The sequence below is a fragment of the Mustelus asterias genome, chromosome 9 (assembly GCF_964213995.1).
Source record: "Mustelus asterias chromosome 9, sMusAst1.hap1.1, whole genome shotgun sequence".
NCBI classification, from domain to species: domain Eukaryota; kingdom Metazoa; phylum Chordata; class Chondrichthyes; order Carcharhiniformes; family Triakidae; genus Mustelus; species Mustelus asterias.
In genome coordinates, this window is record NC_135809.1 from 45,212,943 (window position 1) to 45,462,064 (window position 249,122).

The following is a 249,122-nucleotide window of genomic DNA, read 5'->3' on the forward strand; positions in this document are numbered from 1 at the left end:
TTCCTCCCCAGGTCCAAAGATGTGCAGGTTAGATGGGATTGGCCATGGTAAATTACCTTTTAGTGTCCAAAGATGTGTAGGGGGTGGATTAGCCATGGTAAATGCACAGGGTTATGGGGATGGGGTGGGGGGAAGGCCGAGGTGGAATGCTCTTTCATTCTCGACTTGCATTATATTAGTAGTACACTGACTTACTGGGCTTGCAAAATCTCACTAACTGTCCTGGCTGGAGACAATACACATCTCTTTAACCTGTGCTTAACCCTCTCTCCACTCCTATTGTCTGTACCTTTAAGACTTGATTACCTGTAAAGACTCGCATTCCAACCATTATTTTGTAAATTGAGTTTGTGTCTTTATATGCCCTGTTTGTGAACAGAACTCCCACTCACCTGATGAAGGAGCAGCGCTCCGAAAGCTAGTGGCTTGTGCCACCAAATAAACCTGTTAGACTTTAACCTGGTGTTGTGAGACTTCTTACTGTATTAAGATGTAATCTGTCCAGCTTATACAGGTCCCACCTGTCCCAGAAACTGTACCACCATTGCCTCAGAAATCTGATGCCCTCCCACTACATCACTTCTTCAGCCATATATTTAATCGATCAATCCTCCAATTCCTATGCTAACTAGCACTTAGGTGGAGATTGGAGGCTTTGAATTCTGATTTTATATCCAGTGGGATACTTGAATTTGGTGGCAGTGGCAGTTTGAGAGGCTCCAGCAACTGAAATGATAGGGGTGGAGGGTGCCAAATTCCTCCTCCACCCCTATCATTTCAGTTGCTGGAGCCTCTCAAACCCGACAGGAGTAGCTGGCTACCTTATTGGCTTTTATAAAGATGATCGTGACCATGAGAGGGAGTGTTCACTGTGTGGCATGTCAGACTGTTAATCAGCTTGTGAGTCTTTCAACTTCCTTAGTATTCTCCAGGGGAAGAGGAAAAGATATGAAAAACAAAACAACCCTCTCTCTTTGTTCTTAAATGTGTGCCCTCTCATTACTGATACATCAGCCAATGGAAATAGCTTTTCCCCATTTAACTGATCAAAACCCCTCACACCTCCAACAGACCTCCTGTTAGCTTTCTCTGTTCTAACATTCAATACTTTTTTCTTGTAATGAAAGCTTCGTAAACTGGGTATCATCTTAGTGAATTCTCTTCTGTGTCCTCTTCATGACCTTAAATATTCTAACTGTAGCCACCAAATGATTTCTATAGGTTTATCATTATTCATTTGCTTTCGGGCTCTATACCCCAATTTAGAAAACCTTTTAAAAACAGCTTTATGAATGTGCCTTCCACTCTTAAAGATTTGACTTTATGACCTCCCAAGACTCTCTATTCCTTTAAAGTTTTATAATGCACTGAATTTGTCCTCTCCTACTCTGTCTCCCAAATTGTCTCATCTCACAGTTCTTCACATGAACTGCTATCAGACAAATCTACAAATTCTTTTTCCCTTCATCTTTCCCTCTGAACAACCTCTGAATGTCAAGAATTTCTCTGGTAAAAAAAAATCATTATGCCTCTTTTTGGGAAATTCGAGCCCTATGACACCAGTGGGGAAAACAGGGCCCAATACACTGAGCACATGCTTCTTCCCTGCTAACATTTAAGGAGAGGAAAAGAAAATGGTGATATTTCTCACAGCATACGGGGCCCCGACTTTCAGTGTGGTAAGAAGTCTGATCTTTCTGGATGCCCCGATTCAAAATCTTTTAATGAAGTGGTAGATCTGGTAGAAAACCATGATGAGCCGAAGTCCTCGGTAATCCTCCAGAGATATCGCTTTAACATGGCTAGGAGAACCCATGGGGAACCTGTCACTGAGTTCTTGCCTAGGGTGCAGAAACTAGCTGAACACTGCAAACATGGACCACCTCTTAATAAAATGTTGTGGGATAGATTGGTATGTGGCAAAAATGATCTAAACTAAAAGATGTTGTTGGCAGAACACAGTTTTAACTTGAAAAAAGCCATTGCCATTGCCTTGTCACTTGAGAATGCAGAGAAAGGGGCTCAGGAGACACAACAGGCATCAAGCAGCAATGTCTTCCAACTAGGGGGAGGGACCTCATGCAACCAGTCCTCAATGGAGAGTGCTTGTGTCAATCACATATTAAAGAGCCCTATTCGATATGGGCACCCAGTCGACTCCAAGAGTATTAAAGAACATATTCCAGAAAGGTGTCATTGCCAGTTGATGGATTACTGCAAGTACTGTCAAAGGACTCAGCCATGGAGATGTTTCAGGAACAGGCAAAATGTGTGCTGCCTAGAAAAAAAAGCCCAAGGCTGGTACCTGAGAGTACCATACAAGTATCCCCTCTTCCAGAGACAGGGACATGACAACTGAATTGTATTGTAACAATGAAAATTTGACCCAATAGTGGTGGAATTAGTAGTAGATGGCCATTCCTTGAAGATGGAGGTGGACATGGGAGCCACAGTCTCTGGTATTGGATAACACACCTTTAACATCTCCAATTGAACATACAATCTCTGAGGTTGGAAGATATGGAGACCAGGCTTGCCACTTAAACAGGGAACCTTCACAAATAAGACACCACAGTGGCTCCAGTGACTTATTGATAGCAATCAGCTCATCTCTCACTTGTTGTTATATGGGCATACGAACCAAGCCTTATGGGGAGAGACTGGCTCCAACAGATTTGGTTCAACTGGTTGGAGAACTTCAGGCTAGGCATGGAGGGACTGTACGAAGTTATCAGTAGATAGCTTAGAGTTTTTCAGGAGGGGAAAGGCAAATACCAAGGCTAAGATCTACTTTGACCCTGATGCTGCACCTGGGTATATCAGAGCCAGGCCAGTCCCTTACTCCATGTTGGAGAAGGTAGAAACTGAACTAGGGCACTTTGAAAGCTTTGCTATAGGTCTGTGCAATTTGCAGAATGGGCCATACCGGTAGTTCCTGTTCATAAGCCAGACAAATCAGTTCATCTTTGTGGGGTCTACAAACTGATGGCAATTGTGTCTCCAAACTAAATAGGTACCGTATGCCCCTGATCGAAGATCTGTATGCCAGTTAACAGGTGGTAAGATATTCTCCAAGTTGGACATGAGCCACGCCTATCCCCATCTTGAATTGGACGAGTCCTCCCAGAAATATATGACAATCAATATGTAAGGGATTCTATGTGTATACTCGTTTGTCGTTTGGGGTCTCGTCAGGGTGTGTCATTTTCCAAAGAATTATGGTGAACATCCTTCAAGGGCTACCAAAGGTAGCATTTTAGTTAGATGACATCTTGGTCACAGGGGCTTCAGAACAGGAACACCTGGCCAACCTAGAAGAAGCCTTGCAGTGATTTTCCAGGGTGGGAGTTCACTTGAACAGGGAGAAATGCAATCTCCAGGCGACTGAAGTAACCTATTTAGGCTATTGGATAGCAAGGGGTTGGTTACATCCAGTAGAGGATAAAGGAAAGGCCTTCAAGGAGGCACCAACCCCAAGGAACACCACAAAGTTAACATCCTTCCTAGTTAATTATTACAGAAAGTTTATCTGGAATTGGCTTCCATGCTGACCCTCTTGCATGCCATACTACGAAAATACCACAAATGGTCTTGGGAAGCTCAGCAGGCAGAGGCCTTTTCTAAGTTTAAATGTAAGTTACTGTTATCCAACTTACTGGCCCATTTTGACCCGAAGAAATAAGTTATTTTAACCTGTGACGCTTCCTGTACAGCATTGGTGCAGAGCTGTCACATCGCTGGAAAGACGGGATGGAAAAGCCCATCGTGGATGCCTCTGTTGCCCACAAACTTGACTCCTTTACCAGCAGTTGAAGATGTTGTGATGATCCTGAACTTTTGGAGACCTTGTCATTGTCAACACGGCAGCTTAAAGCCTGGACCCAAAAAGACCCAACCTTGTCCAAAAATAGGCATATGCTTTTGCGTGGTGGATTTCAAGGACAACCATCTGAAGAAATGAAACCCTAACCTCATTAAGAACTTTAAGAACACTCTAAACTTTAGTGTTGAGGACGGGATTATTCTTTGGGGGTTCTGAGTAATCATTCCGCCCCCAGGAAGATGTCCAGTATTAATGGAACAACTTAATGGTCACCCGGGAGTATCAAGAATGAAGATGCTGGCCAGGAGTTACATTTGGTGGTCCGGTCTTGATTCTGACATCACAGACTTGGTAAAGCAATGTGACCTGTGCCAGGAAAATCAAAACTCCCACTCTCACCTCCCTACACCCATGGGAGTGGCCTTGCAGGCCGTGAGTGCTTGTACATGTGGATTTTGCAGGTCCCTTTATGGGTTCTATGTTTTTAATCATGGTGGACGCACACTTAGGCTACGATTGAGAAATTGCAGCAAAGCTTCAGCATACATGGAATACCAGAAGTTCTGGTTTCTGAAAGCAACATGGCTATCAGTAGCGGTGATTTCCAGAACGTTGTGCTCTCCAATCGTATCCGACACATCCGGACTGCACCTTATTACCCATTGTCAAATGGACTGGCAGAATAGGCAGTTCAAATCTTCAAAAATGCTATGAAGTAACAACTGGCAGTATCCATTGAGATTAAACTGGCACAATTTTTGTTTGATTACAGGACCACACAGTACACAACAACAGGTGTTGCTGCAGTAGAGCTGTTGATGGGGTGGTGGCTTCATACCAGACTGAGCCTATTATTCCCAAACTTGGCAGGGAGGCTGGAGTCCCAATAAGAAAACCAAAAAAGAAACTTTGATTCCACAAGGACAGATAGAACTTTTGTAACAAGTGATCTAGTTCAGATAAGGAACTTTGGGGATGGTCTCATTGAGTCCCTGGGACCATTTATGGTGAAAACAGGACCAGTATCTTACAAGATCAAAGCTCAGGGTAAAACCCTAAAGAAGTACTTAGACCACCTCAGGGCCAGAGAGGTCTTGTCTGAGCCTCCCCGCCACTGTCTATGGAGATAGTTGCTGCCAGTGCCCGTGCTCAGCTTGAAGCTGACTCCCCATTAACCCTTCTGGATAGCGAAGGTATGCACTCGGAGATGGAGACTGAAGAAGCAGACTTCTGGGCTGAAGTGGAACGTGAGTAGGAACCTGCTTCGGTAACCCTGCAATGCTCCCTCTGAAAGAGAAGGTTCCCTGTTTAGTTTACACTGCCTGACGCAGCCCCACTTTCAACAGACCTCCGCCCAAGTGCCAAGCAATGGAAAGGACCTCCTCACAGTGAGGGTGCTGGGAAAGACACAGACCTAAGGGGGGAGGGATGTTATGATGACCACAAAGACCGCGGGGGATCATTAATAAATCTACCCATGGGATTTGTGGAGTGCCAGCTGCCTTATTGAGTGAGAGAAGGCTCGTCCAATAGGAAGCAGCTAGCGAGTTTTTTAAGCCTGTAACTTTACTTGGACTGGAGTTGTAGGTCCCAAGGTGAAGACTACCTGACGGTAAGCCGCAGGAGTGGCCTTTTCCTTTGGTGCACAATACAGAGTGTTGGTGACAGGAAACTGGCATTTGGTTGAATTACTACAACTTCAAAGCTGCTGGGATTTGCAAACTTAACCCTCACCCTCTTTTTGTTTATAACAAACTTTTGTTTATGTTTATTATTGTCGCTTGCAAATTTACATTATGCCAGCTAAACTAATCAGAATCAAATAAAAATTAATGATCAGGATTATTTCATAGAGACTGGACACTGAGCCTTAGGTCTCTTGGTGATTGGATTACTGACTAATAAAACAAGTTTACAGTCCAATATGGCTGGTCAGCTAGCATTTAACTCAAGCCTTGGAACAATTACTGCAAGATATCTTACAAAGGGTAATTTAAATAAGATATGTTTCTCATAATTCATTCCAGTGGGACGCGAGATTTCCCAGTCTTACTGATATCACAGATTTAATTATTTCACCTTTAACTGATTAATACCCAAAGAAAAACCATTGACATGCACCGGAAAAATAAATCCAGATTAAAAAGAAATTCATGCTGTAGATATGGAGTATTTTGACAGGCAAGAGATTTATAATGCTTAAAGGCCTTAGTTTTGGATTTAAGTAACTTTAGCTATAAAAGGAAAAATATATAATTGGTAGGACACTTTTGCTGCTTTTAGTCAATGAGGAAAAGAAATCATATGACCAATGCTAGCTTAAATGTATGCCTTTGACTCATTCGTAGCACTGTTGCTTGTGAGTCAGAATTTCTTATGTTTAAGTCCTACTCCAAAGACTTCAGCACATAACCCAGGCTGATTTTTCAGTGCAGTGTTGAGGGAGTGTTGCACTTTGAGAAGGGCCACCTGTTGAATAAGAAGTAAAACTGGGGCCCCGTTCCCCCTCTTAGGTGCACTTCTTGAAAAACAGAGGAATCCTCTCCAGCGGCCTGGTTAACATTTATTCCTCAATCAACATCACTAAAAACAGATTATCTGCTCTTTGTTGTACATGGAACCTTGCTGTGCGTAAACTGGTTGCTGCATTGCCAACAATAATCACATTTCATTTGCTGTAAAGTGCTTTGAGACATCCAGAGCTTGTAAAAGGTACAATGTTTGTTTCTACTTCCCAATGAACCAGCTTCATTTAAATATTATTTGGAAGAAAAATACAGAGTTAATATGTGCTGTATTTACCAAAGTTATTATGTTAACTTCCAAAAACAAACTTTACTATTGCAAAGCGTTCTTTATATTGTGCATAGCTGGTCAGCAGTGAAAATGGCACACATTTCCAGAATGTAATTCTCACTGTTTTTACTGGTGCTTGTAAAACAATTAATAGACAACACAAAATATATGTGAAAACTCAAGACCCCAAACCTAGCTTTATTGATATGGTTGGCACAAGAATTCCAACAAAAACAACAGATAATAAAATAACTTAAACATCTAAAGATCAGAAAGCATATGGGTAGTTTACATTACTCCATTATTTGAATTTCATTTAACTTGGACCCATATGAAAAATTGCTTTATTAAAGGTTGGGATTCAAGCAATGAAAGGTGTTGCTATTTTAAATTCAGCATGTGATCACTCTTGGGTGCTTCGAAGTGCAAGTCTTCCCCAATCAAGTGTGTGTTGTTATTGTAGAAATGGAGAATAGTTTGAGGACATGGCTAATCAGAAGTATAATATGCTTACCATTGAGGAAAGTTAATTAAATAATTGAAAGGGCATCTTGAAGAAATTGTGGCACATAAATTCGCATCCATTCCATCCATCATTCAAAACTTACTTGAATGAAAAAATACAGATTTGTATATTCAAGTTTGCAGATGACACTCAGTTAGGAGGCACAGCAAACTGCGTAGATTGGACTAGGAAGAGGCAAAAGGATATAAATGAATTGAGTAGGGAAAACTGTGGGGGAGGCATTAATGTGGGAAACGGAGATTGTTCACTTTGGATCCAAGAAAGTCCTGTTGTAAAATTTTAATACTGATGAGACATTAGGAACAGCAGAGGAGCAAAGGGATAGACACCCAAAAAGGATCATAAAGAGAATGTTGGTCTTTACTTCAAGGGGGGAGAGTACACAGGGTGGAAGTTATGGTTCACTTACACAGAGCCTTATTCAAACTCCATCTGGAGTACCACATTCAGCTTTGGGCATAGCATGTCAGCAAGCATATTTTGGCATTTGAAGGGATACACTGCAGATTCATGAGAATGATACTGAATTCGTTAGAGGTGGGGAACAAGCTGATAGAAAAATAAAAGGCAGGGGGAGCAAATGAAAGAGTTGTGGAGAGGAGACAGAATGTAGGCGGAAAAGGGTATGTTAGAATGAGGGACAGATTGAAGGAGGGAGACAATGAAGCACCTACCATTCTAAAGCTGGCTCAGAGCACTGGCTGTACCTCCTCTCATGGCTATCATCACCTAATCTTTCACTAACCAATTCAAATTCTGATTCACCAAATATATGAAATGTCAACTAACATGAGACAAAAAGCAAAAACAACAGAGGACAGAGAAAGGAACAGAACATTCAATGGCATTACCATCACTAAATTCCCCCTCTATCAATATCCTGGACCAGCCTGATAAATACTGTGGCTAACACAGTAAGAAGTCTCACAACACCAGGTTAAAGTCCAACAGGTTTATTTGGTAGCAAAAGCCACTAGCTTTCAGAGCGCTGCTCCTTCGTCAGGTAAGTGGGAGTTCTGTTCACAAACAAGGCATATAAAGACACAAACTCAATTTACAAAATAATGGTTGGAATGCGAGTCTTTACAGGTAATCAAGTCTTAAAGGTATAGACAATGTGAGTGGAGAGAGCGTTAAGCACAGGTTAAAGAGATGTGTATTGTCTCCAGCCAGGACAGTTCGTGAGATTTTGCAAGCCCAGGCAAGTTGTGGGGGTTACAGATAGCGTGTCATTGAACCCAAGATCCTGGTTGAGGCCATCCTCATGTGTGCGGAATTTGGCTATCAGTCTCTGCTCAGCAACTCTGCGTTGTCGTGTGTCGTGAAGGCCGCTTTGGAGAACGCTTACCTGAAGATCAGAGGCCGAATGCCTGTGACCGCTGAAGTGTTCCCCAACAGGAAGAGAACCTCCTTGCCTGGTGATTGTCGAGGGTGTTCATTCATCCGTTGTTGTAGCGTCTGCATGGTCTCCCCAATGTACCATGCCTCGGGACATCCTTTCCTGCAGCGTATCAGGTAGACAACGTTGGCCGAGTTGCAAGTGTATGTACCGTGTACCTGGTGGATGGTGTTCTCATGTGAGATGATGGCATCCATGTCGATGATCCGGCACGTCTTGCAGAAGTTGCTGTGGCAGGGTTGTGTGGTGTTGTGATCACTGTTCTTCTGAAGGCTGGGTAGTTTGCTGCGGACAATGGTCTGTTTGAGATTGTGCGGTTGTCTGTTGTGATCCTCCTCATCTGAGCAGATCCTGTGTATACGGAGGGCTTGTCCGTAGGGGATGGCTTCTTTAACGTGTTTAGGGTGGAAGCTGGAGGAGTGGAGCATCGTGAGGTTATCCGTGGACTTGCGGTACAGTGAAGTGCTGAGGTGATCGTCCTTGATGGAGAACATATTAGAACCAGCCGTGGATAACGAAGGAAATAAAGGAGAGTATTAAAATAAAAACAGCTGCGTACAGAGTGGCCAAAAATAGTGGAGAAACAAGTGATTGGGAAAAATTTAAGAAACAACAAAGAGAGACTAAGAAAGCGATAAAGAAAGGAAGGATAGACTATGAAGCTCGGCTAGCAATTAATATAAAAAATGATAGTAAAAGTTTTTATAAATATATAAAAAGGAATAGAGTGGCTAGAGTGAATGTTGGACCCTTGGAGGACGAGAGGGGGGAGTTAATAGTGGGAAATGAGGATATGGCTGAGTCTTTAAATAAGTTTTTTGTGTCGGTCTTCACGGTGGAGGACACAAATAGTTTGCCAAATATTAACGATAGAGGGTTGGCAGCAGGAGAAATACTTAATACAATTAATGTTACCAGAGAGGCAGTGCTGGGTAGACTAATGGGACTGAAGGTGGATAAGTCCCCGGGTCCGGATGGAATGCATCCCAGGGTATTGAAAGAAATGTCAGAGGTAATAGTGGATGCGTTAGTGATTATTTATCAAAACTCGTTGCATTCTGGGGTAGTGCCGGTTGATTGGAAAACGGCTAATGTTACGCCGCTGTTTAAAAAAGGAAGGAGACAAAAGGCGGGTAACTATAGGCCGGTCAGCTTAACGTCTGTAGTAGGGAAAATGCTGGAATCCATTATTAAAGAGATAGCAGGGCATCTGGATAGAAATGGTTCGATCAATCAGACGCAGCATGGATTCATGAGGGGAAAGTCGTGCTTGACGAACATGTTGGATTTTTATGAAGATGTGACTAGGGCGGTTGATGGAGGAGAACCGGTGGATGCGGTGTTTTTGGATTTCCAAAAGGCGTTTGATAAGGTGCCCCATAAAAGGCTACTGAAGAAGATTAGGGCACACGGAGTTGGGGGTAGTGTGTTAAAGTGGATTGGGGACTGGCTATCCGACAGGAAGCAAAGAGTCGGAATAAATGGGTGTTTTTCCGGTTGGAGGAAGGTAACTAGTGGCGTGCCGCAGGGATCGGTACTCGGGCCGCAACTATTTACCATTTATATAGATGATCTGGAGGAGGGGACGGAGTGTAGGGTAACGAAGTTTGCAGACGACACAAAGATAAGTGGAAAAGTGAATCGTGTGGAGGACGGAGAAGATCTGCAGAGAGATTTGGACAGGCTGAGTGAGTGTGCGAGGATATGGCAAATGGAGTATAACGTTGAGAAATGCGAGGTTATACACTTTGGAGGAAATAATAACAAATGGGATTACTATCTCAATGGAAACAAATTAAAACATGCTACCGTGCAAAGGGACCTGGGGGTCCTTGTGCATGAGACGCAAAAGCCCAGTCTGCAGGTACAACAAGTGATCAAGAAGGCAAATGGGATGTTGGCCTATATTGCGAAGGGGATAGAATATAAAAGCAGGGATGTCTTGATGCACCTGTACAGGGCATTGGTGAGGCCGCAGCTGGAATACTGTGTGCAGTATTGGTCCCCTTATATGAGGAAGGATATATTGGCATTGGAGGGAGTGCAGAGAAGGTTCACCAGGTTGATACCGGAGATGAGGGGTTTGGATTATGAGGAGAGGCTGAGGAGATTGGGTTTGTACTCGTTGGAGTTTAGAAGGATGAGGGGGGATCTTATGGAGACTTATAAGATAATGCGGGGGCTGGATAGGGTGGAGGCGGAGAGATTCTTTCCACTTAGTAAGGAAGTTAAAACTAGAGGACACAGCCTCAAAATAAAGGGGGGTCGGTTTAAGACGGAGTTGAGGAGGAACTTCTTCTCCCAGAGGGTGGTGAATCTCTGGAATTCTCTGCCCACTGAGGTGGTGGAGGCTACCTCGCTGAATATGTTTAAAGCGCGGATGGATGGATTCCTGATCGGTAAGGGAATTAAGGGTTATGGGGATCAGGCGGGTAAGTGGTACTGATCCACGTCAGATCAGCCATGATCTTATTGAATGGCGGGGCAGGCTCGAGGGGCTAGATGGCCTACTCCTGCTCCTATTTCTTATGTTCTTATTTCTTAGATGCGTGTGTCCAAGAATGCAACCGATTCTGGAGAGTAGTCCGTGGTGAGTCTGATGGTGGGATGGAACTTGTTGATGTCATCATATAGTTGTTTCAGTGATTGTTCACCATGAGTCCAAAGGAAGAAAATGTCATCAATGTATCTAGTGTATAGCATTGGTTGAAGGTCCTGTGCGGTGAAGAGGTCTTGTTCGAACCTGGGCACGAAGATGTTGGCATATTGAGGTGCGAATTTGGTCCCCATGGCTGTTCCGTGTGTCTGGATGAAGAACTGGTTGTTGAAGGTGAAAACATTGTGGTCCAGGATGAAGCGGATGAGTTGTAAAATTGCATCTAGAGACTGGCAGTTGTCGGCGTTGAGTACTGAGGCAGTTGCAGCAATGCCATCGTCATGGGGGATGCTGGTGTAGAGTGCCGAGACATCCATTGTGACGAGGAGTGCTCCTGGTTCAACTGCTCCATGTGTGCTGAGTTTCTGTAGGAAGTCCGTAGTGTTGCAACAAAAGCTGGGGGTTCTTTATTCAATGGGTTTCAGGATGCCCTCGACGTAGCCGGAGAGGTTCTCGCACAGGGTCCCATTGCCTGATACGATGGGACGGCCGGGTATGTTTGCCTTGTGTATCTTCGGGAGGCAGTAGAGATCTCCAACGCGGGGAGTACGTGGGATGAGAGCACGGAGGGTGTTCTGAAGGTCCGGATCAAAAGTCTTGATCAGTCTGTTGAGTTGACGGGTGTGTTCTTTGGTCGGATCTGCGGGTAACTGTCTGTAGTGTTCCTCATTGTTCAGTTGTCGGTACACTTCTTTGCAGTAATCCGTTCTGTTCAGTATGACGATGGCCCCTCCTTTGTCTGCTGGTTTGATGACAATGTTGCTGTTGGTCTTGAGAGCGCGGATGGCGTTGCGTTGTGCTTGGGTGATGTTCGGGGCTGGCTTGTGAGTGCGGCTGATGAATCTGGTGTTGACGCACCTCCTGATGGCTTAGGCATACATGTCAAGTCGAGGGCAGCAGCCTTCCGGAGGAGTCCAATTCCTGTTGAGAACAATACACATCTTTTTAACTTGTGCTTAACCCTCTCTCCACTCACATTGTCTGTACCTTTAAGACTTGATTACCTGTACAGACTCACATTCCAACCATTATTTTGTAAATTGAGTTTGTGTCTTTATATGCCCTGTTTGTGAACAGAACTCCCACTTACCTGACGAAGGAGCAGCGCTCCGAAAGCTAGTGACTTTTGCTACCAATAAACCTGTTGGACTTTAACCTGGTGTGAGACTTCTTACTGTGTTTACCCCAGTCCAACGCCGGCATCTCCACATCTCAAATACTCTGGCTGCCAGAGCAGGTCAAAGGCTGGGAATTCTGCAGTGAGTAATTCACCTCCTCACTCCCCAAAGCCTGTCCAGCATCTACAAAGTCACAAGTTTGGGGTACAATGGAATATTCTTCACTTTCCTCAATAATTGCAGATCCAACAGCACTCAAGAAGCTGGACAGTATCTGGGACAAAACGGCCAGCTTGATTAGCATCCCATCCATTATCTTTAGCATTACTCCCTCCAAAGCACAGCAGCAGCCATGTGTACCATTTACAAGACGCGCTGCAGCAACTCACCAAGGATCCTTCAACAGCACCTTCCAAACCCACAACCTTGCTCACCTTGAAGGATAAGGGCAACAGACACATGAGAATACCACTAACTGCAAGTTCCCATCTAAGTCCCACATCATCCTGACTTGGAATTATATTGCCATTCCTTCACTGTCGCTCATTCAAAACTCTGGAACTTCTTACCTAACAGCACTGTGGTGTACCTATATCACATGGGCTGCAGATATTCAAAAAGGCAGATCATCACCACCTTCTCAAGGGCGATCAATATTGTTTTATACAGGTTTTGCATCTTATAATGCAAGTATTATTCTGCTAATGTGGAAATGTGCTCCTTCTCAACAATCAGAATGTTATTGTCTACATACCAACAGTCACTGTACTTCAAGATGTAATTCATTGTTTATGGAGCATTTTGAGGTACCGTGAGAATGCAATAAGACATGATATAAATTCACTTCATTCTTTCTAATCAGTTTCATGTCACAGCTTGAAGGTACCTAGCATATTAAGATTGTTATGCAAAGATAATGAAGTTGGTATCTGCATAAGTAGATAAACTTTAATATTTCAGATATATGTATATATACAATTTAAATGGTCATTTTTAACACTTTTCATAGCCATTGATTTTTAAAGGCACATTTTATTTGCTTTGAACACAGGTTTTAAATGTGGTCTCAATCAATTTAGACTTTGGACATGCTGAAATATTTCATATCTGTTCTCAACAGGCAGATTACAGCACCATGCTATAGCAATAACTTTGAAATTTTAAAGTTTACTTATCAGTCCCAAGTGGGTTTACATTAACACTGCAATGAAGTTACTGTGAAAATCCCCTAGTCGCCACACTCTGGCACCTGTTCGGGTACATCAGGGTGAATTTAGCATGGTCAATGCACCCAACCAGCACATCTTTCAGACTGTGGGAGGAAACCAGAGCACCCGGAAGAAACCCACAGACATGGGGAGGACGTGCAGACTCTGCACAGACAGTGACCCAAGCCAGTAATCAAACCTGGGTCCCTGGCGCTGTGAAGCAGCAGTGCTAACCACTGTGCCATCGTGCCACCGACTAGCAAACGTAGAGCAAAGACTCAATTTTCTGCGCAGAAGTGTGAAGTGATTCATTTGAGGAGGAAGAACATGGAGAGACAATATAAAATAAAGGATACAATTCTCATGGGGGTGCAGGAGCAGAGGGATTTAGGTGTATATGTGCATAAGTCATTGAGGGTGGCAGGACAGGTTGAGAGAGCAATGAATAAACTTATAGTATCCCAGGTTTTATTAATGGGGGCATTGAGTACAAGTGCTAGGAGGTTATGTTAAACTTATATAAAACACTGGTTCAGCCTCAACTGGAGTGTTGCGCCCAGTTCTAAGTGCTGACTTTAGGAAAGATGTGAAGGCATTGGAGACAGCGCAGAAAAAAGTCATAAGAATGTTTCAAAGATGAGAAACCTCAGTTACATAGACAGAGTGGAAAAATTGGGACTATTTTCTTTGAAGAACATTGAAAGGAGATTTGATAGAGGTATTCAAAGTCATGAGGATAGATCGGCAAAATCCGTTCCCGCTTGTAGAAGAATCGCAAATGAGAGGCCCAGATTTAAAATAATTAGCAAAAGAAACAATGGAGATACGAGAAGAAACTTTTTCGCGTAATGAGTGATTAAGACCTGGAATGCGTTGCCCATGAGTGTGGTGGAGGCTGTTCAACTGAGGTATTCATGAGAGAATTGGATTATCTGAAAAAGATGAAAGTGTGAGATTATGGGGAGCATGTGAGGGAATGGCAATAGGTGCATTGCTCGTGTGGAGAGCCAACACAGACAATGGGTGAAATGGGCTCAAGTGCTATAACAATTCTATGATGCTGTGAAATTTCAATTTATGCTACCGATGAAAACTTGCCAAAAATATATGTACACCTGGAACATCCTCCTGATGTATCAATGTAACTGCAGAGTTGAAATATAAACTAAATATTATTAGAACAAAATTATTATAAGCATTTAAAAGAGGCCTTACATATTTTTAGTATCTTGGAGGACAATTTTGGGTTAGAAATGTTACTTTGTGTGTAAGGCTAGATAATTTTCCATTCAATTCTTAAATACATCTTTACCACAATGCCATTTTACGGGGAAGGGGTGGCTTTTTCTCTTCTATTTGGTTTTGATACTACTTACTTTATGTGCATGCAATGGCGTTTATTTTACGCAACCAGAGACTCAATAAAGAAGGCTGCAATATTGACTTTGCTGTATAAATGTGCTGAAAGTCGATGAAGTTCAAAGGTAACAGCAAAAATGGGCGTTTAAGAGAGGAGCTCCAGAGTTTCACCACGTACCCATGGAATGAAAAGTAACATAACTGAACAAGAGCAGTCGCACTGTCGATCCAAGGTTAGGAGGGGGATGGGGGCTGAGATCATATTAATTTCCATATGTCATGAATAATTCCATAAACCTTTAGAAGGAACCGGAATGTTTTATCATTTCAACAAAAGGATCTGCGGCACGTTACTTGCAAGGTAATCATAACGTCATTTAACGTACACAAGACGGTAAATGCATATTCGGAATGTTTCTATCCACGCCCTCTCTCTCTCTACATTACTATGCCCTCCATTTAGAGCTTCAGCAGCTAACACAAAATGCACAAGATTATGCTAACAGTGGCCCGCCTCAACTCCGGGCTGCTTTAGTTAGGAGAATCAATTTTCTTGGCTATTTTCAAAGACGTTATTCCCCCCCTCTCTCTCTCTCCCTGCCACAAGGTTGTTTCCTAAACTGAGCTGTTGCACAGTGTTTAGTTGGGTTAGCTTCAGCAGCCGGCACTCTTTTGTATATATATAAAAAAAAAGAAAATCAGGCTACACGGTGCTGGAGAGCAGCATTCATTCGTTAGAAAGTAAACGCCTATTTCCCCCCTCCTCCTCCTCCTGAGCAGGGATGTGGAGACTGCAATTGATATTTGGGGAATGTGTGTTGCTTTCCACCATTTATGGTGTTAAAGAGGCTCATTCGCATCAGTACTCAGAGAGACGTCAAAGCCAGAGCTTTCCAGCCTAATCTCTCTTTCTCGCAACTCTGTTACTTTACTTCACGCCAAGTCCCGCCCCCGCTCGGCGCTGATTGGCGCGCTGACGTCACCCAACATTCCATTTCGGAACGTTCCCTGGATGCGGCGCAACTTGTGATTGGCCGAGAGCGGTGCCCTTGCAACAGACCTGGCTCACACTCTGTCATTCTAATCATTTTTTTTGTTGTTTCCTTCCTTTTTTAAAAAAAAACTGCAATCTTCCTCCCCGTTAAACTGCAACTAATGAATCAAACTTGACGGAATGGAGGAAACAAAGAGAGGGAGAGAGACTTTGGATAAAATAAAGTATCCATCATGCAGTCCCGGGGAAGCTCAGCTGGCAGCCTGATGTTGAAAGGCTGCAACTTGTTCTTTTATTTTTCTTCCTTTTTTTTTGGGGGGGGGGGGGAAGAGAGAAGAAAATGGGTGCGTAACAATGTAATTAAAAGGCAGGCGCATGCGTGTAGAGCCATGCAATCAGCCAAAAGGAGCAGGCCCCCCGCCTACAAGAAGCCGCTGGCGCTTTCTGATTGAACACACAAGCCGTCCATCAAACTAGAGGCTGATATTAAACCCCCCCCCCTCCCAAGTGTTAATTAAGTTGCTTTTGATGCAAATTCACGGGCCCTGCTCTGCAAATTTAGATTTGCAAAATGAAATTACACAAATTCTGGAAAAAAAACAAACTTATGGCCTTTTATTCCTTCAACTCCTGCCCCCCCCCCCCCAAAAAATACAGTAGGCTCCAACGCACGAAAATTCTCCACCATTGTACAACAAAAATCTTATCAACCCAGTGGGTTAATTTTTTTGCCACAGGATGAAAAGTGCATCGTAAACTATTTTCAATCCCCCCCCCCAAGCTCTGAATAAAAGCTTAAAACATTTAAATCTCCACCACAAAATATTTGCTGCATTGGGATTAGGAAGTGCACTTTGAAACAAGGTAGAGCCTCCCATGAATAAAACTGGAGTTATTCAATTTCAGTTCCTTCTCAGATTCACAATACCTAATTTAAAAAAAAAACTTTTCAAATGCTTTTAAGTATATATGTGTGTGCGTTCAGACTATTGAACAGAATGCTAAGCATGCAACTGCTAAAGTTAGTTGCAAAATGTGTGCAGTTGCTGAGTTGGGGGGGTGGTGGTGGTGATGGGAGCGCGCGTGCGCACTTGGGCTGCTCCGGCAGGGTTCCATCGCTCCATCCGGGTCCTCGGCATTAGCATTGGCAGCCGAGGCACAACTTTTCCTCGAGGCAAAGTGAAATCCCGGCGCGCTCGCACCCGCGGAATATAGTTCCCCCGGATTCAGCCGCTCAAACCGTTAACGGAAAAGTCGCGGCCCGCAGCGCCGGCAGCCTCGCAGCTTCGGGCATCGGTGCGGCTGAGGCCGACCGGAGCCCCCCCGGCCGGCCGGCCCGCCCCCTCCCTTCTCCTCGACTTGTTTTCGGGAGAGTTTTGTGAAAAATGGCGTAAAGTGAGTGATGAGTCCTGTGTCCGTACTGGCAAAGAGAGGCAAAGAACTTGCTTTGCAGACTGTGTCTACTTGTTCTTTCGATTGTTTATTGCCGGCTGATTTTTTTATTTATTTATCTCTCTCGGAGCTGTTTGTAAGTTATTTTCTGATTATCGCAGAGGCGCCCGTGAGAGAAGGGGGGGGTGAGAAACATCCACGCCAGCCAGCCAGCCACCCCGCACGCACACAAACAACTAACTTCATTTCGTTTGGATTCAAAGTGTGTTGAAAAAGTGCTTTTGAAGTCCAGCCATGGAGATGCAGAGCCTTCAAGACGCGCTGAAAGTAGAAATCCAGTGTCACCAGGTAAAAGAAAAGCCCTTCTCACTCCTCTATCTGGAGAAGGGAGAATGAGGGGAAGAGAAGGAGTCAAACCAGAATAAAGCTGGGCATTTCTGAGCGGCGCTTTTGGGGTTCAAGGATCAATTAAATGGCCATAACTCACCGGCCAGCTTGTTTGCATCCAAGATCTTTAACTTTCAGACTAGTTTCTGCTGGTGTTTTTTTGAGTTCAGAGATTTGGAGTAATATTGCGGTTGGCTTGTGTGTGTGTGTGTGTGTGCTGAGGAGATTAGTACGAGACTTGAATATTTATGAGATGCTCCAAACTGACTCAGTGTTTGCGTGCCTCTTTGTTCCTCCCAATCATGATAACTTCTACTGCTCTTTGACCTTTTTCTATTAAAATCATATCAATATTCTGATTTTTTTTTGTTTTTAGAAACTAGTTGCACAGATGAAGCAAGATCCACAGGTAAAAGAGCTGCTTCTTTTAAGTCTTTTCTTTATCCTGTGTGCTCGTGAAGACCATCAGAAACTTTATCAGTGCAGATCTCATTTGCTAGTCAGCATAGCTGTGGAGAGTGTGCATATTAAACAGTAGTCGTTAACACCGCGTTGTATTTAAAAGGACGCAAGTATTAATTTTTCCGCCCATGTCATATCGCAGACGTGTCATTTTTTAAAAAAATAAATATTTTTTCCCTCAGAACGGAGAACTTAAGAAACAGCTCCACGAAAGACAGTCCCGAATAACATCTCTTAGTGAGAAACAAGTAAGAAACTGGTTTAGTTCTTGGCCATGTATTGATGTGCACAGTACCGATTTAACATTTGCGATGAGTTTCACTAAAAGTAACTGGGGGAAGGGAGGGAGGGATGGGGAGTTGTTAACAATGAATATGCAACCTTTGCAAGGTTGCACAATGTGTAGCGAAAGCGATGTACGTGTAGATGAACAGCTGAAGTTAAAATCTTGGTTTATATGTGGAGATGAGTTTGCTTTCAGACGAAGTGAAGTTGTGGCGTGTGTTTTAAGTTGGCAGATTCTGAGGCGTCCATTTTGGATAGCTCGACATATTTTCCAAGTATGAAAAGGGAAGGGGAAAATCTGGCAACTAATGTGCACGTTAACTTTATAATCCCGGTTTCTATCGTCAACTTCCCCATCCCAATTCTTGCCGGAATGCTTTTAAATAGTTTATTTGTGGTTTTTATTGAGTTACATTGCTCTTACTTGCCGTCTCCTTGTTCTGATTTGACGTGTAAGCGGTTGATTCTGGGTCAGCATCACTTTCCTTTTTCTTCGCTTGTGTGAATTTAATGAGCGGGGTATTGATCTGGACTTGATTAATTTTGGGAGGAATTTTAAAATGTCTAAGTGAGTGAATGTTGGTGCCCGAAAACTCCAAAGGCTGACTTTGCATACTTGGAGCAGTTGATGGAGCTTGGCTTCTAGCGGAGAACCCTGATTATTACAATGGAAAAAAATTCAGCACCACGAACAGATGCCATTGAACGCACAGCTTGCTCTGGCTCTGTCCAGCACTAAGCTTCTCAGCAATTTTTGTATTTTTTGCAAAAGGATCAAAATTTTAACCTTCTTATTCTTGTCCAGCAAGCTTATCCATAATTCTCATGAAGCGTTTTAAGGGATTTCAAATCCAAAGGCTCAGTATATTGAGTTTTTCTTAACTCCATTGATCTTGTTTCTTTTGGAATGCAGCTTGCAGCACCAAGTTAGCCCTGCATCTTAATTTCGTTCGCGATCGAAACGGGCTTTTCTGTAAAGATAATCGGTGATCTTGCTCAACGGTTTTATAGTGAAATATGCGAAGTATGACTTTGTCTTTTTTGGGGAGAAGTAATTTGCTATGTGTTTATTTATTTTGCTAGTACATTCAATTTGGTAGTGGAAGCTTCCATTTTGTAAGTAAGGGGGTGTTGTGTTTTTTCCTAACATGGAGAAAACTATGGGATGAAGAAATCGCAATCTGAAATGTGGAGGGGGATGGGGCCTCATTCACGCTTAACATTACCATTTTGATCGCGTTGATATTTTGTGTGTTTTGTTGGGGGGGGGGGCAGCAAAAGAAGAGAGCATTATAGGCTGCTGGTTATGATCACTTACGGTTATCAAATCAGTTTTTTAATTCACCAAAAATGTCTCCCACCCCCAATTGTGGAGGAAGGCTTTTTTTGATCACTCAGCATTTTTGTATTGTAGTTAGAATAAAAAATGTGTCCCAAAAACTGCAATGTTTGCTTCTACTTTATTCAAACTTTTACTTGGGTGGCATGAGCATGGGAATTTTTGACCAAGTACGCTCAATAATAACTCAGGTAACTATTTTGAAGTGCTTTGTTACATTAAAATTTCATAATGAACTGTAAAGGGCAAATTAACTACTTTCCTGCATATACAAATGGATGAATGTTTCTATCTAAGAAAGTGCTTACTTCCACTGGAGTATGATTTTATGCTAACCAGTAGCTTTCCAATACCATGTCCAAATGGTCATTCTTCACAAGTGAAATTAAACAATAAGTATTAATGGGCAGTTTGATCATGAGAAGAGAAGCTTCACACTAATATACACACATGCACTTTTTCGGTCAGAGTTAATAGTTAAGTCCCTCTACCTCTTAAAGCATTTACTAAGCACGAATTAGTGATTGAACCCAGAATTGAAACTGGAAATTTCTTACCTCCGGTAACTCTATCATTGTGTTTTATTTACTCAGAGCTGCTGGGGAGTCTGTTTTTAGTGGTTTATTTCCAAGTTAGCAAAAGTATCTTAGAAACAACTTTTTTGTCATTTTGAACTGCGCTTGGAAAACATGAGTCTCTAATGAAGTACCATAACTAACATTCATGCTGAAGTTTAGAAGAATGTTTATGCACACGAGATTCTGGATTTTTCTCTACCCTGATCACATGGTACCACAATTTAACCAGATTTGTTAACCATGATTTTTTTGCATCTTTGAAGTGCTGAGAAAAGATTTATCATTACTTAGCATGTCATAGATCTGTTGTGAACTACTTGACCACTTCATTCACTGTTCATATTTTATTCTAAATTACCAGTTGAAATAAATCGTAAACTATTGTAGTGTTAGTCATGTTCTGAGAGAATGAGCTTTGAAAAGTTTGAGGCTTTTATATTTCTTCTCCAGTACCTAGAAGGCTAAAAGTTTTTGTTCTGGATTTGAATGTGAATGTTTCATTTCTTTAAATGTTCGGCTAACAAGTATTTTGAGTCATATCAAACTGTTAGTTAATCTAATACAAAAACTTGCTATAAATTGACTGGTTTCAATCAAGAAAATTAATTAATTGCATTATGTAACTTAAAGAAATCATGTATGTAATTCACATAGAAACTAACTGTATCTGTCTCAACTTATTTTTCTAATCTGTTAAATTTCTGTTTTGTTGAAGGATTTGTTTTACAAGATATAAGATTTTCACCTCATTGTGAGTGCTTACACACAAAATAGCCTAAAACCATGAAAATCAATGATGTGTAAAATTGAACAAAATTTAAATTAAGGGATCACAAAACGAAAATAGGTTTGAAGTGGTCAACAGAGAGTAAGGAACAACTGGCTAAATTATTCCAGTTGGGACATGGCAAACACGGTCTCTGACGTGTACACAACACAAAGTATTTTAGGTCAAACACAAACTAATAAGTAATTATATGGTGGTGGAGGGGGGAGAGAGAGAGTCTCTTTTCAAAACCGGTATGCATTTTGATGCAAATAAATTACGATGAAGCTGATTTGGTAGTACTTTACTGCCTTGCCAGTAAATCAGCGATAATGCAGTCTCTTTTTCTGTGATTTGTTACTTGGTCAACTGATGGGTTTGAAATTATTCACTATGTGCTTTCACTGACCGAATGTTGATAGGAAACCCTTTGCCTGTATGAGGTTGTTTAATATAATTTAATGTAATGAAGCACAGTAATAATGGTTCTTAGTGTCACTTGACTGTTGTTTGAGCAGAACATTATCCTTCACATAACATGATATAATATATAGAGAGCCCATTTGCTGGTCCAGTGCATTGTGTGTGTCTTGGTGTGTGTGTGTCAGCAGCATTGACTTGTGTAAACGCATTTAAGGCCAATTTTATTTCTCCTTTATAAATATTACATTTAATTTTCAATGAAATGCTGACAGTGTTCCCCAACGTTTCATGATTGCAGCTAAGCTAGAGGGCTGTTGTAACCTTTCTTGCAGAGAATTTTCCTGTTTGCCCATCCACACATTCCGGCTAACAATCCCTAAGTTTGTATGACATCTTTTCTACTTTTTATCCCTTTTTAAAAGTTGTTAGATTTGCATCTCTTGTAAATAGTTAATATTGATACAACTTTTACGTATTTGTATGTAGCAACTGATTTGGAATTCCTTATCAAGTTCAAAAATTGCTTTGTCCCTTGACATGTCTTATTGGATTAACTAATTATATAGAATAGGATTAAAATGTTTCTTCTAGCTCCTAGCTTGAAAATAAAACAAAAGCTTGGTAACAGTTTTTCCTTTTGTTAGTTTTCACTTGTCCTCCACTCTGCAAAGACTCTTCACAATATCTATGACTACCTTGCCAACACTGCTTTCCTTCATTTGTATGGTTCTTGCTTAGATGTTGTCAGGAGACTTTTTCTGGTACATACGGAGTTTGAAACTATCCTTACCTGATATCAAGTGTGGTTACTGGATTGCAATTGGAATTGCAACTCTGACTGAACTATTTGATTTTTGTTTTCTTAAGCTCTGGAGCATTGATGCCAATTTTAATATGACTAATACCATCTGCTTGCAATTGGCTAACTCTGCATAGATCAGCAATTGAACAAGCTATGTTGTTTTTGTGCTTGACACAGGCAAACAAGTACTGTATCAGAGTAACATTTCCCGCTATAACTTATTTCAGCATTTTATATGGTCTTCAGCTTGGCTTTTGCATATTCTATGCACCACCTCAATTTTACTGCTGTTGTTTGATAATTTTCAAAGTTAAGAAATACTCTAAAACTAAAATATAGAAATTAAAAAGAAGTACTGTCTTTGGAAATGCTCTGGCAGTGATTAGATCGGAACCTCCTTTGCCATTTCTGAATCAGCTGCTTATTTTTCTTTGTACACTTGTAATTTCCAGTATGTCATATAGATCTGCTGAAGCAGCATTGTTCTGGCTGTAACCTTTGACAGCAGCAGTGTGAAGAAATGTAGTGTAAAGCAGACCTTTGTTGTGTTTAGGGGAAAAATAATAATCTAACAAACTGCAATGGGTTGCTGCGTAAATAGGGTGCAATTATACTAAAGCAGATTTAATTAATTATAGTTGTGGAAAGTATATTTGTGTTTTATATTTGATGCTTGAGTAATATCAGTTGATTTTTCTCTAATTATTCTTTCTCAATCAGTAGAAGACTGATGTGATTTAGCCATTTAATAGGCTGGTTTATTTTGCACCAGCATGAGGTGAAAATAAATGACAATGAGAAAATGTGGAAATCTAGCTAACATGAAACTTTTTCATTTCTGCCAGATGTACTTGAAGTAGTATGAAGTTGATTAAGTACGCTAAAGGATTAAAATATTTGGATAACATTAACTGTGTGTTAACATGTAACCTTAAAGTCCAGGTGTGCCTAGTGTGAGATAGTTACAGTAGGCTAAAGATGACCCCAATTCATAATATGGTTTACATTCAAAATTCTTCGTCTGTCTTTTGCAGTTGCCTCTTTTGTTGAGTTCAAACAATTGTCAATGTTTTTAAAAATGTATTTATATGCAATGATGTTTTAATATTTACTTTCAGAACTTGCGTTCGATTACTTAGTGTTAAGGTGATGACATTGGGAAATTCTAAATTCCATTGTCGACTTCACTTTTTTTCCAGCAAACACTTGAGAAATAGGGAAAGCAAATTTATACATTAAGGCCATAACTGTACTTTTGATCACCACCTCCAAATGCTACGACCGTTTCCAGCTGCTGGTTGCAAGTTTTTTTTTATGGCTTTCCAGCATGTATCTGAGCTATCATAGTTTCAGAATATTTTAAATATTTAGAAATTTGTCTTGCTTGAAAGGCCAAATTTTAAATATTTTTCCTCTTCTAAAAAGAAGTCATTAACAATGTGGGCATCAGTAGCAAGGCTAGTATTTTATTGTCCATCCCTGATTACCCTTGAAAAGGTGAGAGAACTGCTGCAATCTGTGATGAAGTTATTCTCAAAGTGCTGTCGGAGAGTGTGTACCAGCATTTTGGTGAAGGAACAGCAAAATATAAACAAGTCAGGATGCTCTATGAGTTTGGAGAGGAACTTTCAGTTGGGAGGTGTTCCCATGCAGTAGCTACCCTTCTAGACTAAAGAAGTTGCAGGTTTGGAGATGGTGTTGAAGGTGAGTTGTCTTTTTCTCAATATTTTAAGTGCTATATACTTAATGTGTAGCAAAATACAAGTTCATTTCACTAAGGTTGGGAAAAAGTACAAGTCTTGTAAAGCATTCTCCACTTCCAGACAAGTGTCATTGTCAAACATTGCACCCAGGTGTTGTTGCGTTGCATCCTGTAAATCAGTGGTTCTCAAACATTTTTGGTGAAGGACCTGTATTCAAATGGATTAGTAATCACCTGAGGCATCTCCCCTGCCCCATCTGAATTATAATGCTGTATTATATTCATAATGTGAGTGTAATGTGCTTTGCTAATGGTTTTGAGAAAACAAGTTTTTACTTGGATATCAATGAGATGGTGGCTATGTTGGATACTTGTTCTGGAGTGTGTCTATCCTCGGTGTGATGTTTGACAATGACACTTGTCTGGAAGTGGAGACTGCTTTACAAGACCTGTACTTCTTCCCAACCTTAGTGAAATGAACTTGTATTTTGCTACCCTTTCTTTGTATTAAGTATGTAGTACTTAAAATATTGAGAAAAAGAATCCCCCCACTTAGGCAAAGCTGAACTTGCCACATGCTTACAGCTAGCCTTGGTTCTACCTGGTGATGCTCATAATGTGTTCAGCACTCCTCTGTGCATATTCCCCTGCTCAATGAGACAGCCAGTACAATCTGTACTGTGCATGTAATGATTGCAAGCCACTTATTGCTTACCATTGACCAGGTGTTAGAGGCCGTCACTCATAATTGGGAGGGAGTGGCTTTGGGATTCCATATGACATGGGGGGCAGAAATAGCCATTTGGCCCATTGGGTCTCCTACGCCATTCAATGAGATCATGTCTGATCTAATGTGATAATCCTCTTTCTCGTCTTATCCCCACAACCCTTGATTCCCTTACTGATTAAAAATCTGTGTCTCCCTGCCTTGAACATACTCAAGTACTGGTATTGATTCCTCAACATTGAACACCATGAAGTCTGAATGGTATCTAGTCAAACATAGACAAGGAAACCTTCTGCTGATTACCATGGGCGGTACGGTGACACAGTGGTTAGCACTGCTGCCTCTCAGCATCGGACCCAGGTTTGATTCCTTGCTTGGATCACTGTGTGGGCACTCCTTTGTGTTGTTTGGCCTTACCACAATGCTACAAGGGATAGATTTGGAACAGATCCAACAGCTCAAAACTGAATATCCAAGAGGTACTGTTGGCCATCATTAGCAGAATTGTATTCATAGTCTAACCTCAGGTCCTGGCGTATCCTCAACCATTACGATCAAGCCAGTAGATCAACTCTGGTAATGAGGAATGTTGAAGATCATGCCAGGAGCATCATTCAGATGCACCCAAAAATGAGTGCCAACTGGTGAAGCTGCACCACGTGCATGTCAAACAGTGGAAAAAGCATACTATGGACATAGTTCAAGTGATCCTACAAGTAACTGATTAGATTAAAACTCTGCAGTCCTGCCAATTCCAGTCATGAATGGTGGTAGATAAGGAAATAACTAAAGGGAGGAAGTGGCACCATGAACATTCACATCCTCAATGTTGGTGGAGTGCAGCAAGGTTGTAAAGTCTCTAACCATCTTCAACCAGAAGTGCCAAGCAATCCACCTCCAGGTCTTCCTAACAGCAGCCAGTCTTGGCCAATTTGATTCTTTCTACATGATACCAAAAAATGGCTATGTAAAGGGAATATGTTGCAAGCAGTGGTCCCAACCACATCCTGGCATCAATGGTGGCATCCACTTAACCACGTGGAAAATTGCCCAGATATGTTCTGTCCATAAAACAAAAGACAAATCCAATCCTGACCAGGACTGTCCTAATAACCTACATCGTCACATGGAAGTTGACATTGGCCGAAGTATCAACTATTAGTCTCTTAACAACCAGTGAGACATTATTCAATTTGGATTCTGCTAGGATCACCCTGTTGCAAACCTCACTATAGCCTTGATTCAAATGTAAATCCAGAATCCAACTTCAAGATGAGGTGAAAGTGACCACTCTGGACAGCAAACCAACATTTGACTGACTAACATCAATGAGTCCTCGCAAAATTGAAATTGGTTGGGATTGGGGGTAAACTCTCCATTGATTGGCCTCTTTCTGTTGTGCTAGATGTGACTTCAATCATTTCAGCCTGATGACATCACTTCGGCTGTTCCTGTGACCTAGGTCCAAACATCTTCAGCTGCTTCATCACTGACCTTCCCTCCATCATATGATCAGAAGTGGGAATGTTTGATAACTGTTGTTCAGCACCATTCGCAATTCCTCGCATAATGAAGCCTGTGTCTGAATGCAATAAGATTTTGGTTGCATTCGGGCTTGGGCTATTTAATAGCAAGCAACACTTGTCCCAGCACACCAATGTCAGGCCATCTCAATAGTGGCATTGTTAGGCTATTTCAAAGAGTAGTTGAAAGTGAGCCACATTGGTGTGGGAGGTATAAACCAGACTGTAAGGATGGCTTAATTGTTCTCAATTGGTGAAATGATATTTTGTGTATTAAAATTTGAACCTACTTCCAGGTTAGAATTGTTTTTTAAAAATCTTTTTTTGATGAAGCAGTATGGACAACATGCAATACTCCCTCAACTATCATTCATTGATGTGCATTGCTTATTCACACAGACTTATGCACATGCATTATTTTGACTGACATGGTGTCAGTTGTTCTACTTTGTTATCTTGCCATGCTTTAAATTGCTTATTCAATGCACATTATTTATTTTTGGACATAAAATACAAGAGCGACACATCCTTGTGGGTTTTTGAAATTTCTCGATGTCATCAGTGTAGCTTTATTTGCATGCTTGGATTATAGCATCTATGAAAATGTAGGTACCTAGATTTAGCATACATACAGAAGTTGGAATAAATGATGCATGACCAGATATGTGTGAATCTTTGGCTTCTATCTAGATTGTGCTGCAGGTGGATAATTCAGAAAGCGTGTTAAGAACAGAACTCCGAACAAATTCAAATTTTAAAAAAATCCCAGGTTTACTTTGTAAATTATTGGCAACTGCACTGTTATTTTCCCTATGTTGCAGTAGTTTGATGTAGATCTGATTTAATTTGAGAAAATCTTTACCTTTCAGTTTGGCAGAACAGACAGTAAGAAACAGTTTGAAGATGAACTGTCAGGGTTTCTTTTTCAGAGATTCAAAATGATCTATAATCAAAATAAAATGAAAAAGCTCCTAGCTCTCGAGCACTAGCTCTTGCTCTGATCTGGTTCCACAAGTGCCCACTGTTATTCAGTTCCTTTTTTTCGTGATCACTCTTCATGTGTGAACCAAGAGCGTGAATACCTGTAGGGTAAGTGATCTTTGTCAACTTGTGTTCACTCCACACACAATGGGTTGTTGGTGCCTTAAGGGATATAACAGCATAGTACTAGCCTTCAGTAGAGGAGGGGGAGGATGAAAAGGGAGAAAATTGAAAGTGCACTTTTGAGTAAAATGAATAAATTGCAATTAGGAATAGAAACCTGGCTGCTTTTGTTGATTGCTCTTTGGTGCCATTGGACCAAGTAGCAAAAGAAAATTTGCACTACACCTGCTGCCCTGACTGAGGTCTGGTAATGGCAGACTGGGAATTGAACATTTTAGTATTTGAGAATTAGTGTCACACCAAAAGATGCATTTTTAAGGCAAATCACTGAAGGAAAGTTCAGGTTGGACAACCTTAATTATAAATTAAATGACAAAAATAATAAGACAGAAACCAGCCATACAGCCTAACCAGACTAAGTTTGTGCTTCCTCTCCACCTCAGGAGTAGCTTTTATCTGAAGTTTGAGGCCTTTATTCCTTTTTCCTTCAAACATCTATCTAATGTACAAGTTCTCATGATCTTCAGTCACAACCCTGGTATTTAACTTCACAACCCCGTACACTGTATTTTCAAAAAGAAAGTTCCTCCTGCTGTTTGCCTGAATTTTTTACTTTTAACTTGTGTCTGTGTCATATCTTTCGGAAGTTGTCTGCATCTGCGCTGTCCTCTCTCTTCATAATTTTGAACATCTCCGTGCAGTCACCTCAGAATTGTCTGAGTGTTTGAAGTTTTTTTTAGTTCATTTTGCAAGATGAGGGTGTTGTAGCCCGGCCAACACTTTTATTGCCCATTCCTTGTTGTCGTTGAGAAGGTATTGGTCAGCTGCTGCCTTGAACTGCTACAGTACAGGTGTTGAGGAGAGAGTTCCAGGATTTTGACCCAACCACAAGTGAAGGAATGCCAATATATTTCCAAGGCAGGAAATATATTTGTATTTATATTGCCTCCTACCAGTTCGTTTCCTAATGACTGTGTCCTTGCTGTTGTGTGGCGTGCAAATGTGTACAAATCACTCAAACAATGGTCTCATATTTGAGGATTAATGTAGATTTTACCATTGTACGTTGACTTGTTTATTCTGCACATCTTCTCAAAACCCAATATTCATTGGGATTTTTCTGGCCTTACCCACTTGTGATGCTACTTTTAATGTCTTATGAGCTCAAACTTCACCCGTCTCAATCTCTGCTTTTCCACATCATCTAGCCTTCCCTCTTTCCCTGAAGTACAATTTTTTTTTTTACCAAAGTGCATCACCAATATTTTAAATGTGTTGAACATCTGGAATGAACATGTTGAATTAAATCCAGATTTGACTTTCTTGAAGCACTGACAAATTGTCCCCTGAAATTGTGTGGTGTTGTTTTAGCATTTGTGCTTCTTTTGATTCAGACACTTAAATTAAGATAAGTTTAGAAAAGATCAAATTTGGAAATGGGAGTTGAGCTCTACAAATTTGTGTATTTATAAGATAAAAGAGATACAAGTATAAAAGCTGGAGTCTGATAATGCAGCTGTATAGAACGCAGGTTAGGCCACATTTGGAGTACTGCGTCCAGTTCTGGTCGCCGCACTACCAGAGGACGTGGAGGCGTTAGAGAGAGTGCAGAGAAGGTTTACCAGGATGTTGCCTGGTATGGAGGGTCTTAGCTATGAGGAGAGATTGGGTAAACTGGGGTTGTTCTCCCTGGAAAGACGGAGAATGAGGGGAGATCTAATAGAGGTGTACAAGATTATGAAGGGTAATAGATAGGGTGAACAGTGGGAAGCTTTTTCCCAGGTGACGATCACGAGGGGTCACGGGCTCAAGGTGAGAGGGGCGAAGTATAACTCAGATATCAGAGGGACGTTTTTTACACAGAGGGTGGTGGGGGCCTGGAATGCGCTGCCAAGTAGGGTGGTGGAGGCAGGCACGCTGACATCGTTTAAGACTTACCTGGATAGTCACATGAACAGCCTGGGAATGGAAGGATACAAACGATTGGTCTAGTTGGACCAAGGAGCGGCGCAGGCTTGGAGGGCCGAAGGGCCTGTTTCCTGTGCTGTACTGTTCTTTGTTCTTTGTCTGCTGCAATCATAAATACAAACAGAGTCATTGCAATGAATTCCAAATTACAATCTTCAGTAGTTTGGCCCTACTCTTGAAAATAAAGCATTTTTAGGGTTTCCTGGTGGCTCTGTGGTAAATATACAATCTATTTGATCACTGAGGCAACTGCATTTAATTCAAAAGCTCTATTCGTTCTCTGCAGCTGAAGAAAAAAATTGCCAGATGCTTATTCTGGTGGAGGTAGCAACCAGAAAGTATCGGCTTTAGAGAAAATCAGCAGTGTTGACCACAATAAGTACCCTGGGCCTAGGTTTGGAAACCAAGAATGGCTCCTTAGGCAAGTGTTTGTCTGTGAATTTAGCCTAGCATGAGCTGCTATCTTTAAGAGAGATATAGGAAGCATTTTGGGTAGAAGTTAACAATATTGCACCTCCATAATCAACCATTGTTGCAAGATTGGTGGAAAACTCCTAGTTTCTCTGAACAATAAAACCCAAATGTTGATGCATGTCTTGATGGGATGTTGTTACTTGTTTTTGAAAGTCAGTCATTTGGAGTTGCTTTTGCTCAGCTGTATATGTTTGAGTTGGTGAGAACTCCAATCACTCACTCAGTGGATTCTAATTATGAATACACAGTCTGAAATCAAATAAGCAGTCTTTAAAAGGAATCAAGTCTGGCAGCTTTGTTTAATGGCCTTTAATGAACTTCTTTAGCAGCTTGTATCATAGCAACACATTTTATTACATGGCAGTGTAGGAGAACCAGTTTGCAGATAGAGCACTGCACAGTCATTTATTTTCCCATCTTTGCACATTATTCTTAACATTTTACCTCAGGAGTACACAAACTGCTATGACAATTCAGCCAATAGCTCCTGATTTGGTAAATTGTAATCTTTTGTTCTATGATATAATGGGCCAACTAATTTAGATGTTAAGTTCCCAAGCTATTGTAATTTAGCTTCTTGAATTGTCTTGTATATAAAAACTGCAAGAAGAGGGAAAAAAAGCAATAATTTGCGAACTTAATCTTCTATAATAAACTTGAAAATATGCAAAAGGATTTATATTTAAACTTAAAATGCCCATAGGTTTTGTAAAGGTGCCTTATCCTTCTGCATGTATTTCTTTTGTGTAAAATTGGTAGTATGTTAAAAAGGCTAAGGATGCTTTTGAGTTTAGGTTATGTTGGCTTTTTAATGGAGTTCATGGTTTTTACTCTGTCCTATTGTATACCTGATTATTTGATATTGACTCTGAACTCGAAAATTGTAATGTTCCCCCAGTTCCATAGATTGTTGTCTGGGGTGCAATAACAGTGAAGTAAATAAAAACTGTCCATCTTAAAAATGGTGCTTACTATTTATTTTTTCCCGCTTTGCATTCATTCACTTTTTAGAATACCTTGCTTAAGTTTAGGAATGTAATTTATGCTCTAAAATCCACTATCTCCATGGTTTGTGATTATCAGTAGTTTAGTTTTCTATAAGTGGATTACAGGAGGATAGACTCTGCAAGCTCACCATAGTTGAAATCTTACAGATTTGTTTTCCAGATGAACTTAAGAATTGCCATTCTGACCCAAAACCTGTATTTGTAAACGTCCTCATTGTATTCTACACATGCTGTATTCTTCTGTTGTAACTTGTTCAGTTCTTTCAAAGCTCGTACATGGCCAGCTAGCCCAGGAAAATGACATGCCTTAGAAAATGACAATTCTTTGAGATAACTAGTTTTGTATTCAACTCCTACACTACTGTGAATTGAACACTGTTACTGTAATAAGCTTAAATGACGAGCAGCTTTATTGCTCTAATTTATAATCTTCAATTAAAATTTAATTTTATTTGTTTACCCTGTCATTCCTTTCTTTTCTCATTTTTGTTAACTTTTCATTTTACTTCAGTTCCATCTGTTGTTTGTACCTTTATTTATTTTAAGACGGTGCTAAAATGCTTTTCTTTTTCACTGTAATTTGGATTCTGTTGTCCATTTGGAGGTGGAAAATATTATAAAATCACATGATTACCTAAAAAAATTAGATTATTTGTTTAGCCCTGTCAAAAGCCTTAATAGTAATGATTGACGTGCTTCCATCACTAAGATAACTATACCTATTTCTGAGGCATAAAATATGTCAGTATAAAACAGACTGCTAACTAGCTATCCTCAGAGAAGAGCACTCAGAAACATATTCTGCAGTTTGTGAATAAACTACATTAGTTCTCTGTTCATTAAAAGTTGAATCTTAGTTACTTCCCATTTGAGTTTTGCAAATGAGATTGTCCTTGACATCTCTAGCATGTCTCTCCATGGCCTTGGCTTCTGAGAGATCCCTGTTTTCACTTGCAACCTGCTCAGATGTGGAAGAATATATCAGCTCCTCCATGTTCTTGACTGTCAATTCTTCTCAGCTTTGCAGTGCCACATGTGCAAGGTATTGGAAACACATTTTGAGCAATCCTGTGGTATGCTCTATAAAGTCCTTGTTGAGCAGTGTGCTGTGTTGTAATGGTTTTTCGCAGGTCTTTGGGGATGATGCATTGGTGTTATGAACAGTGCTCTGATAGCTCTTATCACCCAGGATTCAACCCTACTCTTGGCAGCTGGGAGTTCCTCAAGATGTATGTGCTATAAGAGTTCCTTGGAAAAGAAGCATACATCTGCATTACTCTTTACTGGTGGTCATAGAGAACTTGAAGGTTACAAATACAGCTGGATGTTCCCAGCAAGCCTTAAATGCCATGTGTGTGCAGTCGATTACACCCGTAGGAACTGCACAATGGTCCTGAGGCTAACTGCTCTAATGGCCTGGCTATCAGCATCTTTTGAGAATCAGATGAATTTGTTTGCCATTCTGAACAGGTTATCTGTCATCTCCCATTTGCATCTCATATGTTGCAGCCTGGAAAATGCCAGATGTCCCTTGTGGAGTCCTGAAAGGAGCTGCTAGCATAGATGTTTGGGCCTGCAGTTACCTTGAGGGCTACTGACGTGGGATTTCTGCCAGGACCATGAGGCTGCATGTATTGTAGGAGTGCACATAGACCAGTAACTGCCTCCTGAGAAAGCTTTATGCCAATGCACTCTGGGTTCCTTCTGACCACCCCCCAAGCTGGTACCAGCTGATGGCCTTGTAATTTATGTTACTGTGCAACCAAGGCTCTCCTCCAGCTTCCAAGGTTGCAAAAAGATTGGATATATGACATCTGCAAAAGGTCATACATTCCCAATGGCCAACTGCAGTTTTCTTGAGGAATGAAAGTCCATCATTCATATCATTGCCTGCCAGCGCAATGATGTGAATGATAGGCTTTCATTCCTAGAGCAAAATGTGATTGGCCATTGGGAATGTATGATCCTCCCATGTGCCACACCCAGAGCTCATTTGATCCATACTGGACTCTTTCCATAACAACCTGATTTCCTGCAAGGTGTAAAAGTTTCCTACCAGCACCAGGTGGCCAGCAGTTGAGCAGTTTCTGAGCAGCTATGTCAGTGGAGGCTGACTCTGCAGCTGAATCTGCCTTGTTTCAAACTTGGGGTCTCTGCCCTGACTATTGACCTTCTATGTATGGTGCACTGGTCTCTCTTGGACACACAGGACAAGATTGCTGCAGGGATAGATCCTGCCCATATCCTTCAGACTTACTTGCTTTCTTCCTGTCCCCAAATGTGTGACTGCCTTGCTGTCAGCCCAACCGCTGTGGTGTTTGAGAAACCGAGCACCACACTTTCCACCCCATCCTCATTCTTTGCACAATTGTTCCCTGCTGAAGTTCCTGTGCTAAGTTCGACACAGGCAAAACATCATCTTGAATTCAAAGATTGAACAACCTCACCTGCTGCAGGCCATTCTTCAGCTATTGGGAAAGAGGAGACACTAGTTTTACATGCATCACTGACTTCCTCTTGAAGGTAGGACTAAATCTGTTCTTTCTTCCTTAAGTATTCATGGCAGTCAAAAATACTGCAAGTGGGAACCTGCCATAGGACAGTATGAGGCCTGACACATCCCAAAATTAATCACTGCATTTCAAGCCACAGTTGGGAAATTGAAATTTTGGCTTCCGCCTAATTCACTCTCCTCCTGTGCCATTGAAAACTAGTGCAGCTGAGGAGCTGAGTGCATACTTGAAGTTTGGTGAACGCAGAGAAAGAGATGTTTGTTTACTTCAGCTTTTTCTACCTTGCTCACCCTGTAGGAATTGGTTCTTACTCTAACAGGGAAAGGAGCTAGTTGTTTGGTGAGTATCTGGTAAGTGGTTAAGATCTATTTTATTCCTAAGGTTTAAAATATTATGCAAATTAGTGGTAAAGTTATTAAAACATGTAAATCAACATTAAGAGAACAATAAAGCTGAGTAATTAAAAAACATTTTAAGGTTTGCAGGACAGGTGCAGTTGCAGCATGTGGGAGCTCCTGGATACCACTGTGATCCAGGTCAATAAATGTTTGCAGCTTGAGGAACTCTGGCTCATTGAACTGGAGACAGAGCTGGAAACTTTGAGACGCATTAGGGAGGGGAACGTTAGCTGGATGCTTTTTACGAGGAGGCAGTCACACCACTTCGGATAGGGTCTTCTGATTTGTTCAGGGACAGGAGGTTGTGACTGCAAGTGAAGCAGGTAAGGGAACAGAGGGCAGGAGTGTCAGCCTCTGCAATTCTTAAGTAGGGTTGAGGGTCTCTCAGCTTGTTTGGATGAGATTGAGGGCTGCAGGATGGATGAGCAAAATTGATCATGGCACCATGGAAGTTGGGGAAACAAAAAGGAATGTAGTGGTAGTAGGGGACAGTACTGTGAGGGGGATTGATGTTGTCTGCAGCAAAGAGTGAGAGTCCAGGCAGCTGTGTGGCCTGTCCGGTGCTAGGGTTCAGGACATCTGCTCAGGGCTGGAGAGGAACGTGCAGTCAGAGGGAGGATTCGGTTGTTATGATCCACATTGCTCACGACGGCATAAGTAGAATCAGGAAAGAGGTTCTGTATGGAGAGTATGAGGAGCCAGGAACTGAATTAAAAAGCAGAACCTCAAAAGTTGTAATCTCTGGATTAGTAGCTGAGCCGAGTGCAAATTGGCATAGTGTACATAAAACTTAGATTAATATGTGGCTTTTAAAGGACTGATGTGGGCCAAGTGGGTTCTGGTTTGTGGGGCACTGGGGAAAGTGGGGCTGTACCGTTGGGATGGTTGACACCTGACCCATGCTGGGTTCTTGTGAACCACATAACTAGGGAATAGAGAGGGTTTTAATCTAAATAGTGGGGGCAAGGGATCAATTGTGGAAAGATGTGGTATATCAAAAAGTAGAGACAAACTGAAAGGAGTAATAAGGGAAATGAGAGCCAGAGAATGGCAGAAAAGGGATAGAGAGGAAAAAAAACCTAAGAATGCACCAACAATCGAGATGAAATGTTACAAAGGTAACAAAAATACAAAATTAAAGGCTCTGTATCTGAATGCACATAGCGTTCATGACAAAGTAAACAAATTGATAGCATACGTTGAAGTGCATAAACTTGATCCGATAGTCATTACAGAAGTGTGGCTGCAGGATTACAAAGATTGGATTCTGAATATTGAGGGTTATATGACATACTAGAAGAATAAGAAGCTAGTTAAAATTGTGCAAAGGTGAGTAGCAGGTCAGATGATTGGTCAGCATATAGAAAATGGGAATGAATAACTAAAACTTTTAATTGGGAGAATAGTATGAGGGGAAGCTGGCTAGAAATGTTAAAATGGATAGCAAGAGTTTCTACAGGTATTTATAATGGAAAGGAGTAAGTAAAAATGTGCATTGGTCCTCTAGAGAGTGACATTGGGGAGTTGATAGTAGATACTAAAAATGTCAGATGAAATGAGCAAATATTTTGCTTCTGTCTTCACTATAGAGGATAAAAAAGTCCAGTAATAGCTGTAAATCAAGAGGTAGAAGTTAGGGAGGAACTTATCAAGAGGGAAGCGGTACTGAGCAAACTGATGAAGCTGCAGTCTGACAAGTTTCCAGGTGCAGATGTACTTCATCCTAAGGTCTTAATAGAGGTGGTTAATGTGGTAGTAAATGCGTTGATGTTAGTTTTCCAAAATTTCATAGGTTCTGTGAAGATTCGATCAGACTGGAAAATAGCACACATTTAGGGACGGCAGGGTGGCACAGTGGCTAGCACTGCTGCCTCAGTGCCAGGGATCCATGTTTAATTCCAGCATCGGGTCACTGTTTGTGTGGAGTTTGCACATTCTCCCCGTGTCTGCGTGGGTTTCCTCCGGGGGCTCCGGTTTCCTCCCACAGTCCAAAGATGTTCGGGTTAGGTTGATTGGCCATGCTAAATTGACAGTGTCAAGGGGATTAGCAGGGTAAATATGTGGGGTTACGGGAATAGGGCCTGGGTGGTATTGTGGTCGATGCAGACTCAATGGGCCAAATGGCTCCCTTCTGCACTGTAGGGATTCAATAACCCCTGTGCTCAAGAAGTGAGGTTTACTGGAAACTATTGAGCTTGACATCTGTTGTGGGCAAGGGGTTAGAATTGATCATAAAGAAGGCAATTAGAAAACTCGTAATCGGGAAGAGTCAGCATGGTTTTGTGAAAGGGAAATCATGTTTAACCAACTTATTAGTGTTCTTGGAAGGAGTCTTTTTTCTAATTCATTCATGGGATTTGGGCATCACTGGCTTGGCCAACATTTATTGCCTGTCACTGAGGGCATTTAAGAGTCAGCCACATTGCTGTGGGTCTGGAGTTCCATATAGGCCAGACCAGGAATTTCCTTTCCCTAAAAGGTGGGTTTTTACAACTATCCACAACTGTATGGCTATCATTTAGATTTTTAATTCCAGATTTTTATTGAATTCAAATTTCACCATTTGCCATGGTGGGATTTGAACCTGGGTCCCTAGAGTTTCTGGATTGCTAGTCCAGAGAATACCACTATGCCACTGCCTCCCCTTGTGCAGTGGATAAAGGGGAACTTGTACATGTACTGTTCTTGAATTTCCAGAAGTCATTTGATAAGGTGCCATATCATTTATTGATTAATAATAGCCAAAAATGTTATTGTGGAAAATAAAAGCTCATGGTGCTGGGGGTAACATTTTAGCATGGATGGAAGATAGGCTGACTGACAGAAAACAGAGTATGTATAAATTGGTCCCTTTTTGATTGGCAAGATGTGTCGGTGGAGTCCTGCAGGAGTCTGTGTTGGGGCTCCCACGTTTTACAATTTACATTAATGACATAGATGAGGGGAGAGAAAGCATGTTAGATAAATTTGCTGATGACAACCATAGCTGGAAAGTATTTTGTGAAGGAAACACAAGGAGTTGGCAGTTGGATATAGATAGGTTGAGTGAGTGGGCAAAGATCTGGTCATTCAATTATAATGTGGGAAAATGTGAAGTTGTCCACCTTGGCAGGAAGAATACAAAATCAGTATTCCACTGTGCAGAAGGATCTGGGCGTTCTGGTGCATGAGTCACAAAAAGCTAGTATGCAGGTACAGCATATAATTCAAAAATAATTCATTTAGGGGATGTGGGCATCACTGGCGAGGCTGTTATTTATTGCCCATCCCTAACTTCCCTTCAGAAGGTGCTGGTGAGCAGCCCACTTGAACTTTTGCAGTCCCTGTTGTGTAGGTATACCCACAGTGCTGCTCGGGAAGGAGTTCCAGGATTTTGACCCAGTGACAGTGAATCAAGAAGGCTAATGGAATGCTATCCTTTATTACAAGAGGAATTAATCATAAAAGGTTGTTATGCTTCAGTTATACAGGGCATTGATGAGATCACATCTCAAGTACATTTCTCACTCTTGGGGGCTCTATAAAATCCCCTCCCAAGGTCTGCAGAGGTTCAGGAAGGCAATTTGCTACACCAACACATCAGAATAACTGAAGGTGGGTACTAGATTGCCCTTGAGAGTGTTGCCTTAGACTGAGAGCAAATGTGTTTGACTAGATTTTAAAAATATCAACGTTATTAACCCTATCTTGCTGTTTGGTGTTTTGTTTACTATAATGGGTAGTTTGAAAAGTAATTTGTTAAAATTCTATAATTGGAACCTTTATCATGAATTTTGATTAAGTTTATTTACAGCAACATGGCTGATTCTTGGTCACCAAGCGAGAGTGCTCGGATGTAGCTAAGGTTTACAGCTTGAAAAGAGGCATTTTAAGTTGGGATCGTGTGGAGGTCCACATAATACTGAAATGAGTTGAGACACTAACTTTTAGGTACAGTTGGACATGAACTCTCAGGTTCAAGGTCGAGGAGCTGACAATACTTTCTTTCACAGTACCCTTTTATGCACAATGATCAATAACTGAGAAAACAATAACAGGGGCAGTAAGAGTGTGACTATATTCTTTAACTTGCTGTGTTTGATGCCATGGAGACCATATCTACTTGGCTGACTTTTAATGCCCTCGGGGCTCAGCAATGAAAAGCGTCATCCACATCCCAAAAACATATATAAAAAAAACTAAGCACATGCGTAATAGACAATTAACAAGAGACAAAGAGTCTGTCAATAAAAAAATTCAATTTTCCTTCCATCTCTTTCCTGTAAATCACCTCTTGGCCACCTGACGATCCATCCACTCCTCTCAATTCTTTTTCATTCTCTTCGAGGGTAGTGGTTGAGGGACCAAAAGCCCCTCTAAGGTCCTGATCTGAGAAGATTAAGGGGTGACCAGACTGATGTCTTTAAAAAGTATGAAGACTTGTAATAAAGTAAATCGATTGTTTCCACTGGTCTGCCATCCAGTAATTAGAAGGCACAGTTTTAAAGAATTAAGGGAGACATTAGTAAAATTTATTTATCTGAAAGATGTTATAATGTGGAATTCGTTCCCACAAACTATTTTTGAAATAGCTCATAAATTATTTAAATAGTTGCTTGAAAATTATAAATATTAATTGGTATGAATGAGTGAGTAGGAGAGTAGCCAATTGGCTATGTTGGAGAGACATAATGGGGCAAATGACCTGTTTTTGTGCTGTAACATTTTGTGGCTCTGATTTTTTTTCTACACGAGTTCTATACTATTTTAGGTGAATTGCTTCCAGGCTTTGTCAGTATTGCTTTTGATCCAGTTAATTTGAAGTTCATAAGAATAAATTAAACTGGTTTCTCATTTCTTTCCTCATTTTAATTCATTCTCCTTAAGTGAGAAAATGGTTGGCATCTGCTTGGTTCTTTATCTCTATTTCACCAAATAAGAATTCTGGGGTGTGATCTTTCAATCTACCAGACTCCAGGCAGCTACACCACCCTTCTGATTCAGTAGCCGAATATTTTTAGTTTATTTACTTGATATGGTTGTATTGTAGGAAAGAACATCTCATGCTGAATTTAGTTAGACAGCTGATTAGGCCATGTTGAATATTTGGTCAATTGTAACTTTTGCTTTAATGAAGGATCTTTTCAGTATACCTATCTTTTTATGCTCAAAATCCTCAAATTAGAGTTAGATAATTGAATAGTGAAATCAGGAAGCACTTTTCCACAAAAAGAATTGAGAATATGGAATTATTTATTTTCTTAAAGGTGCTGGATCAATTAAAACTTTTAAGACTTTGAAAGATGTCATTTTATTCAGTAGTGAATCAGGAAACAGATCAAAGGTGGGTAAATGGACATGAGTTCCATGATCTAATTGAAAGGTTGAGCAGGCTTGAGGAGTGGAATGGTCTATTCCTGTGTACCTATGTTCCAATGTATGGAATGAAAGAAAAAGCTAATTTAAGTCTAATTTGATTAAGTTTAAAAGGGGATTTTGTTCCTTTACCATGAGTGGTGTGTCTTGAGTAGAGAGTTAATTAAATTGAGGTAGTCATAGATAAGACCAGTTTTCCTTTTCTAACAAAATCTCTTCTATGATGTAGCTATGGCAGGTTCTTTATGAACACATGCAGGATCACTTCACTTTTAGAACCATTAGAAGAACAGTGTAGTTAATAATTTCCAGCTCACCAAGCTAATTGTAAAGATATTGCTAATCCAAGTGTGCAATAGTAAGATTGTTTACTCAATGTTGGTTTTTACTGTAAAATGCATGCTTTTTGAGAAATCTGATGTCAAACTTTCATGAAGATACAGAGACTTTACTGAAATTTATTAATTGTGCAGTGCAATGTGACCACTATGAGGAGATAGTTGAATTTGTCCTACTACTTGCACCACATGTCTACAGGAACATTAATGATATACAATGTCAGTGCTGTCTATCTAGGAGATGTGGTTGGCTAGGTTCTAAGGAGTACACATAGTGCAGGCTGTATCCAGAGTGAAATATATCAGATTACTGCAAAACTAAAAAACAAAGCACTCTGTATGTAATTGTGTTACCAAGGAATGCCAGTAGATGTCAATGTTTGTACATAGATTTACACTGAAGAAATCAAATGTAATTGCTTTAAAATGGTTTTCCTCACATAAAATAAACGTAACCACTGGGCCTGAAAAAAACTCTACATGATTGACCTCCTGTCTTGGAGATGTTATGTGAAGAAATGAAATTAAAAGGGCATTAAATGGCATCCATTCCAGTTGGGGAGATTGCTTTCAGGATTGGAGTTAAATTGCACTAGAATGGAAAGTAAGGTCACCTTTAATTATTTTTCTTTTTAAATTAGTTTGTTTACCTGCTGTGCCTAGTATGTAAGAATTGGTTTTAGTGTTAGATACCCAAGTATATTTTTCTTAAATGTTAATACACTGTGGATATGCTAATGACAGCTTTATTATCTTTTTATATAGTCAAGAAGTGCAGAAGCCTGAAATATTAAATGATACTGGTGATTACTAAAGTCATATTGAACTGCACAACATAGCACTCTTTTTACTGATTCAGATCATAAAGATATTTGATGGGTAGTGCTGCAAATCATTGAGTATATTAAGATCTTGCATGCAAATTGGATCGATAATGTACGGTTAAAGAACAGTTTTTAAATCTTTCCTTTGTGTAGAAGAAGGAAACCTGTGTTTTGACCATGTCTGCCTCTTTGTAAATATTAGTGATGAATCATCCAACTGAAAATGTTTTACTTTTCACAAAATTTATTCTTGCCTTCCTCTTTTTAAAAAAAAAACTGGACTCCTTTCAAAATAGGTAACTTAACAAAAAACCTTTACCGTAATAGCATAACCTCCATTCTTTGTTCTCTATAAACATGCAAATAGTTTCCTGTAATTGGGCATATTTTCTTTAAAGAAGCAGAAATGTTAGGAATTGTCAGTGTGCCAAATGGTGTATAAAGACTTGACCACCGACTTGAGAGATCAGTAATTTAAAGGTTAATATTTGCTGGATCATCCATAGTCAGAACTTTCAACTAATCACTTCTGAAAAAGTACTTTCATGTGCTTGTGGTGAGCAGAAACTATAGGGGGAACTACCTAACTGGTTGTAGCAAGTAGGGGAGATGGGATAAGTGGTAATGTCACTGGACTAGTAAACCAGAGGCTAAGGTGTTCTAGGAACATGGGTTAAAATCTCAGCACAGCAGCTAGTGGAATTTATATTAAATTAATAAAATAAATCTTGAATTGAAAGTTAGTCACATCTGGTTCACTTATGTCCTTTAGGGAAGGAGATTTGCTAGCCTTACCTGGTCTGACCTATGTGTGACTCCAGACCCAAAGGAAAAGTGGTTGATTCCTAACTTCCTTCTGAAATGGCCTGGCAAGCAATTCAGTTCAAGGGCAGTTTGGGATGCGCAGCAAATGTTGGCCTTGTCAGCGATACCCACATCCTATGAGAGAATTAAAAAAAGGTTGCTGAGCAATGTGCAAGATCTTGTTTTGGGGTTTCTCAGTTAGCTGACTTGGGCAGTAGTCAGGACCCTGTCATTTGACTTGTTGCTCCTTCGAGCTAATAAAAAAGTCTGGTAGGGATCTGGTTTTTGTTTTGTGCCTTAAAATGTCCCAGTTAGTAACCTCTGAAAAAGTCATCATCCATATTGTAAATATAACTTGGGTTCAAGATATTGAATCAGATATGATTGCATATGTATTTAAATATTAAGTTTTATTTATGACAGGCTTCACATATCAGCAAAGCAGAAATATGACTAGGGCATTAAAAAGACGTTGGATTACATGCCACTATTACAGACGCATTTACTTCCTCCACCACTGACACGCAGTGGATACAGTGTGCACCATCTAATGATACACTGCAGTAACTCGTCAAGCCTCCTTCAACAGCACCTTCTAAAACCCGTAACCTCTACTATCTGGGAGAACAAGGGCAACAGATGCATGGGAACACTACCACCTGCAAATTGCCCTCCAAGTCTAACAACCTTTACAAGAGGACAGTGATTATCATTGTCCTTGAAACTAGACCAGTCTTAAACATACTCAATGATTGAGCTTCCAAAGGGGTAGAGAATTCCATAGATTCATCGCCCTCTTGAGTGAATAAATTCTTCGTCATCTCAATCTTAAAAGGCCTCCTTCTTATCCTGAGATTATGTCTCCTGTTTTTCCTTATTTTATACTTCAAATATTGGAAGATGAAGATACTGCCCTTCCCTATTTCAGTAATCTCTTCCAGCCCCACAACACTGCAATTCTGTGTTAATCTAATTTTGGCCTCTTGAGCATCTCTAATTTTACTTGCTGCACCATTGATGGTGACTGTGCCTTCCATTGCTGAGGCCCCAAGCTCTGGAATTCCATCCAATTATCTCTTCAGCTCTCTATCCCTCTTTCTTCCTTTAAGACTTTCCTGTTCTATCTTTAAAACTCCCCTATTAAGTACAGGAGGGAGAGGCAGAATTAAAGTCTTTATTCTCTTGCCGTCTGTCGAAGCAAAGGTGTTCTTGCTTTTAAAATTGGCTATGATGCTTATTTCAAAAAACTTCTGTGTTAATTTTTAAGGTAACTTGCAGCAAACTGTTAGGATTAAGTTGAAAGTTTAGTTTATTCATGCACCACACATAACATCACATAGATAAAAAGCAGGAGTTTTACAACTATGAATAATAGTTTTTTAAAAATGCAGAAATCTATCTCAGTTCAAATGATTTCCAGGGTCCAGAAGAGTCCAAAGGGGGTTCCCACACGGGGAAGTTCCAATTCTGGCAGGTTCCTGGCTGAAGGCAGAAGTGCAGAATTGTGTTAAAGATGATAGCGGCACAATGAGATGAGGTTGATGTTCACACACTTGTCTGTTTGACAGGCGGTGGCTCATAGCTTCCAGATAAATGGACTGAGGAGGGCATATTAGAAGCTACTTGGTCAGCCTGGAGTCCTGCTATTAGATGGTTGAGGGTTGGCGATAAATGAACAGACTAGCCTGCTTCTGAGTTCTTAGCTGTACACAAGAGATTTTCAAATGGCCACTTAGGTAACATGACCTCCTTCCCTCCACAATGATTTCACGAAGGGATGTTTATCTGGCGTCTGGACCTGGTTTTTGTTTTGTGCCTTAAAATGTCCCAATTATAAACCTCCGAAAGAGTCATCATTCTTATTGTTCATTATACCTGTTCTAGGTAGCTATTGTCAGTGGACTTTCAGACTCTAATAGAGGATTAAGCTTATAAAGGTGCAAGTGACATCAGTTTCCTTTCAATAATTCCTTTTTGAATGGCATGGTGGCACAGTGGTTAGCACTGCTGTTTCACAATGCTAGGGACCCAGGTTCAATTCCGGCCTTGGGTCACTGTCTGTGTGGAGTTAGCACATTCTCCCCGTGTCTGCATGGGTTTCCTCAAGGTGCTCCCGGTTCCTCCCACAGAATAAAGTAGTGCAGGTTAAGTTGATTGACCACGCTAAATTGACCCTAGTGTCAGGGGAGTAAAAGGGTAAATATGTGGGGTTACGGGATTGTGGGTGGGATTGTGGGTAGGATTGTGGTCAGTGCAGACTTGATGGGCTGAATGGCCTTGTTCTGCACTGTAGGGATGCTATGATTTTATGTACTGGATCTTGAGTTCCATGTGTGAATTTCCATGAGCAACATTTCAAGACATGTTTCCATTCTAATCCATATAATGCCTTAGTGACCTTACAATTCCAGATATCAGGTGATGGTTCAGTGAAGTTGATGTTACATAAGCAGAGTAAAGTTTGATTTTCATAGTTTGATTTCTTCCATGTTTTAGGGACAGGGCACTCCTTAAAACCTACTTCTTGTAGATTATGACCATTTATCATCCTCTTGTGGTTCCCAGCATCACATTTGCCAGTCTTTACCCATTTGATTCATTGCATGACACAGCTAAAGGCACTAGATATAGAAAGGACTATAGGCTAACAGAATTCGAGTTATAGTACTGAAGAAATGTAGAACGAGCTCCAGAACTAGCTGCACCCTTAGCCAAGCTGTTCCAGTATACCTATAACATTGGTACTTACCCAATAATGTGGGAAATTGTCCAGCTGTGTCCTAGTCAGAAAAGGATGTGGAGATGCCGGCATTGGACTGGGGTAAACACAGTAAGAAGTCTCGCAACACCAGGTTAAAGTCCAACAGGTTTATTTGGTAGCAAAATCCACTAGCTTTCGGAGCGCTGCTCCTTCGTCAGGTAAGTGGGAGTTCTGTTCCCATACAGGGCATATAAAGACACAAACTCAATTTGCAAAATAATGGTTGGAATGCGAGTCTTTACAGGTAATCAAGTCTTAAAGGTACAGACAATGAGTGGAGAGAGCGTTAAGCACAGGTTAAAGAGATTTTGCAAGCCCAGGCAAGTCGTGGGGGTTACAGATAGTGTGACATGAACCCAAGATCCCCGTTGAGGCCATCCTTGTGTGCGGAACTTGGCTATCAGTCTCTGCTCAGCGACTCTGCGTTGTCATGTGTCGTGAAGGCCGCCTTGGAGAATGCTTACCCGAAGATCAGAGGCCGAATGCCCGTGACCGCTGAAGTGTTCCCCAACAGGAAGAGAACACTCTTGCCTGGTGATTGTCGAGCGGTGTTCATTCATCCGTTGTCGTAGCGTCTGCATGGTCTCCCCAATGTACCATGCCTCGGGACGTCCTTTCCTGCAGCGTATCAGGTAGACAACGTTGGCCGAGTTGCAAGAGTATGTACCATGTACCTGGTGGATGGTGTTCTCACATGAGATGATGGCATCCGTGTCGATGATCTGGAACGTCTTGCAGAGGTTGCTGTGGCAGGGTTGTGTGGTGTCGTGGTCACTGTTCTCCTGAAGGCTGGGTAGTTTGCTGCAGCCAATGGTCTGTTTGAGGTTGTGCGGTTGCTTGGAGAGAAGAAGTGGGGGTGTGGGGATGGCCTTGGCGAGATGTTCGTCTTCATCAATTACACGTTGAAGGCTCCGGAGAAGATGTCGTAGCTTTTCTGCTCCGGGGAAGTACTGGACGACGAAGGGTACTCTGTCTGCCGTGTCCCGTGTTTGTCTTCTGAGGAGGTCACACGGGACACGGCAGACAGAGTACCCTTCGTCGTCCAGTACTTCCCCGGAGCGGAGAAGCTACGACATCTTCTCCGGAGCCTTCAACATGTTATTGATGAAGACAAACATCTCGCCAAGGCCATCCCCACACCCCACTTCTTGCCTCCAAGCAACCACACAACCTCAAACAGACTATTGTCCGCAGCAAACTACCCAGCCTTCAGGAGAACAGTGACCACGACACCACACAACCCTGCCACAGCAACCGCTGCTAGATGTGCCGGATCATCGACACGGATACCATCATCTCGTGTGAGAACACCATCCACCAGGTATATGGTACATACTCTTGCAACTCGGCCAACGTTGTCCGCCTGATACGCTGTAGGAAAGGATGTCCCGAGGCATGGTACATTAGGGAGACCATGCAGACGCTACGACAACGGATGAATGAACACCGCTCGACAATCACCAGGCAAGAGTGTTCTCTTCCTGTTGGGAACTCTTCAGCGGTCACTGGCATTTGGCCTCTGATCTCCGGGTAAGCGTTCTCCAAAGCGGCCTTCATGACAGACGACAACGCAGAGTTGCTGAGCAGAGACTGATAGCCAAATTCCGCACAAATGAGGATAGCCCCAACTGGGATCTTGGGTTCATGTCACACTATCTGTAACCTCCACGACTTGCCTGGGCTTGCAAAATCTCACTAACTGTTCTGTCTGGAGACCATACACGTCTCTTTAACCTGTGCTTAACCCTCTCTCCACTCTCATTGTTTGTACCTTTAAGACTTGATTACCTGTAAAGACTCGCATTCCAACCATTATTTTGCAAACTGAGTTTGTGACTTTATGTGCCCTGTATAGGAACAGAACTCCCACTTACCTGACGAAGGAGTAGCGCTCCGAAAGCTGGTGGATTTTGCTACCAAATAAACCTGTTGGACTTTAACCTGGTGTTGTGAGACTTCTTACTAGTCAGAAAAAGCAGGAGAATTCCAACCCTGCCCGTTATCATCCCATCAGCATGATGGAACATGTTGGTGGTCAATCATGTCAGCCCCTGGACATTGCTGCAGGAATTCCTCAGGGTAGTTCTCTGGCACAACCATCTTCAGTTGCTTCATCAAAATCCTTCCCTCCATCATGGTCAAAAGTGAAGATGTTCGTTGATATGTTCTCTGATTGCAAAATGTTCAACTCTATTGGCAGCTCCTCAGATACTGAAATATTTTTCTTAAAATAATTTAATTGGTGATAGAAATGTGGGGCTAAGTGCTGCACTTGAGATTTGGAAGATTCCTGACGCTTCCAGCATCTCAGGCGATTACATCTGCAGGAAGTGCACCCAATTGTAGCTCCTCACAGACTGCATGGATAGGTTGGAGCAGCGGTTGGATGCACTCAGGAGCATGAAGGTGGCGGAAAGTATCATAGACAGGAGTTTTAGAGATGTGGTGACACCGAAGGCAGGCAGATAGATGGGTGACCTCTAGCAGCAGGCAGTCAGTGCAGGAATCCCTTGTGGTCGTTGGAGGGACAAAGCACTAGAGCAATAGTTATAGGGGACTGTATAGTTAGGGGTACAGATAGGTGCTTCTGTAGATGTGAAAGAGACTCCAGGGTGGTAGGTTGCTTCCCTGGTGCCAGGGTCCAGGGTGTCTCTGAACGGGCAGAAAGCATTCTGAAGGGAGAGAGTGAACAGCCAGAGTTTGTGGTACGTATTGGTACTAATGACATAGGTAGGAAGAGTGACGAGGTCCTGCAGCAGCAGTTTAGGGAGTTAGGTAGAAAGTTAAAAAGCAGAACCTCTAGGGTTGTAATCTCAGGATTACTCTCTGTGCCACGTGCGAGTGAGGTTACAAGTAGGAAGATAGTGCAGCTCAACACGTGGCTAAATAGCTGATGTAGGAGGGAGGCTTTCAGATATCTGGACCATTGGGATCTCTTCAAGGGTGGGACCTGTACAAGAAGGACAGGTTGCATCTAAACTGGAGGGGCATAAATATTCTGGCCTGGAGGTTTGCTAGTGTCATATGGGAGGATTTAAACTAGTTTGGCGGGGTGTGGGTACCAAAACAAAAGTGAATTAACTGAAGGGGAACTAGAGCGTAGGGCCAGTAAGACTCAGGAAGAGCAAGCAGGGTATGGTTGCTGATCGGAGCGGGTCTGGTGGACTGAAGTGCATTTGTTTCAATGCAAGAAGTGTAGCAGGTAAGGCAGATGAACATAGAGCTTGGATTAGTACTTGGAACTATGATGTTGTTGTGTTATAGAGTCTTAGTTAAGGGAAGGACAGGATTGACAGCTTAACATTCCAGGATGTTTCAGGTGGGTTAGAGGGAGATGTAAAAGGGATGGGGGAGTTGCACTACTGAACTGTGGGAGCCCACCACGGAGGGTTCATACAGCGAGGCAATATGGGTAGAGTTCAGGAATAGGAAGGGTGTAGTCACAATGTTGGGGGTTTACTGTAAGTCTCCCAACAACCACTGAGAGATAGAGGAGCAGATGTGTAGACAGATTTTGACAAGGTGTAAAAGTAACAGGGTTTTGTGGGTGATTTTTAACTTCCCCTGTATTGACTAGGACTCATTTAGTGCTAGGGGTGTGGATGGGGCTTCTTGAAACAGTATGTAGATAGTCCAACTAGGGAAATGGTCAAAGTGGACGTGGTATTGGGGAATGAACCTGGCCAGGTGGCCAAAGTTTCAGTAGAGGAGCAGTTGAGGAACAGTGACCACAATTCAGTAAGCTTTAAGGTACTGATGGATAAAGATAAGTATAGTTCTCAGGTGAAGGTGCTAAATTGGGGGAAGGCTAATTATAACAATATTAGGCAGGAACTGAAGAATGTAGATTGGAGCAGATGTTTGAGGGCAAATCAGCATCTCGCATGTGGGAGGCTTTCAAATGTAAGTTGATAGGAATTCTGGACCACACGTTCCTGTAAGAATGAAGGATAAGTATGGCAAGTTTCGGGAACCTTGGATAACGAGATATTGTGAGCCTAGTCAAAAAGAAAAAGCAAGCATTTGTCAAGGCTAGGAGGCTGGGAACACAAGAAGCAAGTATGAAATACAAGGAAAGTAGAAACAAACTTAAGCAAGTAGTCAGGAGGGCTAAAAAGGATCACAAAGTCATTGACTAGCAGAATTAAGGAAAATCCCAAGGTTTTTATACATAGAGTAAGGGGGTAGCCAGAGAGAGGGTTGCCCTACTCGAGGACGGGAGGGAATCTATGCGTGGAGTCAGAGGAAATGGGCGAGGTATTAAATGAGTACTTTGCGTCAGTATTCACCAAAGAGAAGGACTTGCTGGATGATGAGCCTGGGGAAGGGTGTGTAGATGGTTTGGGTCATTTTGAGGTCAAAAAGGTGGTGGTGTTGGGGGTCTTGAAAAACATGAAGGTAGACAAGTCCCCAGAACCTGAAGGGATATACCCCAGAATACTGAGAGAGGCAAGGGGGAAGTTGCTGGGGCCTTGAGAGAAATCATTGTATCCTCACTGGCTACAGGGGAGGTCCCAGAGGATTGGAGAATAGCCAATATTGTTCCTTTGTTTAAGAAGGGGAACAAGGATAATCCAGCTACTTACAGGCCGATGAGCCTTCTGTCAGTGATAGGGAAATCATTGGAGAGGATTCTTCGAGATAGGATTTACTCCCACTTGGAAATAAGTAGACATATTAGCGAGAGGCAACATGGTTTTATGAAGGGGAGGTCGTGTCTCACTAACTTGATCGAGTTCTTCGAGGGAGTGATGAAGATGATTGGTGAGGGTAGGGCAGTGGATGTTGTCTATATGGACTTCAGTAAGGCCTTTGACAAGGTCCCTCATGGCAGACTGGTGCAGAAGGTGAAGTCGCATGGGATCAGAGGTGAGCTGAAAGATGAATACAGAACTGGCTCGGTCATAGAAGACAGAGGGTAGCAGTGGCAGGATGCGTTTCTGAATGGAGGGCTGTGACTAGTGGCGTTCCTCAGGATCAGTGCTGGGACCTTTGCTGTTTGTAATACATATAAATGATTTGCAGGAAAATGTAACTGGTTTGATTAGTGAGTTTGCAGACGACACAAAGGTTGGCGGAATTGCGATAGCGATGAGGACCGTCAGAGGATACAGTAGGATATAGATCAGTTGGAGACTTGAGCGGAGGGATGGCAGATGGAATTTTTAATCCGGAAAAATGTGAGGTAATGCATTTTGGAAGATCTAATACAGATGGAAAATGTACAGTAAATGGCAGAACCCTTAAAAGTATTGATAAGCAGAGGGACCTGGGTGTACAGGTACACCGGTCACTGAAAGTGGCAACGCAGGTGGTGAAGGTAGTCAAGAAGGCATATGGCATGCTTGCCTTCATTGGCTAGGGCAAGTCATGTTACAGCTTTATAGAACCTTAGTTAGGCTGCACTTGGAATAGTGTGTTCAATTCTGGTCACCACACTACCAGAAGGATGTGGAGGCTTTGGAGAGGGTACAGAAAAGATTTTGCCAGGATGTTGCTTGGTATGGAGAGCATTAGCTATGAGGAGAGGTTGGAGAAACTTGGCTTATTCTCACTGGAACGATGGATGTTGAGGGGCGACCTGATAGAAGTCTACAAGATTGAGGGGCATGGACAGAGTAGATAGAAGCTTTTTTCCCCAAGGTGGAAGAGTCAATTGCTGAGGGGCGTAAGTTTAAGGGGCAAGGTTTAAAGGAGATGTAGGAGGCAAATTTTTTACAGAGGGTGGTGGTGCCTGGAACTTGCTGCCGGGGGAGGTAGTAGAAGCAGGTACAATAGTGACTTTTAAGGGGCGTCTTGACAAATACACGAATAGGATGGGAATAGGGGGATATAGTCCCTGGAAGGGTAGAGGGCTTTAGTTCAGAAGGGCAGCATGGTCGGTGCAGACTTAGAGGGCCAAAGGGCCTGTTCCTGTGCTGTAATTTTCTTTGTTCTTTGTGAAGCAGTCTGTCCATTTGCAGCAAGATCCTGACAACATTCTGACCTGGACTGATAAGTGGCAAGTAACATAGATATACACAAGGGCCGGACAATTACCTCTCTAAATCGGAGAATCTAATCATCTCTCTTTGACATTCAACAGCATTATTCTGGCTCAATCCCCCACCATCAACATCCTGCGGGGAGTGAGGGCAGGAAAGAATTTACTTTGGACTAGAAAGCCATACCCCATGCATCCCCTGAAATGTTCGTCCTCTCCACCACCGACACATAATGTAGCAGCTACAAGATGCACTCCAGCACTAGATAGTGCTCTTTTGACAACACCTTCTGAACCCATAACCTCTGGCACCTGGGAGAACTAGGAAAGTAGATACAAAAACAAAATATTGTGGCAGCTGCTGCATGGGAACTCCATCAGCTATATGCTCCCCTCCAGGCCACACAGCATCCTGACTTGGAAATATATTGCCCTTCCTTCACTATCACTGCATCAAGAATCCCTCCCTCCTGCATCACACGGACTTCAGCAGTTCAAGAAGATGGCTCACTACCACCATCTTAAGAGCAATTAGGGATGGGCAACAAATTCTGACCTTGCCAGTGTGCTCACATCCCATGAGTGAAAAAATTGCCTCGTATGGCTTGGTATCTAATTTTGCCTTAATGCTCCTATGAGAAGCTTTGGGATCTATTACGTTAAGGATGCTTTATAAACGTAAGTTATTATGGTGTCTTTCCAACACAAACCACAACAAAAGTACCTGTCAGCCAGCACACTTTCAACTTTTCAAATAATCATTTGACATTGGGAATCTCTCAACTTAAACATGCTTGCAGACCAATGTCATATGTCCAACCTTTGCGTTTTCCATTAGTGCACTTGCATGTTATGATTTGTTTGTTTCTCATAAAGTGCCCTCACATTCTGGTTGATCAACTATTTCAAAATATTGCACTTTAAAATGACATTGTTTCTCAAACAAAAAAAGACTTGCACATAAGACCTTGAGCATATTGTAGTTGTGAAACATACAACAAAGATTACAGTATTCTGATAGACTCCATCAAACGCCATGGTTATCCTGATTAACTGTTTACATTCAGGTTTATTACATTCAGAGTAATGTAGTTATTCTACATTATTCTGATTTGCTATCAAGAGACCCTTGCTGGAAATGTATGCATGTGGACAATGGGTAAATGCTAGATTGGCCTTGACTCTCACTGTACACCATTAAGCAGCCTGTTGTCATTGATCTTCTGAGAACACGCATGAAGAATGGGCATTTAGATGCAGATTTCCCATCCATGGTCTGGTTTCATGAGATCAAGCTCTGGTTGGTTTTAAATCATTCCTGCCCTTCGTTGTTTGCTATGGAGCCAGTCTCCCTCATGATTAGTTACAGAGCATGAGAAAGTTGGTAATGTGTCCTTTTGTATCATTGGAATTTTTGATAGGTGAAAATAAAACATCCCCTCATTCAAGTATTTCAGATGAATTTTGATGATATTTGGTAAGCATTTCAACGAGAACTTGTTCTTTTTAACAGCTGGAAAACTGGTCGACTCTAAGAATATTTGGTGTACTGTATTTAACAATGCAACGAATTGGGTTACACTATGTTTTGTTGAGAATTTGTATCCAAATTTGATTGCTGGTTTGTTGCTACTGGATCTAAAGTGACAAAATCTTTTTAAACAGTTATCTCTTGTTGAGTCAAGCAAGGTAAATGTAAAAACTGTGGGTGTGATTTTACCAAAAAGAAACTCTCAAGTGCCGAAGAAGTGTGAAAACGAGTTTAAAAATCCAATCTTACCATACAGAGCAAAAAATGAAGCAATATCTGTTTCCTGCCAGCAGGAGGAGGGGGTGGGTCTAAGTTTGCCTAAAGTAGTGAGTTCACAGAGCGCAATCTGTCACTGCAAACCCCCTCCCCTCAAAGTTAGTTAGAGTGCACAGCATTCCCCCCCCCCCCCCCCCCCCCCCCCCCTGACACTGCCTGGTGCCCTGCCAGGGTGCCAAGCTGGCACTGTCCAAGAGGCAGCCAGCCACCCACTCCTGCGATCTTACCGACTCACCCTGCCCATCAACTAGCAGGATGAGAAGGTAAGATCGCCTCTTAGGTCCATTGATTAAGCTACAAACATGATATGTCTGTAATGTACAGATGTTAACTAAACACAAGTGACATTTATCACTGATTTCAAAAACTTGTCTTGTGAGAATGGTCTATTTGTTTGTGTGATTAAGAACTTGATCACCAATGATAAATACAGGATTCCAGTCAAACAGAAAATGGAGGGAGGGGTTTCACCTGCTTGTCAGCAATATTTATGCTGAAAGTTATAGTTTCTTAAAGTGCTGTTTGCCACAAAAATGTGAAAATTTGGACTGCAGTTTTATTGGTGTTCATGATATTTGCCTGTTTGTATACAATTTGACTCAAAACATCAACTATTTACTGTGCATTTTTTTCAAAATCATCTTTGCACAATATTGTCTAAAGGTGGTTACCATACTTTTGTGCCTCACTTTTAAAAAAAAATTGTTTTCTGGTCTTTCTCCATTCCAAAAATTAGTCCTTCAAGTTGTCAGTGTAGTATAAAATTTGTAATGTAGGCAAACTGTTGGCAAATATTAACCAGATTCACAGGCAACCATAAAATGATTTGATTTTAGTAAGAGTGGCCTAATAATTTCTGTTGGTTCATATGGCGACTAGGGGATTTTCACAGTACCTTCATTGTGGTGTGCGGTGTAAGCCTACTTGTGACTAATAAATAAACTTTTTACTTTGCTTAACTTCATGACAATCCATTGTTCTATTCCAGAGAGCCAGGCGGTGATGTGTAAAACTGGAGTCACTCTTAACACTAGAACTTGTATTTATAGAGACATGTTACAAACATGCACCTTCAAAGCCCATAGTTTAATTCTGGTCCTAAAAATAAGAATGCAAGTGAATCCCCAGTTGATACCCATAGTTTGAACATAATCGGAAACACCCAAAGAAAATAAATTAACTCATTTTCACCGAAGTTGCTGTTCCAGTTAATTGTTCAGCTCTTTTCTTTGACCCTCTTCTTTCCTAACAGATTTTTTTGTGTTTTTCATAATGCCTTGGAGTTAGGAAATTGGGGTCATAGTCCTGATTTTGTTGTTTCATTCCCTCTGCCTGACGTGATTTTGACATGTCACCTACCTATTCCCTTGCCACAAAACCAACTTAGTGTTTTGGCCTTCACTAGCCCTTGCTCCAAAACTAAAATTGATTTTGAAAGGGCTGAAAAACTTGAAGCCTTATCCAGTAATAGCAGGCAATGCTGTTATAGGCACAATGTGGGCTGGACTTCGAGGCTTGTGGTCATGTGCAGTTGGATTGTGACAGGGAAAATAAATATTGACACTGTCTCCTCAAAAGTACTTGGGTGTATTTTAAATACTGCAGGTTTTCCAAAGTCACTGCTTCAGAAATCTTTCTAAGAAATTCCAACTGAGCACCCATCTTCTCCTGCCCACAGCTTCCTTTGTGCTCCCACCTGCAAGCCTCTCTTTCCTATTTGCAACCCACAACATTTTTCTCTGCATCTGAAATTATTTTTTAAATGTAAGGAATAAAATTTACAATATGGAGAAACTAACTATATTAAAGGCTACTAATTTACAGTCTTGATGGGTATTTACATCTTTGAATTTGGGACCAAAAATATAATTAATATACCTGCAGTGCACTAATTTGACTTATTCAATGGCCCCTGCCCTCATAATCTATTTTATATAGCATAAAGCAATATTCTCTGAATCGCTGAGCAACCCCATAGGAGAGACTTGTCCTGACATAGATCAAGTCTTGTATACAGAACTTTGATAATCTTTCACCTTCAACTTCAGTAAATAACATTCACACCACACAGATGTGCCAGGTAATGAACATCTACAACAAGAGAGAGCCATATCATCATTCGGAATCATAGAATGGCCATTTGGTCCATTATGTTTGTGACTGCTCTTTGAAATAGCTATCCAATCTGTCCCCCTCCCCTGCTGTTTCTCCTGAAAACTTTCCCCCTTGAAGTATTCATCCAGTTTTCCTTTAAAAGTTATTATTGAATCCATTTCTACCAACCTTACAGGTTGTGTATTCCAGATTGTAACTCACTGCATATTTTTCCCCCTCATATCACCATATCATCATATTCTTTTGCTAATTACCTTAAATCCTCAGTTTACTGATAATTCTGCCAGTAGACAGTGAATGACATCACCGGCATGAACCCAACCTGAGGATCACATTGGCAAGTTCAATTGGGTTTCTGGTCAATCAGTATAAATGCTTTTTTAACTGTATTGGAACCCATAATTATTTTGAACATCATAATTGAATATTCCCTTTACTTGCTCTGTTTCCACACAAACAATCCCATCTTCTGAAATCCCTCATTCTTGGTTCAATTCTGTTCAATTTCTGGAGATTTGGACATAATTCACTAGCCGGGGTCTAGCCGGTGATTTATAAAGACTTTAGCATAAGTTTCTTTCTTCTGCACTAAACACTGTTTGTCTAGCTTTTTGCCAACACCTCAATGCACACCTCAGTAATTTTCCACTCGATCAAAAAGGATGTCAGTTTATATTATTATGCTCTATTAGAATATAGTAGATAAATGGGAACTCTAATCACCTTGGACTCCAATGCTTGATTGTTGTGGGTCTTGGTACTCGCCTACAGCATTATGGAAGTATGATGTGGAGTTGCTGGTGTTGGACTGGGGTAGGCATAGTAAGTAGTCTCAACACCAGGTTAAAGTGCAACAGGTTTATTTGGTAGCACGAGCTTCCAGAGCGTTGCCACTCGCCTGATGATCTGAAAGCTCGTGCTACCAAATAAACTTGTTGGACTTTAACCTGGTGCTGTGAGACTACTTATTGTGGAAGTATCTTTCCAATGCTGACTGTAGCTTTACAGAAGCTTTATAAGAAGAAGGCCTATCGCTGACTTCTCGAGGAGTGGGCAATGAATGCTGACTTTGTCAGTGATGCTCATATCCTGAGAATGAATGAAAAAAGATATGTTGTGCACAGTTTATACGGCCTCCTTCCTATTACTGGAATATTTGCCTCTGTTATATTTTTTAACAAGTAAGAAATAGAATTGACTTATTGACTGCCTAAATGAACAATTTTCAATAACTGATGCCTGGATTTCGGCTTCCATGATGTGGAGATGCTTCAGCTTCCATCCAAATAAGCACAGAATTATTAATACTGTCAGCCTTGAATTCAGTAGCACTTGTGAAGTACTTTCATGAAAGTATAACAGAAGACCAAATTTTGCTTGGGAGTTTACCAGGGAGATGTTGGAGGAAGATCTACCATTGAATGATGAGCTGGTTGCATTGAACAAACTATACAAACTCAAATGATAAAACCCCTGGTCTGGATGAATTACGAACCTGGGGAAGAGGAAGCCGAGACATTCTTTCCCGTTTAATAATTTATTAGCAAATGGTGTATTGTCAAAGGACTGGTTGAGGTGAATGACCTGTTTCTGTGCGATATATCCTATGTACTAGTTTAATTACAATACATGAGTGAGGTTGACACTAAACTAGCATTAACACCATAATACCATAAAGTCTGAGGATTGGTTGTTGTATGTTTCGGGAATGTTGGGAGGAACTGTATTTTGTTTTGATTTTCAATCAATGACTGGTGTTGTGATCCTGGACCAGACTGCTAAGTTCTTGGTGTGATATGGTGAGGAATCAGTATTTTTTTTGTTTCCTAAGTGGACAGTTTGGGATTCAAGACACTTGGTACGAAAGTAAAACCACAAGATACCATGGAGTTTGAACAAACAAATTAAACCTTACTGTGCAAGGTCAGAAAGATAAAGCAATTTACAATATCTATCTTGTACTTAACATTCAGGATTAATATGAAGTACATGTGAATTAATAGGCAAACTGTGGTTGAACACACACCACCCGTACAATAAATAGTGAATGCAAGCAAGACAGATCGCATGGATTGATTGCAACTCACCCAGATGTCCATAAACACCAAGTCAACCAGTATTGCTGATATTCTGAAACAACAAAAGAAAATGCTAGAAAATCTCAGCAAGTCTGACAGCATCTGTGGAGAGAGAGAACAGAGCCAAAGTTTCGAGTCAGAATGACCCTTTGTCAGAACAGAAATTCTGTCTTCACAAGGGACTTCAAACTTTTCACTTTCGAAGATTAAGCCTCTGAATTCCCTCAAAGCCTCTCCAACTCAGATTGCCTCAATGTCTTCACATCTTCTAGAGTTTCAATCTTGTCTCCTGAGGCACTCCACCCTCTAATTACTCGCACAATTTTGGCTCTTTAATAGCTGGCTTGCTTTACTGAGCTGTCACCACCTCTGGATTTCATCACGCTCCAACCTCCCCAGCTACATCAAGCTTCGAATGACTCCCAGGACTGAGCCCGAACTGCACAAGATATCAAACAGTTCCAGGAGATTTCATGAGCCTCAATTACACAACCAACTAACAGCAATCTCTGCCTGGAGCCTGCAAATAGTAGCATCGTTTCTGGTTAGGACTTTTCCTCTGCTGGAGAGTACTTTCTCCTCAGCAAACGCACAGATAAATTGAAAGCCTAGAACAAAGAACAAAGAACAGTACAGCACAGGAAACAGGCCCTTCGGCCCTCCAAGCCTGTGCCGCTCCTTGGTCCAACTAGACCAATCGTTTGTATCCCTCCATTCCCAGGCTGCTCATGTGACTATCCAGGTAAGTCTTAAACGATGTCAGCGTGCCTGCCTCCACCACCCTACTTGGCAGCGCATTCCAGGCCCCCACCACCCTCTGTGTAAAAAACGTCCCTCTGATGTCTGAGTTATACTTCGCCCCTCTCAGCTTGAGCCCGTGACCCCTCGTGATCGTCACCTCCGACCTGGGAAAAAGCTTCCCACTGTTCACCCTATCTATACCCTTCATAATCTTGTATACCTCTATTAGATCTCCCCTCATTCTCCGTCTTTCCAAGGAGAACAACCCCAGTCTACCCAATCTCTCCTCATAGCTAAGACCCTCCATACCAGGCAACATCCTGGTAAACCTTCTCTGCACTCTCTCCAATGCCTCCACGTCCTTCTGGTAGTGCGGCGACCAGAACTGGACGCAGTACTCCAAATGCGGCCTAACCAGCGTTCTATACAGCTGCATCATCAGACTCCAGCTTTTATACTCTATACCCCGTCCTATAAAGGCAAGCATACCATATGCCTTCTTCACCACCTTCTCCACCTGTGTTGCCACCTTCAAGGATTTGTGGACTTGCACACCTAGGTCCCTCTGTGTTTCTATACTCCTGATGACTCTGCCATTTATTGTATAACTCCTCCCTACATTATTTCTTCCAAAATGCATCACTTCGCATTTATCCGGATTAAATTCCATCTGCCCAATTTTCCAGCCTATCTATATCCTGCTGTATTGCCCGACAATGCTCTTCGCTATCCGCAATTCCAGCCATCTTTGTGTCATCCGCAAACTTGCTGATTACACCAGTTACACCTTCTTCCAAATCATTTATATATATCACAAATAGCAGAGGTCCCAGTACAGAGCCCTGCGGAACACCACTGGTCACAGACCTCCAGCCGGAAAAAGACCCTTCGACCACTACCCTCTGTCTCCTATGGCCAAGCCAGTTCTCCACCCATCGAGCCACTTCTCCTTGTATCCCATGAGCCTTAACCTTCTTAACCAACCTGCCATGTGGGACTTTGTCAAATGCCTTACTGAAATCCATATAGACGACATCCACGGCCCTTCCTTCATCAACCGTTTTTGTCACTTCCTCAAAAAACTCCACCAAATTTGTAAGGCACGACCTCCCTCTTACAAAACCATGCTGAGCTCCACCCATCTCTATGACAATGTAGTTTTCCAGGGTTCACTGCTTTTAAATTAGTGTAGCTCCAACTTCCAAAACAAAACACCTAGGGAATCCATTTCTTTTTGCAAGCAGTGTGGACATCTTAGGTAGGATTCTCTGGTGTTGCTGGCAGCTCACCCCTGCCTGCATGTTTCCCGACAGTGTGCGGTGGTTTCAATGGGAAATCCCATTGGCAGCAGCGGGACCAGAAAATACCGCTGCCACTGAATAGCACACTGCCTCCCGCTGTTGAGAAACATGTGGCTGTGAGGCCAGAGAATCCCACCCCTCGTCTCTAATTCTCCAGTGAAGTAAGCACACCTGCTGTTTTACCTTTCTAGTTGTTAATGCCTTAAGTCAGTATGGCCCCAACATTTAAGTGTAATAGTGTTCAAGCTATTTTAGTCACATATACCCCATTTTCTACAATTAAACTTTAATCTTTACAAAACTAAAATTGCCACAAATATTACTGTGAACCATGAACTAGATATTTATAACATCAGAGAACTGGAGGTGAAGAAAAAAATAACTATTCAAGATGCAACATGCCCTACAGACACGGCAGCAAATCTTCTATGTTCCCCAGATACATTTTTATTTTTTATGAATGTAGTTGTGATCTTCTGTGGCATGCTTATGATCACTAATAATGCACAACGTATTATCCTGCTTTCATAGTGGAACTGTGTTCCATTAAGGTTACAGATCTAATCGGTAGGTAAACTAACTCGGGTCATTGGTATTAATTATTTGGTCAGGGAACTTTGGAGATTAGGAATTGTGGTGGTCAGAATGACCCTCTTCGGTTCTTTTTGCAGCATTTCAAAAAATCACTGAAGTAATCTATAAAGTCAGAATATCTTGAATTAGACTTTGAGTAATACGTATTTCCATCATTCATCAAATTCATGCATCATATTTCTGAACAAAGCGTTTTCAAGTCCGGAAACCATTTGTGTGGGAACAGATAGCACAGTTCACCATAACTAAAGTAGAGGTTTATGGATAACTTTATTGCCTTCAACATTAGTTGATTGCCTTAAAATTAGTTGTTTGTATATTTTCTAATGTAAAAAGTTTTATGCTTCTGTGTCAACAAAAGACTCACTGCCCAAGACCTTGATTAGAATTGCATTAATGTCATTTTTTGCCAGATTTCTTCCTGATTTCAAATTTTGATTTGCAGATGACAAGTTATCAATTTTATATCAGAATCTCTAATAATGTAACAGGATAATTATTTGAAATGCTTTTGTTATTCGAGTCCACGTTAATGAAAAAAGCTATTTTAAACTACGATTGCATTAGAATTTCAACAGTCAAGCAAATTGTTACATTAACCTGATGAGTAAAATTAATAACTGAAGGAATTAAATGAATATGTAAAACCAGATTTATAACTTTAATACTTTCGGTAGTATACTATCTTTTTAATAATATACAAAGGATTCACTGAATATGAAACATTCATTTATTTTCACTGCTCTTCCTTCCAATCTAGAGTATTTAAAAAAAATTGAAGATGAATGTTATAAATGGCAATAAATATTTTGCGTATATCCCTGTTGCAGATGAAGGACTGCACAAATTGCTATTCGAAAGAGCCCTTTTGTAGAAGACCATAATCAAAGCTTCAGTCCAGACCCATATTTAATTTTTTTTAGAAGAAGCAAGATGTAGGACAGGGGGAATGGAATTAATTGCTTAGCTCTTTCAAAGAGCCAGCAGAAATAAGGTGGGTCAAATGGTGTTGTAATATTCTATGCAAGTGTATAAGAACAAGAAAAATAGGAGTGGGTCATGCAGCCCCTTGTGCCTTCTGTGCCATTTTTAAGATGATGTTGATCTGATAGTGGCCTCTTTGCTGCCTTCTTTCCATTTCCCTTGACTTCCTTTAAAGCTTCTTTGTGCCACCTTATCAAATGGCTTTTTGAAATCAAAATACATTACATTTATTTGTACCCCTTTATCCACCCTTTTGTTTAGATCTGAGTTACACTCTCAAACATGATTTCCCTTTCATACAATCAAGCACCGTCAACATGTTTTATTATGATTTTCTGAATGTTCTGCTGCTACTTCGTTAATAATGGATTCCAGATTTTTCGAATAATCCATGTTAGGCTAACCCATACTTTCCTGCCTTCTGTTTCTCTCCTCTCTGTTAGAGGAGTGTAAATTTGTAGTTTTCCAACGTTTTGGAAATTTTAGACGGTTTAAAACAATGTATCCACTATTTTTGGAGCCACTTTTTTAAATCTCGAAGACACAGACCATCCGGTTCAGGGGGCTCATCAGCCTTTAATTCTGTTAGTTTTTTTTCTCTGGTGAATGTGATTGTTTTAAGTTCCTCCCTCTCTTTTGCCTCTTGATTTTCCACTGTTCTGGGAAGATTTATAATGTATTCCATTGTGAAGATGGATACTTCTTCCAAGTTTCTGCCATTTTCTTCCTATTATTAATTCTCCAATCCCATCTTTTAAGGGACCAATGTTAGCTAGTCTTATATTCTTTATATACTTGTAGAAGCTTGTGCTGCCATTTAAAAAAAAAAAATTGCTAGTTTATACTTGTATTCTAATTTCCCCCATTCTTTTAGTTATCCTTTACTGCTTTCTCATATTTTTTCAATTACTTATTTTGCGACATTGTGTACCTTTTGTTACTTTGGCATCTTCCTTGCCTTTCTTAGTCAGCCAAGGATAATTAATCTTTCTCATGAAATCTTTCTTTCTCAATGGAATATGTCTTTGTTCAGTGTTATGAAATAATTCATTAAATATACACACTGCTTTATAAAAAAGAAACTTATTCTTTCATTGGATGAGGATGTTGCTGGCTAGGCTAGCATTTATTAGTTGTCCCTAATTGCCCTCCGAGGTGGTTGTCGGTTGCCATCTGGAACTGCTGCAGTCTATGTGATGTCGGTACATCCACAGCACTGTTGGGAAGGGAATTCCAGGATTTTGACCCGGTGACAGTGAATGAATGGCAATATGGTTCCAAGTCAGGATGGTGTGTGGCTTAGAAGGGAACTTCCAGGTGATGCTGTTTCTTGTTCTGTTGTCCTTGTCGTTCTAGGTGGTAGATATCCTGGGTTTTGAAAGTGTTGTCTAAGAAGCCTTGGTGAGTTGTTGCAGTGCATCTTATAGATGGTGCACACTGCTGCCACTGAGCATCAGTGGTGGAGGGAATGAATGTTTAAGGTGGAAGATGGGGTGCCAATTGAGTTGCTTTGTTGCAATGGTGTCAAGCTTCTTGAGTGTTAGAGCTGCACTTATCCAGGCAAGTGAAGATTATTCCATCACACTCCTGACTTGAGCCTTGTAGATGTTGGTTGGGCAGCATGTATTTGGCTACTATGTATTACTATGAGATCATTAATTTATCCTGTGTCTCTGCAGGATTCTTGGTTTAAAATAGCATGTTTAGTGGTTTGTTCCTCAGTGTATTGCTCTAAGAAACAGTCCTGAATACACGATGAACTCATCCTCAAGGCTTCCTTTGTCCAAATAATTTGAAGATTAATATTGCCCCCACTCTGATCTTATTTAATAGAATCATGGAATCGCTACAGTGCAGAAGGAGACCATTCGGCCCATCGAGTCTGCACCAGTCACAATCCCACCCAGGCCTTATCCCCATAACCCCACATATTTACCCTGTTAATCCCCTGACAGTAGGTCAAATTAGCATGGCTAATCAACCTAACCCGCGCATCTTTGGACTGTGGGAGGAAACCGGAGCACCCGGAGGAAACCCACGCAGACACGGGGAAAATTTGCTAACTCCACACAGACAGACAGTGACCCGAGGCCAGAATTGAACCCAGGTCTCTGGCGCTGTGAGGCAGCAATGCTAACCACTGTGCCACCCTAAACGAGGCCATCCCTGATAGGACAACACTCTCCTGCGGTGTGATTTGAACTCTGACCTTCTGATTCAGAAGCAAAGATCTTCTAATTGAGCTACAATTTACCGGATGGCAATTTGCTTGAGGCTCCGGTAGTAATCTAAAAGGAACTATCTTTGTGGTTCTGTTTTTTCAATAGTCCCCAGATAAGTATATGGTTGTGTCCCCAACAAAAAGTTTGGACTATAAAATTGGTGTGTTAATATGCAATAATAACCATCCGAAAAATATTTCCTAGATTTTCTGTACAGAATTTTGTTCATTTACACAATGAAAAGTCTAAAGAATTAAAAATAAGATAGGATCTGTAGTTTGAGGCTTCTATAAAGCTCGGGCCAACTTCATGTTTGTTGGAATCCTGATTATTAAAAAAATATATAAAAATACTGCCGAAACACATTACGTTACCCTTCCAAATAGACCATGAACCAAACATTTGTTTGTTTACAGCTTTCAGAGAAATTTATGTCGGTCATATACCAGTTTGCAATTTGTGAATGTGTATTTCTAATTTATTAGATTAGTCTATTGTTTATAACCAGAAAAAAAAAATAGATAATTGAAAAGATTATAAATACAGGACCAGATATTCAGATTTGGGAGGATAGTGTACTTTATCTGTTTAAAAAGCAGGTCGCACTATCCAGCGGGCAGCGTTGAGAGCGGGCGGCGGAGTGAGCAGGTAGCAGAGTGAGGGCTGAAGGGCTTTGGCTCAAAACAGACTTCGGCGAGAACAGGCAGAGGCGAGAGAAGGGTTTTTTTCCCAGAAAGTTTATTCTTGTTTTTCCCCAGAGTAAAAAAAAATGCCAGGCAAGATGTTGGAATGCTCCTCTTGCAGGATGTGGGAGATCAGGGAGACCTCCGGTATCCCTGATGACAACACCCGCAAAAGATGCATCCAGCTGCAGCTGCTAGCAAAGCGTGTTAGGGAACTGGAGAAGGAGCTTGATGACCTCCATCTAATTTGGGAGAATGAGAAGTATATAGACAGTAGCTTTAGGGAGGTAGTTACACCTAAGCAGAGCACAGGAAATTGGGTTACTGTAAGGAGAGGAAATGGAAATGTGAAAGGACAGGCAGAGCAGGGGTCCTCTGTGGCCATACCCCTCCACAACAGGTATACTAAATTGGATACTGTTGTGGGAGATGCTTTACTTGGGACAAGCTGCGACAGCCGGAACTCTGATACTGAATCTGGTTCTCCAGTGCAAAAGGGTGGGAGGAAGAAGAGGAGAGCAGTAGTGATAGGGGACTCAATGGTCAGAGGTACGGACAGGAGGTTCTGTGGTCTGGACAGAGACTCCCGCATGGTTTGTTGCCTCCCGGGTGCCAAGGTCAGGGATGTCTCTGATCGCGTGCACAGCGTTCTAAAGTGGGAAGGTGATCAGCCAGATGTCGTGGTACACATCGGTACTAATGACGTAGGTAGGAAGAGTGAGGAGGTCCTAAAGAGTGAGTATAGAGAGCTTGGAAGGAAGTTAAAAAGCAGGACCCCGAGGGTAGTAATCTCAGGATTGCTACCTGTACCACATGCCAGTGAGGGTAGGAGTAGGATGCTTGGGCGGATGAACACCTGGCTGAGGAACTGGTGTAGGGGGCAAGGTTTCCGATTCTTGGATCATTGGGACCTCTTCTGGGGCAGGTGGGACCTGTACAAGAGAGGCGGGTTACACCTAAACTACAAGGGGACCAATATACTTGCAGGGAGGTTTGCTAGTGTTATTGGGGAGCGTTTAAACTAGATTTGCAGGGGGATGGGAACCAGAGTGCCAGAGCAGATAGTGGAGCAGGGGTAAAAAGACAGGTTAGTTCAAGCAAAATCACAAATGGAAGGGTTGAGTGTGGTGGAAATAACCTTTTGAGGTGTGTCTATTTCAATGCCAGGAGTATTGTGAGGAAGGCAGATGAGCTGAAGGCGTGGATAGACACGTGGAAATATGACATTATAGCCATTAGTAAAACTTGGCTACAGGAGGGGCAGGACTGGCAGCTCAATGTTCCAGGGTTCCAATGTTTCAGGCGGGATAGAGGCAGAGGGATAAAAGGTGGGGGGGGTGGCATTGTTGGTCAGGGAAAATGTTACAGCGGTACTCGGGCAGGATAGACTAGGGAGCTTGTCTGCAGAGGACCTATGGGTGGAGCTAAGAAACAGGAAAGGTATGACCACATTAATGGGGTTGTATTATAGACCACCCAATAGTCAGCGAGAATTGGAGGAGCAAATCAGCAGAGAGATAGCTGACAACTGCAAGAAACACAAAGTTGTGATAGTAGGGGATTTTAATTTTCCACATATAGATTGGGACTCGCATACTGTTAAAGGTTTAGATGGGGTAGAGTTTGTAAAATGTGTTCAGGAGAATTTTCTACATCAGTATATAGAGGTGCCAACTAGAGAGGATGCGATATTGGACCTCCTATTGGGAAATGAGTTAGGGCAGGTGATGGATGTGAGTGTGAGGGAACACTTTGGATCCAGTGATCATAATGCCATTAGTTTCAACCTGATCATGGATAAGGATCGATCTGGTCCTCGGGTTGAAGTTCTGAACTGGAAAAAGGCTAAGTTTGATGAAATGAGAAGGGATCTGGGAAGTGTGGATTGGCACAGGCTGTTCTCTGGTAAGGATGTAAATGGAAAGTGGGAGGCCTTCAAAGGAGAAATTTTGAGAGTGCAGAGTTTGTATGTTCCTGTCAGGATTAAAGGCAAAGTAAATAGGAATAAGGAACCTTGGTTCTCGATGGAGATTGTAACACTGATTGAGAGGAAGAGAGAGTTGTATGAAATGTACAAGCAGCAAGGAACAGATCAGATGCTCAAGGAGTATAAAAAGTGCAAGAAGCTACTTAAGAGGGAAATCAGGAGGGCTAAAAGAAGACATGAGGTTGCTTTGGCAGACAGAGTGAAGGAAAATCCAAAGAGCTTCTACAGGTACGTTAGGAGCAAAAGGATAGTGAGGGATAAAATTGGTCCTCTTGAAGACCAGAGTGGTAGACTGTGTATGGAACCAAAAGAGATGGGGGAGATACTAAATGGTTTTTTTTTTGCATCTGTATTTACTGAGGAAACGGGCATGGAGTCTATGGAAATAGGGCAAACAGGTAGGGAGGTCATGGAACCTTTACAGATTAAAGGGGAGGAGGTGCTCGCTGTCTTGAGGCAAATCAGAGTGGATAAATCCCCAGGACCGGACAGGATATTCCCACGGACCTTGAGGGAAGCTAGTGTTGAACTTGCAGGGGCCCTGGTAGTCATATTTAAAATGTCAGTATTCACGGGGGAGGTGCCGGATGATTGGAGGGTGGCTCATGATGTTCCGTTGTTTAAAAAAGGTTCCCAAAGAAATCCGGGAAATTATAGGCCAGTAAGTTTGATGTTGGTGGTGGGCAAGTTATTGGAAGGTGTGATAGGGGATAGGACCTACAAATATTTGGATAGACAGGGACTTATCAGGGAGAGTCAACATGGCTTTGTGCGTGGTAGGTTATGTTTAACCAATCTATTAGAGTTTTTTGAGGAGGTTACCAGGAAAGTGGATGAAGGGAAGGCGGTGGATGTTGTCTACCTGGATTTCAGCAAGGCCTTCGACAAGGTCCCTCATGGGAGATTAGTTAGGAAGGTTCAGTCGCTAGGTATACATGGGGAGGTAGTAAATTGGATTAGACATTGGCTCAATGGAAGAAGCCAGAGAGTGGTAGTGGAGGACTGCTTATCTGAGTGGAGGCCTGTGACTAGTGGTGTTCCGCAGGGATCGGTGTTGGGTCCATTGTTGTTTGTCATCTATATCAATGATCTGGATGATAATGTGGTAAATTGAATCAGCAAGTTTGCTGATGATACAAAGATTGGAGGTGTAGTGGACAGTGAGGAAGGTTTTCAAAGCTTGCAGAGAGATTTGGACCAGCGAGAAAATGGGCTGAAAAATGGCAAATGGAATTTAACGCAGACAAGTGTGAGATATTGCACTTTGGAAGGACAAACCAAAGTAGAACGTACAGGGTAAATGGTAGGACTCTGAAGAGTGCAGTTGAACAGAAGGATCTGGGAATACAGGTACAGAATTCCCTAAAAGTGATGTCACAGGTGGATAGGGTTGTAAAGAGTGCCTTTGGTACATTGGCCTTTATAAATCGGAGTATCGAGTATAAAAGTTGGAGTGTTATGGTAAGGTTATATACGGCATTGGTGAGGCCGAATTTGGAGTATTGTGTCCAGTTTTGGTCACCTAGTTACAGGAAGGATGTAAATAAGGTTGAAAGAGTGCAGAGAAGGTTCACAAGGATGTTGCCGGGACTTGAGAAGCTGAGTTACAGGGAGAGATTGAATAGGTTGGGACTTTATTCCCTGGAGTGTAGAAGAATGAGGGGAGATTTGATAGAGGTGTGTAAGATTTTGATGGATATAGATAGAGTGAATGCAAGCAGGCTTTTTCCACTGAGGCTACAGGAGAAAAAAACCATAGGGCATGGGTTAAGGGTGAAAGGAGAAAAGTTTAAAGGGAATATTAGGGGGGGGCTTCTTCACGCAGAGAGTGGTGGGAGTGTGGAATGAACTGTCGGATGAAGTGGTAAATGCTTTTAACATTTAAGAAAAACTTGGACGGGTTCATGGATGAGAGGGGTGTGGAGGGATAGTGCGGTTGACGGAGGGGAACCGGTGGATGCAGTGTTTTTGGATTTCCAAAAGGCATTTGATAAGGTGCCTCACAAAAGGTTGCTGAAGAAGATTGGGTCACACGGAGTTGGAGGTAGGGTGTTAGCGTGGATTGGGGATTGGCTATCCGACAGGAAGCAGAGAGTCAGAATAAATGGGTGCTTTTCTGGTTGGCAGATGGTAACTAGTGGCGTGCTGCAGGGATCGGTACTGGGGCCTCAACTATGTACCATTTATTTAGACGATCTGGAGGAGGGGACTGAGTGTAGGGTAACAAAATTTGCAGACGACACAAAGATATGTGGAAAAGTGAATCGTGTGGAGGGCATAGAAGGTCTGCAGAGAGATTTAGACAGGCTGAGTGAGTGGGCGAGGATCTGGCAGATGGAGTATAACGTTAACAAATGCGAGGTTATTCACTTTGGAAGAAATAATAGAAAACTGGATTATTATCTAAATGGAAAGAAATTACAACATGTTGCTGTGCAGAGGGACCTGGGGGTCCTTGTGCATGAGACGCAAAAACCCAGTCTGCAGGTGCAACAGGTGATCAAGAAGGCAAATGGGATGTTGGCCTATATCGCAAGGGGGATAGAATATAAAAGCAGAGATGTCTTGCTGCATCTGTACAGGGCATTGGTGAGGCTGCAGCTGGAATACTGTGTGCAGTATTGGTCCCCTTATTTGCGGAAGGATATATTGGCCTTGGAGGGAGTGCAGAGAAGGTTCACCAGGTTGATACCAGAGATGAGGGGTGTTGACTATGAGGAGAGACTGAGCAGATTGGGTTTGTATTCGTTGGAATTTAGAAGGCCGAGGGGGGATCTTATAGAGACCTATAAGATAATGAAGGGGCTGGATAGGGTAGAGATGGAGAGATTCTTTCCACTTAGAAAGGAAACTAGAACTAGAGGGCACAGCCTCGAAATAAAGGTGGGTCAGTTTAGGACACAGTTGAGGAGGAACTTCTTCTCTCAGAGGGTGGTGAATCTCTGGAATTGTCTGCCCACTGAAGTGGTGGAGGCTACCTCGTTGAATATGTTTAAATCACGGATAGATGGATTCCTGATCGGTAAGGGAATTAGGGGTTATGGGGATCAGGCAGGTAAGTGGAACTGATCCACTTCAGATCAGCCATGATCTTATTGAATGGCGGGGCAGGCTAGATGGCCTACTCCTGCTCCTATTTCTTATGTTCTTAAGTGCAGGTCAGTGGGACTAGGCAAAAAATGGTTTGGCACAGACAACAAGGACCAAAAGGCTTGTTGCTGAGCTGTAATTTTCTATGGTTCTATGGTTCTATTTGCTATAAAACAGTTTTCTCCATCTTTTGGTTGGCCTGAATTTTGTGGTAGTAATGACGGTGAAACTTTGTGTTCTCTATCATTGCTCCTCTAAAGCTGACTGCAACTTAAGGAATCCATACATGCACCATTTAATATAGAAACTACTGAGTAATTCTCCTCTTCCTCTTAGGCCGCACTGTTGAAGTCCCCCCAGAAGAGCAGAATCATTGAATTGATAATGTCTCCTTTTATGGCATTAGTTTTGCTGTAAAACACTTCAAAGTGTTTCACCTTATTGAATTAGATGTATGTAACTGTTTTTAATTGAGTACTAAGTCCATAATTACTGCTGAAAATACATATATTTTGGAATGTCAAATGCTCCATTGTGATGAATTGTACACACAATTCAACACGATTGCTAGATCTTTGTGGGAAGCTTTCTTCAAGGCCACTGCTGACTTCACTAATCACAAAATCCAGTTAGTTACATTAATGACTTGATTTAGGGGAGAAAGTAAAACTGTTTTTACTTAACTTGAGATTGGATGAAAATAATGGTGAGGGGTAATTGCTTGTTATGGTGTTAATGGAAAGTAAACAGCACCAACTTACTTTTAGCACCAAAACCACTTGATCAGAATTATATTATTTTTTGAGTTAGTAACCTGAATGGAATATGCTTACAAAGAGGCAACAGAAAATTCTACTAAGTGCAACTTGATGAAATGTTATGCTTGGGTTAGGACTTTTGTGATTGTTTGTAATTTTCTGGAGCCAATTCAGAATAAAAATATCTCTCTGCAGAGTTAGTCTTTTAAGAATATGGAGAATGACACGTGTTACATGAAACTATTTAGTGGGAAAAGCAATATTCAGCTTACTGAATAATGAGAACCAGTCTAATTATAGAATTTTATTTTTGCTTGAATTAGGACTATATAGCTGGTGACTATTCCTGCATCTTGAATTCTAAATAATATTGTGTCAATGGTTTGTGATTCAGTTTGAATTTTTCTGAAGTTATCTCAGCTTGTCAAGTTTTGCCCAAAACTTTGTGGTGATTTATACATTCGTGAATCTATCAGTTTTTCAGATGGTTGAGTTATGGCCTTGTTTGAAGTATAATGCTTGAAATGAGAACCTCTGTTGGCAACTTTATTTAAAATTCGCAAAGAATAATGGATGGGATAAGTTGTTTCAGAATCTCCCCGGACAGAGGAACGGCAGGGTTGGATGTTTGTAAAAAAAAAAATCCATAAGATTAATCAAAGGCTGTTCATTGCCTGATTGAAATCAAATTCTGTTATGTTAGATTTGGTTATGTGATTTTTACAAAAGTGTTTTGGGTGTTCTCTTGTGATTCTGTCCTGTTATAATTAGGTCCACTAAATAACATTGATTGAAAAAATATTGCATTTCTGTTGCATTTACAATTATATCAACTACAGTTATATATATTTCTGTGATTCAATCTTATTTTCCTCCTAGAAAAATGGCAAAACCATGAGGGATTTCAATTGACCAAATATTGAACTGATAAATAAACAATGAAAAATGAAGAGGAGTGCATATTTTTAAAAGTGATGCATGATTGATTGCTTCACTACTGTGTCAAATGTTAACTTGGTCAAAACCTATTCTTTCATCATAATTCACTAATGCTACATAAACTGTGTAATAAGCAAGTGTCCAGAAACCAGTAGAATCTTAACGAGGGAATGCAAAATGATTGGACTTGAAAATAGAAGGCTTTGAAGTTGACTGAGGCCTGCGCACTTGGAGTGCCACTTTAAAGAAAATTGATGAAAATGTAGCCGTGGCTGTCTAGCAAAATGCTCTCCAGCTCATTGCTGGCAAGGAAGTGCAGATGGGCCATGAGAAGGAAGATGGAATTGGGGACTCTGCTCAAAGCACTTTGACTTCTGACTGGTTGAGGCCCCAACCCCTGTGTCCCCGAGTTGCCATGCCCAAGGGGCCAAATGGGCACCACCTGCTCCTAACTTGTATGTCTCAATGGATGAATCTACCACTGTGCAGCTGGGCCAATCTTAAGACAGGCTCTCATAGGTTACAAAGTCCATAAGGTCAACTTAAAAACAGCTAAGCAGAGATGTGGGCAGCATGCTACTACCTCTCCTGAAGTCAGTGGTTGTACCAAGAAGGAAGAGTAAGAAAATGTAGTTGCACAAAGGTGTTCAGGTGTGGTGAAAACAACAACCAAGCATCAAAATAACGTCAGGCACACACACACACACACACACACACACACACACACACCCCTGCCGAATATCCAACAGCAATTTCGTTCACCAGCCTATCATAAAGGCACATCTAATCCCATTTTCCTGCATTTGTCCCATATCCTTGAATATTATGATATTTCAAGTGCTCATCCAAATATTTTTTAAAGGTTGTAAGGTTTCGGCCTTGACTACTTTCCCAGGCACTCCATTCCAGATTCCCGCAACCCTCCGACTTGATTTGAGTTTCTCACATTGTCAGAAAGTGCCGTTAATGTAGCAGTAGTGGAGCAACTTGCTTCAGAATGTAGTTAGTCCAGGAGTGCAATATGACTGTCGGAATATTGTCAGGGCTCATTGACTGTGCTATACTAGTTTATTTATTAGTGCCACAAGTAGGCTTACATTACGCTGCAATGAAGTTACTGTGAACATCCCCTAGTCACCACACTCTGGAGCCTGTTTGGGTACACTGAGGGCGAATTTAGCATGGCCGATGTCCCTAACTAGCATGTCTTTCGGACTGTGGGAGGAAACCGGAGCACCCAAAGGAAACCCACGCAGACATTGGAAGAACGTGCAAACTCCATACAGTGGTCCAAGCCAGAATCGAACCCGGGTTCCTGGCACTGAGGCAGCAGTGCTAACCACTGTGCCACCATGCTCTCTGCGGTTGTCTGATATTGTCCAGAGTGAATCAAATTATATGAGACTGGCATTGATTATGGTGTGGAGCTGTGAAGGAGGATGAGGTGGCTCATCCACTTGGCACTTCTGACTGAAAAGTTTTTTAATCTCGTGCTTTGCAGTGGCATGCAGGGTTCCTCATATTGAGGATGGGAATGTTTTTGGAGCCGCCTGTTCTGATTTGTTGTTTAATTGATCACTACCCTTCATGACCAGATGTGGCAAGATTGCAGGAGTTTTTTTTGATTCTTTTGTTATAGAGTACCGTAGCTCGAAAGCATGCTGCTTCTGCTTTTTAGCATGCATGTAGTTCTGTGTTGAGAGTTCAACAAGTTGGCATCTCATTTTTGGGTTTGCCTGGTGCTGCTCCTGGCATGCCCTCTTAGACTGCTCATTGAGCCAGGGTTTTCTCTCCCTACAGATACTGACAGACCTGCTGAATGTTTCCAACATTTTGTGTTTTTGTTTCTAATTTAGCATCCACAGTATTTTTCTCTTGTTCTCCTGATTTGCTGGCAGTAGCAGAGTAAGGGATATGCTGGGTCCTGAGATTACTGATTGTGGTTCAACACCATAATATATTCCGATTCTGATGAAAGGTCATTGACCTGAACCCTCCACAGATGCCGCTGAACAACATGTTCTGTTTTTATTTCAGATTTCCAGCATCTGTAATAGTTTGCTAATGCATGTAGCGCATAATCCGCTGACAGCCACCTGTGGCTAATTGATTGAAACACACCAGATCCTGAAGGGTCATGACAGGTTCGATGCAGTAAGGATATTTTCTCTTGTGGCAGAATTTAGAACCAGGGATTACTTGAAAAATAAGGGGTTGACCAGATGTGAGGAGAATATTTTTCTGAGGGTATTGGGTCTTTCGAACACTTCCTCAAAAGGCAGTGGAAACCGAGACATTGAGTATTTCTAAGGCAAAGGTAGATACATTTTTGACAAGCAAAGGGATGAAAGCTTATTGGGGTAGGCAGCATGTGGCTTTGAGATTACAGCCAGATCAACCATGATTTTATTGAATGGTGGAACAGGCTCATGGGGCTAAGTGGCCTATTTCTGTTCCTAAATTACTATGTTCATGGTTGCCTAGTTTTGAGTGCCATATCTGTTCTGAATCTGTCTCATCTAGCATGTTGGCAGTGCCACACAATGATGGGAGGTATCCTTAATGGGGAGGTGGGACTTTGTCTCCCCAAGGACCGAGTGGTAGTCACTCCTACCAGTAATGTCATGGACAGATGTATCTGCAACAGTTAGATTGAAGACTAAATCAAGTAGCATTTTCCCTTGTTGGCTGTCTCGCCACCTGCCACAGACCCAAACTGTCAACTACGTCCTTCAGAATTTGACCAGTTGTGTAGGCTAAATCACATTTGATGATGGACATTGAAGTCCCCATCTAGAATTAATTTTATGCCCTCATTACCCTTGGTGCTTTTTCCAAGTGCTTTTCAGCATATGGGAGCAATGATTCATCAGCTGAAGGAAGGGCAGCAGGTGATAATCAGCAAGAGACTTGCCTCTGTTTGATATGTGTCATGAGACTTCATAGTATTTGGAAGCCTGCCCCTGCCCCTAGTTTGTATGTTTGGTTGTATATTCAGATGATGTTGAAGAATCCCATTGTGCCAGGTATGTTGGGTTTCGACAAGACTATGCAGGGATGATGATGGAGGAATGTGGAATATTGGTTGTAATATGTGATTCAATTAATATCATTGTCAGGCTATCTTGACTGGTCTGTGTGAGAGCTCTCCTAATTGTGATACATGGACTTTATCCTAATTAATAATTGGGTAATTGATGTTTGAGCAAAGTAAAAGAAAAATGTGGAGAAATTTCTGAAACAAAAAGCTGAAAATACTCTTTAGGTCAGGCAACATCTGTAAGAAACAGTTAACATTTTTAGTTGAACATGACTTTTCAGAAGTAGAGTTAACTATGTTTCTTTCTCCACAGATGCTGCTGAGTATCCTGTTTTTATTTCAGATTTCTAGTATCGGTGGTATTTTGCTTTTTGTTCTGGAGGAATTTCTGAAAGATGTTCAGGGAACCTTGATCAGTATGTCCCTGGTTTAACTCAGAGTTAATCCAGCACTGGATTTGGTGCTTAGGAGTGAGGTGAGCCAAGTGGAACAAGTGCCTGCGGGGCGAGGGTAATTTTGTATCATAAGGTATCATGACAGGCTAAGTGCAACACGTTGAGAGGGGAAGTGAAGAGGAAAGTATGTGAATAGAATGTTAATTAACATAAAAGTGAACCCAAAATTTTTACATGTAAGTTGTAAGTGGGTCATAAGAGGTGTGATGTGGCCTATGGGTCAGAGAGGGTGATGTATGCTTCGAGGTGCAGGGCAAACCTGGAACACACTATTTTGTATCAGTGTTTCCTAAGGAAGAGGATACTGACAAAACATCAGTAGTAGCAAAAATGGTAGAGGTAATGGATGGGGTAAAACTTGATTGGTGTTTGCACTAGAGACACTAGCTATGCTTGGAGTGGATAAGTCACTTGGTCTAAATGGTTTGCATTCCAGGTTGCGAAAGGAAGTGAACGTTGGAGTGGAAATGACAAAAGGGCCAAAATCTTCCATTCTTCCCTAAAGATGGGGAGGTGCCAGCAAATTGAGAAGTGGCAAATGTTGACCTTATACAAGAAGGGGTGTAACGACATTGCTAGAAACCGTCGGCCAATTGGTTTAACATCAGTGGTGGATAAGGTTTTGGAATCCATAATCAGAAGAAACTCAAAATGCACGTTAGAGTCAGCACAGATTTCTAAAAGGCAGATTGTGTTTGGCTAATCTAATTTTTTTTAATGAAATCGCGGAGAAGATGCATGAGGGGAATGTGGTGGATGTATGAATTTCAGTGCCAGTGTGATGCCACATTATAATTGGCTAATTGAGTCAAACAGCATGTTTTTTTAGTTGGAGTAGCCGGATTATAGACTATACTCAACCAGCCCATGCTTGCAACATGCAAAACAAAATGTCTACTGTTTGATGGGATTCCTTGATTGTGCAGCACTTGCTGAACCACCCTGAGTGCGCTCATAGCTACACTAACAATCAATTTAAGAGATACAGTGGCGCTCGTAATATGGCTCATTTACACTTACTAGAAGCAACATATTTTTAAAACAGGGTCTTGTTCTCTGCAAACAAAAGGAGTATGTTCAAACCTTGCACCTTTTTAAATTACTCATGAGCTTGGGGTGTCTGTAGTTTCCAGTTGTTTTCTTCATAGCAATGCCTGGGTTGACTTGCCAACAATCAGCACCCTTTTCTTCGCAAGTTTAAATTGTGATGATCATTTGAAATCCGGCATTCTTGCAGTTGGCTTGATGAGTCTGAGATGAAAAGCTTTGACAACATGTCTTGCTTTTTGGCAATAGAATGAAGTTCTAAAATTGAAATTCAGCCTTCACTATTATAAAACTCCCAATCATGAAAGTCCATTAATTATTGTAAATCTCCACAAATGATTAATCTCTTAGAAAAACAAAGTGCTGTTCAAAGACTTCTAATCCTGTAATAGCCTTTGAACTGTCAGTCAAATTGTACACTTAAACCCCTTCTGGAATAATTTTACCTTTTGGAAGTCAGCCAAAGATTCATAAAGAGCCCTTGGGGGAAGGGGGGTGTAAGCAAACCGCGATTTTAACTTTTCAAACAATGTTTTCTTTAACCACTGAATTATACCAGCAGCTTGTTTTTTTAAAAAAAGTTTAAAGAATGGGCATTTTTTAAAAAAAACTTTGACATCATGACCTTTTATGTCTATTCCATAAATTTGTGACGCCCACGCTGCAGGTTAAGGTCCTGGCAAGTATCCTTTTCAACTCTGCACTGAGTCCAAATCAGCTGACTGAGTTCAGGTTTCCTTCATGTATCATTCCTCTTCTGTAACCCCTTTCTCCTTCTGTCAAACATAGAATCTGTCAGAAATAAGGGCGGGCCTTGTGTATCTGTGTCCCACTTGCCATTTTTACACTCCCATTTCATGTAAAATAAAGTTATCAAGATCATGTTTGGATGATTACCTGTACATAATAATTGACACGGAGTTATAATTCTCCACCTCCTAAGCCTTCTACCATCTGCAGCAGCTGTTGATAAGGAGCGACACAGTATGAGTGGAATTCTCAATGTTTTTGTTTAAATGCAGTGGCGGGTAGTTCTGGCAACGCTGTTCCCACCAGCTGGAATGGCAGGAAATTGAACCCGATTCAGCGCTTGGAATCTCATGAATATGCAAAAGTGAGGATGTCTCTGAATTATCTGGCAGGTCGGGAGCTGATTCATTCGCCTGTTGTCAACTGACAGGTCGAAAGGTCTGGGCGTCATATTTAAGCGCCAGTCCCAACACATGCATCTCACACTGTGCAGCCGACCTGTCTTCACGAGACTGAAAAATATGTTGTCCAGCTAGAAACAGAAGGCTACCAGCCTGAAGAAGAAAGCAGTGCCCTGCTTCGGGCACCAGGCCCTTGATGCCTTGATCCATGGAGTCCTGGCACGCAGGCATGTCATCTACCCCAGTGATGAGTCCAAGAAACATCCGAGTGTTATGTCTCTCACCTGCGAGGCCCTCGCCGAGGAGTTAGCAGTCTCGTCCAGTGCGCCACGCAGTGCAGGAAGATGATGAATGATTTTATCCACTTCTCCAGGATAAGTTATCTTTGACCTCTCTAGTATCAAAACTCTCATCATAGCATCATGTAGTCAAGTGGCTACACATCCATGAGCAGGGGGCGCATATCCACACACATTCGCTCATTGAGACTTGCACATTACCATCCCAGCTATTATGTTGCTCACATTGCATTCTCTGGCCCTTCTGGGGAGAGCTCACCACATAATAGTGACGCTACGACAAGGCTCATGCAAGACAAGGGGGCATGCATTTCACCCAACCTCAGCTCCATCTCCTTTGATCATGTGCCTTTTTTTCATCTTCATTCAGGCCAAGCTGGCGCAAAAGTGAGCCCAGACTGAAGGAGCGACAGCAGAGATTGTTTCCCTCATGGAATTTGAGGAGGCTGCAACTGAGCTTGCTGGGGAGGACAGGGAAAGCTTTTATTAGGATGGGAAGATTGGCCTCTCCCAACAACCTGGTACCGATCACAGTTCCATCATGTCATCGCATCCTGACAATCACAGTGAGTCAAATGTACTCTGAAATAGCTTAAACTCATCCACTAAAACTCGTTTGTAATTTTGCTAGGCAAAAGCAGATCGAGGCTGTCCAGGCAGCTCAGCAACAGTCCAAAGTATTTTCACGGATGAGGAAGCTTACAAAGATTCATCGTGGTGCTTGCCTTCATCTTTCACCAGTGCAGCAACACACACTTAGATGGAGCATAGCTCAAGATTAGAGTCAGAGGTCACTTTACAAAGACAGGTCTCCGCAGCAGTCAGAAGCAGGAGCAGTCCAGACCGTTGGCATTTAGGAGGGCTACTGGAGACCAAGTACCTGCTCACTCCCAGTCAGATGGTGATGCAATGAATGACGAGCAGCAGAATATGACGCAGAGGTTTGAGAGTCACGTAGCAGATCAGCGCGAACAACAGAGAAGTTTATCCACATTCTGTCTGATGTTGTGGTTCTAAAACTTGAAGGCTCAGAGATCACCATGAGAAGTTTGGCATCCATGATGGAGATCTGGATCCAACAGTTCTTGCTGGATTTGTGCTTGGCTCTGCACTCCAAGGCCACTCGCTCTGTGGACGCCATCAGGATGTAGGCAACATGGGAAAGAGGCACATTGACCTCCCTCCAGGTGCACCAACTCTTGCAGGAGTTGGGCCTGGGCCCTCTGACACAGACACACACACGGGAAATGTTAATGGGACACCTTGGGGGCCGCCTCTCAGTGCAACAACTCACTGTCCCCTCTGCCTGTACCTGCATCCACTCCAACAGTGCAGGCTGCCGAGGGTGCTTCTGCCCTGAGCAGTACTGGGCCCACCAGGACTCGGGACATCAGAGAACGTCTGCCAAGGTCATCACAGCATCAAGACATAGCAGTCAGTAGACTGCTTCCACCTCTGCTGTGGATGTGGGGCTGTTTCAAGGTGTTGTGGTAGGGTTAAGAAGGTTAAAAAATATTGATGTCACTTCTGGAAATGGGTGTGCTATCACTAAATAAATTGCACTTTTGAAAAATCATTTGATGGGTATGTGAACGTTCTGGTCAGCTGAAGGTTTTAGCGAATGTCAACTTTGTAATCCTCTTATCTCGATGTTGAGACATCCACCCACTCAATGATAACGTACCACTCTGAGATGAATGTTCACATTATGGCAGTGCAATTAGTCTCTGGAGCCTTGTGTGGTGTCAGGAAGATTTGTTTAAATCTTTATAAGAAGTGTATGATGGAAAAGTTTGTAACCCTTATTCCTCAAGGGACAGCACTGAGTGAGGGAAGCTTGTCAGCAGTGAAACTCTGGTGCATCTGAATCACCTCAGCGGCCAAACCCAAGACACGCACTTTTGAATAAGATCCCAAGGCTGGTCCTCAGTCACAGCAGTGTTTGCATCATTAGCTGGCACCAAAAGCATGAAGCTTTTTCTCACATTGTTGTCTTTACTCAGTGGACTTTCCAAGTTCACAGAGTGAGCGCATTAACAGGGTAGCTTTGACCAAAGTTGGGATCATGTCCTTGCAAGTCATGAGGCTAAATTGGGCAAAACTTGTTTTTGGTGATTGTTTGGCTATCCCCAGATATGACACACAGTGGCTTTGAGGGCTAGGGGAGATGTGACCTCCCATAACGTTACTCTTCTTGGAACCTGTCAGCAGTATTACAGCCATGTCTTTCTTTCTGCAGGGTTTCAGCGTGCTCATACTGCTCCCTGGACTTCCTGGGCCTCCACACCTTCAACGTCTGATGAGTTGCCATCCTCCTCCCATTCAGGTTCTAGCAAGGGCTCACCATAGCCATATGCGATCATGCAGGTCATGTTCACTGGAGCGTCTTGTATTGAACCCTTCAGCGGTCCAAGCATCTGAGGCACATTTTCAGAAGTCCTGTGCTCTGCTCCATAAGAAAATATGTGGAGCTGCAAGCAGCATTGTTCCTTTCCTTGGCATGGGTTTGAGGGCAATGCACCAGAATCATCAGCTAGTGTTTAAGTGGGTACCCCTTGCCTCAAAACAACTATCCCTGAAGATCTTTAGGCACCTTGAAGATCCCAGGCACCTGTGAGTGACTGAGGATGGAGGAGTCATGGCATCTCCCAGAATGCAATGCACATACATGGATAATGTCTTGGGACAATTTCAGGCATGCTCAGCACTGCCTTTCTTTCACTCATTTGTAAGCAGGATACTCTTTGACGGTAAACCCACAGTGTGGTGAGTTGCCTCTGCTGTCTGGGGGTTTCCTCCTCAACCTCCTACTCTTGCCTTGGTTCCCCTTGGTCATGTCCCCCAGACGATACCTCTTGCTGGAGGTGCATATGCGACACCTCTCCCTGTCTCGCCTCCTCCATTGAAGGAGGACTCTGAGAAACACAGCATTGAGCCCATGAGTCCTTTTGCTTTCCCTCTGAAATGAGACATCAAGGACAACATGATTAAAGGGTGCAGAACGTGAAGCTCTGGTTTAGAAACCTATGGGATTATTGGACTCCACAGATTTGGGTGCCTGCGTGCATGGTGCCTGATGCAGCCTTATCTCTGAGATGCAAGCACACACATTGTGATGTGTAACATTCTATTCCAGCAGTGTGACGTCTAGAGGGCTCTGTGGGGTGATAAGCTGTGAATAAAGCAAAATACCTCTGTGCTCTACTCTTTGTAGTGGTATACCAGTGACCTTTCAGTTGGTCGTTGTCAATGAGTGGAAGCCGCGTGGCTAGTGATGAATGGCTTTCATTGGGAATGCATGACTGCTCTTCCATGATAGAATGCCAGATATGATGCAACCTCACTATTGCCTTCATTCATGGCTGCATTCCTACCTTATACTCTGTTGACATTTTGTGAAGCTGGTAGTTCGAGCTATTAACAGTGCTGAATAAGATGATAGCCTTTCAGTTTCTTCCTGGGCTACAAGATCTCCCCCTTTTTAACTGACCTGGATCCTGTCCACTCTAGCGGCACAAATGAGTGTGCATTCCAGCTTAATGGCCCTCCCACACTGCCTCGTACCCCTCCCAATCTTTTGTTTTTGCTGGACGCCATTGTTCTGGGACCTCAAGATGGTGGTGCTACACCTCTACTTTAGTTCTGAGTTTGATGCTTTGTCCCTATAGACGAGGGCTTCCTCTCGAGGCTATGTATAGCTACTAAAGCTAATACAAAGACTCAAAATACAGTGTACTGATGTTGAAGACGTGACTTTATTTAACCAAACAATCGAATGGGAGAATGACATGAGGAAGCCCTGCACTCAAGGTATAGAATACGGGCAGTTGGATATCAGTCTGAAGAATAATGCCTCTGTGAAAGCAATTATAGATTCCCAAAATCATATTGCCCATCTTTCCAGTGGGCATTATCCATTAAATATTAATAAAATCAGTCAGCACGCACGCCCGCCCGCCAGCCACTGTCTGGATAAAATAAAACTGTTATTCTCCAGCCTCCCCCAATAAATCTGGATCCCGTTGTGGTGGACATCTCCTCTCTCGCCCCCTTCTAACCAGTAAACTTTGACCCCCTTGTTTGTCAGTGCTTCATGAACCCTTCAGGGTCCAGCTTCCTGCCCCCTCGGTCTTCCCTCTGCCTTACGCTGTTCATCATCTACCTCTACCTTCTTGTCCCTCTGCATTGTGTCCTGCCTGCGCACGCGCGCGCACGCACCCCCCCCCCCCCCCCCCCCCCCCCCCCCCAACTGCCCTGACATCGCCCTCTTGCTGCTCCATTGTCTTTGTTTCCATTCCCGGTTGAACTTTGAGTTTGTCCCAGTGGAAGGTGCATGAGTCCCATAGCACTAGAGGTGTCTATACAGACAATGTCAGCATGGAGCTGGAGAGCACAAACTATTCTGCCTCAGCAGTGTGGCATTCAGCTCAGCAGCGCTATGGCGCAACCCTCTGGCAGGTACCGTGTTGCACTCACCTCAAAGTCTCGAATGAACTGAGGTCTGCTTGCTCACGTCGCTCCTTTTTGAACCGGTTTGAGACAGACATGATTTCCCATTGGCATGATGCAAATGCTTTATGAGCATTCATGAGATGCAAATGGAATTAACATCACCAGACAGCCGAATAACCATTTCACCATTAACTCACCGTTAGGAGAATTGCAACCTGTTTTTATGCCAGTGGGTTTCCGATTTTATGGCGCCTGCTAGATTCTCCATTGCTACCTGACGTGAAACCTGCCACAGATTGGATTTGAGAATTCTGCCCAGCTTTCTAATCATTGAAGAAAAATATATATCCGATGTCTGCATGTGCTTCCCAACAAATTTTCCAATATAAATTCCTGTCTACATTTTTAATCAAAACTGTCTATGTAAACTTTTCATCTCATTTGTCTACCTGCTGGCCAGTGTTGGTGCTGCAGTGCCCCCAACTGGTGGCAAAGTATATTTATGTCATGACGGGTTTAATGTTTGGAATTTATAAATGATAAAGTTGACAAACTGTGTACACGGATGTAATTTTAAAAATTATATGCATTTAAAATTAAGGACCAAATATATGATTTTTAAAATGGATACTGAAGTTTTTCTGCACATTCTCATTCAATAATCTTTCACACCCTATCTGCTTCATTTAAATAAATATTTTGTGTTCATCAAAATGTGAGATAAACTAGTAACATGACAAAAATCCTGCCTCGGCATTCACTTCCAGCTGCCTTTCCATTATAATTTTTATGTTCCAGGGCAAAACAGCCCACTTGATTGGCACCTTACCACCACAAACATTCACTTCATCACTGGCCCACAGTGGCAGTATTGTGTGCAAGATGCACTACAGTAACTCTCACCAAGCATCCTTTCACAGCACCTTCCAGACCCGTGATCTCTATGGCCAAGGACAGGAGATGCATGGTAATACCAAGCTCCTCTTCAAGCCACACTCCATCTTGACTTGGAACCCTTGTTGTTCTTCACTGTTGTCTGAAAAGTCCTGGAGCTCCCTTCCTACCAGCAGAGTGGGTTTATCTACACCAAGTGGATTGTAGTGGTTCAAGACTGCAGCTAACCTTCTGAAAGGCAATTAGGGATGGGCAATTAATGCTTGCCTTGATAGCTATCAAGGCAAGCATTAATTGCCCATCCCTAATTGCCTTTCAGGAGGTTAGCTGCAGTCTTGAACCACTACAATCCACTTGGTGTAGATAAACCCACTCTGCTGGTAGGAAGGGAGCTCCAGGACTTTTCAGACAACAGTGAAGAACAACAAGGCCCCCCGCCCCCCCCCCCATCCCCCACCACCGGGCCATGTCAAGGTTTCTTTTACTAGGGAACAAGCTATTCTGGATTTCTATTTCTATTTACAAATGCTATATCTTCCACTCAGAAACAAGCTATTCTGGATTTGGTGAAGTGTAATAAGGCAGACTTGATTAGGGAACTTAAGGTGAAGGAACCCTAAGGGAGCAGCGACCACAATATGATGGAATTTACCATGCAGTTTGAGAGGGAGAAGCTGGAGTCAGATGTGACGGTATTATAATTAAATAAAGGTAACTACAAAGACATGAGGGAGGAGCTGGCCAGCGTTGATTGGAAAGGGAGCTTAGCAGGGAAGACGGTGGACCAGCAATGGCAGAGCTTTTGTGAGTTTTCGGGAGGCACAACAGAAATTCATCCCAATGAGGAGGAAACATGCTAAGGGGAGGACGAGGCATCCATGGCTGACGAGGGAAGTCGAGGACAGCATAAAAGCAAAAGAAAAAGCATACAAAGTGGCAAGGATTAGTGGGAAGCCAAAGGATTGGGAAGCCTTTAAAAGCGAGCAGAGGACAATTAAAAAAGCAATAAGGGGGGGGGATGATGAAATATGAGTGTAAGCTAGCTAGTAATATAAAAGAAGATGGGAAGGGTCTTTTTCAATATATAAAGGTAAGAGAGGCAAAAATAGCCATTGGACCATTGCAGAATGAGGCAGGAGAAGTAATAATAGGAAACCAAAGCAATAGCAGAAGAACTGAGTAGTTACTTTGCCTCGGTTTTCATGGTGGAAGACACCAGTGGGATGCCAGAGCACCAGGAGAGTCGGGGCACAGGTGAGTGTAGTGGCCATCACTAAGGAGAAGGTTCTGGGGAAACTGAAAGGTCTGAAGGTGGATAAATCACCTGGACCGGATGGACTACACTCCAGGGTTCTAAAAGAGATAGCTGAGGAAATTGTGGAGGCATTGGTGGTGATCTTTCAGGAATCACTGGAGGCAGGGAGGGTACCAGAGGACTGGAAAGTAGCTAATGTAACATCGCTGTTTAAGAAGGGAGGGAGGCAGCAGATGGGAAATTATAGGCCGGTTAGCCTGACTTCGGTCATTGGCAAGATTTTAGAGTCCATTATTAGAGATGAGATCATAGAGTGCTTGGAAGTGCATGATAAAATAGGACTGAGTCAGCACGGCTTCGTCAAGGGGAGGTCATGTCTGACAAATCTGTTAGAGTTCTTTGAGGACATAACAAGGAAGTTAGATAAAGGAGAGCCAGTTGACGTGATTTATTTAGATTTCCAGAAGGCCTTTGACAAGGTGCCGCATAGGAGACTGTTAAATAAGTTAAGAGCCCATGGTGGTAAGGGTAAGATCCTGGCATGGATAGAGGATTAGTTGACTGGCAGAAGGCAGAGTGTGGAGATGAAGGGGTCTTTTTCAGGATGGCAGCTGGTGACTAGTAGTGTGCCTCAGGGGTCAGTGCTGGGACCACAACTTTTCACTATATACATTAACGATTTGGAGAAAGGAACTGAAAGCACTGTTGTTAAGTTTGCAGATGATACAAAGATATGTAGAGGGACAGGTAGTATTGAGGGAGCAGGGGGGCTGCAGAAGGACTTGGACAGGTTAGGAGAGTGGGCAAAGAAGTGGCAGATGGAATGCAATGTGGAAAAGTGTGAGGTTATGCACTTTGGAAGGAGAAATGGAGGCATCGACTCTTTTCTAAATAGGAAAATGCTTAGGAAATCAGAAACACAAAGGGATTTGGGAGTCCTAGTTCAAAATTCTCTTGAGGTTAACGTGCAGGTTCAGTTGGCAGTTAGGAAGGCAAATGCAATGTTAGCATTCATGTCGAGAGGGCTAGAGTACAAGAGCAAGGATGTACTTCTGAGGCTGTATAAGGTTCTGGTCAGACCCCATTTGGAGTATTGTGAGCAGTTTTGGGCCCCATATCTAAGGAAGGATGTGCTGGCCTTGGAAAAAGTCCAGAGGAGGTTCACAAGAGTGATCCCTGGAATGAAGAGCATGTCGTATGAGTAACGGTTGAGGACTCTGGGTCTGTACTCATTGGAGTTTAGAAGGATGAGGGGGGATCTTATTGAAACTTACTGAATACTGCGAGGCCTGGATAGAATGGACGTGGAGAGGATGTTTCCACTCGTGGAAAAACTAGAACCAGAGGACACAACCTCCGGTTGAAGGGACGATCCTTTAAAACAGAGATGAGGAGGAATTTCTTCAGCCAGAGAGTAGTGAATCTGTGGAACTCATTGAACATAGAACATAGAACAGTACAGCACAGAACAGGCCCTTCGGCCCACGATGTTGTGCCGAGCTTTATCTGAAACCAAGATCAAGCTACGGCGGCACGGTAGCACAGTGGTTAGCACTGCTGCTTCACAGCTCCAGGGTCCCAGGTTCGATTCCCGGCTCGGGTCACTGTCTGTGTGGAGTTTGCACATTCTCCTCGTGTCTGCGTGGGTTTCCTCCAGGTGCTCCGGTTTCCTCCCACAGTCCAAAGATGTGCAGGTTAGGTTGATTGGCTAGGTTAAAAAAAAAATTGCCCCTTAGAATCCTGAGATGCGTAGGTTAGAGGGATTAGCGGGTAAATATGTGGGGGTAGGGTCTGGGTGGGATTGTGGTCGGTGCAGACTCGATGGGCCGAATGGCCTCCTTCTGCACTGTAGGGTTTCTATGTTTCTATCCCACTCCCTATCATACTTGTGTGCTCCATGTGCCTATCCAATAACCGCTTAAATGTTCCTAAAGTGTCTGACTCCACTATCACTGCAGGCAGTCCATTCCACACCCCAACCACTCTCTGCGTAAAGAACCTACCTCTGATATCCTTCCTATATCTCCCACCACGAACCCTATAGTTATGCCCCCTTGTAATAGCTCCATCCACCTGAGGAAATAGTCTTTGAACGTTCACTCTATCTATCCCCTTCATCATTTTATAAACCTCTATTAAGTCTCCCCTCAGCCTCCTCCGCTCCAGAGAGAACAGCCCTAGCTCCCTCAACCTTTCCTCATAAGACCTACCCTCCAAACCAGGCAGCATCCTGATAAATCTCCTCTGCACTCTTTCCAACGCTTCCACATCCTTCTTATAGTGAGGTGACCAGAACTGCACACAATATTCCAAATGTGGTCTCACCAAGGTCCTGTACAGTTGCAGCATAACCCGACGGCTCTTAAACTCCAACCCCCTGTTAATAAAAGCTAACACACTATAGGCCTTCTTCACAGCTCTATCCACTTGAGTGGCAACCTTTAGAGATCTGTGAATATGGACCCCAAGATCTCTCTGTTCCTCCACAGTCTTCAGAACCCTACCTTTGACCCTGTAATCCACATTTAAATTAGTCCCACCAAAATGAATCACCTCACATTTAACAGGGTTAAACTCCATTTGCCATTTTTCAGCCCAGCTTTGCACCCTATCTATGTCTCTTTGCAGCCTACAACAGCCCTCCACCTCATCCACTACTCCACCAATCTTGGTGTCATCAGCAAATTTACTGATCCACCCTTCAGCCCCCTCCTCTAAGTCATTAATAAAAATCACAAAGAGCAGAGGACCAAGCACCGATCCCTGTGGCACTCCGCTAGCAACCTGCCTCCAATCCGAAAATTTTCCATCCACCACCACCCTCTGTCTTCGATCAGACAGCCAGTTACCTATCCAATCGGCCAACTTTCCCTCTATCCCACACCTCCTCACCTTCATCATAAGCCCACCATGGGGGACCTTATCATTGCTGCAGAAGGCTGTGGAGGCTGGGTCATTGAGTGTCTTTAAGACAGAGATAGATAGGTTCTTGATTAATAAGGGGTCAGGGGTTATGGGGAAAAGGTAGGAGAATGGGGATGAGAAAAATATCAGCCATGATTGAATGGCGGAGCAGACTCGATGGGCTGAGTGGCCTAATTCTGCTCCTATGGCTTATGGTCTTTTGAGTATTTGTACTAAATCTGTACTCGGCATCATTCCATAAGTTGACAATTCTCTGAAAAAATAAATCCTGATATACAGCCTAGTTCTACGCTTATGTCATTTCCACTGGCATCCCATGATACTTGCTAACCTACCTAATTCGAATAACCAATTCACATGGATGAAATCTAATCTTTTTATTTCAAAGACCTCAATCCAACTTTGAAGACTCTGCCTTTCTGTGATACACCCAAGGTTCCCAAGTCTACTGTGGGATCTTGGGACATTTATGTCAATCTTGTCCACTGATCCTTTTTCCAGGGGCATTATGTCACCAACCAATGAGGTGACCAAAGCATGATGATGTTTAACCAAGGTCATTTACAAGGATGGTAGAGTAAATTTTGTTCCTTATTTAGAAGTAGATGAGATATATGCTAATGTTGTAATCTCTACAGAGACTGATAACTTTTAAAGAGCTTCAAACTTTCAGTTATTTGCAGAAAAAAGGTGCAATTAAATCTAAACGTTTAAACATCACTAAGAATAAGCACTATTGATGAAACACTATTTTCTTTTTATAGGCAACATCTACATTATACTATAGAAAGTGACATTCTCCTTGTCTACTTAGCGTCCATTACATTTTCTAAGGTATTACAGTCCTTTTAGCAAACAGTCCATTGTTGCCTCCAGCTTATTATGGGTTTCTATATCTCCGTTTTGCTGAGTGGCTACTTCAAGTGACCATTTCCTGACACTTTCCTCAGTTTTTGGAGATTTCTCTAAATCCACCACCAGCAGTAAAGCTTGTTATGATTTCCAGTCATGCCAGAACAAATCTTGTGTAATCAATAGAAGACTGTAGAATGCACCTCTTTGAATGAAGATAGTCTCACCCACACATTCATTTGTGTTAGCTCACAACATGAACAGAATATAAGAACTAGGAGCAGTACGCCATTTAGCCCCTCGAGCCTGCACCGCCATTCAATAAGATAATGGTTGATCTTTTTGTGGTCTCAGCTCCACTTACCCACATGCTCACCGTAACCCTTAATTCCTTTACTGTTCTAAATTGTATCTATCCTTGCCTTAAAAACATTTAGTGAGGTAGCCTCAACTGCTTCACTGGGCAGAGAATTCCAGAGATTCACAACCCTTTGTGTGAAGAAGTTCCTCCTCAACTCAGTCCTAAATCTGCTCCCCCTTATTTTGAGGCTATGCCCCCTAGTTCTGGCTTCATCCACCAGTGGAGACAACCTCTCTGCTTCTAGCTTATCTATTCCCTTCATAATTTTATATGTTTCTAAAAGATCCCCCCTCCTCTAAACGTTCCAGTCTACTCAGTCTCTCCTCATAAGCCAACCCTCTCAAATCCAGAAACAACCTAGTGAATCTCTTCTGCATCCTCTCCAGTGCCAGTATATCCTTTCTCAAGTAATGAGAACACTGTAAACTGTACACAGTAAGGCCTCATCAGCACCTTACACAGCTGCAACATAACCTCGCTATTTTTAAACTCCATCCCTCTAGCAATGAAGGACAAAAGTCAATTTGCCTTTTTAATTACTTGCTGCACCTGCAAACCAATTTTTTGTGATTCATGCATAAGGACACCCAGGTCCCTCTGCACAGCAGCATGCTGCAATTTTTTACTATTTAAATAATAGTCCATTTTGCTGTTATTACCAAAATGGATGACCTCACATTTTCCTCCATCGGCCAGAACCTTGCCCACTCAAACTATATCCCTTTGTAGATGTTCAGTGTCCTCTGCACACTTTGCTGTACGACTCATCTTAGTATCATCTGCGAACTTTGACACACTACACTTGGTTCCCAACTCCAAATCATCTATGTAAATTGTAAACATTGTGGTCCCAACGCTGATCCCTGAGGCACGCCATTAGTCACTGATCAACTGGAAAAACACCTATTTATTCCCACTCTTTGCTTTCTGTTAGTTAACCAGTCCTCTATCCATGCTAATACATTACCTGTAACACCGTGCACTTTTATCTTATGCAGCAGCTTTTTGTGCAGCACCTTGTCGAATGCCTTCTGGAAATCCAGATACATCACATCCACCGGTTCCCCATTGTCCACCGTGCTTATAATGCCCTCAAAGAATTCCACTAAATTAGTTAAACATGACCTGTCTTTCATGAACCCATGCTGTGTCTTCCCAATGGGACAATTTCTATCCAGATGTCTTGCTATTTATTCCTTGATAGATTCAAGCATTTTCCCCACTACAGAAGTTAAGTTAACCAGCCTAAAGCTACACACCTTTTGTCTACCTCCTTTTTTTAAACAATGGCGTCACATTTGCTGTTTTCCAATCTGCTGGAACTGACCCAGAGTCCAGCGAATTTTGGTAAATTACCACGAGCGCATTTGCTATTTCCCCTGCCATCTCTTTTAGTACCCTGGGATGCATTGCATCAGGGCCCGGAGACTTGTCTAGCTTTAGCCCCATTCGCTTACGTAACACTGCTTCTTTAGTGAAAATTGTTGTTTCTAGGTCCTCACTTGCCATAGCCTTCCTGTCATCAGTTTTTGGCATGTTATTTGTGTCTTCCACTGTGAAGACTGACACAAAATACCTGCTCAATGTCTCGGCCATTTGCTGATTTCCCATGGTTAAATCCCCCTTCTCATCCTCTAAAGGATCAATCGAGCAGCCTTTTCTCTCTTCTGACCACACAACTGCTACCTGTCCATGGTACTCAAGTGATTTGTAGGAATGTCTATAACTTGATTTCAAAAATGGCTTCCTCTGTCCTTTTCCGCATGGCAACATGAAACACATTAGCATTTCTACCTGGGTTCAAGGTAAGTTAGTTTTTTCATCCTAGAAGTAAATGGACAATTTGAAACATAATTGTTTATAACCAATTCCAACATCTTTCTGGGACTTTGGGAGACTTCAAAGTCTGCTCATTGTAAACTTTGAGAGCTGCCTTATCTCTAAGCATAAGAACCTTGCACCTTTTCCTCAGTTAAACATTCTAAGCATTCCTTTGATCTCTTACAATCAAACCACCCAGGCTTACTGTCAGGCAGACTGCAGAATAGGGCACATTTATTTCCCCAAAATTTAAAGTTGCAGTCCCAAAATACAATAATCTTAACTCAATAATTTACTGTGCAGGGAATACAGGTGACAACTCTTTTCAATATATTTTTCAATTATTTTCCTTTCCTAAAAGCATTAAATCTTGCTGAGCAAAGTGCAGTTGGCACTCCTAACCCTCTGGTTTCTTGCTCATGCAATTTTCAAATGTAAACGTAGCTGCTTAAGTATCGATAGAGTAAGAAGTCTCATAACACCAGGTTAAAGTCCAACAGGTTTATTTGGTAGCACAAGCCACTAGCTTTCGGAGCACTGCCCCTTCATCAGGTAAGTGGGAGTTCTGTTCACAAACAGTGCTTGCCACTGTGCTACCTGCTATCCAAGCTTGCGGATGACTTGAGTTAGGAGATACGCTAAGTTGTTCAGATGGGAGCAAGAATTACAAGAGGACATGGGCAGAATAACGAATAAGCAAAACAGAAGATAGAGTTCAATGTTGGAAAATGTGGCTTGGAGAAAGACAAGTAAGAATACTTTATACTGAGAAATTAGGAATTGTGAAGGAGAAAAGGGGATTCTAGTGTCACTGTGCACAGTGCACAATCACTCAAAGCTAATGGATGGGTACAAAGTGTAATAAAAAAGGCCGATGAGCATTGACTTTTATCTTAAGGGCTGGAATATAAAGGGGAGGAGGTGATACTTGGGTGATGCAGAGCACTGATCATCTGATGTTTGTTCAGAATTTGGCACCAAACTGCAGGAACAATATATTTGTTTTGTTTGGAAGTATAGCATAGATTTATCGGGGCTGAAAGGACTAAGTTATGAAGACCAGTTGCACTAACTTGGTTACTATTTCCTTTCATTTTAAAAAGTTGATGTGTTCACAATTCAGCTGTGTTATTAAAATGTGTTTAAAAGATTCAGTGGCCCAGATTTGCAGTCAAGCAGTGTGAATCCCTGCTGACCTCGAAGAAAGCTAGATCAAGGATCTAGCAACCTCTGTGGTGCAGATTTCCTTTTCCTGATGGCAGTTTAAACCTGGTGCCAGGTCATAGATCTCCAGGTATGTAGCAGTATTGGTGCCAGCAAATTGGGTAAGCACCAATTATGTTTAAGTTTTCTCAAAGAGCAAAGCAGAAAGCTAAAACCAATGAAATCCCTTCACTTGTAATTTAAAATTTCAGATAACAAAATAAATGTTTGTGATAAAGGTGGTAGAAAAAGTACAGATTAACATTTTAAAAATTATTAGAAAATAATGTTGAACTTTTTTATCAGGCTGAAATTTGACATTTTGCAAATATCAAATTAACGTTTCGGGGTCATCAAGCACGTCTAGTACTTACTATGGAGTTGGTATGCTGTTCTAAGAATCTTTGTTCAACAAAGTGTAACTTTTTCAAGGGTATTTACTGAGACTAACAGCATAAGAATGAAGTTCTCACTTTCAGTCTGGGAGGGGAGTACTCAACTGGGTACTTGCTGGAGAAGCCAAGAATCACTGACAACTTTTTGGATTTCGGCATTATTTAGTGCCTGCATATACTCCCAAAGCTGTTGTCGGTTTTTGTGGAGTAATGATAGCGAACACTGATAGTTTTGCTGTCATTGCTTTTGCAAAACATAGGTCGGTAAAGCAAATACAGAAAATCTATATCTTATGGGGAATCGAGAACAACCAGCATGATCCTTAAAATTACATCTAAACGATGTAGGAGTGAAATCAGAAAGTACTTCTTCATGCAAAGGATAATGGGAATCTGGAATACTCTGTCCAAAAAAGGCTCCTGAATCAGATGAAATTTTCAGGCTAAAGTTGTTGGATTCTTGTTAGATGTCGGTATTAGGGAATGTGAAGCAATGGTGGGTAAATGAACTTAAAGTATAGATCTGTCATAATGCTTTTTAAATTAGTTTTTGAAATGCTGGTGTCATTGGTTAGGCCTGAATTTATTTATTCCCCATTTCTAATTAGTCTTGAGAAGGTGGTGATAAGCTGCCGCCTTGAATTTTGCAATATGGAGTAGGTACACTGACATTGCTATAGGTCAGGAGTTCCAGGAAGTTGGCCCAACAGTGATAAAGGAAGAAATATTGCCAAGTTAGGATGGTGTGTGATTTGGAGGCGGTATTCCCATGCCCCTGCTGTTGAATAGTGAAATAGATTTGAGCACTGAATGGCTTCGTACTCTTGTCCTTGTATTCCTATGACTGCTTCATTTAAATGGTATTGCTGCAAGTAATGGCTTCATAATTCAGCACGCACATGAGTGATTTCTATTGAAATCATACTTACTAACATTGTTCACATTCTTAACAGTAGATTTCCTCCTTGAGCAACCATAGGGAAATTAATAATGGTAGCCTCAACATATTCCAATCGATCAAATAAAGAAAATGAGATTGCTTTTAATCTTTGTGCCTGAGTGATTAGTTTGTGCCTAAATAATTAGCTTTATTTTGGCAGGGGTGAGTGTTGTTGTCTCAGGAGTTTATACAGTAAAAGGAGACGTTTGAGTTGTTACAAAATTCAAACTTAAAATTGACCTTTTGTCATGTTTAAAAGCTGAATATAAAAGCTACATTAATTGTTTTGTTTTCAAATAAAACTGCACCAAAAATTCCTTATACTGACGTTATATAGTCTGCAAATGGAAATTCAATTAAAATGTCTTTTCTTGATTGCATTTGATGTACAAACTTTTAAACTGTTGATTAAGAAAAACATTCTTCCCAAAAGCTTCTCAGCTATTTTTGCCTTTAGGAGAGATATGTGAGTCACATTCATACATTGCACTCTGCCTGTGGCATTATGTAGTGCAATTGAAACTGCAGTTTCTGTTCGATGATACGTGATTTGATGTCAGGCAGGCTGAGCTGTGCTGTAGTTCAGAGAACAAGCTGCTCGCTAACGATTAGGGCCAACATTTTCCATTATGACATTCCACTTTTCTGCTGATGCTTTGTAATACAGCTATAATACCATTTAAAACTGGAAGGTTTCTTGTGGCCCACTGGTTTTGCTGGCCATGCCAATCATTTTTCATCACTATTTGGGATTTCTCTTGACATGTTAAAGTCTCCTTTATGCAATTTAATAGGGTGAGCATGAAAATTTGCAAAATCTACTGTTATAGAGTAGAATCTTAGGCCAAATGGCCACCTTCTGTACTGTTCTCTCGGGTCTATGCCAGCACTTTTGAAGAGTAACTCAGTTTAACTCTGACTCTTCCCCCAAATTTCTTGCAATTATTTATCCAGTTTCTTTTCTGTTTGAATGTGTTTCCACCACCTAATCACTTGTTGTATAATGAAGTTTGTCCTCCTATTGCCTCTGATTCTTTTGACAATCACGTCAAATATATGCTCTCTGTCAATATTACACTTCAACCAATGGAAAGTTTATTTTTGCCTACCGTATTCAAATCCTTCATGAATTTAAACACCCTGATCAAATCTCCTCTTAGCCTTGGAGAAGAACAATCTCAGCCTTTCAGTCCATTTATATCTCTGTAATCCCTCCAGGGAAGCAGTCTCTAGTACAAGGTGAAGGCATGTAAGGCACCAATGCACCCCTCCCCGATGAGCTGAATGCATTCTATGCCCGTTTTGAGCAAGCCTTGGATGAACCTGTACCCGAGGTCACCATTGCAGATGTCAGAGTAGCCGCCTTGAAGGTCAACCCATGGAAAGCGACTGGCGCGGATGGGGTACCTGGACAAGGACTCAGATCCTGCGCAGATCAGCTAGCCCGGGGTCTTCGCAGACATCTTCAACCTCACTTTAGAACAATCTGAGGTCCCCATCTGCTTCAAGAAGATGACCATCATCTCGGTGCCAAAGAAAAGCCAGGTAGTGCGCCTTAATGACTATTGTTCGGTGGCTCTGACATCCATCATTATGAAGTGCTTCGAAAGGTTAGTCATGGCACAAAATCATTCCGGCCTCCCAGATTGCCTGGATCTACTACAGTTCGCCTACCGCCGCAACAGGTCCAGAGCAGAAGCCATCTTCCTAGTTGGGCACTCAACCCTGGAACACCTAGATAACAAAGACACCTATGTCAGGCTCCTGTTTATATACTACAGCTGAGCCTTCAACACAATTATTCCTAAGAAATTCATCTCCAAACTTTGTGGCCTGGAGCTCGACTCCCCCCTCGGCGACTGGATCCTGAACTTCCTAACCCACAGACCACAATCAGTAAGGATAGGCAACAACAACACCACGATCATGCTCAACATTGGTGCCCCACAAGTTTGTGCCCTCAGCCCCTTGCTATATCCTTATACACCTATGACTGTGTGGCCAAATTCCCCATCAACTTAATTTTCAAATTTGCTGAAGACACCACCCTAGTGGGTTGGATCTCAAACAGTGACGAGACGGAGTATAGCCAAGAGATGAAGAATCTGGTGAATTGGTGCGACGACAATAATCTCTCCCTCAATGTCAACAAAATGAAGGAGATAGTCATCAACTTCAGGAAGTGTAGTGGAGGACATGCCCCTGTCGACGTCAATGGGGATAAAGTAGAAATGGTTGACTGATTCAAGTTTTTAGGTGTCCAGCTCACCAATAACGTGTCCTAGGCACTCCATGCCGACACTATCGTTAAGAAAGCCCACCAACGCCTCTACTTTCTCAGAGGACTAAGGAAATTTGGCATGTTCCCTACGACACTCTCCAACGTTTACAGATGCACCATAGAAAGCATTCTTTCTGGTTGTATTACAGCTTGATATGGCTCCTGCTCTGTCCAAGACCGCAAGAAACTACAAAGGGTCGTGAACGAAGCCTTGTCCATCACTAAACCAGCCTCCTGCCCATTGACTCTGTCTATACTTCCCGCTGCCTCGGAAAAGCAGCCAACATAATTAAGGACCCCACGCACCCCGGGCATACTCTCGTCCATCGGGGAAAAAGATAAAAAGGTCTGAGGACACATACCAACCGACTCATGAACAGCTTCTTCCCCGGTGCCATCAGACTTTTGAATGGACCTACCTTATATTCAGCTGATCTTTCTCTACACCCTAGCTATGACTGTAACACTACATTCTGCACTCTCCTTTACTTCTCTATGAATGGTATGTGTTGCCTGTATAGCGCACAAGAAACAATACTTTACACTGTTAATACGTGTGACAATAAATCAAATCAAAAAATTTATTTCTATTTTTAATTTGTCTACTTGTACATGAAAACCCACTGAGTACCAGTCTTGTTCTGGCCTAAGTTGCGCTTTTATTAATGCTGTTATGTCAAATTCCCAGAACCCAATTTATGACTCCAGTTTATCAGTTTTATTCTTAATATTTTGTGCTTTTACATATTCAGCTGAAAGCAACCTCCACCTGCTTGCTAACATGTTCATTTTACACTGTCTTTCTGATTTTAAAAAAAATTGTCATTTCTATGTTCCTCCCTTTTTGCTCTCCTTTCTCCTTCTGTTGATCCGAGCTTCATTCGGATGAAACTTGACAATGCTTGGCACTTGTGTCTGAGATTAAACCCCCTCATTCCTCAACTAAGCAGTTAATTCTCTTGCCTTAATATTTTTGTGTGACTTTGGAAATAATATGGAGATTACTTCAGCTCTTGAATCTGTCTCCTAATCGTGTAAAATTCCTTTCGCGGACTCCAATAATGTTGCTTCCCATGGTCATTGGTTCCAGCGTAAACTATTATTTTTGTTGCCCTAGGTTGTGACCTTGGGAGTATTTAACTGTTTGCGCAATGGTGCCATGGTTTTGCTCATGATGTTCTCCTCTAAGTTGTCATTGTCAGAGGTATTGTGCTGAATACTTGTTTGAAGATCCCCGCACTGCCTCCATTCTATCGATTCTGATGTCCCACTTCCCTTACTAATTATTTCTGCTAGCTGGATGACCACTTGATAATTTTATGATTTTTTTTCTTGCAGGAACATAGGAACAACAGTAGGCCATTCAGACCCTCGGGCTTGTTCTTTAATTCAGTGAGATCTTAACTCCATCTATCTGCCTTGGCAACATCTCTTTTTATACCCTGGTCTAATGAATCTGCCGGTCTAATGAATCTGCCAGTCTCATAAATGAAGTTGTGTGCGTGTGTGTGTAGATGTTGTTCCTAATTTATCGTCTTCCCTTAAACTTCTATATTTCAGGGATTACAAACCTCGTTATGTAACCTCTCTTCATAATTTAACCTTTTGGAGCCCGAGTGACATTCTAGTGAATCTGTACAGCACTCTTTTTCCAAGGCCAAATATATTCTTTCTGAGGTACGGTGCCCAGAACTGTACACAGTACTATAGATGTGGTCTAACCAAGGATTTGTATAGCTGTAGCATAACTTTACTCCCTTTTTATATTCTTGCCATCTAATTATAAAGGCCAATGTTTCATTAGCTGCTTTGGTACTTCATTACTACATTTCCGTGATCTTTCTGCACAAACCCTTACATTTCTTCGGATCGCCACTGTAATGTTACATTTGTTTCCTATCCCAAACCACTTTGAAAAGAAAGGAATTTCATTTATGTTTGTAGTATTGCCAAGTTCAACTTGGCAAGACTGCACGCCAAGACCAAAGTGCATACTGTCCTAATTTGAGAGTTGCTGTTTGATGATGCTGCGCTGGCATCCCACACTGAAGTTCACTTGCAACAGCTTGTAGATTGGGCCTGTAAGGAGTTTGAACTAACAATCAGAACTACCAAAGTTATAAGCTAGGACATGAAGACTCCACCTTCCATCAACATTGACAACCTCACTCTGGAGGTTGCTGACAGAGCAACAATTACTAGCAACCTGTCCCTTGATTGCCAAGGCCACAGCTGTCATCTCAAAAGTTGAGAAGTTGAGTGTGGGCCAACAACAAACTAACTGAAAACACAGAGCTCCATATGTGTTTGTGTTTTCAGCATTCTCTTTTACAGTAGCAAAGCATGGACAACTTGTATGAATGAAGAAAAGCAGCAGAGCAGTTTCCACTTCCGCTGCTTCAGATTAATATTGGGCATCTCCTAGCAAGACAGAGTATTAAATATGGAAATACACCAGTGTGCAGTGATCCCCAACATTTTAGCTGGGTCATGTGAGCTAAATGGATGATAGCTGCATTCCCAGAGACATGCTCTATGGAAAGCTTACTATTGGCCACAGGATGCCCATGTCTGCAAGTTGATCAGGGTTGGAGTCAATGCAAATGAAGTTCTTAGTGCTGAGCAGAGTGCGTGGAGACAAGCTGTCAGGGAGGATGTGGAAAAAGCAAAGAACTAAAGAAATAACCAGATGTTGGAAAATGGAACCCACTGGAAAGAGAAGTACCAGTTGACATCAGACCAATGCTGTTCATTTGTGCTTGCTGTGAAAGGGACTGCCATTCGCAAATCATTCACTGTAGCCACAGCAGACATGCACCTTAGGTGCAGTCCATTGTCTCCTGAAATGTATGGATGTCAATAAATAAGTTGCATTTGTGAAGTTCTCTTAATTTATATCAGGCCAACTCATGCAATGAATTCTTTATTGATTTTGCTCAGTATTACTACTTTACAGAATATTTCATTAGAAAATCAGTGTGTGTATGTTTTAAGTGATTCTGCTCAATCCATATTAATTAACTTGTTTCCCTAAATTTTCTTTGACTAAAATGTGCATTGTTTGTATTGAATAAGAATTGAAACTTTGTTTTCCTTTTCTCTTTCAGAAGCTTGCAGTAAGAAGTTGTCCTGTTGGGAGTACAAAACCAATTCCACTCATCAAGGCACCCAACCAGAGCATAGCAATTTCAGTGGTGCCATCTAAGAATCCAATCACTATGGTAACTGCACACATTAATGGACAGAAGACAGCAAGCACAGATCCTCCACAGATGGCCCCAATCAACCTCCAAACAACAAACAAACTGGCAGGGAGCAATTTAAACTCCACTGGAAGGAGAGTACCCGAGACATCAAACTCACAGGTAGATCCTATCAGGGAACTAATGGTAGCTAAGCACACAATAAAGCAAGGATTGTGTTCTCAGACTGTGCTCTGTGAGTGCAGCACTGATGTAAAGAATCAGATGTTCATTAAGAGGGCATAATTTTAAAAGTGTCCTTTGTGGTGCATGATATATAAATACTATGTTAAGTCTTTATTGATTATCTATTAGCAAATAAGTTGCTTTCAAACAATTAATGGATAATTGAATAATTCCACATTATTTCAAAAGTACTCTACATTATTATTAAATTATTTTCTTAAGTGACAGGTAAGTGATGAGGAACAAAAATGGAAGTAGTCATGTATGATTTTGCATTCTAATTCATTTTGTTCTGGTGATATAATAATGGTCTTGAAGCATGAAATAAATTCTGCTTTTACTGCATTCACCTTTAGAATCATAGAACTCCTACAGTGCAGAAGGAGGCCATTTGGTCCATTGAGTCTGCACCAACAACAATCCTAAACCTGCTAATCCCCCTGACACTAAGGCAATTTAGCATGGCCAATCAACCTAACCCGCGCTTCTTTGGACTGTGGGAAGAAACCAGAGCACCCAGAGGGAACCCACACAGACACGGGGAGAATGTGCAGACTCCGCACAGAGTGTGACCCAAGCCGGGAATCGAACCAGGGTCCCTGGCGCTATAAGGCAGCAGTGCTAACCACTGTACCAGCATACTGCCCCCTTTAGGAAATGACATCTACAAAATACATTTTATTCACCTTTAAAGAAGACAAAAGTGAGGTAATGATACCAGCAAGAAACTGTTGCAGAAGCAGCAGCAAAGCTAATTACTTGTTAACATACAAAGCTGACAAACTGCTGATACAACTGTGTAAAGAAGCGAGTTTGGAGGAAAAGCCCAGTGTTTCTGTTTTTTAAAATAAAGCTTGAATTTGAAAAATCATAATAGATTCTCCAAGAAATGTTACAGCAACTAATGTTTATATAGCATACAGAAAGACCACTTCCATTACTTTATGGAAGAAGAAGGGATTGAATGGACTCTAAGCATGGGGAAAGAGGATTACTGGAGATGAAAATCAAAGCTGTTCCTGTGCATCTGTAAACAATGTAGACGATTGTCCAGATATGTCTTGTCCACAAAAATCAGGGCAAATCAAATACGGTCAATTTCTCCCTACTCAACATTTGCAAAGTAATGCAAGATGTCATCAGCAGTGCTGTCCAGCAGCAAGTTCTCTCCCATAACATTGGATCTCACTGTTGCTCATTGTGGATTCCACCTGGACGATTTGAATCCAGAACTCATTACAGCTTTGGCCAAAACATGGACATGAGCTGAATTTGGGCACCAATGCAGGAGTTCTTCAGATCTGCATTCTTAATTCATCAACCTTCAGTTCTTCTTCGATGACTTTGCTCCATCATAAGTTCATAAATGTGGCAGTTGGCTATGATTGCACGAATTTCTGCTCTATTTGCAGTTTCCCATATAATGAAACAACCCATCCTTGCATGCAGTAAGACCTGGACAACTTCCAAGTTTGGCTGTTAAGTGCAAATAACATTTGTGCTACATAGGTCCTAGCAAAGACCACAGGCACGATCTTACCATATTGACATAGAATTAACTACATTTAAATCCACTTACTGGGTTCAGCACAGCTGCATCCACCCTCCTGGATGCTTCCCCCTCACCAACGAAACGTCACGCCGGCAACGGGGAATGGCCAGGCAGTGCTCACTTGGTTCCCATAAGTGTGCCGTAGAGATGGGGCTATGCACAATGATGGGCAACATATGTGCAAGGGGGGTGCTCATCAAGGGGCCTGGGGTGGGCCGCAGAAAGGGTCATGTGGTGGAGGGGGGGTGGGGTGGTTGCAGTGTGACATACGGCATGTTGAGGGTTGCCAGAGCACTCTTCGGGATGGTCTTGATTCCATACACGCACGCGCGCGCGCACACGCACACCCCGGCCCCAATGCAAGCATCAGACTCCGCTAAGCTCGCCGAAAAGGCGGTGCAGAGGATTCCAGTTTTCTCACTGCTTTGACACTTCAAATTTTTTTGTGACATCCCCACGGAGGGAGCCTAACTATCAGCCTTGAGTTGTATTTCTAGCTCTGAATTTTGCAGTATCAATATCCAGGAATCAACTTGGACCAGAAATTCAAATAGACCAACCACATAAATTTATAACTACTGGAGCAAACCAAATTAGTGGGTGACTCGCCTCTTTTTTACATAGATTATATAGAATCTCTTGACTCACCAAATCTTCAGCACTACCTAAAAGACTACTCAAGAAGCTTGACACCAAAGACAACGCAGTCAATTTGATTTTCTCCCCAAAATAGGTTGGCATGGTGGTTAGCAATGCTGCCTCACAGTGCCAGGGACCTGGGTTCAATTCCGGGTGGGGTGACTGTCTGGAGTTTGCATGTCCTCTGTGTCTGCGTGGGTTTCCTCCGAGTGCTCCGGTTTCCTCCCACTGTCCAAAGGTGTGCAGGTTATGTTGATTGACTATGCTAAATTGCTCCTTAGTATTAGGGGGATTAGCAGCGTAAATTTGTGAGGCTACTGGGATAGGACCTGGGTGGAATTGTTGTTGGTGCAGGCTCAATGGGCCAAAAGGCCTCCTGTACTGTAGGGATTCTACGATCCATGATTACCGTAAACATAGATTTCCTCACCACTAATCTGCTTTGACAATGTGTGTAATTACTATAGGATGCACTGCAGAAAATCACCAAAGCAACGCTTCCCAAGCCTGATCTCTACAACTTTGAAGGACAAAGACCTCAGGTGCATTAGCTCAAAAGTTGCATGTCATCCCAACTTGGTAATATCTCTCTCCCTATTATTGGGTAAAGATCCTGAAACTTCCTACCAAACATCATTTTGGGAGTGGGGTTTCACCATATGGAACAAAGTGCTTCAAAAGGCAATCCATTTGCGAAAGCATTACAGATGAGGACAAAGTGCTGGCCTTGCCAGCACTGGTCATAATCTCTAAAATTAATACGAGCATTTAAAAAATGTTTGTGTCCTACCTTTAGAAAGTCGTATTTATGCATTTTAAACAAATGCTTGTTATGTAAAGTATGCTGTGTGAAAATGAGGTAAGAAGTCGTTAGTTGAAAGAAAAGTATAAACTTTGGAATATTGGCTTGAGCACAAAATCTAGGCTGAAGTTCATAGTGCATTACTGAAGGAGTGCTTCTTGTCACAAGTGTTGTCTTTCAGATGAAAATTTAAACTCTAACCCTTCAGGTGGACATAAGTGATCCCATGGCACTACTTTGAAGGGTGCGGGTGGGCTTGCTCTGTCTCCTGTCAATATTTCTTTGTCAACTAATATCGCAAGCTGATTATGATCGTTATGATATTGTTGTTTGGTACAGCTGTTTGGCTGCAATTGGGTTCCATTTTTCCTCGATGGACTGCGCTTCAAAAGAATTACTTCATTGATTGTAAAAGTGCTTTGGGACATCCTGAAATTGTGAAAAAGAGTATGTAACTGCAATTATGATTTTAATGCATAGATTCCTGGAAGAATTGCACCTTTTTATCAAGGCGAAGGTGGAAATCTGATTGATTAAATTGAAGCTGTATTATGCCTGTATTATTTTGTCAGTATTGTGTCAAGAATCTTATTAGCTGGCTGTTTTTGGGAATTGCTACAGAGATTTGACATTAAAGCAGTCTTCCAGACCCCCTCCAAATTAGTTTGGTTGGAGCTTGAGCCATGGTATGGTGGCTGCAGCTGATCTGGCTGATTGTGAAGGTAGTAAAATAAATTATTTGGCACAGTGATCGGGTTGCAATTCCATTTGTAGGACCAAGAAAGAAAGAAACTCTCATGGTCATAACCACTATTCAAATATAAATAGCATAGCTCAGCAAAACCATTATTTTGGAACGTGTTTATAAATTGCCAGAGTTTCCCAGCCAAACTAAAGATAAGCAGCAAAGATTATGGACCAAACTGAGCTGCAGGAAGTTAACAGGTGAGGAGGATGCAGGAAGGTGCAATGGGAAGACATCCAGATTCAGATGATGACTCTATCAGGGCAATGAGAGAAAGTAAAGCAGGGCAGTGAACTAGCAATGGGAAAGAAGGAATGAATGTCTGAACAGTAAGATGAGGCATTGAATAGATGATGCTGATTCCAGGAGCAGAAGAAAGATGTCATTGGGCTGATGCTTAGCAACAGAATTATTAAGCAAGTTGCACCAAATAAAGTTTTAATAAAGCAAGCTAAATGGACCTGACAATGAGCAAGCATGAGCAATAGCTCCACTGAGATATTGTCACAATTTGGAAATCTTTGGGGGGAAAAGTGAAGGAACTGTAAGATCTTTGCTGGTTGAGAGCATAGATCCTTTACCTCCAAACACTAAATGGATTGTACATGAATTTCTGAAGATTCCATCTCTCTTTTCCAGGGTGAATCCGGAACTAGGGGGCACTGTTTTAAATAAAAATAGGGCAGAAATGAAACTTTTTCCCCTCGGTCCCTTATTTGCGACTTTGGAACTGTCTGCCTCAGAAGATGATGAAGTGGGATCATTGAATATTTTTGAGGTAGATAGATTCTTATTGGGCAAGGCAATCAAAGGTTATTGGTGGTTGGTGGGAACGTGGAACTCAACACAGACCAGCTATGATCTTATTGAATGGCAGAGTAGGCTCAAGAGATTGAATGTCCTACTTCTGCATCTATTTCGTATGTTCATATATGTCTCCAAAAGAAGCAATAATGTCAACACAAAGATGAATGTGAGGGCACAAAGAATTTTAAATGATGAAGAGCAACCCGGAGAGCTGCTATAGGTGAAGAAAAAAAGCAGCACAAGCAACAGTCCAGAAGGTAGGAAAGCAAGGTATCATAGAATTATTGAATTCCTGCAGTGCAGGAGGAGGCCATTTGGCCCATCAAGTCTGCTCCAACTCTGACATGGCAGGAGGGTAAAGGCCAAAATAGAAAAAAGCTTTAAAAATCAATACTTAAAATGGGTGGTTAAAAAACTGACATGAGGGCCAGATGAGGTTGTAGGGCAGGCTGTGATGTTTGGAATAGCTAGTGTTGGCGAGCAATCTTTGGGTTATAGGGAGGGCATAAAGAAAACAAAACAAATAGATTCATAGATTTAAATTAAGTGGCAAGATGAAATTTGAATCAATTAATTTAAAACTGATGTATAGTTGCCATTTAAAACAGAATGAAAAAAGGCAGCATAATAGTTAAAAAAACAGTAGGAGGAACTGGTTTAATTGTGTCTCTAAGCTACAGCAACTGGAACCTTGTTTACTTGCAGGTTCTTCTTCAAAAGTTCGGTTAGGTAGTTTTAACGTTATGTTGAAGAAAATTTGTACTGTTACCAGGAATTATGGTTTGTTGACTGGATGTACACACGTGTAAGATTTATAATATATAAGCAGATGTGTATTTATGGTTGACATTCCCAGCAATATTGGTGGCTTAAATTGAAAGTATGGATAAATGCGCACATGCTTCTATCAAAGTGAATTTTGAAAATGCATTTTTCTCTAATGTCATTTTTAGAAATTTATTTGCTCTAAAATTTGAAATTGTCTCTACTATATAAGTGTTGAACAGAAATGTCATGTGACACCTTTGCTTCAAACTGAAAAAGATGTTCTATTGAAAATTCACCATTCAGATTATTTTTTTTAGTAAGCAACCGTTCAGATTAACTAAGTAGCAAATGATAAAGAAATAGGAGCCAGAGATGCTTATGAATTTCTGTTGCAGTTTTTAGGAATACTGAGCATGGTCACGCTGGGTAATCAAATTAAAAGAGAACTGCTAGTCAGCTGATAGTGAATTTAAGGCTTTTATTTTAATGTTAATCTTTATACCAAAGGAGGAGTGCTATATGTTGTTTATGTGGTCTGCTATCAAGACTAATAATAAACGACAGGGTCAGTAGTAGTAAAGTAACTGGAACAGTTTATTAATGTTTCTATTTCCTGACACAGCCAGCATAAGACTGTCCAGGCAAGCTCCACCCAGGTGGCACTTGACTCTCAGGCCATCTGACCTGTTCTCTTAAAGGGGCATGCCCCCAACATACATAACACTCCTCCCCTCTTACTTAAACCCCTCCCCCCCCATAACATATATACATTATTAATACAATTGTATAAATACACAATTCAATTATATAAACTTGAGCATCAACTTGAATGGAAATAACAATGACATTAAAAGTCTACATGGACATAATCAGTTTAACACGAGGATCAGCCACCAACTGATCTGTGTGCTTTCTCCTGGGTCTGAACAGTATATGACTCTGGGCCAGCACTATTGCAGGAACCCATTTTCTCCCCTGCCATGTAGTTCCTCGTCAACAGTTTCTGCCTTCCTGAACTTCCTTGTTTTTCTGTCTCTTTGGGTCATCTGCCTTTCTTAGTTTCTTGTTACACTTCTCGTGTCTCCTCTGGCTGCATCAGGTCAAAAGTGGTCCTCAATCTGTGGCCAAACATCAATGACGTGGGGGAAACCTGGGTCATTACGTGAGATGTGTTGCAATATGTGCTTAAAAATCGATTTGCATGCATTCCAACCTTCAGTGCCTATTTTAAGGTCCGGCCAAGCCTTTTGGTCTGGCCATTTGCAGGATGATTATTGGACCAACTTCACCTGCTGAACTCCTTGGTGGTCAAGGTAGTCCACAAATTCCTTTGCCACAAGCTGTGGCCTGTTGTCACTCACTATTTAATCAGGGCTTCCAAAATGAGCAAACGACTCGTCGGGTCGCTCCATAGTCCCTTTGTGGACACCAACTTCATAATTGCTACTTCTGGCCATTTTGAAAGGGTGTTGATTACCAAAAGTATTTTCCCTTCCAGCGGACCTGCGAAGCCTACATGGATCCTTTGTCAAGGAGCTTCAGATCCATTCCCATGGGTGGAGGGACAACAATGGCAGTACTTTCCGCACTACTGCACCGGATTCACAAGCACCTGCCTTCTTCGCGATCTGGGAGGCAATGCCTGACCACCAAAAATAGCTCCTGGCATTCTCTTTCATCTGCACCACACCTGGGTGCCCTTGATTTACTTGTTGCAGCACCTCTCTACGGAACGAGGAATGACCACTCTCACCCCACAAAAGAGATCCGTTCGTTACGGACGACTCCCACCTCCTTGACAGACAAAGGGGGCTCAAACTCGGGCTGATTCCAGTGAATAACTTTCCCCCATAAGACTAAATCCATTACTTGTCTTAGACTGGGTTGTTTCTTGTGGCGTTTGGAACCTGGATCGCTGATACAGGTACTTTATCATCTGGGTGAAAATTCATAATTTTCAAATGCCAATCTGGAACATTTGTTCCTCCAGGGAGAGGCACCCTTGAAAGTGCATCAGTGTTATCATGCTGTTCAGATTGTCTGTACCGTATGTCATAGGAGTATGCTGCTAAAAGTAGTGCCCATTGTTGTAACCGATAGATGGGATTCCTGTATATAACCCAAAGATGGTGGTCAGGAGCCTGTGATTGGTTAACAGCTTTATAGAAATGGGAGAATTTCTTCACCCAAATACGATACTTAATCCTTCCTTCTCGACCTGGACATGATGTTTTTGTCAATGACCTTGACTCAAAGGCCAAGGACAGTGTGTGACATTAGAGCACCAACCCCATAAGGCGAGGCATTGCAGGCTAATTGCAATGGCAACTTCAGATCAAAGTTTACCAACACTTCTGACCTTCAAAAGATATGTCTTACCTCCTGGTAAATCTCTTCACGCCCCGGGGGTCCATCTCCATGGCCGGCCTTTATCCAGCAGTAAAGGTTTCAGAAGTGGGGTCAGGTCTGTCACAAATTTGCCATAATTTATCAATCCCAGAAATGGTCGTAACTTCGATATATTCTCTGGTCTGGGAGCTTTCATGATGACCTCCATTTTCTCAGGAGCCTTGTGTAGTCCCTCACTATCGTGGCCCAGGTATTCAATTGAATCTTTAAAGATTTCGCATTTCTTTTTCTTTACCTGCAGGCCATCTTCCTGCAACCTTCTGAGGGTCTCTTCAAGATTGGCATTTTGGTGGAGCACGTCACCAGAATGTTGTCCAGGTAACATTGGACCCCAGGTAGCTACTTAGAATTGGTCGATTGCCCTTTGGAAAGGGGCTGGTGCTGACCAAAATACCAAAAGGAAGACGCTTATAATGGGGAAAAGCCCCCGATGGGTTATGGTCGTCAGATGTGGTTGGGACTCTTCTACAACTCCCGTTTGAAGATAGGCTTGAGATAAGCCCATTTTTGAAATTTTTTTCCCTCCTGCCAATCCACTAAGTAAGTCCTCATTCAGAGGAAGTGAGTACACAGTGCTGGGTTTACGGGTTATCTTGAAATCCCCACAGATTCTCACCGTGTTGTCAGTCATCAAAACTGGCACTATTGGGGTGGCCCATTCGTTGGGAATGCTTCCAGTGCCCTGTGCTCAACAGATATTCTCAATCGGTCTCTACCTTCGGCCTAATCACATATAGCACCGTGCCTGCAGGCGCCTTGGATGAGCTTCTGACATAAGTTGAATCATCTTCTCACCCAGGGTCCCTTTGATGCGTCCTTGTATTTCTGTAGAGCATCCTGTAACTGTGTCTTTGAATCCACCTGCCTGTTGATCACGCTGCAGTTTAATTTTAATTTCTGCAACCAAGAGCGACCAAATGGGGCATAGTAGTCACCCTTGATCGCATACAATGGTAGCTCTGCACACTGGTCCCTTGGTTGTACCTTCACCATTACACATCCTCTCCGTGGCACCACTTGCTCTGTATAGGTATGGAAGGTGAGCTTTGAAGGCTTCAACAAGTGTTTTCAACTTATCTCTGTATACTGAGTCCAGGATCAGTGATACCGCTGCCCCCGTATCCACTTCCATTTTGATTACTTTCCCTTCCACTTTTGGAAGGACCCAGAATCTATCGGTCACTCCTCCAGCTACTAAAAAATTCAACTGAAATTCTGCTGATTTAGGTTCTTCCTCTTTGGCATATCCGGTGGACTCTGTCTCCTCCTCGGCTGGTGGCATGTATCTTGTGCCTATTCTTAAGGTTTGTCTCTCTCCGACTCCCCTATTCCTCTTTTAATTGCACCCTACAATTCCAGGAAATATGCCCCTCCTGTTTACATCGGCGGCATTGGGCTTTGCGCGTGCAGCATGTGGGCATTTTGTGGCCAAACTTGCCACAGTGGCAGCATTCTATGGTTGACACCATGTTCTGTTGCTCTCTGGCTAATTTGTGTACTCAAGCAGACACCCAACTCTGCTTCGTTTGCAACCGTTTCCATCGAAGTAGCTATCTCAAAAGCCACTTTAAGGTTGTGACTTTTTTTGTCAGCAGTTTCCATAGTATAGCTTCATTGAGAAGCCCACACACCAAACAATTCCTCAAGGCATCCTGCAGAAAAGCGCCAAATTCGCAGTGCTCAGCTTGTCTCTTCAACACTGCCTCAAATTGCACAATAGATTCACCTTCCAATCACATTCTCTTATAAAACTGGAACCGTTCTGCTATCATAAGTTGCTTTGGGGCATAATGACTTTTGAGTGCTTCGCACAGCTCTGCTGGTTTCTCTGGTTGCATGAGGCATCTTAGCATCACAAACTTTTTACTCTCGATAGTGCTTAAGAAAACTGTTGCTGTTAGTTCATCATCTACTTCCAAGGCAAATGAGGTAAGAGTTAAAATGCTTAATGTATAGCGTCCAGTTCTCCATATCTTCGTTGAAAGGTCCCGTTGCCCTGAACTGGCCCGCCATTTCCTAATTCCTTTGGTGGGAGTTTCTCCCACCTTTGCGTTCTGTAGCTGCTTTGCACGCCCTTTGCTCTTCACGTGTTTCTTGCCACTGCCACTCCTTCGCCAACTATGTTCCCTTACGCTTCCCATCAGTTGCCATCCGAGTCCCCCTCACAACTGCTTCCCACCCAATGGGCTTGGTGCTCCTGGTGGAGAGATCCCTCTCCTATACCTCGCCTCCAGCTGTAGCCCAAATACCCTGTGACCACTGCCTTCAGCCATCCCGGCGAGTACCTCTGTGGCGTTGAATGTTGTTGGAGTCCCCTCGCGACCTCTCGTCTCGATGCTTAGGCCTGTTCCCTCAAGTCTGCCCTAGTACCTCTGTGATTCTTGCCATTTTCGAAGTCCAGGGCAACAACATCAATCTTACTCCTACTCCTGATTATCGGTGATGAATTGCAGTCTGTGGGCCGTGACTCCACCCCGGTACCAGTTGTTATTTATGTGGTCTGCTATTAAGACTAATAATAAACCACAGGGTCAGTGGTCGTAAAGTAACTGGACCAGTTTATTAACACATCTATTTCCTCGCACGGTCCAGTGGGGGGATAGTAACAAGAAATTAGAAAATTAATCTAAATATATTGCAAAATTAATGTTTATAAATCATAGCAAGAAAGCTTGCAACATTTTAGTGGTTAGATACGTTTGTTTTGAGATGTGTGAGGTGACTGACAATTTTGTATTGTATACTTATTGAAGCATTAAATACATATGTATGCTATTTTTGATACGCTTAGATTAACTTACACAGTTCCAGCCTTGAAATGTTTTGCAGTACCCGTTTCTATATTTGAAGTTTGAAGACCAATATTCCTAAGCAGCAGCCATTTGAACCTGGTCCAACACTTGTGCTAAATTAAACTAAAATTGGAATTTTTCTCCCCCCAAATCTAAATATGTTGAAGTCCAAAGTGGACCTGTGGAGGTTTTGAAACTAAAGAAAGGAGCCACTAGGCAGAGAACTTATAAGAGAAGGTTCAAGAGAAGTTGGTTATTGCATTGTTGAAGGTATTTCCAATGACGAAAGAATAAAGGAGAATATCCTTGGAATATTGTATAGTACACTTGGAACATTTGGTTCAAGGAGGTTATGGAAATAGGATGGGTTCTACCATGGAAGGATTTGTAAATGGAGAGCCTAGTAGGTCAGTGTGGGCAGGTGTAATTGGTGAGCAGGAGAGACCAGTGAAGACAGAGCCAAGCTTGGATTTCAGTGGTATGGGTAAGGCTTTTATTTACATTGTTTTACATTGAACTGTTTCTGTGCTACAAATCCATTCGGGCCCACTTGTTGCTGCCGGTGCTTATGCTCCACACAATCCTCCTCCCATCCTACGTCATCTCGCCTTGTCAGCATATCCTGCTATTTCTTTCTTCCTCGTGTACTTATCTAGCTTCCCCTTAAAGCAACTATATTTATCGCCTCAAATGCTCCATTTGGTAGCAATATCTACATGGTTCTCGTGCCTTGATTTCTTAATCCAAGAACTTGCATCAATGTCATGCTGTAGTCAGCTGCTAGTGCAGTAAAATTCAGGAATATGGTGCACTGATTTACAACCTACTTGCTCTTCATGTCCGGATATGTTCAGCCTCCACCTTGCAAAACCCTGCAGTGGGCAATTGAGACTTATTGAATCACTGGGTGGAGTTTTAACATGGGTGAGTGGGTTGGATTAGTTGAGGGTGGCTGGGCAGGTGGGGGGAGAAGTTTAGAATGAGCAAGTAGCAAAAGTGTGTCAACAAAATAGCTGCTGGACTTTAATTGGACAGAACCAGAGATGTCAGTAACCTGTCCCCAGAAGGTGGGTTGGCATTTTAAATATGTTAATGAGGTTAGAAGCTCCAGGACTCCTGGAAATTGCAATGAGGCGAGGGCAACATTGGGGGAAAAGTTAAGTGCCTTCACAGCTCTGTCGTATTCATATTGGCAATAGAGTGAGACGAGATCGGAGACAGGCAGTACTGTGGAGGTGTTAGTAAGTAAATTTGGTTTTGAAGAAAGAAAGGATATGAGATACAGACTGTGCATTGTTGGTTTCAGCCTGCACGAGAATCTGGTGAGGAAGAGATAACATAATGATGAAGTAATTCACTACCCTTAATTTATCCATTGGAAATTTACTGTTTCAATTTGAATCCAAGTCCCTTTGCGATTTAAGTTGAAGTTTGATTCTGGATGCCTCTTCAATTCCATTAACTATCATGTCTTTGTAGCTTGCAAATACCCTAAATCTTGGCTGAGGTGCAGTGTTTCCTCACAACATACATCTTTGACACTGTGATCAACCCCAGATCTTTCCTTGGTTCGGTGTTCAGTACTTGAATGTTCCTTGTGCTTCACTGACCATCATTAGCCAGTACCTAGTGTGGTCTGCTCAGAACATTTTGAATTTTGATCCTGATTTATTCTAACTTGTGTTCTATTATTTTGATCATGTTGTACAGCATTCTATTGGCTTTGTCTGTTGGTTCTGCTAAGACTCTTAATCTTTTTCAACTTCATCCATGGATTTAGCTAATACAGGTTCTTTTTCTTCACTTTTGATTCATGGAGTTTATATGTCATCTGTTTTTCCTTTCCATTTTATCCTTCATTGTTCTACCCAAGTCATTCAATTTTCTGCACCCCCACTTATAACCCCTTGTAAGTACCTGTTTAATGCCTATCAGCAAATTTGTTACTCACTTTGTTATGACCAGGCTGGGAGGAGTGTGCAGTTTATCTAACCCTACTACTCCGTAGGTTGCATCATTGGCTCAAAATTTTAATGCAGTAAGAAGTCTCACAACACCAGGTTAAAGGTACAGACAATGTGAGTGGAGAGAGCGTTAAGCATAGGTTAAAGAGATGTGTATTGTCTCCAGATAGAACAGTTAGTGAGATTTTGCAAGCCCAGGCAAGTCATGGGGGTTACAGCTAGTGTGACATGAACTCTGCGACAATGCAGAGTCCCTGAGCAGAGACTGATAGCCAAGTTCCGCACACATGAGGACGGCCTCAACCGGGATCTTGGGTTCATGTCACACTATGTGTAACCCCCACGACTTGCCTGGGCTTGCAAAATCTCACTAACTGTCCTGTCTGGAGACAATACACATCTCTTTAACCTGTGCTTATCGCTCTCTCCACTCACATTGTCTGTACCTTTAAGACTTGATTACCTGTAAAGACTCGCATTCCAACCATTATTTTGTAAATTGAGTTTGTGTCTTTATATGCCCTGTTTGTGAACAGAACTCCCACTTACCTGACGAAGGAGCAGTGCTCCGAAAGCTAGTGGCTTTTGCTACCAAATAAACCTGTTGGACTTTAACCTGGTGTTGTGAAACTTCTTACTGTGTTTACCCCAGTCCAACGCCGGCATCTCCACATCATTAAAATTTTAATTCAGTCACCAAAATGGCCAATTACTTACCTTGACTGCTGAGACACCCAGAATAAAATAAACTTAATCAGGCTTCTTTCAACAAACTCAGAATGCTTGATTTATTGTAAAACAAGACTTTTTAAAAAATAAGTTGCAACAACTGGTATATAGAATTGTACTCGAGAAGTATAACTATCCCTTTTTGAAAATACCCCAGCACACACAGACATATGTACACATGACAAACAGATACGGTATCTGCAGAGATGGACTTTGGAGAGTAGGCTTTATAAAATACAGATAGTGTTTGCAGAGTTTTGATGCTGTTGATCTGGAGCTTCCAGTAGATATTTGGAGGTTCTCACCAATGGTACCTAAGCATGAAGGAGAATATAGAGTTGGATTAAATTTTCTTGTCTCAGCTTTACAGATTTCCAACTGCAGTCAAATTATACTCGGGTGAGGATTTTTTGGCTGCGGGTTGAGAATCACAAGGAATTTCAGGCAAGACCGAGAGAGCAAGTTCGTGAAGCCTGTTCCCCAAAACTCAGTTCAAAAACAGCAGGTTGAAATTTTAAAATCTCTGCTCTTCGGGGACTTCCAGTAAATAATTTTTTTCCCTGAATAATTGCAGTTCAAACAAACAAACAGCATCCGCCCCCCCAAAAAAAACTGAGTGTCCAAATAATGTAACGTCTCTCCAAATCTTAAAAGAAACATCTGTTTGTGAAGATACTGTAAATTCCATGGGGAATCACTCATTGATCTCCATGTAGAGCTATGTAGAGGTGACTGGCAATTGCCTGCCCTGCTGGAACTCATCACCTGCACCCTTTTATAAGGCAGGCACTGGGTAGAGTCTGTGGAACTGAGTCCCGGCTGGAACTTATGAATGTATGCCATGGAGCAGTGGCCTAATTTTGTGTTTTACGATAAACACCATTCCTTCCCAGTCAGGCTTCCTGAGCTATTACACCACCAATTTCAAGATATGCACTGAATTTCTAGAAACTGATTGATAGCCTTTTATGTGGCACTTCTGTAAAATGCCTTTGGAACATGTTAGTCTGTTTGAGTTGGCATTTCCTCACCAAAGTCGATTTGGTAGTTTTTGAGAAATGGCTTAAAAGGAGAGTGGGAAATAGAGAGGTGGAAAACCCTGAATCCACTCTTTAGCCTATCTCTTACTATAACCATTTTCCTTGCAATTTTTACCTCTTGACTTGAACATTTCAGTGCTCTCCTGGCAAACCTTCCACCGTCCACCCTCCATAAATTTGAAGTCGTCTGCTTCTTGTATCCTTTATTTCTGTGCTCACTGATCTATATTGGCACCTGGTCCTCCAATGGCTGTTTTAAAATTCAAATCATTCCATGGCCTTGACCATCCCTATCTTGATCTCCCCCAGCTCTAATTCCCTCCCAAGATCTCAGCTATTCTAATTTTGGCCTCTTGGCAGGATAAAGGATGATGGAGTAAAGGCCAAAGTGACTAAGGGAGGATGTAGGGTGGTGACTTCTAGCTCCAGGGGTATAGGGTGTTGCAGCATGGGAAGGAATGGATACCTGTCCAGGTGCTGTTTAAATTTGGCACCCAGATCTTCTATCCCTTGAGATAACAGCAGGGCTGCCAACTATCATCTGTATGATTGGCCAGAGTCTTCGCCTCTGCATATCTGGCTGCCAGCCATGTTATTGCAGATGGCCATTCATTCCATCTGGGACTGGAAGTGCCATGCACTTCTGGTCACACTATCAGGATTCTCAATACGAAGAGAAAATTCTGCCCTACATTGCTCTGAGGAGAACAGTAATTCAAGTTTCCACACACTCCACATAACTGAAATCTGCATTATTGGTAATCCTCCTCTGTACCATTCCATTGCCTTGACATTCTTTCTAAGTGCAGTGCCCAGAATTGTGCACAACACTCTAGTGGAGGCCTAACCAGTGATTGCTAAATGTTTAACATGACTTCCGTGCTTTTGTATTTGTTGTCCGGTTTACAGATCCAAATATCACAGACACTTTAAACTGCCTAATTAACCTCCCCTGCTACTTCCAAAGATTCCTCTTTTAAATGCTACAATTTATATTATACTGACTCCATGTTGTTCCTCCAAGTGCAACATTTCACAATTATCCATATTAAATTGCATCTGTCAAGTCTCTGCCCATTTCACCAATCTGTCTATATCTCCTGAAATTGGTTATGAAATTGCTCACTGTTTACCACGTTGCCAAGTTTTGCATCATTTGCAAACTTCAAAATTGTGTTCTCCATATCCGAATCCAGGTCATTTGTATGTAACAAGAAAATGAATGGTCCTAATACCAACCCTATGGCATCTCGCTGCATATTGCTCTCCAATCAGAAAGCATTCTCTCTGTCTCCTATCCTCAGCCATATACCCATGTTACTACCATTTCTTTAATTCCATGTGCTTTTATTTTTAGAATAAACTTGTTATGTGGTAATTTACCAAATGCCTTTTGTAAATCCATATGCAGACCTACGCACTAACTTCCAACCTTTCTGTTGGTTCATCAAAGAACTTGGGTCATTAATATAAAATATTTAACAGCAATGCAGGTGTGCCTGCACCATATGGACTACAACAGTGAAGGAAGGTGCTCACCACCATCATCCTAAGCGATGGGCATCAAATGCTGGTCTAGCCAGCGATGCCTACAATTTGTGAAAGAATAAATACATTTTTAAAAACCCTTTAACAAATTTGTGCTGGCTGATTTTGACTCTTACTTCTCCAAGTGAGATTTAATTTTGTCTTTGACGGTAGTTTTCCCCCACTAGCATTAGACTAATTAACCTCTAGCTACCGGGTTTATTCATGTCCCTTTTGAACATAGATGGAACACTTGCAATCCTCCAGTCCTCTGCTGTTACTCCCATATCCTAGGCAAATTGCAAGATTATGGTCAGAGTTTTATTTCTACTCTGGCTTTCCTGATCTACCTGGACCATGTGACTTGTTAGCTTTGAAAGAAGCCAACGTAATTAGCACTATCCAATATGTTTACTCCTTCCATGTCTACTGTGACATTAACTTCATCCTATTTAACAAAGTACATGTTATGACCTCAGCTGTGCCCTCTGTCTCCACAAGATGATTTCCTTTTTTCTCCCGACTTAGTCTGCCAATTCTTTAATTATCTTTTTACTTTTAATATGTTTTGGAAAGATTTTTTGTTTCCCTTTTATATTGCCTATTTTTATTTCTGTAACATTCCCAGACTTTGCCTCTGCCTCAGCTTATCTGCTGCTGAAACTCTCCTCTGTGCTTTTGTTATCCCTCTCTTGTTAATTCAGTGCAATCCTAGTTGGGGTTGCATGTTCTCCTCCATAAAGTTTTAGTCATCCAAAACTCTCCTGCTTGTGCCTTAATGGCATCAAATCCTGTGCTTGTTGACCTACATGGACTCCTGGCTAAGCAGCACCTTTATTTCCAAATTTTCATCATTGTTTTGAATTCTCTGCTTGGCCTCAATCGGAGCTATCATGATCTCCATCAGTCCTACAATCCTCTGAGATATTTGCACTTCTCCAGTTCTGATCTTGGGTATCTAAATTTTAATAATTACTTCACTTATTGTGTCCAAAACTACTTTTCTGTCTTACTTTAGCCTCTATTCCTTGGTTATCCAGGGGTCTGCAAATTTGAATGCCTCTTCTTTCCTCCTTATGGGAATATGCTTGGCTTGTACTGCAGTATCTCCACCTTGACCTGCAGTTGCTCATTTTTCTGGCCAATCTTTGTTTCCAATCCACTTGTGCTACATCTCTTCTCACATCACTGAAATTTGTTCTCTTCCAGTTGGGCATTTTGATAGTTGATTTTATTTTTGGTTCCATTCCATAACTAATTTAAACCAAATTATATTATGAGCACATTTACCCAGATATTTTCCTATTATGACACAATCCACTTGACCTACTCAATTCCCCACAACTATATCTAGCACTGCTTCTTTACTAATTGGGGTGGAAACATATTGGTTAAGGATTGAGTTCTGGTGAAAGGTCATCAACCTGAAACATTTGATCTGTTTCTCTCCCTACCAGCTAGACCTGCTGAGTGCTTACAGCATTTTCTGTTCTTATTTCAGGTTTCCAATATCTACAGCAGTCTTGTTTTTGATTTGTATCAAGATTTTCTCCTGTGTAAATTGTAGGAATTCTTCACCCCACTTGCCTTTCACTCCTTTTTCCTTGGTCTATATCAGCAAGATAGAATCTAATCATCTCCTTTGACATCCAATGGCTTTACCATTGCTGAATCCCTCACAATCAACATCTTGAGGGGTACCATTGACCAGAAACTGAACTGCACCAGGCACATAAATACTGTGGTTAGAAGAGCAGATCAGAGGCTGGGAATTCTGTGTCAAATAACTCATCTCCTGACGCCCAACGCCTGTTTACCATCCATAAGGCACAAGTCAGGAGTGAGATTGGAATACTGTACACTGGCCTGGATGAATGCAGCTCCAAGAACATTCGAGAAACTTGATCATCCAAGACAAATCAGCTATTTTGATCAGCACCTCATCCACCAGCTTAAACATTCACTCCAGCACTGATGCACAGTGGCAACAATGTGGCCCATCTACAAGATTCACTGCAGCAACTCATCACGCTCCCTCAATAACACCTTCCAAACCCATGATGACTAATACCTAGAAGGACAAGGGCAACAGATCCGTCAGAACACCACCACCGCAAGTTCCCTCCAAGCCACATATCATTCTGACTTTGAAATATATTGCCATTCATTCATTATTGCCAGGACAAAGTCCTGGAACTCCCTCCTCAGTAATACTGTGGGTCTGCCTATACCACATAGACCACAGCAGTTCAAGAAGATGCTCACCCCCACCTTGAGGACTCTCATGAAAGGGCAATAATTGCTGGCCTTGCCTGTAAAACTCTCATCCCCTGAAAGAATAATTTTTTAAAAACTTGAGACTTTGATTATTCGTCAAGTTACTGAAGAAACCTAAAGCAATGGAATGCAATCATTTTAGAACTATAAGTTTAATGAATCACCTCATTAACGCGATATTGAAAATCATATGAGAAAGAAATACCAACACATTTGAAGCAGAAATTGGTTAAATATAGTCTGGATTTAGACTTGGAATTGGCACGAGAGGAAATATTTAACCTAGGAACAATCCTTGATAAATGTCTAGGGTGGCACGGTGGCACAGTGACTAGCGCTGCTGCTCACAGTGCCAAAGATCTGGGTTTGATTCTGGCCTTGTGTGGAGTTTGCACATTCTCCCTGTGCCTACATGGGTTTCCTTTGGGTGCTCCGGTTTCCTCCCAAAGTGCAAAGATGTTTGATTTATTATTGTCACATGTATTAGTATTGTTTTTTGCACGCTATCCAGATAAAACATACCATTACACAGAAGGAAAGGATAGAGTGCAGAATGTAGTGTTACAATCATGGGTAGGGTGTAGAGAAAGATCAACTTAATACGAGATAGGTCCATTCAAAAATCGGATGGCAGCAGGGAAGAAGTTGTTCATGAGTTAGTTAGTACATGTCTTTGGATTTATATCTTTTTCCCAACAAAAGAAGATTGAAGAGAGTATGTCCAGTGTGCATGGAGTCCTTGATTATGCTGGCTGCTTTTCGGAGGCAGTGTCAATGGGTTGGAGGCTGGTTTGCGTGATGGACTGGGCTTCGTTCACAATCCTTTGTAGTTTTTTGCAGTCTTGGACAAAGCAGGAACCATACCAAACTATGATACCACCAGAAATAATGCTTTCTTATGGCTGTAAAAGATGTGCAGGTTAGGTGGATTGACTATGCTAAATTGTCCCTTAGTGTCCAAAGATGTGTAGGTTAGGGGGATTGGCTATGGCAAATGTACGAGTTATGGGGATAGAGCAGGGGGGAGGGCCTGGGTGGGATGCTCTTTCGGAGAGTCAGTGCAGACTTGATGGGCCGAATGGCCTCTTTCTGCACTGCAGGGGTTCTACGATAAACAAGAACATTAACAAATGTTTCAGATTATGAAAAATCGTTTGATTGTGTTTTTACCCAAAAGTTAATAGATGTGTTGAAATGTGCCATTGACAGTAAAGATGTAAAAGCATCAGGCTAGAAGCAAGACATTCAGATATATTTCAAAAGAGGAGTATGACAAGGCTGTCACCAAACTTACTCAATCTGTGCAGAGAACAAAAATCCGGAGCCAGATGTACTTCATGGTTTAAAAATTAGAGGCAAAAACATAAACTTGCAGTATGCTGATGACACAGCGCTACTTGCAGAATCGGAAGAGGCGCTACAAAATATTGTAGATCAAATAAAATTGATCAGTTTAGATTTAGAATATGGATTGAGTATGAACGCCAAAAGATACGTGCAACAGTAGTCTGAAGAAACTAGAATGAAGATTGAAGTGGATAGTCTAACAATGGAACAAGTAAATCAGTTTGCACATTTAGGACAAATGATAACAAGATGATAGATACAATGCTGAAGTCAGAAGAAGAATAGAGATAGCCAGAGAAATTTCGTGAAGATGTGTTCAGAAGAAAACTGTAACAAAGAAAAGACTTAATAGATGCTACATTCTATTCATTTCCCAATCTGCCTCAAAAACCTGAACAATAAGTAAAGATCTTGGAAGAAAATAGAGGCCTTGAAATGTGGATAATAAGATGACTACCAAAAATTCCATATACAGACCATAAGACAAATGAAGTGCTTGAAATTGTACGAACAGGTAGAACTCTTTTAAAAAGTGACATCCAGAAAAGAAAATGTCGGTATTTTGGCCACTTGAGCAGAGTTTAAAAGCCTTCAGAGATGTCTTCTACAGAGCAAAATGGAGAGCGGCATAAAGAGGTTGACCTCTGCATAGTCAGATGACAATTATCACAGAATGGTTGCGGATGAGCTACAGTAGATGTGTGAGGATGGTGCAAGATGAATGTGACATACCATGACAGTAAGAAGTTTCACAACACCAGGTTAAAGCCCAACAGGTTTATTTGGTGGCGCAAGCCACAAGCTTTCGTGGCGCTGTCCCTTCATCAGGTGAGTGGGAATTCTGTTCACAAACAGGGCATATAAAGACACAAACTCAATTTACAAGATAATCGTTGGAATGCAAGTCTTTACAGGTAATCAAGTCTTAAAGATACAGACAATGTGAGTGGAGAGAGGGTTAAGCACAGGTTAAAGGGAATTAGGGGATATGGGGAGCAGGCGGGTAAGTGGAACTGATTCGCTTCAGATCAACCATGATCTTGTTGAATGGCGGGGCAGGCTCGAAGGGCCAGATGGCCTACTCCTGCTCCTATTTCTTATGTTCATGTTCTTAAAGAGGTGTGTATTGTCTCCAGCCAGGACAGTTAGTGAGATTTTGCAAGCCCAGGCAAGTCGTGGGGGTTACAGATAGTGTGACATGAACCCAAGATCCCGGTTGAGGCCATCCTCGTGTGCGGAACTTGGCTATCAGTTTCTGCTCAGCGATTCTGCGTTGTCGTGTAAGCCGTCTTGGATAATGCATACCCGAAGATCAGAGGCTGAATGCCCGTGACCGCTGAAGTGTTCCCCAACAGAAAGAGAACACTCCTTCCTGGTGATTGTCGAGCGTTATTCATTCATCCGTTGTCGTAGCGTCTGCATGGTCTCCCCAATGTACCATGCCTCGGGACATCCTTTCCTGCAGCGTATCAGGTAGACAACGTTGGCCGAGTTGCAAGAGTATGTACCATGTACCCGGTGGATGGTGTTGTCACATGAGATGATGGCATCCGTGTCGATGATCCGGCACGTCTTGCAGAGGTTGCTGTGGCAGGGTTGTGTGGTGTCGTGGTCACTGTTCTCCTGAAGACTGGGTAGTTTGCTGCAGACAATGGTCTGTTTGAGATACTTCCCCGGAGCGGAGACGCTGCGACATCTTCTCCGGAGCCTTCAACATGTTATCGATGAAGACGAACATCTCGCCAAGGCCACCGCCACTTCTTGCCTTCAAACAACCCACAACCTCAAACAAGGTACCACCAGTTTGAGTGTTGAGGAACACTTCAGCAGTCACGGGCATTCAGCCTCTGATCTTCGGGTAAGCGTTCTCCAAGGCGGCCTTCAAGACACACGACAATGCAGAATCGCTGAGCAGAAATTGATAGCCAAGTTCTGCACACGTGAGGATGGCCTCAACCGGGAGCTTGGGTTCATGTCATGCTATCTGTAACTCCCATGACTTGCCTGGGCTTGCAAAATCTCTAACTGTCCTGGCTGGAGACGCTACACATCTCTTTAACCTGTGCTTAACCCCCTCTCCACTCACATTATCTGTGCCTTTAAGACTTGATTACCTGTAAAGACTCGCATTCCAACCGTTATTTTGTAAATTGAGTTTGTGTCTTTATATGCCCTGTTTGTGAACACAGCTCCCAGTCACCTGATGAAGGAGCAGTGCCACGAAAGCTAGTGGCTTGTGCTACCAAATAAACCTGTTGGACTTTAACCTGGTGTTGTGAGACGACTTACTGTGCTTACCCCAGTCCAATGCCGGCATCTCTACATCACATACCATGACAACAGATCACCTGGTAGGTATCCACTCCATCTGACGAACAAGCAGCGCTCCGAAAGCTAATGGCATTTGCTACCAAATAAACCTGTTGGACTTTAACCTGGTGTTGTTAAAGCTCTTATGGTGTAACTACAGGCAGCAGCAACACCGTATTTAATTTATCAAATTTTGCCTTGGGTTGCATTTTGAAGTGAGTTTTATGAAAGAGGAGGAAATGTTTGGGTTTTGGTGGGAGGAGGGGTTGATGTGTTTTGTGAATTGTGTAGAACAATAGAGTCTGAATTCCATTATTTATTTCCATGTCTCTCTGATAAGAAGACAATTTATAATGTTCATTCTTTTGTTTGTAGCTTAACTTGATTTCTTTGTTTAGCTATTGTAACGGGTAATTCAAATTCTTCCATTTGCTGCCTGCATTGTTGATTATCTGGAATGCTGATCACAGTTTCCAATAAGTACTTTGGGACAATTCATTTGTAAATAATTCCTTTCATTTAAATTATGGCTTTCAGTCCCAGTTACCTTATTGATGAACTGCATCTCTGGAGTGAATTTGCATGAAGCTCTACAAATTGAACTGTTGGAATATATGTTTTGTATCCTTGGAACAAAACCGGGGGAAGTTTTCTCACACCTTACAGGCTCCTATCATGTCTTGATTGTTGCCCTTTACATGCGGAGTAAGGCTGTATGATGCTTACCGTAATGCCTCGGTGATATTTGAGGGAATTGGGTGAAATTTGTTTTTAGTCACCTTTCTTTGTCAAATTGGAAGCACCAAACACTTTTTTACTTAAACTACTGATTCCTTCCTGAAATATTGTAACTGAATTTTGTGTGAAATTGTCTGTGACACCGAGACATGTAAATTGATTTTTCTAGGTATTCCTTTGCAGTGAATTGTGCAGTGCCAAAAGAAATCTGCAAGGGTCTGATTACATTTTCTGCATTTCTGCTGTGTGAGAATTTTTGTGCATCATTGGCTTGAGCCTTGACCAGAACTAACAAGCAATTTCAAAACCAATTCTTGCATGAATTGGCTTAACTGAGAAGGGAGTATGTTTGTGTGACCTCAGCTGCTATAGCTTTTGTTCTGCATTTTCAAATAGCAATTTTTGTGTTAGTTTGTTTATATTGTGAACTGTAAATGTACTGATCTATCATTATGTTGAAATCATTGCAGTAGATATTTTGTACATAGGCTTCTAGCAATAGAAGTATTCATTCTATTGTACCAAACACTGAGTAAATAAAATGTAAGTAGTAATCAGTTTAGAAATGAGACTGTGATTTTTGCAAGGTGTATGTAAAGTTCCAACAACAATGATTGAGCTACTGGACATACAATCATGCAAGCCCTTTGAATGAATTGATTATTCATTTTCAAGTGTCTCTACATGGGTGCAATGTATATAATAAGGATTGTACAGTGGTTGGTTCCAAACCAAACCACCCCCCCGCCCCCTCCCTCCCCCTCATGTACATTGGGGACCCAACCCCCACCATTACTGACCCCTGGCCCCTTGCCCCCCCCCCCCCCCCCCCCCCCCCCCCCCCCCCCCGCCCGAAGAAAAGTCAGGATGCCACCCCAGAGGAAGGGATGGCAGTGCAGCCTGAGAGGCAGTGTCAGCATGTGTTAGTGCTAGGGCACTGGCCAAGAGGATCCGAAAGTGCCGGAAAAAACTGAATGACTTAATCCGGGCAGCAAGGGTGAGTGTTCAACCTGATCTAGCATCTTTTCCCTAAATGACCTCTGACCCCCTAGCACCTCCCTTGAACCCCAAGAGTCTTTCAATCCTTGCCCTCTGAGGGCCACTCCGACACTTCCAGGATTCCTGTCATCAGATTTTACATGGCTCCTTCTGTCGCCACAGGAAAAGAATGCCCATAACCACCAGAGAGGACAAAGACAGCGGGTGGTGCGCCGAAGATCCAGTCCGAGACCAATGAGCGGCACAAGCTTGGAGGGCCGAAGGGCCTGTTTCTTGTGCTGTACTGTTCTTTGTTCTTTGTCCTCACACCCTTTGAGGAGTGGGCACTGGAGCTTGCGGGAGATGAGGTGATCCGCTCAATTGACAACAGCCAGGTCGGGCTGGAGCACAGAAGTGAGCACCTGCCAATCCTCCATTTTATTTGTTGGAGATTTCTGAAGTAAGTTGCGTGCAGCTTAGATTCATGGCCCTCCCTTGCACTTAACCTTGTGTCCTGTGTTGCAGGAAGAGATCCAGACGCGCCGGGCCCATCTGGCATTGCGGCCCCCCCCCTTGTTGCTCCCACCCATTCTCCCCATGGCAGCTCAGAAGACTCCTCAGAGGAAGGCGATGATAGGACTTTCAAGGCCGGCACCAGTTTTGCGTCAGCTTCCACCTTGCAGTTCACCACACTAGAGACTCTCACGTCGGTGGGTCAAGTTAGTGGTGAGACATCTGGGTGTCTCTGTGGTGCGCACGACACATTTGCTGATGTACATTGGGTGGAGGAGGGAAAGTCCGAGGCCTCTGGCACGAGGGGGCCTGTCGGAGGTGGGGACACAGCTGGCTCCAGGCTACATGCAGGGCCTCTGTGATCAATTCTCCCTCAGCTGCTGGAGATACAGCAACGGAGTCAAGGAATGCAAGAGGGGCTGACGGTAATACTGGACCGACTGCGAGGCTGCAGGGAGGAGTCCCATAGCTGCCATATCAGCCATTGCTGGTCTTGCGTGGTTCCCAGGCCAACAAGGATGGTGTCCATAGTTGAAAGCCTGGGGCAGGAAATCAACATGGGTGGCAGGGTTCCAAGCAATGGCATCTATGACACCTGGAAGCCGGCCGGGGTCCTCAAGGTCCAGGCCCGCGAGAGGACGATTGCCAAGAGCATCACAAGCCATGGGGCTGCTAGGTAGCTAGTCACCTCCACCTCCGATGTACATCCTGGGGAAACACCGAGACGCAGTGGTTGGCCATGTAAGGTTGCGGGTGTAGCTGCACAAAGATGGCACGGGTGAAGGAGTACTCCAGTTAGATAGAATATTTAGGCACTTAAAAGTCTCACTTTCGCTTGTTTTTATATACTAGCACTTAATTTTATGGCACTCTTATTGGCACCAATAAATGTTATTGCACCTCCCAGCTGTGGCTAATGTCTCTGATAAGCCTCCAATGGGAATGTACTTACCCTGACTTTTGTCACAGGGGCCCTGCAAGTTGATGTCAGTGGGGGAGGGCCCTCAGCGCACAGCTATTGTGAAAATCAAGGCCCTCAAACCATTCACTGGCTACAGCTGGTGGCCTGCAGTGGCAGCCACTAACAGCATCTGCTGTGGCATCTCCAGAACCAGGGAGAGAGAGACACACACACACACACAGGGGTGGGGAAAGGGATTCAAACCCACATGCGGCAACACTCTAGTTTCTAAAATGCATGGTGATCAGGGCTGCCCTCGAATGCCTGATCCTTGCTGCCTCTAGTGCCTGGATCGTGTTGGTTGTCGTCATTATCCTCTTACTCTTCCTCCTCCTCCTCCTCCTCCTGGGCAGCCTACTCCCCAGCGATGCCCAGGTGTTTGGCCTCCACCTCTTCCTCCTCCAGAAAGTCTCCCGCTGCTGTGCCAGATTGTGCAGGGCACAGCACACCACCACAATGTGGGGACGATATCATAGGGCTATACTGGAGTGCCCTGTCAGAGCAGACTGCATTTTGAGGAGCCCTATCCACTGCTCCACAATTAAATGGGTGGCAACGTGGGCCTCATTCTATCGGATCTTCGCCTCAGTCTCAGGCCTCCACACAGGCGTCATCAGTCAAATGCAAAGCAGGTACCCCATGTTCCCCACAAGCCATCCCTGTACCCTTGCTCCTCCTCAAAAACCTCTGGGACATCTGAGCTCCTCAATATAAAGCTGTCATGCACACTGCTTGGGTATGTGGTACAGACATGCATGATGTGCAGTTGATGGTCACACACCAACTGTGCATTGATGGAATGGAAGCCCTTTCTGTTCGTGAATCTTGCAGGATTTTTCTCTGTGGCATTGAGGGCGACATGGGTGCAGCCTATAGCCCCCTTTACATTTGGCAACCCTGCAATGGCTGCGAATCCTGCAGCCTGGGTTTCCTGCTGGGCCTGGGTCAAATTTAATAAACTGGTCAGCCCGGGCATACAGGGCATCCATGACTACCGTCACCCACTTGTGCATGGATGACTGAGATGCCACAAAGGTCTCCACTGGCAGTCCGGTGGCATAAAAGTTTAAGGCAGCCATCACTTTCACAGCTACCGGGAGTGGGTACCGCCTGTGCCCCGAGGTGCCTATTCCTGTATCAAATGGCACAAGTGGCGTACTGTCTCCTTTGGGAGCCGTCAGTGGCATGCAATGTCTGATAGTTGCTCAAAGGACACTCGTGTGTGAAACTACCGGGGTCTCCCCTCAGTGCGAATGGCAGCCATGTCCTGCCTCCAGCGGCCGTCTCCCCCTCCTGCGAGTGGTATGGCCTGGGCCTCCTGTGCCCGCAGTTCATCCTCTTGCTGCTACTCCTCAGTTCCAGCACGAACCAAAAGAACAGCAAGATCAATGGGTTGCACTGCAAAAGCCATATCATCAATCTGGAGAGGTGCGGCAGTGGGGAGGGGGGGGGGCAAGGGGAAAGAGATGGAAAATTTAGATAACTCTGCTTGCCCCCAGCCCAGCAACACACACTGTCCAATTCCCAGCCCCCCAGAATGGCAACACAGCACCAGCCCCCCAACACTGCCACTTGAAAGAGTTTCCAGCCCATCCCCCAGCAATAACGTTGCTTGCTGGACGAGGATCCAGAGATATACGCGCAGACCCTGGTCCATGCTGAGAGGCCGAAGTTGGACCCCGTGAGCAACAACAGCCCCCTACACACTCTCGGGGCCCCCCACCCCAACCGGAAATGCAACAATGGTGCCACAAAACAACACCCCCTCTGCAGCATGGAGCCGTTTTGAAAGCAGAGACCTACTTCCTCTCTCTCCCTCACTACTCCAGTGCCTGAAGCTGACTTTTATACATCAGGTGTTTTGCTCGCTGGTTGCAGCTGCCGCGAAAGAGGTCGTTAAAGAAGGTGAACTGGGACGATTGGGAATGAAGTTCACTAATTACATTGTGATAAATGCAAAAAAATGCAAATTGATGTTTCATCCGTTTTGGGTGAAGTTCCGATCGTGCCAATTTTTTTTTCTGGAATGGGCGCCATTCCCACTAGTCGGCTCACTCCTGACTTTACGATATTTTCGAGCCAATAAATAGGCACAATAAGGTCGTAAAATTCCACCAATGAAATTTCTGAAGTGGGAGAGGAATTTAATGGTGTCAGTGAACTTGCAGGGTATTTTCATGGATCTCTCAGAACGGAATTGATTTAGCTTCATCTTTGTCCATTTGTCTAACTTCTGTCAGGCAAAGGGTGCAATGTGATAGAGGTAGAGAACCATAACAGCAGTATGGAATCAAACTGAAGTATTGAATAAGATAGCATAAGCAGCAAGTGATAGAGCTAAGTGATCCCAAAATCGACGAATCCGATCCAAGATCTACAGTCCTGCCGCATTAAGCCGTGAATGGTGGTGGAGGAGACTCCACGATATCCTCAACCTCACTAATGGAGAAGCCCAGCACATTGGTGCAAAAGAGAAGGTTTAGGCAATTACTACAATCTTCAGCCAGAAGTACCGAATGTATGATACATTCTGGCCTCCTCTGGAAGTCCCCAGCATCACAGATGCCAGTCTTCAGCCAATTCAGTTCACTCCATGTGATATCAAAAAATGGCTGAAGGCACTGGAGACTGCAAAGGCTGCAACCCTGATGGTATTCGGCAATAGTATTGAAGATAATGTGGAAAATTGCCCAGGTATGCTCTGTACATGAAAAACTCTGATAATGAAACAGCTCATGTACAAATACCAGTCCCAGACCTGGGCAATATTCAGGATTGGGCTGACAAGTGGCAAATAACATTTGTGGCACACAGGTGCCAGGCAACGACCATCTCCAAGAAGCGAGAATTTAATCATCACCCCTTGACATTCAATGACATCACCAAATCCCCCACAATCAATATTCTGGGGGTTAGCATTGATCAGAAACTGAACTAGGCTAGCCACATAAATACTGTGGTTACAAGAGCAGGTCAGAGACTGGGAATTCTGCAGCAAACAATGTGTCTTCTGACTTCCAAAGTCTGTCCTCCATCGACAAGTCAGGAGTGTGATGAAATACTCTATTTGCCTGGATGAATGCAGTTCCAAAAACACTCAAGAAGTTCAACACCATCTAAGATAAAACAGCCCACTTGATCGGGATCCCATCCACCACCTCAAACATTTACTCCATCTGCCAAACAAGCACCATGACAGCAGTGTGTATCATCTACAAAATGCACTAGAATCATAGAATCCCTGCAGTGCAGAAAGAGGCCATTCAGCCCATTGAACCTGCACCAACAACAATCCCACCCAGGCCCTATTCCCGTAAACCCATGCATTTACCCTGCTAATTGCCCTGACACTGAGGGGCAACTTAACATGGCCAATCCACCTGCCCCTGCATGAATTCACAAAGGCTTCCTAGACACCACCTTTCAAACTCATAACCACTACCACCCAGAAGGACGAAAGCAGCAGACACATGGGCACACCATAACCTGGAAGTTTCTGTCCAAGCCACTCATCATCCTGACATGAAAACATATCGCCGTTCCTTCACTGTCACTGGATCAAAATCCTGGAACACTCTCTCTAACAGCACTGTGGATGTACTTGTGCCACATGGACTGTCGTGGTTCAAGAAGATGGCTCACCACTGCCTTCTCAAGGGCAATTAGAGATGGGCAATGAATGCTGTCCTAGCCAGCTAAGCCCCCATCCCATGAATGAATTGAAAAACATCTCTTTCAATGCTTCATTCAATAATACAGTGCTTGTGTGTGTTGAAGTGTGGGAAGTTGTGGATTTCATTTTATTCTGAATTCTGAAATCTTGAATTATTCAACTCTTAAGATATAAAATGGCTTAATTAGGAGTACTCTAGATAAATTTAAAACTTGGTTAGAAGTGAAGTAAATTAATAAAAAATATTGTTCTTCGAGACCATTTTAGCATTTTCAGCTTGGTATGTTTATGTAACATTATCAATTATTGAATTTTTCATTTAAGTATCTGAATTAATTGATTTCTTAAACTCTAATGTGATAGTTGTGTTGCTCCTTTCACCATTCTGGTAAAACTGAGAAATTGTTTTGCATTTCTGTTGACCAAATAAAGCAGAGAATATGAATGATTCTGTTATCACTGTATAATTGCAACAAATCCCTCCACTCGCAACCTCTTGCTATGAAGGCCAACATATCATTTGCCTTCTTTACCGCCTGATGAACTGAATAAGTTGATTGTGTTATGCACCAAAGCTTTCTATTGAATATCAAAAAAGCAGAATATTTTCTTTGTAATGTAAGTAGTTTGGCATTTAACTAATCTTGTAAATGATTATGCATGTAAATGACTTTTAAAATTGCTATATAATTTATTTTTGTAGTGTTTTGCGCAGGTTATCACTTTTGCTCTTGATGTGGTGTTTCATGAATTAAAAAATAAACTCACTAAAAGAGCAGGTGCAGAGGACATTAGCAATAGGGAATTTTTACTTTAATGTATGAATAACCTTGTGTGCTGATTAAATTTGTTGTGAGAAATATTTGCATTGTAAACAGATTACTAGTGGGAGACAATGTCATGATGGAACCAATGCCAAACAGGTATAAATGTGCCTACTTTTGGCTGAACTTATTTTCTCTTGTACTTATTGAGATTTTTCTGTTGCGCAAGATGATGTTGAGAGTTTAAGTGACATGGTCACACTAACTTAATGTATAAGAGCAGCACAATGACAACTTGCAGTCAAATTTATTTTGCTGCCCTTCATAGTTGTGCATGGTCCCCACTTGGGTGAAATCTAATGTCCTTCCTAGCAGTGAATTTGGAGACGGGGTTAGTGAAACTGGATAGCGTGCAGAGTGGTATCCCCATTGCCTTCCTGTCTCCATCTGAGTATGTCAATGGTGGGCAGGCTTGTGGGTGGCTTTCCCATGCAGACACGAATTGAAGTGGTGAGGAGTTATTGTCTATTAAGGGCATCGTGCAATTGTCTCTGAGATTCCCCCTCATTCATCTGGACTCCAGTGAAAAAATCCTAACCTAGTCAATCTTTCCTTCTACATCAATCCCACCAGCCCCGGAATCAGCCTGATAAGCCTTTGTTGCACTCCCTCGAGAGCAAGAACATCCTTCCACAGCAAAGGAGACCAAAATTGCACGCACTATTCTAGGTGTGGCCTCACCAAGGCCCTGTATAATTGCAACAAATCCCTGCTCCTCCACTCGCAACCTCTTGCTATGAAGGCCAACATATCATTTGCCTTCTTTACCGCCTGATGAACTTGCATGCTTAACTTCAGTGACTGGTGCACAAGGACACCCAGGCCCCGCTGCACACTCCCAGCTCCCAATTTACAACCACTCAGGTAGTAATCTGCCGCCTTGTTTTTGCTTCCGAAGTGAATAACTTCACACTTATCCAAATTATATTGCATCTGCTATTGATTTGCCCGCTCACCCAACCTGTCCAGAGCATTCTGAAGGATCTGTGCATCTATGTCACAGTTCACCCTCCCACCCAACTTGGTATCATCTGCAAACCTTGATGTTACGTTTTGTTCCCTCATCCAAATCATTAATATATATTGTGAATAGCTGGGGTCCCAGCACCTATCCCTGTGGCACCCCACTAGTTACTGCCTGCCAATTTGAAAAGCACCCATTAATTCCTACTCATTGTTTCCTCTCTGTCAACCAGTTTTCTATCCATCTCAATACACTTCCCCCAAACCCATGTGCTTTAATCTTGCATGATAATCTCTTATGCAGGACTTTATCAAATGCTTTATGAAAGTCCAAATACACTACATTGACTGGCTCCCCCTTGTCAACTCTACTAGTTACATCTTCAAAGAATTCCAACAGACTTGTCAAGCATGATTTCCCCTTCATAAATCCATGCTGACTTGCCACTGCTTTCTAAATACTCCACCATAAAGTCCTTGATAATGGATTTGAGAATTTTCCCCACCACCAATATTAAGCTTACTGGTCTATAATTCTCTTTTCTCTCTACCTCCCTTTTTGAATATTGAAGTGACATTAGCTACCCTCCAATCTGCAGGGACTGTTCCAGAGTCTATAGAATCCTGGAAGATGACCACCAATGCATCCACTATTTCTAGAGCCACTTCCTTAAGTACCCTGGGATGTAGGTTATCAGGCCCTGGGGATTTATCTGCCTTCAATCCCATCAATTTTCCCAGCACCATTTCTCTACTAATATTGATCTCCCTCAGTTCTTCCCTCTGACTAAATCTTGCATTCTCCAACATTTCTGGTATCTGATTTGTCCTCTTTTGTGAAGACACAACCCAAAGTATGTATTCAGCTGCTCAGCCATTTCTTTGTCCCCTATTATATATTCCCCCGTTTCTGTCTGTAGGGGACCTACATTTGTCTTCACCAACTTCTTTCTCTTTACGTATCTATAGAAACTCTTAGTGTCAGTCTTTATGTTCTCTGCAAGCTTACTTTTGTATTGTATTTTCCCCTTAATCTATTAGTCCTTCTTTGCTGAATTCTAAACTACTCCCAATCCTCAGACCTATTACTTGGTCAATCTGTATGCTTCTTCCTGGGATCGGATACTAAATTTAATTTCCTTTGTAAGCCATGGATAGGCCTGTCCCATTTTGCTTTTGTCCCAGACAGTAATAAACAGTTACTGTAGTTTCCCTATGCATCGTTGAATGCTTGCCATTGCCTATCCACTGTCATTCCTTTAAGTAACTCTCTCCAATTTATCAAGGCCAACTCGCGCCTCATATCTTCATAGTTTCCTTTATTAAGATTCAGCACCCTAGCCTCCGAATCAATTCCTTCACTCTCCATCTTGATAAATTCTGTCATGTTATGGCTGCTCATCCCCAAGGGGTCTCGCACAGCTAGATTGGCGATTATTCCTTCTCATTACACAGTACCCAGTCTAAGATGGTCTGCTCTCTCGTTGATACCTCCACATGTTGGTCAAGGAAAGCATCCTGTATACACTCCCAAGAATTCCTCCTCCATGGCATTTTGGCTAGTTTGATGTGCAGATTAAAATCATCCATGATCACCGATATTCCCCTATCACATGCATCTCTTATTTCGCATTTAATGCCATTCCCAACATCACTGCAGTTTGGGGGTCTATATATGACACCCACTAATGTTTTTTTGCCCTTTTGGTATTTCTCAACTCTACCCATACAGACTCCAGTTTGTTGGAGCTAAATATCCTTTCTCGCTATTGTGTTAATTTCCTCCTTAACCAGCAATGCCATTCCACCACCTTTTCCTTTATGCCTGTCCCTCCTAAATATTGAATACCCTGGGACATTCAGTTCCCATCCCTGGTCATCCTGCAGCCATGTCTCCGTAATCCCAATTATATTGTACCTGTTTACAGCTATCTGCGCGATTAGTTCATCCACTTCATTGCAAATGCTCTGCGCAATAAGGCACAGAGTCTTTAAGCTTGTCTTTTTAACGTGGCTTATCTCGCTCCCAATATTTTTCTCTATAGCCCTGTTTGAATTTTGTCCTTGTTTTCTCTGCTTATCACTTTTCTTCTTCCCTTTTTTGCTTTTGTCCTTGCTCTCTCCTTCTCTGACTCCTTACATAGGTTCACATCCCCCTGGCATATTAGTGTAAACCCTTCCCAATGTGGTCTTTTGGAGATGTGGTCTTACCAATGCCCTGTATAGTTGAAGCATAGTAAGAAGTCTCACAACACCAGGTTTATTTGGCAGCACAAGCTTTCGGAGCGCTGCTCCTTCATCAGGTGAGTGAGGACTTGTGTTCACAAACGGGGCATATACAAACACAAACTCAATTTACAAGATAATGGTTGGAATGCGAGTCTTTACAGGTAATCAAGTCTTAAAGGAACAGACAATGTGAGTGAAGAGAGGGTTAAGCACAAGTTAAAGAGATGCGTATTGTCTCCAGCCAGGACAGTTAATGAGATTTTGCAAGCCCAGGCAAATCGTGGACGTTACAGATCATGTGACATGAACCCAAGATCCCGGTTGAGGCTGTCCTCGTGTGCGGGACTTGGCTATCAGGCAATAGGACCCTGTGTGAGAACCTCTCCGGCTACGTCAAGGGCATCCTGAGACCCACTGTACAAAGAACCCCCAGCTTCTGTCATGACACTACGGCACACATGGAGCAGTTGAACTAGGAGCATTCTTCGTCACAATGGATGTCTCGGCACTCTACACCAGCATCCCCCACGGTGACGGCATTGCTGCAACTGCCTCAGTACTCAACGCCGGCAACTGCCAATCTCCAGATGCAATTCTATAACTCATCCGCTTCATCCTGGACCACAACGTCTTCACCTTCAACAACCAGTTCTTCATCCAGACGCACGGAACAGCCATGGGGACCAAATTTGCACCTCAATATGCCAACATCATTATGCACAGGTTCGAACAAGACCTCTTCACCGCACAGGACCGTCAACTAATGCTATACACTAGATACATCAATGACATTTTCTTCCTTTTGGATTCATGGCGAACAATCATTGAAACAATTATATGATGACATCAACAAGTTCCATCCCACCATCAGACTCACCATGGATTACTCTCCGGAATCGCTTGCATTCTTGGACACATGCATCTCCATCAAGGACGGTCATCTCAGCACTTCACTGTACCGCAACCCCATGGATAACCTCACGATGCTCCACTTTCCCAGCTTCCACGCAAAACACGTTAAAGAAGCCATCCCCTACAGACAAGCCCTCCGTATACACAGGATCTGCTCAGATAAGGAGGATTGCAACAGACACCAAAAGATGCCCTCATACTAACAGGATATGGCGCTCGACTCATCGATCAACAGTTCCAAAGTGCCACAAGGAAAAACTGCACCGACCTCCTCCAGAAGACAAACACAGGACACGGCAGACAGAGTACCCATGGCTACGATATCTTCTCTGGAGTCTTCAACATGTTATCGATGAAGACGAACATCTCACCAAGGCCATCCACACACCCCCACTTCTTGCCTTCAGACAACTGCACAACCTCAAACAGACCATTGTCCGAATCAAACTATCCAGCCTTCAGGAGAACAGTGACCACGACACCACACAACCCTGCCACAGTAACCTCTGTAAGACATTTTGGATCATTGACACGGATGCCATCATCTCACCTGAGAACACCATCCACCAGGTACACGGTACATACTCGTGCAACTCGGCCAATGTTGTCTACCTGATACGCTGCAGGAAAGGATGTCCCGAGGCATGGTACATTGGGGAAATCATGCAGCAGCTACGACAACGGATGAATGAACACCGCTCGACAATCACCAGGCAGGAGTGTTCTCTTCCTGTTGGGGAGCACTTCAACGGTCACGGGCATTCAGCCTCTGATCCTCAGGTAAGCATTCTCCAAGGCGGTATTCACGACACACGACAACGCAGAATCGCTAAGCAGAAACTGATAGCAATGTTCTGCACACGAGGACAGCCTCAACCGGGACCTTGGGTTCATGTCACACGATCTGTAACCCCCACGACTTGCCTGGGCTTGCAAAATCTCACTAACTGTCCTGGCTGGAGACAATACTTGTGCTTGGCCCTCTCCACTCACATTGTCTATACCTTTAAGACTTCATTACCTGTAAAGACATGCATTCCAACCATTATTTTGTAAACTGAGTTTGTGTCTTTATATGCCCTGTTTGTGAACACAAGTCCTCACTCACCTGATGAAGGAGCAGTGCTCCGAAAGCTTGTGCTGCCAAATAAACCTGTCGGACTTTAGCCTGATGTTGTGAGACTTCTTACTGTGCTTACTCCAGTCCAATGCCAACATCTCCACATAATTGAAGCATTTCATCCTCATTATGTTTAATTCCTCTGGTAATAAAGAGTAACATTCTTAATTACTTGCTGTGTACCTGCATGCTAACTGTGACTGATGCCAGCCAGATTTTTGCTCACAAACTCAACCTATCTATCTGCAGCCTCCTTATTTCCTCTTCAACATACTTAACTACCGATCTTTGTGTCTTGTGCAAATTTAATAATCACTCCCTCATCTGAGTCATTGATATAAATTGTAAAAAGTTACCCCAGCATAGACCTCTGCAGGGTTCCACTGACCACATCCTGCCACTCAAAGACCCATTTATGCATTCTTGCTCTTCTTTGCCAGTCAGCCAATCTTCTGTCCATGCTAATATATTACCTCCTACACCATGAGCTTTTGTTTTCCGCATTAATCTTTGATGTGGCATCTTATCAAATAAGTCTAAAGGCTCCCTTTTATCCACAATACATGTTACTCCTTCAAAGCACTCCAATTACATGGATAAACCTGATTTTCCTTATACAAAACAATTAGCTTGACTCTTCCCATTAGCTTGAGTTTCTCCAAGTGCCCAGCTATCACCTTAATGATCAATTCTAACACCTTTTCCCCCCCCAACAGATGCCTATAGTTTCCTGTCTGCTGCCTCCCTTGTTGAATCGATGTGTTACTTTGCAGAATCTAGCAAATTTTGGAAAATTAATATCAACGCATTTACCTCATTAGCCACCTCCAGGATAAAGTCATAGAATAGAATCACAGAACCCCTACAATGCAGAAGGAGGTCATTTGGCCTATCGAGTCTGCACTGATCACGCAATCCCACCCAGGGTCTATTCCCGTAGCCCCACATATTTACCCTGCTAATCCCCTGACCCTGAGGGTCAATTTTACATGGCCTGTCAGAGAAACACCGGAGCACCCAGAGGAAACCCATGCAATCACGGATAATGAGCAAACTCGACACAGACACTGACCCGAGGCTGGAATGGAACCCGCCTCCCTGGCGCTGAGAGGCTACTGTGCCGCCCCAGTCCAAGTCTATCAGGACCTGGAGACACGTCAGTCTGCAGCTCAATCAGTTTGCTCAATACCACTTCCAACCTGATTTACAACTGTTAGTGGAATCCTCTATGGTGAAGATAGAAGCAAAATATTTGTTCATTTCATTTGTCATTTCCTTATGATCTGCTATTAACTCCCATTATCAATCTCTAGAGGACCAGCACTCACTTTACTTTTTACCTTTTTAAATACTGGTGAGAAACTCTTGCTATCCGTTTATACATTTCTAGTGAGATTCCCTTCATGCTCTGATTTTTTTCTTCTGATTAACCTTCGCCATTCTCTGCTGTTCTTTATATTCTGACCAATCATCTGACCGGTTATTCATCTTTGTGCAGTTGCATGTTTTATCCATAAGTTTGATGCTGCCTTTAACTACTTTAATCACAGATGCTGGTCCTTGCTTTAGAATTTTTCTTCTTAGTAGGAATATGTTTAAACTGAGTATTCTGAAATATCCCGTTAAAAGTCTTGAATTGCTTCTCTAGTATCCAGTTTACTTCAGATAGCTCAGCTCTTCTGCCTACATATTTGCACTTATTCAAGTTTAAAATACTCGTCTCAGACCCACTGTTCTTCCAAACTGGATCTAAAATTCAATCATATCGTGATCTCCTAAGGGTGTCTTCACTCTAAGATCAAAGAACAAAGAACAATACAGCACAGGAACAGGCCCTTCGGCCCTCCAAGCCCGCGCCGCTCCCCGGTCCAGGATTGAATCCTGAATCCAGGATCCCCGCCCAATTTTCCAGCCTATCTACATACCAATATCCTATCCACCGAGCTGTCCCTCACAGCTACGATGCTTTGTTCATTACAACCTATTAACTCACCCCCACCCCCCTATTCCAGACCATGTGATCCCCAGGGAGAGGCGAAAACCCAGAGTGAAAAACCCCAGGGCTAATATGGGGAAAAAAAAAAATCTGGGAAATTCCTCTCCGACCCCTTGAGGCGATCGAAACGAGTCCAGGAGATCACAATGGCCCTGATCGGAAAATGCTTCCCAACCCTAGTCATTTCCACTTCCATGAACACCATATGAATTCCCTGCCCCCGAGACAGGTTCCCAACTATCCGCAGTCTCGCTCTGTACTGGTTTAAAAGTGACTCATCATTCATTAATCCTGCCACATTACACAATACCAAGTCTAATATAACCTGCTCTCTGGTTAGTTCCAGAACGTGCTGTTCTATGAAACTATCTTGAAAGCATTCTATGACCTCCTCATCCAGGCTACTTCTTGAATGTAATTACCCTACAAAGGGCCTAATCCTAATCGTCCCACAAGCACTTCTCCATAATGGCTATTAGATCATATTTATTTATTTCACTATGCGCTATCAGTTCATTTACTTTGTTATGAATGCTACACACACTCAGTTACACAGCCTTTAGTTTTGTCTTTTTGTTACCATTATAACATCTAGTCTTGACTATTGGTGTATTCTTAGATTTTATCTCTGTTCCTTCCTGTTACTTTCCCATATTACTGTTATGATCTCCTGCCTTGAATCGACCTATTAATTTGCAACATCTAGCCAAGCTTGATCTCTCAGCACCCCCCATCCCTTTTTTAGTATAAAACCTACTCTGCTTCCCTAGTTATACAATTCAGAAGAACTTGTGTCCCAGCATAGTTCAGGTGTAGACTGTCCCAATGATGCTGTCCCCAGTATTGGTGCCAGTTCCCTGCGAACTGGAACTCACTTATCCCACACCGCCTTTAAGTCACACATTCTTCACTCTAATCTTATTTGTCTTCTACCAATTTACACGTGGATCAGATAATACTCCAGAGATTATTACCTTCGAGGTTCTGCTTAATTTAGCAGCGAGCTCCTCGTACTGACTATGCAGAACCTCTTTCCTATGTCATTGGTGCAAATCTGAGATTAACTAGTAATGTATGTATAGCATGTCATGACTGAAAACCTATATGCCGAAAACTTGTATTCAAAAACATTTCTTTTCCTTATGGGAAAAGAAGTTGGCGGATCCTGTCAGATGGTTCCTGAGCAGACTATCAGATCCTGTCAGATGGTTCCTGAGCAGAATGCCTCATCGGCAGAACTTTCAAATAAGCACCAAGACGTAGCTTGACTAAGAAGCACTCTCCCTGTGAGATCCTTCATGTACATTTCAGTGCCACGCATGCTGCTCTTGAAGTGGCTGAGACTGATGCCCGCTTCCTTGCAAGAAAGATCTGGAAAGAGATGGTAATTTTTGTTGAGATTCACCCCGAGCAGCTCGTAATACATTTGTTGCCAAATGGATTGTTCCCAAGGGCACACATTGAGATAAAGATCAGCTGCTGTTGGAGGACAATCAACTCTGTGAAATACACAATTAGTCTACCTGAAACTTGGTCTTCTAGTCCACAACCTAGTGATGCAGACTGGCACGTTACAGAACCAAGGATTCTGTGTTGAGCGATGCAGTAAAAGTTGGGGATGCTGCCACAAAGGCTTAATGGGGAAAGGACACGAAGGCCTGTCTGCCATCGTAGCATCTGTGTAAAACCTTTTGGACTGTATGCTTGACATGAATTGTATATTGTAAATATTAACTTGTAATTGGAATTGTAGTAAGACCATAAGAAATAGGAACAGGAGTAGGTCATTCAGCTCCTTGAGCCTGCTCTGCAGTCAGTAGGATCATGGCTGATTCAACATTTCTCACGCCCACTTTCCTGCCCTTTCCCGTAACCTTTGATTCTCTTCTGATCAAGAATCTATTTATCTCTGCCTTAAATATACCCAATGACTCTGCCCCCACAGCTCTCCGTGGCAAGGAGTTCCAAAAGCACTCAACCTTCTGACAGAAGATATTCCTCCTTGTAATGACTTCAATCAGGTCATTGAGATTGGCCTATTGGAGTATAAACTCCCTGATTAAGGATCCAATTGATGGGCCAATCAAGGAATCTTTACCTTGTACTTAAAGGGGAGTGTCAGTTCCTCTGACAGCCCCAAAGATAGACTGCTAACTGATAGCACTTTGTGTACTGCTGTTAGAGTTTGTAAGTAAAGGGATTTTGGTGAAGGGACTTCTGCCTCCAAAGACTTATTACGCTCCTCATCTCAATCTTAAATTGGTGCCCCTTTATTCTGAGACAATGCCCTCTGGTCCTCGATCTCCCATGAGGGGAAGCATCCTCTCAGCATTTACCCTTTCGTGGGGCATCTCACAGTACTACTTACAAAATGGAAAGAACTTTGTTGCACTAAACATTCAGATTACATATTAAATAATGTACTTTTCCAAATTCTATGAATTTTCTTTTGGGGGGGGAAAGAAAATGAAGGTGTTAACCTGGACTACATGAATGCCACACAATGAAAGTAGCATGCAAAGGGCAGAGATACACAATCCCACAACCAGCAGATCAGACCAAAGCTCTGCAGTCTTGCCACATCCCAGTCATGAATGGTGGTGGACAATTAACTGGAGGAGGAGGCTTCACAAATGAGGAGCCCAGCACATCCTTGTACTAGTACAAAGCATTTGCAACTGTTACAGAAGTGCCAAGTGAATGATCCATCTCTTCCTGAGGACCCCGGCATCACATTTGCCAGTATTCAGTTAATTTGATTCACTCCATGTGATAATGAAATGGCTGAAGGCATTGGATACTGTAAAGGCTATGGACCCTGATAACATTCCAGTAATAGTACTGAAGGTTTTTGCTCTAGAACTAACTATACACTTAGCCAAGCTGTTCCAGTACAGCTGCAACACTGGCATTTACCCAGCAATGTGGAATGCTATCCAGGTATATAATGTTTAAAATAAGCAGGACAAATACAATGCAGCCAGTTGCTGCCCCATCGGTCTATTCTCTATCATCATCAAAGGTGGCATCGGTAGTGCTATCAAGCAGCACTTACTCAGCATAAATTGTCAGGGCTCAGCAGCTCCTGACCTCATTACAGCCCTGTAAAAAGGTGGACAAAGAGCTGAACACAAGGGATAAAGTGAGAATAGCTGACCTTGGCATCAAGGCAGCATTTGACTGAGTGAGGCATCAAAGAGCTCTAACAAAAGTGATGTTAATGAGAAGCAAGGGGAGAGAGAGCCTTCCACTGGTTGAAATCATACATTATGTGACAATACTGTGCCTTTAAGGAATGTATTTTAGTCACATATCTTGTGCAGGATTTTTTTTTAACAGTCTGTTCTAACCGGTACCGCTGGGTCCATATCCAGTGGCCCAATTGTGCAGCGGCACAATTGCTCCTCTTTGTTAGAATGTTTGTTTTAATCCTAACGAAAACTGTTATTTTGGAGCTTTTGTTGCAGGGGGCGGGGGTTGCAGAGTAGGGTTTGATTAGGTTGATTGGCAAGGTCAGGTGACTGGGTGGAGCTATGCTTCCACAGCAAAATCAAGTGCAGCCTGCTCTTTGGGATCTCTAGAGAGAGGTCGCCTTCTCTGGCTCTCTCTCTCTCTGGATTTGGAGACTGGAATCTGCCAAGGAATAAGTCTCTCTCTCTCACTGAGACTCTGCTGTTTGGGGGTGGATCTTTCTCTGAAGGTTGCTATATAAGAATTAGAAGACAGGTGTCAGAGGTGTTAAAAGGTTGGAAATCAAGCATCCACATGAGCTGATCGGTTTTTGGTGCTAACTGGTTCTGAAAAAGGGATCTATGTCTATGGGGCATGTTACTTAGAATTGGAACTATCGAGATTGCTAACTGTTAAGAATTATACTTTGACATGTTTAAGTATTTTAATTGATAAAAGTTATGCTAAATCTTTTGGTTATATTCTAACTGCGTTAGTAAATAAAGTTTGTTTCGATAAATACTTCCTAGTGGGTCACTTGAATCATACCTGAAGCAAAACACCTTATTCTCACACTAATGCTAAAATCAAAAATAAAAGTTGGGGTGTAGGCTAATTTCATAATATACTTTGGAGTTTCTGATCTTGTCCCTAACACTATCACAAAGGAAGATAGTTGTGGTTGTTGGAGGTCAATCATCTTGGTCCTAAAGCATTGCTTCAGGAATTCTTCAGGATAGCATCTTCAGCCCAGCCATCTTCAGTTGGTTCATCAATTACCTTCCGTCCATCATCATCAAATCAGAAGTGGGGTTGTTTGCTTATTGGTTCTGATTATTGTACAATCACGATGACTCGGCTGCTGAAGCAGTCAATGCCCATATGTAGCAAGACCTTGACAGTTGAGTCACAGAGCCAGGCAATGGCCATATCCAACAAAAGAGAATCCAATCTTCACCCCTTGACGTTCAGTGTATTGTCATCCTCCACTAGCAACATCCTGGAGGTCACCATTGATGAGAAACTCAACTGGACCAGGCGTATAACTACTGTGGCTACAAGAGCAGGTCATAGGCTGGGAATTCTGCAGAGCATAACTCTGCTCCTAACACCCATACCTCTCCACCATCTGCAGAACACAAGTCAGTGTGATGAATACTCTCCACTTGCCTGGATGAGTGCAGCTCTAACAATACTTGAGATGCCTGACAAACTAGCACAATGTTGTGTATAAATTAATAATTGCTGCTTAAGTCTTGTACTCAACACTCTATTTGTAACATCTCTTCCCCCCCCCCCCCCCCCCCCCCCCCCCCCCGCCATTACATTGTTGTTTGTGTGAATTTGCTGTGCACAGATTGATTGCTGAATTTCCTACATTTAGTAATGTAAGTAATTTATTGGCTTCAATGCAGTTTGGAATGGTCTGAGGTTGTAAAAGCTGCTGGCTAAATCAAGTTTTTATTTTTTTTAGGACTTTATCGACACTTGTTCACTTTTTCATGGAATTAGATATTTGAATTCCTATTTCCCTGTATTAATTCAAGCCCTCCAGTGCATTTCCATTAAGCATACCCGTCCACACCTTTATTTAACTTCCATTCATAATGCATTTATTGCTTGACACTAAGCAACATTAAATTGCATGCGTCACTTGCCAACACATTCTGCTAATGTATTTGCCTTCCTGAAACCTTTGATATTCCTCGCTTTGTCGAATCTCTTCTCAATCCCAAATTTTGTGACTGTTTCCCAACCTATATCCCAGTCTAAATCATACTGAAAAAGTACGTCTAATGATTCCTGGGATACACCACTTTCAACCGTTCTCGAGTCAGAACGTCCATTTGGCATGAATTTTCAGTCAAGGCTGCTGAACTTTCTGTTGCACTGTGTGACAACATTTCTTTAAGAAGCCTTTTCTGAGGCATCTTACTGTACCCTTTTTGAAAATCCATGTATCTATTGCATTTCCTCCATCTATCCAATCAGTCTTCAATAAACTTATCAAACATGATATGTCTAACAAATTTGTGTAGGATGTCTTTGATTAACACATTAACATGCATTACAGTTTGATTTATAGATACCTAATTTATCTTCCTCCTTCCTTTTGAACAACTGTGATATGCCATGGCCAAAGCTTCCGTTATCAGCTTCCGAGGGTGAGGTCTGCTAACATATACACCTTGAATTGTGTAATTTTTTTGAAAGCCATTTTCTTTCTTACAATAAGCTCCAGCAGTAACATTGGGGGAGTCTGGAATAATTCCACTCCTAAATCATGTATTTTTCCCAATCTTGATACAAATTTAATTTTTAAAATGTTGCAATTGAGATGCAATTGTAATTATTCAAATCCTGCAGTTATGATGGTAGCCTGATTTTTCACATTTGAATCAATCAATATAGCAGATTCAAATGCTTATAAGCTAGGTCATCGCCAAGGTCAGATAAAATATTGAAGAGAATCCGTTAGTTGCATTCAGACATCCTTGCATTTGAGAAAAGTGCTCACTCAAGGTTAGCCTGTGCACTGAAAAGCCCAAAATAAGCGTAATTCTGAAAGCCTGCAATTATTTAGAAAACAATAATTCAGGAATTGAGTTAAATTTGCTCAGCTGTTGCTTAGCAACATTTTCTAGCACATAATAACTTTTGTACTATTTGCACTGTGGAATATTTTTATACTGTGCTAAGGGAGAAAATAACTAGTCATCATAAATTGACACACATTTTCTTTTGTTCCTGTGCATGACATTTTGTAATATATATATTAAATGTACAGAACCTCCAGTTTGCTGAGGTACATTGGTTTAAGTTTTTGGCTTTGTATAAACCTGTAGCCTTTTGCTATCCATTCTATTAGAGAAGAAGAATGCAGAATGGGAAGGTAACTTTTTTGAGTGCTGAGCCGTAGGTGGGTGACTGGTTCTTTTTAACAATTTAATCCACCATATTTTGCCTTTAGAGCAATGATTTTGTGTAGCCCCTGGCTCCTGAAGTTTTGGGGAATCCTGGATTTTGGATTGAGGAAAGCTTTTGATTAATTGTTGCTGTCTCTTCAACTGCAGTAACCCTGAAGTGGTAAGAAGGTCAGTATTCCCCAAATTAAAGAGTTTGACCTCTTTTGATTCAGTTTTGGTGCTAGTTCTGAAATCATTTGGTTATTTGCACCCTGGGCCACCAGTTCTGGTGGATGGACTACTTAAGGGGTCAATGTTGACAGATGACTGTGAGATTGTACCACTTACACGTAGTACTGCACTGGAATATGAGACTTGACTTTGTGCTCAAGTTCTGGTGTGCGACTTGAACCACAAAACTTTGTGACTCAGAGGTGCGATTGCTACCAACTGAGCCACAGCTGATGCTAATAGTATGGTATATAAAGAACTTTAACTGGCAGCTGGTGTGTGAAAAATTTATTTTGGGACCACTGAAAAACAGTTGGGCTGAGCATTTCATTTGCTATGCCTTCCATTTTTCCCGACCAAAGATTTCCCTCCACCAGCCGTCCAACTATGTCCCTTCCATTTCCTCCATTTCTGCTCACCCCTTCCTTTCTCAGATTTTGCCTTCTCACCTTTTGCTGCACCATTTTCCATATTCATCAGATTATGCTCCACCAATTCTGCCAGCTCCACCATGTTGCCACCATCAAACACATCTTCCCCTCAGGTCCCCAGTTTAGCATTTTGAGAGGAATGTTCCTCCACAACACACTGATCAATTCCTTAGCAACACATGCCCTTTTACCTTCGCTTTTCCCCTTGTCCAAGAACCTAAATGCTAAGTGCAACCATGATTTACTTGTACTGCTTCCAATTTGGTATAGTATTCGAAAGCCTCTGTCGGATTTAGTCCAGCAAGCATGATCCTGAATTTCTAGTGGTCTGCTATTATTCTCTGCCGCATTCCCACTTTGATGTGTTTATTCTCGGGTTCCTACAGTGCTCCAATGAAACTTGACATGGGCTTGAGGCTCAGCACCTCAAAATTCCGTTGAGCATTTACTGATTTCCAAACTTAGTATTAAGTTCAGATCATTTCAGATTATAACCTCTGTGCCCTAGATTTTCAGATGTCAGCTGTTGAGTCTGCTACTTTCATTATTAACTTATTGTAAGCCTTTCATTTGTTTCCTTTCTTGTCCCATTGCTATCTCCCTTTACCTTGCACCATCATCCATTTTGTCTTTGAATGTCTCATGCAGTCGACCTTCCACTCCATAGCAGACTTTCCATTTTGGTTTTTTCCCCAATATTTTCACTGCCATCATATTAAAACCTGTTCACTTTGAACTTTTTCAGATACTGACCAAAGATCATTGACCTGAAACAGTAACTTGTTTTTTCTCTCCAGAGCATTAGGCAAATGCTCTGCCTAACCTGCTGAGTATTTCTGGCAACTTTCTGTTTGTGTCTAAGTATTTCTTAAAGTGCATCAAGGTAGATAAATCCCCGGGACCTGATGAAATGTATCCCAGGATGTTGTGAGAGGCTAGGGAGGAAATTGTGGGTCCCCTAGCAGAGATATTTGAATCATCGACAGCCACACAGGTGAGGTGCCTGAAAATTGGAAGGTAGCAAATGTGCCTTTGTATAAGAAGGGCTGTAGGGAAAAGCCTGGGAACTACAGACCAGTGAGCCTAACATGTGTAGTGGGCTTTAGAAGGTATTCTGAGAGATAGGATCTACAGGCATTTAGAGAGGTAAGGACTGATTAGGGACAGTCAGCATGGCTTTGTGAGCAGAAAATCATGTCTCACAAATTTGATTGAGTTTTTTGAAGGGGTAATCAAGAAGGTAGATGAGGGCAGTGCAGTCGACATTGTCTGCATGAACTTTAGCAAGGCTTTTGACAAGGTACCACATGGTAGATTGTTGCGCAAAGTTAAATCTCATGGGATCCAGGGTGAGGTAGCCAATTTGGATACAAAGTTGGCTTGACAACAGAAGAAGATGGTAGTAGAGGGTTGTTCTTCAAACTGGAGGCCTGTGACCAGCGGTGCGCCTCAGGGATCAGTGCCAGGCCCACTGTTATTTGTTATTAATAATTTGGATGAGAATTTATGGAGCATGGTTAGTAAGTTTGCAAGTGACACCAAGATTGGTGGCATAGTGGACAGTGAAGAAAGTTATCTAGGATTGCAATGGGATCTTGATCACTTGGGCCTGTGAGCTGATGAATGGCAGATGGAGTTTAATTTAGATAAATGTGAGGTGATGCATTTTGGTAGATTAAACCAGGGCAGTACTTACTCAGTTAATGGTAGGGCATTGGGGAGAGTTATAGAACAGAGATCCAGGGGTACAGGTTCATAGCTCCTTGAAAATGGAGTCAAACGTGAACAGGGTGGCGAAGAAGGCATCGGCATGCTTGGTTTCATTGGTCAGAACATTGAATACAGGAATTGGGACGTCTTGTTGAAGTTGTTTCTATTGTTATCAACAATGGATGTTTATATAATGCTTTTAGCATTTTCCAAGGAACTTTGCAGAGGCATCAATTGTAAAAATCAACTCTGAAACTAAGAACAAAATATTTTGCAGGAAGAGTAGTTAGGAAAAACCTTAAGAAGGAGAAGCAAGTGGAGAGGCTGATAGATAACACAGGGAATATCTGTGTGTGGAGTCTGACAGTTGCCAATATGAGGCAAAGGGCAGTAGAGGTACATATCTGGGGAGATGGGAAAGATGCAGGGCTGAAGGATGTTGCAGAGATGGGGAAGGATGATGTCATGGAGGAATTTTAACATGAGGGACGATGGCTTTACTCTTCAAAGTGGTTTACTGGAGGATATCGTGGTTCATTCAAAACTCGGCAAGCCGTCTAATGACAGTGGCAATGGATGGACTGCAAGAGAGCCAGATGTGGTCAAGTTAGCTGTAGAAGCTGACACTGTGGGCTGGATTTTACAATCAATAGTGAAGCAACAACCTTTGCCACTGACCTTGAAGAAAACCAACATAAAGATATAGCGATTTCTATGGTGCAGACTTCCCCTTTCCTGAAATCAATTTGAATCTTCCACAAGTCAAGTGACTCTCCAGACATTCAACAGCACTGAAGATAGCAAGCAGGATTAACAGCCAATCAGATTGAAATATTCCCACAGATGGCAACCTCCGAAGTAAAAGCACTAGTTCCCTTTCCTTCTAATTTTGAAATTTTACAGATAATGAAATAAATTATTGGGATGCAAACACAGGATTTAGATAGAAGCTAAAATATAAAGAGGCTTAAAAAAATGGAATTTCTTATAATGGGGACATTTTGACAATGTTCAAAGAATGGAAATTTACTCTTGCAGGACCAATGAGGCTGTTTAACATTAGTTATGGACTTAGCATGTGGCTAAGAGCCCAATTATATCTCACTCATCAAGATGTAAGAGTGGAAGTTCTCATCCGTTCAATTATTTCATTCTGGGTTCAGGAGGAATAACCTCAAAAGCTCACCTTCTAGATAAGTATAAAATCACTGACAGTAGCTTCTGTATATCTGCAATGGCCAGACATTGCTGTCAGTTTCAGAAGAGCAATGTTGGCAAATGCTGACATATTTGCTCGCAATACTACCATAAAATCCAGGCTCATTTCTACAAACAATTTCCAAACAGTAGCCTGTAGATGAAGTGGAGAAGAAGACCAAAGATAAACCTTCAGGTGACTTCTTTGTTATGCATGTGTACGAGCTCAGTGGTGAGAATTCTACCCCTACTGAATATTGCAGAGTTTGGCAGCTTTTCTTTTTGACTGTGAAGTAAAAAAAGCAACTTGAAGAGCAAATCTTGCCAGGATCAATTAATCTAATCAAATTTCTAATTATAGTACAAAAGCAAAGCAAAATACTGTATATGTTGGAAATCTGATGTAAAAGCAGAAAAGGAAGGGTCATCGACCTGAAGCATTAACTCTGTTTCTCTTCACAGATACTGCCTGACCTGTGAAGCATTTTCTGTTTGTATTTCTAATTATGATATGTTGCCATGCCACTGAACAACAGCATTTTTGCACAAATATCTTTGCCAAAAAAAAATTATGGAAATTGAGTCAATTGAATAATACAAAAGCAATATCACAGCCAGTATAAAAGATCACAGTGTCAACTGATTCTACTATTGTTTTGCGAGGTAATGAGTGCAAGTTAATTTTAAAAATGAGAGCTTTATTGTGTAGTCAGCAGTGAATAATATTGATCAATATTTTGATTTTCTTGAAACAAATTCATTTTATTTCAACATAGTTAAGAGAATATCAATTTTACAAATCAAAATAACATCTGCCACCTGCAATATCATATTCATATTTGACTGCAGGTAATTCATGGGTTTTACAATACAGACATTAAAAATGCTAATATTGAAAAACGTTGACATTAATTTAATCCACTACCTGCTGCAAACTTGTTGGGCACATTGTTAAAATCGTAGTGAAGTCACATAGTAATCCTAAAACGGTCCCACACCCCTTCCATTTTAACCAGGTCAAATTTAGGTGAGAAACAGGATTCCCCCTACCCTACCCAAATTTGCATGCACTGACGTTGATTCTATTTCTTCCAACTTTGGCCAGGAGAGGGTTCAGCATAATTTAAATGAGGTTAGAGAGGTGGGATTCAGCCCTGCTCTTATTGCTCTCCAATGATTCTTGTCCAGAATAATCTTGATTAGGTTCAGATTCCTCTGAAAAAGAGGAATCAGAGATTCTTGATGAATGTTTGATGAATGCAAATCTTGTAACAGCTGTTTCCACCAATACACTTGCTTTGTTGCAAATACTGAAAAACGACTGGTCCTAATAGGCAGTTTACTTCAGAGTACTGGCATCAGCCTTTTGGACTGCTTGTGCATGAGAATCGTATTATGAGAATACTAACATAGTATGTTAACAAGTGTGGATTTGGAGTATTGAATACTAAGAACAAATGAATTAATTTTAATTCCTCAGGCATTCTTGCAAATTTCAAAACCACTCAATTTACAGGAACAGGGCATCTGGTAGTGTGGCATTATTTGGATTTTTTTCCTTACCCATCCGCTCCAGTTATTCTTGCACCACAAATTTCTATCAGTGTAAATTGTTAACAGTGCGACAAGGTTGATGAGATGCCAGAAACATTGAATGACTGGGCTAATACTTTATCTCCTTAACAAATTAAATGTAATGATAGAGAACATAACAAAGCAAACAACAGAGAAGGAACGCAATAGAGTCAAATAAACAGCTGGAAAGGAAAGAAGTAGGAAAATTAAGAAATTTAAAAATCCTCTAGGAACAATTCACTAACTGTCGGAATGAGACTCCAGTTTGAAACGTTCCCTTTCTGGGCCTTCATGTTTGAGTAGCATAGCAAGCACATTATCTGTTCTACTAACAGAACTCTAATTCAAGAAATAATAGCCTTAATTTTCTGTGATGAGTAGTTACAATGCAAATCCCAAGAATTTCTTGACATTCATGGGAAGATTGACAATGAGTTCCTGTTTTTGCAAAGCTAACTTCAGGGCAGTGCCAATGTCAGGTCATTCGTGGATATTCACAACTAATGGCAAGTTCTATTGGCGCGTGCTGTGAGCTCAACATTATTTTTGCATAAAACATTGTTTCATTTATTGGAACAATGTTTATTAGACTAATTTTTTGATAGTGTGAAAATGAGTCTTTGTTTGTAAAGTACAGAAACTTGAATTTTGGCATTGAAATTTCATCATATAATTGACCAAGAAAGCGAAAATAAGAACAATCTCTGCAGATGATGAATGCACTTGTCAGTTTGGATGAATGTTCAGCAAAATAGAGAACAAAGAACTGATTCTGAAGTTGTTACAACTTTTCTGGTGTTTATATAATGACAGAAAATAGAAAGAGGTAGTTCCATCCCCTTGTCCTTCTAAGTAATAAAGATTGCATGTTTGGAAGATGTTGCAGTTACTTACCACCTAACTGATTTGTGTATCATGCATTCAAATATTGGTTAAGGCAATTGTATTTATTGCACTCATTAATACAATTATTCTATATTACTTGTATTGTACAATACTGGAAAAATTATGTAGATCATACACCGGCTTTTTTATTCCATTTAAAAAATCTACATTTAGGAGAAAATTAAACAAGTATAAACCTTGAAGACAATATTTTGCTTCATTTGGGGCGAAGGTGGTGGAATGTATGAATTAATTAAACATCAGTTCAATTAATTGCTTCTTGCAAACATGAGTTACTTGAAAAAATTAAAGCAGAATTACAGGTTTGTGACTATGGTTCAAAGATTTTTTCATAATATAGTTATGTATATAAATTTCTGATCCTGGTATCAGCCGAATAACAATTTTAGAAGGTAAAAAAATAACTTGTATTTAAATTGCACTTTTCTTGACCTGAGGACATTGAAAGTGCTTTATAGCCAGTGAGATACTATTTTCAATTGTCATTGGTGTCATGCAGAAAATGTGGCAGGCAATTTGCACATAGTTAGGTCCCAGAAACAGCAATATGATGATGGTCAGCTAATTTTTAGTGATGGTACTTGAGAGATAAATGTTCCCCAACACTTTGAAATAGTGTCATGAAATCTTTTATGTCCACATGAGTGAGCACTCTGAGCCACTGCTTAGCATTTTATCTGACAAGGGCACATCCGCCAATGTAAAACTTCCTTGGTACTGCACTGAAGTGCCAGCCTGGATTACGTGCATGTCTGTGGGGTAGGGCTTGCACCATCAACCTTCTGACACTAAGGTGACGGTGCTATTACAGAGCCACAGCTGGCAATGAGGTATTCTTACCCATGTAAAACTATTTTATGAGGTATGGCAGCTATTGTGCACTACTGAAATGTTTGAAACTTGGGAAGAGGGATCCCAGACTACTTGGATCCAATACAGTTTGCCTACTGCTGCAACAGATCCACAGCAGACGTCATTTCTCTGGCCCTGCACTCAACCCTGGAACACCTAGATAACAAGGACACAAGGCTTTTCACTATTTTAATACATGTGACAGTAATAAATCATAAAACATGTAGTTACAAAGACTCGATGGACAAGAGCTGATGCAAAGAAGGATAGCAGCAAGCACACTGATCTCTGGAAATATCTTTGTTTGAAAGCCTTGATTGACGACAGCTCAGCCTTCAACACTATTATTCCCACAAAACTCTTCTCCAAACTCCGTGGCCTGGGCCTCGGCACCTCCCTCTACGACTGGATCCTGAACTTCCTAACTCTCAGACCACAATCAGTAAGGACAGGCAACAACACCACCTCCATGATCATCCTCAACACTGGTGCCCCATAAGATTTTTTGCACTGTTCTCAACCCCCTACTGTACTCCTTATACACCTATGACTGTGAGGCCAAATTCCCCTCCAAATCGATTGTCAAGTTTGCTGACGACACCACCATAGTGGTTTGGATTGCAAACAATGACGAGACAGAGTACAGGAATGAGATAGAGAATCTGGTGAACTGGTGCGGCAACAATAATCTCTCCCTCAATGTCATCAAAATGAAGGAGATTGTCATTGACTTCAGGAAGCGTAAAGGAGAACGTGCCCCTGTCTATACCAATGGGGATGAAGTAGAAAGGGTCGAGAGCTTCAAGTTTTTAGGTGTCCAGATCACCAACAACCTGTCCTGGTCCCCCCATGCAGACACCATAGTTAAGAAAGCCCACCAATGCCTCTACTTTCTCAGAAGACTAAGGAAATTTGGCATGTCAGCCATGACTCTCTCCAACTTTTACAGATGCACCATAGAAAGCATTCTTTCTGGTTGTATCACAGCTTGGTATGGCTCCTGCTCTACCAAGACCGCATGGAACTACAAAAGGTCGTGAATGTAGCTTAATCCATCACGCAAACTGGCCTCCCATCCATTGACTCTGTCTACACTTCCCGCTGCCTTGGCAAAGCAGCCAGCATAATTAAGGACCCCACGCACCCCGCACATTTCTCTCTTCCACCTTCTTCCTTCGGGAAAAAGATACAAAAGTCTGAGGTCACGTACCAACCGACTCAAGAACAGCTTCTTCCCTACTGCTGTCAGACTTTTGAATGGACTTACCTTGCATTAAGCTGGTCTTTCTCAACACCCTAGCTATGACTGTAACACTACATTCTGCACTCTCTCGTTTCCTTCTCTATGAACGGTATGTTTTGTCTGTACAGCACGCAAGAAACAAAGCTTTCCACTGTATTTTAATACATGTGACAGTAATAAATCAAATCAAAACAAAGGTCATTATCATTGCATTATCAATGGCTAGACATTTAACTGGACCAGTCATATAAATACTTTGGTACAAGAGCAGGTCTGAGCCTGGGAATTCTGTGGTGAGTATCTCCCCTCCTGACTCTCCAAAGACTATCCACTGTCTCTGTAACTCAAGTTAGGAGTATGATGGAATATTCTCCACTTGCCTGGATGAGTGCAGCTCCAACAACACACAAGAAGCTCAACATCATCCAGGACAACGCAGCCTGCTTTGATTGGCACCCCATCCATTCACTCCCTCCACTGCTGGCACACTTTGGCAAGAGTGAATGCTATTTATAAAATGTACAGCAGCAAATTGCCAACTCTCCTTCAACAGCATCTCCAAAACCTGTGACCTTTACCATCTAGAACGACAGGGGTATTGGACTAATTTCTTCTATTTTCTTTTTGTTATATAACCGCAGAGAACAGTTGCAGAATCATTCTTTGTCTTTAACATATTCATGCTATACCATCCCTCGTGTGCTCAATCAAATTGTACAACACTATTCAATTTACATGATTCTTTACTATTAAGTTCATAACTCACAGCCCTCGGGTACTAAACTTCACCTTTCCAGCCTGACTTGTTAACACTTAGACCAGTTCTGACTCTTGATCCCTACATTCCATGCATATTAATACTAATTTCCAGTACATTAACACACATTATAGACGGAACCAATAATTTGGCACACAGTTAATAGTCACATGGACAGATGCGAACTAATTAAGGAAAGCCAGCGTGGATTTCTTAAAGGAAAATCATATTTGACTATTGGACTTTTTGAAGAGATAATAGAGTTGATGAGGGTAATGCTGTTGATGTGGTGTACATGGACTTCCTAAAGGCGTTTGATACAAAGCCACACAACGAACTTGTGAGCAAGGTTGTAGTTCATGGAATAAAAGCAACAGTATCAGCATGGATACGGAATTGGTTGTGTGGCAGGAAACAGAGTAGTGGATAATGGATATTTTTTGTGCTGAAGGAAAGTTTGTAGAGGAGCTGATCAGTGTTGGGATCTTTGCTGTATACTGATAACCTAGATCATGGTACAATTTCAAATTTTGCAGATGATACAAAACTCAAAAGCATTATGAACTATGAGGACGACCGTGTAGAATGTAAAAAAGGACACAGACAAGTTGGTGGAATGGACAGACAGGTGGCAGATGAAGTTCAATGCAGGCAAATGTGAAGTGATTAATTTTGGTTGAAGAACATGGACAAAGTATAAAATAGGGGTTACAATTCGAGGGGGTGCAGGAACAGAGGGAACTTGCCGCAAGTGTGCATAGATCATTGAGGATGGCAGTTTAGGTCGAGAGCGCAGTTAATAAAGCATATAGCATCTGAGGCATTCAAAAGAGCATAGAGTATAAGAGCAAGAAAGTTATGTTGAACTTGTATAAGTCACTGGTTAAGCCTCGGCTACAGTCCTGTCTAGTTCTGGATGCCACACTTTAGGAAGAATGTGAAGTCATTGGAGCGAGTGCAGAAAAGATTCACAAGAATGGTTCTTGAGGAACTTCAATTATGAAGATAGATTGAAGAAAGGACTGTTTTCCTTAGAGAAAAAAAGGTTGAGAAAAGATTTGGTAGAGGTGTTCAAAACCATGAGGGGTCTGGACAAAGTAGATTGGGAAAAACTGTTCCAATTTGTGAAAGGATCAAGATTGAGAGGACACATATTTAAAGTCAATTGTGAAAGAGGCAATAACAATATGAAGAAAAGTTTTTTCACGCAGTGAGTGATTAGGGTCTGGAATGCAGTGCCCGACAGTGATATGGATGCAGGGAAATGGAATTAGACTGTTATTTGAAAATGGAATTTGTAGGATCATGAGAAGAAGGCAGGAGAATGGAACTCGCTGAGTTCATTTGGAGAGCATGTGCAAACACGATGGGCCAAATGGCCTTCTATGCCAAACTGATTCTGTAAGCTCAGATAGCATTGAGCGAAGGAGAGACACTCCTGTTTATCAATCTCTCCCAATGATTCCATTACCATGGTTACAAATCCATGCAAGAACCTTATTACTGCAAACAGTTCTCAGACACTGAAGGCTTGCATCAGTGACTTTCCCACTTTTTCAGCACCTCATCCTTTAACAATGCATCCTGTTCAGCAGAACTGATGGCTGTTTTAACTCATTGTGTGCTGATTCTACAAAAAGTAATGTACATCAAGATGCATGGGTAGCATGAATATACACTCCCCTGCTTCTATCTGTTCTTTCCACCAGGAGCTATCCGGGTGACACTTGTACAGTCAGCTCAGCTCGTTCAACAGCACTGCAGACTTTGTTTTTGACCCCACCATCCATAATAAATTGATGATACCAACACCATGGGTGGAAATTTCCTGTGATTTGGCAGGCCAGGCTATGACTGAAAAGTGGCGCGTATCTCTCCAGATGCACAGCGGAGTTTTCAGACTTGACAAAAAAAAAGTTGGGGGGTGGTTTACTCCATCAGCTGGCTCCGCAGAGATTGCAGTGCTTGATCAGCATTGAAGTTAAACCCCAACAACTCCATAAGCTTTGGGTCAACCCCCCCTCCCACAAAGGCATTGGGGACTCTTATTTCCCAACCCCCCCCCCCCCCCCCCCCCCCCAAAACACACAACTACCATCGCAGCTGTATTGCAGGCACTCTATCCCTACACCTACATGCAGGCAAGTGTTTCACTCTGCTTCATTGGCAATTTCTAAACCCGAATGGGGCTCCCCAGAGGACTTAACAGTCCCAAACTGTGCCGGGGTTATGACTCCCTGGGGGGGTGGGGGGCATTACTTGGCGCCCTGGCAGGAACCCCTTAACTCAGTGGTTCCCAAAGCGCCACACTGGTGCGGCAAGAGAGGGTGGCAAGTGTGGCAGGAAGATTCAAGGACAATCAAAGAAACATTTAAACATGGATTAGATATTTTTCCAAAGTGATTGTTTTATACTTTCTGGATGTCTCATGATATTATAAAGTAGTTGTGTTCTATGTTATGAATCAAGCACTGCTAGGAGTTGGTTTTTTTTGTTTTTGAATCAATAAAAAATTCGGTGTGGCGCAAGCAAATTTTTATTCCAAAAGTGCGGCCCAGTGAAAAAAGTTTGGGAACCACTGCCTTAACTGAATCCTGTTCCTCTTGAGCTGTTGCAAACCTTGCACACGTGATGCCACATCAGCATGGTTAAATATTTAGTTGGGGGTGGGGGGGAGGCCCTTTAGTAATAAAATTGATTTAAATTCGGTTCCAGCCCTTTGTGCATGGGAATCTCGTTACATCACCGACAGGGGGTGGGGAAAATTGGGAAACGCGATCTCGCCAACGGGAATCTGGTTTCCCAATTCTCGTGGGATTTTGCGCCCGTGTTGCTGTTCACCCTTGTGGCGAATGGGGGTGCAAAATCACCTATGAGTTGAAACAACAACTGGGTGCAGCATTGGCTGGGATTTTGTGCCCATATTTGCCACAGTGTAAATGGGGACATGGGTGCAAAATCCAATGAAAGGCCAAAAGTGAGATTCTCACTGGCGCGATCTTGCCTGCACCAGCACTTAAGGAAAACAAAAGAACATTCCACCCATTGTGTTCATCGTAGCAGTAGCTATCGGGCTCCAGATGATTAATGACTCTCAACAGCTCATGTCTGATCTGATCCAACCGTATGAGAACATTAGTCCATTTAAGCTGTAAGATGGTTAATGTCCACAATAATCAATGATTCAAACCCGGAAGCTATTGAAAAATTGTGCTCCGCGTCTCCCCCTTCCAAATAACAACTTGATTCGGATCAAAGTAGAATTCCTGCAAACTCAGATTCTCAGGATGCCACTTGTTGTAACTTTGTGTTGATACAATTGTAAACTGCTACACTCCACAATTAGAAGAGCTTGATTAGAACAATAAGATGCAACTTCCAGATGTATGCATATTTGTATCTGATCATGAGCATCAAATCCATGAAAATGATGTATGTACAAACTTAACCTCCAAATCAATTTCCATTTAATTTACTAAATTCATGCTATGGATCCAAAGATAATGCCAAACAATGCCATTAATCTTCAAATAAATTTTCTACATGGAAGTTATTGTTTATGAGTTAAAAACTGAACTAGTGTGATGATGTCAAGCATAACAAAACACTTGGATGCTTGTGAAGTTCTCTGCATTTCAAAAGGAGTCTAACTTCAATATCAGTCAATGTCAGGTGCTTGCAGCTTCAAAGTAAATTTAAAACTGAAACACTGAAACAATTTGTGTTACAATCCAACTATAAGATGTCAACAGATTGTTATCATCACAGTAGCAGAAATCACCTTCCTTCTTTTCTCAAGATAATTATGAAATTTATCAGAAATTCAAAAATCCCAATTACTTAGTGGCCCTCTCTGGAAGTAGAAATTCTCTCATAATTTAGTGTAACCAGAATTTCGTTGTGACCCCAGTGAAAGTTGGTTTTTCACAATATAAGTGTGCTTGCACCAGATGGACTGTAGTGGTTCAAGAAGGTGGCTCACTGTCTTGAGCAACTCGGCCTGGGCAACAAATGTTGGCCTTCCCAGCGATGCCCACAAAAAGAATCAAAAATAAATAAAATCATAGAATCTCTACAGTACAGAAGGAGGCAGTTCGGCGCATTGGGTCTGCACCGACCACAATCCCATCCAGGCCCTATTCCTGTGACCCCACATATTTACCCTCAGTTCCAGTTTAATTGAGACTAAAATTTTCAACTAAACACAATACTGTACATCTTAACAAAAAGCTGAGTCCTTTGCCAGAGATACAGAAATATTCACATACACTTGCAAAAAGTAAATTCCTTTGCCCTTTTCTTTCCCTTCATGTGCTTATCTGAATTATTCAAAAATCTGAATAAAACAGAACAATAGGTTCGGTTTCAAGTTGAAGGAAAACTTCAATATTCCAGTAAAAAGAGTTAAAGAGGAGGGAGCTTCCACAGTTTAAGCACTCTGAAACAGTCACAACTAGCTCTCTGACATAAAATGTAATTCAGAATTTTCACTAACTCTTGAGTTCACAATCTTAAATTTGAAATGAACACTTTTGACAATCCTCACACTTCCATGCACACCCAAAAGCAATGTGCATAGGACTAACAAATGACAAACTTAAATAGCTTGTGCCAGTAACTATAATGGATATAACAGAACATCAGCTGACCTCAAACTGAAAATTAGTATCTCACACAACTTTAAGGCAGTTTTTCATTCATAGATTAGGAAGCTTCCTCTTACTTGAACACACAAACTGAGAACAAAGCAAGTGTCCTTTTACTTTAGAACACAACGTGCCACCTATTCCTTTCTCATGGCAGTTTTAACTTTTACCTGTGGGCTTCTTTAACTTTCTTCTAACTTTTCCTTAGCCTAGGATTTTCTTCAGTGCAACTCTTTTACAATATTGCTCTCCATGACCACCAGTCTCTCTTCTTCCTCTCTGTCCTCTAACTTTACTCCTCACTCATAGAAATTCCCCAAACCACTCGAGGTAGTGTTAACTTCATGATCTCTATGGGCAGTGGAAGATTCACAGTCAAGCTTTCACCATATCTACTTTAACCTGCTTTATCCACTCTCTTGTTGTAAGATGCAGTTGTGTATTTGAGGAGTCAAGGAAGCATCTAACTGCTCCTCCATATCTAATGTTGCCACTTGAACTGTACAGGTTTGGAGCTCCAAAGTCAAAGGAGACAAAGGAGATGCAGATGGGAATTATTAAATTCTTTTAAAGGTGCATATAACCTTTCAGCTGCACAGCTCATACATGGAATTAACTATTCTGTTTTTGTGCGCAAAGGCTTTAATTTTTTTGTATTTCACTTTGCTTTGCCCTGAGGAAAAGATTCCTTTTTCAAACAAGATCATTAATGGTTAAATTGTTAAAGGAGTATTGTTCTTGTCAGGTTAGAAATTTCAAATTTTTGTAGAAATTATAATTTCAACTGTGGAAGGTAATTTACAAACAATCACTGACCAACAGATCTAATTATATTGTCATTCTTTTTCCTTGTATAGATGCTGGGAACTATTACTGCAGTGCCCATTAAGGTCCCCCAGGTCAGCTCATTGCAGAGGTTGGCAGGCCAAGGACCAGCAGTGCTACCTCAGGTAAAGATAATGTTAAAGGCTGAATGGTAATTCCATTGTGCTGGAACTTCAGATATCAGATACTTTGCCTAAATTGCATTGCTATTGCATTGTTCAATCCATTTGTTCCTATAATGAGTTGTTAGTGTTTAGAAATCCCAGTAGTTCATAGTGAGGGATATCAAAGTAGTGTGTGTACTTAGAGTTATTTTTATACTGCTTTCTAAATTAATGGATAATACATTAGAATTGTGTAGTTAGTACCAAATATTAGTTATCATTAAATTATAGAGTAATGAATGAAGAGAAAATATGGACTTTTTGTTCAAAAAGTTCAATATGAAATAGAGAATTGTTAACGACAACATTGTGTAATAATGTTTATTAATCTTGGTAACAGTGAGTAGAACTGAAACAGATCCAGACCCAATATCATTATGATATCCCAACGAAAGCACTAAAAGTGTTAGATTCATGTGTAAATAAATTGTCATCTCTTTCTTTTAATTCATTTACGGGATGTCAATGATGCTGGCTAGGCGAGAATTTATTGCCCATCTCTCATTGCTCCTGAGAAGGCCTTCAGTACAGTGCAGGAATGTCAGTGAAATGAGGCTGTGCCTCCTTTTTGCGCCACTAGCTGCCAGAAATTGCTAGTTACCAACTAACTAACTACTAAACATGCAAGAAAAGGTTGAGGCTTATCCATTCAAGCATAACTAGCAGAACTTTTATTGATAAATGTTTAATTGCTGCCAAACAACCTCTGGCATTGAAAATTCACTTTTACAATTGTGCATGCTCATTTCTTTAGATATTAATTGTTGGGAATATTATAAAACTTATTTTGTGTATTCTTTGTCTCTTATCTTTTTTAAATCACATCTTTCTTCCTGTCCTTTATTTTGTTTTCTGTACATTATTTTATATTGAATTCAATATATTATTTTACACCTGCTTTAGACCGTGCCATGTCAGTAAGGATTCTGTAAGCTGATTAGTTGAAGAATCACTGTGATCACACAGGTCCGAAATTCCCTGTAGAGGGCATCTCATTATTGTAGATTTAATAACCATAAATTAGCACTGAAAAGTGCACAAAACATCTGGGCAGCTGTCAGTGTAATGAACAGGAAGTGCTTTTAGTTTGCACTGATCCAAAAATGGAGGTCATTGATCACTGTCTTGTCCACTGAGTTCTTTTGTTTGATGTTGACTTGTGGCAAAATCTGCAGTATATCCAATTTTTTTGTGATCGTTCATTGTCCAGCAACAGATTCCCCATGCTTTAAGATTAATAACAGTAGAATGTAAACATCAGGGCCCAGATTTTCTGTACCTCAGAGGTACCCCAGAAGGTATGGTGGGGGACCCCTTGGAAGTCTCCATGTACTGACTACATGGAAATTGCCTGGGAAGTTTCAACTTCTGTCGGACAATTATCCTGTGCCTCGAACCTTCAGAAATTTTGATGTAAAATTGGAAACTTCAGAGTTCCAATTCTCTTAGCAAAATAGTTACCCAGGAAAAGTTTCTAGAATTAAAACTTGTTCTAATTCCTGGGTAACTAAAATACTGGGCCACTTGATTGCACCCTCTTGACTTCCCGACTACCCCAACCTCCACCTGCCAATGAGCCCCACACCTCCCAACTACCTTCTTGTCGACCCCCGCACCCATACCTCCTGACTGCACTTCCTGACCAGCCAACTATCTACCAGATCCTTTATTGGATCATTGGACTAACCTCTTAATCACTTGACTACCCAACCACCAAACTATCCTTCCAATGTCCCGCTATCCTTTGACCAACCACTTCCTGACTCATCCTACCCACTTATAATACACACCTTTTCTCCTGTCAAAGCATCTGGGACATTTAAATGTAGTAACTTCTGGCAACTAGTAGCGTAAAAAGAAGGCATGGCCTCATTTCACTGACATTCCTGCACTGCACTGAAGACCTTCAGGGACAGCCACACTATGTTTTTCAGCAGGCCCAGGTTGGGAGTCTGGGTGAGAAATGTGCAGCTCCAGTCTAAGGTGAGTAAAAAGTAGCGGAGTAGTAATTCAACGATGATTTCCACTCCATGGAAGATTCTGCTCCTGGCTACATATAGAATTTTCAAGTTTTGACTTTAGCATTTTTGAATGCCAGCATTTTATCAGGAAAAGCATAGGTCCCAGCACTGTCCAACTCCATGACAAACCTTCCTCCAGCCTGAAAACCATCAAAGAACCACTACACTATTTTTTGCTGCTACTTTTTTTTTCCATGAGTTATTACTGCTTGGAAGTTTGTTATATGGCACTGTATCTACATTTTTAAATCTTGAAGCTAGCAGGTGCCAGAGAACTCCTGTTTCTGATACTTACAATCAGGCTTTATTTCCTGCATTTGACCTGCATTAGCTAGATTGCCCGCATGCCAGGCAAGTATTGGAGAAATGAGGTGGGCCAAGCTGTAGAAATCATAGAAATCATAGAAACCCTACAGTACAGAAAGAGGCCATTCGGCCCATCGAGTCTGCACCGACCACAATCCCACCCAGGCTCTACCCCCATATCCCTACATATTTTACCCACTAATCCCTCTAATCTATGCATCCCAGGACACTAAGGGGCAATTTTAACGTGGCCAATCAACCTAACCCGCACATCTTTGGACTGTAAGAAGAAATTACTTTGACAAAAGTAACCTGGTTGCACATGTATTAAATCTACATAACGGGGCAAAGTACACTCAATAATCTTAGTACATAATTGTAGGGTCCATTCATTCCTTTGAATAGATAACAATGGCACTGATATGATGAATTTCTTTTATTGAACAGAACTTAAAATTAAATCATTACAGAAAGAGAAAAGCTAGAGAAAGAGAGACTGGCTTCTGCCAGTCCTGTACTGATCAAAGCAGAACTCCAAACAGACTGAACAGGTTTCGAAAACCGACTACTAGCTGAACATACAGTTCCATAATATATCAATCTTTGTCTCGTGGCCTCGCAGATGTTGTTCATGAAAAAACTTTATTTGGCTTATGAAGAAGTCTGTTTTTGCTGGCATTGTACTTTCAAAAATGCAGTCAATTTTCCACCTAACTCAGCATGCCTTCTGAGTTTTAAAATGTGGTCAAGTTTTTTAAGCTTAGCGTTTAAATGTAATTTCGTAGGCAGAAATATCTTAAAATGAAGTCTTTGCATAAATGAAGCAAACCATACACAAGCTCAACAATAATACAACATGCGTTGAATTCTGGCTATATTAGTTTTACCTATATTCTTTTGCAGTAACATAAATTTGGCAAGAACATATTACAGAGAAGATTGAATAAACTGGCTATCTGAGCCAAGTGTCAAAGGGTGACTTAACAGCCATGGAACCAGGACACCAACAAGGTGCCCAACCTATCAGGGAATGGGAAGAGATGGGAGAAAAAATGGTGGCAAACTGATGCTTTAATATATTTGGGAAGGAGGAAGGGTGTTGAAAGAATGAACAAAATGGAATTAAGGTTTAGTTTTTTCTGTAGACTGTTATTGCCCTTAGAATAAACAGTGTATAAACCCAATGCTGATTTTATAGACTGAATCATGTGTACACCAGATTATTGTCATGAAAAACATCATTATATCACCAAGTCTTACACTGCTTGTGTGCATGTGTAGTGGTAGATGGCAGATGAGGCACATTTTGTACAGCTCAGGTTACAAACATACAAAAGCAAAATACTGTGGAAGCTAGAAACCTGAACTAAAACAGAAAATGCTGGAAATGCTCAGCAGACCAGCAGCTTCTGTGGAGAGAAAAAGAGAGTTAACTCGAAAACCATAGAATTCCTACAGTGCAGAAGGAGACCGTGCAGCCCATCAAGCCTGCACCGACTCTTTGAAAGAGTATCTTACCCAGGCCCATCCCTCACCCAATCCCCATAACCCTGTGCATTTACCAAGACCAATCCATGGATTTTTGCCATTGAGGCAGAAAGTTTGAGTTGGGAAATTTCCCAATTTGGCAGATTACTCTCCATGAAAATGACACTGATGCACTATTTTCGCTCTGTGCCGAGATGTGGTGGGGGGTGTGATCAAGTTAGGCCTCCTGCCTCCAGGGAAGCTTTGAGGTGACCATGGAGTCTGGCGAGTGCCAGGTCCAACTGGTTAGAAGGCCTATCTCAGTTCCCTCAGACTTTGGTCTTGTTGTATGCAAAGCTGTAACCCTCAATCTCCACCTATTATCATGCCACCTCCATGCCTCTCATACTACCCCAGGCCACCTCTGTGCCCTCATACCTTCAATGCCACTCCATTCCCACTCATAACCCCCATGCCATCTCCATAACAATTCATCCAGTGCTAACTGTGAGTAGACAAAGAACAACCTTGGGTTCCATTAGGAAATGAAAACATTTCGATTTCTAATCACCTAAAAGATCTGTCACTTAGATTATACATTAGATATAGAAAGAAAAACTTAATGCATGAAACCAATTCGAAAATTTTAAATTCCCTCCAGTGGTCAGTCTCTTGTAAAGACAAACAAACTTCTACTTGCTAACCACATCAAAGACATCTAATCCTTCAAAGGCCTTTCTAAAACTGTCCCACTGGCTAAGCTAAATGATTTTGGATCTTTTGAAACTTAGCCAAGCATTCATAATGGCTCAGCTATAATAACAACCCTTAAGAAATGTCAACAATAGTGCCTATTGAATTTGCAAGATCAGAACGGTTTTGGCCTCTCAATCAATGCACTCCAGCAGCAGATGTCTGCTTCTTATTATTCCTATAGCTGCAACCTGATTTTCTTTTCATTTTTAAAAAGCTGGGGTTTAAATAAGTTCTGACCTTATACACCCTTCTAAGCATTTATATCTCCTCCATAAATTTGTGACTCCCACACTCGATTAGGCCTTTGGAATATGGGGTATGTTTCAATTCAGCATTGGTTTTAAATTGCTGAGTTTGGATTTTCTGCCTGCGTGATTCATGCTTCACTTCTCCCCTGGTCAACAAAAATGGGATGTGTTGGAAATGGGTTGAACTCACATTCAGGGCCTGTTCTCCATTTTTAAAGACTTTCATAGCCAAACCGAAACAGCGTTTTGCCAGGTAGAATTTACAGTGACTGAACAAATAAAATACTCTTGTTTTTATTAGACGGCATCCTAGAAGCATTACCTGCACGATTAGAGTTGAATTACATGTGTGTGCACGTGCACACATGAAATGTGTTCTTAATGATTGGGGAAGATGTCCAATATTGTATCTGTTTTTCTCTCCATTGGTGACAAACATGTTTGTTGTGGACTGTCCTGTCCAGCCAGTTGCTAATCACTTTTTCATCCAATATAGCAAAGTTATAACCTGTATTATTGTGAAGCAGCATCCATTGGTGTTACTGAAGGCATTTATTAATTTCTTACTGATATTGCCACATAAACAGGATTAAGGCTCAGACAAACGAGGCCAAATCGCCTGATTTTTCTCCCTCCTTGAACACCCCAGACCTTTTCCTCTGCAGTCATACAAAATTTGAACATTACTTCTGAATTCCTGCCACATTCCACCATCAAATTTGACTTTTGCCAAGTGTAGACCTCATCCCCTCCCCATGCTGCGTAACTTCATGACTACCCACAATCTTCCCAATTGCAGAACTCCTCCCCAAACCTCCCAGCACTATTATGTGTTTACTACTTGCAACTTAGAGCATCTTCCCCAATCATTAAGAACATATTTCATGTGTGCAAGTGCACAGACATGTAATTCAACTCTAACTGTGCAGGTAATGCTTCTAGGATGCTGTCTAATAAAAACAGAGTATTTTGTTTGTTCAGTCACTAAATTCTACCTGGCAAAACACTATTTCTGTAATATTTAATATTGTGTTACTCACTGTGACCAGTAACTAGTGGCAATTGGCTGGCTTGATATATGCTAATTTGTGGACGAACACACTTCATTTCTGTCACACTTCAAATGCCACATTTGTGGGAGGGGGGAGGGTGGTGTGAAGTGAGAAAGAGAGTTCATGGATTATATCCAAAACCGTTTTCTCAATCACTTACACCTACAATGGACAAAGATGCAGTTTGAAATCATCTTGTAAGATAATTAATGCAGATAATTAAGTGACCTAAAGCCTAGAAAACACACAGGGGCCAGTGATTGTACCATAAATAGTTTTACGGTCAGAATACTTGAGGACTAATTTGCAGGATTATGGGGATAAAACTTGGGTGTCAGACAAAATTAGACAGCTCATTGAGCCATCGCAGGCATGACAGGCCGTTTGCAGCTTTGGTGCTTTAAGATTCTATGATTGTAATGTAAAGGGAAAAATGTCAAAAGCCAATATTTGGAGTGGAAAAGAACTATTTTTTTAGAGGTATGGAACAGCTAGTGCTCTGATTATTTGTATTGAAAACTTTGCAGATGAAGCCAAAAAAACTGAGAAATAGCTAAGTACAAGATGCATAGATGTAGACCAAAGAAATTCACACCAGGAACAATAATTCTATGGATTGATAAGGTTAGTTGGAAAAACTTAGTTTAAGAAAGGAGCAGACATGAAGTTAAGGCTTTCAACAGAGAAGAAATTCAGAAGTAATGCCAAGAATCAAAGTTTTTTATTAAAAGCAAAAGGAGAATCTGCAAGAAAGCTTGCTTTTCTGCTACTCTAAATCACATCCAAAATAGGCTTTTGGAGCATTGGATTTAACAGTGACTGATGATGGTAATGGATGAACCCCCACAAGGATGGGGACACCACTTGCAAACCTGGGCTGAAATTGAATGGACTGTACAGTAGTCCATGATATATCTTTGAATTTGAGGGCAGCACCACCCTTGGAAGCATTTCCAGGTTTAGTGTGGAGAAAACTGTATGCATTTGAAAGAAAAGCTATGATACTCCATATTAACAAAGTGGGAGAATCTGGTTCATAATCATGATTCTCAGCTCAATTCTTTGTTGGGGCACATAACAAGAACAAAGAATTTGAGTGTAGATGAATCTACACACCCCTCTAGTGAATCATCAGCTTGAAGAACAGGGTGATTCATTTTCCTGGATGTTGATAGTTGCTTTCAGGATTTAACCTGTTTACCTGATAAAAGATTCAAGTAGAAGGAGTTTTCTGCTGGTTGCACTTATTAACTATCCTTAATTGCCTTGAGTAGACAATGCTGAGCTTTATTGAACTGCTGGAAGTCTTGTTCTGCAGATTTTGTTTTCAATTGCTCACAAGGCATTTTCAGTGGTTTGCTCACATGTGGCAATACTTTGTACCTTACTGAAGTCTCTCTCACATGGCTGTATTTTGCACTACCTGTACTAGCCTCATCTAAGTCGTCAAAGTGGCAGCAATGCCTTTACCGCCAAATTGCATCTTGGCCTTTTCAACATCATAAATGACATCCTCTAACTGTAATTGTAGTGCTTGATCCCTCTTTTTCATCCTGCCCCAACCTCTGCAGTCATTCACACGGTCAATCACACCATCCTCCTTCAACATCGTTGTTCTGTTGCATAGCTCCTCTCTCACAAGATTCCACTCTTATCTGATTGTAGCCAGAGCTTCTCCAGCGATTGCTTTGCTTCCTACCTGTATGTACACTGTTACCTCTGATTCCCAAAATATTTGTCGGTGGTTCCTTTCCCTTCCTCATCTTACTATTGTGCCTTGGTGACATCATCTGCATATATATGATCAATTTCTACACATGAGAGAACAATACCCACTTCCACCTCAACAAAATTTTCTCAAGTTAAAAATTGGGAAGATTGAAATCCTGTTCACCTCTCACCACCAATTCCATCCTCTACCCAGATATTGGGCTGGTTTTCATGGCTACAACAGTGGGCCTGTCCACTAGCTAGAGAGCGAGTGGCAACCCCACTATCGCTATTTCTGGGAGCTCTGATGCAATTAAATCACAAACCGGACAACCTGCTGCCTTTCCCGGGGCTTTCAAGATGAGTTTCCTGCCTCCAGCTCAAAACTTGCCTTGTGGTTTTATTTTTCCCATTGCTGCAACTACTCTCTCATTACTACTCTCCTCATAAAGTCTCAGAACTTGCACCGCTGCACCAGTGCTGTTCTGGTACTGTGGATAATCTTTGAACTTTAAGCTCCAACATTTCTTATGCATACCAGTTACTGAAATCAATTATTCTGGTGCAACAGATTGAGGAAAATCTGTAACCAAGCAGGCATTTATCCCATACTGGAATGTTGTACAGAAAAATATGAGAGGGTAAGTTGAAGGGTATAATTGTGTGGTCCCAGGGCTTCTAATTGAGTTGCCATCTCGGGTAATTCTTGCATCGTCACTAATTACTGTTGTCATGATTTGACTGTTGAATGTGTTGACTTCTTCTGATTGATTCTTAGATTTGATTTATTATCCTTCAATTGCACTATTTTGGTAACTTCAATTGCACTACTTTGGTAACTTCCTATGATGGATGAAGAAATTGTAGGATGATTTTCATTCTTGGGATGGTATGCATGGTTCACGCGTTCTTTGGCTGCCTTCCATCTCATGAGAGGAAGGGCTGCACCTGGGTGGCCAACCCTGTGATAAACATAGCCTTGGTGTAGCTAAGGAGCCTACTCTGGTATAGCAGTCTTTGCCGCATTCGAAGATGAAGACAGTGGACTGAGAAGGTGCCCAAATTGCTGGCCTCCCCTGCTTTCTTTGGGCCATCTTCTCAATCAACTAACTTTCCGTTTCTCCTTGCTTCTCCCAATATTTTTACAAACCGTCAATCTCCGGAAGTCAGGGCCATTGGTCACTGTCTTCCATCTTCATATCTTGCTCGTAGGTTTTCTTGTAGCAGAGCTGTGGACATCTATCTGGTCCTGACCAATGGCCAGTTCACTGTACAGAAGGTCTTTGAGTATACAGCCATCATCCATCTGGTGAACATGACCAAGCCAGTGCAGATGTTGTTGACTTTGTAATCAGTGTATGTTGATGTAATTACCACTCTCCAGGACTCTGAGTTGGTGACCTTGTCCAGCCAAGCATTACCGAGGATACATCTGAGACAGCAAAGATGGAATCTGTCTAGCCTTTTCTCCTGCCAAGCATATGTTGTCAAGATCTCACTGCTGTAAAGGTGTGTGCTGAGGACACAGGCTTAGTACACTTGCTGTTTGATGTTCTCTGTCAGGTTGCTGTTCTGCATCCTCTTACTCAGTTTGGACTTTAACAGCTGCAGCTTTTGCAATACATGAGTGACAGAAGCCAGCGGGTTGTGGAACCTCAATGTGTGGAAGCTATCAACGACCTTCATCATTTTTCACATTTTCACTGCTGATTAATGGTGGTATGACTACGTCCTCGACTATGATGTTAGTCTCATTAATGCTGAGGATCAAACCAAACTCTTTTTACAGATGTGAGAGAGTATCTCATTTGTCGGTGCACGTGTTCCTCTGTATGCAATGTTAGCCCAGCTTCAGTGGCGTAGAGCAACTCTCTGAGGATGTGATGTGCTTTTGTCTTGAATTTCAGGTGAGCAAGGCTGAAGAGCTTTCGGTCAGTTTTGGGATGTAAGTAGACACCCACTCTAGATGAACTGAAGGCATAGGTCAGCAGCAAAGAGAAGAAAATACCAAAGAGTGTCAGCTCAGAACTCAACTTTGTTTGACCCTACTGTAGATCACAAAGTATTCTGATGTTGTCCTGTCATAGCTGATTTTACCTATCATGTTGCAATGGAAAGAGGAGATTACATTGAACAACTTTGGTACTTTGGTAGGTGTTTCTTCAACAGCTTAAACATACTGCCTTTGCCCACATGGTTGAATATCTTGGTGAGATTAATGAAGGCAATATATACTGGTCGTCTTTGTTCATGGCATTTCATTTGCAGCTGCTGGCCTAAGAAGATATATCAATTATAGGCTTTCCAGTTCGGAAACTACGTTAGGATTCGAAAGATGTGTTCAGCCAAGATCTACAGCCTGACTAGGACAATGTGGGCAAATATTTTTCCCACAATGCTGAGCAGGGAAATGCTGTGATAGTTGTTGCAATTGCTGCAGCCATCCTTTTTCTTGTACAGGGTCACAATGATTGCATTATGCACATCCTGGAACACCGCCCCCTCCCTCCGCAGAGATAGAGTTTATGCAGGAGTGCCGGTTTCCCATGCTTGTTGAGTTCAGATGGTAAATATCATCAACTGGAGCTTTGACAATGACAAGCAAACCAATAGCTTTGCTTAGCTCTTCCAGTGTGGGTTTGATATCAAGTTCTTCTGTGGTAGGCAGGGTCTCTATGGTATCTAGAGCTTCCTCCATAACTGTGGCCTCCCTACAGTACCACCAATCTCTTAAACTGTCCATTGCTGTTGGTGATGACTTACCAGCCTTTCTTTTCAATGGAGCTGTTTTCTTTGCTGATGGACCTGTTGCCTTTTTGATCTTATCATTCATTCCCCCCAGTGTTCCATGTGTCAATGGACATCTGGATATTCTGGCATAGCTGTAACCAGCGCAGCATCTAGCATCTGTTGAACTTTACTTCGAACAACTCCTAGTGCATTCAGAGTCTTTTTGCTCGGATCTCTCTTGTAATTAATGAGAACAGATTGCTTTGCTTCAGGTTTCATTATAGTTATGTTAGGTTTGAGCCAAGTCAGGTTTTTTCCATTTCACCTTCCCATATGTTGAGAGTGTGGTATTGTAAAGGATGTCTTGAAGCATGTTCGACTTTGCTTCTGCAGTCTGTGCAGGAGAGTGCCTGTTCAATCGAGCCAAGGAACTGTTGGTTGTTATCTGGGGAGACAATATGGCTGATATTGGTACAAAGACAACTTTTCTGCTTTGAATGAAAAATCTTGCATCCTAACCCTATTCTGCACCAGGGAGTGACCTGTATAGCAGTCGGCACTGTGATAGCTGCATGTGTTCCGAATATTGTTGAGAGGGTCACATCTGGTATTAATCAGATCTAGCTGGTGTCTGTATCCTGGATCTTGGATGTCTCCAGGACACTTTGTGACATAGTTAGTTCAGAAAATAAATGTTATCTACATAAAGCCTGTGGCAGCAGCATAGCTCAGATAGTTTCTATCAGTTTCTATTTATCTTCCCCATGCTATTATGTCTGAAGCAGGAAGCCCATGCCCAATGGTCTGTGCCCACTCTCAATTGCCCTCGGGCAACTAGGGATTGACAAAAGCTGGCCAGCCAGCAACGCCGATGTCCTATGAATGAATTTAAAAACCTGTTTACGTGGGATCTTCCAGCTGACAGAAATGCACTCCTTCCTTGGAGAACTCCTTTAGAACTGAATGGAGTTGGGAAAAGACCAGACTTTTTACAGCACTAACTGCCATATGGAAAGTTTAAAGGTCCAGTCTTTGAATGTTACTGGATGAGTGAATGAATAGGTGGTTGAAAGGATAGGTGAGTGGGTAGTTGGGTCAAGGGACTTGATAGTCAGTTGGGTGGTCGAGGTTGTATTTGAGGGGTGCGCAAGGGTGATTGGGGATAGGTTTTAATCTGTCTCCTGGGTAATTGAAACTGGACCAGCCATATAAATACTGTGGCCATATGAGGAACAAGTCAGACATTGGAAATTTGGCAGTAACTCATCTCCTAATTCCCCAAAGGTTGTTCACCATCTAAAAGACACTAGTCTGGAGTTTGATGGAATATTCTACATTTGCCTGGATAAGTGCAGCTCCAACAGCGCTGAAGAAGCTTGACAACATCCAAGGCAAAAAAGCCTGCTGGGTTGGCAGCCCATCCACCATCCTTAATGTTCACTACCGATGCGCAGTGGCAGCAGTATGTACCATTTACAAGATGCACTGCAGAAACACAGCAAGGCTCCTTCAGCAAACCTGCGACCTTTGCCACCAAGAAGGACAAGGGCATAAAATAAGTGGGAACATTACCTGAAAGTTCTCCTCCAAGCCACACTATCCCAACTTGGAACTATATTCCATTCCTTCAGAGTCGCTGGGTCAAAATCCTGGAACATCTTCCCTGACAGTTTACAGGTTGTGGATGCGATGTCCTCGGTGAAGGTACTGCGGAGCAGATCCCGACTACTGCAGGGTTGCAGCTCGGGGAAAGCTCTGGTCAGGAGAGCTGGTGGTGGGGCCCACATTGAAGCCCAATATCAACAGTATCCACAACTGATGAAGAATCAAGTACTGGAGGTCATGTTTCTCAGTGGTTTTATATGGTTCTGGATTTTCTGGCACCTATGTCATGATCCTGATGCGGTCTTTGGACATTTTCCTTATCCTGATCCCTCCAAGTGGACTGAAGTGGGGCTTGCCATCCTCCAATTGCTGAAGAATAATTTGAATGTGCTTTCCTGAAATGTGTTTCCTTTGTGAACATTTCTGGGGAAGTTCATCTAACACTTGGAGAAACCACCTTATTGTAGAATAAATATATATATTACCTGGGGGGTAAGAAACAGCATGGTGCATGTACCTACACTGCATGGAGTGCAGCAGTTCAAGAAGGAGGCTCACCACCACCACCTCCAGGGCAATTAGGGATGGGCAACAAATGCTGGCCTAGCCAGCAATGCCCACATCCCACGAAAGAATGAAAACAAATTGGTTAAGTACTGTCCAGAGTCTCCAACTTTAGTTCAGAGTCTGAGATATTCACAGGGTCATGGGGAGTGGGGGTTTGTCATTCAGAAGTTTACACTTCCTTTGTATTCTTCTGTAGGTTCACGAGTTGGGGCTTCCACAGGGCCTCAATGCGCGTCTGAAGTCTGGTTTACGACAACCTGGAGACTTGGCCTATTTAATTTTGTGAAGCACATACCTTAATTAACATTGTTAATGGCTGTGTTGTGTCCAAAAATCGCAAAAGGAATTCGTGCTGTTAGGCTATTTGTGGACAACGGTTAAGTGTGGTGAATTTTTAAATCAATTATTTATGGAAATAATATTTTTAAATCTGTTTCGGAATCTTATGATTTGCCTGTTTCTGCAGGTTAGGCCAAAGACCCTGATTCCGGACAGCCTCTCAGTCACTCTGTGCCGTGACCAGACTTCCAGTCAGCCTCAGTCTCTTCAGAAGACCACTGTAGTCAGCATCAAGAACCCAAGCCCTGCTCTTCCTACTGCCAACAACACTGTCAACCATGTACAGACACCAACTGGCCAAATACAAAGTTTTGCAGAATCACCGTTGGTCTCCACACCAATCAGCAGTGCTGGTGTGGCCTTTGCAATTATTTCTGCTTCTCCAAACAACGGCAGTATGAGCAGCAGTACAGTTTCCCTGACCAGTGACACTATCAGTGTCCAACCTCTTCTACTCAGCACAGACAAGGTAAGGAACAACTTTCTGAAAGGAAACAGATTTGGAACAGACAAGGCCATAATTAAATGTAATCCAAAGATGAATGAATTCAATTCCATATCTTGTGTTGTTATTCATTACATTCCCCTTTATGCAACCCCAGTCAGTATTGTTTCCCAAGTGGCTATCAGGTCAATTTTAAATTATGAAACATTTCCAAATGTATTTAGGTCTATTGCCATTACGTTATCCAAAGCCTTCAGCTATTTCCAGATACCACGTGGCGTGAATCAACTTGGCTGAAGACTGGCATTCGTGATGCTGGTGGAGACCAAGATGGATCATCCACTCGGCACTTCTGGCTGAAGATGGTTGTCATGTGCACTGACACGCTGTGCTCCCACATCATTGAGGGTGGTGATATGTGTTGAGTTTCCTTCTCCAGTTAGTTGTTTAATTGTCCATCACCATTCACAATTAGATGTGGCAGGACTATAGAGCTATGATCTGATTTGTTGGTTGTGAGAACACTTAACCGTGTGTACCACATGCTCCTTTCACTGTTTGGCATACAAGTTAGTCATGTGCTGTTGATACTGAATTTTTAGGCATTCCTGCTGCTGCTCCTGGTATGCTCTCCTGCACTATTCATTGAACCAAAGTTTATACCCCAGCATGATGATGATAGAGTGAGGGATATGCCGAGCCATGAGGTTATAGATTGTGACTGAATACAGTTCACCTTTCTGCTGCAGAGTCCACAGCACCTCACAGATATTCAGTTTTGAATTGCTAGATCAGTTCTAAATGGATCCCCTTCAGCAGGGTGGTAATGCCACATAACACAGTGGAGCGTATGCTCAATGTGAAGATTGGACTTTGTCTCCATAAAGACTGTGCAGTGGTCACACTTAGCATTACTGTCATGGACAGCTGCATCTGTAACAGGTAGATTGGTGAAGATAAGGTCAAATAGGTTTTTCCCTCTTTGTTCCCTCATCACCTGCCACAGGCCCAGTATAGCAGCTGTGTCCTTCAGGACTTGGTCCAGTTCAGTCAGTACTACTGAGCCATTCGGTGATGGACACTGAAGTCCCCCACCCAGAGTACATTTTGTGCCCTTGCCATTCCTCAGTGCTTCTTTCAGTTGGTGTTCAATATAGAGGAGTATTGATTAATCAGCTGATAGGGGATGGTAGTTGGTAATGTGCAATGGTAAGTTCCCATATGCATGTTTTATCTGATGACATGAGACTTCATGGGCTCCTGAGTCAATGTTGAGACTCCTAAGGGAACTCCCTCCTGACTATACAACTATGCCACCACCTCTACCTTCTATCCTGTGGGTGCGACAGGATATACCCAAGGATAATGATGGTGATCTCTGGGCAGTGAGGTATGATTCTACATGACTATATCAGGCTGTTGCTTAACTTGTATGTGGGGCAAAATTTCTCAATTTTGGCACAAGCCCCCAGATGTTAGTTAGTAAGGAGTACTTTGTAGAGTTGACAGGGCTGGGTGTGCCATTGTCATTTCCAATGCCGAGGTTGATGCCTGGTGGTCCGTTTGGTTTCATTCCTTGTTGATTTTTCTATTCTTGTTTGGTACAACTGAGTGGCTTGCTGGTTCATTTCAGAGGTCAGTTAAGAATCAACCATATTGTGTGGGTCTGGAGTCATATTTTGAATAGACCAGGTTAGGGTGGCATATTCTCTTCACTAAAGGACATGAGTGTACGAGATAGGTTTATACAACAATCATTGACAGTTTCACAGCCACCATTACTGGGACCAGCTTTTAATTCCAAGTTTTTATTAATTAAATTTAAATTCCATCAGCTGCCATGGTGGGATTTGAACCAGAGCATTACCCTGGGCCTGTAGGTTCCCCATCTATTGACGTTACCACTGTGTAACCACGTCCCTATGGAATAATCAGTGAATGTTCCCATTTCTGACCTAATGTTGGCGGAAAGTCATTGATGAAGCAGCTAAGGATGGGTAGACCTTGGGAATTGCCCTGAGGCACTCCTGCAGTGATGTCCTGGGGATGGGATGATTGGCCTCTAACTATCACAACATCGCCCTTTGTGCTAGGTATGATCCCAACCAGTGGAGAATTTTCTCCCTGATTCCCATTGATTTCACTTTTGTTTGTTCATAGATGCAACACTTGGTCAAATGCTACCTTGGTGACCAGAGCAGTCACCATCATCCCATGGGATGATGAAGATTTTAGCAGTTGCAAGTAAACTTGATAAAGTGTGGCAAAACAAAGATACAGAATATTTGACATTTTTTCTGATGGACCAAATAAGGCTGAAGCAGCAATGTCACATCTTTGAGTTATGCGGACTTAGAAGACAAAAGCGAAGCTAAGAGCTTTGAAGAGTGATTAGATATTAAGAAAATAGCGTGGATTCTGAGTGCTGGAAAAATCATCTTAAAAATATATTTGGCAATATTGTTCACTTATTAATGTGTAGGTCAATTGACCAAGTATATTACATCAACTGTGTCTGCTTTATTTACCCTGCCAATTATATGCTTCATAATGGTCGAGTACACTGTAAATTAGTCTCAAACATATTTTCCTTTTCGCAAAATTTTGTTAGCGCTGTCCGATCATAGTGTGATCTTCTAAATACATTGTTAAGACTTCCTTAATAGATTTCAGCCTTTTCCTAATGAATGGCAAATGGGTCTGTAGTATCCTGTTTTCTGCCTCAATTTTATGTCCTTTTTCAAAGAGTGATGTTATATTTGTTAACTTGCAATCTACTGGGGTCTTTCTAGAATTCTGCAGAATTTTAGAAAATTATAATCAGTGCATCCACAATCTCCAGCTACTTCTTTTGGATCTCTAAAATGTGGGGCATCATGTCTTTGGGATTTGTAGGCTTTTAATAGGATTTTTCTGTTACTCTACTGATATTAATTACTTCAAGTTCTTTGCTTTTACAAGCCCCCTGGCTATTCACTCTTTCTGGTATGTGATTTGTATTGTCTTTGAATGTGGGCACAAAAAATTGTTTAATGTGTCTGCCATTTCCTCATTTCCCATGATAATTTCTTTGCCCTGTAAGGGACCAAAGTATATGTTAACTACACTCCTTTATACATACTTGTAAAAACTTTTACAATCTGTTTTTTATATTTCTGGTTAGTTTACTCTCATTCTGTTTTATTCCCCAACATTTGGTAAATTTTTGGTCTCCTTTTCATGGTTTCTAAAACTCTCCCAAACCTCACTTTTACAACTATTCTTCCCAATATTATTGAGTTCTTTTAAATTAATACTACCTTTAACTTTCCTGATAAGCCAGAGCTGAATGTTTCTGAGTTTGTGTGTTTTAATGGAACACATTTTATTGAAAATCTCTCTTTAATTTGCTTGGTTTAGATTTAAATTCTTGTTTCGGATTCAACGGTGTTGTTCTCAAACTTAATATGGAATTCAATTGTATTATGATTATTTTCACAAAATATCTTTTATTATAAGATTACTGCCCCATTACACAATATTCTATCTGAAATAGCTTTATCCTTAGTTGGCTCCATTATGTATTGTTCTCGGAAGCTGTCATGAAAGCGTTCTGCAAATTCCCCTTCCAAGCTACCTTTGTCAATATGAAGATTAAAATCCACCCTTTCATTTGTCACAAGCTCCTATTCTTTCTCTCTTAATATTCTGTCCAATTATATGACTACTGTTAGGAGGCTTATAAACTACTCCCACCAGCATTTTCTGACCTTTGTTGTTATTAATCTACATCCACGCTGTTTTACTTCCTGATCTTCAGAAACAAGACCCTTTATTAGTACTGTGTTTATGTCATCCTTTAATATTGGGAGTACGCTTCATTTTCCATCATCTGTTCAAAATGTTAAATTTCTAAAAATACTTATTTCCCAATTTTTGTCACCTTGCAACAAGGCCGGAATTTTCTGGCTGTTTCTGCTGGCAGGATTTTCTGGTGCCAAACCCCAATTGCAAGTATCCCAGCAGTGGGAGCTGCATTCAATGGGAAACCCTGTTGACAGCAGAGGGACCAGAAGATCCTGCCACAGACAAATGGCCTCTGCCACCACAAAACACACCGCGGGGGTGTGGAAAGTCTTGCCCCATGTCTTTAATCTAGATTAGAGCAAACCCATTTATATCTATTTGCGCTGCTAGGTTGCGTATTTTGTTACAAATGTCTTGTGCCTTCAATTTTATTGTTTTTTACCACTATTCTTTGCCAGGGTTCTTATTCGCTGATGCGTTACTAGCATTACTAGCACTTCCTGCTCCATTCTGCTTGTCTTTGCCCAAATTGCTAAACTGTTCTATTGTCTTGACACTAGCTTTCTAAATTTTCCTTCGCCTGACCCTTCACCCTTCTTCGTTTTATTGATAGCACTAATTATATGATTTGCCAGGGTGCCGATCCTAGTCCAGTTTAATTGGCATTCATCCCAACCGAACAACCCCCTCTTTCCCCAGTACTCGTGCCAATGCCCCATGAACCAAAACCCCTTCTTCCAGCACGATCCTGAATCAATTTTTTATTTCTCTAATCTGTTTGACCCTAAGCCAAATTTTGCATGGCTCAGGAAGTAATCCAGAGGTTATGATTGTTGAGGTTCTGTTTATTAATTTAAAACCTAATTCCCGAAACTCCCTCGACTGAACCTTAATCTTAGTTCTACCTTTGTATTGGCTTCTACATGAGCCACAACAACTGGATCCCCTGCTTCCCAGTCCAAGTTATTGTCCTATTGCATGGAGACATTCTGAACCCTGACAATGGGAGGCAAGCAAGAGCACCGTTGGAACTCTTTAGTTCCACCTTAGGTAACAGTATCTATTTTTTGATTATTCTATCCTCTACCACCACCTCATTCCCTTTTACTCCGCCCTCTGGAATGACCTCCTGCACCAAACTGTGGGTCAGTTTGCCCAATCTCTCTATAGATCCGGTTCGCATCCACACAGGCAGCAAGTTCATACCTGTTGGACAAAGTCAGGAAAAGAACTAAGTCACTTCCATCACTAATCCTGAATCCCTACGCTTGCCTGATTTGCAGTCACTCCCTCTTTCCGCTGACATCAGCCACCTTTAAAGTACTACTTAACCTAAGGAATGTTACTGTCTCCCAAAACAAAGTATCTGATGACCTGCAATTTTTGCTGCTCAGATTCCAGCTGAACAACTGAACCAAAGTTCTACAGGTTTCAGACAGTGCACTGTTTCCCAGAAATTACCACATGCTGCAGCTAGGGTGTACCACCTGTCATGTGTCTAAACTATTAGCTAATTGAATGAGTAAAAATTATTGTTCAATGGATTATTTTACTTCCACACATGAATTTGTTTATCTAGTTTATTAATTTAATGAAGTAATAGTAAGTTACAGAGTTTGAAACATCTCCCTGGCTTAATGAGCACAAGTAACACTGCAGTCCTCACCAATAACTACCTGCTGTTCTGTCTTGTCACTTTATTTTTGAATCCCTGGTTCCTGACTCTGCTCCACCCCCTCCCACAGCTCTGCCATTCGGCCATGTTTCAACCTCTGTCTGTCCTCTCAGTCTCCCACAGGTTGATTTTTGGGCCATGTTTTATCCTCTGTATCCTCTCAATCTCCCCCAGTCTGCTCTTGGGCCTTATTTTATCCTCTGTCTCTCCTCTCACACCTCTGCAGGTAATCTCTTGGGTCTTCTTTTATCCTTTGTCTGTCCTCAGTCTCCCACAGGTCTACTTTTGGGCCTTATTTTACCCTCTTTTGGTCTTCCAACTCTCCAGTAAAACATAGAGAATTATATCTGGATAAATGTATACCTAAGCTCTCACCCTTGGGTGACCCAAAGAAGGAAGTCTTGTTGAAGTTGTACAAGACATTGGTAAGGCCACATTTGGAATACTGTGTGCAATTCTGGTCACCCTATTATAGAAAGGATATTAAACTAGAAAAAGTGCAGAAAAGATTTACTGGGATGCTACCGGGTCTTGATGGATTGAATTATAAGGAGAGGCTGAATAGACTGGGACTTTTTTCTCTGGAGCGTAGGAGTCTGAGGGGTGACCTTATAGAGGTCTATAAAATAATGAGGGGCATAGACAAGGTAGATAGTCAATATCTTTTCCCAAAGATCGGTGAGTCTAAAACTAGAGGGCATCATAGGTTTAAGGTGAGAGGGGAGAGATACAAAAGTGATGAGGGGCAATTGTTTCACACAGAGGGTGGTGAGTGTCTGGAACAAGTTGCTAGAGGTAGTAGTAGAGGCGGGTACAATTTTATCTTTTAAAAAGTATTTAGATAGTTACATGGGTAGGATGGGTATAGAGGGATATGGGCCAAATGCGGGCAATTGGTATTAGTTTAGGGGTTTAAAAAAAAAGGGCGGCATGGACAAGTTGGGCCGAAGGGCCTGTTTCCATGCTGTAAACCTCTATGATTCTATAAGATGAAGCTAATCATTTTTAGTGCTGATCTTTCTGATGAGTATTCTACTGCAGCTGCTTTCATAATATCTTATGGGTGAGAATGGGAGTGTTGCATGCTCCTTTAGCTTGGTAAGCTAAGAAAATAAAAAGTACTCTTAAAAGTTTGCTGGCTGCTGAAATTATAGCTTTTGTGGAGACAGTGGATATGGTATTTTGTTTGGCAAATATTTTTAATGATATTGTGTACATTGAGTACTGAAGGTGGTGTAACTTTTCAACATTATGTGGACAGTTGTTTATTGCGTGATGATGTACACTTCTATGAAAATTGAGTGCAAAAAGATTATACACTGACTCTGCTGATTTCAAACAAATTCCAAAAAGAAAGGAAAGGTCTAGAATTAAGTGATTAGATGCAGACCGTCAACAGTTGGATTATTTTGCAAAAGTAAATTGTTAGAGGTCCTGGAGGATGGGCGTTTCACAATGTGAAGCATTGTATATAGTATGGAAGAGCTTTAATTTTTTTTGACGCTGTACATATAGGTCTGGATTTTCATTTTGGAGGCAAGAATTGGGAGTGTGGAGATTTCCCGATGTCACGATCCTGCCTCCTGACCGACATACAGATTATGGAGAGTACTTTTACAAGCCTCTGACGATGCTTGCTTTCCTTTTACTTTCATTTTAGGCTGTCCCAGAGACACTCATCATGAGACTGCGCCACTTCCTTCAGACCATTAACTATTACAGTTTACCCTTTATGGCACTTAGTCAAATATACTTCATTATACTACATCTCCCCCAAGTCTTTGTTCAGACTTCAGTGTTCTCTGACATTCCTGGAAATCCAAAGCTTCAGTCTTGTAATCATTCTGAACATTTCAGTATTTTGAAATCTCCTAGGAACCTAGGAAATGTAGCCTTTTTGTTTTCTTGGGTGAATGTCATTTCTTACTCTCTCCATGTTCTCCACTTGTTCTCTCTTCTTTCTGCTGCCTCTGTTTGTTTGAGATTCCCACCTTCACTTACACTGGTGAGCATTCACTAGTCTACTGCACCCTGTTTGTACTGAATAAGGCCTTCTTATTCTGTTGCTGGTCCTCCAGATGCTATTGAAGTGAATTCAAACTAGTAAATGTTTTGGGATCACATGCTTTGGTATTGTCTTTCATTTCTAATGATTGTGACTTCTCTAGTGTCTTATTTTCACTGTTGCTCAATTGCACAGTTCCACAGTTTCTTCTTACTATGTCCTGTTCCATCTGGACAATGTAAGATCTTGGATTTTTCCACTATTTCTCCAAATCTCAATTGATCTCTGATCCAAACCTGTTCTACCTATTGAAGGTCTGTGAGACTTGTATATATGATACATCTGGGTGCCATTTCTTCCAATGGCTTTGAGAGACTGGGCCACCAAACTGAATACCATAATCTGGCTCTGCGCTTATGAAATAGAAATATTTCGGCGCAGAGCTGATCTCCATATTTAAATCAGAACTTTAATCTCATTAGCGGGCCTGGGACTGAAGTCCCCAGGCCCACTATTTCGCAAATGAACTTGATGTAGGAGTTGTAAAATTTCAAGTCTTGGTGCTGTTGGGGTTATTATTCTATTATCAGATACCAATAAATTATTGATTACGGTCAGATGTGCTGTCTGCTCAAAATGTGGTCTTAAAGGACGATGTAGCATATATGTTGGCCATTCTCTAAAGCAAAATTCTGCAATCTGCTTGTATTCCTCATCCGATTTTTGGGCCTCTTTAAGATTTAATTCAATCTTTGTCGAATTACCAGTAATGTATGGACTGTCATTATAGCAAATTCCTCAACTTCTTCCACAAATTCAATATCGCATTTTCTGGATTCTTTGCTACAATGCATGGTAATGCATCTGCTGTGCTTTGTTGTTTCTCTTGAACGTAAGTTGTATCAAACCTCATTGATCTTTATTTAAACCTTTGACATCTTGATGGCAACATTGCAAGGTCTTTCGAATTCTGTTGTGTGACTGAAGGTTTATGATCTGTTTCTACCTTAATGTGAAGACCTAAGATATGGCCCACAAATTTCCCACACGCCCACATGGCTGCTAGCGTTTCCATTTTGATTACTGCGCATCTCTTCTCTGTATCTGTTAATGACCATGGTGCGTAATAGACTGGTCTGCATTTTCCATCTCTTGGAACCTGACAATGTACTGCACCCAGTCCTGCAGAGTCTGTATCTGCTGCTATTATTGTAGGTAACTCTGGGTTGTAATATGCTAATATCTCTGATGACATCAACCTCCCCTTGATTTTATTAAATGATTTTTGATGTACTTTTTCTCAATACCATTATTGTTTTGGCGTAACAATTGACATAGTGGCTCAATGCATAACTTTGGGAATTCTGCTCTGAAGTCTCCTGATTGATCTGCATCATTCTTTAATTCTTTTCTGTGAATTGGATTCAACTCTATTCATGCCTCTCTACTTAAAAGTGTACAACTTCAATCTTGAATTCTATACAGTACTTAAGTAGTTACTTCCTCTCAGTGCTTTAAAGTAGCTGTTAGTTTTGTAGAACCTTCAGTTCTGTTCATCCTGATCATATAGCTTTTTGTAGGGCATTTGAAAAACTCTCTTGTTTCACCATGGTTCAGCTTCTGGAAGAACTGAAATTACAGCTCCAATATCTAATTTAAGGTCTGCTTTGTGATCTTCTGCCAAGACCTTTACAGTACAATCAATTCCACTTACTTATTTTACCTCCTCATGAAGGATATCTCAATGTTTTGTGAATCTTCTACTTTGTGGACTCTTTTAAAAACACTTTTCTTTTTGGGGTTCTGCCTGTGTTTTCTACTTCAACATGCTGCCTGAAAATGCTCCATCTCCACCCATTAATGGCACTGCATATCCCTGGAGGGACAATTCCCTCACCTGTACACATCTTCCACAACAGCTAGTCTGGGCTGCTACCATTAATTACTTTTCGTGCTGCATGTGCCTCCTCTCTTTTTCCCTTTTTTATGTCTGATTAATTCAACTGTATCTGTCGCATTGGGATTGGACTGCCTCTCTGTCTCACTCTTGGTTGCGCACACTCACTCTCGCTCTTTCTCTCACTCTATCCCTTGCTCTCTACCAATCAGTTCTGCTGCCTGATCTCTGTTTTCCTACTTGATCGAATTGTCTTCGCCACGATTTATTGGACTGCAAATGATCTAAAAATACATTATTCCTTACTCCCAACAAATATTCTGTCGGGAATTGGTACCTCTTTTAGATTAACATACTTAGTCTCCTGCTAATCAATACAATTAATCCTTTGAGATTTAGTCTGACTACTCATTTATGCTGCTGTTAGAAGGCCCTCCTCCATTTGCTGAGACAGCGGCCATGTTATGGAGATGAGTATAAAATCCTGTAACCCTCACCCTCTTAACACCCCTCATCCCTTTCAATATTAAAATGTAACCAATGATAACCAATGGCAATAATGCAGCTATGTAAGTCCCTCGTCAGACCCCACTTGGAGTACTGTGCTCAGTTCTGGTCGCCTCACTATGGGAAGGATGTGGAAAAGATTGAAAGGGTGCAGAGGAGATTTACAAGGATGTTGCCTGGATTGAGTGGCATGCCTTATGAGGATAGGCTGAGGGAGCTCGGCCTTTTCTCCTTGGAGAGACGAAGGATGAGAGGAGACCTAATAGAGGTGTATAAGATGTTGAGAGGCATAGATCGGGTGGACTCTCAGAGGCTTTTTCCCAGGGTGGAAATGTCTGCTACGAGAGGACACAGGTTTAGGGTGCTGTGGGGTAGGTACAGGGGAGATGTTAGGGGTAAGTTTTTCACACAAAGGATGGTGGGCGAGTGGAATCGGCTGCCGTCAGTGGTGGTGGAGGCGAACTCAATAGGGTCTTTTAAGAGACTCCTGGATGAGTACATGGAGCGTAATAGGATGGAGGGTTATAGGTAGGTCTATAAGGTAGGGATGTGTTCGGCCAAAGGGCCTGTTTGTGCTGTAGTTTTTCTATGTTTCTATGTTTCTAATATTAGTTACATTATAACGGATTCCAATGATAACATGCTGAGGGTCAGCTGACTCAGTAGACAATAGCAAAATTGTGGTAGTTAGCTGACCTGGTATAAATAGAAAGCAGATAGGGATTGTGGGAAGCTTGTGTGACCCAGGCGTTGGTATAATGAAGTTTTTTTTATTAAACCTTTTTCTTTGATTTACTTTCTGAAGTTAGTTCTTTATTGCTTGCAACTGGAGATCCTTACTGCTGGATGAACATCCAACACAATCTCGCAATATCCACTATGAACAGAACTCACAAGCCCAGTAATAACATTGGGATATCTTTTGAGAAGCTCATAAATCTGTTTAAAAAAAAATACATTACTTGGATGTCCTCTTAAAAACATAATACTCTTAAAAGTTCATAAATCTAACAAAATAACCAAGCTCATGTTCCCCTTGGTAGTTGTGCCCGACTCCATGCCGTGGTTCCTTCATCATTCATGTCCTTGCATAAATCACATCACCTTCCAAAATAGGTCCAACTTGAAATTGCGGAAGGTCTAAAGTGTAATGGTGTTTCCAAAATTGGGATATTAGCACGGGGACAGGAATCCTAGATTGGGTTGTGCCTTCTTGATGTAATTCAGTCGCACTTCGGAATGGGAAAATCCAGACCATAAAGTCAATTTTTCGTTTTTACTTTAGAGAAGTGAATCTATTAATTGGGTGCTTAATTGTATTCAGGTGGTGGACTTTAACTGGAGATTCACCTGTACGTAGGGGCAGCCTGAAACTATGGTTGTTGCATTAGAGATACACATCACTGTAGATAAAAGTTATTAAGTATATAAACACTAGGCCCCAGTTCTTTCTCTCTGCATGGCTATCTCATCCAAGGACACCCAAGTAATGTATGATTGTAACAGAAGAAGTTTGAGTGCTTGATGTTAGGTGGTGGTAGGAGGAAAAAGTAGAGGGACGGGACAGTGGTCCATGTATTTGTAAGCATTTGGAAAAGAGAAGATGGTTCCAGGGTTTAGTAGGACTGTTGTTAATAAGGAAGCAGAAAGACGGAGAGCATTGGGAGGGTGAGGGCAGGATGTGAGAGGATTTTTAAAGGTGATGCTGATTGTTGCCAAGGACAGCATGATGATAGATGTTGTTTGGGGTAGGTTGACAATGGTAAGTTAGGGAAAAGGCAAGGATACTCAGTTGGGGTGCATGATGATATGAAGCAGGACAAAGTGGTAAAGCCAGTTTGGGCACCCCTAGTTATTTGTGGATGTAAGAGTCAGATCAAGATTGACCCTACCCTAAATTGTAAACTAACATTTGTGTACTTCATCAGCTTGTCCTGAAGATGATTTTGTTGGTTAATGCTCCATATGTTTAGTTTTTTTTCATCAAAATGCAGTGTTCAAAATTTTTCCGTTGTAAGAAAGTGCATTATTTTGTATACTGAATACAGGCTACTGTGGATGTATGATCATGTACTTTTTGTTACACTTTTTGTAGGTATTAATTATTCAGCCACAAAGTCAGACTCCGACAGAACATCTGACAGAGAAAAGGAAAACTTCAGGAGAACAACCTCAGGGCCATCTTTCCACAAAATCAAAGAGAGAAGAAAATCCTGAGGTAACCCTGTTCAAAGTGAAAAGGGAGTGGCAACATTTGCTTGCATTAAATTTGCACTAATACAAATTATAGAAAAGTGTAATAGTAAAGGATTAATTTTTCCAGTTTCCTTCCAGTTAAGATGGTCGTATATGTCAACTAACTTTTAATTGAGTAATTTATTTCCACTCCCTCCTAAGGAGTTGGCCTATCCCAATTCTGTATCATGACTCAAATAGAAGCACTACCCAGTTTTCACACTCAGCTGAATGCGAAATGTAGTTCCCATTCCTTTTCCTATAGTGGATCCACTGCCTTTTCCCAACCTGACAAGGAGCCTGTTCCAATTCAGTTGGCCAGGCATGTGGCTTGTTCTGGTTGCACCCCAATATTGCTTCTTGTTCACTCTGCTTCACTCAATGAGACGTGAGATGCTCTCCGGTTTCCTCTTGTCACCCAACAATAGTTGTGTTGCAGTGGATCTCATTTTTGCTCCTGATTTAGCCCCCCCCCCCCTGCAAAATACTTGTTCTACACCTGCTCCCAGAAGATCATTGATTCCCAATGTCATGTGTCCTAACTTTCTGAGAAGAGAATTTTGTAGTTTTCCTTGCTGATAAGTAAGCCCTGATATTTAAAACATATTCTTCTTGTGCTAAACTTAAGTTTGCAAAGTTTCATTGTTGCAGTTTCTCTCTCTGCTTATTTGCCCCCCTGACCCCAGTGGAAAACCTTCCCCATGATATTTGATTTAATTGATTCATACCCACAGTATTAAATTTAGAATAAAAGTAGAAAATGTTGGAAATATTCAGCAGGCCAGGCAACATGTGTGGAGAAAGGGAGTTAATATTTCAGATCTCAGGATGTTGCTTTTGTATTAAATTTATTTTATTTTTTCTCTATTTGTAGTTGTTTCCTGCTGTTGGGACCTGTTATTTTACAGATATTTCAAATGTCAAACATGAAAAGACCAACTAGCCCATCTACACTTTACTGCATAGTTGTGATGCATTATACATAACAATTCAGACACTTCCTACCCACCAGTAGTCTCCATTGTGTAAATAGCCAAAGTTAAGGATATGATCGATTATAGACCAAGAAGATCATCATCTGTCTTCACTGAAGAAGATTCTGTCAATGTCTCAGTAATGGATGAAATAGTTGAGAACTAAAGTAAACAGATGACATGTTAAAAAGGCAACAGCATTTCTAAAAACAAAGTAGAATGATAATATGAAGCATACTAGTTTGTTGAGGAAAACGGGTAAAAATTGTGGGGACCCTGGCCACAATCTTTTAATCCTCTTTAGACATGGTACAGGTGACAGAAGACTAGAAATTTGCAAATATTACCCCTGTATTTAAAGAAGGGAGAGGACAATCAGCTGAATGTCAGTGGTGGGGGAAACATTTAAAGAGGTTAATCCAGATAAAGTTAAATTATACTTGGAAAGTTCAGGTTAATAAATGAAACCAGCACACATTATTAAAGGCAAATTATATTTGGCTGACTTGATTGAGTTCTTTGATGAAGTAATGGAGAAGGTTGTAAGGATAGTTAAGTTGATGTGTGTGTAAATATGCACTTGCCAAAGACATTTAATAAAGTACCACATAATAGAACTTGTTAAGAAAATTGAAGTCCATGGGATTAGAGGATCAGTGGCAGCATGGGTACAGTTTTGACTGGAACAGAAAGGAAAGTAGTGATGTACAGTTGTTTTGCAGACTTGAGTGAAGTGTGCAGTACTGTCCTCCAGGGGTTGGTGTTGGAATCGTTTCATGAACTGGATTTGGATTTGCAGGACATAATTTCCAAGTTTGGGCCTGAAACTTAGAAATATTGTAAGATATTAACAAACTTCAGAAGGGTGGATACGAACTGGCGAAATGGGCAGACACATGGCAGTGGAATGTAATGTTGGGAAGTGTGAAGTGATTCATTTTGATAGGATGAACAAGGTTAGGCAATATTAACTAAATGGTATGATTTTGAAGATGATGTAGAAACAGCGAGCTCCTGGTGTGTATGCGCATAAGCCTTTGAAGGTTGCACGACAAGTTGAGAAGATAAACGGTATCCTTAAAAGGTATATGGGATCCTTTGTTTTATGAATAGAGGCACAGATTACAAAAGCAAGAACATTATGGAAAACCTGTATAAACATTGATTCGGCCTTGCCTGAGTACCAGTTCTGGGCACCAAACTTTAGGGAGGATGTGGAGACAATTTGCCAGAATAGTACTAGGATGAAAGATGTGGAGAGACTAGAGAAAGTGAGATTTGTTCTCAGAGTACACAAGCTTAAGGAGAGATTTGATGGACGTATTCAAAATCAAGAACAGTTTTGATGGAGTATAAATGATAAACTATTTCCAGTGGGAGAAGAGAACACACAATTAAGGTTATTAGCAGGAGTACCAGAGGCAACCAATCTTAGGCAAAATATTTTTTGTGCACTGAGTTACAACTTGAATGCAATGCCTGAAAGGGAAGTGGAAAACAGATTCAGTAATACAATTTAAAAATGAATTGGGCAGATACCCGAATTAAAAACATTTACAAGGCCATAGGAAAAGAATAAGAGAGTTGGACTAATTGGATAGTTCTTTCAAAGAGCTGGCACAATGAGTCAAAAAGCCTAATTTTTGCTCAACATTTTATGATCCCTGCAAAACCTGGAAAATGTCCCTCGAAACTAATAGACAATTAGATTGACCATGAGTTGTATTATTTGACATCCAGGTTTTTAAGATATAATCTCTGCCGCAGCCAGGAACCAGTTATGCTCTCTTCACACTGCATGAAACAGCTCTATTAGGACTAGGACTGAGATAAGGAGAAATTACTTCACTGAAAGGGTTGTGAATCTTTGGAATTCTCTGCCCCCAGAGGGTTATGGATGCTGCACCATTAACTATATTTAAGGTTGGGAAGGATGGATGTTGGGTCTCGCAGGGAATCAAGGGATATAGGGAACGAGTGGGGGAATGGAGTTGAAGCCCAAGATCAGCCACAATCTTACTGAACGGTGGAGCAGACTTGGTGGGCTCCTGCTCCTACCTCTTGTGTATTATTCTCTGGTATGTTTTAAAAAAAATCTTCAAACCTTATTCTACCATTGCATAACATAAAGTTGACCCCTGATCCTTCCAATCTAATTAAAATAATTTGTCAATGTGTACGCAATCTAGGTCTTCCATTATTTCAAACACCATAACCAAATCGCACTGAGATTTTAAAGACTATTAAGCCTTTTGAGTTTATTAGAATAGTCCAGGTATTTGAACTGAGAATCAACTTCATAACATTCCTCTGAGCCTTTTCCAAAGCCTCAATATCGCATGAAAGATTTGTTTGCATAAATCTTTGGACCATGTGCGCTTACAATTGTTATGCTTCCTCATGGCACTTAGTTGCACCTTGTGTCAATTAGTAATGCTGAAGAAATGCTTCCATTAATTTTAATAGGTACCACTGTGGACAGAGAAATCACAGCTATATAATGAGAGATATATAAGACTCACAAAATACAGTACTCACTATGAGAATGCCATGGGAGATCTGCATTCATATATCCTGCTGGAAAGGGAATGCGTGATTTGACTTTGAACGTGGTTGAGATGCTCATAGTTAAAAAGCCAGCTAACAAGATATGTAAGGATGTATATTAGAATTGAACACTTGAACCAAAAGTTGGAAATCTGTGATTATCTGTAGAACCAGACTAGATTTGTGACGGAAATTAATGATTAACATATTATAAGCAAGTTGGAATACTTGATGATTTTTGATAAACTGATTTGCTCAGCAAATTAGGTGGATTTTAAAAGTTTCAAGGTGAGATTCTCCCAAAAAAAATTCTAAGTGTCGAATTTGTGTAAAAACTGGAGTAAATCCTGCTAGTTTTTTCAGTTTCAAAATGAATCTCCCACACTGTGTACTAGTGTGAATCATGCTAAAAATCTGTGGGCGGGGCCTATTCCCATTGGAGAGACCGGCAGCATAGCGCTGAGTGAGCCCAAGGGGCATAACCTCTCCCCCACTCTGGTCCCCAAACCTCTGGAGGGCGTCATCCCCCTCTCCCCCACTGCAGTCGGGTCGGGCTGCTAGCTCCCTGCAAGTGGGGAGCTATAGTAAACCCTACTGGAGTGAACCACTTCCGGTGGGGGGGTGGGGTGGGAAGACGCTAGCGGGCCCGGAGATTTAGGTCCCGGGCCCGCTAATGGGATTTAAAATGTATTCAAATAAGCATTACCATAATTAATGCAGCTCTGCGCCGATTTCTGGCGCGGAGCTGGTGGCACCAGAAATTTGGTTGCCGGAGACTCGCAGAGGCCGTGGCGCCCAACGGAGAGCCTGTGAAATGCCTCTGCTCGAGTCTCCTGGCCTGCTGCACTACAACAGCAGTGCAACGAGCTGGGAGAATCGCCCCAGTAAAAGAAGAGCTACCCCTCGTGTCCTGGCAAACATTCTTGCCTTAATCTATAGCATTATATATCTACAGCATCAAGATCATCTGTTCATTCACTTCTTTGCTGTTTGTAGGAAATTGCTGTTCTAATAGGTTGGCATAATTCATAACATAACTAACTACAATTCAAAGTGCTTAATTTGTTTAAAAAAATCAAGTCGGTGATTTAAATATGGGGGTGACCTAGAGATTAGTAATCATGATTTTAAAAATAATGAAATAGGAGAAAAAATGTTTCCTTCAAAACCAAGAGTAATATGTCAGAGGGGGGCAAATTCTGAAAGTTGAATAATAGTCATTTAGCAGTACAGAATGAGTTTTCCTGAAGAAAGAGACACTCAATCAAAGTTTTTTCACCTTGTACTCAGGATCGCTTGAAAGAAATTATCAACAGTAACTGGGGAAACAACAATTTATACTGTGTGGGAAGAGAATGCTGATTGGTTGGCAAATGGACTCCGGTGGAGGTGTTGCCTTGGAGAATGCAGCATGGAACAGTTAACTGCCCAGCTTTGCCCAAGTTCAAACCAGGAGGTTGACTCTGATTAGCCAAGGCATTGCCTTGGGGAATAAACAGGGAATCTCTAAGATTTTTTTCAGTTGAAAAAGGTGCAACATGTGGACGTATTGGGGCGATTCTCCCAAAAGAATTCTAAGTGCTGCATTTGCGGGAAAAATGGTGTAAGTCACGATTGTTTTTTCAGTGGGAGTTCAGAATCGAATCTCCAAGACTGTGCAATGCAGAGGTCAAAATCGTGAATATCATTAAAAGCTCGGGGGCGGGGCCTATTCATGCCGGAGTCTGATAGATCGGGGCCACTGTGCATGCGCAAAGTTCTGGAACTATCAGCCTTCCATTTGCTGACCAACTCGATCGTTAGCCAGCCCGGGACCCCTGCACTGTTGCCCTTCCGCCCAATGCCCCCTCCCACCCTCCACACCAAGCACTGACAATCTCCCCCCCCCCCCCCCCCCCCACATCCTGTAGGCCCCATAGAGGCCCCAACCCCAGCTTGCCCCACCCCCTTGGCACTGCCCGATGCCCAGTGGGCAATGCCAAGATGCCCCCTGGGCATTGACACTTTGCCCCTTGGGCACTGCCAGGGTGCCCATGCCCAGGGGGCCCCACTCCCAGCTGCCCAACCCCTGGGGGGCCCCAATTGCCCCCCCCCCCCTTTACTCCAGCGGGGTCTCGTGCTAGTTCCCTGCAAGTGGGAAGCGACTCTAAACCCCGCCGCAGTGAATTTGTACTGGTGGGGTGGGAGATGCTATCGGGCCCAGAGGATTCAGTCCCGGGCCCGATAATGACATTCAAATAATGTTAAAAATAGATTAAAATTACTTACCTGGTCTTCCTGCCTGTTTCCTGCGTGGTCCCGACCACACCGGATTTCCAGCGGTGGGAGATGTGCATGCATCGGGAAAGCCTGCGCGAATCCCTCTAATCGGCACACGTGCGTATCTTCCGACCCAGCCCACCAAATAATTAGCAGGTCAGAATGGGAGAATCGCACCCTTAATTTCTGTCTGTAAAGGTCAGGGCCCTGTGTGTGAATATATGTGGCTTCTAATATGTGCAAATGGACCATTATGGTCAGCCTATTATGAACTCAAAACATTGTGTCCAACATTAGGTGTGATTCCATGATTGGACAACACCTGCTAAACAATCCTGATTCTGCTAAGAATTACACTGAAAACCAATTTAAGATTGTCAGTCAGATTTGTAGTGTGGCTCACTTAGGCATGCTGGAAGCCACACATTGGGGCCCTGTCCTTTGCAGGCAGATGGAACAAGTCCACACATTGCATCTTTTTCACCTGAACAAAAAGCTTAGGGAATAATGTTTCCCTGGTTCATTTCCCGTCTTCCATTATTTCAAACACCATAACCAAATCGCACTGAGATTTTAAAGACTATTAAGCCTTTTGAGTTTATTAGAATAGTCCAGGTATTTGAACTGAGAATCAACTTCATAACATTCCTCTGAGCCTTTTCCAAAGCCTCAATATCGCATGAAAGATTTGTTTGCATAAATCTTTGGACCATGTGCGCTTACAATTGTTATGCTTCCTCATGGCACTTAGTTGCACCTTGTGTCAATTAGTAATGCTGAAGAAATGCTTCCATTAATTTTAATAGGTACCACTGTGGACAGAGAAATCACAGCTATATAATGAGAGATATATAAGACTCACAAAATACAGTACTCACTATGGGAATGCCATGGGAGATCTGCATTCATATATCCTGCTGGAAAGGGAATGCGTGATTTGACTTTGAACGTGGTTGAGATGCTCATAGTTAAAAAGCCAGCTAACAAGATATGTAAGGATGTATATTAGAATTGAACACTTGAACCAAAAGTTGGAAATCTGTGATTATCTGTAGAACCAGACTAGATTTGTGACGGAAATTAATGATTAACATATTATAAGCAAGTTGGAATACTTGATGATTTTTGATAAACTGATTTGCTCAGCAAATTAGGTGGATTTTAAAAGTTTCAAGGTGAGATTCTCCCAAAAAAAATTCTAAGTGTCGAATTTGTGTAAAAACTGGAGTAAATCCTGCTAGTTTTTTCAGTTTCAAAATGAATCTCCCACACTGTGTACTAGTGTGAATCATGCTAAAAATCTGTGGGCGGGGCCTATTCCCATTGGAGAGACCGGCAGCATAGCGCTGAGTGAGCCCAAGGGGCATAACCTCTCCCCCACTCTGGTCCCCAAACCTCTGGAGGGCGTCATCCCCCTCTCCCCCACTGCAGTCGGGTCGGGCTGCTAGCTCCCTGCAAGTGGGGAGCTATAGTAAACCCTACTGGAGTGAACCACTTCCGGTGGGGGGGTGGGGTGGGAAGACGCTAGCGGGCCCGGAGATTTAGGTCCCGGGCCCGCTAATGGGATTTAAAATGTATTCAAATAAGCATTACCATAATTAATGCAGCTCTGCGCCGATTTCTGGCGCGGAGCTGGTGGCACCAGAAATTTGGTTGCCGGAGACTCGCAGAGGCCGTGGCGCCCAACGGAGAGCCTGTGAAATGCCTCTGCTCGAGTCTCCTGGCCTGCTGCACTACAACAGCAGTGCAACGAGCTGGGAGAATCGCCCCAGTAAAAGAAGAGCTACCCCTCGTGTCCTGGCAAACATTCTTGCCTTAATCTATAGCATTATATATCTACAGCATCAAGATCATCTGTTCATTCACTTCTTTGCTGTTTGTAGGAAATTGCTGTTCTAATAGGTTGGCATAATTCATAACATAACTAACTACAATTCAAAGTGCTTAATTTGTTTAAAAAAATCAAGTCGGTGATTTAAATATGGGGGTGACCTAGAGATTAGTAATCATGATTTTAAAAATAATGAAATAGGAGAAAAAATGTTTCCTTCAAAACCAAGAGTAATATGTCAGAGGGGGGCAAATTCTGAAAGTTGAATAATAGTCATTTAGCAGTACAGAATGAGTTTTCCTGAAGAAAGAGACACTCAATCAAAGTTTTTTCACCTTGTACTCAGGATCGCTTGAAAGAAATTATCAACAGTAACTGGGGAAACAACAATTTATACTGTGTGGGAAGAGAATGCTGATTGGTTGGCAAATGGACTCCGGTGGAGGTGTTGCCTTGGAGAATGCAGCATGGAACAGTTAACTGCCCAGCTTTGCCCAAGTTCAAACCAGGAGGTTGACTCTGATTAGCCAAGGCATTGCCTTGGGGAATAAACAGGGAATCTCTAAGATTTTTTTCAGTTGAAAAAGGTGCAACATGTGGACGTATTGGGGCGATTCTCCCAAAAGAATTCTAAGTGCTGCATTTGCGGGAAAAATGGTGTAAGTCACGATTGTTTTTTCAGTGGGAGTTCAGAATCGAATCTCCAAGACTGTGCAATGCAGAGGTCAAAATCGTGAATATCATTAAAAGCTCGGGGGCGGGGCCTATTCATGCCGGAGTCTGATAGATCGGGGCCACTGTGCATGCGCAAAGTTCTGGAACTATCAGCCTTCCATTTGCTGACCAACTCGATCGTTAGCCAGCCCGGGACCCCTGCACTGTTGCCCTTCCGCCCAATGCCCCCTCCCACCCTCCACACCAAGCACTGACAATCTCCCCCCCCCCCCCCCCCCCCCACATCCTGTAGGCCCCATAGAGGCCCCAACCCCAGCTTGCCCCACCCCCTTGGCACTGCCCGATGCCCAGTGGGCAATGCCAAGATGCCCCCTGGGCATTGACACTTTGCCCCTTGGGCACTGCCAGGGTGCCCATGCCCAGGGGGCCCCACTCCCAGCTGCCCAACCCCTGGGGGGCCCCAATTGCCCCCCCCCCCCTTTACTCCAGCGGGGTCTCGTGCTAGTTCCCTGCAAGTGGGAAGCGACTCTAAACCCCGCCGCAGTGAATTTGTACTGGTGGGGTGGGAGATGCTATCGGGCCCAGAGGATTCAGTCCCGGGCCCGATAATGACATTCAAATAATGTTAAAAATAGATTAAAATTACTTACCTGGTCTTCCTGCCTGTTTCCTGCGTGGTCCCGACCACACCGGATTTCCAGCGGTGGGAGATGTGCATGCATCGGGAAAGCCTGCGCGAATCCCTCTAATCGGCACACGTGCGTATCTTCCGACCCAGCCCACCAAATAATTAGCAGGTCAGAATGGGAGAATCGCACCCTTAATTTCTGTCTGTAAAGGTCAGGGCCCTGTGTGTGAATATATGTGGCTTCTAATATGTGCAAATGGACCATTATGGTCAGCCTATTATGAACTCAAAACATTGTGTCCAACATTAGGTGTGATTCCATGATTGGACAACACCTGCTAAACAATCCTGATTCTGCTAAGAATTACACTGAAAACCAATTTAAGATTGTCAGTCAGATTTGTAGTGTGGCTCACTTAGGCATGCTGGAAGCCACACATTGGGGCCCTGTCCTTTGCAGGCAGATGGAACAAGTCCACACATTGCATCTTTTTCACCTGAACAAAAAGCTTAGGGAATAATGTTTCCCTGGTTCATTTCCCGTGGCAATGCCTTGACAAATTGTCGAGCTGCCCAGTTTGAATTTCAGCAAAGTTGTTCAGTTAAATGTTCCATATTGCACCCTCCATGGCAACACCAATCAGAGTCCATTTTTCAACTGATCAACACTCTCCTCTCATGCAGTATAAAGTGTTGTTTCCCCATTACTGTTGGTACTGTCTTGTGAGCTATCCTGATGGGTGCAAGATGAAAAGCTTTGAAAGTTGAGTAAGTTAACTGAAATAAGGTGGAAAGAGAAATTGGCACATAGACTGTAGATCAACAATGGGTTACTTTTTCTAAAGATAGGTTGCAGTGATGCATAATATATATTTTTAAACCGTTTAAAAATTGGATTACTTTAAGTTTCAGAATGCCATGGGTAAGTAAAAAGATTTTGAAGCAAACTAAATTTGAGAGTGGAAGTAATGGGCCTATAGGTATTGCTATAATAAAATGGGGGACGATAGAAAATAAGAAATTATTAAGAGTGATAAGGAATGCAAAGAAGGAATATGAAGAGAACATCAAAATGGGTGTTAAATATTTTACAAATATACAAGGAGAAAGGAGAATTATTAAATGTGAGTCGCACTCATGAAAGAGTGGCTGTGAATTAAAGAATGCACAGAAATTGGTGGGGATACCCCGCAAGTACTTTGTGGCAATGTTTATGTAAGAGGGTTTTTTTGGGGAGGATTTTTAACAGTTTCTGATATAACACAATGTTAAAAATAACAAAAAGATATTGGAGAAGTTGGTTAACAGAGAGCTAAATGATTAGATACATTCCTGGATCTTAAGGGAAATGGGGAAGAAATAGAGCGGGCCATAGCAATTCTATTTCAAGGTTCTGTTGTATTTTCTGGACAACTGGAGAGTAAACAGTATTATATAAATTTTCAAAAAGGGAGAGCTAATTATAGGTCAGTTAGTTTGAAACGCAAACTTCCGATGTTTTAATTAAAAATCAAGTTAGTACGTATGTAGATATAGAGAAAATAATTCAAAGTAGCCAGGACAAATTTCAGAATGGAAGATTACGCTGGACAAATCGGAGAAATATTTTGAACTGACAGATCAAGTACATAAGAACATAAGAAATAGGAGCAGGAGTAGGCCATCTAGCCCCTCGAGCCTGCCCCGCCATTCAATAAGATCATGGCTGATCTGAAGTGGATCAGTTCCACTTACCCACCTGATCCCTATAACCCCTAATTCCCTTACCGATCAGGAATCCATCTATCCGTGATTTAAACATATTCAACGAGGTAGCCTCCACCACTTCAGTGGGCAGACAATTCCAGAGATTCACCACCCTCAGAGAAGAAGTTCCTCCTCAACTCTGTCCTAAACTGAACCCCCCCCCCCCCTTTATTTTTGCGGCTGTGCCCTCTAGTTCTAGTTTCCTTTCTAAGTGGAAAGAATCTCTCCATCTCTACCCTATCCAGCCCCTTCATTATCTTATAGGTCTCTATAAGATCCCCCCTCAGCCTTCTAAATTCCAACGAGCACCAACCCAATCTGCTCAGTCTCTCCTCATAATCAACACCCCTCATCTCTGGTATCAACCTGGTGAACCTTCTCTGCACTCCCTCCAAGGCCAATATATCCTTCTGCAAATAAGGGGACCAATACTGCACACAGTATTCCAGCTGCGGGCTCACCAATGCCCTGTACAGATGCAGCAAGACATCTCTGCTTTTATATTCTATCCCCCTTGCGATATAGGCCAACATCCCATTTGCCTTCTTGATCACCTGTTGCACCTGCAGACTGGGTTTTTGCGTCTCATGCACAAGGACCCCCAGGTCCCTTTGCACAGTAGCATGTTGTAATTTTTTCCCATTTAGATAATCCAATTTGCTATTATTTCTTCCAAAGTGAATAACCTCGCATTTGTCAACGTTGTACTCCAGATCCTCGCCCACTCACTCAGCCTGTCCAAATCTCTCTGCAGACCTTCTATGCCCTCCACACGATTCACTTTTCCACTTATCTTTGTGTCATCTGCAAACTTTGTTACCCTACACTCAGTCCCCTCCTCCAGATCATCTATATAAATGGTAAATAGTTGAGGCCCCAGTACCGATCCCTGCGGCACGCCACTAGTTACCATCTGCCAACCAGAAAAGCACCCATTTATTCCGACTCTCTGCTTCCTGTCGGATAGCCAATCCCCAATCCACGCTAACACCCTACCCCCAACTCCGTGTGACCCAATCTTCTTCAGCAACCTTTTGTGAGTAAGTTGAGGAAATGTAATAGATATGGTGTATATGGACTTTCAGAAAGCCTTTGGGAGAGTATTGGAAGGTTAAGGGGTATGGAGTTGGGAATGATGACAAGTTGGATTAAAATTTTAGGGAGAAAATGGAGATAAAGAGTTGAGGAAATTTATTTGAGTCTTGGAAGTAAATGATGGTGTCACACACAAGACTTTTCTCTGACTGCTTTTGCTCATGGTATATGGGGAAAAGGTTGCCAAACCTGGTTCAGTGTATTCCTGGAGACTCTTATGTGACATTTCATCATCTGGCATTCAATCTCATGATGTGGAGATGCCGGCGTTGGACTGGGGTAAACACAGTAAGAAGCTTAACAACACCAGGTTAAAGTCCAACAGGTTTATTTGGTAGCAAAAGCCACACAAGCTTTCGGAGCTCCAAGCCCCTTCTTCAAGTGAGTGGGAATTCTGTTCACAAACAGGGCATATAAAGACACCGACTCAATTTACATGAATAATGGTTGGAATGCAAATACTTGCAGCTAATCAAGTCTTTAAGATACAAACAACGTGAGTGGAAAGAGCATCAAGACAGGCTAAAAAGATGTGTATTGTCTCCAGACAAGACAGCCAGTGAAACTCTGCAGGTCCAGGCAAGCTGTGGGGGTTACAAATAGTGTGACATGAACCCAATATCCCCGTTGAGGCCGTCCTCGTGTGTGCGGAACTTGGCTATCAGTTTCTGCTCAGCGACTCTGCACCGTCGTGAAGGCTGCCTTGGAGAACGCCTGCCCGAATATCAGAGGCCGAATGCCCGTGACCACTGAAGTGCTCCCCAACAGGAAGAGAACAGTCTTGCCTGGTGATTGTCTAAACCACTCACGTTGTTTGTATCTTAAAGACTTGATTAGCTGTAAGTATTCGCATTCCAACCATTATTCATGTAAATTGAGTCTGTGTCTTTATATGCCCTGTTTGTGAACAGAATTCCCACTCACCTGAAGAAAGGGCTTGGAGCTCCGAAAGCTTGTGTGGCTTTCGCTACCAAATAAACCCGTTGGACTTTAACCTGGTGTTGTTAAACTTCTTACTGTATTCAATCTCATGTCATGCGATGCTTAATCACATGACTTGCCCACTGTTTGCAAATATAACTGCATTTACCTTAATTGAGTGTCTTAGTATTACCAAACCCTGAACAATATGCTTTAGGTTGTTTTATTATGAGATGAATAACGTAATTTACAAATAAATAAAATGCAAGTACGGCATGGTTTACAATTAAGTGAGACTGAATGTGACTGGTAATAAGCCCCAGGCATCTCAACTGGGCCAGCAGGTTTTCAGAATGTTTATTCGTGATTTAGATGATGGATAGAAAACCATATATCCAAGTTTACAGACTGCACTAAGTTAGGTGGCCTAACAAATAGCTTACTTAAAACTGTAAATGCTGGAAACAAGGAAACCAGGCAGGAAATGAGGATGTTTTTTCACAGAACTGAAAAAAGTTAGACAGGCAACAACATTTAGGCAAGTAAGATGACAGAAAAGGGGAGAGATGGAAAGAACAAAAGGGTAGAACTGTGATGAGGTGGAATGTGGGAGTGATTAAGTGACAAATGGTGCGAGGTATTATCATTGGCCAACTAAAAACTAAATTACTTGCACCTGCCATCCAAAATGTGGAAACAGTAGTTACAAACTGACATAATTGAACTCGATGTTGAGTCTAGAGACTATGAAGTGCTTGATGGACAGATGAGATGTTGCTCCTCAAATTTACATTGAGCTTCATTGCAACAATGTAGGAGTCTGAGGACAGATATGTCAGAGTCAGAATGAGACAGAGAACTAAAATGGTAAGCATCCAGAAGGTCAGGGTCACACTTGTGGACTGAATGGAAGTGTTTAGCAAAGTGGTCATCCCAATACAGAGGAGACTAGATCCTGGGCAGTGAATACAATATAACATTGCAGACTGTATTGTTTCCCTGATACAGGGATAAATTTTAAAGTTTATTTATTTATTAGTGTCGCAAGTAGGCTTACATTCCACTGCAATGAAGTTACTGTGGAAACCTCCTGATCGCCACACTTCGGCCCCTGTTCGGGTACACTCTGAGAATTTAGCATGGCCAATGCACCTAACCAGCATATCTTTCAGACTGTGGGAGGAAACCGGAGCACCCGGAGGAAATCCATGAAGACATGGGGAGAAAGTGCAGACCCCGTGCAAACAGTGACCCAAGCCGGGAATCAAAGACAGTCCCTGGCGCTGTGAGACAGCAGTGCTAACCACTGTGCCACCATGCCACCCTCTTGAGAAGCTGCAAAACATTTTCCGGTGTCGTCATCCATGTGAGAACCAATGATATAGGAAGGATAAAGGTTTGTGTTTACAGTTAGTGTTTCAGAAGCTAGGAAGAAAACAGACCTCAAATATAGTGTTCTCTGGATAAATTCCAGTGGCATGTGCTAATGAGTGTCGAAACATAATGGGTGAAACTGGTTAACATGTGGGGCATTGGGACAAGTTTGGGGACAGGAGGGACTGTTCAAAATGGATGGATTGCACTTCAACAGAACTGAGACCAGTGTCCTAGTCGGGTGATGAACGAGCATTGTGATGGAGGATTAACTAATTTGGCATTGGGGGTTAGCAACCGAATGAAACTTTTGGGAGGATTAACTAGATTCTCAGGCCTTCAAAGAGAGAATTCATAGGTGGAAAAGGAAATGTATTCAAAGCTAGAGGTCCTTGGATGACTAAAGGTATAGAGATTAAACTGAAACAGAAAAAGGAGTGTATGCCAAATGTAAGGTTCATATTACAGTAGAGAACAAAGTATTGAGAGCTAAAGAAAGAATAAAAGAGACAGAGTGAGTATGGGAATGGCAAACATAAAGAGATCCAAAAGTCTTTCATTAGCACCAATAGTAAACAGGGTGACTAAGTGTAGGGCTGATTATGGACCAAAAGGAAATCTTCATGTGGAGGCAGAGCACATAACTGAAATGCAATGAGTATTTGCTTCAATCTTCCTTTGAGAAGAAGTGGCTGCCAATGTAATAGTAAATGAAGAAGTAGTGGTGATATTGAATAGGATAAAAATGGAGAACATGCTCAAAGGTGGCTGTGTTCAAAGTAGAAAGATCACCTGGTCTGGATGGGATGCATCCTTCTTTTGTTGAGGGCGTGAAGGTAGAAATTGCAGAGATTCTGACCACAATCTTCCAATACTCTTCAGATGTATGAGCGTTGCCAGAGGACTGAGGACTGCAGGTGTTGTACACTCTTGTTCAATCGGTGACAAAGTTAATTGTCACTGAGAAAAGTATGGGCTATTTAATGAAACCCAGCATTGATTTGTTAAAGATAAATTGTGTTTGACAAATTTGATTGAATTTGTTGATGAAATAATGGAGAAGCATGCTGAGGGTAGTGTAGTCAATATGTAAATGAGCTTTTAATAAGCATTTTCACAAAACCGGAGTTGATGGGAATTGGGGGAAAGCCCTCTACTGGTTGGAGTCATATCTAGCACAAAGGAAGATGGTTGTGGTTGTTGGAGGTCACCCGCCTGAGTGTCCTTGACCCATCCAACTTCAGCTGCTCCATCAATAACTTTCCCTCCAGCATCTGGTCAGAAGTGGGGATGTTCGCTGATGGTTGCACCACATCCAGCACCATTTGAAACTCTGCAGATAGTGAAGCAGCCCATAGTCAGCAGAAAGCCACGAAAAAAGCTATAAAGAAAAGTAAGATGGATTATGAGAGTAAACTAGCTCAGAATATTAAAACAGATAGCAAAATGGATTCATGAGGGGAAAGTCATGCTTGACGAACATGTTGGATTTTTATGAAGATGTGACTAGGGCGGTTGATGGAGGAGAACCGGTGGATGCGGTGTTTTTGGATTTCCAAAAGGCGTTTGATAAGGTGCCCCATAAAAGGCTGCTGAAGAAGATTAGGGCACACGGAGTTGGGGGTAGTGTGTTAAAGTGGATTGGGGACTGGCTATCCGACAGGAAGCAAAGAGTCGGAATAAATGGGTGTTTTTCCGGTTGGAGGAAGGTAACTAGTGGCGTGCCGCAGGGATCGGTACTCGGGCCGCAACTGTTTACCATTTATATGGATGATCTGGAGGAGGGGACGGAGTGTAGGGTAACGAAGTTTGCAGACGACACAAAGATAAGTGGAAAAGTGAATCGTGTGGAGGACGGAGAAGATCTGCAGAGAGATTTGGACAGGCTGAGTGAGTGGGCGAGGATATGGCAAATGGAGTATAACGTTGAGAAATGCGAGGTTATACACTTTGGAGGAAATAATAACAAATGGGATTACTATCTCAATGGAAACAAATTAAAACATGCTACCGTGCAAAGGGACCTGGGGGTCCTTGTGCATGAGACGCAAAAGCCCAGTCTGCAGGTACAACAGGTGATCAAGAAGGCAAATGGGATGTTGGCCTATATTGCGAGGGGGATAGAATATAAAAGCAGGGATGTCTTGATGCACCTGTACAGGGCATTGGTGAGGCCGCAGCTGGAATACTGTGTGCAGTATTGGTCCCCTTATATGAGGAAGGATATATTGGCATTGGAGGGAGTGCAGAGAAGGTTCACCAGGTTGATACCGGAGATGAGGGGTTTGGATTATGAGGAGAGGCTGAGGAGATTGGGTTTGTACTCGTTGGAGTTTAGAAGGATGAGGGGGGATCTTATGGAGACTTATAAGATAATGCGGGGGCTGGATAGGGTGGAGGCGGAGAGATTCTTTCCACTTAGTAAGGAAGTTAAAACTAGAGGACACAGCCTCAAAATAAAGGGGGGTCGGTTTAAGACAGAGTTGAGGAGGAACTTCTTCTCCCAGAGGGTGGTGAATCTCTGGAATTCTCTGCCCACTGAGGTGGTGGAGGCTACCTCGCTGAATATGTTTAAAGCGCGGATGGATGGATTCCTGATCGGTAAGGGAATTAAGGGCTATGGGGATCAGGCGGGTAAGTGGTACTGATCCACGTCAGATCAGCCATGATCTTATTGAATGGCGGGGCAGGCTTGAGGGGCTAGATGGCCTACTCCTGCTCCTATTTCTTATGTTCTTAAAAGTTTCTGCAAGTATATAAAACGAAAAAGTGTGGCTAAAGTAAACATTGGTCCTTTAGAGGATGAGAAGGGGGATGTAATACTGGAAATGAGAAAATGGCTGAGGCATTGGACAGGTATTTTGTGTCGGTCTTCACAGTGGAAGACACAAATAACATGCCAAAAATTAATGACAGGAAGGCTATGGCAGGTGAGAACCTAGAAACTATCATTATCACGAAAGAGGTAGTGTTGGCAAGTTAATGGGGCTAAACGTAGACAAGTCTCCTGGTCCTGATGGAATGCATCCCCGGGTACTAAAAGACATGAAGGGAGAAATAGCAAATGCACTAGTGGTAATTTACCAAAATTCGCTGAACTCTGGGATGGTTCCCACAGATTGGAAAACAGCAAATGTGACGCCACTGTTTAAAAAAGGAGGTAGACAAAAGGCGGGTAACTATAGGCCGGTTAGCTTAACTTCTGTAATAGGGAAAATGTTTGAATCTATCATCAAGGAAGAAATAGCGAGACATCTGGATATAAATTGTCCCACTGGTAAAACGCAGCATGGGTTCAAGAAGGGAAGGTCATGTTTGATTAATTTGGTGGAATTCTTTGAGAACATTACATGTGCAGTGGATAATGGGGAACCTGTGGATGTGGTGTATCTGGATTTCCAAAAGGCATTTGACAAGGTGCCGCACCAAAGACTGCTACATAAGATAAAGGTGCAGGGTGTCATGGGTAATGTATTAGCATGGATAGAGGATTGGTTAACTAACAGAAAGCAGAGTGGGGGTAAATGGGTGTTTTTCTGGTTGGCGATCAGTGACTAGTGGTGTGCCTCAGGGATCAGTGGGACTGCAATTGTTTATGATTTACATAGATGATTTGGAGTTGGGGACCAAGTGTAGTGTGTCAAAATTCGCAGATGACACTAAGATGAGTGGCAGAGCAAAGTGCAGAGGATGCTGAAAGTCTGCAAAGAGATATAGATAGTCTAAGTGAGTGGGCGAGGTCTGGCAGATGGAGTACGAGGTTAGCTTAACTTCTGTAATAGGGAAAATGTTTGAATCTATCATCAAGGAAGAAATAGCGAGACATCTGGATATAAATTTACCATTTAAAGAATAGTCCATTTTGCTGTTTTTCCTACCAAAATGGATAAATTGTCCCACTGGTAAAACGCAGCATGGGTTCAAGAAGGGAAGGTCATGTTTGATTAATTTGGTGGAATTCTTTGAGAACATTACATGTGCAGTGGATAATGGGGAACCTGTGGATGTGGTGTATCTGCATTTCCAAAAGGCATTTGACAAGGTGCCTTCATTGCTAAAGGGATGGATTTTAAAAACAGCGAGGTTATGTTGCAGCAGTATAAGGTGCTGGTGAGGCCACACCTGGAGTACTGTGTACAGTTTTGGTCTCCTTACTTGAGAAAGGATATACTGGCACTGAAGGGGGTGCAGAGGAGATTCACTAGGTTGATCCCGGAGTTGGGAGGGTTGGCTTATGAGGAGAGACTGAGTAGACGGGGGCTATACTCATCGGAATTCAGAAGAATGAGGGGAGATCTTATAGAAACATACAAGATTATGAAGGGAATAGATAAGGTAGAAACAGGGAAGTTGTTTCCACTGGCAGGTGAAACTAGAACTAGGGAGCATGGCCTCAAAATAAGGGGAAACAGATTTAGGGCTAAGTTGAGGAGGAACTTGTTCACACAATGGGTTGTGAATCTGTGGAATTCCCTGCCCAGTGAAGCAGTTGAGGCTACCTCATTGAATGTTTTTAAGGCAAGGCTAGATGCATTTTTGGAACAGTAAAGGAATTAAGGGGGTTATGGCGAGCGGGCGGGTAAATGGAGCTGAGTCCACGAAAAGATCAGCCATGATCTTGTTGAATGGCGGAGCAGGCTCGAGGGGCCAGATGGCCTACTCCTGCTCCTCGTTCTTATGTTTGTATGCAGAGAGACCTGGACATGATTCGGGCTTGGACTAATAAGTGGCAAATTATATTTGTGCAAAACAAGTGACAGGCAATGACCCAGAACCCAGGCATCTTCCCTTGACGGTCAATTTATTTTCATTCTCTGGTCCCTCGTCACCAACGTTGTCACACTTCCTGGTCTTTGTCCGAGGCGGAACCATCAATTTGTAACTTTGCCACTTTATTTGACCCTGAGGTACATTTTGGACCGCATATCCTGTCTCTTATCAAGACTTCCCACTTCCACCCCTGTAACATCGCCCATCTCTGTGCCTGCCTCAGATCATCATCATTTGTTAAATCCCTCAACCAAGCGTTTTTGCCTCTAGACTATTCCAATCGCCTCCTGGCTAGCCTCGTATCTTTCACCCTCTATCAGCTTGAACTCATTCACTACTCTGCTGTCATACCTTATTCGCATGTACCCTTATTCGCATCAAGTTGTCCATCACCTCCATGTTCGCTAGCTCCCCATCCGTCAAAGCTTTGATTTTAAAACAAATTCTTATCCTTGTTCTCAAATCAGTCCATGACCTTTCCCCTCCTTGTCTCTAATGTTCCAGCCCCACAACCCTCTGGGATCGCTGCACTCCACTAATTCTGGTCTCTTCAACATTTTCAATATTAATCACTCTACTATTGTCAACCATACTTTAAGCTCTCTAGGTCCTATGCTATGGAATTTCCTCCTTAAGCTTTTTCATCTCTACCTCTCCTCGCATAAGATGTTCCTTAAAACCTACCTCTTCAACAAGTACTTAACCTAATGTCTCCTTATGTGACTGTCAAATTTTGTTTGATATCCTGTGGAAGTACTTTGGGATACTATAGGACTGCTGTATAAACGCAGATTGTTTTTGTTGTTGAGAGTCATTGATACTTCGTGGGACTGACTTCATAGAGACTCCCAATAATATATACATTTTAAATTTGCAGAAACTTGCCTTTATGGTGTCCCTAGGCCTGGTTACTACCGAACACTTGGAAGGTAAGTCCAATTGCACTTCATGAAACAACATTAATTTAAACAAAAGATTCTGTCTTGGCTCCTCTTCTGCAGCAGGCACTGTCTTCCATCCCAGAAGTTTTAGCTAACCTTTCACCATACGTACTTACTGGGAATACTGTAGCAGTTGGCGGAAGTTCTGCAGGAGCAGTGTGTATAGACTGCTAATTTTGGTGCAAAAAGAAACCACATTGTCTCTTACGAACTTGTATAAAATAAAAAGATAGCTAAAGGAATGGTTAGTCTGTTATGGACAAAAAAAGGAAATTCTCATGAGCAGGGGCATGACTGGGTACTTTGCAGCTGTCTTCAGGAAGGAAAAGGGTGAAGTTAGTGTTGGAGTTGAAATATAGGATAAGATAAAAATAGATAGGCGGCGCTAAATGAATTGGCATCACTGAAAGTTACTCAGTCGACCCATCATTCTGTCTAAATGGATGCATCCTTGGCTACTGAGGAAGACTGAAATAGAGATAGCAGAATCTGTCAATTTTCCTTGGACACAGCCAGAGTACTGGAGAATTGGAAATGTTACACCCATGCTCAAAGAAACTGGAGACAGGTATGCCAATCAGTTGAACAGCTATGGTGAGAGGGCTACCAGAGATTCTTCTTTCATATGGCTTTAAGAGCAAAATCTGCCATTACAGTTCTAATGTCAAGTTCCCTTATGCCTATTGTCCTGCTGGAGAGCAGATGTTACTCTAGGACATTACCTTCAAACTTGAGTCAGGGGCAAAATGTTATTCTGTGCTCCATGGTTTGGTTTAATTCTGTCTAATGCAGATTATGGTGCAGTGGTAATGCCACTGGACTAATATTCTAGGGACCCAGGCTAATACTTGAAGTCACAGGCTCAAATCCCACCACAGCATCTATTTAAATTTAAATTCAATTAATAACTCTGGATTTAAAGCTAGTGTCATTCCATAAATCTATTATCGATTGTTGTAAAAACCCATCTAGTTCATTAATGTCCTTTAGCGAAGGAAATCTGCCTGGTCTGGCCTACATGTAACTCCATAACCACTCTGAAGTTGACTCTGAACTGCCCTTTGAGATGGCCTAGCAAGCTACTCAGTTCAAGGGCAATTGGGAATGAGCAACAACAGTGCTCTCATCCAATGAATAGCTACAAAAATGATTTATTCAGAAAATAGAAGCATATGGTATTAAAGGGACAGGGGTATGTAATTGACTAAGAGATAGAAGGCAGAGATTAGTGGTGAATAGGTGTTTTTCTGATTGAAGAGAAAAATGTAGTGGCGTCCCCCCCAGGAGTGAGTTGGGATGACTGTTTTTCTTGTTTTATGAAAGTCACCTGGACTTTGCTAAGGGAGTGCAATTTTGAAATTTGTAAGTGATTTAAAACTCAGCAGTGAGTGAGTAGTGAGCAGAACAGTAACCAACTCTAGAAAGACTTGAAAATGGGTGAACACTTGGCAGGTGTAATTTAATAAAGTTAACTGTGAAACGATGCAGGGAAAGAATGATGGGGAGAGGCAATATAATCTAAGTAGTACTATTTTGAGGGAATATTTTTGAGCAGAGGCACTTAGGAATGCATATTCACAAATTTTTGAAGGAATACATATTCACAAATTTTTGAAGGTGGCAGGGCAAGTTAATTGTGCAGTAAAAGCATACAGGAAATTTGATTTTAAAGAGGGGTATTAAATACATATCCAAATCACAGCTTAGGCCTCAGCTGGAGTATTATATACTATTCTTGGCAGTACAATCAGGAAGGATGCCTTGGCAAGGGTACAGAGAAGATTTAACTGGATGGTATCAAGGGTCAGGGACTTCAGTAATGTGGAGAGATTGGAGAAACCAATATTGTTTTTCAGAGAAGGTTGAGGGGAAACCTAATAAAGTAAGAGAAATTTTGATAGAGCAAGTGTTGAGAAACTGTTTCCTCTGGAATATGGATCGGCAACAAGAGGTCATGATTTTAAAATAATTGGCAAAGGAACAAAAGGGGAAAATTAGATTTTTTTTTTCATATAGAGGTTATTAAGATCTGGAACTCTGAAAGGTTGTTAGAATCTGATTCCATAGGAATTATCAAAAAGTAATTGAACATGTACTTAAAGTGGACCGATTTACAGGGTCAATGGAAAAATACTGAGCTGTGAACTAAACTCAGAGCTAGCACAGGCAGGGTGTGCTGAAAGGCCCTTTTCTCCAATTCCATCACCATCTGATTATAAATCATAACAACCTAACTAGAGCTATTTGTGGACCACCTTTTATAACAGGACAACTCGAAATATGATTAGGCACTTCCTGTGTAAAATGAAATGTTTGCTTGTTAACAAAATAATTCCATCTCTACCTCTTGAGGAGAATTTGCTGATGCAAATCCATTAAATTGTTATGCCTCCCTAGGGCAAGTACAACTTGAGAATGATCTGTAAACATCATACTCATCTCAATTTATGCTTTAAGCCAAAAGCCTAGCTTACTGTGCATTTCTATCAAAATCATTACAGCTGTGTGAGGAATGCATAAAATGTTAGTGGGACAATTGACTGCATTCTTGCATTTTTCCCATATGCAAATATGTTTCAACTGAGTTATCTCTATATTCTAGTTTCCTAGTCCTTTTTTCCTGAGGAGTGAGGATTATAAATAGAACAAATTAAGGATCCTATTCAAGATATGTTTCACACAGGAGACAACGGACCATAACTTCTGGTGGAAGTTGGCAATTGAGTCAGATTGCCATTCTACTTGTAGTTACTTTACCTGGGAATCCAGCCACTCCTATCTCACCCGACATTCTGACACAGATCTGGCAAGATCTGTTTAGGACAGCAGGTTCCCAGGGCTGCAGCGTTGGAGGGAAGGAGGACATGCTCCCTTTTTTTATGGAAAGTAGATAAAAGTCCAGCCACTGAGAAGCCAGGGAGTTTATAAAGTAAGTGGGCAGGATAGGGGTAGGTGCAAGTGGCGGTGTAGTTGAGGGTGAGTCAGGGAGGGTGTAGTCAAGGCTGGAGAGCTAGTCTGGTGAGATGGGGAGTGCATTTGGAGGTAGGGAGATCATGGGGGGGCATGGGGCATAGTTGGGCATTAGGGAAGACAACTGGGTGTGGGGAGTGCAGTCAGGAGTGGGGGTCATTTGGAGCGGGGGTTGTAGTCAAGGCATTGGGAGGACAGTTTGTGGGAGGTCACTGGTTTAGTCAGATTTGGGGTTTTAGACAGTGGTTAGGGAGGGCAGTTGAGCATGAGGGGGTAGTCCCAGAGGGTAAGATGGCCTGGATGGGGGCTCCGATGGGTGTTTGGGATGTGCGGGTGTTTAAGATGTATATGAGAGTGGACGGAGGTGGTGGTTGGTGTCAGTCGGGTTATCCTGTTGGAGTCTGGAAGGAAGTTCTGGGGGAGAAAATCCCATGGGGGATCGTGGTAGGTCGGTGCTGCAGTTACCCAGAAGTTAGAAGTGCTTTTATTTCTTTTTCTGGGTAATTATTACTGTAACACAGGAACCATCTGAAGTTTGCAATTTAAATCATATTGTCGGATGGTTCCCAGTGCAGGGCAATTGCCGAGGACAAGTTTGAACTTCCCAAGGAATAGCCGTGCAATCCTTAACTGGGAGCGGGAGGATTGCTCAGCACATCTTTAGGATACCCCTCCTCCCCCTCCCTCCAACCCCCAGTCCCATACAACTGCCTGGTCAGTGTTTTTATTTTGCCAGATTACTAGCTTTTGAAAATAATCAAAATCTTTTATTTGCTTTTTATCTCGTTTAGAATGATGTGCAAAATATTGTTATGTGAATTGATTATTGATGGTGATATGGTTTACAAAATGGGCTTTATTTATCACACTGTCCCAGGTAGTGTTAATGAGCACCACAAAAGAAAATTTGAGAACATATAGATTTTAAAACATATTTCTTTTAGTTCATCAGTTTTTGTTTAAAACAAACTTTTAGAATGTCTTTGATTGTAACTGAAATGTTCTCATGATTGCAGAAATCCAAAGCAGACGCCAGGAGAGAAAGAGAAGAAGCACAGCCAATCCAACATACAGTGGATTGTTTGAGCCAGAGGTAAGACTGATTACTTTATATGTTTGGATAATATGACACTTTTCTGTGCCAGTTAAATGTCATTTGCCAAACTGGCTTTTTCCTCCATTTTGTCAGGATCTCTGCATATACACTGAGTATGTGCATTGCACACAAAACTTAAGCTGTTGCCATTTTCCGCAAACTACTACTTTGATTATGAGTCAATGTCCCACTAACTGAAGTAAAGTCAAAGAATTTCTACAAATATTCAGCTATAATTGAATGTTAAGTTGCAAGGTGTCCGGTTAGAAGTTTACAGTTTTAGCACTGATTGAAACACTGTTCATTGTTAGGTTATGCTATCTTTGATTTGTTTTAAGTGCAGATGGTTAAACACATTATAGATGTTCAGAATGGAATTATTGTTTTATTTTGCATTTCGTATTTACCAGTAAAGATCTAACACCAATAATGTTAAATCCTGGTATAGAATTTGGTCATCAATTAAGTAATTCCGAGATCAAGCATCTAGTGAATTTGCATTGGCGTTCTACCAATGAGTCATCTTAATCATATTGGCCTGGTACCAGTAAATGTAATCTTTACACTGGCAAGAAACCATTAGGTGTTTGTTTTTTTTTCTAAAAATTTACGATGTCCAGCTAGTCACGAATCCTGTTACAGCCCTCCCGCTTACATTTCCCAGCCCGCTGGGAAAATCGCGCCTGTTTTCTGTGACTCTCATTTGATTATCTGGAAAAAATTTGAACACACACACACGAAAGGAATTCATGACAGGCCTGATAATTCTATGTTCAAAATCCTTTGAGTACCAATTTTGGCTGTGTATCCAAAGAGGTTTACACCACTGAAGGAAGTATTCAGCCAGTATTTAGCCCAGTGCACCTACGCAGGCTCTTGCTAGAGCAATTCAAAAATAATCTTACCATTTTTATTCCTTATAGGCTCTATTCCAATTTTCCCTTTTTAAAAAAGTGCAATAGTATCTGCCTCAACAACTCATTGTAGATATTCCATGCTCCCATAACCCTTGCGTGATGAATTTTCTTCGAATCTCTTCACTCTTTAAAAATATCACACAGAAATGGGTGCAATAGGCCTATATCATGCGCTTGGGTTAAAGTACAATGAAATGGGCAAAAAGGATAGCCTGTTGCAGGCAAATAAAGGCAGAAAAAATGTAAACATAAGCATTTGTGTGAAGACATTTGCTTTAACATGACAATTTTTGTTTCTTTTTGTGTGTGAGCAATATAGGAGACTAACTAATTAAATCGGTTTAAAACAAAATTACTACATTTGAAATGCAGATATTTTGTAAGAAACATTTTTTGTAAGAAACATAATGTTTAGATGTTTTTCACATGCCCCCTTTTTACCAAATAATCATAAATTACTTTTTCATTTCCCTTTCATCCTGGAAAGCTGAATGGTTACTGCAACTGAACACGAAGCAAACCTGAAGCCTTTGTTCCTACCACAGGCTTCACAATTCATTGAAGCTATTTGCTGGTGATAGGGCCTTGAACTGTCTCACTGTTTTTGTCATTCTTTCAGACGATATTGGTGTGGCTGGCAAGGCCAGTGTTTGTTGCCCACCCCTATTTTTTGACTTTTAACTGAGTGGCTTGCTAGGCCATTTCAGAGTTCCATTTAAGAGTTAACCACATTGCTGTGGGTCTGGTGTCACATGTAGGCCAGACTGGGTAAGAACGTCAGATTTCCTTTTCTAAAAGGCATTAGTAAGACAGATGGGTTTTTATGACAATCAATGATCATTTCACAGTGATCATTACTGATTCCAGCTTTATATTTCAGATTTTTATTAATTGAATTTTAATTCCACCAGTTGCCATGGATCTAAATTACTCATCCAGTGACATTACCACTGCAGTACTGTCTTCCCTGATGCTGTATAGAACTCTCTTGATCTATTCAGCCCTCAACCATTTTTAGAAAATAATCTTTCAAAACAATCTCCTGGTTTTTTATCTCATCCAACTCTTCTGGCTTGTTTTTGATTTCCAACACCCATTGCTTTGCTTTTTTAACATTGAAGACACAACAAGAATTCAAGTTCCCAATAGTGATCGGGTGTGCTTTTGAAAGAATCCCTTATGATTCTAAACCCCCCATTAAGCAGCCCCCTTGACTTTTTGAGGTATAGCCATTAATTTGTCAGAGATTGGGGATGAATTCTTAAGCTTCCGCCCCCACACACACACACACACGCGCGTGCGCGTGCAGAAACACACAGCACACGCGTGCGCAGAAACACACACCACACGCGTGCGCAGAAACACACACCACACGCGTGTGCAGAAACACATCCCACACGTGTGCAGAAACACACACCCCACACGTGCGCAGAAACACACACCCCACACGTGCGCAGAAACACACACCCCACACGTGCGCAGAAACACACACCCCACACGTGCGCAGAAACACACACCCCACACGTGCGCAGAAACACACACCCCACACGTGCGCAGAAACACACACCCCACACGTGCGCAGAAACACACACCCCACACGTGCGCAGAAACACACACCCCACACGTGCGCAGAAACACACACCCCACACGTGCGCGCAGAAACACACACCCCACACGTGTGCGCAGAAACACACACCCCACACGTGTGCGCAGAAACACACACCCCACACGTGTGCGCAGAAACACACACCCCACACGTGTGCGCAGAAACACACACCCCACACGTGTGCGCAGAAACACACACCCCACACGTGTGCGCAGAAACACACACCCCACACGTGTGCGCAGAAACACACACCCCACACGTGTGCGCAGAAACACACACCCCACACGTGTGCGCAGAAACACACACCCCACACGTGTGCGCAGAAACACACACCCCACACGTGTGCGCAGAAACACACACCCCACACGTGTGCGCAGAAACACACACCCCACACGTGTGCGCTGAAACACACACCCCACACGTGTGCGCAGAAACACACACCCCACACGTGTGCGCAGAAACACACACCCCACACGTGTGCGCAGAAACACACACCCCACACGTGTGCGCAGAAACACACACCCCACACGTGTGCGCAGAAACACACACCCCACACGTGTGCGCAGAAACACACACCCCACACGTGTGCGCAGAAACACACACCCCACACGTGTGCGCAGAAACACACACCCCACACGTGTGCGCAGAAACACACACCCCACACGTGTGCGCAGAAACACACACCCCACACGTGTGCGCAGAAACACACACCCCACACGTGTGCGCAGAAACACACACCCCACACGTGTGCGCAGAAACACACACCCCACACGTGTGCGCAGAAACACACACCCCACACGTGTGCGCAGAAACACACACCCCACACGTGTGCGCAGAAACACACACCCCACACACGTGCGCAGAAACACACACCCCACACACGTGCGCAGAAACACACACCCCACACACACACACACATACGCAGGCGCAGAAACATGCGCGCAGGGAAACACACTCGCAGGCGCAGGGAAACACACTCGCAGGCGCAGGGAGCCACAACCCCACACCCCCCATTGTTCCAGGTGAATCTTGGTGGCATGTATTTGCCAGATATTAGCTAGTTGTGGCAGGAAACCTGGTCCATTTGGAAGTTCAGACCATATTTGCATTAAGATGGCAGGCTGCAGCATGAGTTTGTGCACCATGGGGACAGACTACTGCTTCTAGGCATTACCACATCATTCTGCAATGCTCCAGGCTGAAAAGGTTAGGGCGTGAACTGGGTAGGACCCAATGCTTGAAGAAGAGCCAGAGTGACTGGCTTCCATACTTCTTCCATACCCAATAACAAAAGAAAAGTTTGCTTTTGACCATCTTTCGGCAGAGGCATTAAACCGCGACTCTGTATGCCTTCATAGCTGTACATAAAAAATATCATGGCACTATTTCAAAGAATAATAGGAGAGTTATCCCCGGAGTCCTTGCCAATATTTAGAACTCAGTCAACATCACAACAGATGACCTGGTCATTGTCACATTACTGTCTGAGCACTTGCCTTGTATTTCTAACGTTACATCAGTGACTACCTTCCAAAGTCGTCATTAGCTGTAAAGCGCTTTGAAATGTCTGGTGGTCATGAAAGGTGCTATATTTAATGCAAGTCATTTTAGGGATCCTTTTTTGCACTGCACACGCCAGCTAATGCTGTCCAATTTTGCTGTTTGAATCATATTAACATTATAAATTTTAATTTCCATTTTAAATGGACCTAACATCTAACCCTGGGATTTCTCTGCCCACTTGATGAAGGAGCAGTGCTCTGAAAGCTCGTGATTCCAGATAAACCTGTTGGACTTTAACCTGGTGTTGTGAGACTTCTTACTGTGCCCATTTATTGGCTTTGATGAAAATTGCCATAGCCATAACAGCGAGAATGGAGCAGTAGGTCATTGCCCACTATTTCCAAGTCACTGCCACTCGATTTCTGCCAGAAGGGAGGACGAAAAGCAACAAAAACAGAAAATGCTAGAAAATCTCAGCAGGTCTGACAGTATCTATGTAGAGAGAATGGAGCTAATGTTTCAAGTCTAGATGATCCTATTGGCCCTGGGTGCCTGATCTGGATATGAATAGATCATTTAACTCACGTGAGTATATAGCCCAGTAGTGATTTAAGATCTCTGATGTACACTCGTTCTCTTGGACCTCTAATAGATGGCCATTGGCCAGGGCCTGCTCCTCTGTCCTCATTGAAGTCCTTGCAGGACCACACCCCACTGTCAGCAACCTTGCTGTTGCCTCATGCTGTCTGCCTGAATGTGTCGGAAGGCTGCTGCTTTACTAACGGAAAAAAGTTCAGAAGCTTCAGACCAGATTATTAAGAGATCCGTCCAAACTGTTGTCCCTCTCAACTGGGTAGACAGTGTTTCCCTGCTCTGTGGTCGCCACCAATCAGATTCCAGTATTGTTCTCCATTGCCTGCTGGCGGGCTCATATCAGCAAATTCAGAGCTACCAGGCTCTGGTGCCCCCACTGCCACCCCTCTCTCTGGGGCCCCAGGGTTGCACGCTGCAGCACTGTGTTTCACGAAGTCCGCCTCTGTATATAATACCAGTTTGAAATATTTTTGTATGGCAATTTGCTATATAAATGTATGGGATGTTACTTAAGCAAAGTCTTTTTGCCACTTTTTAAGAATATTATTTAATGAAGCCTATTTTTTACTCTCCCAGCGTAAACGAATTGCAACAAGCTACCTGAATGGTTCTTTATATATTTCAACAAGAGGTATGTATTTCTAAGTTAATCTTATACCTTGAATCTACAAATGCATGCAAAGTACACATGTACAGCAGAAAAGGCATCCACAGGAAAGGTATGAATACTAGATCTCCCAAATGAACATTTTATTTGGTGGTAAAATTAGAGAGCAATTTTGCAGGCATGTATTTAATGTAAGTTAATTGTCCTCTTAATTAGGACAGGATTCAAATGATACATAAAGTTGGCTACTAAAAATGGTGCCCTGGTTTGCTGGGAGAAGAAGGTTACTGTTTTTTAACAGTTTGAATCTGTAACAGTCATCTTGATTTATTCCATCTTAAACTAGTCAAATCAAACCCGTGTCTCTAGTATGGCATGTTATGCCTTTACAGGAAGAGAATGGCTGTGAATGCAGGAGGTCCCAAAACGATGTGTGAGACTTGACAGGACTGCTGTCCTAACTCATCTTAGTTTTAACTGTTCCTGCATTTTGATGTAGCTTATTCTTTTAACTTTTATATTCAAGAATATTATTAACATTATATACAAGTAAATGGAAAGGATCTGCTTCTGAAATTCAGTCTAAGGTCCATTGTTGGGCAGAAGGATGGAGCTTTAATCAGCATTTACTGTGTATAATTGAGTTAGGAGTGAGTACTTAACACTAAAACTGAATGTTCAAAATGCAGAGTTACATGGTCTAACATTGCTCACCTTGATGATTTGTAGATATTTTTTAAGCACGTACCAAAACATTAGAGATTGGAATATTCATGCTTACATAGTCTGTTTCTGTGCTGTATATTCTATATGGCCCAACTGATGCACGTTAATGTTAATGGTTAACATGAGTCTCTTCCCATCCCCTTCATCTAAACTATCAGCATGTTCTTCTATTCCTTTTTCCACTGTGCATTTATGTAACTTCCCCTTAAAAGCATCTCTGCTGTTCACCTGAGCTACTCCTTGTAGTAGCAAAGTTCACATTCAGAGAAGATTACTAGATTAATACTTGGAATGGGCAGGTTGTTTTATGAGAAAAGGTTGGACAAGCTAAGATGGTATCTGTTGGAGTTTAGAAGAGTAAGAGACAACTTGATTGAAACAAGATCCTGGGAAGACTTGACAGGGTGGGTGTGGAAAAGATGTTTCCTCTTGTGGGAGAATCTAGAATTAGGGGCCACTGCTTAAAAGTAAGGGATCACCCATTTAAGACAGGGATGAGGAAAACTTTTTCCTCTGAGGATTGTGAGACCTTGGAACTCTCTCCCTCAAAAGATGGAGAGGCAGAGTCTTTGAACATGGATTAGATAGATTCTTGATAAATTAGGGGGTGAACGTTATCAGGGGTAGGCAGAATGTGAAGTTGAGTTTAAAATTAGATCGACCATGATCTTACTGAATGGCAGAGCAGGTGCAAGGGGTTGAACGACTACTCGTGCTCCTAATTCGTATGTATGTATTCTAACCATTCTCTGGGTAAAGACATTTCTCCGGAGTTCTCTACTAGAATTATTAACTACGATCTTACACTTATGGCTCCTAGGTTTTGTCTCCTCCAGAAGTGGAAAAGATTTCCACTCCATCAAATCCTTTTAAATTTTTAAAAACCTCTATCACTCACCTCTGGAGAAAAGAGCCCCAACCTGGTCAATCTTTCTGATAGGTATAACTTTCCCTTCATCAATGCCTCTATATTCAATCTATAATATGGAGATCAGAACTGTGAACAGCACTCCCAAATGTGGTTCACCCGTAGCTCTATACAAATTTAATATTTGTTTCCTGGTTCCTCAGTTCTATAGAAATGAATCCCAGTGTTTTGTTTTCTATTTTATGGACTTATTAATCTTCACCACTGTATGTATTTCCTGTAAATATGTATAGAAGGAGAAGCAATTGCAGGCTTTGTACTGAAACAAGACTTGTCAAACACAAGTATGAAAGTAGCCATTGCAATTAATATTGGTCTAAATTAGGCTTGTCCAACCTTTTCGCTTGGGGGGGGGTCACATTTGCATATTATCCTCACTCAAGGGGCCAATGAGAATATTTCAAAAAGATAGGGTTTGGCAAAACAATAAAGTTTCAAAAAAAGTTGCCATTTTAGAAAGAAACTAAGACAATGCAAGAGCAATAAATTGTTCAGTTTAAAAACAAAATAAGTAATAAAAATGACCAGTGTGTGAGGGGGTCAGTATATGTGAGTGGGGGTATGAGAATCGGTGTGCGTCTGGGGGTGAGAGTGAGTGAGCAACCGGAGACTGAGTGTAAGGCTGATACACTCACTCAATCACTTGCATTCACCTCCACACTATCACTCACACTCTCTCACTCTCATGGGGTGTCACACTCGTTCTCTCGCACATGCTCTCTCATGTCCACGCTCTCTCTTGCATGTGTCCTCCTGCGTGTGGCCCCCTGCGCCAATTCGTGTGCGTGACGCCCTGTGCCACGCACGCGCGCACCCCCCCCCCCCCCCCCCCGTGCCCTCACGTAGGAATGAAATTTCCTCTTGAGTGAGTCCAGAACTAGGGGGCACTGTCTTATGGGTCACCATTTTAGGACAGAGATGAGTATTTATTCCTCGGGGTTGTGTGACATTGGAACTTTCTGCTTTAGAAGATGCTGGAGGCAGGATCATTGAACATTTTTAAGAAGGAGGTAGATAGATTCTTATTAGGCAAGGGAATCAAAGTTTATTAGGATAGATGGCACTTAATCTACTGAATGGCAGAGTAGGTTAGAGGGGCTGAAAAGCATACTTCTATTTTGTATGCTTGTGTGTGAGTAGTGAGTGGTTAGGAACTGGAATGCACTGCCTGGTATGGTGAACACAGAGTCAATCCAGGACATTTGGCTATAACAGCATGATCAGAAGCCACAGTGAGCCATGTTGTGCAGCAAACGGGCAGCAGCAACAAGTGTACCAGAAGTCAATGCAAGCCCATCGATGGACTTGACAATGGGACAGACCAGGTAGAGGATGACGAGAAGGGAGCTCTTCATCTTGAAAACAAGCAGGCTTTCCACATTGAGTCAGTCCATTACTTAGAGCTGAAGTACCCAGACAGATTCCATATTATGGGGAGCTTCAAAGGTGATTCTGTTTTGTATTAAAGAGAAGATGCAGCTCTTTCAATTGACACACCCTGCAGTGCTAACCACTGTGCACGGTGGCACAGTGATTAGCACTGCAGCCTCACAGCGCTAGGCACCCGGGTTCGATTCCCGGCTTGGGTCACTGTCTGTGTGGAGTTTGCACATTCTCCCCGTGTCTGCGTGGGTTTCCTCTGGGTGCTTCGGTTTCCTCCCATAGTCCGAAGATGTGCAGGTTAGGTTAATTGGCATGCTAAATTGACGCTAGTGTCAGGGGATTAGCAGGGTAAAAATGTGGGGTTACGGGAATAGAGCCTGGGTGGGATTGTTGTTGCCAGTGCAGACTCGATGGGCCGAATGGCCTCCTTCTGCACTGTAGGGATTCTATGACCTGGGAGTTAGTGTACATTCGGGAAAAGCTGAAGACTGGACTGGATGATATGGCATTATTTGTCTTGTGCAACAACTCACTGACTGGTGCAGCTAGATACTGAAAAAAAATGATACAAATTGGTTATTTATTATTGATGTGGAGATGCCGGCGTTGGACTGGAGTCGAAACAGTAAGAAGTCTCACAACACCAGGTTAAAGTCCAACAGGTTTATTTGGTAGCACGAGCTTTCGGAGCACTGCCCCTTCATCAGGTGAGTGGAGGATTTGGTTCACAAACAGGGCATATATATAGACAAACTCAATTACAAGATAATTGTTGGAATGCGAGTCTTAAGTACAGACAATGCGAGTGGAGAGAGGGTTAAGTACAGGTTAAAGAGGTGTGAATTGTCTCGAGTCACGACAATTAATGAGATTTTGCAAGCCCAGGCAAGTCGTGGGGGTTACAGATAGTGTGACATGAACCCAAGATCCCGGTTGAGGCCGTCCTCAAGAGCAGAACTTGGCTATCAGTTTCTGCTCGGTGATTCTGTGTTGTCGTGTGTCTTGAAGACTGCCTTGGAGAACACTTACCCAAAGATCAGAGGCTGAATGCCCTTGACTGCTGAAGTGTTCCCCGACAGGAAGGGAACACTCCTGCCTGGTGATTGTCGAGCGGTGTCCATTCATCTGTTGTCGTAGCGTCTGCATGGTCTCGCCAATGTACCATGCCTCGGATGCAATTCTACAACTCATCTGCTTCATCCTGGACCACAACGTCTTCATCTTCAACAACCAGTTCTTCATCCAGACACATGGAACAGCCATGGGGACCAAATTCGCATCTCAATATGCCAACATCTTCATGCACAGGTTCGAACAAGATCTCTTCACTGCACAGGACCTTCAACTGACGCTATACACCAGATACATCGATGACATTTTCTTCCTTTGGACTCATGGTGAACAATCACTGAAACAACTATGTGATGACATCAACAAGTTCTATCCCACCATCAGACTCACCATGGACTATTCTCCAGAATCGGTTGCATTCTTTGACATGCATCTCCAAGGACGGTCACCTCAGCACTTCATAGAAACCCGACAGTGCAGAAGGAGGCCATTCGGCCCATCGAGTCTGCACCGGCCACAATCCCACCCAGGCCCTACCCCCACATATTTACCCACTAATCCCTCTAACCTACGCATTTTAGGATTCTAAGGGGCAATTTTTTTTTTAACCTGGCCAATCAACCTAACCCGCACATCTTTGGACTGTGGGAGGAAACCGGAGCACCCGGAGGAAACCCACGCAGACACGAGGAGAATGTGCAAACTCCACACAGACAGTGACCCGAGCCGGGAATCGAACCCGGGACCCTGGAGCTGTGAAGCAGCAGTGCTAACCACTGTGCTACCGTGCCGCCCCTGTACTTCACTGTACCGCAAGCCCATGGATGACCTCACGATACTCCACTTCTCCGGCTTCCACCCTAAACATGTTAAAGTATATGCCCTGTTTGTGAACCAAATCCTCCACTCACCTGATGAAGGGGCAGCTCTCCGAAAGCTCGTGCTACCAAATAAACCTGTTGGACTTTAACCTGGTGTTGGTGAGACTTCTTACTGATTTATTATTGTCACAGTGAACAGTATTGTTTCTTGCACACTATACAGACAAAACATACAGTACATAGAGTACATAGGCAAGAAGTAAAGGAGAGGGTGCAGTATATAATGTTCAGTCACAGCTAGAGAAAGATCAGCTTATTATATGGTAGGTCCATTCAAAGGTCTGATGGCAACAGGGAAGAAACTGTTCTTGAGTTGGTTGGTACATGATGTCAGACGTTTGTATATTTTTCTCAACGGACGAAGGTGGAAGAGAGTATGTCCGGGGTGCATTTGGACCCAAGGTGTTTGAATCATGCACTTAAGAAGTGGCTGCATAAAATTCTGACATTGGAAAAGTAAATCTAAGATTTGTTGGAAGAAAGTTTTTCTCTAAATTAGATGTATAATGTGGTCATTCATAGAAACATAGATTCTATTGGTCCATGGATAGGCACATGAAGCACACCAGGATGATAGGGAGTGGGATAGCTTGATCTTGGTTTCAGATAAAGCTCGGCACAACATCGTGGGCCGAAGGGCCTGTTCTGTGCTGTACTGTTCTTTGTTCTATGTACCACATTTAGTACACTATTTGGAAGGTATTGTTTGCAGAGATTGCAGTGTGGTTTATTGTTAAGTCAGGATTTATTTCATGAACACATGGAGGGAATTACCAAAAATGTTCCTGTTTATGTATGTAAATGTTGTTACACGTTTATATAGTGAATGATATTACTGTAATGGGTTCCACTAAAGAAGAGCACGATCAAAATCTTCATGAGTTGATGGAAACAGCTGGAAGAGTAGATCTTGTTTTTATCAGCAAAAGTATGACGGTGGTTCGTACTGCTGCTTCACAGTGCCAGGGACCAGAGTTCAATTCCAGTCTTGGGTGACACTCTGGAGTTTGCGTATTCTCCCCATGTCTGCATGGGTTTCCTCCAGGTGGTCCGGTTTCCTCCCACAGTCCAAAGATGTGCAGGTTAATTGGATTGGCCATGTTAAATTGCCCTTGGTGTCCAAAGATGTGTAGCTTAGGGGAATTGTCCATGGTAAATGTGAGGGGTTATGGGGATAGGGCGAGGGATGGGTCTGGGTGCGATGCTGTTTCGGAGAGTTGGTGCAGACTCGCTGGGTCAAATGGTAGTCTCCTGCATTGTAGGGATTCATTGTAGGGATTAAGCCACATATATTTTTTTGTTTCAATTTATTCTAACACATTATGTACTAACCCAGACAAAGTAGGAAATGTATAATCTCTGCCTACACCTGAAGACTGAAAAGATTTGCAACAGTATCTAGGGTTATTCAATTTCTTAGCACCCTATTTATCCAACTTTGCCAAGAGAACATCCTCATTGAGAGGATGTTTGTGTGGCAAGAAGATCACCAACACACATTTAAATCACTCGAACAGTCATTGTCAGAGAAAACAGGCCTTTTTCAACACTACTCAAGAAAGGAAACGGCCTTGGAAGTCAATAGTTGCAGAAAGGATTAGGAGCTTGCCTTATGTAGGAAGGGAAACCGATAGTGTTTAGTTTTAAGAATCTCTCACTGACATATGCCACTTAAACATAGAACCTGAGACATGTAATGTCAAGCAGCAGAGTAAAAGGTTCCACATGTACCTTTTTGGTAAGCAGCTCATCATGGAAATGGGTTGCAAGCCATTGCAAACTGTATGATGCAAACCTCTGAGAAGCCACGCCATCTAGATTATAAAGGTTACTAGTCAAAATCTAAAAATGTGACTGAACTGCATGATAGACGGGGGAACAGGATGGTTACATCAGACACATTGAGCTGATTGCCAAATCCAAGAAAACAATGGCTATTTCATTCCATCTGTATGACCGTATGGATATAAAAGTTGAAGATGTACTTAATGTTGACTGATGAACTTTTGACAACAAAGTGCAACTAGCTTAGAGAATAAACAGTCTAAGGTCCACTGTTGAAGGTATTGTGGGCAGCCACATGATAGGATATTGGAGGTTCAAGCGAGCCAAAGATATTTTTAGCCTCATGGAGACAAGTTAGCTATCTTAAGAGGAATAATATTTAAAATAATACACCTGCTAATTCCTGAATCTCTCCATCAGGATATATCACATTTGTACCAGGGCCGCATGGGCATTGGGCAAACAAGACACCTGGAGGAAACTATGTAGAGTCATAGAGGTTTACAGCATGGAAACAGGCCCTTCTGCCCCACTTGTCCAAGCCACTCTTTTTTTTTTAAACATCTAAGCTAGTGCCAATTGCCAGCATTTGGCCCATATCCCTTTATACATCTTACCCATGTAACTGTCTAAATGCTTTTAAAAGACAAAATTGTACCCGCCTCTACTACTACCCCTGGCAGCTTGTTCCAGACACTCACCACCCTCTGAAAAAATTGCCCCTCTGGAAACTTTGGTATCTCTCTCCTCTCACCTTAAACCTATGCCCTCTAGTTTTAGGCTCTTCTACTTTTGGGAAAAGATATTGACTATCTAGCTGACCTGTGCCACTCATTATTTCATAGACCTCTATAAGATCACCCCTCAGCCTTCTACGCTCCAGAGAAAAAAGTCCCAGTCTGTCCAGCCTCTCCTTATAACTCAAACCATCAAGTCCTGGTAGCATCCTAGTAAATCCTTTCTGCACTCTTTTTCTAATTTAATAATATCCTTTCTATAATAGGGTGACCAGAACTGTACACACTATTCCAAGTGTGGCCTTATCAATGTCTTGTACAACTTCAACAACACATCCCAACTCCTGTATTCAATGTTCTGACCAATGAAACCAAGCATGCTGAATGCCTTCTTCACCACTCTGTCCACCTGTGACCCCACTTTCAAGGAGCTACGAACATGTACCCCTCGATCTCTTTGTTATGTAACTCTCCCAATGCCCTACCATTTACTGAGTAAGTCCTGCCCTGGTTCAATCTGCCAAAATGCATCACCTCGCATTTGTCTAAATTAAACTCCATCTGCCATTCGTCAGCCCACTGGCCCAATTGCTCAAGATCCCATTGCTATCGGAAATAACTTTCTTCACTGTCCACTATGCCACCAATCTTGGTGTCATTTGCAAACTTACTAAGCATGCTTCCTATATTCTCATCCAAATCATTCATATAAATGACAAATAACAGTGGACCCAGCATTGATCCCTGAGGCACACCACTGGTCACAGGCCTCCATAAGACCATAAGACCATAAGACATAGGAGCGGAAGTAAGGCCATTCGGCCCATCGAGTCCACTCCACCATTCAATCATGGTTGATTTCAACTCCATTTACCCGCTCTCTCCCCATAGCCCTTAATTCCTCGAGAAATCAAGAATTTATCAATTTCTGTCTTGAAGACGCTCAACGTCTCGGCCTCCACAGCCCTCTGTGGCAATGAATTCCACAGACCCACCACTCTCTGGCTGAAGAAATTTCTCCTCATCTCTGTTCTAAAGTGACTCCCTTTTATTCTAAGGCTGTGCCCCCGCGTCCTAGTCTCCCCTGTTAATGGAAACAACTTCCCTACGTCCATCCTATCTAAGCCGTTCATTATCTTGTAAGTTTCTATCAGATCTCCCCTCAACCTCCTAAACTCCAATGAATATAATCCCACGATCCTCAGACGTTCATCGTATGTCAGGCCTACCATTCCTGGGATCATCCGTGTGAATCTCCGCTGGACCCGCTCCAGTGCCAGTATGTCCTTCCTGAGGTGTGGGGCCCAAAATTGCTCACAGTACTCCAAATGGGGCCTAACCAGTGCTTTATAAAGCCTCAGAAGTACATCCCTGCTTTTGTATTCCAAGCCTCTTGAGATAAATGACAGCATTACATTTGCTTTCTTAATTACGGACTCAACCTGCAAGTTTACCTTTAGAGAATCCTGGACTAGGACTCCCAAGTCCCTTTGCACTTTAGCATTATGAATTTTGTCACCGTTTAGAAAATAGTCCATGCCTCTATTCTTTTTTCCAAAGTGTACGACCTCGCACTTGCCCACGTTGAATTTCATCAGCCACTTCTTGGACCACTCTCCTAAACTGTCTAAATCTTTCTGCAGCCTCCCCACCTCCTCAATACTACCTGCCCCTCCACCTATCTTTGTATCATCGGCAAACTTGGCCAGAATGCTCCCAGTCCCGTCATCTAGATCGTTAATATATAAAGAGAACAGCTGTGGCCCCAACACTGAACCCTGCGGGACACCACTTGTCACCGGTTGCCATTCTGAGAAAGAACCTTTTATCCCAACTCTCTGCCTTCTGTCTGACAGCCAATCGTCAATCCATGTTAGTACCTTGCCTCGAATACCATGGGCCCTTATTTTACTCAGCAGTCTCCCGTGAGGCACCTTGTCAAAGGCCTTTTGGAAAACAACCAGAAAAACAACCAGAAGCCAATTTTGTATCCATTTAGATACGTCACCCTGGATCCCGTGAGATTTAACCTTGTGCAGCAACCTACCATGTGGTACCTTGTCAAAGGCCTTGCTGAAGTACAGGTAGACAACAACAACTGCACTGTCCTCGTCTACCTTCTTGGTTACCCCTTCAAAAAACTCATTTTGTGAGACGATTTTCCACTCACAAAGCCATGCTGGCTGTCCCTAATCAGCCTTTGCATCTCTAAATGCCTGTAGATCCTGTCTCTCAAAATACCTTCCAACAACTTACCACCACAGATGTGAGGCTCACTGGCCTAAAGTTCACAGGCTTTTCCCTGCAGCCCTTTTTAAACAAAGGCACAACATTTGCCACCCTCCAATCCTCACCTGTGACTATCAATGAATCAAATATCTCTGCTAGGGGATTCGCAATTTCCTCCCTCGCCTCCCACAACGTCCTGGGATACACTTCATCAGGTCCTGGGGATTTATCTACCTTGATGTGCTTTAAGACTTCCAGCATCTCTTTCTCTGTAATATGTACACTCCTCAAGACATCGCTATTTATTTCCCCAAGTTCCCTAACATCCATGCTTTTCTCAACAGGGATCTTACCCATCTCTTGTGGATCCGCACATAGATGACCTTATTGATCCTTAAGAGGCCCTACTCTCTCCCTTGTTACTCTTTTGCCCTTTATGTATTGTATTATGTACTGGTGCTTGAGGATGTACAGGACATGCCAAGCGCACCAGTCAAACCAGCACAGGGAATCAGGACACCCTCCTGATGTCCCATCATATCCCTGGTCGAGAATTGTAATGGATCTGTTCACCATTTGGTGATGATTTCCTCTTAATCACAGATTATTTTTCAAAGTCGTCAGTCATCAGACAGATTGAGGGATACATCGAGAATATCGAGTGAATGTGAATGTTTTAGTCCTTTTGACACACTGGAGGAGATTATATCAGATAATGGTCCACAATATACAGGCAAATCGTTGCAGGATATTGAGTAGGCCCTAACCATGTAGCAGCTTCTCCACGTTATCCTATACCTAATGGTCTGGTTAGATTGCTTATTGTGAAGTGCAGGGAAAAGAGTAAGATTTCCAAGTTGCTATGTTGCATTTATAGGCGACACCATTAGACATAAAAGATTACCATCACAAGCCAAAATCATGTTTGGGAGGCAGGTCAGAATGACACTTCCGGGTCATCATCCATCAGTGCAGGGAAGGCTACTGGAGAAGTAGGAGAAGGTGAAGTCTACTCATGATCAGAATGCAGGTGTGGAATTGCCAAGCTAACTTGAGGCAAAAGTTTTGAGTTATTCACCCAACACAAAAAGACATAGTTCCCTCAGAGGTATTTAAAGTTTGCAATGAGTCAGGATCATGTAAAGTCATAACAACTAACAGAACAATGTTGAGGTGTCAATTAACGGAATTGTCCAACTGCATCTTATCCAGTACTCTGTTGGCATTGAGGACATATTTGTGCCTGAGATCTGAGGACCACTGTGAAGAATACCAAGCATTGAAATTGACAAGTCAAGAACACTGTAATGATGATTCTAGATCTCAGAAATGTTTTACTATCATGTAAATCAGTAGTGAATCATCAATACATTTTAGTGACTCTTCAAAGATGGTTGGAAGTCTAATCATTATGCAAATAGTGTTCACAGCAATTCTGTTATGTTTTGTATATTTATTATTATTGTGTAATTTTCTACTTGAGGGAAAAGGGGCATGTTGTGATATTGCTTTAATTGAATATATAAGTCGTGAGTGTGCACCATCACTGCAGGAAGTGGTGTCATACGGCTTGTGACCCAGAAGTGTAGTGTTGTTGCTCTAATAAAGTGTGCACATTGAGCTTTCCTATAACTTGTATATTTTATTGTACATCTTCAAAAAAAAAGAACCAAAGTATTTATCGCCACCATCGGTGTGATTGGTAGGTTTGTGTGAAGAGTCTAGTGACACAACACTTGCCCTTAATGTATGATTTAAGCATATCTATTTTTTTTTGCCTATTTATATTAATTGAATATCAGGAGAGTGAATTAACTACTACAGCCAATTAATCTTTCTGCATTGTGTTGAAAGGTTTATTGGAACATAGTGTTTTCAGAAAATAACTGCTTTAATTACGAAACATCAGGGAAGAGGCTGTGTATAGTCTCTAGTCATTTTAGTAGTGGGATTAAAAAACTTCAAGTCGCTCTCAGAGCTGATATGAAATCTGACTTACAGGTACACATTCAACCTGAAATGTATGCCGCATAACCAAAATGTTCACCATTTTTATGTGCTTTGAGTCTGAGGTCTGTCATGTCAGTATCCATTACTCATGTTTTATTAGTAGTCCCTGGTGCATTCTGAGGAAGGGTTTGAAACCACTTTCTCTTGTATGGTTGTTGAAGGAAAAGAGAATATCTTTCTGTTCATCATGCTTTTGAATACTACTCTATAACATCTCCCAGTTGTAGTCTGAGTTTGGATATTGGAATTTTGATCTAGTGTAGGACATTCCTATTTGGATCTATCTGTACATTTTTAAAAGTAGTTTGGACAAAGGAAATGTTTCTATATTTGCTCTGTTTGAATGTTCAGGGGAGTTTCCAAAGTATATGTTTATCTTACCCACCTATGACTCTGCATTTTTCCCATTAGATATAGGACACTTTTTCAGTAACAGTTTTGTAGCTACCAGACCATTCAGCCCCTTGAACCTGCTCTGTCATGCAACTGATCATTTCCCTGTACTATCCCCATATTCCTTGATGTCATTAATATCTAATATCCTTCCCATCTCAGCCCAAAATGGGTTCTCCGATACTTTCCTTGCTCACACAAACTTCACTGACCCCTGATGTGCTGGTTCCTGATCTTGTCCTTTCTCACTACTCCACGCAGCCATCTCAGGATCCAGACCTCATTAGTATCCAGTTGTTGTTCCCCCCTCATTGATTTTGCCCAAGTTTCTGCACTATGCAACAAGGCTGGTCTTGCAATTGTACATTCTTCCTTTCCATTTCAGCACTTCCAAATACTACAACCAGAGCTAATCCATGGCTTAGTTTCCATTTCCATCTTCTATCACCACCCCTAGATGCTGGAAACCACTCACTTTCTTTAAGTCTTCACCCATAATATTTTTAATTTGATTTATTATGGTCACATGTATTAGTATACAGTGAAAAGCATTGTTTCTTGCGCGCTATACAGACAAAGCATACCGTACATAGCGAGAAAAGGAGAGAGTGCAGAATGTGGTGTTATAGTCATAGCTAGGGTGTAGGGAAACTGAAAGACCATAAATTGGTTCTTTGGTCTACTGATCTTCAAATCACTGTCATAGTGTTTTTCTCCAGTTCTCCAATTTCAATGTCAGTGGGAGAACATTTTAAGGGACAGCAATAGTTGTATCATAGGATTAATCCTGGCTAGAAAAGGGACAAAGAATAATCTAGAGTAAAAGTAACGGGGGGGAAAACGAACTTCAAAGGGCAAGAACGGATCTGGGTCAAATAAACTGGAGTCAAAGATTGTTGGGAAAAGCGATCGCTGAACAGTGAGCTACCTTCAAAGAAGAGAATTCAAACGGTCATTCCCTCAAAAGGGAAAGGTAGGGCCAACAAAGCCAGAGTTCCCTGGATGACAAAAGGGATAAAAGTTAAGATTGGGAGCAAAACGTATGTCAGGTAGAAAATACAATTGAAAACCAGGCTGAAAATAAAAGGTTCAGTGGGGAGGTGAAAAAGCAAATAAGAGAAGCAAAGGGGGAGTAAGAAAAGAAACTTACAGCTAACATAAAAGGAAATCCCAAAGTCTTCTCTTGGCCAGTGCTACGTAAGTAGCAAAAGGGGTTAAAAGGAGAGTAGGGCTGATAAGGGACCAAAAAGGGCAATTTGTGCCACTACTAGCATACAGTGACAGCAGTATGTACCATCTACAAGAAGCACTGCAGGAACTCGCCAAAGCTCCTTAGACAGCACCTTCCAAACCCATGACTACTAACATCTAGAAGGACAAGGGCAGCAGATACATGAGAACATCATCACCAGAAGTTCTCCTTTCAGCCACTCACCATCCTGATCTGGAAATATATTGCAGTTTCTTCACTGTTGCTGGGTTAAAATCCTGGAATTTCCTGTGTACCTACACTTCAGCGACTGCAGCAGTTCAAGAAGGCAGTTCACCGCCATCTTCTCAAGGGTAATTAGGGATGGACTATACTTGTTTTACACCTTTGACTGTTTGGCCAAATTCCCTCCAACTCGATTTTCAAGTTTGCTGATACCACCACCGTAGTGGGTCGGATTTCAAACAATGACGAGATGGAGTACAGGAAAGAGAGAGAAGCTGGTGAACTGGTGCGTGGCAATAATTTCTCCTTCAATGTCAACAAAACGAAGGAGATAGTCATCAACTTCAGGAAGCAAAATGCAGGGCATGCCTCTCTTGGCATCAATGGGGATGAAGTAGAAATGGTCGCGAGTTTTTAGGTGTCCAGATCACCACCAACCTGTCCTGATTCTCTCCCCCTCCCCCCATGCTGACACTATAGTTAAGAAAGCCCACCAACGCCTCTACTTTCTCAGAAGATTAAGGAAATTTGGAATGTCAGCTATGACTCTCTCCAACTTTTACAGATGCACCATAGAAAGCATTCTTTCTGGTTGTATCACAGCTTGGTATGGCTCCTGCTCTAACCAAGACTGCAAGAAACTACAAAGGGTCGTGAACGAAGCCCAGTCCATCACTCAATGAGCCTCCCATCCATTGACTCTATCTACACTTCCCGCTGCCTCAGCTCAGCAGCCACCATAATTAAGGGCCCCACACATCCCGGACATTCTCCCTTCCACCTTCTTACTTCGGGAAAAAGATCTGAAAGTCTGAGGTCACGTACCAACCGACTCGAACAGCTTCTTCCCTGCTGCTGTCAGACTTTTGAATGGACTTACCTTGCATTAAGTTGATCTTTCTCTACATCCTAGCTATGACTGTAACACTACATTCTGCACTCTCTCTTTCTCTATAAACGGTATGTTTTGTCTGTATAGTGCACAAGAAACAATACTTCTCACTATATGCCAATACATGTGACAATAATAAATCAAATATCTTGATGGGAGTGCAGCTTCTGTATCCTTTCTCAACCTGTCAATACTAGAGTTTGGATTCATAACCTCGCAGCTTATTTTAAAGGAGATGCTGTCAAGTGTATCTGTAGTCTTTTCCACACTTGTTAGGAAACATATTCCTAATTTTCAATTTAAAACAAAGTCCTAACCTAAAGGTGTTTGGGTAATTGTAACTACAAACATTTTTCATTGCCTCAATTCCAAGTAACCTGTTTGGCAACACAGAGCAATACTTACAAATACAGGGGCAAAGAAATAACTGAAGTTATAGGTGAAATTTATATTGTGTATGTAATGGGAGTCGATACAAATTTTATTTTTCTGAGGGTACAAATGAGTCTCTTCTCTGATCTAGATATTTTGAATGTAGATGTTTATTGTGTACTTAGCCGAAGATAACACTTAAATCAGGGAATTGATTTTTGACTTGATTTATTATTGTTATATGTATTAGCATACAGTGAAAAGTATTGTTTCTTGCGTGCTGTACAGACAAAGCATACCGTTCATAGAGAAGGAAACGAGAGGGTGCAGAATGTAGTGTTACAGTCATAGCTAGGGTGTAGAGAAAGATCAAATTAATGCAAGGTAGGTCCATTCAAAAGTCTGATGGCAGCAGGGAAGAAGCTGTTCTTGAGTCGGTTGGTATGTGATCTCAAACTTTTGTATCTTTTTCCCGATGGAAGAAGGTGGAAGCGAAAATGTCCTGGGTGCGTGGGATCCTTCGTTATGCTGGCTGCTTTGCCGAGGCAGCGGGAAGTGTAGACAGAGTCAATAGATGGGAGGCTGGTTTGCATGATGGATTGGGCTACATTTACAACCTTTTGTAGTTTCTTGCGGTCTTGGGCAGAACAGGAGCCATACCAAGCTGTGATAATCGGTGAATTTTCATTAACTTTGAGACTGGCACGTCTGTCTTGGTTTTCCTCCTTTCTTCTCCCCTACACCCCCACCCCACCCATCCCCACAAATTGTATCTTTTGTCTAATTTTTAGTGTCTTCATAGTCTGGTGTCATCTGGGTGATCCAGGTACCTCCAGTCACTGCTATTTGTAATTGGTCTACTCACTGAATCCATGTTAAAATCCCCAACCCAGGCTGTTCTACAAACCAGCTCTTACTAACATGTTTCTGCCTCTTTCCTTAACACGCAAGCCAATGAGGATCTTTGTTGGAAGGTATGTCTCCTACATTCTGTGGCTTTTCCCTGTATGAATCTCTTGGCATTCAAATATGTGGGACTTTTATTACTGCAAAAGCATGAGCAGTACAGTACAAGTTCTATCTTTATATTTAAGCATTAGTGTGTTCCAAAAAAATTATTGTTGCTTTTAAAATGTCGCATTTATCAGTTAGTGCAATCCATTAGTGCAGCATTCTGGAGAGGGTTGCAGCAATCAGCGAAGATCATTAGGAAACCATCATATTTGCAAAAAAAACAAATTTTCAACGACACTGGTTTGGACTCTCAAATTGTGCCATAGTTGGTTAATATTGGCCGCCTTTTTTGAGCTCCAGCATTGTTTAATCTCAATAAAAATGTCAAGCTGTCTATATTTTTGTTTGTGGCTTCTTTATTCTGGGGACTGTGTTGCAGTTCAAAAGGATTTTCTTTCTACGCTTTTATTTTTCCAAGCCACTTTTTAGCAAATAACTACATTTAAAATAATGCAATTGTTTATTCATGTGAATAATTTTAATTTTTCATAATATACTTTCCAAGTATATTCCGATCTGTGCATTAAGTAAAAGTGCATGAGGGGAGCAAAGGGGAAGATGTGTCATTGCCTGTGAGGTTTAATGGGATTTGCTGTTAAATGAGTAATTGTGACCAATGTGACCAGTTACCACGATATGATCACTGATTTTTTTTGATTGAGTGGCTTAGTTAGCTGAAAGATTCAGCAGAGGCAATTGAGGAAGAGGGGAGGTTTGCCATGGTTTTATTGAAGCAACACCAGAGTGAGAGCAAGGTCCAAGCAACCATGGGAAAGGAACAGGAGTTGAAGGTGATAAAGGAGTGGACCAGGGTGAGAGAGCAGTCATTTCAGATTGCCATGAGGGGAGCAAAGGGAAAGATATGTTCTGTGATAATATCGTGCTGGTGATGGAGGAAAGTTCACCTTGAGTCACTCAAAGTTTCCAAACTTCCTTAAGGAAGTCGCGAAAATTCATTTCAATTTATAATGTGATTTGTGTGGTCTTGATTTTACAGGATGATATCCATGAGGATTACTGTACAGTGTGCAAACGTAGTGGTCAGCTACTTCTGTGCGACACTTGCTCTCGTGTCTATCATCTGGAATGCTTAGAGCCCCCTCTCAAGACCATTCCCAAGGGGGTGTGGGTCTGCCCCAGGTGCCAGGAAAAGGTACAGACTCAGCTTTTTATTGTTCAAAGAATTTGCTAATACAGATAAAATAACTTTTTAAGCAAGATAAAATTTTAGTATTGACTGAACTGATTAAGGAAGTGAGTATCTCAACTCTGCAGACCTGGAAAATCCCAGGATCATTCTGCCTGAGTTGGCTTACTTTAGCTGGAGTATCAAATAGGACTTAGTCCTCTTTTTAGGAAGGAAAATTACCACATTTCTGCTTCCAATTACAATCCAGCGTCCTTTGTTGGAAGTGCTTATGTTTGCATGTCAGGTATGGATAGGATTGGACTCGTGTGAACCATGAAGATGTATGGGTGCACACATGAAAAATGCTCCAAATAATTCAGCTACCCTGTCTTAGCCACATTATCTCTGACATTGCCAACCTTTGCCCTTCTTGAGGTAATTTCATAATCCCTTTTGAAAACTTATCCAAAATTCGGCTGACCTTAACATATCATGATCACCTAGCACCTCTGTTCTTGCTGACCCACTTTGCACCCAGTCTTACAGTACTTCAAATTTATAATTCTTATACTCATGTTGAAATCCCTTTGTGGCCTCACCAATTAAACCCTTCTGCCTTTCAACCTCTTTCTCTCTCGTTATATCCTTGAGACAATTCTGTTTGGTTTTTAGCCACCCCTCTATTTAGTTTTAAATCAATTTTTTTTGGATTACACTTCTGTGAAGTGCGTTTTTGTTTAAGTACTTGGATTTTATACATTAGAGGTGCTATATAAATGCAAGTTATTGCATTGAATTTGAACCTGCACGCCACTTCCAAAACAGCTGTAATACCCACAGATTTTCAAAGTGCCCTGCAGATTTACTCCCAGCTGCCCTCCCAAACCAGCCTGCAACATGTGGTCTGTACTTTATTGTTTTATGCACCAATGCTCATCACAGGAGATTTTCGCACTTGCTAATTACTGACTGAGTCACTAATAGTTTTGCAAACTTTATTCCCCAAGAACAGAGAAAACCACATTTTGAGTGATTAGGGAATCACCGTATCCCGAAAATGCAAATGTAGCAAAGCAGCTTGCAAAAGACCTGGAGCACATCCTGCTTGATAATGCAGATTCTGTTTACAAAGCAGCATACAATCTTGATCTGTTATAATTGAAGAAGGAAAATTAACCTTGGGACATATCCGATTAATATCCATCTGTACAGGTGGAACCAGAGTCACAACCGAGTGCTTGAAAACATAGAAACTAGAAGCAGGAGCAGCCTATTCAATCCTTCAAGCCTGCTTCGCCATTAATTTTGATCATGGCTGATCATCGAATTCAATATCCCGATCTCTCCCCGCCCCCTCCCCCTTTCTTCCCATATCCCTTGATCCCTTTAGCCCCAAGAGCTGTATCTAATTTCTTCTTGAAATCAGACAACGTTTTGGCCTCAACTACATTCTGTGGTAGTGAATTCCAAAGCCCTCTGGGTGAAGGCAATTTTCCTCACCTCAGTTCTAAAAGCTTTACCCGTTTTCCTATGACCCCTAGTTCTGCACTCCCCCACAATTGGGAACATTCTTTCTGAATCTACCCTTTCTACCATGTTAGAATTTTATAAGTTTCTATGAGATCTCCTCACTCTTCTAAACTCCAGTGAATATAATCCTAACCAACTTAGTCTCTCCTCATACGACAGACCTGCCATCCCAGGAATCAGCCTGGTAAACCTGTGCTGTACTCCCTCTACAGCAAGGTATCCTTCCTCAGATAAGGACACCAAAACTGCGCACACTACTCCAGGTGTGGCCTCACCAACGCCCAATACAATTGCAGCAAAACATCCCTATCCCTATACTCAAATCCTCTAGCTATGAAGGCCAACATACCCTTTGCCTTCTTTACTGCCTGTTGTACCTGCACGCTTACTTTCAGCGAGGTCTTGTTGAGTATCCACCTCTCTCAATTCACACCCATTCAAGTAATAATCTGTCTTCCTATTATTGCTACCAAAGTGGATAACCTCAGATTTATCCACATTATACTGCATCTGCCATGCAGATGCCCACACACTCAGCCTGTCCAAATCATGCTGAAGCATAAGAACATAAGAACATAAGAAATAGGAGCAGGAGTAGGCCATCTAGCCCCTCAAGCCTGCCCCGCCATTCAATAAGATCATGGCTGATCTGACGTGGATCAGTACCACTTACCCGCCTGATCCCCATAACCCTTAATTCCCTTACCGATCAGGAATCCATCCATCCGCGCTTTAAACATATTCAGCGAGGTAGCCTCCACCACCTCAGCGGGCAGAGAATTCCAGAGATTCACCACCCTCTGGGAGAAGAAGTTCCTCCTCAACTCTGTCTTAAACCGACCCCCCTTTATTTTGAGGCTGTGTCCTCTAGTTTTAACTTCCTTACTAAGTGGAAAGAATCTCTCCGCCTCCACCCTATCCAGCCCCCGCATTATCTTATAAGTCTCCATAAGATCCCCCCTCATCCTTCTAAACTCCAACGAGTACAAACCCAATCTCCTCAGCCTCTCCTCATAATCCAAACCCCTCATCTCCGGTATCAACCTGGTGAACCTTCTCTGCACTCCCTCCAATGCCAATATATCCTTCCTCATATAAGGGGACCAATACTGCACACAGTATTCCAGCTGCGGCCTCACCAATGCCCTGTACAGGTGCATCAAGACATCCCTGCTTTTATATTCTATCCCCCTCGCAATATAGGCCAACATCCCATTTGCCTTCTTGATCACCTGTTGTACCTGCAGACTGGGCTTTTGCGTCTCATGCACAAGGACCCCCAGGTCCCTTTGCACGGTAGCATGTTTTAATTTGTTTCCATTGAGATAGTAATCCCATTTGTTATTATTTCCTCCAAAGTGTATAACCTCGCATTTCTCAACGTTATACTCCATTTGCCATATCCTCGCCCACTCACTCAGCCTGTCCAAATCTCTCTGCAGATCTTCTCCGTCCTCCACACGATTCACTTTTCCACTTATCTTTGTGTCGTCTGCAAACTTCGTTACCCTACACTCCGTCCCCTCCTCCAGATCATCTATATAAATGGTAAATAGTTGCGGCCCGAGTACCGATCCCTGCGGCACGCCACTAGTTACCTTCCTCCAACCGGAAAAACACCCATTTATTCCGACTCTTTGCTTCCTGTCGGATAGCCAGTCCCCAATCCACTTTAACACACTACCCCCAACTCCGTGTGCCCTAATCTTCTTCAGCAGCCTTTTGTGGGGCACCTTATCAAACGCCTTTTGGAAATCCAAAAACACCGCATCCACCGGTTCTCCTCCATCAACCGCCCTAGTCACATCTTCATAAAAATCCAACATGTTCGTCAAGCACGACTTTCCCCTCATGAATCCATGCTGCGTCTGATTGATCGAACCATTTCTATCCAGATGCCCTGCTATCTCCTCTTTAATAATGGATTCCAGCATTTTCCCTACTACAGACGTTAAGCTGACCGGCCTATAGTTACCCGCCTTTTGTCTCCTTCCTTTTTTAAACAGCATCTCTGCATCCTTCTCACAGCTCGCTCTCCCACCCAACTTCGTATCATCAGCAAATTTAGAGATAATACATTCAGTTCCCTCTTCCAAATAATTAATATATAATGTGAACAGTTGGGGTTCTAGCACAGATCCCTGCGGAACCCCACTAGTCACTGACTGCCAATCAGAAAAAGATCAATTTATGCCAACTCTTTGCTTCCTATCTGCTAACCAGCTTTCTATCTATCTTTACCTGCAATCCCATGTGCTTTAACTTTACATAGTAGTCTGTTATGTGAGACCTTGTCGATAGCCTTCTCAACCACATCCACTGGTTCTCCTCGGTCAACTCTACTAGTTACATCCTCAAAGAATTCCAATAGATTCATCAAGCATGATTTCCCTTTTGTAAATCCATGCTGAAAAACTGATGAGATAGGGCACAAACTTTCACATTAACTAATTTAAAGAGTAGAAAAATATGTTGGAAATTTAAAGCAACACAGCAGGACAGTTATCATTTGTGGAGAGCTAGCAAGTTAATGTTTCCAGTGTAATCCTTCATCAGAGGTGGAAAAATGACAAACATTAAAATGGACTCGAAACAAAGGTCAGAGGGGAGATTTAAGAAAAAACATACCTATAATATGACTTGAAATCAATTAAAACAAATTAGACAGATATGGTGGTTTTTCTACCGAATGAGGGAAAGAAGTGTAATAGAAATAATGAATGTGTGATATTTGAGACAATTGGAGATAAGTGGATTTGGAGAGGCTAAAAGCCTGAGGAGAAGAAAAATGAGTCATTAAGGGAACAGATTAATTCTAGCATGGTGTCCTGAGAGACGATTTCCCACCACATCATCCAACCTCTCTTCCCTCTGCCCAATCACTGACTCATTTCACATTGCTAGCATTCATTTGCACAAACATCTCCGATGTGTTCACACGTGTGCCAAACATATTCTAAAGTTAAAAAGCATTTTGGGCTCAACCATCTGTCCCTTGCTGTTTGGAGGCATCCAATCCATCCAGTGGGCCCAGGGTTGCCCCCCACCATAGTTTCTAGAGTGGGGAATGTTCTCACAGTCGCCATTGCTGCCTCGGAGGAGGGGAAGCTTGCCGACCCCAGATGTGACTTTTCTGATCCCATCGGGCTCCTCGACCGACAGTTTGGAAGTGCCTGGATGGGGTAAAATGTTGTCTTAAACAGAATTTGGATTTCTGGACAGTGATGTGGGAGGAGGGTAATAGGTAGACATTGCAGTATTTGTATTTGCTAACCCTACATGGAGAAAATGGATTAAGTGACCATATTATTGAGCATTCTGTCTCTAAATGTGATCGTTGCTCCCTATTATTTGCCTTAACTTCCTGTCTCAATTTGCTGTCTCAGTTTCACCCCTGCTCTGAGCTCGCCATCCTAGGCCTTCTACCCTATTCTAATAAAGCTCAACTCAAGCTCCAGGAATGGCATCATATCTATACATAGAACCTCATGCAGCCTTTTGGCCTGAAATTTGACTTTAATAATTTCATACCTTAATTACAAGTTCTGCGTTCTTCAAAATGGGGATTCTAGAGGTGTAGGATAGAATTCTTGGCACAGAGTGGAGAGGAAGAGAATGCGTTGGAATGGCATGGTGATGGAGTCCCTTCATGAGAATGCTATGCGGTGGCAGAGGATGCCTCGATCGTCGTGCAGGCTTGTTTTTCTTCAGACTTTTGCCAACTTCCCCTGTTTCACCTATTGCTGCCTCAGCTGTTCATATTTGTTCTATATTTAAAATTTTTCTTGGATTGGAGGTCTTGAGGCCCATTGGGTAGCATCCCTGCCTCCGTGAGTCAGAATCTCTGGGTTTGAGTCCCACCCCAACTGGAAGGTGCATTTGTAATATGACCAAATATGTTGGCAACCTGCCAATTCTTCCATCACACAGCAGTGGTAGGTGGTATGGACAGGAGAGATTCCTGGTCAGTCATATGATAGAAAGAAAGTTGGAACCTCTAGCATTGCCATCCATGGTTCCGGACCGCAATATGCATGTAAAAGTGTATTTTGCCACAGCAACTTGGGACTCCCTGAGGTGATCTTTAACACACTGCCACCACACTTCTCATCATCTGATTGAAAGATTATCTCAACTATCTAACATTCTTGTTACCTTTCAACAGATCACAGATTTATTCCTTGATCAGAGGTGTTGTTCCTGTCACCTTTATTCTGGCTGTTTAAATGATAGTACATTTTTTCCATTCTTATTAAAGATTACATCTACAGTGTTGACTTGTCTATTTTCTCTCTTAATGCTGTCTGACCTGATGTGCCTTTCTAACACTTACTGTTATGTATTTTCTGGTTGTGTCCAAGGATTCAGCCTAACTATCAAAAGGGTAAATGAAAAATCCAAAGAAATTACTAAACACACTGTCATAATACTCTGGCACCTTCACGAGACCTCAATATGACTAAATTATGGGACTTCCTCTTAAGTAGCCTATCAATACCTACCCTCTAAAGTGTCAGCTGGAAGAACATCCCCCCCCCCCCCCCCCCCCCCCTAAAACCTGGTCAATGGAAGTTTGAAATATTGTGGGAAATAGCCCAATAATGCTCTGAATCAGAAAAAATTATTTGCATTCTTATTCTTGTTTTGTTGCTGGTGTACCACAGTCAACATGCTCAATGACACTTTTCACATATCTTGTGCACAAGGCATCTGGAGCACCAGGGCCCCATTACAAATGATTCATCGCAAGACACTAATTAAAGAGGAGTAGGGAGGCCTCTTATAGCCTGAATACCTTGTTTATCTCTCAACCAACCCCACCATGAATAAATGAACTTCTCATTGTTCTCATTGATTAAATGGCTACCATGATTGCCTCCTCAAGGACAGTCACTATTCTGAAGTAATGCATTGTAGTGGAAATGCTTTGAGACGTAAAGAACAAAGAACAATACAGCACAGGAACAGGCCCTTCAGCCCTCCAAGCCTGTGCCGCTCCCTGGTCCAAACTAGACCATTCTTTTGTATCCCTCCATTCCCACTCCGTTCATATGGCTATCTAGATAAGTCTTAAACGTTCCCAGTGTCCCCGCCTCCACCACCTTGCCTGGCAGCGCATTCCAGACCCCCACCACCCTCTGTGTAAAATATGTCCTTCTGATATCTGTGTTAAACCTCCCCCCCCTTCACCTTGAACCTATGACCCCTCGTGAACGTCCCCACCGACCTGGGGAAAAGCTTCCCACCGTTCACCCTATCTATGCCTTTCATAATTTTATACACCTCTATTAAGTCTCCCCTCATCCTCCGTCTTTCCAGGGAGAACAACCTCAGTTTACCCAATCTCTCCTCATAACTAAGCCCCTCCATACCAGGCAACATGCTGGTAAACCTCATCTGTAATCTCTCCAAAGCCTCCACGTCCTTCTGGTAGTGTGGCGACCAGAACTGGACGCAGTATTCCAAATGCGGCCGAACCAACGTTCTATACATCTGCAACATCAGACCCCAACTTTTATACTCTATGCCCCGTCCTATAAAGGCAAGCATGCCATATGCCTTCTTCACCACCTTCTCCACCTGTGACGTTACCTTCAAGGATCTGTGGACTTGCACACCCAGGTCCCTCTGCGTATCTACACCCTGCGTATCTACGTTCCTGAAACACTTGAAATAAAGCGTAAATGCAAATATTTTCTTTTGGACAAGTCTGCATAGAAAGCTCTATTTTTGGGGTTAGTTTATCTTTAATAAGGTATTCTTCTAATCAGTAATCCCAAGACCTACTTATTTAAGAGAGACTAGCAAATCATTTTCTACAGTTCAAAAAAAGTATCTTTTTTTGCCCATACAGGTATTAAAGAAGGAAGATAACGTGTCATGGCCTGGAACCCTCGCTATCGTCCATTCCTACCTTGCACATAAAGCAGGTATGAAAGTGTAGTGAATGTCTGATACCAGCAATGGCTTGTTAATTAAACCAAACTGATACCACTCTCAATCGCTGGATAACTGCCAAGATCACCATAGTTCAACTTCCATGTTTCCTGAGAATGGGCAGATTTTCAACTTGCCACTGAGGCATAAAGCATGTGTTGTAGATCATCTGCCTTTACAGAAACTGTTTGTTTGAGTGCTACCACTGTGCATCAATGATGGAGGGAGTGAATGTTGAAAGTGGTGGATGGGGTGCAAATGAAGCAGATTACTTTGTTCTTATTGGTGTCGAGCATCTTGAGTGTTGTTGGAGCTGCACTCATCCAGACAAGTGGGGAGTATTCCATCACACTCCTGACTTGTGCCTTGGAGATGGTGGACAGGCTTTGGGATATCAGGAGAAGAGTACTCGTCACAGAATTCCCAGCCTTTGACCTGTTCTTGTAGCCACTATCTATATGGCTGCTCCAGGTTCTGGTCCAAGATTTCTATAGTTGATATTACGTTGAACTGACTATCTGATCTCAATGTTTGTATGGCACTGCACTAAAACAGAAGTTATTTGTAATTGCATGTAGCTGCTAAAAATGAAAATGTAGTATTCAAATGATTAGGTTTAGATAACAGCATTATAAATTATTGCTACTTCCACAGTGAAAGAAGAGGAGAAGAGGAAGCTGTTAAAACGAGGGAGTGAGTTAAAGAGTGAACATGAACAGCTGGAATTGAAGGACAGACTGCTCAGTAATGCTGTCACGGTGAGATTACATAACTGATAGTCCCTTATGTATTGATTGTAGTCGAGTGATCAAAGAATCTATTATGCGTTTGTTTGTTTCTTCTTCCTTTCCTTGCCCATTTTTTTCCTTCTCTCTTCACTGTCCAGTAGTACAGGATGGCACTGCCCATTTCTTAATGCAGATGGGCAATAAATGTTGGCCTAGCCAGTGACGCGCACATCGCATAAATGAATCAAAGAAAAGCAGTACCTCGAGTAATAAAATAGAACATTTGCATAATGAGACCAGTCCTATTAATTATATGTTTTTATTTACTCCCTACCCCCACCCCGCCCCACACTCCTCAGCCCCACAGACTCTTGTTCTCATGAGACTTTTACATCCAGCAGCCTGTCAGAAAAGTGATTAAACTTTGATAATCAAGACAAGTTTCAGTATCATCATAATTATAGTTCCATCAAGCTTGCAACCGCCTGGTTGGAAGTTCAAAGTTGACTTACTGGTTCATTGAAATGCTTTATTATTACAATAATCAACTTAAAAGTTTTTTTTATCATTTATGACCAATAAACTTTGAAGAGTCAATTTAACAGGACAAAAAATACAAGCCCTCCAGTTGTTGATGCTTACTAAATGACACATACATCTCCCATGTATAGCTGCTGATGAGATGCTGGTTGAAAGGAATTCAAATTATTTGAAAGGAGTATATTGCAGTATAATTGCTGAAGTCTTTAAATAAAATAATACTGTAAGATTCTGTTCTAATTGCAAAGAGTTCCGATTTTGAGCACCAGGCAATGCTCAGTTGCTGTGTGTTACAGTATGATGGGCTACTATCAAAAGCAGGTGTGGAATAAACTGAAAAAAAATTAAAATTGCTCACAGTGAACAGTAATACAATGTTTTTCAAAGTAGGCCCTACAACTTCAATTTGTGCTTTCCTAAGCCAAACACAATCATGTTAAAATTTCAAAAAGGTGAAATGACATTTAAATAATAGAACGCTAGTTCCATTGTCAAAGTAGTGAGTAAGAGAAGACTGGATAAAAGCAAATTACTGTGGATGCTGGAATCTGAAACCAGATTCAGTAAGAGAAGACTACCGTAGTAAAAGTATTGATTTGAGAGTTATAGAAACAATTGAAAGCAAGTTTAAGTAACATTGGTACAGAACAAAGAAGAATATTTTGTATATCAACATGTTGATCACTTTCAGTTCAATAGTACTAAATATCTGTTTTACAAGCTATGTCAGCACACAATGCTGTTTACAGACCTTACATTTGGTTGTCACATTATTGGATCATCGTTTTATGTAAGCTTTCTCATTGTAAATTCATATTTCAGCATATTCTATTTGGTGTTCCAATCTAACTTTCGCTATTCTCATCTTCCAATTTTTTGCTGTAACAGTTCTAATATTCAACAGGCTTTAAACAAAAATTCTATAGTGAGTAGCCAATAGAATACCATCCATATTATGCTGTCAGCACAAGTTTACATTAGTCCCAATTTCTTTCCTCAACCTAATACAAACAGGATTCTGAGTTTTAGGTGGTTGTTGGGGGTGGAGGCATTAAAATTGATGAAGGAAGTGATGTTTAATTTGTCCAAGAGGTTAGGCTGTAGTTGGAATATTGGGTGCAATTTATTGTGGGAAGGATATTAAAGCGATAGAAAGGAAATAGCAAGCATTCATTAGAATATCACTAGCAATAAGAGGTTATCTTTATGAAGAAAGGTTTCATTTTTATATTTGAGAGTTTTGAAAAAGATGAATAGTAAAAATTGTTTCCAGTTTTTTGAAAATTGGTAACAAGGGGAAATAGACACAAGATTATTGGTAGAAAAAAGAGGGGCAAGTTGTTAGAATATTATTCATACAAAAGGTTAGTTTACTATGAATGGCTGTTGAGACAGGTTACAATATTAAAGGGCAATGGATGCTTTTTTCAAAGAAAAAAATGGAAAGGAAAGTTCAGGGAATTCTTATTTCAGTAGTAATCTTCAATGAAGAGCTATCACTAGCCTGAAAGACTGAATGGTCTGTTTTGTAATTGGATTATAAAGTCTATATGTAGACTAGAATAATGAATTGTTAAGCAGCTTTCTAATCAATGAAATGTGCCAACTGAAGAACTGTTGTCTACTTTTATTTAACAGAAATGTCTAGAATTGAAAACAAACCTCATAGCTAAACAGAAAGGAACTCAGGCTTCTCTGGAGCGTGTGAAAACCCTGATTAGACTGATGCAGAGCGAGCAAGTGATCCAGGTTACAATGATGACAACCACAGCCACCTCTCGAGCATCCCCGTTGGTTTCCCTTCCATGGATCAAGCCTTCAGCTGCTGTAGGGACCCCTCCAGCCACCTTGAAGCAGCAATCACAAGGAAAGAACTAAAGGAACTGGACAAATCCATATTTAATTACTGTCGTTTGGGAATATTTACACAATTTTATGTGTGGAAACAGTGGGGTTTGATAACTGATCGATGCAGTACAGTATGCAGAGACTGTTGGAGCAAAAAATGCACCATACAGGCAGTTTGTACTGTGACTGCAATACTTTAAGCCACTACTTTGAGAGCTGAAGAGATTTTAATTTTTTTATTTTATTTTTATGTTGGCCTTAACCTACTGATTCTGGAACCAGAAAATGGCCGCTGAAAAAAAGAGTTTTAACTTCTCCAAGCAGGTGTTTTGAACACCAGTTTGCCTCGTGGGAGAGAGAAGAAAACAATGGAACACACTGCAGTAGACTGACAATAAACGAAACAAAGCTGTAACATATAAAGCGTTTTCCTGTGAAATGAGGATCTGTTTTTTAGAATTGTACATTACTGTAACTAAATTCAAACATGCAAGACAATGTCTGACATATTTATTCAGGTGACGCGCAAAAAATGGTTTTATTGTGTATGTATGGGTCTTCAGAGCATTCAAACAAAGTTTAATTTTTTCAGTATTAATATAGGTAAGAAACACATATTTAAAATAAAGTATGAGGTTAGTATTTAAGGTGGGATAATAAGTACAGTATTTTCCTGCTGATGCCTATGGAACATGTTTTATCAAGTATTTAAAGGATACAGATGCAAAACACTTTTTGCAACTTCTCTTATTGTTGACATTTTTGTGCAGATCACTTCTTAAACCATATCGTGGGTATTTTAGGGAAGCCATGTTTTCTTTCTTTATTTTTTTTGAAGTACTGTATTGGTTTGCCAGATTTATATTTAAAAAATGCCAAAAAATGTGTTTCTTCCTCCTCCAGTACTGTATTTGTATCACAGAAAAATGACAGTTTAGCAAACCCTGGGATAGTGATGACGTTGGTGGGAAGGATGGGGAATATCTGCTACACGGTACATGAAACTGCCTCAGAATCATAACAAATAATTGGCATTGAAAATGTCAATGATGGAGTCAAGGGACACAAATTTAAAAGGGTTTACAGATTTTTGTGGACCTTCTTTCCTTTCCTATTTAGTAAATGATACTCCGGTAGGCTTTGATTAATTTAGGACAGCTACTTGATCCACTAGCTAGTCTTCCTGATAATAAAGGGTCTGCACCTTGGGAGGCCATAGCTATTTGGCATGGGAAGCTTTAGGCCTGCTCTGGCAGTGCATGGTCCCTTCAACCATTTTCACAATTCCGGGAAAAACTGTGCAGTGCAATGCAAATCTATTTTATTACAGTCAACACTTCAATGAACAAGATTTTATATTCTTTTACTGGTGAACAAAAATAAAGAGAACCACAAGATGCTACTGGTTTAATGCCAATAAGCATTCCAGTGTGGCTTGCAATGTAAATGTTTCAGGTTAAATGTTTTTTGATGACTAAAGAGAAAACAAATTGTTCAGTTATAAAATATTAAACGGTTGAGATTTTCTTTGGGAGGGGAGGGTGGAAAGAAGTCTTGGCCTATTAGCATAGATGTTCAAAGGAGCTGTCCAGTGGATAGTGTGCATTGAAACTGAATTCATCTTAATTCTGCCAATGTAGTTCTTTTAAAAAAAAAAAATTAAAACTGAATTGTGAAATCTGCTTGTACATGCTTTTATGAAACAATTTATTGTCAGGTAACTGCATCCCATGCTCCAATGAAAGAGATGCATTGACTGTCATAAGGTGTAGCTTCAAAGCATATCTGAACAATCAAGCCACTTAACATTTCCTTTTGCGTATACCAGTTTTCTGAATTCAGTTCTAACTAATATTTCATTGCAGTATTACAGAAAAGACAAACACAGATATACAAATAATATTAGATATCAAGCCTGTTTTTTCTATATATCGATAAAAGTGGAGACTAAAAAAGACATCCACCCTGCTGGCTCCTTAAACCCCTCAATTCGGAATCTCCAAATAAAATGTTCAGTGTGCCATCTTTGTTCACAGCAAGGTTCACTCTTCCCCCTTATGAAGGAGAGAGCAAATATGTGTACACATGAATACAATTGTCCCTACATAGTTCCTTTTACATTCAAGCCCACCCATGAATTGATATTTTCAGTCACACGCGCATGCACTCATTGTATTTCAGGAATCAACCCCCTCAAAAGATCTCGCAGGACTTTTTTGAGCACTCTGGCATGCACCAAATTCAATGCGTGTAAGTGTAACTATATAACCTGCTGGTGACTTTTACTTTAATTCATCTAATGTGAAATAAATGAGTATTTTACTTGTACAGGGTTCTTTCAGGCTCCACTTTAAAAAAAAATTAAAATGTAAGTAATAAAGCTGCACTTCATAGTTTTCAGGGTGAAATACAATATACTGTACCAGCGTGGTGGGGTCCCTGTTTGTAGATACATTGAAGAATTATACGATGCCCATACTCTGGATAATTTTTAATGGTCTACAGCTCCAGGGATACTTGACTATAAGCTGGAATTTGTAAAATGTTTAAGAATTCCATAAGTGGAAAAGCCAAAAAAAAAATTACTCTCTCAATTCTAAAAGTCTGGATACCTTCTATGTGTTGGGCCTTGTGCTTATTCTCCCATTTTCCAATCAAAAGCATTTCTCAGGTAGAGGCAAACCAAAATAGATGATTGGAGTGCATGGTATTTTAGGCCCAGTAGCTAAAGTGGAGTTGAACTTTTAAAAAAACTATATTTACTCCTTTTTATTACAACTAATTTCAAACTTTGAAGGAGCAATCACTAATTGTACTCTAAACAATTCTTGTATTTTGACTGTAGCTCTCTAGCAAGTGCCACTACTTAATTTTACTGAAGTTATAATGCATAGTTTTTTTATTTTTTAAGAGTAGTTAGTCTAGTATGGAGGAGTTAGGTGGGAAAGTAGATTTATGTGATTTCATTGTGTGCTAAAGTTTGTTACATGAGTAATATCAGATTCTAAATTATTACAGGGTGGTTGAGTGGATCTTTATCAAAATGCTTCAGTGTAATAGTTTCAGATTTTGAAAATCTTTACTTTTTTGCTGCAATGTTCCTTAAGGAGGATTTGCTAAGATAACAAAAGTCAACTACAGATATATAAAGCAGAATGAATCTGAAGGAAATCAGTCGCATAGTATTTTCAACATGTTGTGAGCATGCATAAAAAACACTCAGGCTTCTCAAAAGCACACTGCGCTCAGTGCAAAGATTTTGACAGCATTCCAAATGTGTAGTAGTGTATTGAATGCGTGATTTGTTACCACAGTAGCGGAACAATCTTGCACTAACTATCCTTAGGTGCCATACATACAAGAGCCTTAAGTAACAAATTTCTGTTGCAGTTATTTTAATATCCCGTTATATATTCATGTATAACTGAAAGATGGTCAAGGATATCACTGAAGCATTGTTATATTCATGCCTTCTATTATGTTGCAAATGAAAAGACTTCGCAGAATACTCCGTTAGAAAAATAATTCGTATTCATCATCGGTTTATTCTTTTTTCATGGTACTTCACATTTCTGCCACAATCCTACAAAACATTATTTCATTGCTATTTGCTGGATAAGTGGTTTTCTGAATAAGTAACCCACAACTTATGCAGAAACTGCTATATATGAACAGCAGATTTCTTTTAAAAGATGCAAAATAAACTGTATTTACTTTGTGCTGTAGATATATTTGATGTTCCTTTTCTTCTGAATGGGCCTTTTTTAAATCCCTTAGCCAACAAGCATGCAGAGTGCCTTTAAAGGCAGAAATTTTAAAAGGGCGGAAAAGCACAGCCACACCACCTCATAGTACATTGTAAATACGATTAGAGAAAAACATGGTAGTGCTTGTGATCATGTTACACTTGATTGGGTGACTAGGTTAATCGATGTACAGAAAATACAGTAGAGAGTAGGATGCCTGCTCTTCTAGTCTAAAAAGGTTTACTTGGCAGAGCAGTGATAAGCAGATTAATGGAACTGAGAAACATTGTCACAATTGTTTATTGTGTAAAAGAAATGTCTTAAATAAACTGGGACAAAGAGAAAAGAGAAAAAAAATTAAAAATCAACATTGTATCATCACACAAATGGTCTTTTTATTTTTTCTATTTACACTTTTTGAGTTTGGTCACACTGTTGAATATGTTTTACCATGATAGTTCATGGTGCTAGAAGTAGGAATTCTAATCTCAGCAACATATTGTATCTTGTTTTGTACGTCAGTTTCTAAATGGGAACCACTCTGTTCTCTATCTTGTACAAATAGGCTGAAGCCAACTCTTAGCTGTAATTTTTCCACTGCTTCCTGGCACCTTCCATTCACTTAGCTTATTAAAGTAACAGTTGAGTTTAGAAATTCAGTTGAGTGGCGCAATCCAGTCTGTGCCACCTCTCTGTGGTATTGCATGCTGTTCTTGGTTATTCTGATTTGTTCTGACTCTTTACCTAAAATAGAAATCCAGCTGTATCTGAAATTTTTGCTTACATTGCTCGTTGCTTATATGCATGGAACAAAATATTTAGATGGGCATTAGTGCTTTTCTTTTCCTCAAAATATGACAAAGGTGCACACTAACCACTGGATGGGTGCTCTACTTAAAGCAAAAAGTTTAATATATATATATTATATATATATATAATTCTTAATCACTATTGAATGAATACTCTTTGTTACACATTTGTAAGAAAACAAATCAGTATTATACTGTTCTACTTTGTTGATATTTATGTGGCTCTGCCCTTGGAATGTGGAAGGTCAAAGTACAAATGATATGTTGAGTGGATTTGTGAGCATTTTGTTTTAAGGTGTGGTAGTGTAGCAATAAAGAAAACACAAAAACCATTTTTAAAAATAAGCTTACAACAAGATGCAGAAAGTGTTTGGATGACAGATTTGTAAATGAGTTACATTTTCTTAACAAAAATCCATGTATTTACAGACGCTTCATGTAATGGCAAAAATATTCTGAATGAAAAACAAGCTGTTGACATTTGGTGCTTATTGTATTTTTTCCCCCTTCACTTTTGATTGTATTTCTTTTAATCCCACGCCCACCCAAAAAGGTTTTTGATGATGATTTAGGTTCCCTGGGCATAGCCCAGTGTCAGATTAGAAAACTGAAGTGGATTCTGATAGCTCATGGTCAAATTCATTGTACAACCTATTTATTGTTAGATTATTTTCCTCTTCACCCAGCTTCCATGATTTATTCATACTTCCATAGCTTCTGTTAGCAGTTCTCTAACTTCTAGTACGGTTGCTTTAGATTGAATTTCTCCATGACTGTTACCTGTGTGTATAACAGATTGAGTAGGAGGGCTGAGATGAAGGTTACTGGCAATAGCTATGATTGTTTGACTTAATATTCCAACTGACTGAAAATAACCAACTGAGTATGGGCAACTGTCTTGGATATATTTAAGAATCACTTATCAAATCATGAGGCATAATTTTATCTGGGCAAACCTGCAGGCAACGGGAGGGTGGGACTGATCTGGAATCCGCTTGTGATTGACGCAGCCTTTACCTTGCCTCTTTAACTCAGCTATTGCAACCTACTTCCAGGTTTCCATACCAGAGAGAGTGGAGGGATGATTGTTATTTTTCTTGATTATTCACTCATAGAATGTGGGTTTCACTGGCTAGGCCAGCATTTATTGCCCATCCCTAATTACCATTTGAGAAGATGGTGGTGAGCTGCCTCTTTGCACTACTACAGTCTGAGATCTAGGTATGCTCAATGTTCTTGGGAAGGGAATTCCAGGATTTTGACCCAGTAACAGTGAAGGAACAGCGATATATTTCCAAGTCAGAATGGTGTGTAGCTTGGAGGAGAACTTGTAGTTGGTGGTGTTCCAATGTGACTGCTGCCTTTGTCTTGGGTGGTAGAGGTGGTGAGTTTGGAAGATGCTGTCAAAGAAACCTTTGCAAGTTCTTGCAGTGCATCTTGTAGATGATATACACTGCTGCCACTGTGTAGGTGGTCGAGAGAGTGAATGTTTAAGGCAGTGAATGGGGTGCCAATAAAACAGGCTGCTTTGTGCTGGATGGTGTTGAGCTTCTTGAGTTTTGTTGGAGCTGCACTCACCCACAAGTGGAGAGTATTCCATCACATTTTGGACTTGTAGATTGTGGGCAGGATTTTAGGAGTCAAGAGGTGAGTTACTCCCTGCAGAATTCCCAGCCTCTAACCTGCTCATCACCAACCTATTTATTTGGCTGGTCTAGTTCTGTTCCTAATCAGTGGTAACCCCAAGATGTTGATAATGGGGGAATTTAGCAATGGCAATGCCATTGAATGTCAAGCAGAGATGGTTAGATTCTTATTGGAGATTATCGTTTCCTGGTACTTGTGGCAAAAATATTGGCTGGGATTCTCCAGTCCTGCCGGCAGCGCACCCCTGCCCATGGGTTTTCCACCGGCGTGGGGTAATGTCAATAGGAATTCCCATTGATAGCAGCGGGACCAGAGAATCCCGCCGCTAGCAAACAACATGCCACCTCCCGCCAGCGGGAGAGACATGGCTGGGAGGCTGGAGAATCTCGCCCATTATTTGTCACTTATCAACCTAAGCCTGGATATTGCCCTGGTTTTGCTGCATTCAGACATGGAATTCTTCAGGATCTGAGGAATTGTGAATAATGTAGAACATTGTGCAATCATCAGCGATCACCCCACTTCTGACCTTATGATGGAGGACAGATCTTTGATGAAGCAGTTGATGGTTGGGCATATGGTATTTGTCCGATGAACTCTTGCAGCGATGTCCCAGGACTGAGATGATTGACCTCCAACAACAAGAACCATTTTCTTTTGTGCCAGGTATGATTTCAACCAGTGGACAGTTTTCCCCTCTTTCCACTGACTTCTGTTTTGATAGGGCTCCTCGATGCCATGGTCAGTCAAATGTTGCTATGTTATCAAGGGCACCTTTTAAAGTTCATCTCCTTAGTTCATGTTTGGATTCATGCTCTAATGATTTCAAGAGCTGAGTGGTCCTGGCAGAACCCAGTCAGTGAGCATATTATTGCTAAGCAAGTGCCACTCGATAGCACTGTCACCAACACCTTACATCACTTTGGTCAAGAACTGATGGGCAGTAACTGGCCAGATTGATTTGACCTTTTTGTGTTCAGGACATAGCTGGGCAATCTTCCACATTTCCAGGTAGATGCTAGTGTTGTAGCTTTACTGGAGCAGTTTGGCTATGGGTGCGTCTAATTCTGGAACACAAGTCTTAATTACTATTGTCCAAATGTGTTCATAGAAATCATAGAAACTCTACAGTACAGAAAGAGGCCATTCGGCCCATCGAGTCTGCACCGGTCACAATCCCACCCAGGCCAAAACTTTCACAGTATCCAGTTCCTTCAGCCATTTATTGATACTGCATTGCGTCAAATTGGCTGAAGATTGGTATCTGTGATGCTAGGAACCTCGGGAGGAGACCAAGATGGATCATCACCTGGCATTTCTGGCTGAAGATGGTCTTGAATGACGGACTAAGACCTCGAGCTGTTTTTTAAATAAAATATATAGAGAAATGCTCATTGCTATCTCTAACAATTTAAAACCTCATGAAGACCAAATATGTCTCAATTGATAACTGTGACATTCAAAGAAACAGTTACCTGGCAGTAACAGGGAAACATACACATTGTTATTTCTGAACAGCCATTACAACATGGCTGCACAGACCAAATTCAAACAGAGCTATACAAAGGCCATCAGCATTTTCTAACTCAGGATAACCAAGGGGGGTCTGCTAAGACAAAAAGACCCTGTTTGAGACATTTAACAATCTTGGGAATGCAGACAAGGGATAAACCTCCCTCATCAAAGCCAGAGTGAAGAGGTGGGACTCATGTGACATGGACCTCCTAGCTTGTGGAACCAGCAAAATTACCTTGTTGATTTGCAAGTCTGCATTTTTTTAAAAAACCATCTCACTGGTAGCCTCATGGACAAGAGCTCCAGCCCAGGCTGAACACGTGGCCTCATCCACATTGTTGCTGGAAATTCTGTACCATCGTCTAAAAGACAGATTCATATCTCAGCATACAAGTCAAAACCACCAGAAAAGTGAATAATCCAGCATCAGTTTTCAACCTGCTGATCTCTGCGAAGGAATACCTCTGGAACTCATGTGAAACACTTTATTTTCTCTGTAGTAATCTCTACGCTTTAAATCTTCTCTATCCCTCTTATACTGTATGAATTTAAAGGTGGCAATGTGGCCTGTGTTTTGAGTGTGTGAAAATAAACTAACCCTTTAAGTTCATCTGATCTTGACTTTGCGGTGGGATTATTAATAGAAATGGGATCACACCAAAACCGAGGGGTTGGGAGATACACTGCCGCTTGTAAAAAGGTGTGGGGTGGGGGGGGGGGGGGGGGGGGGGGGCGGGGATCCAAAACAGCTTTCTGTTTATGAAAGAGTGGTGAGAGGAGAAATTAGTGCTGTTTAAATTACACCCCCCACGTGCCCCCCCCCCCCCCCCCCCAACCTCTGTCCATAACAGAACTTGGCCAGTCAATTCCAGGAACACCCATTTGAATTTGACCAGAGCACAAGTTAAGACATGAGCCAAATCTGATCTAAAAGAGCAAACTGGAAACCAAAAGGGGAACCTTGGGTGCTGGAATAAATTTTGAAACACAAGTAACTTATCACAGCCAATACATTTCCTCTAACACTAAGAAAATGGCAACTTTTGATTTCCAAATGTGAGTAAAGCAAGGAAATATGAATGGTGATATTTTAGTGGCCCTTAGCACATAACAACTGCAAGCTGTGGCTGGGGAGGTACAGTTAAAATTGCCCAGTAAAGTGAAGAGAAGCGAACTGATCCAGTTGTTGGTAGAATGTGTTACCTATGGAGCAGTTAGATGTAGAGCTTAACCATGACTCAGAATCCCCTCCCCCAGTCAAATTCAAGCTGGAAAAGCTCAGAATGCGGCTAGAAATTCAGGAGACGAAAAGAGACTCAGGAGAAGGGAGGGGAAAAAGAACTCCAGCTCTGAAAATTGGAAATGTAGCTAGCAGCTGAAAAGGAGAGAAAGGCCAGACAACTGGAAGCAGCAAGGGAAAATTTATCTCTACTGAGTAGCTCTCCCTATCCCACTAACCCCAGACCGCTCTCTGAGGCACTCACGTATGCTAGATTCATTCCCAAATTCGAAGGGAGTGACGTGGAGTCACTTTTTCCAACATTCGAGCAAGTGGCAGGACAACTAAAATGGCCATCGGATATCTGGACATTTGTAATTCAAGAGCAGCAGTCAGGAAGAGGCCCACTCCATGCTGACTCCTGACATCCATGAATTCTGAGCAGACTAAGGCTGCCACCCTAAGTGCCTACAAGTTTGTCCTGGGGGCATATTGCCAGAATACAAGATAGACCATTTAGGACTGAGATGAGAAGGAATTTCTTCATCCAGAGAGTGGTCAGCCTGTGGAATTCGTTACCACAGAAAATAGCTGAGGCCAAAACATTGAATGTTTTCAAGAATCAGTTAGACATAGCACTTGAGGCAAAGGGGATCAAAGGATATGGGGGGAAGGCAGGATCAAGCTATTGGTTTGGATGATCAGCCATGATCATAATGATTGGCGGAGCAGGATTGAAGGGCTGAATGGCCCATTCCTGCTCCTATTTTCTATGTTTCTAATTCTGGAACACTCATCAGCCCTCACTGACGACATCAAGTTTGAACAGCTAAAGCAAATCGCATCCAACCAAAGGGTAAGGTCCCTAAGAACGCCCCACACCTATGAGGGGATGCGTGAGTTGGTATTGTTGGAGAAATTGAAAAGTTGCTTACCTTCCAACCTGCAGATACACTTGGAGGAGTAGAGAATCCTCACAGCTAGGAATACAGCAGGCAGCTATAATCGCGCCCATTGGTCTGGAAATTCAGGCAGACTTGCAAAACCATTCCCATGAACATTGGAAAGATGGGCAGGGTGAAGCAGATAGGAAGGGCCGCTCAGAAAAGAAAACACAAAGGAGTGAGTGAGAAGCCTTCCGGCAGCCAGAAAAGAGAGCCCCAGAGCCAGGTGTGATCCCATTACAACAAAAGAAGCCATTCGAGGAAATTGCAAGGGAAGTCTGTAGGATTTTCTAGAGGCGTTTTTTTTAATTTGGAGGTGCAGTCGTAGGCGAGACCAAGTAAGGACAGCAGGTTTCTTTCCCTAAAGGGGCATTAGGTGGGTTTTTACACCAATGCTTTCATGGTCACCATTACTGAGACCAGCTTTCAATTCCAGATTTATTCATTGAATTTAAATTCCACCAGCTGCTGTGGTGGGATTTGAACCCATGTCCCCTAGAGCATTAATTTGGGCATCTGGATTATTAATCAGTGACATTATCACCACGTCATTGCCTCCCCCAACAAAATCAGTCTGAGGAAAGGTTTCTAGTGAAAGGGACCCTGGTAGGGGACGGGATGTCTGAACATTTGCACTGATCCCTGTGGCTTCAGCAACAATGGGAATGGAAAGGAGGGGTGGAATTTCCCCAAAAATGACTGTGGGCGCAATATTACAATTTTTTTTCGTAAGTGCTAAATGAGCGACAAAAGGGGAGAGTTTCAGACCTGTTTCTTGAGCAAGTTTGAAAATGCAATCTTCCAACACTCTTGGACAGAAGTGTGATCCTCACCAGTGAGGGGGGTGGAACCAAAGCTCTCCAGTGAAGTCTGCTGCAGACTGGGCACCATTGCACAGATTCCCTGATCTCCCAGTGAACTGAGAGATCTCCTGCCATCCCTCCACCCCCCCCTATGAAATGCCACCCCCCTCCATCATTGGCAGCAGTGTAGTGCCCGCGCCCCCCCCCCCCCCCCCCCCCGCCCGCCATGGCAACACAGATGGCTGACATTGGGATATCGGGAGCCTCCTGATGGATCCCCTATCACAACCTTCTCTGCAGCCTCCTGCCCCCGCGTCTCCCTCTCCCCCTGCCGATCGCTCCCTGTGCCAGTCTTCCCTGCCGATCGCTCCCTGTGCCGGTGTCCCCTGCCGATCACTCCCTGTGCCGATCTCCACCCCTGGTACTCAGGAATCCACTCCTCCGCCAATATAATTTCAGGTGACTGGTAGAGAGAAAGGCTGTAGCCGCCAGGGTGACCAGTGTCAGGGACGTTCTGGTGGTGGAGGAGTGGGCTAGAACACGCCCCACGAGCTAGCTAAGCACACGGCGGTGGATGTTCAGCTTGTGGCCAATGCCATCCATGACCTTAGAATAGTTGTGCTCAGACACGATGTCACACGTGGTCTCGAGGAGACGCAACTCTGTGGTGGGATCCCGTCTGAGCGCACCCCTGCTTGGACAGAATTTCATATTGGCCCCAACCCAGACCCCCCCTTCCCGGGTCACGCGCCCCACAGACTGAGCTGCCTCGAGGAAATACCCTCTGTGCCCTTTGCCACGGCCCTTTGCCACGGCACGGAGGCATTTTCTGTACGGGCTGCTGCTGCACACCTTCCACTATTGTGTCCTTGTCCATCGCCCAGATACACTAGTGGGCCTTGTTGCTGTCCAGCAGCAGAGGATCCCATTGGAGGTCCCTCTAAGGAGGGATCCTCCCCCACTATATTGGGGATCGCAGCAGTTCTATACAACCATAAATTTCACTGGTTCCCGGGCTCCCAAGAAACTTGCCCTTTTTGCGATCTTGTGGAGTCCATGGACCGTGTCTATGTCACATGTTATAGGCAGCAAAAGGGCTACCGTGGCTACATTCATAGCTGGATATCCCTGGAGAAGAAGCATGCAGTGTCCACGGGCATCATTGAGGCCTTCTGTGCCCGCTGGGCACCGCAGGGACTGGGATGTATTATCGACCCCTTTAACCACATATTGGTTTGATGTTTTAAGTTTCCTTTCTGCTTTGTTTTTTGTTTTGGGCGGTTCCCTTCTTTTTGGGGGCTGCTCCTTTTAATTTGTCCCTCAGTTTATTTGATTTAGTTTATTTGATTAGCCAAAAAGACTACAAAATGGTCAGGTTACACTAAAACTTATTGATTTTAAACTACCAACAATGTGCTGCATGTACACCCACAGTGCTGCTTGTGAGGGAGTTCCAGCATTTTGACAGTGACTAAGAAACATCAATTTGGTTCCAAGTCAACATGATGCTGACTTGGAGGGGAACCTGTGGGTGATAGTGTTCTCATGCATCACCTGTCCATCGATGGTGGTAAAGTTTGTGAGATGCTGTTAAAGGGGCCTTGGTAAGTTTCAATGCATCTTGAGGATAATCTGGACTTCTGCCACCCTGGGCGTTGGTGATGGAGGGAGTGAATGTTTAACTTGGACTGGGTGCTGATCAAGCAATTTGATTTCTCCTGAATGCTGTTGAGCTTCTTCAGTGTCTTTGGAGCTGCAGTCATCTGGGCAAATGGTGGGCATTCAATCACACCCCTGACCTGCGCCTTGTGGATGATGGGCACGCTTTGGAGAGTCAGGTGTGAGTTATACACTGCATTCCAAGCTTCTGATCTGCCCTTAGTAGTCACAGTCCGTACCTGGCATGACCATCCACTTCAGTTTCTGGTCAATGGTAACACCCAAGATGATGGGAAATTTGACATGTGGCTCTGGAGGAGGCAGCTGGTGTTCCTTGTGCTACTCTTGTTGCTCAGAGCTGCAGGGTAGAGCTGTGTCAGCTGCTCCAAAACTGCAGTGAAAGCTGACAATGGCAAAGTGCAGCCAAATCTGAGGGATACTGGTGTCCCAGCCATCCACATTAGCTTAAAGCCCTCACCCCCTGCCTGCTTAAGGGGGAGATGTCGTGGATCTCGGGGTAGAGTCAAGGCAGGAGAGCAAAATAGCTGGAAGGGACAGAGAGATAAAATGTAAGAATGCACCAACAGTCAAGGCTGTGGGTGCGATCTTCCCGTTCTGCTGCGCTCATTGACTAGGGCGGAAAATTTCAGTGGGAGGCCAAAAATCAGAATTGCGTCCAGTGTCCGGCTGAACACGATTCTCCTGGGCTTTTTTTTTACTTTCTCTGGCACAATGCTGATTTTAATATTCATTAGCTTATTTAAATACATTTAGAGAGCTCCAAACAGTATTGTCTGGGCTCGCTTGGCTCTCTGAAGTCCACACTTGGAAATCCACACCAGCTGGTCCCCAGCAACAGGGACCAGAAGTGATGGCCTCACCAGTGGTACTGGAGACCACTGAGGTTCCTGGGAGTGGGGGGGCAGTGCCAGCCTGGCATCATGACACTGCCTACCAGGCAACCTGGTACAGCCAGCCTGGCACACTGACAGGGGCTTCATAGTTTGGGAAACCTATACGTTGGATCTTATGGCCAAAATGTTGAATTAAATCCTAAATTCCTGACTATTTTAAGGCTTATCCAGCAGCTCTCCAGGAGGTCACTATTTGCCTGGAACCCTGCCTGGGTTTAACCCAGGCCTCAACAGGATCCTGTTAGACTGATGTCACTTTCAGATCTTTAGCCTCAACATTATCATTTGGTCAAGTTGATTTAATTGGCTTTATTTAAATTAAACGTGCACTACATAAATAATAAATATTCAGAATGATGTAGTTTCAAAATTCAGTCTGATATGATTAGCAGGGCAAATACATGGGGTTACGGGGATAGGGCCTGGTTGGGATTGTTGTTGGTGCAGACTCGATGGGCTGAATGGTCTCCTCCTGCACTGTGGAGATTCTATG

At 42.1% G+C, this 249,122-nt stretch overlaps 1 protein-coding gene across 1 annotated transcript; it reads left to right on the top strand.

Annotated features, from left to right (window-relative positions):
- The first annotated feature begins 17,047 nt into the window (after positions 1-17,047).
- phf21b (PHD finger protein 21B) lies at positions 17,048-237,945 on the top strand. Its single transcript, XM_078220113.1, has 16 exons — positions 17,048-17,274; positions 17,433-17,619; positions 18,035-18,067; positions 18,303-18,368; positions 95,572-95,829; positions 153,269-153,361; positions 166,329-166,670; positions 178,612-178,734; positions 198,449-198,500; positions 202,499-202,575; positions 207,775-207,829; positions 223,599-223,621; positions 224,659-224,814; positions 232,175-232,250; positions 232,912-233,015; positions 235,164-237,945. The coding sequence occupies exons 2-16, from the start codon at positions 17,566-17,568 to the stop codon at positions 235,401-235,403; spliced, it is 1,752 nt and encodes a 583-aa protein (XP_078076239.1). The 5' UTR covers positions 17,048-17,274; positions 17,433-17,565; the 3' UTR covers positions 235,404-237,945.
- Positions 237,946-249,122: the final 11,177 nt, after the last annotated feature.

What these genes read in the sequence shown, in the direction of transcription:
- phf21b (XM_078220113.1), top strand. Translation starts at nt 17,566, where the DNA reads ATGGAGATGCAGAGCCTTCAAGACGCGCTGAAAGTAGAAATCCAGTGT. An exon ending in AGAGAGAAGAAAATCCTGAG is followed by an intron (nt 178,735 to 198,448) that starts GTAACCCTGTTC and finishes TTAAATTTGCAG; the next exon opens with AAACTTGCCTTTATGGTGTC. An exon ending in TGCTCAGTAATGCTGTCACG is followed by an intron (nt 233,016 to 235,163) that starts GTGAGATTACAT and finishes TTTATTTAACAG; the next exon opens with AAATGTCTAGAATTGAAAAC.